The sequence below is a fragment of the Musa acuminata genome, chromosome BXJ2-1 (genome assembly GCF_036884655.1).
Source record: "Musa acuminata AAA Group cultivar baxijiao chromosome BXJ2-1, Cavendish_Baxijiao_AAA, whole genome shotgun sequence".
NCBI lineage: Eukaryota > Viridiplantae > Streptophyta > Magnoliopsida > Zingiberales > Musaceae > Musa > Musa acuminata.
This window is the reverse complement of record NC_088338.1, coordinates 26,458,814-26,735,841: the sequence shown is the minus strand read 5'-3', so window position 1 is coordinate 26,735,841 and position 277,028 is coordinate 26,458,814. Positions and strand designations below refer to the sequence as shown.

At 46.5% G+C, this 277,028-nt stretch overlaps 8 non-coding genes and 176 pseudogenes across 8 annotated transcripts; all 184 read right to left on the bottom strand.

Annotated features, from left to right (window-relative positions):
• Positions 1 to 511: 511 nt before the first annotated feature.
• LOC135602200 (5S ribosomal RNA) lies at positions 512 to 636 on the bottom strand (annotated as a pseudogene).
• A 350-nt stretch (positions 637 to 986) lies between these two features.
• LOC135599843 (5S ribosomal RNA) lies at positions 987 to 1,105 on the bottom strand. The gene has a single exon (XR_010482185.1). It is a non-coding gene; the product is annotated as a 5S ribosomal RNA (ribosomal RNA).
• Positions 1,106 to 1,889: 784 nt separating this feature from the next.
• On the bottom strand, positions 1,890 to 2,007 carry LOC135599215 (5S ribosomal RNA; annotated as a pseudogene).
• Positions 2,008 to 14,086: 12,079 nt separating this feature from the next.
• On the bottom strand, positions 14,087 to 14,211 carry LOC135603170 (5S ribosomal RNA; annotated as a pseudogene).
• A 350-nt stretch (positions 14,212 to 14,561) lies between these two features.
• LOC135604194 (5S ribosomal RNA) lies at positions 14,562 to 14,680 on the bottom strand. Its single transcript, XR_010484203.1, has one exon. It is a non-coding gene; the product is annotated as a 5S ribosomal RNA (ribosomal RNA).
• A 350-nt stretch (positions 14,681 to 15,030) lies between these two features.
• LOC135602574 (5S ribosomal RNA) lies at positions 15,031 to 15,149 on the bottom strand (annotated as a pseudogene).
• A 5,956-nt stretch (positions 15,150 to 21,105) lies between these two features.
• On the bottom strand, positions 21,106 to 21,221 carry LOC135604673 (5S ribosomal RNA; annotated as a pseudogene).
• Positions 21,222 to 22,041: 820 nt separating this feature from the next.
• Positions 22,042 to 22,160, bottom strand: LOC135600920 (5S ribosomal RNA). The gene has a single exon (XR_010483230.1). It is a non-coding gene; the product is annotated as a 5S ribosomal RNA (ribosomal RNA).
• Positions 22,161 to 22,510: 350 nt separating this feature from the next.
• LOC135600089 (5S ribosomal RNA) lies at positions 22,511 to 22,629 on the bottom strand. The gene has a single exon (XR_010482421.1). It is a non-coding gene; the product is annotated as a 5S ribosomal RNA (ribosomal RNA).
• A 9,013-nt stretch (positions 22,630 to 31,642) lies between these two features.
• On the bottom strand, positions 31,643 to 31,763 carry LOC135599226 (5S ribosomal RNA; annotated as a pseudogene).
• Positions 31,764 to 37,955: 6,192 nt separating this feature from the next.
• Positions 37,956 to 38,074, bottom strand: LOC135604220 (5S ribosomal RNA; annotated as a pseudogene).
• Positions 38,075 to 38,428: 354 nt separating this feature from the next.
• Positions 38,429 to 38,549, bottom strand: LOC135599437 (5S ribosomal RNA; annotated as a pseudogene).
• Positions 38,550 to 38,899: 350 nt separating this feature from the next.
• Positions 38,900 to 39,018, bottom strand: LOC135599304 (5S ribosomal RNA; annotated as a pseudogene).
• A 354-nt stretch (positions 39,019 to 39,372) lies between these two features.
• On the bottom strand, positions 39,373 to 39,493 carry LOC135599255 (5S ribosomal RNA; annotated as a pseudogene).
• An 821-nt stretch (positions 39,494 to 40,314) lies between these two features.
• On the bottom strand, positions 40,315 to 40,435 carry LOC135599431 (5S ribosomal RNA; annotated as a pseudogene).
• Positions 40,436 to 46,031: 5,596 nt separating this feature from the next.
• Positions 46,032 to 46,152, bottom strand: LOC135599331 (5S ribosomal RNA; annotated as a pseudogene).
• Positions 46,153 to 46,972: 820 nt separating this feature from the next.
• LOC135599512 (5S ribosomal RNA) lies at positions 46,973 to 47,093 on the bottom strand (annotated as a pseudogene).
• Positions 47,094 to 47,914: 821 nt separating this feature from the next.
• LOC135599406 (5S ribosomal RNA) lies at positions 47,915 to 48,035 on the bottom strand (annotated as a pseudogene).
• A 2,602-nt stretch (positions 48,036 to 50,637) lies between these two features.
• LOC135604281 (5S ribosomal RNA) lies at positions 50,638 to 50,758 on the bottom strand (annotated as a pseudogene).
• A 350-nt stretch (positions 50,759 to 51,108) lies between these two features.
• Positions 51,109 to 51,227, bottom strand: LOC135599309 (5S ribosomal RNA; annotated as a pseudogene).
• A 350-nt stretch (positions 51,228 to 51,577) lies between these two features.
• On the bottom strand, positions 51,578 to 51,698 carry LOC135599526 (5S ribosomal RNA; annotated as a pseudogene).
• A 350-nt stretch (positions 51,699 to 52,048) lies between these two features.
• Positions 52,049 to 52,167, bottom strand: LOC135603421 (5S ribosomal RNA; annotated as a pseudogene).
• Positions 52,168 to 52,650: 483 nt separating this feature from the next.
• Positions 52,651 to 52,771, bottom strand: LOC135604595 (5S ribosomal RNA; annotated as a pseudogene).
• Positions 52,772 to 54,914: 2,143 nt separating this feature from the next.
• On the bottom strand, positions 54,915 to 55,034 carry LOC135599369 (5S ribosomal RNA; annotated as a pseudogene).
• Positions 55,035 to 55,384: 350 nt separating this feature from the next.
• LOC135604657 (5S ribosomal RNA) lies at positions 55,385 to 55,503 on the bottom strand (annotated as a pseudogene).
• A 350-nt stretch (positions 55,504 to 55,853) lies between these two features.
• Positions 55,854 to 55,974, bottom strand: LOC135599493 (5S ribosomal RNA; annotated as a pseudogene).
• A 349-nt stretch (positions 55,975 to 56,323) lies between these two features.
• LOC135599488 (5S ribosomal RNA) lies at positions 56,324 to 56,444 on the bottom strand (annotated as a pseudogene).
• A 350-nt stretch (positions 56,445 to 56,794) lies between these two features.
• Positions 56,795 to 56,913, bottom strand: LOC135603420 (5S ribosomal RNA; annotated as a pseudogene).
• Positions 56,914 to 62,652: 5,739 nt separating this feature from the next.
• Positions 62,653 to 62,773, bottom strand: LOC135599328 (5S ribosomal RNA; annotated as a pseudogene).
• Positions 62,774 to 63,123: 350 nt separating this feature from the next.
• Positions 63,124 to 63,244, bottom strand: LOC135604511 (5S ribosomal RNA; annotated as a pseudogene).
• A 348-nt stretch (positions 63,245 to 63,592) lies between these two features.
• On the bottom strand, positions 63,593 to 63,714 carry LOC135599224 (5S ribosomal RNA; annotated as a pseudogene).
• A 350-nt stretch (positions 63,715 to 64,064) lies between these two features.
• On the bottom strand, positions 64,065 to 64,183 carry LOC135599311 (5S ribosomal RNA; annotated as a pseudogene).
• Positions 64,184 to 64,533: 350 nt separating this feature from the next.
• Positions 64,534 to 64,652, bottom strand: LOC135603326 (5S ribosomal RNA; annotated as a pseudogene).
• A 352-nt stretch (positions 64,653 to 65,004) lies between these two features.
• LOC135603324 (5S ribosomal RNA) lies at positions 65,005 to 65,123 on the bottom strand (annotated as a pseudogene).
• A 350-nt stretch (positions 65,124 to 65,473) lies between these two features.
• LOC135599476 (5S ribosomal RNA) lies at positions 65,474 to 65,594 on the bottom strand (annotated as a pseudogene).
• Positions 65,595 to 108,504: 42,910 nt separating this feature from the next.
• LOC135604389 (5S ribosomal RNA) lies at positions 108,505 to 108,625 on the bottom strand (annotated as a pseudogene).
• Positions 108,626 to 108,975: 350 nt separating this feature from the next.
• LOC135604047 (5S ribosomal RNA) lies at positions 108,976 to 109,094 on the bottom strand (annotated as a pseudogene).
• A 350-nt stretch (positions 109,095 to 109,444) lies between these two features.
• Positions 109,445 to 109,565, bottom strand: LOC135599313 (5S ribosomal RNA; annotated as a pseudogene).
• Positions 109,566 to 109,915: 350 nt separating this feature from the next.
• Positions 109,916 to 110,034, bottom strand: LOC135603558 (5S ribosomal RNA; annotated as a pseudogene).
• Positions 110,035 to 110,384: 350 nt separating this feature from the next.
• On the bottom strand, positions 110,385 to 110,505 carry LOC135599312 (5S ribosomal RNA; annotated as a pseudogene).
• Positions 110,506 to 110,855: 350 nt separating this feature from the next.
• On the bottom strand, positions 110,856 to 110,974 carry LOC135603557 (5S ribosomal RNA; annotated as a pseudogene).
• Positions 110,975 to 111,324: 350 nt separating this feature from the next.
• LOC135604643 (5S ribosomal RNA) lies at positions 111,325 to 111,445 on the bottom strand (annotated as a pseudogene).
• Positions 111,446 to 111,792: 347 nt separating this feature from the next.
• Positions 111,793 to 111,913, bottom strand: LOC135599282 (5S ribosomal RNA; annotated as a pseudogene).
• A 350-nt stretch (positions 111,914 to 112,263) lies between these two features.
• LOC135603780 (5S ribosomal RNA) lies at positions 112,264 to 112,382 on the bottom strand (annotated as a pseudogene).
• An 821-nt stretch (positions 112,383 to 113,203) lies between these two features.
• LOC135603556 (5S ribosomal RNA) lies at positions 113,204 to 113,322 on the bottom strand (annotated as a pseudogene).
• A 350-nt stretch (positions 113,323 to 113,672) lies between these two features.
• On the bottom strand, positions 113,673 to 113,793 carry LOC135599535 (5S ribosomal RNA; annotated as a pseudogene).
• A 350-nt stretch (positions 113,794 to 114,143) lies between these two features.
• On the bottom strand, positions 114,144 to 114,262 carry LOC135603892 (5S ribosomal RNA; annotated as a pseudogene).
• A 350-nt stretch (positions 114,263 to 114,612) lies between these two features.
• LOC135599474 (5S ribosomal RNA) lies at positions 114,613 to 114,733 on the bottom strand (annotated as a pseudogene).
• A 350-nt stretch (positions 114,734 to 115,083) lies between these two features.
• Positions 115,084 to 115,202, bottom strand: LOC135599444 (5S ribosomal RNA; annotated as a pseudogene).
• Positions 115,203 to 115,552: 350 nt separating this feature from the next.
• On the bottom strand, positions 115,553 to 115,671 carry LOC135603647 (5S ribosomal RNA; annotated as a pseudogene).
• A 350-nt stretch (positions 115,672 to 116,021) lies between these two features.
• Positions 116,022 to 116,140, bottom strand: LOC135603646 (5S ribosomal RNA; annotated as a pseudogene).
• A 350-nt stretch (positions 116,141 to 116,490) lies between these two features.
• Positions 116,491 to 116,611, bottom strand: LOC135599211 (5S ribosomal RNA; annotated as a pseudogene).
• A 350-nt stretch (positions 116,612 to 116,961) lies between these two features.
• On the bottom strand, positions 116,962 to 117,080 carry LOC135603278 (5S ribosomal RNA; annotated as a pseudogene).
• A 349-nt stretch (positions 117,081 to 117,429) lies between these two features.
• LOC135604536 (5S ribosomal RNA) lies at positions 117,430 to 117,550 on the bottom strand (annotated as a pseudogene).
• A 350-nt stretch (positions 117,551 to 117,900) lies between these two features.
• LOC135601261 (5S ribosomal RNA) lies at positions 117,901 to 118,019 on the bottom strand. The gene has a single exon (XR_010483560.1). It is a non-coding gene; the product is annotated as a 5S ribosomal RNA (ribosomal RNA).
• Positions 118,020 to 118,839: 820 nt separating this feature from the next.
• LOC135604539 (5S ribosomal RNA) lies at positions 118,840 to 118,958 on the bottom strand (annotated as a pseudogene).
• Positions 118,959 to 119,308: 350 nt separating this feature from the next.
• On the bottom strand, positions 119,309 to 119,429 carry LOC135604681 (5S ribosomal RNA; annotated as a pseudogene).
• A 350-nt stretch (positions 119,430 to 119,779) lies between these two features.
• Positions 119,780 to 119,898, bottom strand: LOC135604422 (5S ribosomal RNA; annotated as a pseudogene).
• A 350-nt stretch (positions 119,899 to 120,248) lies between these two features.
• On the bottom strand, positions 120,249 to 120,369 carry LOC135599482 (5S ribosomal RNA; annotated as a pseudogene).
• A 350-nt stretch (positions 120,370 to 120,719) lies between these two features.
• LOC135599356 (5S ribosomal RNA) lies at positions 120,720 to 120,840 on the bottom strand (annotated as a pseudogene).
• A 350-nt stretch (positions 120,841 to 121,190) lies between these two features.
• On the bottom strand, positions 121,191 to 121,309 carry LOC135603833 (5S ribosomal RNA; annotated as a pseudogene).
• Positions 121,310 to 121,659: 350 nt separating this feature from the next.
• LOC135599401 (5S ribosomal RNA) lies at positions 121,660 to 121,780 on the bottom strand (annotated as a pseudogene).
• Positions 121,781 to 122,130: 350 nt separating this feature from the next.
• LOC135604186 (5S ribosomal RNA) lies at positions 122,131 to 122,249 on the bottom strand (annotated as a pseudogene).
• A 350-nt stretch (positions 122,250 to 122,599) lies between these two features.
• LOC135599453 (5S ribosomal RNA) lies at positions 122,600 to 122,720 on the bottom strand (annotated as a pseudogene).
• Positions 122,721 to 123,070: 350 nt separating this feature from the next.
• On the bottom strand, positions 123,071 to 123,189 carry LOC135603923 (5S ribosomal RNA; annotated as a pseudogene).
• An 821-nt stretch (positions 123,190 to 124,010) lies between these two features.
• On the bottom strand, positions 124,011 to 124,129 carry LOC135602789 (5S ribosomal RNA; annotated as a pseudogene).
• Positions 124,130 to 124,947: 818 nt separating this feature from the next.
• Positions 124,948 to 125,066, bottom strand: LOC135603929 (5S ribosomal RNA; annotated as a pseudogene).
• A 350-nt stretch (positions 125,067 to 125,416) lies between these two features.
• LOC135599350 (5S ribosomal RNA) lies at positions 125,417 to 125,537 on the bottom strand (annotated as a pseudogene).
• A 350-nt stretch (positions 125,538 to 125,887) lies between these two features.
• LOC135604663 (5S ribosomal RNA) lies at positions 125,888 to 126,006 on the bottom strand (annotated as a pseudogene).
• A 349-nt stretch (positions 126,007 to 126,355) lies between these two features.
• On the bottom strand, positions 126,356 to 126,476 carry LOC135599276 (5S ribosomal RNA; annotated as a pseudogene).
• Positions 126,477 to 127,297: 821 nt separating this feature from the next.
• On the bottom strand, positions 127,298 to 127,418 carry LOC135599355 (5S ribosomal RNA; annotated as a pseudogene).
• A 350-nt stretch (positions 127,419 to 127,768) lies between these two features.
• On the bottom strand, positions 127,769 to 127,887 carry LOC135603832 (5S ribosomal RNA; annotated as a pseudogene).
• Positions 127,888 to 128,237: 350 nt separating this feature from the next.
• On the bottom strand, positions 128,238 to 128,358 carry LOC135599399 (5S ribosomal RNA; annotated as a pseudogene).
• A 350-nt stretch (positions 128,359 to 128,708) lies between these two features.
• LOC135602311 (5S ribosomal RNA) lies at positions 128,709 to 128,827 on the bottom strand (annotated as a pseudogene).
• An 803-nt stretch (positions 128,828 to 129,630) lies between these two features.
• On the bottom strand, positions 129,631 to 129,749 carry LOC135603922 (5S ribosomal RNA; annotated as a pseudogene).
• An 821-nt stretch (positions 129,750 to 130,570) lies between these two features.
• On the bottom strand, positions 130,571 to 130,689 carry LOC135602788 (5S ribosomal RNA; annotated as a pseudogene).
• Positions 130,690 to 131,507: 818 nt separating this feature from the next.
• LOC135603107 (5S ribosomal RNA) lies at positions 131,508 to 131,626 on the bottom strand (annotated as a pseudogene).
• Positions 131,627 to 131,976: 350 nt separating this feature from the next.
• On the bottom strand, positions 131,977 to 132,097 carry LOC135599271 (5S ribosomal RNA; annotated as a pseudogene).
• Positions 132,098 to 132,447: 350 nt separating this feature from the next.
• On the bottom strand, positions 132,448 to 132,566 carry LOC135599387 (5S ribosomal RNA; annotated as a pseudogene).
• Positions 132,567 to 132,916: 350 nt separating this feature from the next.
• On the bottom strand, positions 132,917 to 133,037 carry LOC135599541 (5S ribosomal RNA; annotated as a pseudogene).
• A 350-nt stretch (positions 133,038 to 133,387) lies between these two features.
• Positions 133,388 to 133,508, bottom strand: LOC135599491 (5S ribosomal RNA; annotated as a pseudogene).
• A 350-nt stretch (positions 133,509 to 133,858) lies between these two features.
• On the bottom strand, positions 133,859 to 133,977 carry LOC135603606 (5S ribosomal RNA; annotated as a pseudogene).
• A 453-nt stretch (positions 133,978 to 134,430) lies between these two features.
• On the bottom strand, positions 134,431 to 134,549 carry LOC135602960 (5S ribosomal RNA; annotated as a pseudogene).
• A 350-nt stretch (positions 134,550 to 134,899) lies between these two features.
• On the bottom strand, positions 134,900 to 135,018 carry LOC135603765 (5S ribosomal RNA; annotated as a pseudogene).
• An 821-nt stretch (positions 135,019 to 135,839) lies between these two features.
• LOC135603031 (5S ribosomal RNA) lies at positions 135,840 to 135,958 on the bottom strand (annotated as a pseudogene).
• A 5,953-nt stretch (positions 135,959 to 141,911) lies between these two features.
• On the bottom strand, positions 141,912 to 142,030 carry LOC135603202 (5S ribosomal RNA; annotated as a pseudogene).
• Positions 142,031 to 142,483: 453 nt separating this feature from the next.
• On the bottom strand, positions 142,484 to 142,602 carry LOC135602958 (5S ribosomal RNA; annotated as a pseudogene).
• A 350-nt stretch (positions 142,603 to 142,952) lies between these two features.
• LOC135603028 (5S ribosomal RNA) lies at positions 142,953 to 143,071 on the bottom strand (annotated as a pseudogene).
• A 350-nt stretch (positions 143,072 to 143,421) lies between these two features.
• LOC135603486 (5S ribosomal RNA) lies at positions 143,422 to 143,540 on the bottom strand (annotated as a pseudogene).
• Positions 143,541 to 143,889: 349 nt separating this feature from the next.
• LOC135599501 (5S ribosomal RNA) lies at positions 143,890 to 144,010 on the bottom strand (annotated as a pseudogene).
• A 350-nt stretch (positions 144,011 to 144,360) lies between these two features.
• LOC135603121 (5S ribosomal RNA) lies at positions 144,361 to 144,479 on the bottom strand (annotated as a pseudogene).
• Positions 144,480 to 144,829: 350 nt separating this feature from the next.
• Positions 144,830 to 144,948, bottom strand: LOC135603353 (5S ribosomal RNA; annotated as a pseudogene).
• Positions 144,949 to 151,082: 6,134 nt separating this feature from the next.
• Positions 151,083 to 151,201, bottom strand: LOC135602550 (5S ribosomal RNA; annotated as a pseudogene).
• Positions 151,202 to 151,551: 350 nt separating this feature from the next.
• Positions 151,552 to 151,670, bottom strand: LOC135602849 (5S ribosomal RNA; annotated as a pseudogene).
• Positions 151,671 to 152,020: 350 nt separating this feature from the next.
• On the bottom strand, positions 152,021 to 152,139 carry LOC135601404 (5S ribosomal RNA). The gene has a single exon (XR_010483698.1). It is a non-coding gene; the product is annotated as a 5S ribosomal RNA (ribosomal RNA).
• A 350-nt stretch (positions 152,140 to 152,489) lies between these two features.
• LOC135602860 (5S ribosomal RNA) lies at positions 152,490 to 152,608 on the bottom strand (annotated as a pseudogene).
• Positions 152,609 to 152,957: 349 nt separating this feature from the next.
• On the bottom strand, positions 152,958 to 153,078 carry LOC135599368 (5S ribosomal RNA; annotated as a pseudogene).
• A 350-nt stretch (positions 153,079 to 153,428) lies between these two features.
• LOC135601403 (5S ribosomal RNA) lies at positions 153,429 to 153,547 on the bottom strand. Its single transcript, XR_010483697.1, has one exon. It is a non-coding gene; the product is annotated as a 5S ribosomal RNA (ribosomal RNA).
• A 350-nt stretch (positions 153,548 to 153,897) lies between these two features.
• LOC135602708 (5S ribosomal RNA) lies at positions 153,898 to 154,016 on the bottom strand (annotated as a pseudogene).
• Positions 154,017 to 154,837: 821 nt separating this feature from the next.
• LOC135602100 (5S ribosomal RNA) lies at positions 154,838 to 154,956 on the bottom strand (annotated as a pseudogene).
• An 8,581-nt stretch (positions 154,957 to 163,537) lies between these two features.
• Positions 163,538 to 163,656, bottom strand: LOC135603246 (5S ribosomal RNA; annotated as a pseudogene).
• A 350-nt stretch (positions 163,657 to 164,006) lies between these two features.
• Positions 164,007 to 164,125, bottom strand: LOC135604256 (5S ribosomal RNA; annotated as a pseudogene).
• Positions 164,126 to 164,475: 350 nt separating this feature from the next.
• On the bottom strand, positions 164,476 to 164,596 carry LOC135599524 (5S ribosomal RNA; annotated as a pseudogene).
• Positions 164,597 to 164,946: 350 nt separating this feature from the next.
• On the bottom strand, positions 164,947 to 165,065 carry LOC135604181 (5S ribosomal RNA; annotated as a pseudogene).
• A 350-nt stretch (positions 165,066 to 165,415) lies between these two features.
• On the bottom strand, positions 165,416 to 165,534 carry LOC135602412 (5S ribosomal RNA; annotated as a pseudogene).
• Positions 165,535 to 165,884: 350 nt separating this feature from the next.
• On the bottom strand, positions 165,885 to 166,003 carry LOC135603906 (5S ribosomal RNA; annotated as a pseudogene).
• Positions 166,004 to 166,823: 820 nt separating this feature from the next.
• LOC135604652 (5S ribosomal RNA) lies at positions 166,824 to 166,942 on the bottom strand (annotated as a pseudogene).
• Positions 166,943 to 170,423: 3,481 nt separating this feature from the next.
• Positions 170,424 to 170,542, bottom strand: LOC135599394 (5S ribosomal RNA; annotated as a pseudogene).
• Positions 170,543 to 170,892: 350 nt separating this feature from the next.
• On the bottom strand, positions 170,893 to 171,009 carry LOC135603585 (5S ribosomal RNA; annotated as a pseudogene).
• A 350-nt stretch (positions 171,010 to 171,359) lies between these two features.
• Positions 171,360 to 171,478, bottom strand: LOC135602278 (5S ribosomal RNA; annotated as a pseudogene).
• A 350-nt stretch (positions 171,479 to 171,828) lies between these two features.
• LOC135599322 (5S ribosomal RNA) lies at positions 171,829 to 171,949 on the bottom strand (annotated as a pseudogene).
• Positions 171,950 to 172,914: 965 nt separating this feature from the next.
• Positions 172,915 to 173,035, bottom strand: LOC135599529 (5S ribosomal RNA; annotated as a pseudogene).
• Positions 173,036 to 173,385: 350 nt separating this feature from the next.
• LOC135599467 (5S ribosomal RNA) lies at positions 173,386 to 173,506 on the bottom strand (annotated as a pseudogene).
• Positions 173,507 to 173,856: 350 nt separating this feature from the next.
• Positions 173,857 to 173,975, bottom strand: LOC135599336 (5S ribosomal RNA; annotated as a pseudogene).
• Positions 173,976 to 174,325: 350 nt separating this feature from the next.
• LOC135604013 (5S ribosomal RNA) lies at positions 174,326 to 174,444 on the bottom strand (annotated as a pseudogene).
• Positions 174,445 to 174,794: 350 nt separating this feature from the next.
• On the bottom strand, positions 174,795 to 174,913 carry LOC135603676 (5S ribosomal RNA; annotated as a pseudogene).
• Positions 174,914 to 175,263: 350 nt separating this feature from the next.
• Positions 175,264 to 175,384, bottom strand: LOC135599321 (5S ribosomal RNA; annotated as a pseudogene).
• Positions 175,385 to 175,734: 350 nt separating this feature from the next.
• LOC135604624 (5S ribosomal RNA) lies at positions 175,735 to 175,851 on the bottom strand (annotated as a pseudogene).
• Positions 175,852 to 176,201: 350 nt separating this feature from the next.
• LOC135603675 (5S ribosomal RNA) lies at positions 176,202 to 176,320 on the bottom strand (annotated as a pseudogene).
• A 350-nt stretch (positions 176,321 to 176,670) lies between these two features.
• On the bottom strand, positions 176,671 to 176,789 carry LOC135603972 (5S ribosomal RNA; annotated as a pseudogene).
• A 350-nt stretch (positions 176,790 to 177,139) lies between these two features.
• LOC135603674 (5S ribosomal RNA) lies at positions 177,140 to 177,258 on the bottom strand (annotated as a pseudogene).
• A 350-nt stretch (positions 177,259 to 177,608) lies between these two features.
• Positions 177,609 to 177,729, bottom strand: LOC135599320 (5S ribosomal RNA; annotated as a pseudogene).
• Positions 177,730 to 178,079: 350 nt separating this feature from the next.
• LOC135604623 (5S ribosomal RNA) lies at positions 178,080 to 178,196 on the bottom strand (annotated as a pseudogene).
• A 350-nt stretch (positions 178,197 to 178,546) lies between these two features.
• Positions 178,547 to 178,665, bottom strand: LOC135603673 (5S ribosomal RNA; annotated as a pseudogene).
• A 350-nt stretch (positions 178,666 to 179,015) lies between these two features.
• Positions 179,016 to 179,136, bottom strand: LOC135599318 (5S ribosomal RNA; annotated as a pseudogene).
• A 350-nt stretch (positions 179,137 to 179,486) lies between these two features.
• Positions 179,487 to 179,605, bottom strand: LOC135604569 (5S ribosomal RNA; annotated as a pseudogene).
• Positions 179,606 to 179,955: 350 nt separating this feature from the next.
• LOC135599466 (5S ribosomal RNA) lies at positions 179,956 to 180,076 on the bottom strand (annotated as a pseudogene).
• A 350-nt stretch (positions 180,077 to 180,426) lies between these two features.
• On the bottom strand, positions 180,427 to 180,545 carry LOC135604666 (5S ribosomal RNA; annotated as a pseudogene).
• Positions 180,546 to 180,895: 350 nt separating this feature from the next.
• On the bottom strand, positions 180,896 to 181,014 carry LOC135603971 (5S ribosomal RNA; annotated as a pseudogene).
• Positions 181,015 to 183,248: 2,234 nt separating this feature from the next.
• LOC135602277 (5S ribosomal RNA) lies at positions 183,249 to 183,367 on the bottom strand (annotated as a pseudogene).
• Positions 183,368 to 183,717: 350 nt separating this feature from the next.
• LOC135599513 (5S ribosomal RNA) lies at positions 183,718 to 183,838 on the bottom strand (annotated as a pseudogene).
• A 350-nt stretch (positions 183,839 to 184,188) lies between these two features.
• Positions 184,189 to 184,307, bottom strand: LOC135602276 (5S ribosomal RNA; annotated as a pseudogene).
• Positions 184,308 to 184,657: 350 nt separating this feature from the next.
• Positions 184,658 to 184,778, bottom strand: LOC135599317 (5S ribosomal RNA; annotated as a pseudogene).
• Positions 184,779 to 185,126: 348 nt separating this feature from the next.
• Positions 185,127 to 185,247, bottom strand: LOC135599469 (5S ribosomal RNA; annotated as a pseudogene).
• A 348-nt stretch (positions 185,248 to 185,595) lies between these two features.
• On the bottom strand, positions 185,596 to 185,714 carry LOC135602275 (5S ribosomal RNA; annotated as a pseudogene).
• Positions 185,715 to 186,064: 350 nt separating this feature from the next.
• Positions 186,065 to 186,185, bottom strand: LOC135599316 (5S ribosomal RNA; annotated as a pseudogene).
• Positions 186,186 to 186,535: 350 nt separating this feature from the next.
• On the bottom strand, positions 186,536 to 186,654 carry LOC135604568 (5S ribosomal RNA; annotated as a pseudogene).
• Positions 186,655 to 187,004: 350 nt separating this feature from the next.
• On the bottom strand, positions 187,005 to 187,125 carry LOC135599299 (5S ribosomal RNA; annotated as a pseudogene).
• A 1,433-nt stretch (positions 187,126 to 188,558) lies between these two features.
• LOC135599528 (5S ribosomal RNA) lies at positions 188,559 to 188,679 on the bottom strand (annotated as a pseudogene).
• Positions 188,680 to 189,029: 350 nt separating this feature from the next.
• Positions 189,030 to 189,150, bottom strand: LOC135599415 (5S ribosomal RNA; annotated as a pseudogene).
• Positions 189,151 to 189,500: 350 nt separating this feature from the next.
• Positions 189,501 to 189,619, bottom strand: LOC135599472 (5S ribosomal RNA; annotated as a pseudogene).
• Positions 189,620 to 189,969: 350 nt separating this feature from the next.
• LOC135602274 (5S ribosomal RNA) lies at positions 189,970 to 190,088 on the bottom strand (annotated as a pseudogene).
• A 350-nt stretch (positions 190,089 to 190,438) lies between these two features.
• On the bottom strand, positions 190,439 to 190,559 carry LOC135599430 (5S ribosomal RNA; annotated as a pseudogene).
• Positions 190,560 to 190,909: 350 nt separating this feature from the next.
• LOC135599201 (5S ribosomal RNA) lies at positions 190,910 to 191,028 on the bottom strand (annotated as a pseudogene).
• Positions 191,029 to 191,378: 350 nt separating this feature from the next.
• On the bottom strand, positions 191,379 to 191,499 carry LOC135599481 (5S ribosomal RNA; annotated as a pseudogene).
• A 350-nt stretch (positions 191,500 to 191,849) lies between these two features.
• On the bottom strand, positions 191,850 to 191,970 carry LOC135599527 (5S ribosomal RNA; annotated as a pseudogene).
• Positions 191,971 to 192,318: 348 nt separating this feature from the next.
• LOC135604588 (5S ribosomal RNA) lies at positions 192,319 to 192,439 on the bottom strand (annotated as a pseudogene).
• Positions 192,440 to 192,789: 350 nt separating this feature from the next.
• LOC135599338 (5S ribosomal RNA) lies at positions 192,790 to 192,910 on the bottom strand (annotated as a pseudogene).
• Positions 192,911 to 193,260: 350 nt separating this feature from the next.
• LOC135603244 (5S ribosomal RNA) lies at positions 193,261 to 193,379 on the bottom strand (annotated as a pseudogene).
• Positions 193,380 to 205,655: 12,276 nt separating this feature from the next.
• Positions 205,656 to 205,776, bottom strand: LOC135599375 (5S ribosomal RNA; annotated as a pseudogene).
• Positions 205,777 to 216,866: 11,090 nt separating this feature from the next.
• LOC135603806 (5S ribosomal RNA) lies at positions 216,867 to 216,985 on the bottom strand (annotated as a pseudogene).
• Positions 216,986 to 217,335: 350 nt separating this feature from the next.
• On the bottom strand, positions 217,336 to 217,454 carry LOC135602477 (5S ribosomal RNA; annotated as a pseudogene).
• Positions 217,455 to 217,804: 350 nt separating this feature from the next.
• On the bottom strand, positions 217,805 to 217,923 carry LOC135604105 (5S ribosomal RNA; annotated as a pseudogene).
• A 350-nt stretch (positions 217,924 to 218,273) lies between these two features.
• On the bottom strand, positions 218,274 to 218,392 carry LOC135604298 (5S ribosomal RNA; annotated as a pseudogene).
• A 350-nt stretch (positions 218,393 to 218,742) lies between these two features.
• On the bottom strand, positions 218,743 to 218,863 carry LOC135599293 (5S ribosomal RNA; annotated as a pseudogene).
• A 350-nt stretch (positions 218,864 to 219,213) lies between these two features.
• Positions 219,214 to 219,332, bottom strand: LOC135604257 (5S ribosomal RNA; annotated as a pseudogene).
• Positions 219,333 to 219,682: 350 nt separating this feature from the next.
• LOC135604645 (5S ribosomal RNA) lies at positions 219,683 to 219,801 on the bottom strand (annotated as a pseudogene).
• A 350-nt stretch (positions 219,802 to 220,151) lies between these two features.
• Positions 220,152 to 220,272, bottom strand: LOC135599323 (5S ribosomal RNA; annotated as a pseudogene).
• A 350-nt stretch (positions 220,273 to 220,622) lies between these two features.
• LOC135604346 (5S ribosomal RNA) lies at positions 220,623 to 220,741 on the bottom strand (annotated as a pseudogene).
• Positions 220,742 to 221,091: 350 nt separating this feature from the next.
• On the bottom strand, positions 221,092 to 221,210 carry LOC135601856 (5S ribosomal RNA; annotated as a pseudogene).
• A 350-nt stretch (positions 221,211 to 221,560) lies between these two features.
• LOC135603395 (5S ribosomal RNA) lies at positions 221,561 to 221,679 on the bottom strand (annotated as a pseudogene).
• A 350-nt stretch (positions 221,680 to 222,029) lies between these two features.
• Positions 222,030 to 222,148, bottom strand: LOC135602846 (5S ribosomal RNA; annotated as a pseudogene).
• Positions 222,149 to 222,498: 350 nt separating this feature from the next.
• Positions 222,499 to 222,620, bottom strand: LOC135599485 (5S ribosomal RNA; annotated as a pseudogene).
• Positions 222,621 to 222,972: 352 nt separating this feature from the next.
• Positions 222,973 to 223,091, bottom strand: LOC135603980 (5S ribosomal RNA; annotated as a pseudogene).
• Positions 223,092 to 223,441: 350 nt separating this feature from the next.
• On the bottom strand, positions 223,442 to 223,563 carry LOC135599483 (5S ribosomal RNA; annotated as a pseudogene).
• A 352-nt stretch (positions 223,564 to 223,915) lies between these two features.
• LOC135603979 (5S ribosomal RNA) lies at positions 223,916 to 224,034 on the bottom strand (annotated as a pseudogene).
• An 821-nt stretch (positions 224,035 to 224,855) lies between these two features.
• Positions 224,856 to 224,974, bottom strand: LOC135603663 (5S ribosomal RNA; annotated as a pseudogene).
• A 350-nt stretch (positions 224,975 to 225,324) lies between these two features.
• On the bottom strand, positions 225,325 to 225,443 carry LOC135603338 (5S ribosomal RNA; annotated as a pseudogene).
• Positions 225,444 to 226,472: 1,029 nt separating this feature from the next.
• Positions 226,473 to 226,591, bottom strand: LOC135603026 (5S ribosomal RNA; annotated as a pseudogene).
• Positions 226,592 to 226,941: 350 nt separating this feature from the next.
• LOC135603074 (5S ribosomal RNA) lies at positions 226,942 to 227,060 on the bottom strand (annotated as a pseudogene).
• A 558-nt stretch (positions 227,061 to 227,618) lies between these two features.
• LOC135599532 (5S ribosomal RNA) lies at positions 227,619 to 227,739 on the bottom strand (annotated as a pseudogene).
• Positions 227,740 to 228,089: 350 nt separating this feature from the next.
• On the bottom strand, positions 228,090 to 228,208 carry LOC135603025 (5S ribosomal RNA; annotated as a pseudogene).
• A 350-nt stretch (positions 228,209 to 228,558) lies between these two features.
• On the bottom strand, positions 228,559 to 228,677 carry LOC135603073 (5S ribosomal RNA; annotated as a pseudogene).
• A 558-nt stretch (positions 228,678 to 229,235) lies between these two features.
• Positions 229,236 to 229,356, bottom strand: LOC135599531 (5S ribosomal RNA; annotated as a pseudogene).
• Positions 229,357 to 229,706: 350 nt separating this feature from the next.
• Positions 229,707 to 229,825, bottom strand: LOC135602762 (5S ribosomal RNA; annotated as a pseudogene).
• Positions 229,826 to 230,175: 350 nt separating this feature from the next.
• LOC135603460 (5S ribosomal RNA) lies at positions 230,176 to 230,294 on the bottom strand (annotated as a pseudogene).
• A 350-nt stretch (positions 230,295 to 230,644) lies between these two features.
• Positions 230,645 to 230,763, bottom strand: LOC135600812 (5S ribosomal RNA). The gene has a single exon (XR_010483126.1). It is a non-coding gene; the product is annotated as a 5S ribosomal RNA (ribosomal RNA).
• Positions 230,764 to 233,135: 2,372 nt separating this feature from the next.
• On the bottom strand, positions 233,136 to 233,254 carry LOC135602745 (5S ribosomal RNA; annotated as a pseudogene).
• Positions 233,255 to 240,595: 7,341 nt separating this feature from the next.
• Positions 240,596 to 240,714, bottom strand: LOC135602631 (5S ribosomal RNA; annotated as a pseudogene).
• Positions 240,715 to 261,115: 20,401 nt separating this feature from the next.
• On the bottom strand, positions 261,116 to 261,236 carry LOC135599538 (5S ribosomal RNA; annotated as a pseudogene).
• Positions 261,237 to 261,586: 350 nt separating this feature from the next.
• LOC135603818 (5S ribosomal RNA) lies at positions 261,587 to 261,705 on the bottom strand (annotated as a pseudogene).
• A 350-nt stretch (positions 261,706 to 262,055) lies between these two features.
• On the bottom strand, positions 262,056 to 262,174 carry LOC135602435 (5S ribosomal RNA; annotated as a pseudogene).
• Positions 262,175 to 262,525: 351 nt separating this feature from the next.
• On the bottom strand, positions 262,526 to 262,646 carry LOC135599360 (5S ribosomal RNA; annotated as a pseudogene).
• A 350-nt stretch (positions 262,647 to 262,996) lies between these two features.
• On the bottom strand, positions 262,997 to 263,117 carry LOC135599315 (5S ribosomal RNA; annotated as a pseudogene).
• Between the last annotated feature and the right edge of the window lie 13,911 nt (positions 263,118 to 277,028).

Sequence of the window (277,028 nt, the reverse complement as noted above, 5' to 3'; positions counted from 1 at the left end):
CAAGAAATCAGATCGCCGCTACAGTGTCGTCGCCTGTCGCCCGTGGGAGAAAGCCGACGCTGCTAGAGAGTAGTACTAGGATGGGTGATCCTAGTACTACTCTCTCCAAAGTCGTCGCTTAACTTCGAAGTTATGTTGAGATCCGGTGCTTTAGTGCTGGCATTATCACACCCGTTTCGCATGCTTCGTCCCTCGCCTATGTGCACTTCGCGGCCGGCGCATCATCGTCCGGAGCCTCTTGCCCGTCACGAAACCGTCGGCACTTTCTCGAACGTTCACGAAATCCCTATTGCAAGCTCTCTCCGAGCCATAGCCCAACGACTGCGTATCGGTCACGGCAAGTGCGCGTCGAAACCATCGACACTTTCTAGAACGATCTCGGAATCGCCATTGCGACCCCAATCCGGAAAGCTCTCTCCGAGCCCCACGATACTGACTGCGTAGCAGTCACGGCAAATTCCGAGCCCCAAAACAATCGTCTCGGAGGTCTACGGGAGATGTTTCGTATCTCGGGATGCAAAAAGGACACGAGGACTTCCCAGGGGGTCACCCATCCTAGTACTACTCTCTCTAAAGCACGCTTAACTTCGGAGTTCTGATGGGATCCGGTGCTTTAGTGCTGGCATTATCGCACCCTTTTCGCGTGATTCGTCCCTCGCCGATGTGCACGTCGCGGCCGGCGCATCAACGTCCGGAGCCTCACGCCCGTCACGAAACCGTCGGCGCTTTCTCGAACGTTCACGAAATCCCTATTGCAAGCTCTCTCCGAGCCCTAGCCCAACGACTGCGTATCGGTCACGGCAAGCGCGCGTCGAAACCATCGGCACTTTCTAGAACGATCTCGGAATCGCTATTACGTCCCCAATCCGGAAAGCTCTCTCCGAGCCCCACGATACTGACTGCGTAGCGGTCACGGCAAATTCCGAGCCCCAAAACAATCGTCTCGGAGGTCTACGGGAGATGTTTCGTATCTCGGGATGCAAAAAGGTGTGCAACACGAGGACTTCCCAGGGGGTCACCCATCCTAGTACTACTCTCTCCAAAGCACGCTTAACTTCGGAGTTCTGATGGGATCCGGTTCTTTAGTGCTGGCATTATCGCACCCGTTTCGCGTGCTTCGTCCCTCGCCTATGTGCACGTCGCGGCCGGCGCATCAACGTCCGGAGCCTCTTGCCCGTCACGAAACCGTCGGCGCTTTCTCGAACGTTCACGAAATCCCTATTGCAAGCTCTCTCCGAGCCCTAGCCCAACGACTGCGTATCGGTCACGACAAGCGCACGTCGAAACCATCGGCACTTTCTAGAACGATCTCGGAATCGCTATTGCGACCCAAATTCAGAAAGCTCTCTCCGAGCCCCACGATACTGACTGCGTAGTGGTCACGGCAAATTTCGAGCCCCAAAACAATCATCTCGGAGGTCTATGGGATATGTTTCGTATCTCGGGATGCAAAAAGGAGTGCAACATGAGGACTTCCCAGGGGCTTAACTTCAGAGTTCTGTTGGGATCCAGTGCTTTACTGTTGGCATTATCACACCCGTTTCGCGTGCTTAATCCCTCGCCTATGTGCACTTCGCGGCTGGCGCATCAACGTCCGTAGCCTCTTGCCCATCACGAAATCGTCGGCGCTTTCTCGAACGTTCACGAAATCCCTATTGCAAGCTCTCTCCGAGCCCTAGCCCAACGACTGCGTATCGGTAACGGCAAGCGCGCGTCGAAACCATCGACACTTTCTAGAACTATCTCGGAATCGCTATTGCGACCCTAATCCGGAAAGCTCTCTCCAAGCCCCACGATACTGACTGCGTAGCGGTCACGGCAAAATCCGAGCCCCAAAACAATCGTCTCGGAGGTCTACGGGAGATGTTTCGTATCTCGGGACGCAAAAAGGAGTGAAACACGAGGACTTCCCAGAGGGTCACCCATCCTAGTACTACTCTCTCCAAAGTCGCTTAACTTCGGAATTCTGTTGGGATCCTGTGCTTTAGTGCTGGCATTATCACACCCGTTTCGCGTGCTTCGTCCCTCGCCTATGTGCACGTCGCGGCCAGCGCATCAACGTCTAGAGCCTCTTGCCCGTCACGAAACCGTCGGCGCTTTCACGAACGTTCACGAAATCCCTATTGCAAGCTCTCTCCGAGCCCTAGCCCAACGACTGCGTATCGGTCACGGCAAGCGCGCGTCGAAACCATCGGCACTTTCTAGAACGATCTCGGAATCACCATTGCGACCCCAATCCGGAAAGCTCTCTCCGAGCCCCACGATACTGACAGCGTAGCGGTCACGGCAAATTCCGAGCCCCAAAACAATCGTCTCGGAGGTCTATGGGAGATGTTTCGTATCTCGGGACGCAAAAAGGAGTGAAACACGAGGACTTCCCAGGGGGTCACCCATCCTAGTACTACTCTTTTTTTTTTTTTTGGTAAGTAAAATTAAATTGATTATGTGTAAAGATTCTACAAATAGCTTTATCTATAAAAGTCATAGACAAAGCCAATTAACTCATAGAGTGCGAATGCGATAGTTATGACTACACATGCTGTAGACTATAACTACCTGTGGGTATATTATTTGACATCATTCCCAAGATCTTTAGCTAATAGCAAAATTAAATTTGATTAAAATATCTTTTTCTCTTCGGGTGAAGTGCTCGATTTTGAGATCATGCTCCATACAGGATCTTGAGTCTCTAATAATCTCTTTCAAGAGCTGAGCATTGTTTGTGTGTTGACATTCGAAGATTCTATTACATCTCTCCTTCCACATCCACCAAATAGCGCATCTGAAAGTAATCTTTGCCAGTTGTGTAAGTAGCCCTTTTCTTGAGAAACATTGCATAAGATCGCCTAGTTCTTGGTGCAAGTTTTGTTGCGGCAGTCTATTGAGTTCAAATCGCTGGAGAATCTCCTTCCATATCCATTTTGTATAATTACAAGCAAAATAAAGGTGGTCAATAGTTTCTTCTTGTTGCAAACAAAGGGAGCAACGGTTAACATGATAGATACCTCTTCTTTTCATATTGTCTATAGTAGGTAGTTTATTGAGAAGGGCCTGCCATGTACATAAGGAGTGTCTTTGTGATCCCGGTCGATCCCATGTCCAACTGCTTGGGACCCACTTGTTATTTCTTTGTCTAATTTGATTCCATACGGATGTGGCACTAAATTTGCCATTGTCATGAGGCCAAATAAGTATATCTGAAGAGTTGTTCCTGATTGGAATAGCGATGATAGTCGGCCAAAGTGATAACATTTCGGGAGAAATAGGATTAGGGAGTGATAGAACCCTTGCAGATTCTAAACTTGGGGTTGATCTCTTTAGGGGATCGGCCTCCTTGGAACTCTATAGGGGTTCCTCCCTCCAAGTTGCTGCTCAAAGGCTGCAGAAAAGATTCATCTATTGCTTGAGAAAAGAGGAGGAATACATGGCTATTTATAGGGCTTCTAAACCCTAACTCCTAATAGGACTCCTACTTAAGACTCTTACTTCTAACCAACTCCTAATAGGACTCCTACTCAAGACTCCTATTCCCTTACAACTCCTAATTCTTCTCTAAGAAAAAACCTCCTACATGAATGTCCCTCTCAATTAGGACTCTCCTAACTAGAGTCCTAATAGAATGTCCCTCTCAATTAGGACTCTCCTAGCTAGAGTCCTAACAGAATGTCCCTCTCAATTAGGACTCTCCTAGCTAAAGTCCTAACAGTTTTACATGAATGTCCCTCTCAATTAGGACTCTCCAAGCTAGAGTCCTAACAGACCCGCCCTCTTCAAATCAGCCTTGTCCTCGAGGCTGATGATTCGTGAATTCTGGGAATTTGATCTTCAAGTCATCATAGTTCTCCCAAGTGGCATCTTCTATTGGTAGGTTCGCCCACTGTATTAGCACTTCATTAGTGGGTCGTCGTCGTCGAGTCATGATCCGTCGATCAACAATGGCACTTGGCAGGGTCTGGAGTTCTCTTTGGGTAGTCATATTTGGTGGGTGGCTTTGGACTGTCTTCAAGCACCTATTTAAAACTTCCGTCTGGCCATCGGTTTTTGGGTGATATGCCATACTCCTTTTCAATTTAGTACCCTTATAGTGTAATTCTTTTGAGTCCCAATTGTAATGAGCCATGGGGCTTGGTGCTTCCTCCAATTTTTTTATAATTTTACTAGTCTCTGAATCTTCCTGCCATTCCATCTTAATATCCTTAAGAAAGTCGCTGGTTGGAAGTAAAACGACCGAAAATTTAGCTTGCTTAGGTAGCTGCGAAAGCGCATCTGCAACAACATTCTCTTTCCACATTTTGTAAGTTATTTCATAATCAAATCCAAGAAGTTTTGTTACCCATTTTTGCTGCTTGGGGGAAGATATCTTCTGCTCCAAGAGATATTTTAGGCTTTTATGGTCGGTCTTGATTTGAAAGTATCGCCTGATCAAGTACAATCTCCACCTCGTTGCTGCACGCACAATGGCGAGCATCTCCTTATCATATGTTGACATATTTTGATCGGAGGGAGATAATGCCTTGCTAGTGTATGCGAGTGGTCGACCATCTTGCATGAGAATGGCTCCAATTCTGACTCCAGATGTGTCGGCCTCAATAATGAAGGGTCGGTTGAAATCTGGTAGTGTTAGCACCGGCGTCGTCATCATGGCTGCCTTAAGTTTGTCGAAGGCAGCGGAGGCTCTGTCCAACCATTGGAAGACATTTTTTTCTAGTAAGGAAGTAAGTGGTGCACTGATCTTTCCATAGTTTTTCACGAACTTGCGGTAGTAGCCTGTTAAACCCAGAAAGCCATGTAGCAATTTTATGTTTCTCGAGGTCGGCCAGTTTTGCATTGCTCCAATTTTGAAGGGGTCCACTGCCACACCTTCCTCTGATATGATATGCCCAAGATATTCCACCTTTTGTTGAAGAAAGCAAAAATTTGTGGTTGTTGTGTGTTCAAAAGGTGGTTTTCCGTATGTCTTCTTCGCATGCTCGTATTTGATGATACCCGGATCAAAGGTCCAGCTTTGTAAAGATTTGTGCTCCCTTTCATCTAGCAATTCATCTACTATTTGAATAAAGTATTTGTCCTTGATGATTATGCCATTGAGAGCTCGGTAATCAACACATATTCGCCTTGTTCCGTCCTTCTTGCATACAAGTAGCACCGGCGAAGAGTAGAGGTTGCAACTTGGCCGAATAACTCCTGTTTCGAGCATCTCTTTTATAATCCTTTCTATTTCATCCTTCTGGAGATGTGGATACTGATATGGCTGAGCATTTGCTGAAGATTTTCCTGGAAGAATCATTATACAATGATCATGCCGACAGGTAAGAGGTAGGTTGCGCGGTTCGTCAAATATATTTGAAAATTCAGCAAGCAAAGGAAGTAGATTTGGATCTTCAAATTCTGTTAGCTCTCCCTTAGTTTGCTGCTCAAGTTGTACCAAAAAGCCGCTGCATGCTTTATGCAAAACATTCTCCATTTGTTGTGTGCAAATCGTTGTTATGTCGCCCCCACGTTTCCCGTGCAATGTCACCTGTTTCTCCTTACTGTAAAATTTCGTAATTAGTTTCATAAAATTCCAGGAAATATCACCTAATGTCGTCAACCATTTAATTCTGAGCATGGCCTCATGATTGTTAAGAGGGAGAAGGAAGAAATCTGCAATTATCTCTTGGTCCTGCAGCAATAGTTTCTCCTGCAAGCGCCTATGATCACAATTCAAAATCCGTCCGTCGGCGACCTTAACATCAAACTTGCAGCGATTCTCGATAGGTAATGATATCCGAACAGCAAGCTTACTATTTAGGAAGTTAGTAGTACTGCCCGTGTCGATGAGAACAGTGATTGGTTGTTGTTTGAGAAGGCCTCCAATTTTCATTGTTTGCGGGTTTGAGTAGCTAGCTAGTGTATGTACCGTAACTTCGGTCGATTGTGGCTCTTCTTCTGCATCTTCTTCTTCATATTCAAAGCTCTCTTTTGGATGTTCAATGACCTCTTCTTCTATCGGTTCAATCATAAGAAGTCCTCCTTTACTGCAGCGATGCTCACGGCTCCACGGCTCGTCACAATGCCAACATAACCCCTTCGCATATCGCTCCCGAAGCTCTTCTCCTGTTAACCTCTTTGGTGCAGGGACTTGGTCGACAGTAGGGGGGGCTGAGGGCTTCAATATTACTGGTTGAGGAGTGACCCTAGTCCTCCGAGCTTCATGGTTCAATTGCTCCTCTTGATGTCGTGCGAAAGAGATGGCTGCCATAAGCGTATACGGTTGTCGCGCTTTAACTTCTCCTCGGATCTCCGGCTTCAAGCCCTCAATGAAGGTCCTCAATAGCTGTTTTTTAGACCAATCATGATTTTGATTAGATAACCTTTCAAACCTGGTTTGGTACTCCTGAATGGTGGAGGTTTGTCGGATCTTTGCTAGTTGTTTGTCAATATTCTCGTAATCGGTTGGTCTGAAGCGAATCAGCAGTTCTTCTTTGAATTGTCGCCATGAAAGGACTCCATAAGTATGTTCAAACCAGTCAAACCATTGAATAGCATCCCCTTCAAGATGTATAGCTGCAATTTTCACCATAGATACATCCGCGGTTTTGTGGTACCGAAAATATCGCTCCGCATGCGAAATCCAACCAATCGGGTCTCCTTCTTCCCATCTAGGGAAGTCCACTCTCATGCATGGATAGTTGGGGTTGGTCATAGAGCTTCCCCTCTCTTGGAAGTCATCTCTTCGGGCTTGGTGTGATTGGGCAAAGCTCTCTCCTTGATATGATTTCTTCGGGCTTAGTGGTCGGCCCAATCTGAGTTCGGTAAAGAGCGTCCGAATCTTATCCTCCATTCGCGCCTCCAAGGCTTCGAATTTAGCATTGATTGCCTCCTTAGATGCCATAGTATATGGCCCCAAATCAATGATGTTAAAATCTCTCTTTTGCTGTTGGGTTAAAGGCATGTATAGGTTGAGAGAAGTGATGGTCGAAAGTGTTGGTGGATTGGTGGATGTAGGCTACGGTTTAGGCTTGTTTTGTGGCTGTTTTGGGTGCAGTTTGAGGGTGTGGTTTGGTAGAGTTTTAGGGCTCTGGATGAAAGTATTGGATCTGTGGTAGATGGTAGCAAAGGTTTGACAGAAATCCGTGGAAGTTGCAGCAAGTATGTGCTGTCTTGTAAGAGTAGAATTGTCGTCGAAGAAACAACGGTTTCTCGACGTAATTTCCACCAAAAACTTAAGAGAATTGAGGAGGGAATTGATAGCAAAATCACAGTTTATATGACAGCAAGGATATCTAATTTAATCAAGAAAATTTCGGCAGTATAACAGCAAAGAAATTGGTGCAAGTTGCAATTGCAGAATTATCGTCGAAAAATTTCAACGGGTTACGATGAAAATTTGCAGCAACATAAAATTGTTTTTAGAGATGAATTTCTTAATAGATCAATCTTAGATGGAAGCCAAGATGATATATGAAGTCTATAAGAAATTTCATTCAAAAAAGATTGCAAATAGATGGGTTAAGGCAACGATATGCAGTTGAAATTTTCTGCAGCATAGATTTTCAAGTGTAGCAGATTGGACATAAAAGATCAGTAGTTTATATTGAGAATTTTTCGATGAAACCAAAGGGAAATCTACTGTTAGGAAGTGTCAAAGATGTCATAAAAATTTCGTAGAAAATTGGATAGAAAAAGCACAGTAGCAAGATCAAACAGATGGTGCTATGCGGCTTGAATTCTGCAATTCAAGTGCAGCAGATTGGACATAAAAGATCAGTAGTTTATATTGAGAATTTTTTGATGAAACCAAAGGGAAATCTACTGTTAAGAAGTGTCAAAGATGTCATAAAAATTTTGTAGAAATTTGGATAGAAAAAGCACAGTAGCAAGATCAAACAGATGGTGATATGCGGCTGGAATTCTGCAATATATCTTTCGTCGTAGAGATGAAAACTTTGTGACGAAAAGTTTATGCAGCAATATAGGAACGATTTTTTTTTTTTTTGGATTTTCAAATAAGGATAACTAAATTGCAGCAGCAGTAAGGTAGGAAACCAGAACCTGTTGCAATTCACGGGGAGATCAAAGGATGATCCGTGGTGGTGGAGATGATGGCGGAATTCGGTGACGATCTTTTAAGCAATTGTGGGAATTGCTTTGGATGGTTGTGGAGGGTTGATGGATGGCTGTGAAAGGGCAGCGAGACGCCAAGAACGCTGCTCTGATACCAGGTGATAGAACCCTTGCAGATTCTAAACTTGGGGTTGATCTCTTTAGGGGATCGGCCTCCTTGGAACTCTATAGGGGTTCCTCCCTCCAAGTTGCTGCTCAAAGGCTGCAGAAAAGATTCATCTATTGCTTGAGAAAAGAGGAGGAATACATGGCTATTTATAGGGCTTCTAAACCCTAACTCCTAATAGGACTCCTACTTAAGACTCTTACTTCTAACCAACTCCTAATAGGACTCCTACTCAAGACTCCTATTCCCTTACAACTCCTAATTCTTCTCTAAGAAAAAACCTCCTACATGAATGTCCCTCTCAATTAGGACTCTCCTAACTAGAGTCCTAATAGAATGTCCCTCTCAATTAGGACTCTCCTAGCTAGAGTCCTAACAGAATGTCCCTCTCAATTAGGACTCTCCTAGCTAAAGTCCTAACAGTTTTACATGAATGTCCCTCTCAATTAGGACTCTCCAAGCTAGAGTCCTAACAGGGAGACACCAGGTACCGTTAGCAATGAACTCGGAAACCTTCCAATCTTTGGGAGCCACAAGATCTTTTCGTATTCTGTCGCCATATAATTGAAATATAGTCTTCCCATTCACCCAAGGATCGTACCACATATTAGTACTAGTTCCAGAAGAGATTGCATAAGAAATGTGTTTGATTAGCCAATTCCTTGCCTTTAAAATTCCTTTCCAAGCTGAAGAGTAGTATGTTCTTGTTGAAATTTCCCAGATTGATTCCTTTGAAAGATACCTAGCAGAAACCCATTGTGACCATAAGGAACATTTGTTTTGCAAAAGATCCCACAATTGTTGTACCAGGCATGCTTGATTCCAATCTCTAGTATTTCTCAAGTTTAGCCCCCCTTCATCTTTCGGTTTGCAAATGCTATCCCAATTTACCATATGCATTGCCTTATCATTTGTGTCATTCCAGAAGAAGTTCATTAATAACCGTTCAATATCTTGGAGAAGTCCAGCAGGCAGAAGAAATGCATTACACCAATATATAGAGTAAGAGTGCAATACAGAACGGATGAGTTCGAGTCGTCCTGCTTTTGATAGAAGCCTATTTTTCCAAGAAGAAATTCTATTCTTTATTTTTTGTAGGATAGGCTGACAGTGGGTTTTGTGAATGCCTGTGGATATGAGCGGGAGACCCAAATAAGGAACTGGCAGGCTTCCCTCACTAACCCCCAAAGTTTATGCAAAAAAGACCTTATTCTCAACGTAAGGGCTCATATATACTTTACTTTTCGCATGATTTAACTGAAGTCCAGAAACCATACCAAAGTCATTCATAATAGTAGCCAGGTTCTTTACTGAAGTTGGATCATTTTGGAGAAAGATAAGTAAATCATCTGCAAATGTTTTTTTTTGGTAAGTAAAAGTAAATTGATTATGTGTAAAGATTCTATAGCTTTATCTATACAAGTCATAGACAAAGCCAATTAACTCATAGAGTGCGAATGCGATAGTTATGAGCCGGCATTGGGTACCTTTATGCTGCCATTTAAGACTGCATGTTCCAACATACAGCTAAGTCCTTCCATCGCAATAGTAAAGAGATACGGAGAGAGTGGATCACCTTGTCGGATGCCATTCGTGCTCCCAAAAAAACCAATAGGTGAGCCATTAAAGAGTATCGAAAACTTTGGAGTTTCCAGGCAAGATTGAATCCAATTAACCCATTGCTGTGGGAAGTTCATATCGAGGAGCATCTTATAGATAAATTTCCTATTAACTGAATCAAAGGCTTTCCGTAAATCAGCTTTAAAACATATTTTTATCCCTCTTGCTTTTGAATGCAAATCTTTGACCAAGTCATTAGCAAGCAAAATGTTATGATGTATACTTCTCCCTTTGATGAAAGCAGCTTGATTTGGGCTAATGATCTTGTGTATTACCTTTTGCATTCTATTTGCTAATACTTTGGAGATGATCTTGTAAATAAAGTTGCATAATGAATCAGCCCCTGCATTCTTCGGAATTAAAGAAATAAAGGTGCAATTCATCTCTCTAAGAATATGACCTGAAGAGAAAAAATGTTGGCAAGCCTTGATCACATCATTTCCAATAATAGACCAAGCAGTTTGGTAAAATTCAGTTGGAAATCCATCTGGACCTGGGCTTTTGTGCTTTGGTGACTTAAAGACAACACATACAATTTCGTCGTCTGTAATTGGGGCATTGAGGATTGAAATAGCTTCTGAATCAAGTTTTCTAGTCGGCTCCACATGAATGTTAATAGTTTTCCCAGCTTGATTGAGTAAGGAATAAAAAAATTGCTCTGTGTGTGCTTTAACCTCTTCTAAATTCTCAATAAGATTATCATCTTTGTCTCTGCATTTGCTGATACGGTTAACAGCCCTTCGAGTAGCAATTGAAGCATAGAAAAATTTAGTATTGGAATCTCGTAAGCCAATGCTGTCGAGACTTTTGCTTTACAAAACTTTCCTCCTGTTTTAAGGCTTGCATGAAGTTATTTCTAGCTTCTGTCTCTTTGTAGATAATATTCTCATCATTTGGCTGAAGTTGCAGCTCATGTTGCAATGACATTAGTTCCTTCCTGCAAAATTGAACTGTGGTGGTAATATTGCCAAAGGTATTTGTATTTCACTCCTTTAGTGCTGCTTTACAGGCTTTGAGCTTTTGACATAAGATGTAAGGGGGAGATCCATGCACATTAACATTCCAAGCAGATCTGATAACATCAAGAAATTGAGGATGAGTACTCCACATGTTAAAGAATCTAAACGATTTCTTGCCTCTTGGTGTCGCTTTGTCTGCGTGTATATACATTATAGAATGGTCAGAAAACAAAGGAGCACCATACTCAAGAAGTGAATCTGGGTAAACTGTTAACCATTCATGATTAATCAAACACCTATCAAGTCGAGCCATTATTTTTCTGTTAGCAGCACCTTGATTACTCCAGGAGAGCCAATTATCCATAGATTTCATATCAAACAAAGCTGCAGTGTCAATGTAATCATTAAAACTTTGAAGCTGGCTTTCTGAAAGTTGTCTACCCCCCTCTTTTTCATTTGTGTACCGAATAGTATTAAAGTCTCCAAGAACAATCCAAGGTATATTGAGACAGCCATTTGCAATATTAGTCAGGTCAGACCAAAGAGTATTTCTTTCTTGCATACTATTTGAAGCATATATACCAATGAAATTTAATTGACAGCCATTCTTTTTGTCCTCTACCTTAAGTTGAATGAATTGATCAGTAGCAGAAATAAACCAAGCATTAATAGAGTTAGGATGCCATAAGACCCATATTCTACCAAAAGTTTCATTTGAGTCATTGGTAAACAGTTCTGCGTCCGACCATATTAAATTCTTTTGAGCTTGAACGCGCGATTGTTTAATTTTCGTTTCTACTAGAATAACAATATCACATGCGGCAGACTTGATTATTCTATTGAGCTCCCGACATTTTTCCGGCTTATTAAGTCCGCGAACATTCCAACATGTTATTCATCAGTAATAAAGAAATGAAAAGGTGGTAAGGTATCCTACGACTTTGGATGGACTGTACCATCCTTTTTCTTATCCTTCGGTTTTGTATTTTCCTCCCGCACAATATCCTTACCTTTTATGACTTTATTTCTATATTTATCCACTTCATCTACAGCTTGCAGATTTTTAAACTTTAAAATACCTTGAATCATGTGGTCTTGATTGGCAGGGTTTGTTGAAGCACGATAAGATTGTTGCAGCACAATTTCCTGGATAGTACTTGTTGGAGTAGCTTGGCTAGAGAGGTTTGTTGGGGCATGAGTTTGTTGAGACAGAATATCCTTGTTGGCGATGTTTGTTGTGTCTTGAGTTTGTTGAGGAAGAATATCCTTGCTGGCGAGATTTGTTTGGGCCTGAGTTTGTTGAGTTATTGTGGACGGATCCAATGATATTGGAAGAGATGAAGTTCCTGACTTATGTTTCTCCTGTCCACTAGTACCAAGGGAAACCTCTGTTGTGGAAGGCTCCGACATTATAGGAAGAGATATAATTTTGGATTTGTCCTTCTGTCCGCGGTGCTGTCCTTGTGAGTCGGAATGCTTAATAGTCTTCGCCACCATCGGTGCTACTGCCATTAGAGAAGACTCGCTTTGTTGCGGAGGCGCTTGACGTGGTCGATAGACCTTTGTGATTTGTTTTGGAGTTTGCTGACAAGCTCCATTTGCATGACCAAAAGATAAGCAATGTTGACATCGTTGTGGCTTCCAAGAATATGAGACATGTACCTTCCGAGTGTTCCCGTCAAGATCACGATAGAAAACCTCATTTGGAAGATCTTCGTCAGAAGAAACCAGTACACATGCTCGTGCAAATGGTAATCTCGTCTGAGCAGCTGTTGCTTTGTCGATGTAGAGTGGCTGTCCCAGAGTGCTGCATAACTTTGCAATAAAACGTCGACTCCAAAGATGTAGAGGAAGACCTTAAAAGGATACCCATAATGGAATAGACTGTAGGCTATCTAACTCCAAACGGACATCAGGAGACCAGCATCGTAGAATCATTGGATGGCCGCGAATAGTCCAGAATCCTTCGAGGACTCGTTGTAAATCTTCTTCAGAGTATAGCTTGCAAACAAAGAATCCGTTCTCCAGCATATGAAGATCAAATGACGATATTCCCCATCGAGTTTTGATAAATGAGGATAGTAGGAAATAAGATGTTTTGAGACCTACCACATAGCCAACAATCGTCATAGACCATGTCTCAATAAGCTCTGCTGAATCAGCAGTCTCGTATACAGCAATCTTCTTATCAGCCTGAACTTCTGGAGTAAAGAATTCCAAGCTTAGATTTGGACTTCCAACCGGAGCCTTGAAGAGGCTAGTCCAAGGCCTAGGGTCACTGGAAATGAGGGCAGGCTGCCGCGATCTAGAGCGCGATCTACTTCGATGCTGTTTCGTCGAAGGAGTTTCTCTCTGGAGAGGATATGGAGGAGGAGCCAATTGAGGGGTAACGGTAGGGAGTCTTACCATCGTATCAACTCTCCCGCCACCATCGCCAGCCCTAGGGGCCGTCGCTGCCATGTTTGATCCCTCTTTTGGTCGCGGCTATAGAAACATCTCCATAGGGAAAAACCACCGTCGCAGTATATCAGATCGCCGCTACAGTACCGTCGCCCTAGGGAGATCTGGTCGCCGCTATAGTATCATCGCCCTTGGGGAGAAGCCGACGCTGCAGGAGATCCGATCACCACTACAGTAAGGGATATCAGATCGTTGCTATAGTATCGTCGCCCGTGGGAGAAAGCCAACGCTGCAGGAGTCAGATCGCCCTAAGGAGATCTCGTCGCCGCTACAGTGTCGTCGCCGCCGCTACAGTACGTCGCCCTTGGGAAACAGCCAACGCTACAAGAAATCAGATCGCCGCTACAGTGTCGTCGCCTGTCGCCCGTGGGAGAAAGCCGACGCTGCTAGAGAGTAGTACTAGGATGGGTGATCCTAGTACTACTCTCTCCAAAGTCGTCGCTTAACTTCGAAGTTATGTTGAGATCCGGTGCTTTATTGCTGGCATTATCACACCCGTTTCGCATGCTTCGTCCCTCGCCTATGTGCACTTCGCGGCCGGCGCATCATCGTCCGGAGCCTCTTGCCCGTCACGAAACCGTCGGCACTTTCTCGAACGTTCACGAAATCCCTATTGCAAGCTCTCTCCGAGCCATAGCCCAACGACTGCGTATCGGTCACGGCAAGTGCGCGTCGAAACCATCGGCACTTTCTAGAACGATCTCGGAATCGCCATTGCGACCCCAATCCGGAAAGCTCTCTCCGAGCCCCACGATACTGACTGCGTAGCAGTCACGGCAAATTCCGAGCCCCAAAACAATCGTCTCGGAGGTCTACGGGAGATGTTTCGTATCTCGGGATGCAAAAAGGACACGAGGACTTCCCAGGGGGTCACCCATCCTAGTACTACTCTCTCTAAAGCACGCTTAACTTCGGAATTCTGATGGGATCCGGTGCTTTAGTGCTGGCATTATCGCACCCTTTTCGCGTGATTCGTCCCTCGCCGATGTGCACGTCGCGACCGGCGCATCAACGTCCGGAGCCTCACGCCCGTCACGAAACCGTCGGCGCTTTCTCGAACGTTCACGAAATCCCTATTGCAAGCTCTCTCCGAGCCCTAGCCCAACGACTGCGTATCGGTCACGGCAAGCGCGCGTCGAAACCATCGGCACTTTCTAGAACGATCTCGGAATCGCTATTGCGTCCCCAATCCGGAAAGCTCTCTCCGAGCCCCACGATACTGACAGCGTAGCGGTCACGGCAAATTCCAAGCCCCAAAACAATCGTCTCGGAGGTCTACGGGAGATGTTTCGTATCTCGGGATGCAAAAAGGAGTGCAACACGAGGACTTCCCAGGGGGTCACCCATCCTAGTACTACTCTCTCCAAAGCACGCTTAACTTCGGAGTTCTGATGGGATCCGGTTCTTTAGTGCTGGCATTATCGCACCCGTTTCGCGTGCTTCGTCCCTCGCCTATGTGCACGTCGCGGCCGGCGCATCAACGTCCGGAGCCTCTTGCCCGTCACGAAACCGTCGGCGCTTTCTCGAACGTTCACGAAATCCCTATTGCAAGCTCTCTCCGAGCCCTAGCCCAACGACTGCGTATCGGTCACGACAAGCGCACGTCGAAACCATCGGCACTTTCTAGAACGATCTCGGAATCGCTATTGCGACCCAAATTCGGAAAGCTCTCTCCGAGCCACACGATACTGACAGCGTAGCGGTCACGGCAAATTCCGAGCCCCAAAACAATCGTCTCGGAGGTCTACGGGAGATGTTTCGTATCTCGGGACGCAAAAAAGAGTGCAACACGAGGACTTCCCAAGGGGTCACCCATCCTAGTACTACTCTCTCTAAATCACGCTTAACTTCGGAGTTCTGATGGGATCCGGTGCTTTAGTGCTGGCATTATCGTACCCTTTTCGCGTGCTTCGTCCCTCGCCGATGTGCACGTCGCGGCCGGCGCATCAACGTCCGGAGCCTCTTGCCCGTCACGAAACCGTCGACGCTTTCTCGAACGTTCACGAAATCCCTATTGCAAGCTCTCTCCGAGCCCTAGCCCAACGACTGCGTATCGGTCATGGCAAGCGCGCTTCGAAACCATCGCCACTTTCTAGAACGATCTCGGAATCGCTATTGTGACCCAAATCCGGAAAGCTCTCTCCGAGCCACACGATACTGACAGCGTAGCGGTCACGGCAAATTCCGAGCCCCAAAACAATCGTCTCGGAGGTCTACGGGAGATGTTTCGTATCTCGGGACGCAAAAAAGAGTGCAACACGAGGACTTTGTTAGGACTCTAGCTTGGAGAGTCCTAATTGAGAGGGACATTCATGTAAAAATGTTAGGACTCTAGCTAGGAGAGTCCTAATTGAGAGGGACATTCATGTAAAACTGTTAGGACTTTAGCTAGGAGAGTCCTAATTGAGAGGGACATTCTGTTAGGACTCAAGCTAGGAGAGTCCTAATTGAGAGGGACATTCTGTTAGGACTCTAGTTAGGAGAGTCCTAATTGAGAGGGACATTCATGTAGGAGGTTTTTTCTTAGAGAAAAATTCGGAGTTGTAAGGGAATAGGAGTCTTGAGTAGGAGTCCTATTAGGAGTTGGTTAGAAGTAAGAGTCTTAAGTAGGAGTCCTATTAGGAGTTAGGGTTTAGAAGCCCTATAAATAGCCATGTATTCCTCCTCTTTTCTTAAGCAATAGATGAATCTTTTCTGCAGCCTTTGAGCAGCAACTTGGAGGGAGGAACCCCTATAGAGTTCCAAGGAGGCCGATCCCCTAAAGAGATCAACCCCAAGTTTAGAATCTGCAAGGGTTCTATCACCTGGTATCAGAGCAGCATTCTTGGCGTCTCGCTGCCCTTTCACAGCCATCCATCAACCCTCCACAACCATCCAAAGCAATTCCCACAATTGCTTAAAAGATCGTCACCGAATTCCGCCATCATCTCCACCACCACGGATCATCCTTTGATCTCCCCGTGAATTGCAATAGGTTCTGGTTTCCTACCTTACTGCTGCTGCAATTTAGTTATCCTTATTCGAAAATCCAAAAAAAAAAAAAAAAAAAATCGTTCCTATATTGCTGCATAAACTTTTCGTCACAAAGTTTTCATCTCTACGACGAAAGATATATTGCAGAATTCCAGCCGCATATCACCATCTGTTTGATCTTGCTACTGTGCTTTTTCTATCCAAATTTCTACGAAATTTTTATGACATCTTTGACACTTCTTAAAAGTGGATTTCCCTTTGGTTTCATCAAAAAATTCTCAATATAAACTACTGATCTTTTATGTCCAATCTGCTGCACTTGAATTGCAGAATTCAAGCCGCATAGCACCATCTGTTTGATCTTGCTACTGTGCTTTTTCTATCCAATTTTCTACGAAATTTTTATGACATCTTTGACACTTCCTAACAGTAGATTTCCCTTTGGTTTCATTGAAAAATTCTCAATATAAACTACTGATCTTTTATGTCCAATCTGCTACACTTGAAAATCTATGCTGCAGAAAATTTCAACTGCATATCGTTGCCTTAACCCATCTATTTGTAATCTTTTTTGAATGAAATTTCTTATAGACTTCATATATCATCTTGGCTTCCATCTAAGATTGATCTATTAAGAAATTCATCTCTAAAAACGATTTTATGTTGCTGCAAATTTTCATCGTAACCCGCTGAAATTTTTCGACGATAATTCTGCAATTGCAACTTGCACCAATTTCTTTGCTGTTATACTGCCGAAATTTTCTTGATTAAATTAGATATCCTTGCTGTCATATAAACTGTGATTTTGCTATCAATTCCCTCCTCAATTCTCTTAAGTTTTTGGTGGAAATTACGTCGAGAAACCGTTGTTTCTTCGACGACAATTCTACTCTTACAAGACAGCACATACTTGCTGCAACTTCCACGGATTTCTGTCAAACCTTTGCTACCATCTACCACAGATCCAAAACTTTCATCCAGAGCCCTAAAACTCTACCAAACCACACCCTCAAACTGCACCCAAAACAGCCACAAAACAAGCCTAAACCGTAGCCTACATCCACCAATCCACCAACACTTTCGACCATCACTTCTCTCAACCTATATATGCCTTTAACCCAACAGCAAAAGAGAGATCTTAACATCATTGATTTGGGGCCATATACTATGGCATCTAAGGAGGCAATCAATGCTAAATTCGAAGCCTTGGAGGCGCGAATGGAGGATAAGATTCGGACGTTCTTTACTGAACTCAGATTGGGCCGACCACTAAGCCCGAAGAAATCATATCAAGGAGAGAGCTTTGCCCGATCACACCAAGCCCGAAGAGATGACTTCCAAGAGAGGGGAAGCTCTATGACCAACCCCAACTATCCATGCATGAGAGTGGACTTCCCTAGATGGGAAGAAGGAGACCCGATTGGTTGGATTTCGCATGCGGAGCGATATTTTCGGTACCACAAAACCGCGGATGTATCTATGGTGAAAATTGCAGCTATACATCTTGAAGGAGATGCTATTCAATGGTTTGACTAGTTTGAACATACTTATGGAGTCCTTTCATGGCGACAATTCAAAGAAGAACTGCTGATTCGCTTCAGACCAACCGATTACGAGAATATTGACAAACAACTAGCAAAGATCCGACAAACCTCCACTATTCAGGAGTACCAAACCAGGTTTGAAAGGTTATCTAATCAAAATCATGATTGGTCTCAAAAACAGCTATTGAGGACCTTCATTGAGGGCTTGAAGCCGGAGATCCGAGGAGAAGTTAAAGCGCGACAACCGTATACGCTTATGGCAGCCATCTCTTTCGCACGACATCAAGAGGAGCAATTGAACCATGAAGCTCGGAGGACTAGGGTCACTCCTCAACCAGTAATATTGAAGCCCTCAGCCCCCCCTACTGTCGACCAAGTCCCTGCACCAAAGAGGTTAATAGGAGAAGAGCTTCGGGAGCGATATGCGAAGGGGTTATGTTGGCATTGTGACGAGCCGTGGAGCCGTGAGCATCGCTGCAGTAAAGGAGGACTTCTTATGATTGAACCGATAGAAGAAGAGGTCATTAAACATCCAAAAGAGAGCTTTGAATATGAAGAAGAAGATGTAGAAGAAGAGCCACAATCGACCGAAGTTACGGTACATACACTAGCTAGCTACTCAAACCCGCAAACGATGAAAATTGGAGGCCTTCTCAAACAACAACCAATCACTGTTCTCATCGACACGGGCAGTACTACTAACTTCCTAAATAGTAAGCTTGCTGTTCAGATATCATTACCTATCGAGAATCGCTGCAAGTTTGATGTTAAGGTCGCCGACGGACGGATTTTGAATGGTGATCATAGGCGCTTGCAGGAGAAACTATTGCTGCAGGACCAAGAGATAATTGCAGATTTCTTCCTTCTCCCTCTTAACAATCATGAGGCCATGCTCAGAATTAAATGGTTGATGGCATTAGGTGATATTTCCTAGAATTTTATGAAACTAATTATGAAATTTTACAGTAAGGAGAAACAGGTGACATTGCACGGGAAACGTGGGGGCGACATAACAACGATTTGCACACAACAAATGGAGAATGTTTTGCATAAAGCATGCAGCGGCTTTTTGGTACAACTTGAGCAGCAAACTAAGGGAGAGCTAACAGAATTTGAAGATCCAAATCTACTTCCTTTGCTTGCTGAATTTTCAAATATATTTGATGAACCGCGCAACCTACCTCTTACCTGTCGGCATGATCATTGTATAATGATTCTTCCAGGAAAATCTTCAGCAAATGCTCAGCCATATCAGTATCCACATCTCCAGAAGGATGAAATAGAAAGGATTATAAAAGAGATGCTCGAAAAAGGAGTTATTCGGCCAAGTTGCAACCTCTACTCTTCGCCGGTGCTACTTGTATGCAAGAAGGACGGAACAAGGCGAATATGTGTTGATTACCGAGCTCTCAATGGCATAATCATCAAGGACAAATACTTTATTCAAATAGTAGATGAATTGCTAGATGAAAGGGAGCACAAATCTTTACAAAGCTGGACCTTTGATCCGGGTATCATCAAATACGAGCATGCGAAGAAGACATACGGAAAACCACCTTTTGAACACACAACAACCACAAATTTTTGCTTTCTTCAACAAAAGGTGGAATATCTTGGGCATATCATATCAGAGGAAGGTGTGGCAGTGGACCCCTTCAAAATTGGAGCAATGCAAAACTGGCCGACCTCGAGAAACATAAAATTGCTACATGGCTTTCTGGGTTTAACAGGCTACTACCGCAAGTTCGTGAAAAACTATGGAAAGATCAGTGCACCACTTACTTCCTTACTAGAAAAAAATGTCTTCCAATGGTTGGACAGAGCCTCCGCTGCCTTCGACAAACTTAAGGCAGCCATGACGACGACGCCGGTGCTAACACTACCAGATTTCAACCGACCCTTCATTATTGAGGCCGACACATCTGGAGTCAGAATTGGAGCCATTCTCATGCAATATGGTCGACCACTCGCATACACTAGCAAGACATTATCTCCCTCCGATCAAAATATGTCAACATATGATAAGGAGATGCTCGCCATTGTGCGTGCAGCAACGAGGTGGAGATTATACTTGATCAGGCGATACTTTCAAATCAAGACCGACCATAAAAGCCTAAAATATCTCTTGGAACAGAAGATATCTTCCCCCGAGCAGCAAAAATGGGTAACAAAACTTCTTGGATTTGATTTTGAAATAACTTACAAAAAGGGGAAAGAGAATGTTCTTGCAGATGCGCTTTCGTAGCTACCCGAGCAAGTTGAAGTTTCGACCGTTTCACTTCCGACCAGCGACTTCCTTGAGGATATTAAGATGGAATGGCAAGAAGATTCAGATACTAGTAAGATTATAAAAAAATTGGAGGAAGCACCAAGCCCCATGGCTCATTACAATTGGGACTCAAAAGAATTACACTATAAGGGACGCATTGTGCTTGTGACAAATTCTACTTGCATCTTCAATAGCAGATTTTGGACAAAGTTATTCTATATGCAGGGTACTAAATTGAAAAGGAGTACGACATATCACCCACAAACCAACAGCCAACCGGAAGTTTTAAACAGGTGCTTGGAGACAGCCCAAAGCCACCCACCAAATATGACTACTCAAAGAGAACTCCAGACCCAGCCAAGTGCCATTATTGATCGACGAATCGTGACTCGACGACGACAACCCACTAATGAAGTGCTAATACAGTGGGCGAACCTACCAAAAGAAGATGCCACTTGGGAGAACTATGACGACTTGAAGATCAAATTCCCAGAATTCATGAATCATCAGCCTCGAGGACAAGGCTGATTTGAAGAGGGCGGGTCTGTTAGGACTCTAGCTTGGAGAGTCCTAATTGAGAGGGACATTCATGTAAAAATGTTAGGACTCTAGCTAGGAGAGTCCTAATTGAGAGGGACATTCATGTAAAACTGTTAGGACTTTAGCTAGGAGAGTCCTAATTGAGAGGGACATTCTGTTAGGACTCTAGCTAGGAGAGTCCTAATTGAGAGGGACATTCTGTTAGGACTCTAGTTAGGAGAGTCCTAATTGAGAGGGACATTCATGTAGGAGGTTTTTTCTTAGAGAAAAATTCGGAGTTGTAAGGGAATAGGAGTCTTGAGTAGGAGTCCTATTAGGAGTTGGTTAGAAGTAAGAGTCTTAAGTAGGAGTCCTATTAGGAGTTAGGGTTTAGAAGCCCTATAAATAGCCATGTATTCCTCCTCTTTTCTTAAGCAATAGATGAATCTTTTCTGCAGCCTTTGAGCAGCAACTTGGAGGGAGGAACCCCTATAGAGTTCCAAGGAGGCCGATCCCCTAAAGAGATCAACCCCAAGTTTAGAATCTGCAAGGGTTCTATCAGACTTCCCAGGGGGTCACCCATCCTAGTACTACTCTCTCTAAATCACGCTTAACTTCGGAGTTCTGATGGGATCCGGTGCTTTAGTGCTGGCATTATCGTACCCTTTTCGCGTGCTTCGTCCCTCGCCGATGTGCACGTCGCGGCCGGCGCATCAACGTCCGGAGCCTCTTGCCCGTCACGAAACCGTCGACGCTTTCTCGAACGTTCACGAAATCCCTATTGCAAGCTCTCTCCGAGGCCTAGCCCAAGGACTGCGTATCGGTCACAGCAAACTCGCCTCGAAACCATCGACACTTTCTAGAACGATCTCGGAATCGCTATTGCGACCCCAATCCGGAAAGCTCTCTCCGAGCCCCACGATATTGACAGCGTAGCGGTCACGGCAAATTCCGAGCCCCAAAACAATCGTCTCGGAGGTCTACGGGAGATGTTTCGTATCTCGGGACGCAATAAGTAGTGAAACACGAGGACTTCCCAAGGGGTCACCCATCCTAGTACTACTCTCTCCAAAGTCGGCGCTTAACTTCGGAGTTCTGTTGGATCCGGTGCTTTAGTGCTGGCATTATCACACCCATTTCGCGTGCTTCGTCCCTCGCCTATGTGCACGTCGCGGCTGGCGCATCAACATACGGAGCCTCTTGCCCGTTAAGAAACCGTCGGCGCTTTCTCGAACGTTCACTAAATCCCTATTGCAAGCTCTCTCCGGGCCCTAGCCCAACGACTGCGTATCGGTCATGGCAAGCGCGCTTCGAAACCATCGCCACTTTCTAGAACGATCTCGGAATCGCTATTGTGACCCAAATCCGGAAAGCTCTCTCCAAGCCACACGATACTGACAGCGTAGCGGTCACGGCAAATTCCGAGCCCCAAAACAATCGTCTCGGAGGTCTACGGGAGATGTTTCGTATCTCGGGACGCAAAAAAGAGTGCAACACGAGGACTTCCCAGGGGGTCACCCATCCTAGTACTAATCTCTCCAAAGCACGCTTAACTTCGGAGTTCTGATGGGATCCGGTGCTTTAGTGCCGGCATTATCGCACCCGTTTCGCGTGCTTCGTCCCTCGCCTATGTGCACGTCGCGGCCGGCGCATCAACGTCCGGAGCCTCTTGCCCGTCACAAAACCGTCGGCACTTTCTCGAACGTTCACGAAATCCCTATTGCAAGCTCTCTCCGAGCCCTAGCCCAACGACTGCGTATCGGTCACGGCAAGCGCGCGGCGAAACCATCGGCACTTTCTAGAACGATCTCGGAATCGCTATTGCGACCCCAATCCGGAAAGCTCTCTCCGAGCCCCACGATACTGACTGCGTAGCGGTCACGGCAAATTCCGAGCCCCAAAACAATCGTCTCGGAGGTCTACGGGAGATGTTTCGTATCTCGGGACGCAAAAAGGAGTGCAACACGAGGACTTCCCAGGGGGTCACCCATCCTAGTACTACTCTCTCCAAAGCACGCTTAACTTCGAAGTTCTGATGGGATCCGGTTCTTTAGTGCTGGCATTATCGCACCCGTTTCGCGTGCTTCGTCCCTCGCCTATGTGCACGTTGATACCGGGGAGGGTAAAAATGCAGAATGGATTTTGAAAGAATACCAATAGAACAGTTGTACAGATAGAAAATATCACAGAAGGCAATGAACGAACTCTTGAAGAAACTTCGGTAAAACGAAACCACCAAGTTTAAAATCGCAATGGGATACAGAAAGTTCACCACCCAACGGAAATTAAACGAGGATACAGAACTAGAAAATAAAAGACGCACCACTCAAGGACGCAACTAAGAGATACAGAGTTTAAGGGGTTCTCTAAGAGCTTCTGCCCAGATATCATCAGTTTCTAAAGTCCTTTATAAGTCCTAAACACCAAAATAAATACTAGTGCATGAAACAACCCTTCATGCATAGGGAATTTCGAAATTAAGTGTTTACAGCTTCTAACCAACTATTTTAATGCACTCATTGGTAATGAAGAAATGTTCACAGCTGCCAACCAACTCCTTTAATGCATTCCTTTGTCTTGAAGAAAAGCACCTTGAAACAGCTTTAACTTTGTGCAGAGAATATGCTGATGAGCTGTCATTTTTTAGTGTGCTGAGATAAAGATTATGAGGCATCATTATTGACTGAAAAAGATACTAGATCATAATCAAGGCTCATATAATCAGATTGTAGTAAATTAGACACTCCCGTGTCAATCTCCCTCGGTTGAATGAGACTTGTCCTCAAGTTTGTTTGATTCATCAACATGATTATAAAAAGGACTCAAATCAGCCACATTAAATGTTGGGGATACTCCGTAATCTTCAGGTAGCTCTATCTCATAAGCATTTCTGCCAATTCTCTTAAGCACCTTGAATGGACCATCAGCCTTTGGTTTCAATTTTCTAAATTTGCCCTGGTGGAAACCTCTCCTTCCTTAGATGAATCCAGACCAAATCACCTGCATTAAACTCCACATGTTTTCTGTGTTTGTTGGCAGCATGCATGTACCTCTCATTTTGCTTCTCAATGGTTGCTTTCACACCCTCATGCAGCTTCTTTATCTGCTTAGCTCTTTCATCAGCATCTCCACTAAATTGCTTTGTTATAGAGTGAGGGATTAAGTCCAAAGGACCAGCAGGATTAGCACCATAAACTACCTCAAAAGGACTCTTACCAATACTATGATGCATAGAACGATTGTAAGCAAACTCAATTTGTGGAAGAATGACATCCCATTGCTTAATATTCTTGCCAACATAGCTTCTAAGTAAATTTCCCAAGCTTCGGTTTGTTACCTCAGTTTGCCCATCGGTTTGTGGATGATGCGAGCTACTGAAATTCAAAGAAGTACCCAGCTTCCTCCAAAGAGTTCTCCAAAAATGACTAACAAATTTTGAATCTCGATCAGACACCATAGTTCTTGGAATACCATGCAATTTTTTTTTTTTTTTGGTAAGTAAAAGTAAATTGATTATGTGTAACGTTTCTACAAATAGCTTTGTCTATACAAGTCATAGACAAAGTCAGGTAACTCATTGAGTACACATGTGGTAGTTATGACAACACATGTTGTAGACTTTAACTCCTAACTGTAACGAGCATGTTAAGATGTGCCAAGACTACCATTGGTTACAGCATTTAACATCGTTGCCAAGATCTTTAGCTAATAGTAAAATTGAATTTGATAAAAATATCTCTTTCTCTTCGTGTAAAGTGCTCCATTTTGAGATTATGCTCCATGCATGATCTTGAGTCTCTAATAATCTCTGTCAAGAGCTGAGCATTGTTTGTGTGTTGACATTCAAAAATTTTGCTACATCTCTCCTTCCACATCCACCAAATAGCACATCTGAAAGTAACCTTTGCCAATTGTGTAAGAGGTCCTTTTCTTGAGAAACTTTGTATGAGGTCGCCTAATTCTTGATGCAAGTTTGGTTGCGGCAGCCTATTGAGTTCAAATCGCTGGAGAATCTCCTTCCATATCCATTTAGTATATTCACAAGCAAAATAGAGGTGGTCAATAGTTTCTTCTTGTTGCAAACAAAGGGAGCATCGGTTAACATGATAGATACCTCTTCTCTTAATATTATCTATTGTAGGTAGTTTATTCAGAAGGGCCTACCATGTACATAAGGAATGTCTCTGTGATCCCGGTCGATCCCATGTTCAACTGCTTGAGAGCCACTTGTTATTTCTTTGCCTAATTTGATTCCATGCGGATGTGGCACTAAATTTACCATTGTCATGAAGCCAAATAAGTACATCAGAAGGGTTGTTCCTGATTGGAATAGCTGTGATAGTCGGCCAAAGTGATAACATTTCAGGAGAAATAGGAGTAGGGAGACACCAGGTACCATTAGCAATGAACTCGGAAACCTTCCAATCTTTGGGAGCCCCAAGATCTTTTCGTATTCTGTCACCATATAATTGAAATATACTTTTCCCATTCACCCAAGGATCGTACCACATATTAGTATTAGTTCCAATAGAGATTGCATAAGAAATGTGTTTGATTATCCAATTCCTTGCCTTTAAAATTCCTTTCCAAGCTGCAGAGTGGTATGTTCTTGTTGAAATTTTCCAGATTGATTCCTTTGAAAGATACCTAGCAGAAACCCATTATGACCATAAGGAACATTTATTTTATAAAAGATCCCACAATTGTTGTACCAAGCATGCTTGATTCCAATCTCTAGTATTTTTTAAGTTTAGCCCCCCTTCATCTTTCGGTTTGCAAATGCTATCCCAATTTACCATATGCATTGCCTTATCATTTGTGCAATTCCAGAAGAAGTTAATTAATAACCGTTCAATATCTTGGAGAAGTCCAGCAGGCAGAAGAAATGCATTACACCAATATATAGAGTAGGAGTGCAATACAGAACGGATGAGTTCGAGTCGTCCTGCTTTTGATAGAAGCCTATTTTTCCAAGAAGAAATTCTATTCTTTAGTTTTTGCAAGATAGGGTGACAGTGGGTTTTGTGAATGCCTGTGGATATGAGCGGGAGACCCAAATAAGGAACTGGCAGGCTTCCCTCACTAACCCCCAAAGTTTGTGCAATAAAGACCTTATCCTCAACGTAAGGGCTCATATATACTTTACTTTTCGCATGATTTAACTGAAGTCCAGAAAACATACCAAAGTCATTCATAATAGTAGCCAGGTTCTTTATTGAAGTTGGATCATTTTGGAGAAAGATAAGTAAATCATCTGCAAATGTTATATGTGATATATGAATAGAGCCAGCATTAGGTACCTTAATACTGCCATTTAAGACTGCATGTTCCAACATACAGCTTAGTCCTTCCATTGCAATAGTAAAGAGATACGGAGAGAGTGGATCACCTTGTCGAATGCCATTCGTGCTCCCAAAAAAACCAATAGGTGAGCCATTAAAGAGTATCGAAAACTTTGGAGTTTCCAGGCAAGATTGAATCCAATTAACCCATTGCTGTGGGAAGTTCATATCGAGGAGCATCTTATAGATAAATTTCCTATTAACTGAATCAAAGGCTTTCCGTAAATCAGCTTTAAAACATATTTTTGTCTCTCTTGCTTTTGAATGCAAATCTTTGACCAAGTCATTAGCAAGCAAAATGTTATGATGTATACTTCTCCCTTTGATGAAAGCAGCTTGATTTGGGCTAATGATTCTGTGTATTACCTTTTGCATTCTATTTGCTAATACTTTAGAGATGATCTTGTAAATAAAGTTGCATAATGATATGGGTCGATAGTTCTCTAGTGAATCAGCCCCTGCATTCTTCGGAATTAAAGAAATAAAGGTGCAATTCATCTCTCTAAGAATATGACCTGAAGAGAAAAAATGTTGGCAAGCCTTGATCACATCTTTTCCAATAATAGACCAAACAGTTTGGTAAAATTCAGCTGGAAATCCATCTGGACCTGGGCTTTTGTGCTTTGGTGACTTAAAGACAACACATACAATTTCGTCGTCAGTAATTGGGGCATTGAGGATTGAAATAGCTTCCGAATCAAGTTTTCTATCCGGCTCCACATGAATGTTATTAGTTTTCCCAGCTTGATTGAGTAAGGAATAAAAAAATTGCTCTGTGTGTGCTTTAACCTCATCTAAATTCTCAATAAAATTATCATCTTTGTCTCTGCATTTGCTGATACGGTTAACAGCCCTTCGAGTAGCAATTGAAGCATAGAAAAATTTAGTATTGGAATCTCCTAGTGTAAGCCAATGCTGTCGAGACTTCTGCTTTACAAAACTTTCCTCCTGTTTTAAGGCTTGCATGAAGTTATTTCTGGCTTCTGTCTCTTTGTAGATAATATTCTCATCATTTGGCTGAAGTTGTAGCTCATGTTGCAATGACATTAGTTCCTTCCTGCAAAATTGAACTGTGGTGGTAATATTGCCAAAGGTATTTGTATTCCACTCCTTTAGTGCTGCTTTATAGGCTTTGAGCTTTTGACATAAGATGTAAGGGGGGGATCCATGCACATTAACATTCCAAGCAGATCTGATAACGTCAAGAAATTGAGGATGAGTACTCCACATGTTAAAGAATCTAAACGGTTTCTTGCCTCTTGGTGTCGCTTTGTCTGCGTGTATATACATTAAAGAATGGTCAGAAAACAAAGGAGCACCATACTCAAGAAGTGAATCTGGGTAAACTGTTAACCATTCATGATTAATCAAACACCTATCAAGTCGAGCCATTATTTTTCTATTAGCAGCACCTTGATTACTCCAGGAGAGCCAATTACCCACAGATTTCATATCAAACAAAGCTGCAGTGTCAATGTAATCATTAAAACTTTGAAGCTGGCTTTCTGAAAGTTGTCTACCCCCCTCTTTTTCATTTGTGTACCGAACAGTATTAAAGTCTCCAAGAACAATCCAAGGTACATTGAGACAGCCATTTGCAATATTAGTCAGGTCAGACCAAAGAGTATTTCTTTCTTGCATACTATTTGAAGCATATATACCAATGAAATTGAATTGACAGCCATTCTTTTTGTCCTCTACCTTAAGTTGAATGAATTGATCAGTAGCAGAAATAAACCAAGCATTAATAGAGTTAGGATGCCATAAGACCCATATTCTACCAAAAGTTTCATTTGAGTCATTCGTAAACAGTTCTGCGTCTGGCCATATTAAATTCTTTTGAGCTTGAACGCGCGATTGTTTAATTTTCGTTTCTACTAGAATAACAATATCACATGCGGCAGACTTGATTATTCTGTTGAGCTCCCGACATTTCTCCGGCTTATTAAGTCCGCGAACATTCCAACATGTTATCTTCATCAGTAATAAAGAAATAAAAAGGTGGTAAGGTATTCATCCTACGACTTTGGATGGACTGTACCATCCTTTTTCTTATCCTTCGATTTTGTATTTTCCTCCCGCACAATATCCTTACCTTTTATGGCTTTATTTCTATATTTATCCACTTCATCTACAGCTTGCAGATTTTTAAACTTTAAAATACCTTGAATCATGTGGTCTTGATTGGCAGGGTTTGTTGAAGCACAATAAGATTGTTGCAACACAATTTCCTGGATAGTACTTGTTGGAGTAGCTTGGCTAGAGAGGTTTGTTGGGGCATGAGTTTGTTGAGACAGAATATCCTTGTTGGCGATGTTTGTTGTGGCCTGAGTTTGTTGAGGAAGAATATCCTTGCTGGCTAGATTTGTTTGGGCCTGAGTTTGTTGAGCTATTGTGGACGGATCCAATGATATTGGAAGAGATGAAGTTCCTGACTTATGTTTCTCCTGTCCACTAGTACCAAGGGAAACCTCTGTTGTGGAAGGCTCCGACATTATAGGAAGAGATATAATTTTGGATTTGTCCTTCTGTCCGCGGTGCTGTCCTTGCGAGTCGGAATGCTCAATAGTCTTTGCCACCATCGGTGCTACTGCCCTTAGAGAAGACTCACTTTGTTGCGGAGGCGCTTGACGTGGTCGATAGACCTTTGTGATTTGTTTTGGAGTTTGTTGACAAGCTCCATTTGCATGACCAAAAGATAAGCAATGCTGACATCGTTGTGGCTTCCAGGAATATGAGACATGTACCTTCCGAGTGTTCCCGTCAAGATCACGATAGAAAACCTCATTTGGAAGATCTTCGTTAGAAGAAACCAGTACACATGCTCGTGCAAATGCTAATCTCGTTTGAGCAGCAGTTGCTTTGTCGATGTAGAGTGGCTGTCCCAAAGTGCTGCATAACTTTGCAATAAAACGTTGACTCCAAAGATGTAGAGGAAGACCTTGAAAGGATACCCATAATGGAATAGACTGTAGGCTATCTAACTCCAAACGGACATCAGGAGACCAGCGTCGTAGAATCATTGGATGGCCGCGAATAGTCCAGAATCCTTCGAGGACCCGTTGTAAATCTTCTTCAGAGTATAGCTTGCAAACAAAGAATCCGTTCTCCAGCATATGAAGATCAAATGACGATATTCCCCATCGAGTTTTGATAAATGAGGATAGTGAGAAATAAGATGTTTTGAGACCTACCACATAGCCAACAATCGCCATAGACCATGTCTCAATAAGCTCTGCTGAATCAGCAGTCTCGTATACAGTAATCTTCTTATCAGCCTGAACTTCGGGAGTAAAGAATTCCAAGCTTAGATCCGGACTTCCAACCGGAGCCTTGAAGAGGCTAGTCCAAGGCCTAGGGTCACTGGAAATGAGGGCAGGCTGCCGCGATCTAGAGCGCGACCTACTTCGATGCTGTTTCGTCGAAGGAGTTTCTCTTTGGAGAGGATATGGAGGAGGAGCCAATTGAGGGGTAACGGTAGGGAGTCTTACCATCATATCAACTCTCCCGCCACCGTCGCCAGCCCTAGGGGCCGTCGCTGCCATGTTTGATCCCTCTTCTGGTTGCGGCTATAGAATCATCTCCATAGGGAAAAGCCACCGTCGCAGTATATCAGATCGCCGCTATAGCACCGTCGCCCTAGGGAGATCTGGTCGCCGCTATAGTGTCGTCGCCCTTGGGAAGAAGCCGACGCTGCAGGAGATCCGATCACCACTATAGTAAGGGAGATCAGATCGTTGCTATAGTAACGTCGCCCGTGGGAGAAAGCCAACGCTGCAGGAGTCAGATCGCCCTAGGGAGATCTCGTCGCCGCTACAGTGTCGTCGCCGCTACAGTACTGTCGCTGCTACAGTGTCGTCGCCGCCGCTATAGTACGTCGCCCTTGGGAAACAGCCGACGCTGCAGGAAATCAGATCGCCGCTACAGTGTCGTCACCTGTCGCCCGTGGGAGAAAGCCGACGCTGCAGGAGTCAGATCGCCCTAGGGAGATATGGCCGCTGCTACAGTGGTCGCCCTAGATCTGTTCGCCGCTACAGTGTCGTCGCCGCTACCAAGATTTGAAACATTTATCTAGATCTTTGAAATGATGAAGGGATATAAGTGTTTTGTCAAGAAAATAAATAAAAGAACAGAAAAATCTATCTCAGTAGAATAACATGATATCTGCAGTGTATTCCTCCACACTAAGATCTTTTTGCTTGAAATCATGTATTTTGAGAAAGATCTCTTGTCTATAATTATTAGGTAAATATTTTCTCTTTAGCTCCCTTTTCATTTTCTCCCATGTAACGATCTTACTCTTCCCCTCACGTTCTCTTTGTTTCTTCAGATTTTCCCACCAAAAAGATGCATTCCGCCTGAGTTTGAGTGCCACAAGTTTGACCTTCTTTTGTTCTGGTGGTTCATGAAAATCGAAGATTCTTTCTACTGTATTAAGCCAATCGATAAAGTCATCAACATTTATTTTCCCTTCAAATTCTGGAATATCAAATCTGGGATTATATTTATTCTGCCACTCGTCTTGGACTTCATTTCTTCTCCGACATCTTCTTGACTCCCTTGGAAGATGAGGTGTTTCATCATCAGAAGTAAACTCTCGAGCGTCATTTTCATGCTGGTTGTGTCTACTTTGAAGTTCGTCGATTATTTCATTTTTTTCTTGTAGGCTACGTAGCAATTTTTGTAGCTGCAGCCTCAACGACTCAGCGTCATTTCCATGGTCGCTACCTTCACCAACTACACCTTTTCCATTCCGCCTTACCATGATCTCTAGCCTTTAGCTCTGATACCAAACTGATATCGGGGAGGGTAAAAATGCAGAATGGATTTCGAAAGAATACCAATAGAACAGTTGTACAGATAGAAAATATCACAAACTTCGGTAAAACGAAATATAGCTCACCACCAAGTTTAAAATCGCAATGGGATACAGAAAGTTCACCACCCAACGGAAATTAAACGAGGATACAGAACTAGAAAATAAAAGACTCACCACTCAAGGATGCATCCAAGAGATACAGAGTTTAAGGGGTTCTCTAAGAGCTTCTGCCCAGATATCATCAGTTTCTAAAGTCCTTTCTAAGTCCTAAACACCAAAATAAATACTAGTGCATGAAACAACCCTTCATGCATAGGGAATTTCGAAATTAAGTGTTTACAGCTTCTAACCAACTATTTTAATGCACTCATTGGTAATGAAGAAATGTTCACAGCTGCCAACCAACTCCTTTAATGCATTCCTTTGTCTTGAAGAAAAGCACCTTGAAACAACTTTAACTTTGTGCAGAGAATATGCTGATGAGCTGTCATTTTTTAGTGTGCTGAGATAAAGATTATGAGGCATCATTATTGACTGAAAAAGATACTAGATCATAATCAAGGCTCATATAATCAGATTGTAGTAAATTAGACACTCCCGTGTCACACATCGCGGCCGGCGCATCAACGTCCGGAGCCTCTTGCCCGTCACGAAACCGTCGGCGCTTTCTCGAACGTTCACGAAATCCCTATTGCAAGCTCTCTCCGAGCCCTAGCCCAACGACTGCGTATCGGTCACGGCAAGCGCACGTCGAAACCATCGGCACTTTCTAGAACGATCTCGGAATCGCTATTCCGACCCCAATCCGGAAAGCTCTCTCCGAGCCCCACGATACTGACTGCGTAGCGGTCACGGCAAATTTCGAGCCCCAAAACAATCGTCTCGGAGGTCTACGGGATATGTTTCGTATCTCGTGATGCAAAAAGGAGTGCAACACGAGGACTTCCCAGGGGGTCACCTATCCTAGTACTACTTTCTCCAAAGTCGGCGCTTAACTTCGGAGTTCTGTTGGGATCCGGTGCTTTAGTGCTGGCATTATCACACCCGTTTCGCGTGCTTCATCCCTCGCTTATGTGCACTTCGCGGCCGGCGCATCAACGTCCGAAGCCTCTTGCCCGTCACGAAACCATCGGCGCTTTCTCGAACGTTCACGAAATCCCTATTGCAAGCTCTATCTGAGCCCTAGCCCAACGACTGCGTATCGGTCACGGCAAGCGCGCGTCGAAACCATCGACACTTTCTAGAACTATCTCGGAATCGCTATTGCGACCCTAATCCGGAAAGCTCTCTCCAAGCACCACGATACTGACTGAGTAGCGGTCACGGCAAAATCCGAGCCCCAAAACAATCATCTCGGAGGTCTACGGGAGATGTTTCGTATCTCGGGACGCAAAAAGGAGTGAAACACGAGGACTTCCCAGAGGGTCACCCATCCTAGTACTACTCTCTCCAAAGTCGGCGCTTAACTTCGGAATTCTGTTGGGATCCGGTGCTTTAGTGCTGGCATTATGTTAGGACTCTAGCTTGGAGAGTCCTAAGTGAGAGAGACATTCATGTAAAAATGTTAGGACTCTAGCTATGAGAGTCCTAATTGAGAGGGACATTCATGTATAAATGTTAGGACTCTAGCTAGGAGAGTCCTAATTGAGAGGGACATTCTGTTAGGACTCTAGCTAGGAGAGTCCTAATTGTGAGGGGCATTCATGTAGGAGGTTTTTTCTTAGAGAAGAATTAGGAGTTGTAAGGGAATAGGAGTCTTGAGTAGGAGTCCTATTAGGAGTTGGTTAGAAGTAAAAGTCTTAAGTAGGAGTCCTATTAGGAGTTAGGGTTTAAAAGCCCTATAAATAGCCATGTATTCCTTCTCTTTTGATAAGCAATAGATGAATCTGTTCTGCAGCCTTTGAGCAGCAACTTGGAGGGAGGAACCCCTATAGAGTTCCAAGGAGGCCGATCCCCTAAAGAGATCAACCCCAAGTTTAGAATCTGCAAGGGTTCTAACACCTGGTATCAGAGCAGCGTTCTTGGCGTCTCGCTGCCCTTCCACAGCCATCCATCAACCCTCTACAACCATCCAAAGCAATTCCCACAATTGCTTAAAAGATCATCACCGAATTCCGTCATCATCTCCACCACCACGGATCATCCTTTGATCTCCCCGTGAATTGCAACAGGTTCTGGTTTCCTACCTTACTGCTGCTGCAATTTAGTTATCCTTATTCAAAAATCCAAAAAAAAAAAAAAAATCGTTCCTATATTGCTGCATAAACTTTTCGTCACAAAGTTTTCATCTCTACGACGAAAGATACATTGCAGAATTCCAGCCGCATAGCACCATCTGTTTGATCTTGCTACTGTGCTTTTTCTATCCAAATTTCTACGAAATTTTTATGACATCTTTGACATTTCCTAACAGTAGATTTCCCTTTGGTTTCATCGAAAAATTCTCAATATAAACTACTGATCTTTTATGTCCAATCTGCTGCACTTGAAAATCTATGCTGCAGAAAATTTCAGCTGCATATCGTTGCCTTAACCCATCTATTTGCAATCTTTTTTGAATGAAATTTCTTATACACTTCATAGATCATCTTGGCATCCATCTAAGATTGATCTATTAAGAAATTCATCTCTAAAAACGATTTTATGTTGCTGCAAATTTTCATCGTAACCCGCTGAAATTTTTCGACGATAATTCTGCAATTGCAACTTGCACCAATTTCCTTGCTGTTATACTGCCGAAATTTTCTTGATTAAATTAGATATCCTTGCTGTCATATAAACTGTGATTTTGCTATCAATTCCCTCCTCAATTCTCTCAAGTTTTTGGTGGAAATTACGTCGAGAAACCGTTGTTTCTTCGACGATAATTCTACTCTTACAAGACAGCACATACTTGCTGCAACTTCCACAGATTTCTGTCAAACCTTTGCTACCATCTACCACAGATCCAAAACTTTCAACCACAGCCCTAAAACTCTACTAAACCATACCCTCAAACTGCACCCAAAACTGCCACAAAACAAGCCTAAATCGTAGCCTACATCCACCAATCCACCAACCCTTTTAACCATCACTTCTCTCAACCTATACATGCCTTTAACCTAACAACAAAAGAGAGATCTTAACATCATAGATTTGGAGGCATATATTATGGCATCTAAGGAGGTAATCAATGCTAAATTCGAAGCCTTGGAGGCGCGAATGGAGGATAAGATTCGGATGCTCTTTACCGAACTCAGATTGGGCCGACCACTAAGCCCGAAGAAATCACATCAAGGAGAGAGCTTTGCCCAATCACACCAACCCCAAAGATATGACTTCCAAGAGAGGGGAAGCTCTATGACCAACCCCAACTATCAATGCATGAGAGTGGACTTCCCTAGATGGGAAGAAGGAGACCCGATTGGTTGGATTTCGCACGCGGAGCGATATTTTCGGTACCACAAAACCGCGGATGTATCTATGGTGAAAATTGCAGCTATACATCTTGAAGGGGATGCTATTCAATGGTTTGACTGGTTTGAACATACTTATGGAGTCCTTTCATGGCGACAATTCAAAGAAGAACTGCTGATTCGCTTCAGACCAACCAATTACGAGAATATTGACGAACAACTAGCAAAGATCCGACAAACCTCCACCATTCAGGAGTACCAAACCAGGTTTGAAAGGTTATCTAATCAAAATCATGATTGGTCTCAAAAACAGCTATTGAGGACCTTCATTGAGGGCTTGAAGCCGGAGATCCGAGGAGAAGTTAAAGCGCGACAACCGTATACGCTTATGGCAGCCATCTCTTTCGCACGACATCAAGAGGAGCAATTGAACCATGAAGCTCGGAGGACTAGGGTCACTCCTCAACCAGTAATATTGAAGCCCTCACCCCCCCCTACTGTTGACCAAGTCCCTGCACCAAAGAGGTTAACAGAAGAAGAGCTTCGGGAGCGATATGCGAAGGGGTTATGTTGGCATTGTGACGAGCCGTGGAGCCGTGAGCATCGCTGCAGTAAAGGAGGACTTCTTATGATTGAACCGATAGAAGAAGAGGTCATTGAACATCCAAAAGAGAGCTTTGAATATGAAGAAGAAGATGCAGAAGAAGAGCCACAACCGACCGAAGTTACGGTACATACACTAGCTAGCTACTCAAACCCGCAAACGATGAAAATTGGAGGCCTTCTCAAACAACAACCAATCACTGTTCTCATCAACACGGGCAGTACTACTAACTTCCTAAATAGTAAGCTTGCTGTTCGGATATCATTACCTATCGAGAATCGCTGCAGGTTTGATGTTAAGGTCACCGACGGACGGATTTTGAATTGTGATCATAGGCGCTTACAGGAGAAACTATTGCTGCAGGACCAAGAGATAATTACAGATTTCTTCCCTCTCCCTCTTAACAATCATGAGGCCATGCTCAGAATTAAATGGTTGACGACATTAGGTGATATTTCCTGGAATTTTATGAAACTAATTATGAAATTTTACAGTAAGGAGAAACAGGTGACATTGCACGGGAAACGTGGGGGCGACATAACAACGATTTGCACACAACAAATGGAGAATGTTTTGCATAAAGCATGCAGCGGCTTTTTGGTACAACTTGAGCAGCAAACTAAGGGAGAGCTAACAGAATTTGAAGATCCAAATCTACTTCCTTTGCTTGCTGAATTTTCAAATATATTTGACGAACCGCGCAACCTACCTCTTACCTGTCGGCATGATCATTGTATAATGATTCTTCCAGGCAAATCTTCAGCAAATGCTCAGCCATATCAGTATCCACATCTCCAGAAGGATGAAATAGAAAGGATTATAAAAGAGATGCTCGAAACAGGAGTTATTCGGCCAAGTTCCAACCTCTACTCTTCGCCGGTGCTACTTGTATGCAAGAAGGACGGAACAAGGCGAATATGTGTTGATTACCGAGCTCTCAATGGCATAATCATCAAGGACAAATACTTTATTCCAATAGTAGATGAATTGCTAGATGAAAGGGAGCACAAATCTTTACAAAGCTGGACCTTTGATCCGGGTATCATCAAATACGAGCATGCAAAGAAGACATATGGAAAACCACCTTTTGAACACACAACAACCACAAATTTTTGCTTTCTTCAACAAAAGGTGGAATATCTTGGGCATATCATATCAGAGGAAGGTGTGGCAGTGGACCCCTTCAAAATTGGAGCAATACAAAACTGGCCGACCTCGAGAAACATAAAATTGCTACATGGCTTTCTGGGTTTAACAGGCTACTACCGCAAGTTCGTGAAAAACTATGGAAAGATCAGTGCACCACTTACTTCCTTACTAGAAAAAAATGTCTTCCAATGGTTGGACAGAGCCTCCGCTGCCTTCGACAAACTTAAGGCAGCCATGACGACGACGCCGGTGCTACACACTACCAGATTTCAACCGACCCTTCATTATTGAGGCCGACACATCTGGAGTCAGAATTGGAGCCATTCTCATGCAAGATGGTCGACCACTCGCATACACTAGCAAGACATTATCTCCCTCCGATCAAAATATGTCAACATATGATAAGGAGATGCTCGCCATTGTGCGCGCAGCAACGAGGTGGAGATTGTACTTGATCAGGCGATACTTTCAAATCAAGACCGACCATAAAAGCCTAAAATATCTCTTGGAACAGAAGATATCTTCCCCCGAGCAGCAAAAATGGGTAACAAAACTTCTTGGATTTGATTTTGAAATAACTTACAAAAAGGGGAAAGAGAATGTTCTTGCAGATGCGCTTTCGCAGCTACCCGAGCAAGTTGAAGTTTCGACCGTTTCACTTCCGACCAGCGACTTCCTTGAGGATATTCAGATGGAATGGCAAGAAGATTCAGATACTAGTAAGATTATAAAAAAATTGGAGGAAGCACCAAGCCCCATGGCTCATTACAATTGGGACTCAAAAGAATTACACTATAAGGGACGCATTGTGCTTGTGACAAATTCTACTTGCATCTTCAATAGAAGATTTTGGACAAAGTTATTCTATATGCAGGGTACTAAATTGAAAAGGAGTATGACATATCACCCACAAACCAACAGCCAACCGGAAGTTTTAAACAGGTGCTTGGAGACAGCCCAAAGCCACCCACCAAATATGACTACCCAAAGAGAACTCCAGACCCAGCCAAGTGCCATTATTAATCGACGGATCGTGACTCGACGACGACGACCCACTAATGAAGTGCAAATACAGTGGGCGAACCTACCAAAAGAAGATGCCACTTGGGAGAACTATGACGACTTGAAGATCAAATTCCCAGAATTCATGAATCATCAGCCTCGAGGACAAGGCTGATTTGAAGAGGGCGGGTCTGTTAGGACTCTAGCTTGGAGAGTCCTAATTGAGAGAGACATTCATGTAAAAATGTTAGGACTCTAGCTATGAGAGTCCTAATTGAGAGGGACATTCATGTATAAATGTTAGGACTCTAGCTAGGAGAGTCCTAATTGAGAGGGACATTCTGTTAGGACTCTAGCTAGGAGAGTCCTAATTGTGAGGGACATTCTGTTAGGACTCTAGCTAGGAGAGTCCTAATTGTGAGGGGCATTCATGTAGGAGGTTTTTTCTTAGAGAAGAATTAGGAGTTGTAAGGGAATAGGAGTCTTGAGTAGGAGTCCTATTAGGTTGGTTAGAAGTAAAAGTCTTAAGTAGAAGTCCTATTAGGAGTTAGGGTTTAGAAGCGCTATAAATAGCCATGTATTCCTTCTCTTTTGATAAGCAATAGATGAATCTGTTCTGCAGCCTTTGAGCAGCAACTTGGAGGGAGGAACCCCTATAGAGTTCCAAGGAGGCCGATCCCCTAAAGAGATCAACCCCAAGTTTAGAATCTGCAAGGGTTCTAACACATTATCACACCCGTTTCGTGTGCTTCGTCCCTCGCCTATGTGCACGTCGCGGCCGGCGCATCAACTTCCAGAGCCTCTTGCCCGTCACGAAACCGTCGGAGCTTTCATGAACGTTCACGAAATCCCTATTGCAAGCTCTCTCCGAGCCCTAGCCCAACGACTGCGTATCGGTCACGGCAAGCGCGCGTCGAAACCATCGGCACTTTCTAGAACATTCTCGGAATCGCCATTGCGACCCCAATCCGGAAAGCTCTCTACGAGCCCCACGATACTGACAGCGTAGCGGTCACGGCAAATTCCGAGCCCCAAAACAATCGTCTCGGAGGTCTACGGGAGATGTTTCGTATCTCGGGATGCAAAAAGGAGTGAAACACGAGGACTTCCCAGGGGGTCACCCATCCTAGTACTACTCTCTCTAAATCACGCTTAACTTCGGAGTACTGATGGGATCCGGTGCTTTAGTGCTGGCATTATCGTACCCTTTTCGCGTGCTTCGTTCCTCCCTTACCGATGTGCACGTCGCGGCCGGCGCATCAACGTCCGTAGCCTCTTGCCCGTCATGAAACCATCGGCGCTTTCTCGAACGTTCACGAAATCCCTATTGCAAGCTCTCTCCGAGCCCTAGCCCAACGACTGCGTATCGGTCACGGCAAGCGCGCGTCGAAACCATCGTCACTTTCTAGAACTATCTCGGAATCGCTATTGCGACCCCAATCCGGAAAGCTCTCTCCGAGCCCCACGATACTGACAGCGTAGCGGTCACGGCAAAATCCGAGCCCCAAAACAATCATCTCGGAGGTCTACGGGAGAGGTTTCGTATCTCGGGACGCAAAAAGGAGTGAAACACGAGGACTTCCCAGAGGGTCACCCATCCTAGTACTACTCTATCCAAAGTCGGCGCTTAACTTCGGAATTCTGTTGGGATCCGGTGCTTTAGTGCTGGCATTATCACACCCGTTTCGCGTGCTTCGTCCCTCGCGTATGTGCACGTCGCGGCCGGCGCATCAACATCCAAAGCCTCTTGCCCGTCATGAAACCGTCGGCGCTTTCATGAACGTTCACGAAATCCCTATTGCTAGCTCTCTCCGAGCCCTAGCCCAACGACTGCGTATCGGTCACGGCAAGCGCGCGTCGAAACCATCGGCACTTTCTAGAACGATCTCGGAATCGCCATTGCGACCCCAATCCGGAAAGCTCTCTCCGAGCCCCACGATACTGACAGCGTAGCGGTCACGACAAATTCCGAGCCCCAAAACAATCGTCTCGGAGGTCTACGGGAGATGTTTCGTATCTCAGGACGCAAAAAGGAGTGAAACACGATGACTTCCTAGGGGGTCACCCATCCTAGTACTACTCTCTCTTAATCACGCTTAACTTCGGAGTACTGATGGGATCCGGTGCTTTAGTGCTGGCATTATCGTACCCTTTTCGCGTGCTTCGTTCCTCCCTTACCGATGTGCACGTCGTGGCCGGCGCATCAACGTCCGTAGCCTCTTGCCCGTCACGAAACCATCGGCGCTTTCTCGAACGTTCATGAAATCCCTATTGCAAGCTCTCTCCGAGCCCTAGCCCAACGACTGCGTATCGGTCACGGCAAGCGCGCGTCGAAACCATCGACACTTTCTAGAACTATCTCGGAATCGCTATTGCGACCCCAATCCGGAAAGCTCTCTCCAAGCCCCACGATACTGACTGCGTAGCGGTCACGGCAAAATCCGAGCCCCAAAACAATCATCTCGGAGGTCTACGGGAGATGTTTCGTATCTCGGGACGCAAAAAGGAGTGAAACACGAGGACTTCCCAGAGGGTCACCCATCCTAGTACTACTCTCTCCAAAGTCGGCGCTTAACTTCGGAGTTTTGATGGGATCCGGTGATTTAGTGCTGGCATTATCACACCCGTTTCGCGTGCTTCGTCCCTCGCCTATGTGCACTTCGCGGCCGGCGCATCATCGTCCGGAGCCTCTTGCCCGTCACAAATCCGACGGCACTTTCTCGAACGTTCACGAAATCCCTATTGCAAGCTCTCTCCGAGCCCTAGCCCAACGACTGCGTATCGGTCACGGCAAGCGCGCGTCGAAACCATCGGCATTTTCTAGAACGATCTTGGAATCGCTAATGTGACCCCAATCCGGAAAGCTCTCTCCGAGCCCCACGATACTGACTGCGTAGCGGTCACGGCGAATTCCGAGCCCCAAAACAATCGTCTCGGAGGTCTACGGGAGATGTTTCGTATCTCGGGACGCAAAAAGGAGTGAAAGACGAGGACTTCCCAGGGGGTCACCCATCCTAGTACTACTCTCTCTAAAGTTGGCGCTTAACTTCGGAGTTCTGTTGCGATCCGGTGCTTTAGTGCTGGCATTATCACACCCGTTTCGCGTGCTTCGTCCCTCGCCTATGTGCACGTCGCGGCCGGCGCATCAACGTCCGTAAGCTCTTGCCCGTCACGAAACCGTCGGCGCTTTCTCGAACGTTCACGAAATCCCTATTGCAAACTCTCTCCGAGCCCTAGCCCAACAACTGCGTATCGTTCACGGCAAGCGCGCTTCGAAACCATCGACACTTTCTAGAACGATCTCGGAATCGCTATTGCGACCCCAATCCGGAAAGCTCTCTCCGAGCCCCACGATACTGACTGCGTAGCGGTCACGGCATATTCCGAGCCCCAAAACAATCGTCTCGGAGGTCTACGGGAGATGTTTCGTATCTCGGGATGCAAAAAGGAGTGCAACACGAGGACTTCCCAGGGGTTCACCCATCCTAGTACTACTCTCTCAAAAGTCGGCGCTTAACTTCGGAGTTCTGTTGGGATCCGGTGCTTTAGTGCTGGCATTATCACACCCGTTTCGCGTGCTTCGTCCCTCGTCGATGTGCACGTCGCGGCCGGCGCATCAACGTCCGTAACCTCTTGCCCGTCACGAAACCGTCGGCGCTTTCTCGAACGTTCACGAAATCCCTATTGCAAGCTCTCTCCGAGCCCTAGCCCAATGACTGCGTATCGGTCACGGCAAGCGCGCGTCAAAACCATCGGCACTTTCTAGAACGATCTCGGAATCGCTATTGCGACCCAATCCGGAAAGCTCTCTCCGAGTGTTAGGACTTTAGCTTGGAGAGTCCTAATTGAGAGGGATATTCATGTAAAACTGTTAGGACTCTAGCTAAGAGAGTCCTAATTGAGAGGGACATTCTATTAGGACCCTAGCTAGGAGAGTCCTAATTGAGAGGGCATTTGTGTAGGAGGTTTTTTCTTAGAGAAGAATTAGGAGTTGTAAGGGAATAGGAGTCTTGAGTATGAGTCCTATTAGGAGTTGGTTAGAAGTAAGAGTCTTAAGTAGGAGTACTATTAGGAGTTAGGGTTTAGAAGCCCTATAAATAGTCATGTATTCCTTCTCTTTTCATAAGCAATAGATGAATCTTTTCTGCAGCCTTTGAGCAGCAACTTGGAGGGAGGAACCCCTATAGAGTTCCAAGGAGGCCGATCCCCTAAAGAGATCAACCCCAAGTTTAGAATCTGCAAGGGTTCTAACACCTGGTATCAGAGCAGCGTTCTTGGCGTCTTGCTGCCCTTTCACAGCCATCCATCAACCCTCCACAACCATCCAAAGCAATTCCCACAATTGCTTAAAAGATCGTCACCGAATTCCGCCATCATCTCCACCACCACGGATCATCCTTTGATCTCCCCGTGAATTGCAACAGGTTCTGGTTTCCTACCTTACTGCTGCTGCAATTTAGTTATCCTTATTCGAAAATCCAAAAAAAAAAATCGTTCCTATATTACTGCATAAACTTTTCGTCACAAAGTTTTCATCTCTACGACGAAAGATACATTGCAAAATTCCAGCCGCATAGCACCATCTGTTTGATCGTGCTACTGTGCTTTTTCTATCCAAATTTCTACGAAATTTTTATGACATCTTTGACACTTCTTAACAGTGGATTTCCCTTTGGTTTCATCAAAAAATTCTCAATATAAACTACTGATCTTTTATGTCCAATCTGCTGCACTTGAATTGCAGAATTCAAGCCGCATAGCACCATCTGTTTGATCTTGCTACTGTGCTTTTTCTATCCAAATTTCTACGAAATTTTTATGACATCTTTGACACTTCCTAACAGTAGATTTCCCTTTGGTTTCATCGAAAAATTCTCAATATAAACTACTGATCTTTTATGTCCAATCTGCTGCACTTGAAAATCTATGCTGCAGAAAATTTCAGCTGCATATCGTTGCCTTAACCCATCTATTTGCAATCTTTTTTGAATGAAATTTCTTATAGACTTCATATATCATCTTGGCTTCCATCTAAGATTGATCTATTAAGAAATTCATCTCTAAAACCGATTTTATGTTGCTGCAAATTTTCATCGTAACCCGCTGAAATTTTTCGACGATAATTCTGCAATTGCAACTTGCACCAATTTCTTTGCTGTTATACTGCCGAAATTTTCTTGATTAAATTAGATATCCTTGCTGTCATATAAACTGTGATTTTGCTATCAATTCCCTCCTCAATTCTCTTAAGTTTTTGGTGGAAATTACGTCGAGAAACCGTTGTTTCTTCGACGACAATTCTACTCTTACAAGACAGCACATACTTGCTGCAACTTCCACGGATTTCTGTCAAACCTTTGCTACCATCTACCACAGATCCAAAACTTTCATCCACAGCCCTAAAACTCTACCAAACCACACCCTCAAACTGCACCCAAAACAGCCACAAAACAAGCCTAAACCGTAGCCTACATCCACCAATCCACTAACAGTTTCGACCATCACTTCTCTCAACCTATACATGCCTTTAACCCAACAGTAAAAGAGAGATCTTAACATCATTGATTTGGGGCCATATACTATGGCATCTAAGGAGGCAATCAATGCTAAATTCGAAGCCTTGGAGGCGCGAATGGAGGATAAGATTCGGACGCTCTTTACCGAACTCAGATTGGGCCGACCACTAAGCCCGAAGAAATCATATCAAGGAGAGAGCTTTGCCCAATCACACCAAGCCCGAAGAGATGACTTCCAAGAGAGGGGAAGCTCTATGACCAACCTCAACTATCCATGCATGAGAGTGGACTTCCCTAGATGGGAAGAAGGAGACCCGATTGGTTGGATTTCGCACGCGGAGCGATATTTTCGGTACCACGAAATCGCGGATGTATCTATGGTAAAAATTACAGCTATACATCTTGAAGGGGATTCTATTCAGTGGTTTGACTGGTTTGAACATACTTATGAAGTCCTTTCATGGCGACAATTCAAAGAAGAACTGCTGATTCGCTTCAGACCAACCGATTACGAGAATATTGACGAACAACTAGCAAAGATCCGACAAACCTCCACCATTCAGGAGTACCAAACCAGGTTTGAAAGGTTATCTAATCAAAATCATGATTGGTCTCAAAAACAGCTATTGAGGGCCTTCATTGAGGGCTTGAAGCCGGAGATCCGAGGAGAAGTTAAAGCGCGACAACCGTACACGCTTATGGCAGCCATCTCTTTCGCACGACATCAAGAGGAGCAATTGAACCATGAAGCTCGGAGGACTAGGGTCACTCCTCAACCAGTAATATTGAAGCCCTCAGCCCCCCCTACTGTCGACCAAGTCCCTGCACCAAAGAGGTTAACAGGAGAAGAGCTTCGGGAGCAATATGCGAAGGGGTTATGTTGGCATTGTGACGAGCCGTGGAGCCGTGAGCATCGCTGTAGTAAAGGAGGACTTCTTATAATTGAACCGATAGAAGAAGAGGTCATTGAACATCCAAAAGAGAGCTTTGAACATGAAGAAGAAGATGCAGAAGAAGAGCCACAACCGACCGAAGTTACGGTACATACACTAGCTAGCCACTCAAACCCGCAAACGATGAAAATTGGAGGCCTTCTCAAACAACAACCAATCACTGTTCTCATCGACACGGGCAGTACTACTAACTTCCTAAATAGTAAGCTTGTTGTTCGGATATCATTACCTATCGAGAATCGCTGCAGGTTTGATGTTAAGGTCACCGACAGACGGATTTTGAATTGTGATCATAGGCGCTTGCAGGAGAAACTATTGCTACAGGACCAAGAGATAATTGCAGATTTCTTCCTTCTCCCTCTTAACAATCATGAGGCCATGCTCAGAATTAAATGGTTGACGACATTAGGTGATATTTCCTAGAATTTTATGAAACTAATTATTAAAATTTTACAGTAAGGAGAAACAGGTGACATTGCACGGGAAACGTGGGGGCGACATAACAACGATTTGCACACAACAAATGGAGAATGTTTTGCATAAAGCATGCAGCGGCTTTTTGGTACAACTTGAGCAGCAAACTAAGGGAGATCCAATAGAATTTGAAGATCCAAATCTACTTCCTTTGCTTGCTGAATTTTCAAATATATTTGACGAACCGCGCAACCTACCTCTTACCTGTCGGCATGATCATTGTATAATGATTCTTCCAGGCAAATCTTCAGCAAATGCTCAGCCATATCAGTATCCACATCTCCAGAAGGATGAAATAGAAAGGATTATAAAAGAGATGCTCGAAACAGGAGTTATTCGGCCAAGTTGCAACCTCTACTATTCGCCGGTGCTACTTGTACGCAAGAAGGACGGAACAAGGCGAATATGTGTTGATTATCGAGCTCTCAATGGCATAATCATCAAGGACAAATACTTTATTCCAATAGTAGATGAATTGCTAGATGAAAGGGAGCACAAATCTTTACAAAGCTGGATCTTTGATCCGGGTATCATCAAATACGAGCATGCGAAGAAGACATACGGAAAACCACCTTTTGAACACACAACAACCATGAATTTTTGCTTTCTGCAAAAAAAGGTGGAATATCTTGGGCATATCATATCAGAGGAAGGTGTGGCAGTGGACCCCTTCAAAATTGGAGCAATGCAAAACTGGCCGACCTCGAGAAACATAAAATTGCTACATGGCTTTCTGGGTTTAACAGGCTACTACCGCAAGTTCGTAAAAAACTATGGAAAGATCAGTGCACCACTTACTTCCTTACTAGAAAAAGATGTCTTCCAATGGTTGGACAGAGCCTCCGCTGCCTTCGACAAACTTAAGGCAGCCATGACGACGACGCCGGTGCTAACACTACCAGATTTCAACCGACCCTTCATTATTGAGGCCGACACATCTGGAGTCAGAATTGGAGTCATTCTCATGCAAGATGGTCGACCACTCGCATACACTAGCAAGGCATTATCTCCCTCCTATCAAAATAAGTCAACATATGATAAGGAGATGCTCGCCATTATGCGCGCAGCAACGAGGTGGAGATTGTACTTGATCAGGCGATACTTTCAAATCAAGACCGACCATAAAAGCCTAAAATATCTCTTGGAGCAGAAGATATCTTCCCCCAAGCAGCAAAAATGGGTAACAAAACTTCTTGGATTTGATTATGAAATAACTTACAAAATGTGGAAAGAGAATGTTGTTGCAGATGCGCTTTCGCAGCTACCTGAGCAAGCTGAATTTTCGGTCGTTTTACTTCCAACCAGTGACTTCCTTGAGGATATTAAGAAGATTCGGAGACTAGTAAAAAAATTTGGAAGCACCAAGAGCAGATTTTGGACAAAGTTATTCCATATGCAGGGTACTAAATTGAAAAGGAGTACGACATATCACCCACAAACCAACAGCCAGACAGAAGTTTTAAATAGGTGCTTGGAGACAGCCCAAAGCCATCCACCAAATATGACTACCCAAAGAGAACTCCAGACCCAGCCAAGTGTCATTATTGATCGACGGATCGTGACTCGACGACGACGACCCACTAATGAAGTGCTACTACAGTGGGCGAACCTACCAATAGAAGATGCCACTTGGGAGAACTATGACGACATGAAGATCAAATTTCCAGAATTCATGAATCATCAGCCTCGAGGACAAGGCTGATTTGAAGAGGGCGGGCGGGTCTGTTAGGACTCTAGCTTGGAGAGTCCTAATTGAGAGGGATATTCATGTAAAACTGTTAGGACTCTAGCTAGGAGAGTCCTAATTGAGAGGCATTCATGTAGGAGGTTTTTTCTTAGAGAAGAATTAGGAGTTGTAAGTGAATAGGAGTCTTGAGTATGAGTCCTATTAGGAGTTGGTTAGAAGTAAGAGTCTTATATAGGAGTCCTATTAGGAGTTAGGGTTTAGAAGCCCTATAAATAGTCATGTATTCCTTCTCTTTTCATAAGCAATAGATGAATCTTTTCTGTAGCCTTTGAGCAGCAACTTGGAGGGAGGAACCCCTATAGAGTTCCAAGGAGGCCGATCCCCTAAAGAGGTCAACCCCAAGTTTAGAATCTGCAAGGGTTCTAACACCGAGCCCCACGATACACACTGCGTAGCGGTCACGGCAAATTCCGAGCCCCAAAACAATCGTCTCGGAGGTCTATGAGAGATGTTTCGTATCTCGGGACGCAAAAAGGAGTGAAACACGAGGACTTCCCAGGGGGTCACCCATCCTAGTACTACTCTCTCCGAAGTCGGCGCTTAATTTCGGAGTTCTGTTGCGATCCGGTGCTTTAGTACTGGCATTATCACACCCGTTTCGCGTGCTTCGTCCCTCGCCTATGTGCACGTCGCGGCCAGCGCATCAACGTCCGTAGCCTCTTGCCCGTCACGAACCCGTCGGCGCTTTCTCGAACGATCACGAAATCCCTATTGCAAGCTCTCTCCGAGCCCTAGCCCAACGACTGCGTATCGGTTACAGCAAGCGCGCGTCGAAACCATCGGCTCTTTCTAGAACGATCTCGGAATCGCTATTGTGACCCAAATCCAGAAAGCTCTCTCCGAGCCCCACGATACTGACTGCGTAGCGGTCACGGCAAATTCCGAGCCCCAAAACAATCGTCTCGGAGGTCTACGGGAGATGTTTCGTATCTCGGGACGCAAAAAGGAGTGAAACACGAGGACTTCCCAGGGGGTCACCCGTCCTAGTACTACTCTCTCCGAAGTCGGCGCTTAATTTCGGAGTTCTGTTGCGATCCGGTGCTTTAGTGCTGGCATTATCACACCCGTTTCGCGTGCTTCGTCCCTCGCCTATATGCACGTCGCGGCCGGCGCATCAACGTCCGTAGCCTCTTGCCCGTCACGAACCCGTCGGCGCTTTCTCGAACGTTCACGAAATCTCTATTGCAAGCTCTCTCCGAGCCCTAGCCCAACGACTGCGTATCGGTCACGGCAAGCACGCGTCGAAACCATCGGCACTTTCTAGAACGATCTCGGAATCGCTATTGCGATCTAATCCGGAAAGCTCTCTCCGAGCCCCACGATAATGACTGCGTAGCGGTCACGGCAAATTCCGAGCCCCAAAACAATCATCTTGGAGGTCTACGGGAGATGTTTCGTATCTCGGGACGCAAAAAAGAGTGAAACACGAGGACTTCCCAGGGGGTCACCCATCCTAGTACTACTCTCTCTGAAGTCGGCGCTTAACTTCGGAGTTCTGTTGCGATCCGGTGCTTTAGTGCTGGCATTATCACACCCGTTTCGCGTGCTTCGTCCCTCGTCGATGTGCATGTCGCGGCCGGCGCATCATCGTCCGGAGCCTCTTGCCCGTCACGAAATCGTCGGCACTTTCTCGAACGTTCACGAAATCCCTAGTGCAAGCTCTCTCCGAGCCCTAGCCCAACGACTGCGTATCGATCACGGCAAGCGCGCGTCGAAACCATAGACACTTTCTAGAACGATCTCGGAATCGCTATTGCGACCCCAATCCGGAAAGCTTTCTCCGAACCCCACGATACTGACTGCGTAGCGGTCACGGCAAATTCCGAGCCCCAAAACAATCGTCTCGGAGGTCTACGGGAGATGTTTCGTATCTCGGGACGCAAAAAGGAGTGAAGCACGAGGACTTCCCAGGGGGTCACCCATCCTAGTACTACTTTCTCCAAAGTCGGCGCTTAACTTCGGAATTCTATTGGGATCCGGTGCTTTAGTGCTGGCATTATCATACCCGTTTCGCGTGCTTCGTCCCTCGCCTATGTGCACGTCGCGGCCGGCGCAACAACGTACGGAGCCTCTTGCCCGTCAAGAAACCGTCGGCGCTTTCTCGAACGTTCACGAAATCCCTATTGCAAGCTCTCTCCGAGCCCTAGCCCAACGACTGCGTATCGGTTACAGCAAGCGCGCGTCGAAACCATCGGCTCTTTCTAGAACGATCTCGTAATCGCTATTGTGACCCAAATCCAGAAAGCTCTCTCCGAGCCCAACGATACTGATTGCGTAGCGGTCACGGCAAATTCCGAGCCCCAAAACAATCGTCTCGGAGGTCTACGGGAGATGTTTCGTAACTCGGGACGCAAAAAGGAGTGCAACACGAGGACTTCCCAGGGGTTCACCCATCCTAGTACTACTCTCTCCAAAGTCGGCGCTTAACTTCGGAGTTCTGTTGGGAACCGGTGCTTTAGTGCTGGCATTATCACACCCGTTTCGCGTGCTTCGTCCCTCGTCGATGTGCACGTCGCGGCCGGCGCATCAACGTCCGTAACCTCTTGCCCGTCACGAAACCGTCGGCGCTTTCTCGAACGTTCACGAAATCCCTATTGCAAGCTCTCTCCGAGCCCAAGCCCAACGACTGCGTATCGGTCACGGCAAGCGCGCTTCGAAACCATCGACACTTTCTAGAACGATCTCGGAATCGCTATTGCGACCCCAATCCGGAAAGCTCTCTCCGAGCCCCACGATACTGACGGCGTAGCGGTCACGGCAAATTCCGAGCCCCAAAACAATCGTCTCACAGGTCTACGGGAGATGTTTCGTATCTCGGGACGCAAAAAAGAGTGAAACACGAGGACTTCCCAGGGGGTCACCCATCCTAGTACTACTCTCTCTGAAGTCGGCGCTTAACTTCGGAGTTATATTGCGATCCGGTGCTTTAGTGCTGGCATTATCACACCCGTTTCGCGTGCTTCGTCCCTCGTCGATGTGCACGTCGCGGCCGGCGCATCATCGTCCGGAGCCTCTTGCCCGTCACGAAATCGTCAGCACTTTCTCGAACGTTCACGAAATCCCTAGTGCAAGCTCTCTCCGAGCCCTAGCCCAACGACTGCGTATCGGTCACGGCAAGCGCGCGTCGAAACCATCGACACTTTCTAGAACGATCTCGGAATCGCTATTGCGACCCCAATCCGGAAAGCTCTCTCCGAGCCCCACGATACTGACGGCGTAGCGGTCACGGCAAATTCCGAGCCCCAAAACAATCGTCTCACAGGTCTACGGGAGATGTTTCGTATCTCGGGACGCAAAAAGGAGTGAAACACGAGGACTTCCAAGGGGGTCACCCATCCTAGTACTACTCTCTCTAAAGTCGGCGCTTAACTTCGTAGTTCTGTTGCGATCCGGTGCTTTAGTGCTGGCATTATCGCACCCTTTTCGCGTGCTTCGTCCCTCGCCGATGTGCACGTCGCGGCCGGTGCATCAACGTCCGGAGCCTCACGCCCGTCACGAAACCGTCGGCGCTTTCTCGAACTTTCACGAAATCCCTATTGCAAGCTCTCTCCGAGCCCTAGCCCAACGACTGCGTATCGGTCACGGCAAGCGCGCGTCGAAACCATCGGCACTTTCTAGAACGATCTCGGAATCGCTTTTGTGACCCAAATCCGGAAAGCTCTCACCAAGCCCCATGATACTGACTGCGTAGCGGTCACGGCAAATTCCGAGCCCCAAAACAATCGTCTCGAAGGTCTACGGGAGATGTTTCGTATCTCGGGATGCAAAAAGGAGTGAAACACGAGGACTTCCCAGGGGGTCACCAATCCTAGTACTACTCTCGCCCATGTGCACTTCGCGGCCGGCGCATCAACGTACGGAGCCTCTTGCCCGTCCTAAAACCGTCGGCGCTTTCTCGAACGTTCACGAAATCCCTATTGCAAGCTCTCTCCGAGCCCTAGCCCAACGACTGCGTATCGGTCACGGCAAGCGCACGTCGAAACTATCAGCACTTTCTAGAACAATCTCGGAATCGCTATTTTGACCCCAATCCAGAAAGCTCTCTCCGAGCCCCACGATACTGACAGTGTAGCGGTCACGGCAAATTCCTAGCCCCGAAACAATCGTCTCAGAGGTCTACGGGAGATGTCTCGTATCTCGGGATGCAAAAAAGGAGTGAAACACGAGGACTTCCCAGGGGGTCACCCATCCTAGTACTACTCTCTCTAAAGTCGGCGCTTAACTTCGTAGTTCTGTTGCGATCCGGTGCTTTAGTGCTGGCATTATCGCACCCTTTTCGCGTGCTTCGTCCCTCGCCGATGTGCACGTCGTGGCCGGCGCATCATCGTCCGGAGCCTTTTGCCCGTCACGAAACCGTCGGCACTTTCTCGAACGTTCACGAAATCCCTAGTGCAAGCTCTCTCCGAGCCCTAGCCCAACGACTGCGTATCGGTCACAGCAAGCGCGCGTCGAAACCATCGGCTCTTTCTAGAACGATCTCAGAATCGCTATTGTGACCCAAATCCAGAAAGCACTCTCCGAGCCTGTTAGGACTCTAGCTTGGAGAGTCCTAATTGAGAGGGACATTCATGTAAAACTGTTAGGACTCTAGCTAGGAGAGTCCTAATTGAGAGGGACATTCTGTTAGGACTCTAGCTAGGAGAGTCCTAATTGAGAGGGGCTAATTGAGAGGGGCATTCATGTAGGAGGTTTTTTCTTATAGAAGAATTAGGAGTTGTAAGGGAATAGGAGTCTTGAGTAGGAGTCCTATTAGGAGTTGGTTAGAAGTAAGAGTCTTAAGTAGGAGTCCTATTAGGAGTTAGGGTTTAGAAGCCCTATAAATAGCCATGTATTCCTCCTCTTTTCTCATGCAATAGATGAATCTTTTCTGCAGCCTTTGAGCAGCAACTTGGAGGGAGGAACCACTATAGAGTTCCAAGGAGGCCGATCCCCTAAAGAGATCAACCCCAAGTTTAGAATCTGCAAGGGTTCTATCAGAGCCCCACGATACTGACTGCGTAGCGGTCACGGCAAATTCCGAGCCCCAAAACAATCGTCTCGGAGGTCGACGGGAGATGTTTCGTATCTCAGGACGCAAAAAGGAGTGCAACACGAGGACTTCCAAGGGGGTCACCCATCCTAGTACTACTCTCTCCAAAGTCGGCGCTTAACTTCGGAGTTCTGTTGGGATCCGGTGCTTTAGTGCTGGCATTATCACACCCGTTTCGCGTGTTTCGTCCCTCGCCTATGTGCACGTCGCGGCCGGCGCATCAACATACGGAGCCTCTTGCCCGTCAAGAAACCGTCGGGGCTTTCTCGAACGTTCATGAAATCCCTATTGCAAGCTCTCTCCGAGCCCTAGCCCAACGACTGCGTATCGGTCACGGCAAGCGCGCGTCGAAACCATCGGCACTTTCTAGAACGATCTCGGAATCGCTATTGTGACCCAAATCCGGAAAACTCTCACCCAGCCCCATGATACTGACTTCGTAGCGGTCACGGCAAATTCCGAGCCCCAAAACAATCGTCACGAAGGCCTATGGGAGATGTTTCGTATCTCGGGACGCAAAAAGGAGTGCAACACGAGGACTTCCCAGGGGTTCACCCATCATAGTACTACTCTCTCTAAATAACGCTTAACTTCGGAGTTCTGATTGGATCCAGTGCTTTAGTGCTGGCATTATAGCACCCTTTTCGCGTGCTTCGTCCCTCGCCGATGTGCACGTCGCGGCCGGCACATCATCGTCCGGAGCCTCTTGCCCGTCACGAAACTGTCGGCGCTTTCTCGAATGTTCACGAAATCCCTATTGCAAGCTCTCTCCGAGCCCTAGCCCAACGACTGCGTATCGGTCACGGCAAGCGTGCGTCGAAACCATCGACACTTTCTCGAATGATCTCGGAATCGCTATTACGACTCCAATCCGGAAAGCTCTCTCTGAGCTCCACGATACTGACTGCGTAGCGGTCACGGCAAATTCCGAGCCCCAAAACAATCGTCTCGGAGGTCTACGGGAGATGTTTCGTATCTCGGGACGCAAAAAGGAGTGAAGCACGAGGACTTCCCAGGGGGTCACCCATCCTAGTACTACTTTCTCCAAAGTCGGCGCTTAACTTCGGAATTCTGTTGGGATCCGGTGCTTTAGTGCTGGCATTATCACACCCGTTTCGCGTGCTTCGTCCCTCGCCTATGTGCACGTCGCGGCCGGCGCATCAACGTCCGGAGCCTCTTGCCCGTCACGAAACCGTCGGCGCTTTCACGAACGTTCACGAAATCCCTATTGCAAGCTCTCTCCGAGCCCTAGCCCAACGACTGCGTATCGGTCACGGCAAGCGCGCGTCGAAACCATCGGCACTTTCTAGAACTATCTCGGAATCGCTATTGTGACCCAAATCTAGAAAGCTCTCTCCGAGCCTCACGATACTGATTGCGTAGCGGTCACGGCAAATTCCGAGCCCCAAAACAATCGTCTCGGAGGTCTACGGGAGATGTTTCGTATCTCGGGACGCAAAAAGGAGTGCAACACGAGGACTTCCCAGGGGTTCACCCATCCTAGTACTACTCTCTCTAAATCACGCTTAACTTCGGAGTTCTGATGGGATCCGGTGCTTTAGTGCTGGCATTATCGCACCGTTTTCGCGTGCTTCGTCCCTCGCCGATGTGCACGTCACGGCCGGCGCATCATCGTCCGGAGCCTCTTTGTTAGGACTCGAGCTTGGAGAGTTCTGTTGGGATCCGGTGCTTTAGTGCTGGCATTATCACACCCGTTTCGCGTGCTTCGTCCCTCGCCTATGTGCACGTCGCGGCCGGCGCATCAACGTACGGAGCCTCTTGCCCGTCAAGAAACCGTCGGGGCTTTCTCGAACGTTCATGAAATCCCTATTGCAAGCTCTCTCCGAGCCCTAGCCCAACGACTGCGTATCGGTCACTGCAAGCGCGCGTCGAAACCATCGGCACTTTCTAAAACGATCTCAGAATCGCTATTGCGACCCCAATCCGGAAAGCTCTCTCCGAGCCCCATGATACTGACAGCGTAGCGGTCACGGCAAATTCCGAGCCCCAAAACAATCGTCTTGGAGGTCTACGGGAGATGTTTCGTATCTCGGGACGCAAAAAGAAGTGAAACACGGGGACTTCCCAGGGGGTCACCCATCCTAGTACTACTCTCTCCAAAGTCGGCGCTTAACTTCGGAGTTCTGTTGGGATCCGGTGCTTTAGTGCTGGCATTATCACACCCGTTTCGCGTGCTTCATCCCTCGCCTATGTGCACGTCGCGGCTGACGCATCAACGTACGGAGCCTCTTGCCTGTCAAGAAACCGTCGGCGCTTTCTCGAACGTTCACGAAATCCCTATTGCAAGCTCTCACCGAGCCCTAGCCCAATGACTGCGTATCGGTCACGGCAAGCGCGCGTCGAAACCATCGGCACTTTCTAGAACGATCTCGTAATCGCTATTGTGACCCAAATCCAGAAAGCTCTCTCCGAGCCCCACGATACTGACTGCGTAGCGGTCACGGCAAATTCCGAGCCCCAAAACAATCGTCTCGGAGGTCTACGGGAGATGTTTCGTATCTCGGGACGCAAAAAGGAGTGAAGCACGAGGACTTCCCAGGGGGTCACCCATCCTAGTACTACTTTATCCATAGTCGGCGCTTCACTTCGGAATTCTGTTGGGATCCGGTGCTTTAGTGCAGGCATTATCACACCCATTTCGCGTGCTTCGTCCCTCGCCTATGTGCACGTCGCGGCCGGCGCATCAACGTACGGAGCCTCTTGCCCGTCAAGAAACCGTCGGCGCTTTCTCGAACGTTAATGAAATCCCTATTGCAAGCTCTCTCCGAGCCCTACCCCAACGACTGCGTATCGGTCACGGCAAGCGCGCGTCGAAACCATCGGCACTTTCTAGAACGATCTCGGAATCGCTATTGCGACCCAATCCGGAAAGCTCTCTCCGAGCCCCACGATACTGACTGCGTAGCGGTCACGGCAAATTCCGAGCCCCGAAACAATCGTCTCGGAGGTCTACGGGAGAGGTTTCGTATCTCGGGACGCAAAAAGGAGTGAAACACGTGGATTTCCCAGGGGGTCACCCATCCTAGTACTACTCTCTCTAAAGTCGGCGCTTAACTTCGTAGTTCTGTTGCGATCCAGTGCTTTAGTGCTGGCATTATCGCACCCTTTTCGTGTGCTTCGTCCCTCGCCGATGTGCACGTCGCGGCCGGCGCATCATCGTCCGGAGCCTTTTGCCCGTCACGAAACCGTCGGCACTTTCTCGAACGTTCACGAAATCCCTAGTGCAAGCTCTCTCCGAGCCCTAGCCCAACGACTGCGTATCGGTCACGGCAAGCGTGCATCGAAACCATCGACACTTTCTAGAACGATCTCGGAATCGCTATTGCGACCCCAATACGGACAGCTCTCTCCGAGCCCCACGATACTGACTGCGTAGTGGTCACGGCAAATTCCGAGCCCCAAAACAATCGTCTCGGTGGTCTACGGGAGATGTTTCGTATCTCGGGACGCAAAAATGAGTGAAGCACGAGGACTTCCCAAGGGGTCTCCCATCCGAGTACTACTTTCTCCAAAGTCGGCGCTTAACTTCGGAATTCTGTTGGGTTCCGGTGCTTTAGTGCTGGCATTATCGAACCCTTTTCGCGTGCTTCGTCCCTCGCCGATGTGCACGTCGCGGCCGGCGCATCAACGTTCGGAGCCTCACGCCCGTCACGAAACCGTCGGCGCTTTCTCGAACGTTCACGAAATCCCTATTGCAAGCTCTCTCCGAGCCCTAGCCCAACGACAGCGTATCGGTCACGGCAAGCGCGCGTCGAAACCATCGGCACTTTCTAGAACGATCTCGGAATCGCTATTGTGACCCAAATCCGGAAAGCTCTCACCGAGCCCTATGATACTGACTGCGTAGCGGTCACGGCAAATTCCGAGCCCCAAAACAATTGTCTCGAAGGTCTACGGGAGATGTTTCGAATCTCGGGATGCAAAAAGGAGTGAAACACGGGGACTTCCCAGGGGGTCACCAATCCTAGTACTACTCTCGCCTATGTGCACTTCGCGGCCGGCGCATCAACGTACGGAGCCTCTTGCCCGTCATAAAACCGTCGGCGCTTTCTCGAACGTTCACGAAATCCCTATTGCAAGCTCTCTCCGAGCCCTAGCCCAACGACTGCGTATCGGACACGGCAAGCGCGCGTCGAAACCATCGGCACTTTCTAGAACGATCTCGGAATCGCTATTGTGACCCAAATCCGGAAAACTCTCACCCAGCCCCATGATACTGACTTCGTAGCGGTCACGGCAAATTCCGAGCCCCAAAACAATCGTCACGGAGGTCTACGGGAGATGTTTCGTATCTCGGGACGCAAAAAGGAGTGAAACACGAGGACTTCCCAGGGGGCACCCATCCTAGTACTACTCTCTCCAAAGTCGGCGCTTAACTTCGGAGTTCTGTTGGGATCCGGTGCTTTAGTGCTGGCATTATCACACCCGTTTCGCGTGCTTCGTCCCTCGCCTATGTGCATGTCGCGGCCGGCGCATCCACGTACGGAGCCTCTTGCCCGTCAAGAAACCGTCGGGTCTTTCTCGAACGTTCATGAAATCCCTATTGCAAGCTCTCTCCGAGCCCTAGCCCAACGACTGCGTATCGGTCACGGCAAGCGCGCGTCGAAACCATCGGCACTTTCTAGAACGATCTCGTAATCGCTATTGTGACCCAAATCCGGAAAGCTCTAACCGAGCCCCATGATACGGACTGCGTAGCAGTCACGGCAAATTCCGAGCCCCAAAACAATCGTCTCGAAGGCCTACGGGAGATGTTTCGTATCTCGGGACGCAAAAACGAGTGCAACACGAGGACTTCCCAGGGGTTCACCCATCATAGTACTACTCTCTCTAAATCACGCTTAACTTCGGAGTTCTGATTGGATCCAGTGCTTTAGTGCTGGCATTATAGCACCCTTTTCGCGTGCTTCGTCCCTCTCCGATGTGCACGTCGCGGCCGGCGCATCATCGTCCGGAGCCTCTTGCCCGTCACGAAACTGTCGGCGCTTTCTCGAATGTTCACGAAATCCCTATTGCAAGCTCTCTCCGAGCCCTAGCCCAACGACTGCGTATCGGTCACGGCAAGCGCGCGTCGAAACCATCGACACTTTCTCGAATGATCTCGGAATCGCTATTACGACCCCAATCCGGAAAGCTCTCTCCGAGCCCCACGATACTGACTGCGTAGCGGTCACGGCAAATTCCGAGCCCCAAAACAATCGTCTCGGAGGTCTACGAGAGATGTTTCGTATCTCGGGATGCAAAAAGGAGTGAAGCACGAGGACTTCCCAGGGGGTCACCCATCCTAGTACTACTTTCTCCAAAGTCGGCGCTTAACTTCGGAATTCTGTTGGGATCCGGTGCTTTAGTGCTGGCATTGTCACACCCGTTTCGCGTGCTTCGTCCCTCGCCTTTGTGCACGTCGCGGCCGGCGCATCAACGTCCGTAGCCTCTTGCCCGTCACGAAACCGTCGGCGCTTTCTCGAACGTTCACGAAATCCCTATTGCAAGCTCTCTCCGTGCCCTAGCCCAACGACTGTGTATCGGTCACGGCAAGCGCGCGTCGAAACCATCGGCACTTTCTAGAATTATCTCGGAATCGCTATTGCGACCCAATCCGGAAAACTCTCTCCGAGCCCCACGATACTGACTGCGTAGCGGTCACGGCAAATTCTGAGCCCCAAAACAATCGTCTCGGAGGTCTACGGGAGATGTTTCGTATCTCGGGTCGCAAAAAGGAGTGAAACACGAGGACTTCCCAGGGGGTCACCCATCCTAGTACTACTCTCTCCGAAGTCGGCGCTTAACTTCAGAGTTCTGTTGCGATCCGGTGCTTTAGTGTTGGCATTATCACACCCGTTTGGCGTGCTTCGTCCCTCGCCTATGTGCACGTCGCGGCCGGCGCATCAACGTACGGAGCCTCTTGCCTGTCAAGAAACCGTCGGCGCTTTCTCGAACGTTCACGAAATCCCTATTGCAAGCTCTCTCCGAGCCCTAGCCCAACGACTGCGTATCGGTCACGGCAAGCGCGCGTCGAAACCATCGGCACTTTCTAGAACGATCTCGGAATCGCTATTGTGACCCAAATCCAGAAAGCTCTCTCCGAGCCTCATGATACTGATTGCGTAGCGGTCACGGCAAATTCCGAGCCCCAAAACAATCGTCTCGGAGGTCTACGGGAGATGTTTCGTATCTCGGGACGCAAAAAGGAGTGCAACACGAGGACTTCCCAGGGGTTCACCCATCCTAGTACTACTCTCTCTAAATCACGCTTAACTTCGGAGTTCTGATGGGATCCGGTGCTTTAGTGCTGGCATTATCGCACCGTTTTCGCGTGCTTCGTCCCTCGCCGATGTGCACATCGCGGCCGGCGCATCATCGTCCGGAGCCTCTTTGTTAGGACTCTAGCTTGGAGAGTCCTAATTGAGAGGGACATTCATGTAAAACTGTTAGGACTCTAGCTAGGAGAGTCCTAATTGAGAGGGACATTCTGTTAGGACTCTAGCTAGGAGAGTCCTAATTGAGAGGGGCATTCATGTAGGAGGTTTTTTCTTATAGAAGAATTAGGAGTTGTAAGGGAATAGGAGTCTTGAGTAGGAGTCCTATTAGGAGTTGGTTAGAAGTAAGAGTCTTAAGTAGGAGTCCTATTAGGAGTTAGGGTTTAGAAGCCCTATAAATAGCCATGTATTCCTCCTCTTTTCTCAAGCAATAGATGAATCTTTTCTGCAGCCTTTGAGCAGCAACTTGGAGGGAGGAACCCCTATAGAGTTCCAAGGAGGCCGATCCCCTAAAGAGATCAACCCCAAGTTTAGAATCTGCAAGGGTTCTATCACCTGGTATCAGAGCAGCGTTCTTGGCATCTCGCTGCCCTTTCACAGCCATCCATCAACCCTCCACAACCATACAAAGCAATTCCCACAATTGCTTAAAAGATCGTCACCGAATTCCGTCATCATCTCCACCACCACGGATCATCCTTTGATCTCCCCGTGAATTGCAACAGGTTCTGGTTTCCTACCTTACTGCTGCTGCAATTTAGTTATCCATATTCGAAAATCCAAAAAAAAAAAAAAAAATCGTTCCTATATTGCTGCATAAACTTTTCGTCACAAAGTTTTCATCTCTACGACGAAAGATACATTGCAGAATTCCAGCCGCATAGCACCATCTGTTTGATCTTGCTACTGTGCTTTTTCTATCCAAATTTAAACGAAATTTTTATGACATCTTTGACACTTCTTAACAGTAGATTTCCCTTTGGTTTCATCAAAAAATTCTCAATATAAACTACTGATCTTTTATGTCCAATCTGCTGCACTTGAATTGCAGAATTCAAGCCGCATAGCACCATCTGTTTGATCTTGCTACTGTGCTTTTCCTATCCAAATTTCTACGAAATTTTTATGACATCTTTGACACTTCCTAACAGTAGATTTCCCTTTGGTTTCATCGAAAAATTCTCAATATAAACTACTGATCTTTTATGTCCAATCTGCTGCACTTGAAAATCTATGCTGCAGAAAATTTCAACTGCATATCGTTGCCTTAACCCATCTATTTGCAATCTTTTTTGAATGAAATTTCTTATAGACTTCATATATCATCTTGGCTTCCATCTAAGATTAATCTATTAAGAAATTCATCTCTAAAAATGATTTTATGTTGCTGCAAATTTTCATCGTAACCCGCTGAAATTTTTCGACGATAATTCTGCAATTGCAACTTGCACCAATTTCTTTGCTGTTATACTGCCAAAATTTTCTTGATTAAATTAGATATCCTTGCTGTCATATAAACTGTGATTTTGATATCAATTCCCTCCTCAATTCTCTTAAGTTTTTGGTAGAAATTACGTCGAGAAACCGTTGTTTCTTCGACGACAATTCTACTCTTACAAGACAGCACATACTTGCTGCAACTTCCACGGATTTCTGTCAAACCTTTGCTACCATCTACCACAGATCCAAAACTTTCATCCAGAGCCCTAAAACTCTACCAAACCACACCCTCAAACTGCACCCAAAACAGCCACAAAACAAGCCTAAACTGTAGGCTACATCCACCAATCCACCAACACTTTCGACCATCACTTCTCTCAACCTATACATGCCTTTAACCCAACAGCAAAAGAGAGATCTTAACATCATTGATTTGGGGCCATATACTATGGCATCTAAGGAGACAATCAATGCTAAATTCGAAGCCTTGGAGGCGCGAATGGAGGATAAGATTCGGACGCTCTTTACCGAACTCAGATTGGGCCGACCACTAAGCCCGAAGAAATCATATCAAGGAGAGAGCTTTGCCCAATCACACCAAGCCCGAAGAGATGACTTCCAAGAGAGGGGAAGCTCTATGACCAACCCCAACTATCCATGCATGAGAGTGGACTTCCCTAGATGGGAAGAAGGAGACCCGATTGGTTGGATTTCGCACGCGGAGCGATATTTTCGGTACCACAAAACCGCGGATGTATCTATGGTGAAAATTGCAGCTATACATCTTGAAGGGGATGCTATTCAGTGGTTTGACTGGTTTGAACATACTTATGGAGTCCTTTCATGGTGACAATTCAAAGAAGAACTGCTGATTCGCTTCAGACCAACCGATTACGAGAATATTGACGAACAACTAGCAAAGATCCGACAAACCTCCACAATTCAGGAGTACCAAACCAGGTTTGAAAGGTTATCTAATCAAAATCATGATTGGTCTCAAAAACAGCTATTGAGGACCTTCATTGAGGGCTTGAAGCCGGAGATCCGAGGAGAAGTTAAAGCGCGACAACCGTACACGCTTATGGCAGCCATCTCTTTCGCACGACATCAAGAGGAGCAATTGAACCATGAAGCTCGGAGACTAGGGTCACTCCTCAACCAGTAATATTGAAGCCCTCAGCCCCCCCTACTGTCGACCAAGTCCCTGCACCAAAGAGGTTAACAGGAGAAGAGCTTCGGGAGCGATATGCGAAGGGGTTATGTTGGCATTGTGACGAGCCGTGGAGCCGTGAGCATCGCTGTAGTAAAGGAGGACTTCTTATGATTGAACCGATAGAAGAAGAGGTCATTGAACATCCAAAAGAGAGCTTTGAACATGAAGAAGAAGATTCAGAAGAAGAGCCAAAACCGACCGAAGTTACGGTACATACACTAGCTAGCTACTCAAACCCACAAACGATGAAAATTGGAGGCCTTCTCAAACAACAACCAATCACTGTTCTCATCGACACGGGCAGTACTACTAACTTCCTAAATAGTAAGCTTGCTGTTCGGATATCATTACCTATCGAGAATCGCTGCAGGTTTGATGTTAAGGTCACCGACGGACGGATTTTGAATTGTGATCATAGGCGCTTGCAGGAGAAACTATTGCTGCAGGACCAAGAGATAATTGCAGATTTCTTCCTTCTCCCTCTTAACAATCATGAGGCCATGCTCAGAATTAAATGGTTGACGACATTAGGTGATATTTCCTGGAATTTTATGAAACTAATTATGAAATTTTACAGTAAGGAGAAACAGGTGACATTGCACGGGAAACGTGGGGGCGACAAAACAACGATTTGCACACAACAAATGGAGAATGTTTTGCATAAAGCATGCAGCGGCTTTTTGGTACAACTTGAGCAGCAAACTAAGGGAGAGCCAACAGAATTTGAAGATCCAAATCTACTTCCTTTGCTTGCTGAATTTTCAAATATATTTGACGAACCGCGCAACCTACCTCTTACCTGTCGGCATGATCATTGTATAATGATTCTTCCAGGAAAATCTTCAGCAAATGCTCAGCCATATCAGTATCCACATCTCCAGAAGGATGAAATAGAAAGGATTATAAAAGAGATGCTCGAAACAGGAGTTATTCGGCCAAGTTGCAACCTCTACTCTTCGCCGGTGCTACTTGTACGCAAGAAGGACGGAACAAGGCGAATATGTGTTGATTACCGAGCTCTCAATGGCATAATCATCAAGGACAAATACTTTATTCCAATAGTAGATGAATTGCTAGATGAAAGGGAGCACAAATCTTTACAAAGCTGGACCTTTGATCCGGGTATCATCAAATACGAGCATGCGAAGAAGACATACGAAAAACCACCTTTTGAACACACAACAACCACGAATTTTTTCTTTCTGCAACAAAAGGTGGAATATCTTGGGCATATCATATCAGAGGAAGGTGTGGCAGTGGACCCCTTCAAAATTGGAGCAATGCAAAACTGGCCGACCTCGAGAAACATAAAATTGCTACATGGCTTTCTGGGTTTAATAGGCTACTACCGCAAGTTCGTGAAAAACTATGGAAAGATCAGTACACCACTTACTTCCTTACTAGAAAAAGATGTCTTCCAATGGTTGGACAGAGCCTCCGCTGCCTTTGACAAACTTAAGGCAGCCATGACGACGACGCCGGTGCTAACACTACCAGATTTCAACCGACCCTTCATTATTGAGGCCGACACATCTGGAGTCAGAATTGGAGTCATTCTCATGCAAGATGGTCGACCACTCGCATACACTAGCAAGGCATTATCTCCCTCCTATCAAAATAAGTCAACATATGATAAGGAGATGCTCGCCATTGTGCGCGCAGCAACGAGGTGGAGATTGTACTTGATCAGGCGATACTTTCAAATCAAGACCGACCATAAAAGCCTAAAATATCTCTTGGAGCAGAAGATATCTTCCCCCAAGCAGCAAAAATGGGTAACAAAACTTCTTGGATTTGATTATGAAATAACTTACAAAATGTGGAAAGAGAATGTTGTTGCAGATGCGCTTTCGCAACTACCTGAGCAAGCTGAATTTTCGATCGTTTTACTTCCAACCAGCGACTTTCTTAAGGATATTAAGATGGAATGGCAGGAAGATTCAGAGACTAGTAAAATTATAAAAAAATTGGAGGAAGCACCAAGCCCCATGGCTCATTACAATTGGGACTCAAAAGAATTACACTATAAGGGACGTATTGTGCTTACGATAAATTCTACTTGCATCTTCACGAGCAGATTTTGGACAAAGTTATTCCATATGCAGGGTACTAAATTGAAAAGGAGTATGGCATATCACCCAAAAACCGATGGCCAGACGGAAGTTTTAAATAAGTGCTTGAAGACAGCCCAAAGCTACCCACCAAATATGACTACCCAAAGAGAACTCCAGACCCTGCCAAGTGCCATTGTTGATCGACGGATCATGACTCGACGACGACGACCCACTAATGAAGTGCTAATACAGTGGGCGAACCTACCAATAGAAGATGCCACTTGGGAGAACTATGATGACTTGAAGATCAAATTCCCAGAATTCACGAATCATCAGCCTCGAGAACTATGATGTCTGTTAGGACTCTAGCTTGGAGAGTCCTAATTGAGAGGGACATTCATGTAAAACTGTTAGGACTCTAGCTAGGAGAGTCCTAATTGAGAGGGACATTCTGTTAGGACTCTAGCTAGGAGAGTCCTAATTGAGAGGGGCATTCATGTAGGAGGTTTTTTCTTATAGAAGAATTAGGAGTTGTAAGGGAATAGGAGTCTTGAGTAGGAGTCCTATTAGGAGTTGGTTAGAAGTAAGAGTCTTAAGTAGGAGTCCTATTAGGAGTTAGGGTTTAGAAGCCCTATAAATAGCCATGTATTCCTCCTCTTTTCTCAAGCAATAGATGAATCTTTTCTGCAGCCTTTGAGCAGCAACTTGGAGGGAGGAACCCCTATAGAGTTCCAAGGAGGCCGATCCCCTAAAGAGATCAACCCCAAGTTTAGAATCTGCAAGGGTTCTAACACTCTTGCCCGTCAAGAAACCGTCGGCACTTTCTCGAACGTTCACGAAATACCTAGTGCAAGCTCTCTCGGAGCCCTAGCCCAACGACTCCGTATCGGTCACGGCAAGCGCGCGTCGAAACCATCGACACTTTCTCGAATGATCTCGGAATCGCTATTACGACCCCAATCCGGAAAGCTCTCTCCGAGCCCCACGATACTGACTGCGTAGCGGTCACGGCAAAATCCTAGCCCCAAAACAATCGTCTCGGAGGTCTACGGGAGATGTTTCGTATCTCGGGACGCAAAAAGGATTGAAACACGAGGACTTCCCAGGGGGTCACCCATCCTAGTACTACTCTCTCCAAAGTCGGCGCTTAACTTCGGAATTCTGTTGGGATCCGGTGCTTTAGTGCTGGCATTATCACACCCGTTTCGCGTGCTTCGTCCCTCGCCTATGTCCACGTCGCGGCCGGCGCATCAACGTCCGGAGCCTCTTGCCCGTCACGAAACCGTCGGCGCTTTCACGAACGTTCACGAAATCCCTATTGCAAGCTCTCTCCGAGCCCTAGCCCAACGACTGCGTATCGGTCACGGCAAGCGCGCGTCGAAACCATCGGCACTTTCTAGAACGATCTCAGAATCGCTATTGCGACCCCAATCCGGAAAGCTCTCTCCGAGCCCCACGATACTGACAACGTAGCGGTCACGGCAAATTCCGAGCCCCAAAACAATCGTCTCGGAGGTCTACGGGAGATGTTTCGTATCTCGGGACGCAAAAAGAAGTGAAACACGAGGACTTCCCAGGGGGTCACCCATCCTAGTACTACTCTCTCCAAAGTCGGCGCTTAACTTCGGAGTTCTGTTGGGATCCGGTGCTTTAGTGCTGGCATTATCACACCCGTTTCGCGTGCTTCGTCCCTCGCCTATGTGCACTTTGCGGCCGGCGCATCAACGTACGGAGCCTCTTGCCCGTCACAAAACCGTCAGAGCTTTCTCGAACGTTTACGAAATCCCTATTGCAAGCTCTCTCCGAGCCCTAGCCCAATGACTGCGTATCGGTCACGGCAAGCGCGCGTCGAAACTATCGGCACTTTCTAGAACAATCTCGGAATCGCTATTGTCACCCCAATCCGGAAAGCTCTCTCCGAGCCCCACGATACTGATAGCGTAGCGGTCACGGCAAATTCCGAGCCCCAAATAAATCGTCTCGGAGGTCTACGGGAGATGTTTCGTATCTCGGGACGCAAAAAGGAGTGAACACGAGGACTTCCCAGGGGGTCACCCATCCTAGTACTACTCTCTCCAAAGTCGGCGCTTAACTTCGGAGTTCTGTTGGGATCCGGTGCTTTAGTGCTGGCATTATCACACCCGTTTCGCGTTCTTCATCCCTCGCCTATGTGCACGTCGCGGCCGGCGTATCAACGTACGTAGCCTCTTGCCCGTCAAGAAACCGTTGGCACTTTCTCGAACGTTCACGAAATCCCTATTGCAAGCTCTCTCCGAGCCCTAGCCCAATGACTGCGTATCGGTCACGGCAAGCGCGCGTCGAAACCATCGGCACTTTCTAGAACGATCTCGGAATCGCTATTGTGACCCAAATCCGGAAAGCTCTCACCGAGCCCCACGATACTGACTGCGTAGCAGTCACGGCAAATTCCGAACCCCAAAGCAATCGTCTCGGAGGTCTACGGGAGATGTTTCGTATCTCGGGACACAAAAAGGAGTGCAACACGAGGACTTCTCAAGGGTTCACCCATTCTAGTACTACTCTCTCTAAATCACGCTTCACTTCGGAGTTCTGATTGGATCCGGTGCTTTAGTGCTGGCATTATCGTACCCTTTTCGCGTGCTTCGTCCCTCGCCGATGTGCACGTCGCGGCCGGCGCATCATCGTCCGGAGCCTCTTGCCCGTCACGAAACCGTCGGCGCTTTTTCGAACGTTCACGAAATCCCTATTGCAAGTTCTCTCCGAGCCCTAGCCCAACGACTGCGTATTGGTCACGGCAAGCGCGCGTCGAAACCATTGGCACTTTCTATAACGATCTCGGAATCGCTATGGCGACCCCAATCCGGAAAGCTCTCTCCGAGCCCCATGATACTGACTGCGTAGCGGTCACGGCAAATTCCGAGCCCCAAAACAATCGTCTCGGAGATCTACGGGAGATGTTTCGTATCTCGGGACACAAAAAGGAGTGCAACACGAGGACTTCCCAGGGGGTCACTCATCCTAGTTCTACTCTATCTAAAGCACGCTTAACTTCGGAGTTCGGATGGGATCCGGTGCTTTAGTGCTAGCATTATCGCACCCGTTTCGCGTACTTCGTCCCTCGCCTATGTGCACGTCACGGCCGGCGCATCAACGTCCGGAGCCTCTTGCCCGTCACGAAACCGTCGGCGCTTTCTCGAACGTTCACAAAATCCCTATCGCAAGTTCTCTCCACGAGCCCTAGCCCAACGACTGCGTATCGGTCACGGCAAGCGCGCGTCGAAACCATCGGCACTTTCTATAACGATCTCGGAATCGCTATGGCGACCCCAATCCGGAAAGCTCTCTCCGAGCCCCATGATACTGACTGCGTAGCGGTCACGGCAAATTCCGAGCCCCAAAACAATCGTCTCGGAGATCTACGGGAGATGTTTCGTATCTCGGGACACAAAAAGGAGTGCAACACGAGGACTTCCCAGGGGGTCACTCATCCTAGTTCTACTCTATCTAAAGCACGCTTAACTTCGGAGTTCGGATGGGATCCGGTGCTTTAGTGCTAGCATTATCGCACCCGTTTCGCGTGCTTCGTCCCTCGCCTATGTGCACGTCACGGCCGACGCATCAACGTACGGAGCCTCTTGCCCGTCACAAAACCGTCAGAGCTTTCTCGAACGTTTACGAAATCCCTATTGCAAGCTCTCTCGGAGCCCTAGCCCAACGACTCCATATCGGTCACGGCAAGCGCGCGTCGAAACCATCGACACTTTCTCGAATGATCTCGGAATCGCTATTACGACCCCAATCCGGAAAGCTCTCTCCGAGCCCCACGATACTGACTGCGTAGCGGTCACGGCAAAATCCTAGCCCCAAAACAATCGTCTCGGAGGTCTACGGGAGATGTTTCGTATCTCGGGACGCAAAAAGGATTGAAACACGAGGACTTCCCAGGGGGTCACCCATCCTAGTACTACTCTCTCCAAAGTCGGCGCTTAACTTCGGAATTCTGTTGGAATCCGGTGCTTTAGTGCTGGCATTATCACACCCGTTTCGCGTTCTTCATCCCTCGCCTATGTGCACGTCGCGGCCGGCGTATCAACGTACGTAGCCTCTTGCCCGTTACGAAACCGTCGGCGCTTTCTCGAACGTTCACAAAATCCCTATCGCAAGCTCTCTACGAGCCCTAGCCCAACGACTGCGTATCGGTCACAGCAAGCGCGCGTCGAAACCATCGGCACTTTCTAGAACGATCTCAGAATCGCTATTGCCACCCCAATCCGAATAGCTCTCTCCGAGCCCCACGATACTGACTGCGTAGCGGTCACGGCAAATTCCGAGCCCCAAAACAATCGTCTCGGAGGTCTACGGGAGATGTTTCGTATCTCGGGACGCAAAAAGGAGTGAAACTTACGATCAGCGGCGACCACTGTAGCGGCGGCCAGATCTAGGGCGACCACTGTAGCGGCGACGTGTTAGAACCCTTGTAGATTCTAAACTTGGGGTTGATCTCTTTAGGGGATCGGCCTCCTTGGAACTCTATAGGGGTTCCTCCCTCCAAGTTGCTGCTCAAAGGCTGCAGAAAAGATTCATCTATTGCTTATCAAAAGAGGATGAATACATAGCTATTTATAGGGTTTCTAAACCCTAACTCCTAATAGGACTCCTACTCAAGAGTCCTACTCAAGACTCCTAATAGGACTCCTACTCAAGAGTCCTACTCAATTAAGACTCCTACTCAAGACTCCTAATAGGACTCCTACTCAAGACTCCTATTCCCTTACAACTCCTAATTCTTCTCTAAGAAAAAACCTCCTACATGAATGTCCCTCTTAATTAGGACTCTCCTAGCTAGAGTCCTAACAGAATGTCCCTCTCAATTAGGACTCTCCTAGCTAAAGTTCTAACAGTTTTACATGAATGTCCCTCTCAATTAGGACTCTCCTAGCTAGAGTCCTAACAAACCCGCCCTCTTCAAATCAGCCTTGTCCTCGAGGCTGACGATTCATGAATTTTGGGAATTTGATCTTCAAGTCATCATAGTTCTCCAAAGTGGCATCTTCTGTTAGTAGGTTTGCCCACTGTATTAGCAATTCAGTAGTGGATCGTCGTCGTCGAATCATAATCCGTCGATCAATAATGGCACTTGGCTGAGTCTGAAGTCCTCCTTGGGTAGTCATATTTGGTGGGTGGCTTTGGGCTATCTCCAAGCACCTATTTACAACTTCTGTCTGGCCGTCGGTTTGTGAGTGATGCCATTCCATCTTAATATCCTCAAGGAAGTCGCTGGTCGGAAGTGAAATGGCCAAAACTTCAGCTTGCTCGGGTAGTTGCGAAAGCGCATCCAGTTTTGCTGCTCAGGGGATGATATCTTTCGTTCCAAAAAGTACTTGAGGCTTTTATGGTCGGTTTTAATTTGAAATCGTCGACCAATCAAGTAGGGTCTCCACCTCGTTGCTGCGCGCACAATAGCGAGCATCTCCTTATCATATGTTGACTTATTTTGATGGGAGGGAGATAATGCCTTGCTAGTGTATGCGAGTGGTCGACCATCTTGCATGAGAATTGCTCCAATTCCGACTCCAGATGCGTCGGCCTCAATAATGAAGGGTTGGTTGAAATCTGGTAGTGTTAGCACCGGCATCATCGTCATGGCTGCCTTAAGTTTGTCGAAGGCAACAGAGGCTCTATTCGACCATTGGAAGACATCTTTTTTCAGAAAGGAAGTAAGTGGTGCACTGATCTCTCCATAGTTTTTCACGAACTTGCAGTAGTAGCCTGTTAAACCGAGAAAGCCATGTAGCAATTTTATGTTCCTCGGGGTTAGCCAGTTTTGCATTGCTCCAATTTTGAAGGGGTCTACTACCACACCTTCCTCTGATATGATATGCCCAAGATATTCCACCTTCTTTTGAAGAAAGCAAAAATTCATAGTGGTTGTTGTGTATTCGAAAGGCGATTTTCGGTATGTCTTCTTCGCATACTCATATTTGATGATACCCGGATCAAAGGTCCAGCTTTGTAAAGATTTGTGCTCCCTGTCATCTACTATTGGAATAGGGTATTTATCCTTGATGGTAATGCCATTGAGAGCTCGGTAATCAATGCATATTCGCCATGTTCCATCCTTCTTGTGTACAAGTAGCACCAGTGAAGAGTAGGGGCTGCAACATGGCCGAATAACTCCTGTTTCGAGCATCTCTTTTATAATCCTTTTTATTTCATCCTTCTGGAGATGTGGATACTGATATGGCTGAGTATTTGCTGGAGATTTGCTTGGAAGAATCATTAAACAATGATCATGCCGATGGGTAAGAGGTAGATTGCACGGTTCCATAAATATATCTGAAAATTCAGCAAGCAAAGGAAGTAGGTTTGAATCATTAAATTCTATTAGCTCTCCCTTTGTTTGCTGCTCAAGTTGTACCAAGAATCCGCTGCATGCTTTATGCAAAACCTTCTCCATTTGTTGTGTGCAAATCATCGTTACATCGCCCTCACGTTTCCCGTGCAGTATCACTTGTTTCTCTTTACTGCAAAATTTCATAATTAGTTGTATAAAATTCCAAGAAACATCACCTAATGTCATCAACCATTCAATTTTGAGCATGGTCTTATGATCATCAAGAGGGAGAAGGAAGAATTCTGCAATTATCTCTTGGTCCTGCAGCAATAGTTTCTCCTGCGGGCGCCTACGATCACACTTCAAAATCCGTCTGTCGGTGACCTTAACATCAAACCTGCTGCAATTCTCAATAGGTAAGTTCATATGGACGGCAACCTTACTGTTTAGGAAGTTATTAGTGCTGCCCGTGTCGATGAGAACAGTGATCGATTGTTGTTTGAGAAGGCCTCCAACTTTCATCGTTTGCGGGTTTGAGTAGCCAGCTAGTGTATGTACTGTAACTTCGGTCGGTTGTGGCTCTTCTTCTGCATCTTCTTCTTCATATTCAAGGCTCTCTTTTGGATGTTTAATAACCTCTTCTTCTATCGGTTCAATCATAAGAAGTCCCCCTTTACTACAGCGATGCTCATGGCTCCACGGCTCGTCACAATGCCAACATAACCCCTTCGCATATCGCTCCCGAAGCTCTTCTCTTGTTAGCCTCTTTGGTGTAGGGACTCGGTCGACAGTAGGGGGGGCTAAGGACTTCAATATTACTGGTTGAGGAGCAACCCTAGTCCTCCGAGCTTCATGGTTCAATTGCTCCTCTTGATGTCGTGCGAAAGAGATGGCTGCCATAAGCGTGTACGGTTGTCGCGCTTTAACTTCTCCTCGGATCTCCGGCTTCAAGCCCTCAATGAAGGTCCTCAATAGCTGTTTTTGAGACCAATCAAGAGTTTGATTAGATAACCTTTCAAACCTGGTTTGGTACTCCTGAATGGTGGAGGTTTGTCGGATCTTTGCTAGTTGTCCGTCAATATTCTTGTAATCGGTTGGTCTGAAGCGGATCAGCAGTCCTTCTTTAAATTGTTGCCATGAAAAGACTCCATAAGTATGTTCAAACCAGTCAAACCACTGTATAGCATCCCCTTCAAGATGTATAGCTGCAATTTTCACCATAGATGCATCCGTAGTTTTATGGTACCGAAAATATCGCTCCGCGCGCGAGATCCAACCAATTGGGTCTCCTTCTTCCCATCTAGGGAATTCCACTCTCATGCATGAATAGTTGGGGTTGGTCATAGAGCTTCCCCTCTCTTGGAAGTCATATATTTGGGCTTGGTGTGATTGGGCAAAGCTCTCTCCTTGATGTGATTTCTTCGGGCTTAGTGGTCGGCCCAATCTGAGTTCGGTAAAGAGCATCCGAATCTTATCCTCCATTCGTGCCTCCAAGGCTTCGAATTTAGCATTGATTGCCTCCTTAGATACCATAGTATATATCTTCAAATCTGTGATGTTAAGATCTCTCTTTTGTTGTTGGGTTAAAGGCATGTATAGGTTGAGAGAAGTGATGGTCGAAAGGGTTGGTGGATTGGTGGATGTAGGCTGCGGTTTAGGCTTGTTTTGTTGCTGTTTTGGGTGCAGTTTGAGGGTGTGGTTTGGTAGAGTTTTAGGGCTATGGATGAAAGGTTTGGATCTGTGGTAGATGGTAGCAAAGGTTTGATAGAAATCAGTGGAAGTTTGCTACAGAATTGTATTGTCTTGTAAGAGCAGAATTGTCGTCGAAGAAACAACGGTTTCTCGACGAAATTTCCACCAAAAACTTGAGAGATTTGAGGAGGGAATTGATAGAAAAATCACAGTTTATATGATAGCAAGGATGTCCAATTTGATCAAGAAAATTTCGGCAGGAACAGAAAGAAAATTGATGCAAGTTGCGATAGCAGAAATCTCGTCGAAAAATTTCAGCGGTCTACGACGAAAATTTGCAGCAACCCAAAATCGTTTTTAGAGATGAATTCTTTAGTAGATCAATCTTAGATGGAAGCCAAGATGATCTATGAAGTGTATAAGAAATTTCATTCAAAAAAGATTGCAAATAGATGGGTTAAGGCAACAATATGCGGCTGAAATTTTCTGCAGCATAGATTTTCAAGTGTAGCAGATTGGACGTAAAAGATCAGTGGTTTATATTGAGAATTTTTCGATGAAACCAAATGGAAATCCACTGTTAGGAAGTTTCAAAGCAATCATAAAAATTTCGTAGAGATTTGGACAGAAAAAACATAGTATCAAGATCAAACAAATAGTGCTATGCGGCTGAAATTTTACGGTGCAGATTTTCAAGTATAGCAGATTAGACGTAAAAGATCAACGGTTTATATTGAGAATTTTTTGACAAAACCAAAGGAAAATCTGCTATTAGGAAGTGTCAAAGCTGTCATAAAAATTTCATAGAGATTTGGATAGAAAAATTATAGTAGCAAGATCAAACAATCTATGCTATGCGATTGGAATTTTGCAATGTATCTTTCGTCGTAGAGATGAAAACTTTGCGACGAAAAGTTTATGCAGCAATTTTGGAACAATTTTTTTTTTTTTGGATTTTCGAATAAGATAACTAAATTGCAGCAGCAGTAAGGTAAGAAACCAGAACCTGTTGCAATTCACGGGGAGATCAAAGGATGATCTGCGGTGGTGGAGATGACGATGGAATTTGGTGACGATCTTTTAAGCAATTGTGGGAATTGCTTTAGGCGGCTGTGGAGGGCTGATGGATGGCTATGGAAGGGCAGCGAGACGCCAAGAACGCTGCTCTGATACCAGGTGTTAGAACCCTTGTAGATTCTAAACTTGGGGTTGATCTCTTTAGGGGATCGGCCTCCTTGGAACTCTATAGGGGTTCCTCCCTCCAAGTTGCTGCTCAAAGGCTGCAGAAAAGATTCATCTATTGCTTATCAAAAGAGGATGAATACATAGCTATTTATAGGGTTTCTAAACCCTAACTCCTAATAGGACTCCTACTCAAGAGTCCTACTCAAGACTCCTAATAGGACTCCTACTCAAGAGTCCTACTCAATTAAGACTCCTACTCAAGACTCCTAATAGGACTCCTACTCAAGACTCCTATTCCCTTACAACTCCTAATTCTTCTCTAAGAAAAAACCTCCTACATGAATGTCCCTCTTAATTAGGACTCTCCTAGCTAGAGTCCTAACAGAATGTCCCTCTCAATTAGGACTCTCCTAGCTAAAGTTCTAACAGTTTTACATGAATGTCCCTCTCAATTAGGACTCTCCTAGCTAGAGTCCTAACACGACGACACTGTAGTGGCGGCCAGATCTCCCTAGGGCGACCACTGTAGCGGCGGCCAGATCTCCCTAGGGCGATCTGACTCCTGCAGCGTCGGCTTTCTCCCACGGGCGACAGGCGACGACACTGTAGCGGCGATCTGATTTCCTGTAGCGTCGGCTGTTTCCTAAGGGCGACGTACTGTAGCGGCAGCGACGACACTGTAGCGGCGACGAGATCTCCCTAGGGCGATCTGACTCCTGCAGCGTTGGCTTTCTCCCATGGGCGACGATACTATAGCAACGATCTGATCTCCCTTACTGTAGTGGTGATCGGATCTCCTGCAGCGTCGGCTTCTCCCCAAGGGCGACGATACTATAGCGGCGACCAGATCTCCCTAGGGCGACGGTACTGTAGCGGCGATCTGATATACTGCGACGATGGTTTTTCCCTATGGAGATGATTCTATAGCCGCGACCCGAAGAGGGATCAAACATGGCAGCGACGGCCCCTAGGGCTGGCGATGGTGGCGGGAGAGTTGATACGATGGTAAGACTCCCTACCGTTACCCCTCAATTGGCTCCTCCTCCATATCCTCTCCAGAGAGAAACTCCTTCGACGAAACAGCATCGAAGTAGATCGCGCTCTAGATCACGGCAGCCTGCCCTCATTTCCAGTGACCCTAGGCCTTGGACTAGCCTCTTCAAGGCTCCGGTTGGAAGTCCGGATCTAAGCTTGGAATTCTTTACTCCAGAAGTTCAGGCTGATAAGAAGATTGCTGTATACGAGACTGCTGATTCAGCAGAGCTTATTGAGACATGGTCTTTGGCGATTGTTGGCTATGTGGTAGGTCTCAAAACATCTTATTTCCCACTATCCTCATTTATCAAAACTCGATGGGGAATATCGTCATTTGATCTTCATATGCTGGAGAACGGATTCTTTGTTTGCAAGCTATACTCTGAAGAAGATTTACAACGAGTCCTCGAAGGATTCTGGACTATTCGCGGCCATCCAATGATTCTACGACGCTGGTCTCCTGATGTACGTTTGGAGTTAGATAGCCTACAGTCTATTCCATTATGGGTATCCTTTCAAGGTCTTCCTCTACATCTTTGGAGTTGACGTTTTATTGCAAAGTTATGCAGCACTCTGGGACAGCCACTCTACATCGACAAAGCAACAGCTGCTCAGACGAGATTAGCATTTGCACGAGCATGTGTACTGGTTTCTTCTGACGAAGATCTTCCAAATGAGGTTTTCTATCGTGATCTTGACGGGAACACTCGGAAGGTACATTTCTCATATTCTTGGAAGCCACAACGATGTCAGCATTGCTTATCTTTTGGTCATGCAAATGGAGCTTGTCAGCAAACTCCAAAACAAATCACAAAGGTCTACCGACCACGTCAAGCGCCTCCGCAACAAAGCGAGTCTTCTCTAATGGCAGTAGCACCGATGGTGGCGAAGACTATTGAGCATTCCGACTCATAAGGACAGCACCGCGGACAGAAGGACAAATCCAAAATTATATCTCTTCCTATAATGTCGGAGCCTTCCACAACAGAGGTTTCCCTTGGTACTAGTGGATAGGAGAAACATAAGTCAGGAACTTCATCTCTTCCAATATCATTGGATCCGTCCACAATAACTCAACAAACTCAGGCCCAAACAAATCTCGCCAGCAAGGATATTCTTCCTCAACAAACTCAAGCCACAACAAACATCGCCAACAAGGATATTCTGTTTCAACAAACTCATGCCCCAACAAACCTCTCTAGCCAAGCTACTCCAACAAGTACTATCCAGGAAATTGTGCTGCAACAATCTTATCGTGCTTCAACAAACCCTGCCAATCAAGACCACATGATTCAAGGTATTTTAAAGTTTAAAAATCTGCAAGCTGTAGATGAAGTGGATAAATATAGAAATAAAGTAATAAAAGGTAAGGATATTGTGCGGGAGGAAAATACAAAACCGAAGGATAAGAAAAATGATGGTACAGTCCATCCAAAGTCGTAGGATGAATACCTTACCACCTTTTCATTTCTTTATTACTGATGAAGATAACATGTTGGAATGTTCGCGGACTTAATAAGCCGAAAAAATGTCGGGAGCTCAATAGAATAATCAAGTCTGCCGCATGTGATATTGTTATTCTAGTAGAAACGAAAATTAAACAATCGCGCGTTCAAGCTCAAAAGAATTTAATATGGCCGGACGCAGAACAGTTTACCAATGACTCAAATGAAACTTTTGGTAGAATATGGGTCTTATGGCATCCTAACTCTATTAATGCTTGGTTTATTTCTACTACTGATCAATTCATTCAACTTAAGGTAGAGGACAAAAAAAATGGCTGTCAATTCAATTTCATTGGTATATATTTTTTTTTTGGTAATTAAAAGTAAATTGATTATGTGTAAAGATTCTACAAATAGCTTTATCTATACAAGTCATAGACAAAGCCAATTAACTCATAGAGTGCGAATGCGATAGTTATGACTACACAAGCTGTAGACTATAACTACCTGTGGGTACATTATTTGACATCATTCCCAAGATCTTTAGCTAATAGCAAAATTAAATTTGATAAAAATATCTTTTTCTCTTCGGGTGAAGTGCTCGATTTTGAGATCATGCTCCAAACAGGATCTTGAGTCTCTAATAATCTCTTTCAAGAGCTGAGCATTGTTTGTGTGTTGACATTCAAAGATTCTATTACATCTCTCCTTCCACATCCACCAAATAGCGCATCTGAAAGTAACCTTTGCCAGTTGTGTAAGTGGCCCTTTTCTTGAGAAACATTGCATAAGGTCGCCTAGTTCTTGGTGCAAGTTTGGTTGCGGCAGTCTATTGAGTTCAAATCGCTGGAGAATCTCCTTCCATATCCATTTTGTATAATTACAAGCAAAATAAAGGTGGTCAACAGTTTCTTCTTGTTGCAAACAAAGGGAGCATCGGTTAACATGATAGATACCTCTTCTTTTCATATTGTCTATTGTAGGTAGTTTATTGAGAAGGGCCTGCCATGTACATAAGGAGTGTCTTTGTGATCCCGGTCGATCCCATGTCCAACTGCTTGGGACCCACTTGTTATTTCTTTGTCTAATTTGATTCCATACGGATGTGGCACTAACTTTGCCATTGTCATGAGGCTAAATAAGTATATCTGAAGAGTTGTTCCTGATTGGAATAGCTATGATAGTCGGCCAAAGTGATAACATTTCGGGAGAAATAGGATTAGAGAGACACTAGGTACCGTTAGCAATGAACTCGGAAACCTTCCAATCTTTGGGAGCCCCAAGATCTTTTCGTATTCTGTCGCCATATAATTGAAATATACTCTGTTTCTCTTGAACAGAGGAGGGGTCTCCTTCTTCCTCTTCTAATCGGGAAAGGAGCCCGAACAGAGGAGATCTGCTCTTCCAACGAGATCTGAGAAGGAAGAAGAGAGGTTCTCTGCACCGCCCCCTTTCATCTGCTTCTCATCGGGAAAAAGGGGCTCGGAGGCTGATTCCTTCCAGCGGAGGTGAGGGACGCTCTGCTCTTTCAAGATCGAGATCGGTTCTTGAAACTGAAACGGGAACAGAGTGGGAGAATTCTGTTCTTCGCAGAAAGGAATGGAACAGAGGAAAAATTTCAGTTCTTCTTTCCTCTCTGATTGGTAGCAACGGGAAGGCTAAAATCGAACCTTTCTCTCCTGCTCTGCTCGGTGAAACAGAGTTCCTTACCTGGGTGGCAGTTGCATAAAGGAGAGTTCCTTCTTAAAAAAAAAAAAAAAAAAAAAAAAAAAAAAAAAAAAAACTGGCCTAGACATGGCAGCGATGGTCCCTGGGTCTGGTGACGGTGGCGAGAGGGTAGATTCGACGACGAGGCTCCCTTCTCAAGTTGCTCGTCCAATACCTTCTTTTCGGCGAGATGTTCCTTTGACGAAGCAGCATCAAAGTAGGTCGCGCTCTAGATCGCGACCTCATGCTCTTATTTCCAATGAACCTCGGCCATGGACTAGCCTCTTCAAGGCTCCAATCGGAAGCCCGGACCTCAGTTTGGAATTCTTTGCTCCAGAAGTTCAGGCTGAAAAGAAGATTGCTGTGTATGAGATAGATGATTCCGCAGAGTTAATTGAGACATGGTCTATGGCGATTGTTGGTTATGTGGTAGGTCTCAAAACATCATATTTCCCACTATCGTCATTTATAAAAACTAGATGGGGAACATCGGCATTTGACCTTCATATGTTGGAGAACGGTTTCTTTGTTTGCAAGCTATACTCTGAAGAAGATTTGCAACGGGTCCTTGAAGGGTTCTGGACTATTCGTGGCCATCCAATGATTCTACGACGCTGGTCCCCTGATGTCCGTTTGGAGTTAGACAGTCTACAGTCTATTCCCTTATGGGTATCATTTCAAGGTCTCCCTCTACATCTTTGGAGTCGACGTTTTATTGCAAAGTTATGCAGTACTTTGGGACAGCCACTCTATATTGATAAAGCAACAGCTGCGCAGACGAGATTAACATTTGCCCGAGCATGTGTACTGGTTTCCTCTGACGAAGATCTCCCTAATGAGGTTTTTTATCGAGATCTTGAAGGGAACACTCGTAAGGTACATGTCTCATATTCTTGGAAGCCACAACGATGCAAGAGTTGCTTATCTTTTGGTCATACAAATGGAGCCTGTCAACAAACCCCGAAACCAATTAATAAGATCTACAGGCCACGTCAGATGCCTCAGCAACAAGGCGAACCTCCTCTAATGGTAGTAGAACCGATGGTGACGCAGACGTGTGAGCATTTCGACTCGCAGGGACAGCGCCATAGACAAGACAAATCAGGAACTTTATCTCTCCCTATTATGTCGGAGCTTTCCACAACAGCCCATGGTACTCATGGACAAGAGAAGCAGAAGTTGGAAACTTCATCTCTGACTATATTACTGGATCCATCCACAACAGGAATTCCAATATCCACTCAACATGCCAACCAAGACATTGTGACTCAACAAACTCAAGCACCAACAAACATCGCCAGCAAGGATATTCTGCCACAACAAACACAGGCCCCAACAAACCTTGTTAGTAAGGATATTCTGCCTCAACTATCTCAAGCATCAATAAATCATACTAACCAGGATATTGCGCCTCAACAATCAGACTACTTGACTCAAGGTATAAAGTTTAAAAATTTGCTAGCTGTGGATGAAGTGGATAAATATAGAAATAAGGCCTTAAAAGGTAAAGATATTGTGCGGGAGGAAAATGCAAAACCTAAGGATAAGAAAAAGGATGGTACTATCCATTCAAAGTCGTAGAATGAATACCTTACTTTCTTTTTCTGATGAAGATAATCTGCTGGAATGTTCGTGGACTTAATAAGCTTGAAAAATGTCGGGAGCTCAACAGAATAATCAAGTCTGCCGCATGTGATATTGCTATTCTCGTAGAAACAAAAATTAAAAAATCGCTCATTCTTGCTCAAAAGAATTTAATATGGCCGGACGTAGAACTGTTTACCAATGACTCTAGTAAAACATTTGGTAGAATATGGGTCTTATGGCATCCTAACTCCATTAATGCTTGGTTTATTTCTGCTACCGATCAATTCATTCATCTTAAGGTGGAGGACAAAAAGAATGGCTGTCAATTCAATTTTATTGGTATATATGCTTCAAATAGTATGCAAGAAAGAAATACACTTTGGACCGATCTGACTAACATTGCAAATAACTGTCTTAATATGCCGTGGATTGTTCTTGGTGACTTTAATACTGTTCGATACACAAATGAAAAAGTGGGGGGTAGACAGCATTCTGAAAGTCAGCTTCAAAGATTTAATGATTATATAAACACTACCGCATTGATTGATATGAAATCTGTGGGCAATTAGCTTTCCTGGAGTAATCAAGGCGATGGTAACAGAAAAATAATGGCTCGACTAGACAGATGTTTGATTAACCAAGAATGGTTAACAGTTTACCCTGATTCACTTCTTGAGTATGATGCACCATTATTTTCTGATCATTCCTTAATGTATATACACGCAGAGAAAGCAACACCTAGAGGCAAGAAACCATTTAGATTCTTTAATATGTGGAGTACTCATCCTCAGTTCCTTGATATTATCAGATCGGCTTGGAATATTAATATACATGGTTCGCCACTTTACATCTTATGCCAAAAGCTCAAAGTTTGCAAAGCGGCACTGAAGGAGTGGAATACAAACACCTTTGGAAATATTACCACTCGGGTTCAAATTTACAGAAAGGAACTAATGGCGATACAATATGAGCTTCAACTTCAGCCCCAAGATGAGAATCTTATCTACAAAGAGACAGAAGCCAGAAGTAACTTCATGCAAGCCTTAAAGCAGGAGGAAAGTTTTGCAAAGCAGAAGTCTCGACAACATTGGCTAACTCTAGGAGATTCCAATACTAAGTTTTTCTATGCATCCATTGCTACTCGAAGGGCCGTTAATCGCATCAGAAAATGCAAAGACAAATATGGTAAACTTATTGAGAATTTAGATGAAGTTAAAGCATACACTGAGCGATTTTTTTATTCCTTACTCAATCAAGCGGTGCAACCTAATAACATTCATGTGGAGCCAACTAGAAAGCTTGATTCGGATGACATTTCAATTCTCAGTGCCCCAGTTACAGATGATGAAATTGTAAGAGTTGTCTTTAAGTCACCAAAGGATAAAAGCCCTGGTCCAGATGGATTTCCAGCTGAATTTTACCAAACTGCATGGTCTATTATTGGAAATGATGTGATTAAGGCATGCCAACATTTTTTCTCTTCAGGCCGTTTTCTTAGAGAGATGAACTGCACTTTTATTTCTTTAATTCCCAAGAATGCAGGGGCTGATTCACTAGAAAACTATCGACCCATATCATTATGCAACTTTATTTACAAGATCATCTCCAAAGTGTTGGCAGATAGAATGCAAAAGGTAATACACAAGATCATTAGTCCAAATCAGGCAGCTTTCATCAAAGGGAGAAGTATACATCATAATATTCTGCTTGCTAATGACTTGATAAAGGACCTGCACTCAAATGCAAGAGGGACAAAAATATGTTTTAAAGCTGATTTACGGAAAGCCTTTGATTCAGTTAATAGGAGTTTTATCTATAAGATGCTCATCGATATGAACTTCCCACAGAAATGGGTAAATTGGATTCAAAGTTGCTTGGAAACTCCAAAGTTTTCGATACTTTTTAATGGCTCACCTATTGGTTTTTTTGGGAGCACGAATGGCATCCGACAAGGTGATCCACTTTCTCCATATCTCTTTACTATTGCAATGGAAGGACTTAGCTGTATGTTGGAACAAGCAGTCTTGAATGGCGGTATTAAGGTACCAAATGCTGGTTCTATTCACATATCACACATAACATTTGCAGATGATTTACTTATATTTCTCCAGAATGATCCAACTTCAGTGAGAAACCTAGCTACTATTCTAAATGACTTTGGTATGGTTTCTGGCCTTCAGTTAAATCATGCAAAAAGTAAAGTCTATATGGGTCCTTGCATTGAGGACAAGGACTTTATTACACACACTCTGGGGGTTAATGAGGGAAGTCTGCCAGTTCCTTATCTGGGTCTCCCACTCATATCCACTGGCATTCATAAAACCCACTGTCAACCTATCCTGCAAAAAATAAAGAATAGAATTTCTTCCTGGAAAAATAGGCTTCTATCAAAAGCATGACGACTTGAACTCATCCGTTCGGTGTTGTACTCTTACTCTATATATTGGTCTAATGCTTTTCTTCTGCCTGTTGGACTTATCCAAGATATTGAACGGCTATTAATGAACTTCTTCTGGAATGGTACAAATGATAAGGCAATGCATATGGTAAATTGGGACAACATCTGTAAACCGAAAGATGAAGGGGGGCTGAACTTGAGAAATATTAGAGAGTGGAATAAAGCATGTTTGGTACAACAATTGTGGGACCTTTTGCAAAACAAATGTTCCTTATGGTCACAATGGGTTTCTGCTAGGTACCTTTCGAAGGAATCGATTTGGGAAATTTCAACAAGAACATACCACTCTGCAGCTTGGAAAGGAATTTTAAAGGCAAGGAATTGGATAATCAAACACATTTCTTATGCAATCTCTACTGGAACTAATACTAATATGTGGTACGATCCTTGGGTGAATGGGAAAAGTATATTTCAATTATATGGTGACAGAATACGAAAAGATCTTGGGGCTCCCAAAGATTGGAAGGTTTCCGAGTTCATTGCTAATGGTACCTGGTGTCTCCCTACTCCTATTTCTCCTGAAATGTTATCACTTTGGCCGACTATCACAGCTATTCCAATCAGGAACAACCCTTCAGATGTACTTATTTGGCTTCATGACAATGGTAAATTTAGTGCCACATCCGCATGGAATCAAATTAGGCAAAGAAATAACAAGTGGCTCTCAAGCAGTTGGACATGGGATCGACCGAGATCACAGAGACATTCCTTATGTACATGGCAGGCCCTTCTGAATAAACTACCTACAATAGATAATATTAAGAGAAGAGGTATCTATCATGTTAACCGATGCTCCCTTTGTTTGCAACAAGAAGAAACTATTGACCACCTCTATTTTGCTTGTGAATATACTAAATGGATATGGAAGGAGATTCTCCAGCGATTTGAACTCAATAGGCTGCCGCAACCAAACTTGCATCAAGAATTAGGCGACCTCATACAAAGTTTCTCAAGAAAAGGACCTCTTACACAATTGGCAAAGGTTACTTTCAGATGTGCTATTTGGTGGATGTGGAAGGAGAGATGTAGCAGAATCTTTGAATGTCAACACACAAACAATGCTCAGCTCTTGACAGAGATTATTAGAGACTCAAGATCATGCATGGAGCATAATCTCAAAATGGAGCACTTTACACGAAGAGAAAGAGATATTTTTATCAAATTCAATTTTACTATTAGCTAAAGATCTTGGCAACGATGTTAAATGCTGTAACCAATGGTAGTCTTGGCACATCTTAACATGCTCGTTACAATTAGGAGTTAAAGTCTACAACATGTGTAGTCATAACTACCACATGTGTACTCAATGAGTTACCTGACTTTGTCTATGATGTATAGACAAAGCTATTTGTAGAAACGTTACACATAATCAATTTACTTTTACTTACCAAAAAAAAAAGGATCGTACCACATATTAGTACTAGTTCCAGAAGAGATTGTATAAGAAATGTGTTTGATTAGCCAATTCCTTGCCTTTAAAATTCCTTTCCAAGCTGAAGAGTGGTATGTTCTTGTTGAAATTTCCCAGATTGATTCCTTTGAAAGATACCTAGTAGAAACCCATTGTGACCATAAGGAACATTTGTTTTGCAAAAGATCTCACAATTGTTGTACCAGGCATGCTTGATTCCAATCTCTAGTATTTCTCAAGTTTAGCCCCCCTTCATCTTTCGGTTTGCAAATGCTATCCCAATTTACCATATGCATTGCCTTATCATTTGTGCCATTCCAGAAGAAGTTAATTAATAACCGTTCAATATCTTGGTTCGGCCCGTCGTCCGTGCGGAATTTCACTTCCCGATGGCCACCCGTGGCTATACCACCGCGGGGGCTACACCGGCGACACGAGCCCATGGGGGCCGAAGGCCCCTACTGTGGGTCGGGAGGCGAACGACGGGCGAGAGCGCCGGTTGCTAGTTAGGATTCTGACTTAGAGGTGTTCAGTCATAATCCGACACACGGTAGCTTCGCGCCACTGGCTTTTCAACCAAGCGCGATGACCAATTGTGTGAATCAACGGTTTTTTTTTGGTAAGTAAAAGTAAATTGATTATGTGTAAAGATTCTACAAATAGCTTTATCTATACAAGTCATAGACAAAGCCAATTAACTCATAGAGTGCGAATGCGATAGTTATGACTACACATGCTGTAGACTATAACTACCTGTGGGTACATTATTTGACATCATTCCCAAGATCTTTAGCTAATAGCAAAATTAAATTTGATAAAAATATCTTTTTCTCTTCGGGTGAAGTGCTCGATTTTGAGATCATGCTCCATACAGGATCTTGAGTCTCTAATAATCTCTTTCAAGAGCTGAGCATTGTTTGTGTGTTGACATTCAAATATTCTATTACATCTCTCCTTCCACATCCACCAAATAGCGCATCTGAAAGTAACCTTTGCCAGTTGTGTAAGTGGCCCTTTTCTTGAGAAACATTGCATAAGGTCGCCTAGTTCTTGGTGCAAGTTTGGTTGCGGCAGTCTATTGAGTTCAAATCGCTGGAGAATCTCCTTCCATATCCATTTTGTATAATTACAAGCAAAATAAAGGTGGTCAACAGTTTCTTCTTGTTGCAAACAAAGGGAGCATCGGTTAACATGATAGATACCTCTTCTTTTCATATTGTCTATTGTAGGTAGTTTATTGAGAAGGGCCTGCCATGTACATAAGGAGTGTCTTTGTGATCCCGGTCGATCCCATGTCCAACTGCTTGGGACCCACTTGTTATTTCTTTGTCTAATTTGATTCCATACGGATGTGGCACTAAATTTGCCATTGTCATGAGGCCAAATAAGTATATCTGAAGAGTTTATCCTGATTGGAATAGCTATGATAGTCGGCCAAAGTGATAACATTTCGGGAGAAATAGGATTAGGGAGACACCAGGTACCGTTAGCAATGAACTCGGAAACCTTCCAATCTTTGGGAGCCCCAAGATCTTTTCGTATTCTGTCGCCATATAGTTGAAATATACTCTTCCCATTCACCCAAGGATCGTACCACATATTAGTACTAGTTCCAGAAGAGATTGCATAAGAAATGTGTTTGATTAGCCAATTCCTTGCCTTTAAAATTCCTTTCCAAGCTGAAGAGTGGTATGTTCTTGTTGAAATTTCCCAGATTGATTCCTTTGAAAGATACCTAGCAGAAACCCATTGTGACCATAAGGAACATTTGTTTTGCAAAAGATCCCACAATTGTTGTACCAGGCATGCTTGATTCCAATCTCTAGTATTTCTCAAGTTTAGCCCCCCTTCATCTTTCGGTTTGCAAATGCTATCCCAATTTACCATATGCATTGCCTTATCATTTGTGTCATTCCAGAAGAAGTTCATTAATAACCGTTCAATATCTTGGAGAAGTCCAGCAGGCAGAAGAAATGCATTACACCAATATATAGAGTAGGAGTGCAATACAGAACGGATGAGTTCGAGTCGTCCTGCTTTTGATAGAAGCCTATTTTTCCAAGAAGAAATTCTATTCTTTATTTTTTGTAGGATAGGCTGACAGTGGGTTTTATGGATGCCTGTGGATATGAGCGGGAGACCCAAATAAGGAACTGGCAGGCTTCCCTCACTAACCCCCAAAGTTTGTGCAATAAAGACCTTATTCTCAACGTAAGGGCTCATATATATTTTACTTTTCGCATGATTTAACTGAAGTCCAGAAACCATACCAAAGTCATTCATAATAGTAGCCAGGTTCTTTACTGAAGTTGGATCATTTTGGAGAAAGATAAGTAAATCATCTGCAAATGTTATATGTGATATATGAATAGAGCCAGCATTGGGTACCTTTATGCTGCCATTTAAGACTGCATGTTCCAACATACAGCTAAGTCCTTCCATCGCAATAGTAAAGAGATACGGAGAGAGTGGATCACCTTGTCGGATGCCATTCGTGCTCCCAAAAAAACCAATAGGTGAGCCATTAAAGAGTATCGAAAACTTTGGAGTTTCCAGGCAAGATTGAATCCAATTAACCCATTGCTGTGGGAAGTTCATATCGAGGAGCATCTTATAGATAAATTTCCTATTAACTGAATCAAAGGCTTTTCGTAAATCAGCTTTAAAACATATTTTTGTCCCTCTTGCTTTTGAATGCAAATCTTTGACCAAGTCATTAGCAAGCAAAATGTTATGATGTATACTTCTCCCTTTGATGAAAGCAGCTTGATTTAGGCTAATGATCTTGTGTATTACCTTTTGCATTCTATTTGGAGATGATCTTGTAAATAAAGTTGCATAATGATATGGGTCGATAGTTCTCTAGTGAATCAGCCCCTGCATTCTTCGGAATTAAAGAAATAAAGGTGCAATTCATCTCTCTAAGAATATGACCTGAAGAGAAAAAATGTTGGCAAGCCTTGATCACATCATTTCCAATAATAGACCAAGCAGTTTGGTAAAATTCAGCTGGAAATCCATCTGGACCTGGGCTTTTGTGCTTTGGTGACTTAAAGACAACACATACAATTTCGTCGTCAGTAATTGGGGCATTGAGGATTGAAATAGCTTCCGAATCAAGTTTTCTAGTCGGCTCCACATGAATGTTATTAGTTTTCCCAGCTTGATTGAGTAAGGAATAAAAAAATTGCTCTGTGTGTGCTTTAACCTCTTCTAAATTCTCAATAAGATTATCATCTTTGTCTCTGCATTTGCTGATACGGTTAACAGCCCTTCGAGTAGCAATTGAAGCATAGAAAAATTTAGTATTGGAATCTCCTAGTGTAAGCCAATGCTGTCGAGACTTCTGCTTTACAAAACATTCCTCCTATTTTAAGGCTTGCATGAAGTTATTTCTGGCTTCTGTCTCTTTGTAGATAATATTCTCATCATTTGGCTGAAGTTGCAGCTCATGTTGCAATGACATTAGTTCCTTCCTGCAAAATTGAACTGTGGTGGTAATATTGCCAAAGGTATTTGTATTCCACTCCTTTAGTGCTGCTTTACAGGCTTTGAGCTTTTGACATAAGATGTAAGGGGGAGATCCATGCACATTAACATTCCAAGCAGATCTGATAACATCAAGAAATTGAGGATGAGTACTCCACATGTTAAAGAATCTAAACGGTTTCTTGCCTCTTGGTGTCGCTTTGTCTGCGTGTATATACATTAAAGAATGGTCAGAAAACAAAGGAGCACCATACTCAAGAAGTGAATCTGGGTAAACTGTTAACCATTCATGATTAATCAAACACCTATCAAGTCGAGCCATTATTTTTCTGTTAGCAGCACCTTGATTACTCCAGGAGAGCCAATTACCCACAGATTTCATATCAAACAAAGCTGCAGTGTCAATGTAATCATTAAAACTTTGAAGCTGACTTTCTGAAAGTTGTCTACCCCCCTCTTTTTCATTTGTGTACCGAACAGTATTAAAGTCTCCAAGAACAATACAAGGTACATTGAGACAGCCATTTGCAATATTAGTCAGGTCAGACCAAAGAGTATTTCTTTCTTGCATACTATTTGAAGCATATATACCAATGAAATTGAATTGACAGCCATTCTTTTTGTCCTCTACCTTAAGTTGAATGAATTGATCAGTAGCAGAAATAAACCAAGCATTAATAGAGTTAGGATGCCATAAGACCCATATTCTACCAAAAGTTTCATTTGAGTCATTGGTAAACAGTTCTGCGTCCGGCCATATTAAATTCTTTTGAGCTTGAATGTGCGATTGTTTAATTTTCGTTTCTACTAGAATAACAATATCACATGCGGCAGACTTGATTATTCTATTGAGCTCCCGACATTTTTCCGGCTTATTAAGTCCGCGAACATTCCAACATGTTATCTTCATCAGTAATAAAGAAATGAAAAGGTGGTAAGGTATTCATCCTACGACTTTGGATGGACTGTACCATCCTTTTTCTTATCCTTCGGTTTTGTATTTTCCTCCCGCACAATATCCTTACCTTTTATGACTTTATTTCTATATTTATCCACTTCATCTACAGCTTGCAGATTTTTAAACTTTAAAATATCTTGAATCATGTGGTCTTGATTGGCAGGGTTTGTTGAAGCACGATAAGATTGTTGCAACACAATTTCCTGGATAGTACTTGTTGGAGTAGCTTGGCTAGAGAGGTTTGTTGGGGCATGAGTTTGTTGAGACAGAATATCCTTGTTAGCGATGTTTGTTGTGGCTTGAGTTTGTTGAGGAAGAATATCCTTGCTGGCGAGATTTGTTTGGGCCTGAGTTTGTTGAGTTATTGTGGACGGATCCAATGATATTGGAAGAGATGAAGTTCCTGACTTATGTTTCTCCTGTCCACTAGTACCAAGGGAAACCTCTATTGTGGAAGGCTCCGACATTATAGGAAGAGATATAATTACTATCTCTTCCTCTATTGTGAAACCTCTCGTACTAGGTTCCTCTATAGGGCTGGAAACCTCTATTGTGAAACCTCTATTGAATCAACGGTTCCTCTCGTACTAGGTTGAATTACTATCGTGAGACAGGTTAGTTTTACCCTACTGATGATCGTGCCGCGATAGTAATTCATTGGTATATATGCTTCAAATAGTATGCAAGAAAGAAATACTCTTTGGTCTGACCTGACTAATATTGCAAATGGCTGTCTCAATGTACCTTGGATTGTTCTTGGAGACTTTAATACTGTTCGGTACACAAATGAAAAAGAGGGGGGTAGACAACTTTCAGAAAGCCAGCTTCAAAGTTTTAATGATTACATTGACACTGCAGCTTTGTTTGATATGAAATCTGTGGGTAATTGGCTCTCTTGGAGTAATCAAGGTGCTGCTAACAGAAAAAATAATGGCTCGACTTGATAGGTGTTTGATTAATCATGAATGGTTAACAGTTTACCCAGATTCACTTCTTGAGTATGGTGCTCCTTTGTTTTCTGACCATTCTTTAATGTATATACACGCAGACAAAGCGACACCAAGAGGCAAGAAACCGTTTAGATTCTTTAACATGTGGAGTACTCATCCTCAATTTCTTGATGTTATCAGATCTGCTTGGAATGTTAATGTGCATGGATCTCCCCCTTACATCTTATGTCAAAAGCTCAAAGCCTGTAAAGCAGCACTAAAGGAGTGGAATACAAATACCTTTGGCAATATTACCACCACAGTTCAATTTTGCAGGAAGGAACTAATGTTATTGCAACATGAGCTGCAACTTCAGCCAAATGATGAGAATATTATCTACAAAGAGACAGAAGCCAGAAATAACTTCATGCAAGCCTTAAAACAGGAGGAAAGTTTTGTAAAGCAGAAGTCTCGACAACATTGGCTTACACTAGGAGATTCCAATACTAAATTTTTCTATGCTTCAATTGCTACTCGAAGGGCTGTTAACCGTATCAGCAAATGCAGAGACAAAGATGATAATCTTATTGAGAATTTAGAAGAGGTTAAAGGACACACAGAGCAATTTTTTTATTCCTTACTCAATCAAGCTGGGAAAACTAATAACATTCATGTGGAGCCGACTAGAAAACTTGATTCGGAAGCTATTTCAATCCTCAATGCCCTAATTACTGACGACGAAATTGTATGTGTTGTCTTTAAGTCACCAAAGCACAAAAGCCCAGGTCCAGATGGATTTCCAGCTGAATTTTACCAAACTGCTTGGTCTATTATTGGAAATGATGACTTACCAAAAAAAAAAAAAATATTATTGGAAATGATGTGATCAAGGCTTGCCAACATTTTTTCTCTTCAGGTCATATTCTTAGAGAGATGAATTGCACCTTTATTTCTTTAATTCCGAAGAATGCAGGGGCTGATTCACTAGAGAACTATCGACCCATATCATTATGCAACTTTATTTACAAGATCATCTCCAAAGTATTAGCAAATAGAATGCAAAAGGTAATAAACAAGATCATTAGCCCAAATCAAGCTGCTTTCATCGAAGGGAGAAGTATACATCATAACATTTTGCTTGCTAATGACTTGGTCAAAGATTTGCATTCAAAAGCAAGAGGGACAAAAATATGTTTTAAAGCTGATTTACGGAAAGCCTTTGATTCAGTTAATAGGAAATTTATCTATAAGATGCTCCTCGATATGAACTTCCCACAGCAATAGGTTAATTGGATTCAATCTTGCCTGGAAACTCCAAAGTTTTCGATACTCTTTAATGGCTCACCTATTGGTTTTTTTGGGAGCACGAATGGCATCCGACAAGGTGATCCACTCTCTCCGTATCTCTTTACTATTGCGATGGAAGGACTTAGCTGTATGTTGGAACATGCAGTCTTAAATGGCAGCATAAAGGTACCCAATGCTGGCTCTATTCATATATCACATATAACATTTGCAAATGATTTACTTATCTTTCTTCAAAATGATCCAACTTCAGTAAAGAACCTGGCTACTATTATGATTGACTTTGGTATGGTTTCTGGACTTCAGTTAAATCATGCGAAAAGTAAAGTATATATGAGCCCTTACGTTGAGAATAAGGTCTTTATTGCACAAACTTTGGGGGTTAGTGAGGGAAGCCTGCCAGTTCCTTATTTGGGTCTCCCGCTCATAACCACAGGCATTCACAAAACCCACTGTCAGCCTATCCTACAAAAAATAAAGAATAGAATTTTTCTTGGAAAAATAGGCTTCTATCAAAAGCAGGACGACTCGAACTCATCCGTTCTGTATTGCACTCCTACTCTATATATTGGTGTAATGCATTTCTTCTGCCTGCTGGACTTCTCCAAGATATTGAACGGTTATTAATGAACTTCTGGAATGGCACAAATGATAAGGCAATGCATATGGTAAATTGGGATAGCATTTGCAAACCGAAAGATGAAGGGGGGGTTAACTTGAGAAATACTAGAGATTGGAATCAAGCATGCTTGGTACAATAATTGTGGGATCTTTTGCAAAACAAATGTTCCTTATGGTCACAATGGGTTTCTGCTAGGTATCTTTCAAAGGAATAAATCTGGGAAATTTCAACAAGAACATACCACTCTTCAGCTTGGAAAGGAATTTTAAAGGCAAGGAATTGGCTAATCAAACACATTTCTTATGCAATCTCTTCTGGAACTAGTACTAATATGTGGTACGATCCTTGGGTGAATGGGAAGAGTATATTTCAATTATATGGCGACAGAATACGAAAAGATCTTGGGGCTCCCAAAGATTGGAAGGTTTCCGAGTTCATTGCTAACGGTACCTGGTGTCACCCTAATCCTATTTCTCCCGAAATGTTATCACTTTGGCCGACTATCATAGCTATTCCAATCAGGAACAACTCATCAGATATACTTATTTGGCCTCATGACAATGGCAAATTTAGTGCCACATCCGTATGGAATCAAATTAGACAAAGAAATAACAAGTGGGTCCCAAGCAGTTGGACATTGGATCGACCAGGATCACAAAGACACTCCTTATGTACATGGCAGGCCCTTCTCAATAAACTACCTACAATAGACAATATGAAAAGAAGAGGTATCTATCATGTTAACCGATGCTCCCTTTGTTTGCAACAAGAAGAAACTGTTGACCACCTTTATTTTGCTTGTAATTATACAAAATGGATATGGAAGGAGATTCTCCAGCGATTTGAACTCAATAGACTGCCGCAACCAAACTTGCACCAAGAACTAGGCGACCTTATGCAATGTTTCTCAAGAAAAGGGCCACTTACACAACTGGCAAAGGTTACTTTCAGATGCGCTATTTGGTGGATGTGGAAGGAGAGATGTAATAGAATCTTTGAATGTCAACACACAAACAATGCTCAGCTCTTGAAAGAGATTATTAGAGACTCAAGATCCTGTATGGAGCATGATCTCAAAATCGAGCACTTCACCCGAAGAGAAAAAGATATTTTTATCAAATTTATTTTTTTGGTAAGTAAAAGTAAATTGATTATGTGTAAAGTTTCTACAAATAGCTTTATCTATACAAGTCATAGACAAAGCCAAGTAACTCATAGAGTGCGAATGCGATAGTTATGACTACACATGCTGTAGACTATAACTACCTGTGGGTATATTATTTGGCATCATTCCCAAGATCTTTAGCTAATAGCAAAATTAAATTTGATAAAAATATCTTTTTCTCTTCGGGTGAAGTGCTCGGTTTTGAGATCGTGCTCCATACAGGATCTTGAGTCTCTAATAATCTCTTTCAAGAGCTGAGCATTGTTTGTGTGTTGACATTCAAAGATTCTATTACATCTCTCCTTCCACATCCACCAAATAGCGCATCTGAAAGTAACCTTTGCCAGTTGTGTAAGTGGCCCTTTTGTTGAGAAACATTGCATAAGGTCGCCTAGTTCTTGGTGCAAGTTTGGTTGCGGCAGTCTATTGAGTTCAAATCGCTGGAGAATCTTCTTCCATATCCATTTTGTATAAGTACAAGCAAAATAGAGGTGGTCAACAGTTTCTTCTTGTTGCAAACAAAGGGAGCATCGGTTAACATGATAGATACCTCTTCATTTCATATTGTCTATTGTAGGTAGTTTATTGAGAAGGGCCTGTCATGTACATAAGGAGTGTCTTTGTGATCCCGGTCGAGCCCATTACCAACTGCTTGGGACCCACTTGTTATTTCTTTGCCTAATGTGGCACTAAATTTGCCATTGTCATGAGGCCAAATAAGTATATCTGAAGAGTTGTACTAGTTCCAGAAGAGATTGCATAAGAAATGTGTTTGATTAGCCAATTCCTTGCCTTTAAAATTCCTTTCCAAGCTGAAGAGTGGTATGTTCTTGTTGAAATTTCCCAGATTGATTCCTTTGAAAGATACCTAGCAGAAACCCATTGTGACCATAAGGAACATTTGTTTTGCAAAAGATCCCACAATTGTTGTACCAGGCATGCTTGATTCCAATCTCTAGTATTTCTCAAGTTTAGCCCCCCTTCATCTTTCGGTTTGCAAATGCTATCCCAATTTACCATATGCATTGCCTTATCATTTGTGTCATTCCAGAAGAAGTTCATTAATAACCGTTCAATATCTTGGAGAAGTCCAGCAGGCAGAAGAAATGCATTACACCAATATATAGAGTAGGAGTGCAATACAGAACGGATGAGTTCGAGTCGTCCTGCTTTTGATAGAAGCCTATTTTTCCAAGAAGAAATTCTATTCTTTATTTTTTGTAGGATAGGCTGACAGTGGGTTTTATGGATGCCTGTGGATATGAGCGGGAGACCCAAATAAGGAACTGGCAGGCTTCCCTCACTAACCCCCAAAGTTTGTGCAATAAAGACCTTATTCTCAACGTAAGGGCTCATATATATTTTACTTTTCGCATGATTTAACTGAAGTCCAGAAACCATACCAAAGTCATTCATAATAGTAGCCAGGTTCTTTACTGAAGTTGGATCATTTTGGAGAAAGATAAGTAAATCATCTGCAAATGTTATATGTGATATATGAATAGAGCCAGCATTGGGTACCTTTATGCTGCCATTTAAGACTGCATGTTCCAACATACAGCTAAGTCCTTCCATCGCAATAGTAAAGAGATACGGAGAGAGTGGATCACCTTGTCGGATGCCATTCGTGCTCCCAAAAAAACCAATAGGTGAGCCATTAAAGAGTATCGAAAACTTTGGAGTTTCCAGGCAAGATTGAATCCAATTAACCCATTGCTGTGGGAAGTTCATATCGAGGAGCATCTTATAGATAAATTTCCTATTAACTGAATCAAAGGCTTTTCGTAAATCAGCTTTAAAACATATTTTTGTCCCTCTTGCTTTTGAATGCAAATCTTTGACCAAGTCATTAGCAAGCAAAATGTTATGATGTATACTTCTCCCTTTGATGAAAGCAGCTTGATTTAGGCTAATGATCTTGTGTATTACCTTTTGCATTCTATTTGGAGATGATCTTGTAAATAAAGTTGCATAATGATATGGGTCGATAGTTCTCTAGTGAATCAGCCCCTGCATTCTTCGGAATTAAAGAAATAAAGGTGCAATTCATCTCTCTAAGAATATGACCTGAAGAGAAAAAATGTTGGCAAGCCTTGATCACATCATTTCCAATAATAGACCAAGCAGTTTGGTAAAATTCAGCTGGAAATCCATCTGGACCTGGGCTTTTGTGCTTTGGTGACTTAAAGACAACACATACAATTTCGTCGTCAGTAATTGGGGCATTGAGGATTGAAATAGCTTCCGAATCAAGTTTTCTAGTCGGCTCCACATGAATGTTATTAGTTTTCCCAGCTTGATTGAGTAAGGAATAAAAAAATTGCTCTGTGTGTGCTTTAACCTCTTCTAAATTCTCAATAAGATTATCATCTTTGTCTCTGCATTTGCTGATACGGTTAACAGCCCTTCGAGTAGCAATTGAAGCATAGAAAAATTTAGTATTGGAATCTCCTAGTGTAAGCCAATGCTGTCGAGACTTCTGCTTTACAAAACATTCCTCCTATTTTAAGGCTTGCATGAAGTTATTTCTGGCTTCTGTCTCTTTGTAGATAATATTCTCATCATTTGGCTGAAGTTGCAGCTCATGTTGCAATGACATTAGTTCCTTCCTGCAAAATTGAACTGTGGTGGTAATATTGCCAAAGGTATTTGTATTCCACTCCTTTAGTGCTGCTTTACAGGCTTTGAGCTTTTGACATAAGATGTAAGGGGGAGATCCATGCACATTAACATTCCAAGCAGATCTGATAACATCAAGAAATTGAGGATGAGTACTCCACATGTTAAAGAATCTAAACGGTTTCTTGCCTCTTGGTGTCGCTTTGTCTGCGTGTATATACATTAAAGAATGGTCAGAAAACAAAGGAGCACCATACTCAAGAAGTGAATCTGGGTAAACTGTTAACCATTCATGATTAATCAAACACCTATCAAGTCGAGCCATTATTTTTCTGTTAGCAGCACCTTGATTACTCCAGGAGAGCCAATTACCCACAGATTTCATATCAAACAAAGCTGCAGTGTCAATGTAATCATTAAAACTTTGAAGCTGACTTTCTGAAAGTTGTCTACCCCCCTCTTTTTCATTTGTGTACCGAACAGTATTAAAGTCTCCAAGAACAATACAAGGTACATTGAGACAGCCATTTGCAATATTAGTCAGGTCAGACCAAAGAGTATTTCTTTCTTGCATACTATTTGAAGCATATATACCAATGAAATTGAATTGACAGCCATTCTTTTTGTCCTCTACCTTAAGTTGAATGAATTGATCAGTAGCAGAAATAAACCAAGCATTAATAGAGTTAGGATGCCATAAGACCCATATTCTACCAAAAGTTTCATTTGAGTCATTGGTAAACAGTTCTGCGTCCGGCCATATTAAATTCTTTTGAGCTTGAATGTGCGATTGTTTAATTTTCGTTTCTACTAGAATAACAATATCACATGCGGCAGACTTGATTATTCTATTGAGCTCCCGACATTTTTCCGGCTTATTAAGTCCGCGAACATTCCAACATGTTATCTTCATCAGTAATAAAGAAATGAAAAGGTGGTAAGGTATTCATCCTACGACTTTGGATGGACTGTACCATCCTTTTTCTTATCCTTCGGTTTTGTATTTTCCTCCCGCACAATATCCTTACCTTTTATGACTTTATTTCTATATTTATCCACTTCATCTACAGCTTGCAGATTTTTAAACTTTAAAATATCTTGAATCATGTGGTCTTGATTGGCAGGGTTTGTTGAAGCACGATAAGATTGTTGCAACACAATTTCCTGGATAGTACTTGTTGGAGTAGCTTGGCTAGAGAGGTTTGTTGGGGCATGAGTTTGTTGAGACAGAATATCCTTGTTAGCGATGTTTGTTGTGGCTTGAGTTTGTTGAGGAAGAATATCCTTGCTGGCGAGATTTGTTTGGGCCTGAGTTTGTTGAGTTATTGTGGACGGATCCAATGATATTGGAAGAGATGAAGTTCCTGACTTATGTTTCTCCTGTCCACTAGTACCAAGGGAAACCTCTATTGTGGAAGGCTCCGACATTATAGGAAGAGATATAATTACTATCTCTTCCTCTATTGTGAAACCTCTCGTACTAGGTTCCTCTATAGGGCTGGAAACCTCTATTGTGAAACCTCTATTGAATCAACGGTTCCTCTCGTACTAGGTTGAATTACTATCGTGAGACAGGTTAGTTTTACCCTACTGATGATCGTGCCGCGATAGTAATTCATTGGTATATATGCTTCAAATAGTATGCAAGAAAGAAATACTCTTTGGTCTGACCTGACTAATATTGCAAATGGCTGTCTCAATGTACCTTGGATTGTTCTTGGAGACTTTAATACTGTTCGGTACACAAATGAAAAAGAGGGGGGTAGACAACTTTCAGAAAGCCAGCTTCAAAGTTTTAATGATTACATTGACACTGCAGCTTTGTTTGATATGAAATCTGTGGGTAATTGGCTCTCTTGGAGTAATCAAGGTGCTGCTAACAGAAAAAATAATGGCTCGACTTGATAGGTGTTTGATTAATCATGAATGGTTAACAGTTTACCCAGATTCACTTCTTGAGTATGGTGCTCCTTTGTTTTCTGACCATTCTTTAATGTATATACACGCAGACAAAGCGACACCAAGAGGCAAGAAACCGTTTAGATTCTTTAACATGTGGAGTACTCATCCTCAATTTCTTGATGTTATCAGATCTGCTTGGAATGTTAATGTGCATGGATCTCCCCCTTACATCTTATGTCAAAAGCTCAAAGCCTGTAAAGCAGCACTAAAGGAGTGGAATACAAATACCTTTGGCAATATTACCACCACAGTTCAATTTTGCAGGAAGGAACTAATGTTATTGCAACATGAGCTGCAACTTCAGCCAAATGATGAGAATATTATCTACAAAGAGACAGAAGCCAGAAATAACTTCATGCAAGCCTTAAAACAGGAGGAAAGTTTTGTAAAGCAGAAGTCTCGACAACATTGGCTTACACTAGGAGATTCCAATACTAAATTTTTCTATGCTTCAATTGCTACTCGAAGGGCTGTTAACCGTATCAGCAAATGCAGAGACAAAGATGATAATCTTATTGAGAATTTAGAAGAGGTTAAAGGACACACAGAGCAATTTTTTTATTCCTTACTCAATCAAGCTGGGAAAACTAATAACATTCATGTGGAGCCGACTAGAAAACTTGATTCGGAAGCTATTTCAATCCTCAATGCCCTAATTACTGACGACGAAATTGTATGTGTTGTCTTTAAGTCACCAAAGCACAAAAGCCCAGGTCCAGATGGATTTCCAGCTGAATTTTACCAAACTGCTTGGTCTATTATTGGAAATGATGACTTACCAAAAAAAAAAAAAATATTATTGGAAATGATGTGATCAAGGCTTGCCAACATTTTTTCTCTTCAGGTCATATTCTTAGAGAGATGAATTGCACCTTTATTTCTTTAATTCCGAAGAATGCAGGGGCTGATTCACTAGAGAACTATCGACCCATATCATTATGCAACTTTATTTACAAGATCATCTCCAAAGTATTAGCAAATAGAATGCAAAAGGTAATAAACAAGATCATTAGCCCAAATCAAGCTGCTTTCATCGAAGGGAGAAGTATACATCATAACATTTTGCTTGCTAATGACTTGGTCAAAGATTTGCATTCAAAAGCAAGAGGGACAAAAATATGTTTTAAAGCTGATTTACGGAAAGCCTTTGATTCAGTTAATAGGAAATTTATCTATAAGATGCTCCTCGATATGAACTTCCCACAGCAATAGGTTAATTGGATTCAATCTTGCCTGGAAACTCCAAAGTTTTCGATACTCTTTAATGGCTCACCTATTGGTTTTTTTGGGAGCACGAATGGCATCCGACAAGGTGATCCACTCTCTCCGTATCTCTTTACTATTGCGATGGAAGGACTTAGCTGTATGTTGGAACATGCAGTCTTAAATGGCAGCATAAAGGTACCCAATGCTGGCTCTATTCATATATCACATATAACATTTGCAAATGATTTACTTATCTTTCTTCAAAATGATCCAACTTCAGTAAAGAACCTGGCTACTATTATGATTGACTTTGGTATGGTTTCTGGACTTCAGTTAAATCATGCGAAAAGTAAAGTATATATGAGCCCTTACGTTGAGAATAAGGTCTTTATTGCACAAACTTTGGGGGTTAGTGAGGGAAGCCTGCCAGTTCCTTATTTGGGTCTCCCGCTCATAACCACAGGCATTCACAAAACCCACTGTCAGCCTATCCTACAAAAAATAAAGAATAGAATTTTTCTTGGAAAAATAGGCTTCTATCAAAAGCAGGACGACTCGAACTCATCCGTTCTGTATTGCACTCCTACTCTATATATTGGTGTAATGCATTTCTTCTGCCTGCTGGACTTCTCCAAGATATTGAACGGTTATTAATGAACTTCTGGAATGGCACAAATGATAAGGCAATGCATATGGTAAATTGGGATAGCATTTGCAAACCGAAAGATGAAGGGGGGGTTAACTTGAGAAATACTAGAGATTGGAATCAAGCATGCTTGGTACAATAATTGTGGGATCTTTTGCAAAACAAATGTTCCTTATGGTCACAATGGGTTTCTGCTAGGTATCTTTCAAAGGAATAAATCTGGGAAATTTCAACAAGAACATACCACTCTTCAGCTTGGAAAGGAATTTTAAAGGCAAGGAATTGGCTAATCAAACACATTTCTTATGCAATCTCTTCTGGAACTAGTACTAATATGTGGTACGATCCTTGGGTGAATGGGAAGAGTATATTTCAATTATATGGCGACAGAATACGAAAAGATCTTGGGGCTCCCAAAGATTGGAAGGTTTCCGAGTTCATTGCTAACGGTACCTGGTGTCACCCTAATCCTATTTCTCCCGAAATGTTATCACTTTGGCCGACTATCATAGCTATTCCAATCAGGAACAACTCATCAGATATACTTATTTGGCCTCATGACAATGGCAAATTTAGTGCCACATCCGTATGGAATCAAATTAGACAAAGAAATAACAAGTGGGTCCCAAGCAGTTGGACATTGGATCGACCAGGATCACAAAGACACTCCTTATGTACATGGCAGGCCCTTCTCAATAAACTACCTACAATAGACAATATGAAAAGAAGAGGTATCTATCATGTTAACCGATGCTCCCTTTGTTTGCAACAAGAAGAAACTGTTGACCACCTTTATTTTGCTTGTAATTATACAAAATGGATATGGAAGGAGATTCTCCAGCGATTTGAACTCAATAGACTGCCGCAACCAAACTTGCACCAAGAACTAGGCGACCTTATGCAATGTTTCTCAAGAAAAGGGCCACTTACACAACTGGCAAAGGTTACTTTCAGATGCGCTATTTGGTGGATGTGGAAGGAGAGATGTAATAGAATCTTTGAATGTCAACACACAAACAATGCTCAGCTCTTGAAAGAGATTATTAGAGACTCAAGATCCTGTATGGAGCATGATCTCAAAATCGAGCACTTCACCCGAAGAGAAAAAGATATTTTTATCAAATTTATTTTTTTGGTAAGTAAAAGTAAATTGATTATGTGTAAAGTTTCTACAAATAGCTTTATCTATACAAGTCATAGACAAAGCCAAGTAACTCATAGAGTGCGAATGCGATAGTTATGACTACACATGCTGTAGACTATAACTACCTGTGGGTATATTATTTGGCATCATTCCCAAGATCTTTAGCTAATAGCAAAATTAAATTTGATAAAAATATCTTTTTCTCTTCGGGTGAAGTGCTCGGTTTTGAGATCGTGCTCCATACAGGATCTTGAGTCTCTAATAATCTCTTTCAAGAGCTGAGCATTGTTTGTGTGTTGACATTCAAAGATTCTATTACATCTCTCCTTCCACATCCACCAAATAGCGCATCTGAAAGTAACCTTTGCCAGTTGTGTAAGTGGCCCTTTTGTTGAGAAACATTGCATAAGGTCGCCTAGTTCTTGGTGCAAGTTTGGTTGCGGCAGTCTATTGAGTTCAAATCGCTGGAGAATCTTCTTCCATATCCATTTTGTATAAGTACAAGCAAAATAGAGGTGGTCAACAGTTTCTTCTTGTTGCAAACAAAGGGAGCATCGGTTAACATGATAGATACCTCTTCATTTCATATTGTCTATTGTAGGTAGTTTATTGAGAAGGGCCTGTCATGTACATAAGGAGTGTCTTTGTGATCCCGGTCGAGCCCATTACCAACTGCTTGGGACCCACTTGTTATTTCTTTGCCTAATGTGGCACTAAATTTGCCATTGTCATGAGGCCAAATAAGTATATCTGAAGAGTTGTACTAGTTCCAGAAGAGATTGCATAAGAAATGTGTTTGATTAGCCAATTCCTTGCCTTTAAAATTCCTTTCCAAGCTGCAGAGTGGTATGTTCTTGTTGAAATTTCCCAGATTGATTCCTTTGAAAGATACCTAGCAGAAACCCATTGTGACCATAAGGAACATTTGTTTTGCAAAAGATCCCACAATTGTTGTACCAGGCATGCTTGATTCCAATCTCTAGTATTTCTCAAGTTTAGCCCCCCTTCATCTTTCGGTTTGCAAATGCTATCCCAATTTACCATATGCATTGCCTTATCATTTGTGCCATTCCTGAAGAAGTTCATTAATAACCGTTCAATATCTTGGAGAAGTCCAACAGGCAGAAGAAATGCATTACACCAATATATAGAGTAGGAGTGCAATACAGAACGGATGAGTTCGAGTCGTCCTGCTTTTGATAGAAGCCTATTTTTTCAAGAAGAAATTCTATTCTTTATTTTTTACAGGATAGGCTGACAGTGGGTTTTGTGAATGCCTGTGGATATGAGCGGGAGACCCAAATAAGGAACTGGCAGGCTTCCCTCACTAACCCCCAAAGTTTGTGCAATAAAGACCTTATCCTCAACGTAAGGGCTCATATATACTTTACTTTTCGCATGATTTAACTAAAGTCTAGAAACCATACCAAAGTCATTCATAATAGTAGCCAGGTTATTTACTGAAGTTGGATCATTTTGGAGAAAGATAAGTAAATCATCTGCAAATGTTATATGTGATATATGAATAGAGCCAGCATTGGGTACCTTAATGCTGCCATTTAAGACTGCATGTTCCAACATACAGCTAAGTCCTTCCATCGCAATAGTAAAGAGATACGGAGAGAGTGGATCACCTTGTCGGATGCCATTCGTGCTCCCAAAAAAACCAATAGGTGAGCCATTAAAGAGTATCGAAAACTTTGGAGTTTCCAGGCAAGATTGAATCCAATTAACCCATTGCTGTGGGAAGTTCATATCGAGGAGCATCTTATAGATAAATTTCCTATTAACTGAATCAAAGGCTTTCCGTAAATCAGCTTTAAAACATATTTTTGTCCCTCTTGCTTTTGAATGCAAATCTTTGACCAAGTCATTAGCAAGCAAAATGTTGTGATGTATACTTCTCCCTTTGATGAAAGCAGCTTGATTTGGGCTAATGATCTTGTGTATTACCTTTTGCATTCTATTTGCTAATACTTTGGAGATGATCTTGTAAATAAAGTTGCATAATGATATGGGTCGATAGTTCTCTAGTGAATCAGCCCCTGCATTCTTCGGAATTAAAGAAATAAAGGTGCAATTCATCTCTCTAAGAATATGACCTGAAGAGAAAAAATGTTGGCAAGCCTTGAACACATCATTTCCAATAATAGACCAAGCAGTTTGGTAAAATTCAGCTGGAAATCCATCTGGACCTGGGCTTTTGTGCTTTGGTGACTTAAAGACAACACATACAATTTCGTCGTCAGTAATTGGGGCATTGAGGATTGAAATAGCTTCCGAATCAAGTTTTCTAGTCGGCTCCACATGAATGTTATTAGTTTTCCCAGCTTGATTGAGTAAGGAATAAAAAAATTGCTCTGTGTGTGCTTTAACCTCATCTAAATTCTCAATAAGATTATCATCTTTGTCTCTGCATTTGCTGATACGGTTAACAGCCCTTCGAGTAGCAATTGAAGCATAGAAAAATTTAGTATTGGAATCTCCTAGTGTAAGCCAATGTTGTCGAGACTTCTGCTTTACAAAACTTTCCTCCTGTTTTAAGGCTTGCATGAAGTTATTTCTGGCTTCTGTCTCTTTGTAGATAATATTCTCATCATTTGGCTGAAGTTGCAGCTCATGTTGCAATGACATTAGTTCCTTCCTGCAAAATTGAACTGTGGTGGTAATATTGCCAAAGGTATTTGTATTCCACTCCTTTAGTGCTGCTTTACAGGCTTTGAGCTTTTGACATAATATGTAAGGGGGGGATCCATTCACATTAACATTCCAAGCACTTTAACATTCCAAGCAGATCTGATAACATCAAGAAATTGAGGATGAGTACTCCACATGTTAAAGAATCTAAACGGTTTCTTGCCTCTTGGTGTCGCTTTGTCTGCGTGTATATACATTAAAGAATGGTCAGAAAACAAAGGAGCACCATACTCAAGAAGTGAATCTGGGTAAACTGTTAACCATTCATGATTAATCAAACACCTATCAAGTCGAGCCATTATTTTTCTGTTAGCAGCACCTTGATTACTCCAAGAGAGCCAATTACCCACAGATTTCATATCAAACAAAGCTGCAGTGTCAATGTAATCATTAAAACTTTGAAGCTGGCTTTCTGAAAGTTGTCTACCCCCCTCTTTTTCATTTGTGTACCGAATAGTATTATTTTTGGTAAGTAAAAGTAAATTGATTATGTGTAAAGATTCTACAAATAGCTTTATCTATACAAGTCATAGACAAAGCCAATTAACTCATAGAGTGCGAATGCGATAGTTATGACTACACATGCTGTAGACTATAACTAACTGTGGGTACATTATTTGACATCATTCCCAAGATCTTTAGCTAATAGCAAAATTAAATTTGATAAAAATATCTTTTTCTCTTCGGGTGAAGTGCTCGATTTTGAGATCATGCTCCATACAGGATCTTGAGTCTCTAATAATCTCTTTCAAGAGCTGAGCATTGTTTGTGTGTTGACATTCAAAGATTCTATTACATCTCTCCTTCCACATCCACCAAATAGCGCATCTGAAAGTAACCTTTGCCAGTTGTGTAAGTGGCCCTTTTCTTGAGAAACATTGCATAAGGTCGCCTAGTTCTTGGTGCAAGTTTGGTTGCGGCAGTCTATTGAGTTCAAATCGTTGGAGAATCTCCTTCCATATCCATTTTGTATAATTACAAGCAAAATAAAGGTGGTCAACAGTTTCTTCTTGTTGCAAACAAAGGGAGCATCGGTTAACATGATAGATACCTCTTCTTTTCATATTGTCTATTGTATGTAGTTTATTGAGAAGGGCCTACCATGTACATAAGGAGTGTCTTTGTGATCCCGGTCGATCCCATGTCCAACTGCTTGGGACCCACTTGTTATTTCTTTGTCTAATTTGATTCCATACGGATGTGACACTAAATTTGCCATTGTCATGAGGCCAAATAAGTATATCTGAAGAGTTGTTCCTGATTGGAATAGCTATGATAGTCGGCCAAAGTGATAACATTTCGGGAGAAATAGGATTAGGGAGACACCAGGTACCGTTAGCAATGAACTCGGAAACCTTCCAATCTTTGGGAGCCCCAAGATCTTTTCGTATTCTGTCGTCATATAATTGAAATATACTCTCCCCATTCACCCAAGGATCGTACCACATATTAGTACTAGTTCCAGAAGAGATTGCATAAGAAATGTGTTTGATTAGCCAATTCCTTGCCTTTAAAATTCCTTTCCAAGCTGAAGAGTGGTATGTTCTTGTTGAAATTTCCCAGATTGATTCCTTTGAAAGATACCTAGCAGAAACCCATTGTGACCATAAGGAACATTTGTTTTGCAAAAGATCCCACAATTGTTGTACCAGGCATGCTTGATTCCAATCTCTAGTATTTCTCAAGTTTAGCCCCCCTTCATCTTTCGGTTTGCAAATGCTATCCCAATTTACCATATGCATTGCCTTATCATTTGTGCCATTCCAGAAGAAGTTCATTAATAACCGTTCAATATCTTGGAGAAGTCCAGCAGGCAGAAGAAATGCATTACACCAATATATAGAGTAGGAGTGCAATACAGAACGGATGAGTTCGAGTCGTCCTGCTTTTGATAGAAGCCTATTTTTCCAAGAAGAAATTCTATTCTTTATTTTTTGTAGGATAGGCTGACAGTGGGTTTTGTGAATGCCTGTGGATATGAGCGGGAGACCCAAATAAGGAACTGGCAGGCTTCCCTCACTAACCCCCAAAGTTTGTGCAATAAAGACCTTATTCTCAACGTAAGGGCTCATATATACTTTACTTTTCGCATGATTTAACTGAAGTCCAGAAACCATACCAAAGTCATTCATAATAGTAGCCAGGTTCTTTACTGAAGTTGGATCATTTTGGAGAAAGATAAGTAAATCATCTGCAAATGTTATATGTGATATATGAATAGAGCCAGCATTGGGTACCTTTATGCTGCCATTTAAGACTGCATGTTCCAACATACAGCTAAGTCCTTCCATCGCAATAGTAAAGAGATACAGAGAGAGTGGATCACTTTGTCGGATGCCATTCGTGCTCCCAAAAAAACCAATAGGTGAGCCATTAAAGAGTATCGAAAACTTTGGAGTTTCCAAGCAAGATTGAATCCAATTAACCCATTGCTGTGGGAAGTTCATATCGAGGAGCATCTTATAGATAAATTTCCTATTAACTGAATCAAAGGCTTTCCGTAAATCAGCTTTAAAACATATTTTTGTCCCTCTTGCTTTTGAATGCAAATCTTTGACCAAGTCATTAGCAAGCAAAATGTTATGATGTATACTTCTCCCTTTGATGAAAGCAGCTTGATTTGGGCTAATGATCTTGTGTATTACCTTTTGCATTCTATTTGCTAATACTTTGGAGATGATCTTGTAAATAAAGTTGCATAATGATATGGGTCGATAGTTCTCTAGTGAATCAGCCCCTGCATTCTTCGGAATTAAAGAAATAAAGGTGCAATTCATCTCTCTAAGAATATGACCTGAAGAGAAAAAATGTTGGCAAGCCTTGATCACATCATTTCCAATAATAGACCAAGCAGTTTGGTAAAATTCAGCTGGAAATCCATCTGGACCTGGGCTTTTGTGCTTTGGTGACTTAAAAACAACACATACAATTTCGTCGTCAGTAATTGGGGCATTGAGGATTGAAATAGCTTCCGAATCAAGTTTTCTAGTCAGCTCCACATGAATGTTATTAGTTTTCCCAGCTTGATTGAGTAAGGAATAAAAAAATTGCTCTGTGTGTGCTTTAACCTCTTCTAAATTCTCAATAAGATTATCATCTTTGTCTCTGCATTTGCTGATACAGTTAAAAGCCCTTCGAGTAGCAATTGAAGCATAGAAAAATTTAGTATTGGAATCTCCTAGTGTAAGCCAATGCTGTCGAGACTTCTGCTTTACAAAACTTTCCTCCTGTTTTAAGGCTTGCATGAAGTTATTTCTGGCTTCTGTCTCTTTGTAGATAATATTCTCATCATTTGGCTGAAGTTGCAGCTCATGTTGCAATGACATTAGTTCCTTCCTGCAAAATTGAACTGTGGTGGTAATATTGCCAAAGGTATTTGTATTCCACTCCTTTAGTGCTGCTTTACAGGCTTTGAGCTTTTGACATAAGATGTAAGGGGGAGATCCATGCACATTAACATTCCAAGCAGATCTGATAACATCAAGAAATTGAGGATGAGTACTCCACATGTTAAAGAATCTAAACGGTTTCTTGCCTCTTGGTGTCGCTTTATCTGCGTGTATATACATTAAAGAATGGTTGGAAAACAAAGGAGCACCATACTCAAGAAGTGAATCTGGGTAAACTGTTAACCATTCATGATTAATCAAACACCTATCAAGTCGAGCCATTATTTTTCTGTTAGCAGCACCTTGATTACTCCAGGAGAGCCAATTACCCACAGATTTCATATCAAACAAAGCTGCAGTGTCAATGTAATCATTAAAACTTTGAAGCTGACTTTCTGAAAGTTGTCTACCCCCCTCTTTTTCATTTGTGTACCGAACAGTATTAAAGTCTCCAAGAACAATCCAAGGTACATTGAGACAGCCATTTGCAATATTAGTCAGGTCAGACCAAAGAGTATTTCTTTCTTGCATACTATTTGAAGCATATATACCAATGAAATTGAATTGACAGCCATTCTTTTTGTCCTCTACCTTAAGTTGAATGAATTGATCAGTAGCAGAAAGAAACCAAGCATTAATAGAGTTAGGATGCCATAAGACCCATATTCTACCAAAAGTTTCATTTGAGTCATTGGTAAACAGTTCTGCGTCCGGCCATATTAAATTCTTTTGAGCTTGAACGCGCGATTGTTTAATTTTCGTTTCTACTAGAATAACAATATCACATGCGGCAGACTTGATTATTCTATTGAGCTCCCGACATTTTTCCGGCTTATTAAGTCCGCGAACATTCCAACATGTTATCTTCATCAGTAATAAAGAAATGAAAAGGTGGTAAGGTATTCATCCTTCGACTTTGGATGGACTGTACCATCCTTTTTCTTATCCTTCGGTTTTGTATTTTCCTCCCGCACAATATCCTTACCTTTTATGACTTTATTTCTATATTTATCCACTTCATCTACAGCTTGCAGATTTTTAAACTTTAAAATACCTTGAATCATGTGGTCTTGATTGGCAGGGTTTGTTGAAGTACGATAAGATTGTTGCAGCACAATTTCCTGGATAGTACTTGTTGGAGTAACTTGGCTAGAGAGGTTTGTTGGGGCATGAGTTTGTTGAGACAGAATATCCTTGTTGGCGATGTTTGTTGTGGCTTGAGTTTGTTGAGGAAGAATATCCTTGCTGGCGAGATTTGTTTGGGCCTGAGTTTGTTGAGTTATTGTGGACGGATCCAATGATATTGGAAGAGATGAAGTTCCTGACTTATGTTTCTCCTGTCCACTAGTACCAAGGGAAACCTCTATTGTGGAAGGCTCCGACATTATAGGAAGAGATATAATTTTGGATTTGTCCTTCTGTCCGCGGTGCTGTCCTTGTGAGTCGGAATGCTCAATAGTCTTCGCCACCATCGGTGCTACTGCCATTAGAGTAGACTCGCTTTGTTGCGGAGGCGCTTGACGTGGTCGATAGACCTTTGTGATTTGTTTTGGAGTTTGCTGACAAGCTCCATTTGCATGACCAAAAGATAAGCAATGCTGACATCGTTGTGGCTTCCAAGAATATGAGACATGTACCTTCCGAGTATTCCCGTCAAGATCACGATAGAAAACCTCATTTGGAAGATCTTCGTCAGAAGAAACCAGTACACATGCTCGTGCAAATGCTAATCTCGTCTGAGCAGCTGTTGCTTTGTCGATATAGAGTGGCTGTCCCAGAGTGCTGCATAACTTTGCAATAAAACGTTGACTCCAAAGATGTAGAGGAAGACCTTGAAAGGATACCCATAATGGAATAGACTGTAGGCTATCTAACTCCAAACGGACATCAGGAGACCAGCGTCGTAGAATCATTGGATGGCCGCGAATAGTCCAGAATCCTTCGAGGACTCGTTGTAAATCTTCTTCAGAGTATAGCTTGCAAACAAAGAATCCGTTCTCCAGCATATGAAGATCAAATGACGATATTCCCCATCGAGTTTTGATAAATGAGGATAGTGGGAAATAAGATGTTTTGAGACCTACCACATAGCCAACAATCGCCATAGACCATGTCTCAATAAGCTCTGCTGAATCAGCAGTCTCGTATACAGCAATCTTCTTATCAGCCTGAACTTCTGGAGTAAAGAATTCCAAGCTTAGATCCGGACTTCCAACCGGAGCCTTGAAGAGGCTAGTCCAAGGCCTAGGGTCACTGGAAATGAGGGCAGGCTGCCGCGATCTAGAGCGCGATCTACTTCGATGTTGTTTCGTCGAAGGAGTTTCTCTCTGGAGAGGATATGGAGGAGGAGCCAATTGAGGGGTAACGGTAGGGAGTCTTACCATCGTATCAACTCTCCCGCCACCATCGCCAGCCCTAGGGGCCGTCGCTGCCATGTTTGATCCCTCTTCTGGTCGCGGCTATAGAATCATCTCCATAGGGAAAAACCACCGTCGCAGTCGCAGTATATCAGATCGCCGCTACAGTACCGTCGCCCTAGGGAGATCTGGTCGCCGCTATAGTATCGTCGCCCTTGGGGAGAAGCCGACGCTGTAGGAGATCCGATCACCACTACAGTAAGGGAGATCAGATCGTTGCTATAGTATCGTCGCCCGTGGGAGAAAGCCAACGCTGCAGGAGTCAGATCGCCCTAGGGAGATCTCGTCGCCGCTACAGAGTCGTCGCCGCTACAGTACTGTCGTTGCTACAGTGTCGTCGCCGCCGCTACAGTACGTCGCCCTTGGGAAACAGCCGACGCTGCAGGAAATCAGATCGCCGCTACAGTGTCGTCGCCTGTCGCCCGTGGGAGAAAGCCGACGCTGCAGGAGTCAGATCGCCCTAGGGAGATCTGGCCGCCGCTATAATGGTCGCCCTAGATATGTTCGCCGCTACAGTGTCGTCGCCGCTACAGAAGTCGCCCTAGATCTGGTTGCCGCTACAGTGTCGTCGCCGCTGCAGGAGTCAGATCGCCCTAGGGAGATCTGGCCGCCGCTACAGTGTCGTCGCCGCTACAGTGGTCGCCCTAGATCTGGCCGCCGCTACAGTGGTCGCCGCTACAGTGTCGTCGCCGCCCTAGATCTGGTCGCCGCTACAGTGTCGTCGCCGCCGCTACGGGGCATCAGTTTGCAGTTATAAACAGAATCAAGACGTAAACGTAAACTGCAAAGTCTCCAAGAACAATCCAAGGTACATTGAGACAGCCATTTGCAATATTAGTCAGGTCAGACCAAAGAGTATTTCTTTCTTGCATACTATTTGAAGCATATATACCAATGAAATTGAATTGACAGCCATTCTTTTTGTCCTCTAACTTAAGTTGAATGAATTGATCAGTAGCAGAAATAAACCAAGCATTAATAGAGTTAGGATACCATAAGACCCATATTCTACCAAAAGTTTCATTTGAGTCATTGGTAAACAGTTCTGCGTCTGGCCATATTAAATTCTTTTGAGCTTGAACGCGCGATTGTTTAATTTTTGTTTCTACTAGAATAACAATATCACATGCGGCAGACTTGATTATTCTGTTGAGCTCCCGACATTTCTCCGGCTTATTAAGTCCGCGAACATTCCAACATGTTATCTTCATCAGTAATAAAGAAATGAAAAGGTGGTAAAGTATTCATCCTATGACTTTGGATGGATTGTACCATCCTTTTTCTTATCCTTCGGTTTTGTATTTTCCTCCCGCACAATATCCTTACCTTTTATGGCTTTATTTCTATATTTATCCACTTCATCTACAGCTTGCAGATTTTTAAACTTTAAAATACCTTGAATCATGAGGTCTCGATTGGCAAGGTTTGTTGAAGCATGATAAGATTGTTGCAGCACAATTTCCTGGATAGTACTTGTTGGAGTAGCTTGGCTAGAGAGGTTTGTTGGGGCATGAGTTTGTTGAGACAGAATATCCTTGTTGGCGATGTTTGTTGTGGCCTGAGTTTGTTGAGGAAGAATATCCTTGCTGGCAAGATTTGTTTGGGCTTGAGTTTGTTGAGTTATTGTGGACGGATCTAATGATATTGGAAGAGATAAAGTTCCTGACTTATGTTTCTCCTGTCCACTAGTACCAAGGGAAACCTCTGTTGTGGAAGGCTCCGACATTATAGGAAGAGATATAATTTTGGATTTGTCCTTCTGTCCGCGATGCTGTCCTTGCGAGTCGGAATGTTCAATAGTCTTCGCCACCATCGGTGCTACTGCCATTAGAGAAGACTCGCTTTGTTGCGGAGGCGCTTGACGTGGTCGATAGACCTTTGTGATTTGTTTTGGAGTTTGCTGACAAGCTCCATTTGCATGACCAAAAGATAAGCAATGCTGACATCGTTGTGGCTTCCAGGAATATGAGACATGTACCTTCCGAGTGTTCCCGTCAAGATCACGATAGAAAACCTCATTTGGAAGATCTTCGTCAGAAGAAACCAGTACACATGCTCGTGCAAATGCTAATCTCGTCTGAGCAGCTGTTGCTTTGTCGATGTAGAGTGGCTGTCCCAGAGTGCTGCATAACTTTGCAATAAAACGTCGACTCCAAAGATGTAGAGGAAGACCTTGAAAGGATACCCATAATGGAATAGACTGTAGGCTATCTAACTCTAAACGGACATCAGGAGACCAGCGTCGTAGGATCATTGGATGGCCGTGAATAGTCCAGAATCCTTCGAGGACTCGTTGTAAATCTTCTTCAGAGTATAGCTTGCAAACAAAGAATCCGTTCTCCAGCATATGAAGATCAAATGACGATATTCCCCATCGAGTTTTGATAAATGAGGATAGTGGGAAATAAGATGTTTTGAGACCTACCACATAGCCAACAATCGCCATAGACCATGTCTCAATAAGCTCTGCTGAATCAGCAGTCTCGTATACAGCAATCTTCTTATCAGCCTGAACTTCTGGAGTAAAGAATTCCAAGCTTAGATCCGGACTTCCAACCGGAGCCTTGAAGAGGCTAGTCCAAGGCCTAGGGTCACTGGAAATGAGGGCAGGCTGCCGCGATCTAGAGCGTGACCTACTTCGATGCTGTTTCGTCGAAGGAGTTTCTCTCTGGAGAGGATATGGAGGAGGAGCCAATTGAGGGGTAACGGTAGGGAGTCTTACCATCGTATCAACCCTCTCGCCACCGTCGCCAGCCCTAGGGGCCGTCGCTGCCATGTTTGATCCCTCTTCTGGTCGCGGTTATAGAATCATCTCCATAGGGAAAAGTCACCGTCGCAGTATATCAGATCGCCGCTACAGTACCATTGCCCTAGGGAGATCTGGTCGCCACTATAGTATCGTCGCCCTTGGGGAGAAGCCGACGCTGCAGGAGATCCAATCACCACTACAGTAAGGGAGATCAGATCGTTGCTATAGTATCGTCGCCCGTGGGAGAAAGCCAACGCTGCAGGAGTCAGATCGCCCTAGGGAGATCTCGTCGCCGCTACAGTGTCGTCGCCGCTACAGTACCGTCGCTGCTACAGTTTCGTCGCCGCCGCTACAGTACGTCGCCCTTGGGAAACAGTCGACGCTGCAGGAAATCTGATCGCCGCTATAGCGTCATCGCCTGTCGCCCGTGGGAGAAAGCCGACGCTGCAGGAGTCAGATCGCCCTAGGGAGATCTGGCCGCTGCTACAGTGGTCGCCCTAGATCTGTTCGCCGCTACAGTGTCGTCGCCGCTACAGTGGTCGCCCTAGATCTGGCCGCCGCTACAGTGTCGTCATTTTTTTTTTTTTTATCAAATTTAATTTTGCTATTAGCTAAAGATCTTGGGAATGATGTCAAATAATGTACCCACAGGTAGTTATAGTCTACAGCATGTGTAGTCATAACTATCGCATTCGCACTCAATGAGTTAATTGGCTTTGTCTATGACTTGTATAGATAAAGCTATTTGTAGAATCTTTACACATAATCAATTTACTTTTACTTACCAAAAAAAAAAAAAAGGAGTGAAACACGAGAACTTCCCAGGGGGTCACCCATCCTAGTACTACTCTCACCAAAGTCGACGCTTAACTTCGGAATTCTGTTGGGATCCGGTGCTTTAGTGTTGGCATTATCACACCCGTTTCGCGTGCTTCGTCCCTCGCCTATGTGCACGTCGCGGCCGGCGCATCAACGTCCGGAGCCTCTTGCCCGTCACGAAACCGTCGGCGCTTTCTCGAACGTTCACGAAATCCCTATTGCAAGCTCCCTCCGAGCCCTAGTCCAACGACTGCGTATCGGTCACGGCAAGCGCGCGTCGAAACCATCGGCACTTTCTAGAACGATCTCGAAATCGCTATTGTTACCCAAATCCGGAAAGCTCTCTCCGAGCCCCACGATACAGACTGCGTAGCGGTCACGGCAAATTCCGAGCCCCAAAACAATCGTCTCGGAGGTCTACAGGAGATGTTTCGTATCTCGGGACGCAAAAAGGAGTGCAACACGAGGACTTCCCAAGGGTTCACCCATCCTAGTACTACTCTCTCTAAATCACGCTTAACTTCGGAGTTCTGATGGGATCCGATACTTTAATGCTAGCATTATCGCACCCTTTTCGCGTGCTTCGTCCCTCGCCGATGTGCACGTCGCGGCCGGCGAATCATCGTCCGAAGCCTCTTGCCCGTCATGAAACCGTCGGCGCTTTCTCGAACGTTCACGAAATCCCTATTGCAAGCTCTCTCCGAGCCCTAGCCCAATGACTGCGTATCGGTCACGGCAAGCGCGCGTCGAAACCATCGACACTTTCTGGAACGATCTTGGAATCGCTATTGCGACCCCAATCCGGAAAGCTCTCTCCGAGCCCCACGATACTGACTGCGTAGCGGTCACGGCAAATTCCGAGCCCCAAAACAATCGTCTCGGAGGTCTACGGGAGATGTTTCTTATCTCGGGACGCAAAAAGGATTGAAACATGAGGACTTCCCAGGGGGTCACCCATCCTAGTACTACTCTCTCCAAAGTCGGCGCTTAACTTCGGAATTCTGTTGGGATCCGGTGCTTTAGTGCTGGCATTATCACACCCGTTTCGCGTGCTTCGTCCCTCGCCTATGTGCACATCGCGGCCGGCGCATCAACGTCCGGAGCCTCTTGCCCGTCACGAAACCGTCGGCGCTTTCTCGAACGTTCAAGAAATCCCTATTGCAAGCTCCCTCCGAGCCCTAGTCCAACGACTGCGTATCGGTCACGGCAAGCGTGCGTCGAAACAATCGGCACTTTCTAGAATTATCTCAAAATCGCTATTGTGACCCAAATCCGGAAAGCTCTCTCCGAGCCCCACGATACTGACTGCATAGCGGTCACGGCAAATTCCGAGCCCCAAAATAATCGTCTCGGAGGTCTACGGGAGATGTTTCATATCTCGGGACGCAAAAAGGAGTGCAACACGAGGACTTCCCAGGGGTTCACCCATCCTAGTACTACTCTCTCTAAATCACGCTTAGCTTCGGAGTTCTGATGGGATCCGGTACTTTTGTGCTGGCATTATCGCACCCTTTTGGCGTGCTTCGTCCTTCGCCGATGCGCACGTCGCGGCCGGCGCATCAACGTCCGGAGCCACTTGCCCATCACGAAACCGTCGGCGCTTTCTCTAACTTTCACGAAATCCCTATTACAAGCTCTCTCCGAGACCTAGCCCAACTACTGCCTATCGGTCACGGCAAGCGCGCGTCGAAACCATCGACACTTTCTAGAACGATCTCGGAATCGCTATTGCGACCCCAATCCGGAAAGCTCTCTCCGAGCCCCACGATACTGACTGCGTAGCGGTCACGGCAAATTCCGAGCCCCAAAACAATCGTCTCGGAGGTCTACGGGAGATGTTTCTTATCTCGGGACGCAAAAAGGATTGAAACATGAGGACTTCCCAGGGGGTCACCCATCCTAGTACTACTCTCTCCAAAGTCGGCGCTTAACTTCGGAATTCTGTTGGGATCCGGTGCTTTAGTGCTGGCATTATCACACCCGTTTCGCGTGCTTCGTCCCTCGCCTATGTGCACATCGCGGCCGGCGCATCAACGTCCGGAGCCTCTTGCCCGTCACGAAACCGTCGGCGCTTTCTCGAACGTTCAAGAAATCCCTATTGCAAGCTACCTCCGAGCCCTAGTCCAACGACTGCGTATCGGTCACGGCAAGCGTGCGTCGAAACAATCGGCACTTTCTAGAATTATCTCAAAATCGCTATTGTGACCCAAATCCGGAAAGCTCTCTCCGAGCCCCACGATACTGACTGCATAGCGGTCACGGCAAATTCCGAGCCCCAAAATAATCGTCTCGGAGGTCTACGGGAGATGTTTCATATCTCGGGACGCAAAAAGGAGTGCAACACGAGGACTTCCCAGGGGTTCACCCATCCTAGTACTACTCTCTCTAAATCACGCTTAGCTTCGGAGTTCTGATGGGATCCGGTACTTTTGTGCTGGCATTATCGCACCCTTTTGGCGTGCTTCGTCCTTCGCCGATGCGCACGTCGCGGCCGGCGCATCAACGTCCGGAGCCACTTGCCCATCACGAAACCGTCGGCGCTTTCTCTAACTTTCACGAAATCCCTATTACAAGCTCTCTCCGAGACCTAGCCCAACTACTGCCTATCGGTCACGGCAAGCGCGCGTCGAAACCATCGACACTTTCTAGAACGATCTCGGAATCGCTATTGCGACCCCAATCCGGAAAGCTCTCTCCGAGCCCCACGATACTGACTGCGTAGCGGTCACGGCAAATTCCGAGCCCCAAAACAATCGTCTCGGAGGTCTACGGGAGATGTTTCGTATCTCGGGATGCAAAAAGGATTGAAACACGAGGACTTCCCAGGGGGTCACCCATCCTAGTACTACTCTCTCCAAAGTCGGCGCTTAACTTCGGAATTCTGTTGGGATCCGGTGCTTTAGTACTGGCATTATCACACCCGTTTCGCGTGCTTCGTCCCTCGCCTATGTGCACGTCGCGGCTGGCGCATCAACGTCCGGAGCCTCTTGCCCATCACGAAACCGTCGGCGCTTTCTCGAACGTTCACGAAATCCCTATTGCAAGCTCTCTCCGAGCCCTAGCCCAATGACTGCGTATCGGTCACGCAAGCGCGCTTCGAAACCATCGACACTTTCTAGAACGATCTCGGAATCGCTATTGCAACCCCAATCCGGAAAGCTCTCTCCGAGCCCCACGATACTGACTGCATAGGGTCACGGCAAATTCCGAGCCCCAAAACAATCGTCTCGGAGGTCTATCGGAGATTTTCGTATCTTGGGACGCAAAAAGGAGTGAAACACAATGACTTCCCATGGGGTCACCCATCCTAGTACTACTCTCTCCAAAGTCGGCGCTTAACTTCGGAATTCTGTTGGGATCCGGTGCTTTAGTACTGGCATTATCACACCCGTTTCGCGTGCTTCGTCCCTCGCCTATGTGCACGTCGCGGCCGGCGCATCAACGTCCGGAGCCTCTTGCCCGTCACGAAACCGTCGGCGCTTTCTCGAACGTTCACGAAATCCCTATTGCAAGCTCTCTCCGAGCCATAGCCCAAGGACTGCGTATCGGTCACGGCAAGCACGCGTCGAAACCATCGACACTTTCTAGAACGATCTCGAAATCGCTATTGTGACCCAAATCCGGAAAGCTCTCTCCGAGCCCCACGATACTGACTGCGTAGCGGTCACGGCAAATTCTGAGCCCCAAAACAATTGTCTCGAAGGTCTACCGGAGAAGTTTCGCATCTCGGGACGCAAAAAGGAGTGCAACACGAGGACTTCCTAGGGGTTCACCCATCCTACTACTACTCTCTCTAAAACACGCTTAACTTCGGAGTTCTGACGGGATCCGGTGCTTTAGTGATGGCATTATCGCACCCTTTTCGCGTGCTTCGTCCCTCGCCGATGTGCAAGTCGCGGCCGGCGCATCATCGTCTGGAGCCTCTTGGCCGTCACGAAACCGTCGGGGCTTTCTCGAACGTTCACGAAATCCCTATTGCAAGCTCTCTCCGAGCCCTAGCCCAACGACTGCGTATCGTTCACGGCAAGCGCGCGACGAAACCATCGACACATTCTAGAACGATCTGGGAATCGCTATTGCGACCCCAATCCGGAAAGCTCTCTCCGAGCCCCACGATACTGACTGCTTAGCGGTCACGGCGAATTCCGAGCCCCAAAACAATCGTCTCGGAGGTCTACGGGAGATGTTTCGTATCTCGGGACGCTAAAAGGAGTGAAACACGAGGACTTCCCAGGGGGTCACCCATTCTAGTACTACTCTCTCCAAAGTCGGCGCTAAACTTCGGAATTCTGTTAGGATCCGGTGCTTTAGTGCAGGCATTATCACACCCGTTTCGCGTGCTTCGTCCCTCGCCTATGTGCACGTCGCGGCCTACGCATCAACGTCCGGGGCCTCTTGCCCGTCACGAAACCGTCGGCGCTTTCTCGAACGTTCAAGAAATCCCTATTGCAAGCTCCCTCCGAGCCCTAGTCCAACGACTGCGTATCGGTCACGGCAAGCGTGCGTCGAAACAATCGGCACTTTCTAGAATTATCTCAAAATCGCTATTGTGACCCAAATCCGGAAAGCTCTCTCCGAGCCCCACGATACTGACTGCATAGCGGTCACGGCAAATTCCGAGCCCCAAAACAATCGTCTCGGAGGTCTACGGGAGATGTTTCATATCTCGGGACGCAAAAAGGAGTGCAACACGAGGACTTCCCAGGGGTTCACCCATCCTAGTACTACTCTCTCTAAATCACGCTTAGCTTCGGAGTTCTGATGGGATCCGGTACTTTTGTGCTGGCATTATCGCACCCTTTTGGCGTGCTTCGTCCTTCGCCGATGCGCACGTCGCGGCCGGCGCATCAACGTCCGGAGCCACTTGCCCATCACGAAACCGTCGGCGCTTTCTCTAACTTTCACGAAATCCCTATTACAAGCTCTCTCCGAGACCTAGCCCAACTACTGCCTATCGGTCACGGCAAGCGCGCGTCGAAACCATCGACACTTTCTAGAACGATCTCGGAATCGCTATTGCGACCCCAATCCAGAAAGCTCTCTCCGAGCCCCACGATACTGACTGCGTAGCGGTCACGGCGAATTCCGAGCCCCAAAACAATCGTCTCGGAGGTCTACGGGAGATGTTTCGTATCTCGGGACGCAAAAAGGAGTGAAACACGAGGACTTCCCAGGGGGTCACCAATCCTAGTACTACTCTCTCCAAAGTCGGCGCTTAACTTCGGAATTCTATTGGGATCCGGTGCTTTAGTGCTGGCATTATCACACCCGTTTCGTGAGCTTCGTCCCTCGCCTAAGTGCACGTCGCGGCCGGCGCATCAACGTCCGGAGCCTCTTGCCCGTCACGAAACCGTCGGCGCTTTCTCGAACGTTCACGAAATCCCTATTGCAAGCTCCCTCCGAGCCCTAGTCCAACGACTGCGTATCGGTCACGGCAAGCGCGCATCGAAACCATCGGCACTTTCTAGAACGATCTCGAAATCGCTATTGTTACCCAAATCCGGAAAGCTCTCTCCGAGCCCCACGATACAGACTGCGTAGCGGTCACGGCAAATTCCGAGCCCCAAAACAATCGTCACGGAGGTCTACGGGAGATGTTTCGTATCTCGGGACGCAAAAAGGAGTGCAACACGAGGACTTCCCAAGGGTTCACCCATCCTAGTACTACTCTCTCTAAATCACGCTTAACTTCGGAGTTCTGATGGGATCCGATACTTTAGTGCTGGCATTATCGCACCCTTTTCGCGTGCTTCGTCCCTCGCCGATGTGCACGTCGCGGCCGGCGAATCATCGTCCGAAGCCTCTTGCCCGTCACGAAACCGTCGGCGCTTTCTCGAACGTTCTCGAAATCCCTATTGCAAGCTCTCTCCGAGCCCTAGCCCAACGACTGCGTATCGGTCACGGCAAGCGCGCGTCGAAACCAACGGCACTTTCTAGAACGATCTCGAAATCGCTATTGCGACCCCAATCCGGAAAGCTCTCTCCGAGCCCCACGATACTGACAGCGTAGCGGTCACGGCAAATTCCGAGCCCCAAAACAATCGTCTCGGAGGTCTACGGGAGATGTTTCGTATCTCGGGACGCAAAAAGGATTGAAACACGAGGACTTCCCAGGGGGTCACCCATCCTAGTACTACTCTCTCCAAAGTCGGCGCTTAACTTCGGAATTCTGTTGGGATCCGGTGCTTTAGTGCTGGCATTATCACACCTGTTTCGCGTGCTTCGTCGCTCGCCTATGTGCACATCGCGGCCGACGCATCAACGTCCGGAGCCTCTTGCCCGTCACGAAACCGTCGGCGTTTTCTCGAACGTTCACGAAATCTCTATTGCAAGCTCTCTCCGAGCCCTAGCCCAACGACTGCGTATCGGTCACAGTAAGCGCACGTCGAAACCATCGGCACTTTCTAGAAAGATCTCAAAATCGCTATTGTGACCCTAATCCGAAAATCTCTCTTCGAGCCCCACGATACTGACTGCGTAGCGGTCACGGCAAATTCCGAGCCCCAAAACAATCGTCTCGGAGGTCTACGGGAGATGTTTCGTATCTCGGGACACAAAAAGGAGTGCAACACGATGACTTCCTAGGGGTTCACCCATCCGAGTACTACTCTCTCTAAATCACGCTTAACTTCGGAGTTCTGATGGGATCCGGTACTTTAGTGCTGGCAATATAGCACCCTTTTCGCGTGCTTCGTCCCTCGCCGATGTGCACGTCGCGGCCGGCGCATCATCGTCCGGAGCCTCTTGCCCGTCACGAAACCGTCGGCGCTTTCTGGAACGTTCACGAAATCCCTATTGCAAGCTCCCTCCGAGCCCTAGTCCAACGATTGTGTATCGGTCACGGCAAGCGCGCGTCGAAACCATCGGCACTTTCTAGAATGATCTCAAAATTGCTATTGTGACCCAAATCCGGAAAGCTCTCTCCGAGCCCCACGATACTGACAGCGTAACGGTCCCGGCAAATTCCGAGCTCCAAAACAATCGTCTCGGAGGTCTACGGGAGATGTTTCGTATCTCGGGACGCAAAAAGGAGTGCAACACGAGGACTTCCCAGGGGTTCACCCATCCTAGTACTACTCTCTCTAAATCACGCTTAACTTCGGAGTTCTGATGGGATCCGGTACTTTAGTGCTGGCAATATCGCACCCTTTTCGCGTGCTTCGTCCCTCGCCGATGTGCACGTCGCGGCCGGCGCATCATCATCCGGAGCCTCTTGCCCGTCACGAAACCGTCGGCGCTTTCTGGAACGTTCACGAAATCCCTATTGCAAGCTCTCTCCGAGCCCTAGCCCAACGACTGCGTATCGGTCACGGCAAGCGCGCGTCGAAACCATCGGCACTTTCTAGAACGAACTCGAAATCGCTATTGTGACCCAAATCCGGAAAGCTCTCTCCAAGCCCCACGATACTGACTGCGTAGCGGTCACGGCAAATTTCGAGCCCCAAAACAATCGTCTCGGAGGTCTACGGGAGATGTTTCGTATCTCGGGACGCAAAAAGGAGTGCAACACGAGGACTTCCCAGGGGTTCACCCATCCTAGTACTACTCTCTCTAAATCACGCTTAACTTCGGAGTTCTGATGGGATCCGGTACTTTAGTGCTGGCAATATCGCACCCTTTTCGCGTGCTTCGTCCCTCGCCGATGTGCACGTCGCGGCCGGCGCATCATCGTCCGGAGCCTCTTGCCCGTCACGAAACCGTCGGCGCTTTCTCTAATTTTCACGAAATCCCTATTGTAAGCTCTCTCCGAGCCCTAGCCCAACGACTGCCTATCGGTCACGGCAAGCGCGCGTCGAAACCATCGACACTTTCTAGAACGATCTCGGAATCGCTATTGCGACCCCAATCCGGAAAGCTCTCTCCGAGCCCCACGATATTGACAGCGTAGCGGTCACGGCAAATTCCGAGCCCCAAAACAATCGTCTCGGAGGTCTACGTGAGATGTTTCGTATCTCGGGACGCAAAAAGGAGTGAAACTCGAGGACTTCCCATGGGGTCACCCATCCTAGTACTACTCTCTCCAAAGTCGGCGCTTAACTTCGGAATTCTGTTGGGATCCGGTGCTTTAGTACTGGCATTATCACACCCGTTTTGCGTGCTTCGTCCCTCGCCTTTGTGCACGTCGCGGCCGGCGCATCAACGTCCGGAGCCTCTTTCCCGTCACGAAACCGTCGGCGCTTTCTCGAACGTTCACGAAATCCCTATTGCAAGCTCTCTCCAAGCCCTAGCCCAACGACTGCGTATCGGTCACGACAAGCGCACGTCGAAACCATCGGCACTTTATAGAACGATCTCAAAATCGCTATTGTGACCCTAATCCGAAAATCTCTCTCCGAGCCCCACGATACTGACTGCGTTGCGGTCATGGCAAATTCCGAGCCCCAAAACAATCGTCTCAGCGGGCTACGGGAGATGTTTCGTATCTCGGGACGCAAAAAGGAGTGCAACACGAGGACTTCACAGGGGTTCACCCATCCTAGTACTACTCTCTCTAAATCACGCTTAACTTCGGAGTTCTGATGGGATCCGGTACTTTAGTGCTGGCATTGTCGCACCCTTTTCGCGTGCTTCGTCCCTCGCCGATGTGCACGTCACGGCCGGCGCATCATCGTCCGGAGCCTCTTGCCCGTCACGAAACCGTCGGCGCTTTCTCGAACATTCACGAAATCCCTATTGCATGCTCTCTCCGAGCCCGAGCCAAATGACTGCGTATCGGTCACGGCAAGCGCGCGTCCAAACCTTCGACACTTTCTAGAACGATCTCGGAATCGCTATTGCAACCCCAATCCGGAAAGCTCTCTCCGAGCCCCACGATACTGACTGCGTAGTGGTCACGGCAAATTCCGAGCCCCAAAACAATCGTCTCGGAGGTCTACCGGAGATTTTCGTATCTTGGGGCGCAAAAAGGAGTGAAACAAAAGGACTTCCCATGGGGTCACCCATCCTAGTACTACTCTCTCCAAAGTCGGCGCTTAACTTCGGAATTCTGTTGGGATCCGGTGCTTTAGTGCTGGCATTATCACACCCGTTTCGCGTGCTTCGTCCCTCGCCTATGTGCATGTCGCGGCCGGCGCATCAACGTCCGGAGCCTCTTGCCCGTCACGAAACCGTCGGCGCTTTCTCGAACGTTCACGAAATCCCTATTGCAAGCTCTCTCCGAGCCCTAGCCCAACGACTGCGTATCGGTCACGGCAAGCACGCGTCGAAACCATCGACACTTTCTAGAACGATCTCGAAATCGCTATTGTGACCCAAATCCGGAAAGCTCTCTCCGAGCCCCACGATACTGACTGCATAGCGGTCACGGCAAATTCTAAGCCCCAAAACAATTGTCTCGAAGGTCTACAGGAGAAGATTCGTATCTCGGGACGCAAAAAGGAGTGCAACACGAGGACTTCCTAGGGGTTCACCCATCCTAGTACTACTCTCTCAAAATCACGCTTAACTTCGGAGTTCTGATGGGATCCGGTGCTTTAGTGATTGCATTATCGCACCCTTTTCGCGTACTTCGTCCCTCGCCGATGTGCACGTCGCGGCTGGCGCATCATCGTCTGGTGCCTCTTGGCCGTCACGAAACCGTCGGCGCTTTCTCGAACGTTCATGAAATCCCTATTGCAAGCTCTCTCCGAGCCCTAGCCCAACGACTGCGTATCGTTCACGGCAAGCGCGCGTCGAAACCATCGACACATTCTAGAACGATCTGGGAATCGCTATCGCGACCCCAATCCGGAAAGCTCTCTCCGAGCCCCACGATACTGACTGCTTAGAGTCACGGCGAATTCCGAGCCCCAAAATAATCATCTCGGAGTTCTACGGGAGATGTTTCGTATCTCGGGACGCAAAAAGGAGTGAAACACGAGGACTTCCCAGGGGGTCACCGATCCTAGTACTACTCTCTCCAAAGTCGGCGCTTAACTTCGGAATTCTGTTGGGATCCGGTGCTTTTGTGCTGGCATTATCACACCCGTTTCGCGTGCTTCGTCCCTCGCCTATGTGCACGTCACGGCCGGCGCATCAACGTCCGGGGCCTCTTGCCCGTCACGAAACCATCGGCGCTTTCTTGAACGTTCACGAAATCCCTATTGCAAGCTCCCTCCGAGCCCTAGTCCAACGACTGCGTATCGGTCACGGCAAGCGTGCGTCGAAGCCATCGGCACTTTCTAGAATGATCTCAAAATCGCTATTTTGAACCAAATCCGGAAAGCTCTCTCCGAGCCCCACGATACTGACTGCATAGTGGTCACGGCAAATTCCGAGCCCCAAAACAATCGTCTCGGAGGTCTACGGGAGATGTTTCATATCTCGGGACGCAAAAAGGAGTGCAACACGAGGACTTCCCAGGGGTTCACCCATCCTAGTACTACTCTTTCTAAATCACGCTTAGCTTCGAAGTTCTGATGGGATCCGGTACTTTTGTGCTGGCATTATCGCACCCTTTTCGCGTGCTTCGTCCCTTGCCGATGCGCACGTCGTGGACGGCGCATCAACGTCCGGAGCCACTTGCCCGTCACGAAACCGTTGGCGCTTTCTCTAACTTTCACGAAATCCCTATTGCAAGCTCTCTCCGAGCCCTAGCCCAACGATTGCCTATCGGTCACGGCAAGCGCGCGTCGAAACCATCGACACTTTCTAGAATGATATTGGAATCGCTATTGCGACCCCAATCCGGAAAGCTCTCTCCGAGCCCCACGATACTGACTGTGTAGCGGTCACGGCAAATTCCGAGCCCCAAAACAATCGTCTCGGAGGTCTACGAGAGATGTTTCGTATCTCGAGACGCAAAAAGGAGTGAAACACGAGGACTTCCCAAGGGGTCACCCATCCTAGTACTACTCTCTCCAAAGTCGGCGCTTAACTTCGGAATTCTGTTGGGATCCGGTGCTTTAGTGCTGGCATTATCACACCCGTTTCGCATGCTTCGTCCCTCGCCTATGTGCACGTCGCGGCCGGCGCATTAACGTCCGGAGCCTCTTGCCCGTCACGAAACCGTCGGCGCTTTCTCGAACGTTCACGAAATCTCTATTGCAAGCTCTCTCCGAGCCCTAGCCCAACGACTGCGTATCGGTCACGGCAAGTGCGCATCGAAACCATCGGCACTTTCTAGAACGATCTTAAAATCGCTATTGTGATCCTAATCCGAAAATCTCTCTCCGAGCCCCACGATACTGACTGCGTAGCGGTCATGGCAAATTCCGAGCCCCAAAACAATCGTCTCGGAGGTCTACGGGAGATGTTTCGTATCTCGGGACGCAAAAAGGAGTGCAACACGAGGACTTCCCAGGGGTTCACCCATCCTAGTACTACTCTCTCTAAATCACGCTTAACTTCGGAGTTGTGATGGGATCCGGTACTTTAGTGCTGGCATTATCGCACCCTTTTCGCGTGCTTCGTCCCTCCCCGATGTGCACGTCGCGGCCGGTGCATCATCGTCCGGAGCCTCTTGCCCGTCATGAAACCGTCGGCGCTTTCTCGAACGTTCACAAAATCCCTATTGCAAGCTCTCTCCGAGCCCTAGCCCAACGACTGCGTATCGGTCACGGCAAGCGCGCGTCGAAACCATCGACACTTTCTAGAACGATCTCGGAATCGCTGTTGCGAACCCAGTCCGGAAAGGTCTATCCGAGCCCCACGATACTGACTACGTAGCGGTCACGGCGAATTCTGAGCCCCAAAACAATCGTCTCGGAGGTCTATAGGAGATGTTTCGTATCTCGGGACGTAAAAAGGAGTGAAACACGAGGACTTCCCAGGGGGTCACCCATCCTAGTACTACTCTCTCCAAAGTCGGTGCTTAGCTTCGAAGTTCTGATGGGATCTGGTACTTTTGTGCTGGCATTATCGCACCCTTTTCGCGTGCTTCGTCCCTCGCCGATGCGCACGTCGCGGCCAGCGCATCAACGTCCGGAGCCACTTGCCCGTCACGAAACCGTCGGCGCTTTCTCTAACTTTCACGAAATCCCTATTGCAAGCTCTCTCCGAGCCTTAGCCCAACGACTGCCTATCGGTCACGGCAAGCGCGCGTCGAAACCATCGACACTTTCTAGAACGATATTGGAATCGCTATTGCGACCCCAATCCGGAAAGCTCTCTCCGAGCCCCACGATACTGACTGCGTAGCGGTCACGGCAAATTCCGAGCCCCAAAACAATCGTCTCAGAGGTCTACGGGAGATGTTTCGTATCTCGAGACGCAAAAAGGAGTGAAACACGAGGACTTCCCAAGGGGTCACCCATCCTAGTACTACTCTCTCCAAAGTCGGCGCTTAACTTCGGAATTCTGTTGGGATCCGGTGCTTTAGTGCTGGCATTATCACTCCCGTTTCGCGTGCTTCGTCCCTCGCCTATGTGCACGTCGCGGCCGGCGCATCATCGTCCGGTGCCTCTTGCCTGTCACGAAACCGTCGGTGCTTTCTCGAACGTTCACGAAATCTCTATTGCAAGCTCCCTCCGAGCCCTAGTCCAACGACTGCGTATCGGTCACGGCAAGCGTGCGTCGAAACCATCGGCACTTTTTAGAACGATCTCAAAATCGCTATTGTGACCCAAATCCGAAAACCTCTCTCCGAGCCCCACGATACTGACTGCGTAGCGGTCATGGCAAATTCCGAGCACCAAAACAATCATCTCGGAGGTCTACGGGAGATGTTTCGTATCTCGGGACGCAAAAAGGAGTGCAACACGAGGACTTCCCAGGGGTTCACCCATCCTAGTACTACTCTCTCTAAATCATGCTTAACTTCGGAGTTCTGATGGGATCCGGTACTTTAGTGCTGGCATTATCGCACCCTTTTCGCGTGCTTCGTCCCTCGCCGATGTGCACGTCGCGGCCGGCGCATCATCGTCCGGAGCCTCTTGCCCGTCACGAAACCGTCGGCGCTTTCTCGAACGTTCACAAAATCTCTATTGCAAGCTCTCTCTGAGCCATAGCCCAACGACTGCGTATCGGTCACGGCAAGCGCGCGTCGAAACCATTGACACTTTCTAGAACGATCTCGGAATCGCTATTGCGACCCCAATCAGGAATACTCTCTCCGAGCCCCACGATACTGACTACGTAACGGTCACGGCGAATTCCGAGCCCCAAAACAATTGTCTCGGAGGTCTACGGGAGATGTTTCGTATCTCGGGATGCAAAAAGGAGTGAAACACGAGGACTTTCCAGGGGGTCACCCATCCTAGTACTACTCTCTCCAAAGTCGGCGCTTAACTTCGGAATTCTGTTGGGATCCGGTGCTTTAGTGCTGGCATTATCACACCCGTTTCTTGTGCTTCGTCCCTCGCCAATGTGCACGTCACGGCCGGCGCATCAACGTCCGGAGCCTCTTGCCCGTCACGAAACCGTTGGCGCTTTCTCGAACGTTCACGAAATCCCTATTGCAAACTCTCTTCGAGCCCTAGCCCAATGACTGCGTATCGGTCACGGCAAGCGCGCGTCGAAACCATCGGCGCTTTCTAGAACGATCTCGAAATTGCTATTGTGACCCAAATCCGGAAAGCTCTCTCCGAGACCCACGATACTGACTGCGTAGCGGTCATGGCAAATTCTGAGCCCCAAAACAATCGTCTCGGAGGTCTACAGGAGATGTTTCGTATCTCGGGACGCAAAAAGGAGTGAAACACGAGGACTTCCCAGGGGTTCACCCATCCTAGTACTACTCTCTCTAAATCACGCTTAACTTCGGAGTTCTGATGGGATCCGGTACTTTAGTGCTGTCATTATCGCACCCTTTTCGCGTGCTTCGTCCCTCGTCGATGTGCACGTCGCGGCCGGCGCATCATCGTCCGGAGCCTCGTGCCCGTCACGAAACCGTCGGCGCTTTCTCGAACGTTCACGAAATCCCTATTACAAGCTCTCTCCGAGCCCTAGCCGAATGACTGCGTATCGGTCACGGCAAGCGCGCGTCGAAACCATCGGCACTTTCTAGAACGATCTCGGAATTTCTATTGCGACACCAATCCGGAAAGCTCTCTCCGAGCCCCACGATACTGACCGCCTAGCGGTCACGGCAAATTCTAAGCCCCAAAACAATCGTCTCGGAGTTCTACCAGAGATGTTTCGTATCTCGGGACGCAAAAAGGAGTGAAACACAAGGACTTCCCACGGGGTCATCCATCCTAGTACTACTCTCTCCAAAGTCGGCGCTTAACTTCGGAATTCTGTTGGGATCCGGTGCTTTAGTGCTGGCATTATCACACCCGTTTCACGTGCTTCGTCCCTCGCCTATGTGCACGTCGCGGCCAGCGCATCAACGTCCGGAGCTTCTTGCCCGTCACGAAACCGTCGGCGCTTTCTCGAACGTTCACGAAAACCCTATTGCAAGCTATCTCCGAGCCCTAGCCCAACGACTGCGTATCGGTCACGGCAAGCGCGCGTCGAAACCATCGGCACTTTCTAGAACGATCTCGAAATCGCTATTGTGACCCAAATCCGAAAATCTCTCTCCAAGCCCCACGATACTGACTGCGTAGCCGTCACGGCAAATTCCGAGCCCCAAAACAATCGTCTCGGAGATCTACGGGAGATGTTTTGTATCTCGGGACGCAAAAAAGAGTGCAACACGAGGACTTCCCAGGGGTTCACCCATCCTAGTACTACTCTCTATAAATCACGCTTAACTTCGGAGTTCTGATGGGATCCGGTACTTTAGTGCTGGCATTATCGCACCCTTTTCGCGTGCTTCGTCCCTCGCCGATGTGCACGTCGCGGCCGACGCATCATCGTCCGGAGCCTCTTGTCCGTCAAGAAACCGTCGGCGCTTTCTCGAACGTTCACGAAATCCCTATTGCAAGCTCTCTCCGAGCCCTAGCCCAATGACTGCGTATCGGTCACGGCAAGCGCGCGTCGAAACCATCGACACTTTCTAAAACAATCTCGGAATCGCTATTGCGACCCCAATCCGGAAAGCTCTCTCCGAGCCCCACGATACTGACCGCGTAGCGGTCACGGCAAATTCTGAGCCCCAAAACAATCGTCGCGGAGGTCTACCGGAGATGTTTCGTATCTCAGGACGCAAAAAGGAGTGAAACACAAGGACTTCCCAAGGGGTCACCCATCCTAGTACTACTATCTCCAAAGTCGGCGCTTAACTTCGGAATTCTGTTGGGATTCGGTGCTTTAGTGCTGGCATTATCACACCCGTTTCGCGTGCTTCGTCCCTCGCCTATGTGCACGTCGCGGCCGGCGCATCAACGTCCGAAGCCTCTTGCCCGTCACGAAACCGTCGGCGCTTTCTCGAAAGTTCACGAAATCCCTATTGCAAGCTCTCTCCGAGCCCTAGCCCAACGACTGCGTATCGGTCACGGCAAGCGCGCATCGAAACCGTCGGCACTTTCTAGAACGATCTCGAAATCGCTATTGTGACCCAAATCCGTAAAGCTCTCTCCGAGCCCCACGATACTGACTGCGTAGCGGTCACGGCAAATTCCGAGCCCCAAAACAATCGTCTCGAAGGTCTACGTGAGATGTTTCGTATCTCGGGACGCAAAAAGGAGTGCAACACGAGGACTTCCCAGGGGTTCACCCATCCTAGTACTACTCTCTCTAAATCACGCTTAACTTCGGAGTTCTGATGGGATCCGGTGCTTTAGTGCTGGCATTATCACACCCGTTTCGCGTGCTTCGTCCCTCGCCGATGTGCACGTCGCGGCCGGCGCATCATCGTCCGGAGCCTCTTGCCCGTCACGAAACCGTCGGCGCTTTCTCGTACGTTCACAAAATCCCTATTTCAAGCTCTCTCCGAGCCCTAACCCAACGACTGCGTATCGGTCACGGTAAGCGCGCGTTGAAACCATCGGCACTTTCTAGAACGATCTCGAAATCGCTATTATGACCCAAATCCGGAAAGCTCTCTCCGAGCCCCATGATACAGACTGCGTAGCGGTCACGGCAAATTCCGAGCCCCAAAACAATCGTCTCGGAGGTTTACGGGAGATGTTTCGTATCTCGGGACGCAAAAAGGAGTGCACACGAGGACGTCCCAGGGGTTCACCCATCCTAGTACTGCTCTCTCTAAATCACGCTTAACTTCGGAGTTTTGATGGGATCCGGTGCTTTAGTGCTGTCATTATCGCACCCTGTTCGCGTGCTTCGTCCCTCGCCGATGTGCACGTCGCGGCCGGCGCATCAACGTCCGGAGCCATTTGCCCGTCACAAAACCGTCGGCGCTTTCTCTAATGTTCACGAAATCCCTATTGCAAGCTCTCTCCGAGCCCAAGCCCAACGACTGCCTATCGGTCACGGCAAGCGCGCGTCGAAACAATCGACACTTTCTAAAACGATATCGGAATCGCTATTGCGACCCAAATCCGGAAAGCTCTCTCCGAGCCCCACGATACTGACCGCGTAGCGGTCACGGCAAATTCCGAGCCCCAAAACAATCGTCTCGGAGGTCTACCGGAGATGTTTCGTATCTCGGGACGCAAAAAGGAGTGAAACACAAGGACTTCCCAGGGGTTCACCCATCCTAGTACTACTCTCTCTAAATCACGCTTAACTTCGGAGTTCTGATGGGATCCGGTGCTTTAGTGCCGGCATTATCACACCCGTTTCGCGTGCTTCGTCACTCGCCTATGTGCACGTCGCGGCCGGCGCATCAACGTCCGGAGCCTCTTGCCCGTCACGAAACCGTCGGCGCTTTCTCGAACGTTCACGAAATCCCTATTGCAAGCTCTCTCCGAGCCCTAGCCCAACGACTGCGTATCGGTCACGGCAAGCGCGCGTCGAAACCATCGACACTTTCTAGAACGATCTCGGAATCGCTATTGCGACCACAATCCGGAAAGCTCTCTCCGAGCCCCACGATACTGACTGTGTAGCGGTCACGGCAAATTCCGAGCCCCAAAACAATCGTCTCGGAGGTCTACCGGAGATATTTCGTATCTCGGGACGCAAAAAGGAGTGAAACACGAGGACTTCCCAGGGGGTCACCCATCCTAGTACTACTCTCTCCAATGTCGGTGCTTAACTTCGGAATTCTGTTGGGATCCGGTGCTATAGCGCTGGCATTATCACACCCGTTTCGCGTGCTTCGTCCCTCGCCTATGTGCACGTCGCGGCCGGCGCATCAACGTCCGGAGCCTCTTGCCCGTCACGAAACCGTCGGCGCTTTCTCGAACGTTCACGAAATCCCTATTGCAAGCTATCTCCGAGCCCTAGCCCAACGACTGCGTATCGGTCACGGCAAGCGCGCGTCGAAACTATCGGCACTTTCTAGAACGATCTCGAAATCGCTATTGTGACCGAAATCCGAAAATCTCTCTCCAAGCCCCACGATACTGACTGCGTAGCGGTCACGGCAAATTCCGAGCCCCAAAACAATCATCTCGGAGATCTACGGGAGATGTTTTGTATCTCGGGACACAAAAAAGAGTGCAACACGAGGACTTCCCAGGGGTTCACCCAACCTAGTACTACTCTCTATAAATCACGCTTAACTTCGGAGTTCTGATGGGATCCGGTACTTTAGTGCTGGCATTATCGTACCCTTTTCGCGTGCTTCGTCCCTCGCCGATGTGCACGTCGCGGCCGGCGCATCATCGTCCGGAGCTACTTGCCCGTCACGAAACCGTCGGCGCTTTCTCGAGCGTTCACGAAATCCCTATTGCATGCTCTCTCCGAGCCCAAGCCAAATGACTGCGTATCGGTCACGGCAAGCGCGCGTCCAAACCTTCGACACTTTCTAGAACGATCTCGGAATCGCTATTGCAACCCCAATCCGGAAAGCTCTCTCCGAGCCCCACGATACTGACTGCGTAGTGGTCACGGCAAATTCCGTGCCCCAAAACAATCGTCTCGGAGGTCTACCGGAGATTTTCGTATCTTGGGGCGCAAAAAGGAGTGAAACAAAAGGACTTCCCATGGGGTCACCCATCCTAGTACTACTCTCTCCAAAGTCGGCGCTTAACTTCGGAATTCTGTTGTGATCCGGTGCTTTAGTGCTGGCATTATCACACCCGTTTCGCGTGCTTCGTCCCTCGCCTATGTGCACGTCGCGGCTGGCGCATCAACGTCCGGAGCCTCTTGCCCGTCACGAAACCGTCGGCGCTTTCTCGAACGTTCACGAAATCCCTATTGCAAGCTCTCTCCGAGCCCTAGCCCAACGACTGCGTATCGGTCACGGCAAGCACGCGTCGAAACCATCGACACTTTCTAGAACGATCTCGGAATCGCTGTTGCGAACCCAGTCCGTAAAGGTCTATCCGAGCCCCACGATACTGACTACGTAGCGGTCACGGCGAATTCTGAGCCCCAAAACAATCGTCTCGGAGGTCTATAGGAGATGTTTCGTATCTCGGGACGTAAAAAGGAGTGAAACACGAGGACTTCCCAGGGGGTCACCCATCCTAGTACTACTCTCTCCAAAGTCGGTGCTTAGCTTCGAAGTTTTGATGGGATCTGGTACTTTTGTGCTGGCATTATCGCACCCTTTTCGCGTGCTTCGTCCCTCGCCGATGCGCACGTCGCGGCCGGCGCATCAACGTCCGGAGCCACTTGCCCGTCACGAAACCGTCGGCGCTTTCTCTAACTTTCACGAAATCCCTATTGCAAGCTCTCTCCGAGCCCTAGCCCAACGACTGCCTATCGGTCACGGCAAGCGCGCGTCGAAACCATCGACACTTTCTAGAACGATATTGGAATCGCTATTGCGACCCCAATCCGGAAAGCTCTCAACGAGCCCCACGATACTGACAGCGTAGCGGTCACGGCAAATTCCGAGCCCCAAAACAATCGTCTCAGAGGTCTACGGGAGATGTTTCGTATCTCGAGACGCAAAAAGGAGTGAAACACGAGGACTTCCCAAGGGGTCACCCATCCTAGTACTACTCTCTCCAAAGTCGGCGCTTAACTTCGGAATTCTGTTGGGATCCGGTGCTTTAGTGCTGGCATTATCACTCCCGTTTCACGTGCTTCGTCCCTCGCCTCTGTGCACGTCGCGGCCGGCGCATCATCGTCCGGTGCCTCTTGCCTGTCCCGAAACCGTCGGTGCTTTCTCGAACGTTCACGAAATCTCTATTGCAAGCTCCCTCCGAGCCCTAGTCCAACGACTGCGTATCGGTCACGGCAAGCGTGCGTCGAAACCATCGGCACTTTCTAGAACGATCTCAAAATCGCTATTGTGACCCAAATCCGAAAATCTCTCTCCGAGCCCCACGATACTGACTGCGTAGCGGTCATGGCAAATTCCGAGCCCCAAAACAATCGTCTCGGAGGTCTACGGGAGATGTTTCGTATCTCGGGACGCAAAAAGGAGTGCAACACGAGGACTTCCCAGGGGTTCACCCATCCTAGTACTACTCTCTCTAAATCATGCTTAACTTCGGAGTTCTGATGGGATCCGGTACTTTAGTGCTGGCATTATCGCACCCTTTTCGCGTGCTTCGTCCCTCGCCGATGTGCACGTCGCGGCCGGCGCATCATCGTCCGGAGCCTCTTGCCCGTCACGAAACCGTCGGCGCTTTCTCGAACGTTCACAAAATCTCTATTGCAAGCTCTCTCTGAGCCATAGCCCAACGACTGCGTATCGGTCACGGCAAGCGCGAGTCGAAACCATTGACACTTTCTAGAACGATCTCGGAATCGCTATTGCGACCCCAATCCGGAAAGCTCTCTTCGAGCCCCACGATACTGACTACGTAACGGTCACGGCGAATTCCGAGCCCCAAAACAATTGTCTCGGAGGTTTACGGGAGATGTTTCGTATCTCGGGACGCAAAAAGGAGTGAAACACGAGGACTTTCCAGGGGGTCACCCATCCTAGTACTACTCTCTCCAAAGTCGGCGCTTAACTTCGGAATTCTGTTGGGATCCGGTGCTTTAGTGCTGGCATTATCACACCCGTTTCTTGTGCTTCGTCCCTCGCCAATGTGCACGTCACGGCCGGCGCATCAACGTCCGGAGCCTCTTGCCCGTCACGAAACCGTTGGCGCTTTCTCGAACGTTCACGAAATCCCTATTGCAAACTCTCTCCGAGCCCTAGCCCAATGACTGCGTATCGGTCACGGCAAGCGCGCGTCGAAACCATCGGCACTTTCTAGAACGATCTCGAAATTGCTATTGTGACCCAAATCCGGAAAGCTCTCTCCGAGACCCACGATACTGACTGCGTAGCGGTCATGGCAAATTCCGAGCCCCAAAACAATCGTCTCGGTGGTCTACGGGAGATGTTTCGTATCTCGGGACGCAAAAAGGAGTGCAACACGAGGACTTCCCAGGGGTTCACCCATCCTAGTACTACTCTCTCTAAATCACGCTTAACTTCGGAGTTCTGATGGGATCCGGTACTTTAGTGCTGGTATTATCGCACCCTTTTCGCGTGCTTCGTCCCTCGTCGATGTGCACGTCGCGGCCGGCGCATCATCGTCCGGAGCCTCGTGCCCGTCACGAAACCGTCGGCGCTTTCTAGAACGTTCACGAAATCCCTATTACAAGCTCTCTCCGAGCCCTAGCCGAATGACTGCGCGTGTCGAAACCATCGGCACTTTCTAGAACGATCTCGGAATTGCTATTGCGACACCAATCCGGAAAGCTCTCTCCGAGCCCCACGATACTGACCGCGTAGCGGTCACGGCAAATTCTAAGCCCCAAAACAATCGTCTCGGAGGTCTACCAGAGATGTTTCGTATCTCGGGACGCAAAAAGTAGTGAAACACAAGGACTTCCCACGGGGTCATCCATCCTAGTACTACTCTCTCCAAAGTCGGCGCTTAACTTCGGAATTCTGTTGGGATCCGGTGCTTTAGTGCTGGCATTATCACACCCGTTTCGCGTGCTTCGTCCCTCGCCTATGTGCACGTCGCGGCCAGCGCATCAACGTCCGGAGCTTCTTGCCCGTCACGAAACCGTCGGCGCTTTCTCGAACGTTCACGAAAACCCTATTGCAAGCTATCTCCGAGCCCTAGCCCAACGACTGCGTATCGGTCACGGCAAGCGCGCGTCGAAACCATCAGCACTTTCTAGAACGATCTCGAAATCGCTATTGTGACCCAAATCCGAAAATCTCTCTCCAAGCCCCACGATACTGACTGCGTAGCCGTCACGGCAAATTCCGAGCCCCAAAACAATCGTCTCGGAGATCTACGGGAGATGTTTTGTATCTCGGGACGCAAAAAAGAGTGCAACACGAGGACTTCCCAGGGGTTCACCCATCCTAGTACTACTCTCTATAAATCACGCTTAACTTCGGAGTTCTGATGGGATCCGGTACTTTAGTGCTGGCATTATCGCACCCTTTTCGCGTGCTTCGACCCTCGCCGATGTGCACGTCGTGGCCGACGCATCATCGTCCGGAGCCTCTTGTCCGTCAAGAAACCGTCGGCGCTTTCTCGAACGTTCACGAAATCCCTATTGCAAGCTCTCTCCGAGCCCTAGCCCAATGACTGCGTATCGGTCACGGCAAGCGCGCGTCGAAACCATCGACACTTTCTAAAACGATCTCGGAATCGCTATTGCGACCCCAATCCGGAAAGCTCTCTCCGAGCCCCACGATACTGACCGCGTAGCGGTCACGGCAAATTCTGAGCCCCAAAACAATCGTCGCGGAGGTCTACCGGAGATGTTTCGTATCTCAGGACGCAAAAAGGAGTGAAACACAAGGACTTCCCAAGGGGTCACCCATCCTAGTACTACTATCTCCAAAGTCGGCGCTTAACTTCGGAATTCTGTTGGGATTCGGTGCTTTAGTGCTGGCATTATCACACCCGTTTCGCGTGCTTCGTCCCTCGCCTATGTGCACGTCGCGGCCGGCGCATCAACGTCCGAAGCCTCTTGCCCGTCACGAAACCGTCGGCGCTTTCTCGAAAGTTCACGAAATCCATATTGCAAGCTCTCTCCGAGCCCTAGCCCAACGACTGCGTATCGGTCACGGCAAGCGCGCGTCGAAACCGTCGGCACTTTCTAGAACGATCTCGAAATCGCTATTGTGACCCAAATCCGTAAAGTTCTCTCCGAGCCCCACGATACTGACTGCGTAGCGGTCACGGCAAATTCCGAGCCCCAAAACAATCGTCTCAAAGGTCTACGTGAGATGTTTCGTATCTCGGGACGCAAAAAGGAGTGCAACACGAGGACTTCCCAGGGGTTCACCCATCCTAGTACTACTCTCTCTAAATCACGCTTAACTTCGGAGTTCTGATGGGATCCGGTGCTTTAGTGCTGGCATTATCACACCCGTTTCGCGTGCTTCGTCCCTCGCCTATGTGCACGTCGCGGCCGGCGCATCATCGTCCGGAGCCTCTTGCCCGTCACGAAACCGTCGGCGCTTTCTCGTACGTTCACAAAATCCCTATTTCAAGCTCTCTCCGAGCCCTAGCCCAACGACTGCGTATCGGTCACGGCAAACGCGCGTTGAAACCATTGGCACTTTCTAGAACGATCTCGAAATCGCTATTATGACCCAAATCCGGAAAGCTCTCTCCGAGCCCCACGATACAGACTGCGTAGCGGTCACGGCAAATTCCGAGCCCCAAAACAATCGTCTCGGAGGTTTACGGGAGATGTTTCGTATCTCGGGACGCAAAAAGGAGTGCACACGAGGACGTTTCAGGGGTTCACCCATCCTAGTACTGCTCTCTCTAAATCACGCTTAACTTCGGAGTTTTGATGGGATCCGGTGCTTTAGTGCTGTCATTATCGCACCCTGTGCGCGTGCTTCGTCCCTCGCCGATGTGCACGTCGCGGCCGGCGCATCAACGTCCGGAGCCATTTGCCCGTCACGAAACCGTCGGCGCTTTCTCTAATGTTCACGAAATCCCTATTGCAAGCTCTCTCCGAGCCCAAGCCCAACGACTGCCTATCGGTCACGGCAAGCGCGCGTCGAAACAATCGACACTTTCTAAAATGATCTCGGAATCGCTATTGCGACCCAAATCCGGAAAGCTCTCTCCGAGCCCCACGATACTGACCGCGTAGCGGTCACGGCAAATTCCGAGCCCCAAAACAATCGTCTCGGAGGTCTACCTGAGATGTTTCGTATCTCGGGACGCAAAAAGGAGTGAAACACAAGGACTTCCCAGGGGTTCACCCATCCTAGTACTACTCTCTCTAAATCACGCTTAACTTCGGAGTTCTGATGGGATCCGGTGCTTTAGTGCTGACATTATCACACCCGTTTTGCGTGCTTCGTCACTCGCCTATGTGCACGTCGCGGCCGGCGCATCAACGTCCGGAGCCTCTTGCCCGTCACGAAACCGTCGGCGCTTTCTCGAACGTTCACGAAATCCCTATTGCAAGCTCTCTCCGAGCCCTAGCCCAACGACTGCGTATCGGTCACGGCAAGCGCGCGTCGAAACCATCGACACTTTCTAGAACGATCTCGGAATCGCTATTGCGAACACAATCCGGAAAGCTCTCTCCGAGCCCCACGATACTGACTGTGTAGCGGTCACGGCAAATTCCGAGCCTCAAAACAATCGTCTCGGAGGTCTACCGGAGATATTTCGTATCTCGGGACGCAAAAAGGAGTGAAACACGAGGACTTCCCAGGGGGTCACCCATCCTAGTACTACTCTCTCCAAAGTCGGTGCTTAACTTCGGAATTCTGTTGGGATCCGGTGCTATAGCGCTGGCATTATCACACCCGTTTCGCGTGCTTCGTCCCTCGCCTATGTGCACGTCGCGGCCGGCGCATCAACGTCCGGAGCCTCTTGCCCGTCACGAAACCGTCGGCGCTTTCTCGAACGTTCATGAAATCCCTATTGCAAGCTATCTCCGAGCCCTAGCCCAACGACTGCGTATCGGTCACGGCAAGCGCGCGTCGAAACTATCGGCACTTTATAGAACGATCTCGAAATCGCTATTGTGACCCAAATCCGAAAATCTCTCTCCAAGCCCCACGATACTGACTGCGTAGCGGTCACGGCAAATTCCGAGCCCCAAAACAATCATCTCGGAGATCTACGGGAGATGTTTTGTATCTCGGGACGCAAAAAAGACTGCAACACGAGGACTTCCCAGGGGTTCACCCATCCTAGTACTACTCTCTATAAATCACGCTTAACTTCGGAGTTCTGATGGGATCCGGTACTTTAGTGCTGGCATTATCATACCCTTTTCGCGTGCTTCGTCCCTCGCCGATGTGCACGTCGCGGCCGGCGCATCATCATCCGGAGCCTCTTGCCCGTCACGAAACCGTCGGCGCTTTCTCGAACGTTCACGAAATCCCTATTGCAAGCTCTCTCCGAGCCCTAGCCCAATGACTGCGTATCGGTCACGGCAAGCGTGCGTCGAAACCATCGGCACATTCTAGAACGATCTCGAAATCGCTATTGTGACCAAAATCCGGAAAGCTCTCTCCGAGCCCCACGATACTGACTGCGTAGCAGTCACGGCAAATTCCGAGCCCCAAAACAATCGTCTCAGAGGTCTACGGGAGATGTTTCGTATCTCGCAACGCAAAAATGAGTGCAACACGAGGACTTCCCAGGGGGTCACCCATCCTAGTATTACTCTCTCCAAAGTCGGCGCTTAACTTCGGAATTCTGTTGGGATTCGGTGCTTTAGTGCTGGCATTATCACACCCGTTTCGCGTGCTACGTCCCTCGCCGATGTGCACGTCGCGGCCGGCGCATCATCGTCCGGAGCCTCTTGCCCGTCACGAAACCGTCGGCGCTTTCTCGAACGTTCACGAAATCCCTATTGCAAGCTCTCTCCAAGCCCTAGCCCAATGACTGCGTATGGGTCACTGCAAGCGCGCGTCGAAACCTTCGACACTTTCTAGAACGATCTCGGAATCACTATTGCGACCACAATCCGGAAAGCTCTCTCCGAGCCCCACGATACTGACTGTGTAGCGGTCACGGCAAATTCCGAGCCCCAAAACAATCGTCTCGGAGGTCTACCGCAGATGTTTCGTATCTCGGGACGCAAAAAGGAGTGAAACACGAGGACTTCCCAAGGGGTCACCCATCCTAGTACTACTCTCTCCAAAGTCGGCGCTTAACTTCGGAATTTTGTTGGGATCCGGTGCTTTAGTGCTGGCATTATCACACCCGTTTCGCGTGCTTCGTCACTCGCCTATGTGCACGTCGCGGCCGGCGCATCAACGTCCGGAGCCTCTTGCCCGTCACGAAACCGTCGGCGCTTTCTCGAGCGTTCACGAAATCCCTATTGCAAGCTCTCTACGAGCCCTAGCCCAACGACTGCGTATCGGTCACGGCAAGCGCGCGTCGAAACCATCGGCACTTTCTAGAACGATCTCGAAATCGCTATTGTGACCCAAATCCGGAAAGCTCTCTCCGAGACCCACGATACTGACTGCGTAGCGGTCATGGCAAATTCCGAGCCCCAAAACAATCGTCTCGGAGGTCTACGGGAGATGTTTCGTATCTCGGGATGCAAAAAGGAGTGCAACACGAGGACTTCCCAGGGGTTCACCCATCCTAGTACTACTCTCTCTAAATCACGCTTAACTTCGGAGTTCTGATGGGATCCGGTACTTTAGTGCTGGCATTATCGCACCTTTTTCGCGTGCTTCGTCCCTCGCCGATGTGCACGTCGCGGCCGGCGCATCATCGTCCGGAGCCTCTTGCCCGTCACGAAATCATCGGCGCTTTCTCGAACGTTCACGAAATCCCTATTGCAAGCTCTCTCCGAGCCCTAGCCCGACGACTGCGTATCGGTCACGGCAAGCGCGTGCCGAAACCATCGGCACTTTCTAGTACGATCTAGGAATCGCTATTGCGACCCCAATCCGGAAAGCTCTCTTTGAGCCCCTCAATACTAACTGCGTAGCGGTCAAAGCAAATTTCCAGCCCCAAAACAAACGTCTCGGAGCTCTACGGGAGATGTTTCGTATCCCGGGATGCAAAAAGGAGTGCAACACGAGGACTTCCCAAGGGGTCACCCATCGTAGTACTACTCTGGACCAAGCACACTTAACTTCGGGAGATGTTTCGTATCTCGCGACGCAAAAATGAGTGCAACACGAGGACTTCCCAGGGGTTCACCCATCATAGTACTACTCTCTCTAAATCACGCTTAACTTCGGAGTTCTGATGGGATCCGGTGCTTTAGTGCTGGCATTATCGCACCCTTTTCGCGTGCGTCGTCCCTCACTGATGTGCACGTCGCGGCCGGCGCATCATCGTCCGGAGCCTCTTGCCCGTCACGAAACCGTCGGCGCTTTCTCGAACGTTTACGAAATCACAATTGCAAGCTCTCTACGAGCCCTAGCCCAACGACTGCGTATCGGTCACGGCAAGCGCGCGTCGAAACCATCGGCACTTTCTAGAACGATCTCGAAATCGCTATTGTGACCCAAATCCGGAAAGCTCTCTCCGAGCCCCACGATACTGACTGCGTAGCGGTCACGGCAAATTCCGAGCCCCAAAACAATCGTCTCGGAGGTCTACGGGAGATGTTTCGTATCTCGCGACGCAAAAATGAGTGCAACACGAGGACTTCCCAGGGGTTCACCCATCCTAGTACTACTCTCTCTAAATAACGCTTAACTTCGGAGTTCTGATGGGATCCGGTGCTTTAGTGCTGGCATTATCGCACCCTTTTCGCGTGCTACGTCCCTCGCCTATGTGCACGTCGCGGCCGGCGCATCATCGTCCGGAGCCTCTTGCCCGTCACGAAACCGTCGGCGCTTTCTCGTACGTTCACGAAATCGCTATTGCAAGCTCTCCCCGAGCCCTAGCCCAACGACTGCGTATCGGTCACGGCAAGCGTGCGTCGAAACCATCGGCACTTTCTAGAACGATCTCGGAATAGCTATTACGACCCCAATCCGGAAAGCTCTCTCCGAGCCCCACGATACTGAATGCATAGCGGTCACGGCAAATTCCGAGCCCCAAAACAGTCATTTCGGAGGTCTACGGGAGATGTTTCGTATCTCGGGACGCAAAAAGGAGTTAAACACGAGGACTTCCCAGGGGGTCACCTATCCTAGTACTACTCTCTCCAAAGTCGGCGCTTAACTTCGGAATTCTATTGGGATCCGGTGCTTTAGTGCTGGCATTATCACACCCGTTTCGCGTGCTTCATCCCTCGCCTATGTGCACGTCGCGGCTGGCGCATCAACGTCCGGAGCCTCTTGCCCGTCACGAAACCGTCGGCGCTTTCTCGAACGTTCACGAAATCCCTATTGCAAGCTCTCTCCGAGCCCTAGCCCAACGACTGCGTATCGGTCACGGCAAGCGTGCGTCGAAACCATCGGCACTTTCTAGAACGATCTCGAAATCGCTATTGTGACCCAACTCCGGAAAGCTCTCTCCGAGCCCCACGATACTGACTGCGTAGCGGTCACGGCAAATTCCGAGCCCCAAAACAATCATCTCGGAGGTCTACGGGAGATGTTTCGTATCTCGGGACGCAAAAAGGAGTGCAACACGAGGACTTCCCAGGGGATCACCCATCCTAGTTCTACTCTCTCTAAAGCACGCTTAACTTCGGAGTTCGGATGGGATCCGGTGCTTTAGTGCTGGCATTATCACAACCTTTTCGCGTGCTTCGTCCCTCGCCGATGTGCACGTCGCGGCCGGCGCATCATCGTCTGGAGCCTCTAGCCCGTCACGAAACCATTGGCGCTTTCTCGAACGTTCACGAAATCCCTATTGCAAGCTCTCTTCGAGCCCTAGCCCAATGACTGCGTATCGGTCACGGCAAGCGCGCGTCGAAACCATCGGCACTTTCTAGAACGATCTCGAAATCGCTATTGTGACCCAAATCCGGAAAGCTCTCTCCGAGCCCCACGATACTGACTGCGTAGCGGTCACGGCAAATTCCGAGCCCCAAAACAATCGTCTCGGAGGTCTACGAGAGATGTGATAGAACCCTTGCAGATTCTAAACTTGGGGTTGATCTCTTTAGGGGATCGGCCTCCTTGGAACTCTATAGGGGTTCCTCCCTCCAAGTTGCTGCTCAAAGGCTGCAGAAAAGATTCATCTATTACCTGAGAAAAGAGGAGGAATACATGGCTATTTATAGGGCTTCTAAACCCGAACTCCTAATAGGACTCCTACTTAAGACTCTTACTTCTAACCAACTCCTAATAGGACTCCTACTCAAGACTCCTATTCCCTTACAACTCCTAATTCTTCTCTAAGAAAAAACCTCCTACATGAATGTCCCTCTCAATTAGGACTCTCCTAACTAGAGTCCTAACAGAATGTCCCTCTCAATTAGGACTCTCCTAGCTAGAGTCCTAACAGAATGTCCCTCTCAATTAGGACTCTCCTAGCTAAAGTCCTAACAGTTTTACATGAATGTCCCTCTCAATTAGGACTCTCCTAGCTAGAGTCCTAACATTTTTACATGAATGTCCCTCTCAATTAGGACTCTCCAAGCTAGAGTCCTAACAGACCCGCCCTCTTCAAATCAGCCTTGTCCTCGAGGCTGATGATTCATGAATTATGGGAATTTGATCTTCAAGTCGTCATAGTTCTCCCAAGTGGCATCTTCTTTTGGTAGGTTCGCCCACTGTATTAGCACTTCATTAGTGGGTCATCGTCGTCGAGTCACGATCCGTCGATCAATAATGGCACTTGGCTGGGTCTGGAGTTCTCTTTGGGTAGTCATATTTGGTGGGTGGCTTTGGGCTGTCTCCAAGCACCTGTTTAAAACTTCCGGTTGGCTGTTGGTTTGTAGGTGATATGTCGTACTCCTTTTCAATTTAGTACCCTGCATGTAGAATAACTTTGTCCAAAATCTGCTATTGAAGATGCAAGTAGAATTTGTCACAAGCACAATGCGTCCCTTATAGTGTAATTCTTTTGAGTCCCAATTGTAATGAGCCATGGGGCTTGGTGCTTCCTCCAATTTTTTTATAATCTTACTAGTATCTGAATCTTCTTGCCATTCCATCTTAATATCCTCAAGTAAGTCGCTGGTCGGAAGTGAAACGGTCGAAACTTCAACTTGCTCGGGTAGCTGCGAAAGCGCATCTGCAAGAACATTCTCTTTCCCCTTTTTGTAAGTTATTTCAAAATCAAATCCAAGAAGTTTTGTTACCCATTTTTGCTGCTCGGGGGAAGATATCTTCTGTTCCAAGAGATATTTTAGGCTTTTATGGTCGGTCTTGATTTGAAAGTATCGCCTGATCAAGTACAATCTCCACCTCGTTGCTGCACGCACAATGGCGAGCATCTCCTTATCATATGTTGACATATTTTGATCGGAGGGAGATAATGCCTTGCTAGTGTATGCGAGTGGTCGACCATCTTGCATGAGAATGGCTCCAATTCTGACTCCAGATGTGTCGGCCTCAATAATGAAGGGTCGGTTGAAATCTGGTAGTGTTAGCACCGGCGTCGTCGTCATGGCTGCCTTAAGTTTGTCGAAGGCAGTGGAGGCTCTGTCCAACCATTGGAAGACATTTTTTTCTAGTAAGGAAGTAAGTGGTGCACTGATCTTTCCATAGTTTTTCACGAACTTGCGGTAGTAGCCTGTTAAACCCAGAAAGCCATGTAGCAATTTTATGTTTCTCGAGGTCGGCCAGTTTTGCATTGCTCCAATTTTGAAGGGGTCCACTGCCACACCTTCCTCTGATATGATATGCCCAAGATATTCCACCTTTTGTTGCAGAAAGCAAAAATTCGTGGTTGTTGTGTGTTCAAAAGGTGGTTTTCCGTATGTCTTCTTCGCATGCTCGTATTTGATGATACCCGGATCAAAGGTCCAGCTTTGTAAAGATTTGTGCTCCCTTTCATCTAGCAATTCATCTACTATTGGAATAAAGTATTTGTCCTTGATGATTATGCCATTGAGAGCTCGGTAATCAACACATATTCGCCTTGTTCCGTCCTTCTTGCGTACAAGTAGCACCGGCGAAGAGTAGAGGTTGCAACTTGGCCGAATAACTCCTGTTTCGAGCATCTCTTTTATAATCCTTTCTATTTCATCCTTCTGGAGATGTGGATACTGATATGGCTGAGCATTTGCTGAAGATTTGCCTGGAAGAATCATTATACAATGATCATGCCGACAGGTAAGAGGTAGGTTGCGCGGTTCGTCAAATATATTTGAAAATTCAGTAAGCAAAGGAAGTAGATTTGGATCTTCAAATTCTGTTGGCTCTCCCTTAGTTTGCTGCTCAAGTTTTACCAAAAAGCCGCTGCATGCTTTATGCAAAACATTCTCCATTTGTTGTGTGCAAATCGTTGTTATGTCGCCCCCACGTTTCCCGTGCAATGTCACCTGTTTCTCCTTACTGTAAAATTTCATAATTAGTTTCATAAAATTCCAAGAAATATCACCTAATGTCGTCAACCATTTAATTCTGAGCATGGCCTCATGATTGTTAAGAGGGAGAAGGAAGAAATCTGCAATTATCTCTTGGTCCTGCAGCAATAGTTTCTCCTGCAAGCGCCTATGATCACAATTCAAAATCCGTCCGTCGGTGACCTTAACATCAAACCTGCAGCGATTCTCGATAGGTAATGATATCCGAACAGCAAGCTTACTATTTAGGAAGTTAGTAGTACTGCCCGTGTCGATGAGAACAGTGATTGGTTGTTGTTTGAGAAGGCCTCCAATTTTCATCGTTTGCGGGTTTGAGTAGCTAGCTAGTGTATGTACCGTAACTTCGGTCGGTTGTGGCTCTTTTTCTGCATCTTCTTCTTCATGTTCAAAGCTCTCTTTTGGATGTTCAATGACCTCTTCTTCTATCGGTTCAATCATAAGAAGTCCTCCTTTACTACAGCGATGCTCACGGCTCCACGGCTCGTCACAATGCCAACATAACCCCTTCGCATATCGCTCCCAAAGCTCTTCTCCTGTTAACCTCTTTGGTGCAGGGACTTGGTCGATAGTAGGGGGGGCTGAGGGCTTCAATATTACTGGTTGACGAGTGACCCTAGTCCTTCGAGCTTCATGGTTCAATTGCTCCTCTTGATGTCGTGCGAAAGAAATGGCTGCCATAAGCGTGTACGGTTGTCGCGCTTTAACTTCTCCTCGGATCTCCGGCTTCAAGCCCTCAATGAAGGTCCTCAATAGTTGTTTTTGAGACCAATCATGATTTTGATTAGATAACCTTTCAAACCTGGTTTGGTACTCTTGAATGGTGGAGGTTTGTCGGATCTTTGCTAGTTGTTCGTCAATATTCTCGTAATCGGTTGGTCTGAAGCGAATCAGCAGTTCTTCTTTGAATTGTCGCCATGAAAGGACTCCATAAGTATGTTCAAACTAGTCAAACCACTGAATAGCATCCCCTTCAAGATGTATAGCTGCAATTTTCACCATAGATACATCCGCGATTTTGTGGTACCGAAAATATCGCTCCGCGTGCGAAATCCAACCAATCGGGTCTCCTTCTTCCCATCTAGGGAAGTCCACTCTCATGCATGGATAGTTGGGGTTGGTCATAGAGCTTCCCCTCTCTTGGAAGTCATCTCTTCGGGCTTGGTGTGATTGGGCAAAGCTCTCTCCTTGATATGATTTCTTCGGGCTTAGTGGTCGGCCCAATCTGAGTTCGGTAAAGAGCGTCCGAATCTTATCCTCCATTCGCGCCTCCAAGGCTTCGAATTTAGCATTGATTGCCTCCTTAGATGCCATAGTATATGGCCCCAAATCAATGATGTTAAGATCTCTCTTTTGCTGTTGGGTTAAAGGCATGTATAGGTTGAGAGAAGTGATGGTCGAAAGTGTTGGTGGATTGGTGGATGTAGGCTACGGTTTAGGCTTGTTTTGTGGCTATTTTGGGTGCAGTTTGAGGGTGTGGTTTGGTAGAGTTTTAGGGCTGTGGATGAAAGTTTTGGATCTGTGGTAGATGGTAGCAAAAGTTTGACAGAAATCCGTGGAAGTTGCAGCAAGTATGTGCTGTCTTGTAAGAGTAGAATTGTCGTCGAAGAAACAACGGTTTCTCGACGTAATTTCCACCAAAAACTTAAGAGAATTGAGGAGGGAATTGATAGCACAATCACAGTTTATATGACAGCAAGTATATCTAATTTAATCAAGAAAATTTCGGCAGTATAACAGCAAAGAAATTGGTGCAAGTTGCAATTGCAGAATTATCGTCGAAACATTTCAGCGGGCTACGATGAAAATTTGCAGCAACATAAAATCGTTTTTAGAGATGAATTTCTTAATAGATCAATCTTAGATGGAAGCCAAGACGATATATGAAGTCTATAAAAAATTTCATTCAAAAAAGATTGCAAATAGATGGGTTAAGGCAACGATATGCAGCTGAAATTTTCTGCAGCATAGATTTTCAAGTGCAGCAGATTGGACATAAAAGATCAGTAGTTTATATTGAGAATTTTTCGATGAAACCAAAGGGAAATATACTGTTAGAAGTGTCAAAGATGTCATAAAAATTTCGTAGAAATTTGGATAGAAAAAGCACAGTAGCAAGATCAAACAGATGGTGCTATGCGGCTTGAATTCTGCAATTCAAGTGCAGCAGATTGGACATAAAAGATCAGTAGTTTATATTGAGAATTTTTTGATGAAACCAAAGGGAAATCCACTGTTAAGAAGTGTCAAAGATGTCATAAAAATTTTGTAGAAATTTGGATAGAAAAAGCACAGTAGCAAGATCAAACAGATGGTGCTATGCGGCTGGAATTCTGCAATGTATTTTTCGTCGTAGAGATGAAAACTTTGTGACGAAAAGTTTATGCAGCAATATAGGAACGATTTTTTTTTTTTTTTTTTTTTAGATTTTCGAATAAGGATAACTAAATTGCAGCAGCAGTAAGGTAGGAAACCAGAACCTGTTGCAATTCACGGGGAGATCAAAGGATGATCCGTGGTGGTGGAGATGATGGCGGAATTCGGTGACGATCTTTTAAGCAATTGTGGGAATTGCTTTGGATGGTTGTGGAGGGTTGATGGATGGATGTGAAAGGGCAGCGAGACGCCAAGAACGCTGCTCTGATACCAAGTGATAGAACCCTTGCAGATTCTAAACTTGGGGTTGATCTCTTTAGGGGATCGGCCTCCTTGGAACTCTATAGGGGTTCCTCCCTCCAAGTTGCTGCTCAAAGGCTGCAGAAAAGATTCATCTATTACCTGAGAAAAGAGGAGGAATACATGGCTATTTATAGGGCTTCTAAACCCGAACTCCTAATAGGACTCCTACTTAAGACTCTTACTTCTAACCAACTCCTAATAGGACTCCTACTCAAGACTCCTATTCCCTTACAACTCCTAATTCTTCTCTAAGAAAAAACCTCCTACATGAATGTCCCTCTCAATTAGGACTCTCCTAACTAGAGTCCTAACAGAATGTCCCTCTCAATTAGGACTCTCCTAGCTAGAGTCCTAACAGAATGTCCCTCTCAATTAGGACTCTCCTAGCTAAAGTCCTAACAGTTTTACATGAATGTCCCTCTCAATTAGGACTCTCCTAGCTAGAGTCCTAACATTTTTACATGAATGTCCCTCTCAATTAGGACTCTCCAAGCTAGAGTCCTAACAAGATGTTTCGTATCTCGCGACGCAAAAATGAGTGCAACACGAGGACTTCCCAGGGGTTCACCCATTCTAGTACTACTCTCTCTAAATCACGCTTAACTTCGGAGTTCTGATGGGATCCGGTGCTTTAGTGCTGGCATTATCGCACCCTTTTTGCGTGCTTCGTCCCTCGCCGATGTGCACGTCGCGGCCGGCGCATTAACGTCCGGAGCCTCTTGCCCGTCACGAAACCGTCGGCGCTTTTTCAAACGTTCACGAAATCCCTATTGCAAGCTCTCTCCGAGCCCTAACCCGACGACTGCGTATCGGTCACGGCAAGCGCGTGCCGAAACCATCGGCACTTTCTAGTACGATCTAGGAATCGCTATTGCGACCCCAATCCGGAAAGCTCTCTTTGAGCCCCTCAATACTAACTGCGTAGCGGTCAAAGCAAATTTCCAGCCCCAAAACAAACGTCTCGGAGCTCTACGGGAGATGTTTCGTATCCCGGGATGCAAAAAGGAGTGCAACACGAGGACTTCCCAAGGGGTCACCCATCGTAGTACTACTCTGGACCAAGCAAACTTAACTTCGGGAGATGTTTCGTATCTCGCGACGCAAAAATGAGTGCAACACGAGGACTTCCCAGGGGTTCACCCATCATAGTACTACTCTCTCTAAATCACGCTTAACTTCGGAGTTCTGATGGGATCCGGTGCTTTAGTGCTGGCATTATCGCACCCTTTTCGCGTGCGTCGTCCCTCACTGATGTGCACGTCGCGGCCGGCGCATCATCGTCCGGAGCCTCTTGCCCGTCACGAAACCGTCGGCGCTTTCTCAAACGTTTACGAAATCACAATTGCAAGCTCTCTACGAGCCCTAGCCCAACGACTGCGTATCGGTCACGGCAAGCGCGCGTCGAAACCATCGGCACTTTCTAGAACGATCTCGAAATCGCTATTGTGACCCAAATCCGGAAAGCTCTCTCCGAGCCCCACGATACTGGCTGCGTAGCGGTCACGGCAAATTCCGAGCCCCAAAACAATCGGCTCGGAGGTCTACGGGAGATGTTTCGTATCTCGGGACGCAAAAAGGAGTGCAACACGAGGACTTCCCAGGGGGTAACCCATCCTAGTTCTACTCTCTCTGAAGCACGCTTAACTTCGGAGTTCGGATGGGATCCGGTGCTTTAGTGCTGGCATTATCACATCCTTTTCGCGTGCTTCGTCCCTCGCCGATGTGCACGTCGCGGCCGGCGCATCATCGTCCGGAGCATCTTGCCCGTCACGAAACCGTCGGCGCTTTCTCGAACGTTCGCGAAATCCCTATTGCAAGCTCTCTCCGAGCCCTACCCCAATGACTGCGTATCGGTCACGGCAAGCGCGCGTCGAAACCATCGGCACTTTCTAGAACGATCTCGAAATCGCTATTGTGACCCAAATCCGGAAAGCTCTCTCCGAGCCCCACGATACTGACTGCGTCGCAGTCACGGCAAATTCTGAGCCCCAAAATAATCGTCTCGGAGGTCTACGGGCGATGTTTCGTATCTCGCGACGCAAAAATGAGTGCAACACGAGGACTTCCCAGGGGTTCACCCATCGTAGTACTACTCTCTCTAAATCACGCTTGACTTCGGAGTTCGGATGGGATCCGGTGCTTTAGTGCTGGCATTATCGCACCCTTTTCGCGTGCTTCGTCCCTCGCCGATGTGCACGTCGCGGCCGGCGCATCATCGTCCGGAGCCTCTTGCCCGTCACGAAACCGTCGGCGCTTTCTCGTACGTTCACGAAATCCCTATTGCAAGCTCTCTCCGAGCCCTAGCCCAATGACTGCATATCGGTCACGGCAAGCGCGCGTCGAAACCATCGGCACTTTCTAGAACGATCTCAGAATCGCTATTACGACCCCAATCCGGAAAGCTCTCTCCGAGCCCCACGATACTGACTGCGTAGCGGTCACGGCAAATCCGAGCCCCAAAACAGTCGTTTCGGAGGTCTACGGGAGATGTTTCGTATCTCGGGACGCAAAAATGAGTGAAACACGAGGACTTCCCAGGGGGTCACCTATCCTAGTACTACTCTCTCCAAAGTCGGCGCTTAACTTCGGAATTCTGTTGGGATCCGGTGCTTTAGATGTGGCATTATCACACCCGTTTCGCGTGCTTCGTCCCTCGCCTATGTGCACGTCGCGGTCGGCGCATCAACGTCCGGAGCCTCTTGCCCGTCAAGAAACCGTCGGCGCTTTCTCAAACGTTCACGAAATCCCTATTGCAAGCTCTCTCCGAGCCCTAGCCAAACGATTGCGTATCGGTCACAGCAAGCGCGCGTCGAAACCATCGGCACTTTCTAGAACGATCTTGAAATCGCTATTGTGTCCCCAATCCGGAAAGCTCTCTCCGAGCCCCACGATACTGACTGCGTAGCGGTCACGGCAAATTCCGAGCCCCAAAACAATCGGCTCGGAGGTCTACGGGAGATGTTTCGTATCTCGGGACGCAAAAAGGAGTGCAACACGAGGACTTCCCAGGGGGTAACCTATCCTAGTTCTACTCTCTCTAAAGCACGCTTAACTTCGGAGTTCGGATGGGATCCGGTGCTTTAGTGCTGGCATTATCACACCCTTTTCGCGTGCTTCGTCCCTCGCCGATGTGCACGTCGCGGCCGGCGCATCATCGTCCGGAGCCTCTTGCCCGTCACGAAACCGTCGGCGCTTTCTCGAACGTTCACGAAATCCCTATTGCAAGCTCTCTCCGAGCCCTAGCCCAATGACTGCGTATCGGTCACGGCAAGCGCGCGTCGAAACCATCGGCACTTTCTAGAACGATCTCGAAATCGCTATTGTGACCCAAATCCGGAAAGCTCTCTCCGAGCCCCACGATACTGACTGCGTAGCAGTCACGGCAAATTCCGAGCCCCAAAACAATCGTCTCGGAGGTCTACGGGAGACGTTCCGTATCTCGCGACACAAAAATGAGTGCAACACGAGGACTTCCCAGGGGTTCACCCATCGTAGTACTACTCTCTCTATATCACGCTTAACTTCGGAGTTCTGATGGGATCCGGTGCTTAAGTGCTGGCATTATCGCACCCTTTTCGCGTGCTTCGTCCCTCGCCGATGTGCACGTCGCGGCCGGCGCATCATCGTCCGGAGCCTCTTGCCCGTCACGAAACCGTCGGCGCTTTCTCGTACGTTCACGAAATCCCTATTGCAAGCTCTCTCCGAAACCTATCCCAACGACTGCGTTTCGGTCACGGCAAGCGCGCGTCGAAACCATCGGCACTTTCTAGAACGATCTCGGAATCGCTATTACGACCCCAATCCGGAAAGCTCTCTCCGAGCCCCACGATACTGACTGCGTAGCGGTCACGGCAAATCCGAGCCCCAAAACAGTCGTTTCGGAGGTCTACGGGAGATGTTTCGTATCTCGGGACGCAAAAATGAGTGAAACACGAGGACTTCCCAGGGGGTCACTGTTAGGACTCTAGCTAGGAGAGTCCTAATTGAGAGGGACATTCATGTAAAACTATTAGAACTCTAGCTAGGAGAGTCCTAATTGAGAGGGACATTCATGTAGGAGGTTTTTTCTTAGAGAAGAATCAGGAGTTGTAAGGGAATAAGAGTCTTGAGTAGGAGTCCTATTAGGAGTCTTGAGTAGGAGTCTTAATTGAGTAGGACTCTTGAGTAGGAGTCCTATTAGGAGTCTTAATTGAGTAGGACTCTTGAGTAGGAGTCCTATTAGGAGTCTTAATTGAGTAGGACTCTTGAGTAGGAGTCCTATTAGGAGTTAGGGTTTAGAAACCCTATAAATAGCTATGTATTCCTCCTCTTTTCTCAAGCAATAGATGAATCTTTTCTGCAGCCTTTGAGCAGCAACTTGGAGGGAGGAACCCCTATAGAGTTCCAAGGAGGCCGATCCCCTAAAGAGATCAACCCCAAGTTTAGAATCTGCAAGGGTTCTAACACCTGGTATCAGAGCAGCGTTCTTGGCGTCTCGCTGCCCTTTCACAGCCATCCATCAACCCTCCACAACCATCCAAAGCAATTCCCACAATTGCTTAAAAGATCGTCACCGAATTCCGCCATCATCTCCACCACCACGGATCATCCTTTGATCTCCCCGTGAATTGCAACAGGTTCTGGTTTCCTACCTTACTGCTGCTGCAATTTAGTTATCCATATTCGAAAATCCAAAAAAAAAAAAAAAAAAAATCGTTCCTATATTGCTGCATAAACTTTTCGTCACAAAGTTTTCATCTCTACGACGAAAGATACATTGCAGAATTCCAACCGCATAGCACCATCTGTTTGATCTTGCTACTGTGCTTTTTCTATCCAAATTTCTACGAAATTTTTATGACATCTTTGACACTTCTTAACAGTAGATTTCCCTTTGGTTTCATCAAAAAATTCTCAATATAAACTACTGATCTTTTATGTCCAATCTGCTGCACTTGAATTGCAGAATTCAAGCCGCATAGCACCATCTGTTTGATCTTGCTACTGTGCTTTTCCTATCCAAATTTCTACGAAATTTTTATGACATCTTTGACACTTCCTAACAGTAGATTTCCCTTTGGTTTCATCGAAAAATTCTCAATATAAACTACTGATCTTTTATGTCCAATCTGCTACACTTGAAAATCTATGCTGCAGAAAATTTCAACTGCATATCGTTGCCTTAACCCATCTATTTGCAATCTTTTTTGAATGAAATTTCTTATAGACTTCATATATCATCTTGGCTTCCATCTAAGATTGATCTATTAAGAAATTCATCTCTAAAAACGATTTTATGTTGCTGCAAATTTTCATCGTATCCCGCTGAAATTTTTCGACGATAATTCTGCAATTGCAACTTGCACCAATTTCTTTGCTGTTATACTGCCGAAATTTTCTTGATTAAATTAGATATCCTTGCTGTCATATAAACTATGATTTTGATATCAATTCCCTCCTCAATTCTCTTAAGTTTTTGGTAGAAATTACGTCGAGAAACCGTTGTTTCTTCGACGATAATTCTACTCTTACAAGACAGCACATACTTGCTGCAACTTCCACGGATTTCTGTCAAACCTTTGCTACCATCTACCACAGATCCAAAACTTTCATCCATAGCCCTAAAACTCTACCAAACCACACCCTCAAACTGCACCCAAAACAACAACAAAACAAGCCTAAACCGCAGCCTACATCCACCAATCCACCAACCCTTTCGACCATCACTTCTCTCAACCTATACATGCCTTTAACCCAACAACAAAAGAGAGATCTTAACATCACAGATTTGGAGGCATATACTATGACATCTAAGGAGGCAATCAATGCTAAATTCGAAGCCTTGGAAGCACGAATGGAGGATAAGATTCGGACGCTCTTTACCGAACTCAGATTGGGCCGACCACTAAGCCTGAAGAAATCATATCAAGGAGAGAGCTTTGCCCAATCGCACCAAGCCCGAAGATATGACTTCCAAGAGAGGGGAAGCTCTATGACCAACCCCAACTATCCATGCATGAGAGTGGACTTCCCTAGATGGGAAGAAGGAGACCCGATTGGTTGGATCTCGCGTGCGGAGCGATATTTTCGGTACCACAAAACCGCGGATGCATCTATGGTGAAAATTGCTGCTATACATCTTGAAGGGGATGCCATACAATGGTTTGACTGGTTTGAACATACATATGAAGTCCTTTCGTGGCAACAATTCAAAGAAGGACTGCTGATCCGCTTCAGACCAACCGATTACGAGAATATTGATGGACAACTAGCAAAGATCCGACAAACCTCCACCATTTGGGAGTACCAAACCAGGTTTGAAAGGTTATCTAATCAAACTCGTGATTGGTCTCAAAAACAGCTATTGAGGACCTTCATTGAGGGCTTGAAGCCAGAGATCCGAGGAGAAGTTAAAGCGCGACAACCGTACACGCTTATGGCAGCCATCTCTTTCGCACGACATCAAGAGGAGCAATTGAACCATGAAGCTCGAAGGATTAGGGTCGCTCCTCAACCAGCAATACTAAAGCCCTTAGCCCCCCCTATTATTGATCGAGTCCCTGCACCAAAAAGGTTGACAAGAGAAGAGCTTCAGGAGCGATCTGCGAAGGGGTTATGTTGGCATTGCGACGAGCCGTGGAGCCATGAGCATCGCTGTAGTAAAGGGGGACTTCTTATGATTGAACCAATAAAAGAAGAGGTCATTGAACATCTAGAAGAGAGCCTTGAACATGAAGAAGAAGATGCAGAAGAAGAGCCACAACCAACCGAAGTTACGGTACATACACTAGCCGGCTACTCAAACCCGCAAACGATGAAAGTTGGAGGCCTTCTCAAACAACAACCGATCACTGTTCTCATCGACACGGGCAGTACTAGTAACTTCATAAACAGTAAGGTTGCTGTCCATATGAACTTATCTATTGAGAATTGCAGCAGGTTTGTCGTTAAGGTCGCCAACGGACGGATTTTGAAGTGTGATCGTAGGCGCCCGCAGGAGAAACTATTGCTGCAGGACCAAGAGATAATTGAAGATTTCTTCCTTCTCTCTCTTGATGATCATGAGACCATGCTCAGAATTAAATGGTTGACAACATTAGGTGATGTTTCTTGGAATTTTATGCAACTAATTATGAAATTTTGCAGTAAAGAGAAACATGTGATATTGCACGGGAAACGTGGGGGCGACGTAATGATGATTTGCACACAACAAATGGAGAAGGTTTTGCATAAAGCATGCAGCGGATTCTTGGTACAACTTGAGCAGCAAACAAAGGGAGAGCTAATAGAATTTAACGATTCAAACCTACTTCCTTTGCTTGCTGAATTTTCAGATATATTTATGGAACCGTGCAATCTACCTCTTACCCATCGGCATGATCATTGTTTAATGATTCTTCCAAGCAAATCTCCAGCAAATACTCAGCCATATCAGTATCCACATCTCCAGAAGGATGAAATAGAAAGGATTATAAAACAGATGCTCGAAACAGGAGTTATTCGGCCAAGTTGCAGCCCCTACTCTTCACTAGTGCTACTTGTACACAAGAAGGACGGAACATGGCGAATATGCATTGATTACCGAGCTCTCAATGGCATTACCATCAAGGATAAATACCCTATTCCAATAGTAGATGAATTGCTAGATGAAAGGGAGCACAAATCTTCACAAAGCTGGACCTTCGATCCGGGTATCATCAAATACGAGTATGCGAAGAAGACATACCGAAAACCACCTTTTGAACACACAACAACCACTATGAATTTTTGCTTTCTTCAAAAGGAAGAATATCTTGGGCATATCATATCAGAGGAAGGTGTGGCACTAGACCCCTTCAAAATTGGAGCAATGCAAAACTGGCTGACCCCGAGGAACATAAAATTGCTACATGGCTTTCTGGGTTTAACAGGCTACTACTGCAAGTTCGTAAAAAACTATGGAGAGATCAGTGCACCACTTACTTCCTTTCTGAAAAAAGAAGTCTTCCAATGGTTGGACAGAGCCTCTGCTGCCTTCGACAAACTTAAGGCAGCCATGACGACGACGCCGGTGCTAACACTACCAGATTTCAACCGACCCTTCATTATTGAGGCCGACGCATCTGGAGTCGGAATTGGAGCAATTCTCATGCAAGATGGTCGACCACTCGCATACACTAGCAAGGCATTATCTCCCTCCCATCAAAATAAGTCAACATATGATAAGGAGATGCTCGCTATTGTGCGCGCAGCAACGAGGTGGAGACCCTACTTGATTGGTCGACGATTTCAAATTAAAACCGACCATAAAAGCCTCAAGTACTTTTTAGAACGAAAGATATCATCCCCTGAGCAGCAAAACTGGGTAACAAAACTTCTTGGATTTGATTATGAAATAACTTACAAAAAGGGGAAAGAGAATGTTCTTGCAGATGCGCTTTCGCAGCTACCCGAGCAAGCTGAAGTTTTGGCCATTTCACTTCCGACCAGCGACTTCCTTGACGATATTAAGATGGAATGGCATCACTCACAAACCGACGGCCAGACAGAAGTTGTAAATAGGTGCTTGGAGATAGCCCAAAGCCACCCACCAAATATGACTACCCAAGGAGGACTTCAGACTCAGCCAAGTGCCATTATTGATCGACGGATTATGACTCGACGACGACGATCCACTACTGAATTGCTAATACAGTGGGCAAACCTACTAACAGAAGATGCCACTTTGGAGAACTATGATGACTTGAAGATCAAATTCCTAAAATTCATGAATCGTCAGCCTCGAGGACAAGGCTGATTTGAAGAGGGCGGGTTTGTTAGGACTCTAGCTAGGAGAGTCCTAATTGAGAGGGACATTCATGTAAAACTATTAGAACTCTAGCTAGGAGAGTCCTAATTGAGAGGGACATTCATGTAGGAGGTTTTTTCTTAGAGAAGAATCAGGAGTTGTAAGGGAATAAGAGTCTTGAGTAGGAGTCCTATTAGGAGTCTTGAGTAGGAGTCTTAATTGAGTAGGACTCTTGAGTAGGAGTCCTATTAGGAGTCTTAATTGAGTAGGACTCTTGAGTAGGAGTCCTATTAGGAGTCTTAATTGAGTAGGACTCTTGAGTAGGAGTCCTATTAGGAGTTAGGGTTTAGAAACCCTATAAATAGCTATGTATTCCTCCTCTTTTCTCAAGCAATAGATGAATCTTTTCTGCAGCCTTTGAGCAGCAACTTGGAGGGAGGAACCCCTATAGAGTTCCAAGGAGGCCGATCCCCTAAAGAGATCAACCCCAAGTTTAGAATCTGCAAGGGTTCTAACAGTCACCTATCCTAGTACTACTCTCTCCAAAGTCGGTGCTTAACTTCGGAATTCTGTTGGGATCCGGTGCTTTAGATGTGGCATTATCACACCCGTTTCGCGTGCTTCATCCCTCGCCTATGTGCACGTCGCGGTCGGCGCATCAACGTCCGGAGCCTCTTGCCCGTCACGAAACCGTCGGCGCTTTCTCGAACGTTCACGAAATCCCTATTCCAAGCTCTCTCCGAGCCCTAGCCCAACGACTGCGTATCGGTCACGGCAAGCGTGCGTCGAAACCATCGGCACTTTCTAGAACGATCTCGAAATCGCTATTGTGACCCAAATCCGGAAAGCTCTCTCCGAGCCCCACGATACTGACTTCGTAGCGGTCACGGCATATTCCGAGCCCCAAAACAATCGTTTGGGAGGTCTACGGGAGGTGTTTCGTATCTCGGGACGCAAAAAGGAGTGCAACACGAGGACTTCCCAGGGGGTCACCCATCCTAGTTCTACTCTCTCTAAAGCACGCTTAACTTCGGAGTTCGGATAGGATCCGGTGCTTTAGTGCTGGCATTATCACACCCTTTTCGCGTGCTTCGTCCCTCGCCGATGTGCACGTCGCGGCCGGCGCATCATCGTCCGGAGCCTCTTGCCCGTCACGAAACCGTCGGCGCTTTCTCGAACGTTCACGAAATCCCTATTGCAAGCTCTCTCCGAGCCCTAGCCTAATGACTGCGTATCGGTCACGGCAAGCGCGCGTAGAAACCATCGGCACTTTATAGAACGATCTCGAAATCGCTATTGTGACCCAAATCCGGAAAGCTCTCTCCGAGCCCCACGATACTGACTGCGTAGTAGTCACGGCAAATTCCGAGCCCCAAAACAATCGTCTCGGAGGTCTACGGTTGATGTTTCGTATCTCGCGACGCAAAAATGAGTGCAACACGTGGACTTCCCAGGGGTTCACCCATCGTAGTACTACTCTCTCTAAATCACGCTTAACTTCGGAGTTCGGATGGGATCCGGTGCTTTAGTGCTGGCATTATCGCACCCTTTTCGCGTGCTTCGTCCCTCGCCGATGTGCACGTCGCGACCGGCGCATCAACGTCCGGAGCCTCTTGCCCGTCACGAAACCGTCGGCGCTTTCTCGAACGTTCACGAAATCCCTATTCCAAGCTCTCTCCGAGCCCTAGCCCAACGACTGCGTATCGGTCACGGCAAGCGTGCGTCGAAACCATCGGCACTTTCTAGAACGATCTCGAAATCGCTATTGTGACCCAAATCCGGAAAGCTCTCTCCGAGCCCCACGATACTGACTTCGTAGCGGTCACGGCAAATTCCGAGCCCCAAAACAATCGTCTGGGAGGTCTACGGGAGATGTTTCGTATCTCGGGAGGCAAAAAGGAGTGCAACACGAGGACTTCCCAGGGGGTCACCCATCCTAGTTCTACTCTCTCTAAAGCACGCTTAACTTCGGAGTTCGGATGGGATCCGGTGCTTTAGTGCTGGCATTATCACACCCTTTTCGCGTGCTTCGTCCCTCGCCGATGTGCACGTCGCGGCCGGCGCATCATCGTCCGGAGCCTCTTGCCCGTCACGAAACCGTCGGCGCTTTCTCGAACGTTCACGAAATCTCTATTGCAAGCTCTCTCCGAGCCCTAGCCCAATGACTGCGTATCGGTCACGGCAAGCGCGCGTCGAAACCATCGGCACTTTATAGAACGATCTCGAAATCGCTATTGTGACCCAAATCCGGAAAGCTCTCTCCGAGCCCCACGATACTGACTGCGTAGTAGTCACGGCAAATTCCGAGACCCAAAACAATCGTCTCGGAGGTCTACGGTTGATGTTTCGTATCTCGCGACGCAAAAATGAGTGCAACACGAGGACTTCCCAGGGGTTCACCCATCGTAGTACTACTCTCTCTAAATCACGCTTAACTTCGGAGTTCGGATGGGATCCGGTGCTTTAGTGCTGGCATTATCGCACCCTTTTCGCGTGCTTCGTCCCTCGCCGATGTGCACGTCGCGACCGGCGCATCATCGTCCGGAGCCTCTTGCCCGTCACGAAACCGTCGGCGCTTTCTCGTACGTTCACGAAATCCCTATTGCAAGCTCTCTCCGAGCCCTAGCCCAATGACTGCGTATCGGTCACGGCAAGCGCGCGTCGAAACCATCGGCACTTTCTAGAACGATCTCGGAATCGCTATTACGACCCCAATCCGGAAAGCTCTCTCCGAGCCCCACGATACTGACTGCGTAGCGGTCACGGCAAATCCGAGCCCCAAAACAGTCGTTTCGGAGGTCTACGGGAGATATTTCGTATCTCGGGACGCAAAAATGAGTGAAACACGAGGACTTCCCAGGGGGTCACCTATCCTAGTACTACTCTCTCCAAAGTCAGCGCTTAACTTCGGAATTCTGTTGGGATCCGGTGCTTTAGATGTGGCATTATCACACCCGTTTCGCGTACTTCGTCCCTCGCCTATGTGCACGTCGCGGTCGGCGCATCAACGTCCGGAGCCTCTTGCCCGTCACGAAACCGTCGGCGCTTTCTCGAACGTTCACGAAATCCCTATTCCAAGCTCTCTCCGAGCCCTAGCCCAACGACTGCGTATCGGTCACGGCAAGCGAGCGTCGAAACAATCGGCACTTTCTAGAACGATCTCGAAATCGCTATTGTGACCCAAATCCGGAAAGCTCTCTCCTAGCCCCACGATACTGACTTCGTAGCGGTCACGGCAAATTCCGAGCCCCAAAACAATCGTCTGGGAGGTCTACGGGAGATGTTTCGTATCTCGGGACGCAAAAAGGAGTGCAACACGAGGACTTCCCAGGGGGTCACCCATCCTAGTTCTACTCTCTCTAAAGCACGCTTAACTTCGGAGTTCGGATGGGATCCGGTGCTTTAGTGCTGGCATTATCACACCCTTTTCGCGTGCTTCGTCCCTCGCCGATGTGCACGTCGCGGCCGGCGCATCATCGTCCGGAGCCTCTTGCCCGTCACGAAACCGTCGGCGCTTTCTCGAACGTTCATGAAATCCCTATTGCAAGCTCTCTTCGAGCCCTAGCCCAATGACTGCGTATCGGTCACGGCAAGCGCGCGTCGAAACCATCGGCACTTTCTAGAATGATCTCGAAATCGCTATTGTGACCCAAATCCGGAAAGCTCTCTCCGAGCCCCACGATACTGACTGCGTAGCGGCCACGGCAAATTCCGAGCCCCAAAACAATCGTCTCGGAGGTCTACGGGAGATGTTTCGTATCTTGCGACGTAAAAATGAGTGCAACACGAGGACTTCCCAGGGGTTCACCCATCCTAGTACTACTCTCTCTAAATCACGCTTAACTTCGGAGTTCTGATGGGATCCGGTGCTTTAGTGCTGGCATTATCGCACCCTTTTTGCGTGCTTCGTCCCTCGCCGATATGCACGTCGCTGCCGGCGCATCATCGTCCGGAGCCTCTTGCCCGTCACGAAACCGTCGGCGCTTTCTCGAACGTTCACGAAATCCCTATTGCAAGCTCTCTCCGAGCCCTAGCCCAACGACTGCGTATCGGTCACGGCAAGCGCGCGTCGAAACCATCGGCACTTTCTAGAACGATCTCGGAATTGCTATTGCGACCCCAATCCGGAAAGCTCTCTCCGAGCCCCACGATACTGACTGCGTAGCGGTCACGGCAAATTCCGAGCCCCAAAACAATCGTTTCGGAGGTCTACGGGAGATGTTTCGTATCTCGGGACGCAAAAAGGAGTGAAACACGAGGACTTCCCTGGGTGTCACCCATCCTAGTACTACTCTCTCCAAAGTCGGCGCTTAACTTCGGAATTCTATTGGGATCCGGTGCTTTAGTGCTAGCATTATCACACCCGTTTCGCGTGCTTCGTCCCTCGCCTATGTGCACGTCGCGGCCGGCGCATCAACGTCCGGAGCCTCTTGCCCGTCACGAAACCGTCGGCGCTTTCTCGAACGTTCACGAAATCCCTATTGCAAGCTCTCTCCGAGCCCTAGCCCAACGACTGCGTATCGGTCACGGCAAGCGCGCGTCGAAACCATCGGCACTTTCTAGAACGATCTCAAAATCGCTATTGTGACCCAAATCCGGAAAGCTCTCTCCGAGCCCCACGATACTGGCTGCGTAGCGGTCACGGCAAATTCTGAGCCCCAAAACAATCGTCTCGGAGGTCTACGGGAGATGTTTCGTATCTCGGGACGCAAAAAGGAGTGCAACACGAGGACTTCCCAGTGGGTCACCCATCCTAGTTCTACTCTCTCTAAAGCACGCTTAACTTCGGAGTTCGGATGGGATCCGGTGCTTTAGTGCTGGCATTATCACACCCGTTTCGCGTGCTTCGTCCCTCGCCTATGTGCACGTCGCGGCTGGCGCATCAACGTCCGGAGCCTCTTGCCCGTCACGAAACCGTCGTGTTTGGACTCTAGCTTGGAGAGTCCTAATTGAGAGGGACATTCATGTAAAACTGTTAGGACTCTAGCTAGGAGAGTCCTAATTGAGAGGGACATTTTGTTATGACTCTAGCTAGGAGAGTCCTAATTGAGAGGGGCATTCATGTAGGAGGTGTTTTCTTAGAGAAGAATTAGGAATTGTAAGGGAATAGGAGTCTTGACTAGGAGTCCTATTAGGAGTTGGTTAGAAGTAAGAGTCTTAAGTAGGAGTCCTATTAGGAGTTAGGGTTTAGAAGCCCTATAAATAGCCATTTATTCCTTCTCTTTTGATAAGCAATAGATGAATCTTTTCTGCAGCCTTTGAGCAGCAACTTGGAGGGAGGAACCCCTATAGAGTTCCAAGGAGGCCGATCCCCTAAAGAGATCAACCCCAAGTTTAGAATCTGCAAGGGTTCTATCACCTGGTATCAGAGGAGCGTTCTTGGCGTCTCGCTGCCCTTTCACAGCCATCCATCAACCCTCCACAACCATCCAAAGCAATTCCCACAATTGCTTAAAAGATCGTCACCGAATTCCGCCATCATCTCCACCACCACGGATCATCCTTTGATCTCCCCGTGAATTGCAACAGGTTCTGGTTTCCTACCTTACTGCTGCTGCAATTTAGTTATCCTTATTCAAAAATCCAAAAAAAAAAAAAAAAAAAAAATCGTTCCTATATTGCTGCATAAACTTTTCGTCACAAAGTTTTCATCTCTACGACGAAAGATATATTGCAGAATTCTAGCCACATAGCACCATCTGTTTGATCTTGCTACTGTGCATTTTCTATCCAAATTTCTACGAAATTTTTATGACATCTTTGACACTTCTTAACAGTGGATTTTCCTTTGGTTTCATCAAAAAATTCTCAATATAAACTACTGATCTTTTATGTCCAATCTGCTGCACTTGAATTGCAGAATTCAAGCCGCATAGCACCATCTGTAACAGTAGATTTTTAGCTAATAGCAAAATTAAATTTGATAAAAATATCTTTTTCTCTTCGGGTGAAGTGCTCGATTTTGAGATCATGCTCCATACAGGATCTTGAGTCTCTAATAATCTCTTTCAAGAGCTGAGCATTGTTTATGTGTTGACATTCAAAGATTCTATTACATCTCTCCTTCCACATCCACCAAATAGCGCATCTGAAAGTAACCTTTGCCAGTTGTGTAAGTGGCCCTTTTCTTGAGAAACATTGCATAAGGTCGCCTAGTTCTTGGTGCAAGTTTGGTTGCGGCAGTCTATTGAGTTCAAATCGCTGGAGAATCTCCTTCCATATCCATTTTGTATAATTACAAGCAAAATAAAGGTGGTCAACAGTTTCTTCTTGTTGCAAACAAAGGGAGCATCGGTTAACATGATAGATACCTCTTCTTTTCATATTGTCTATTGTAGGTAGTTTATTGAGAAGGGCCTGCCATGTACATAAGGAGTGTCTTTGTGATCCCGGTCGATCCCATGTCCAACTGCTTGGGACCCACTTGTTATTTCTTTGTCTAATTTGATTCCATACGGATGTGGCACTAAATTTACCATTGTCATGAGGCCAAATAAGTATATCTGAAGAGTTGTTCCTGATTGGAATAGCTATGATAGTCGGCCAAAGTGATAACATTTCGGGAGAAATAGGATTAGGGAGACACCAGGTACCGTTAGCAATGAACTCGTAAACCTTCCAATCTTTGGGAGCCCCAAGATCTTTTCGTATTCTGTCGCCATATAATTGAAATATACTCTTCTCATTCACCCAAGGATCGTACCACATATTAGTACTAGTTCCAGAAGAGATTGCATAAGAAATGTGTTTGATTAGCCAATTCCTTGCCTTTAAAATTCCTTTCCAAGCTGAAGAGTGGTATGTTCTTGTTGAAATTTCCCATATTGATTCCTTTGAAAGATACCTAGCAGAAACCCATTGTGACCATAAGGAACATTTGTTTTGCAAAAGATCCCACAATTGTTGTACCAGGCATGCTTGATTCCAATCTCTAGTATTTCTCAAGTTTAGCCCCCCTTCATCTTTCGGTTTGCAAATGCTATCCCAATTTACCATATGCATTGCCTTATCATTTGTGCCATTCCAGAAGAATTTCATTAATAACCGTTCAATATCTTGGAGAAGTCCAGCAGGCAGAAGAAATGCATTACACCAATATATAGAGTAGGAGTGCAATACAGAACGGATGAGTTCGAGTCGTCCTGCTTTTGATAGAAGCCTATTTTTCCAAGAAGAAATTATATTCTTTATTTTTTGTAGGATAGGCTGATAGTGGGTTTTGTGGATGCCTGTGGATATGAGCGGGAGACCCAAATAAGGAACTGGCAGGCTTCCCTCACTAACCCCCAAAGTTTGTGCAATAAAGACCTTATTCTCAACGTAAGGGCTCATATATACTTTACTTTTCGCATGATTTAACTGAAGTCCAGAAACCATACCAAAGTCATTCATAATAGTAGCCAGGTTCTTTACTGAAGTTGGATCATTTTGGAGAAAGATAAGTAAATCATCTGCAAATGTTATATGTGATATATGAATAGAGCCAGCATTGGGTACCTTTATGCTACCATTTAAGACTGCATGTTCCAACATACAGCTAAGTCCTTCCATCGCAATAGTAAAGAGATACGGAGAGAGTGGATCACCTTGTCGGATGCCATTCGTGCTCCCAAAAAAACCAATAGGTGAGCCATTAAAGAGTATCGAAAACTTTGGAGTTTCCAGGCAAGATTGAATCCAATTAACCCATTGCTGTGGGAAGTTCATATCGAGGAGCATCTTATAGATAAATTTCCTATTAACTGAATCAAAGGCTTTCCGTAAATCAGCTTTAAAACATATTTTTGTCCCTCTTGCTTTTGAATGCAAATCTTTGACCAAGTCATTAGCAAGCAAAATGTTATGATGTATACTTCTCCCTTTGATGAAAGCAGCTTGATTTGGGCTAATGATCTTGTGTATTACCTTTTGCATTCTATTTGCTAATACTTTGGAGATGATCTTGTAAATAAAGTTGCATAATGATATGGGTCGATAGTTCTCTAGTGAATCAGCCCCTGCATTCTTCGGAATTAAAGAAATAAAGGTGCAATTCATCTCTCTAAGAATATGACCTGAAGAGAAAAAATGTTGGCAAGCCTTGATCACATCATTTCCAATAATAGACCAAGCAGTTTGGTAAAATTCAGCTGGAAATCCATCTGGACCTGGGCTTTTGTGCTTTGGTGACTTAAAGACAACACATACAATTTCGTCGTCAGTAATTGGGGCATTGAGGATTGAAATAGCTTCCGAATCAAGTTTTCTAGTCGGCTCCACATGAATGTTATTAGTTTTCCCAGCTTGATTGAGTAAGGAATAAAAAAATTGCTCTGTGTGTGCTTTAACCTCTTCTAAATTCTCAATAAGATTATCATCTTTGTCTCTGCATTTGCTGATACGGTTAACAGCCCTTCGGGTAGCAATTGAAGCATAGAAAATTTTAGTATTGGAATCTCCTAGTGTAAGCCAATGCTGTCGAGACTTCTACTTTACAAAACTTTCCTCCTGTTTTAAGGCTTGCATGAAGTTATTTCTGGCTTCTGTCTCTTTGTAGATAATATTCTCATCATTTCGCTGAAGTTGCAGCTCATGTTGCAATAACATTAGTTCCTTCCTGCAAAATTGAACTGTGGTGGTAATATTGCCAAAGGTATTTGTATTCCACTCCTTTAGTGCTGCTTTACAGGCTTTGAGCTTTTGACATAATATGTAAGGGGGAGATCCATGCACATTAACATTCCAAGCAGATCTGATAACATCAAGAAATTGAGGATGAGTACTCCACATGTTAAAGAATCTAAACGGTTTCTTGCCTCTTGGTGTCGTTTTGTCTGCGTGTATATACATTAAAAAATGGTCAGAAAACAAAGGAGCACCATACTCAAGAAGTGAATCTGGGTAAACTGTTAACCATTCATGATTAATCAAACACCTATCAAGTCGAGCCATTATTTTTCTGTTAGCAGCACCTTGATTACTCCAGGAGAGCCAATTACCCACAGATTTCATATCAAACAAAGCTGCAGTGTCAATGTAATCATTAAAACTTTGAAGCTGGCTTTCTGAAAGTTGTCTACCCCCCTCTTTTTCATTTGTGTACCGAACAGTATTAAAGTCTCCAAGAACAATCCAAGGTACATTGAGACAGCAATTCCCTCCTCAATCCAAAGTCTTGATTAAATTAGATATCCTTGCTGTCATATAAACTGTGATTTTGCTATCAATTCCCTCCTCAATTCTCTTAAGTTTTTGGTGGAAATTACGTCGAGAAACCGTTGTTTCTTCGACGACAATTTTACTCTTACGAGACAGCACATACTTGCTGCAACTTCCACGGATTTCTGTCAAACCTTTGCTACCATCTACCACAGATCCAAAACTTTCATCCAGAGCCCTAAAACTCTACCAAACCACACCCTCAAACTGCACCCAAAACAGCCATAAAACAAGCCTAAACCGTAGCCTACATCCACGAATCCACCAACACTTTTGACCATCACTTCTCTCAACCTATACATGCCTTTAACCCAACAGCAAAAGAGAGATCTTAACATCATTGATTTGGGGCCATGTACTATGGCATCTAAGGAGGCAATCAATGCTAAATTCGAAGCCTTGGAGGCGCGAATGGAGGATAAGATTCGGACGCTCTTTACCGAACTCAGATTGGGCCGACCACTAAGCCCAAAGAAATCATATCAAGGAGAGAGCTTTGCCCAATCACACCAAGCCCGAAGAGATGACTTCCAAGAGAGGGGAAGCTCTATGACCAACCCCAACTATCCATGCATGAGAGTGGACTTCCCTAGATGGGAAGAAGGAGACCCGATTGGTTGGATTTCGCATGCGGAGCGATATTTTCGGTACCACAAAACCGCGGATGTATCTATGGTGAAAATTGCAGCTATACATCTTGAAGGGGATGCTATTCAATGGTTTGACTGGTTTGAACATACTTATGGAGTCCTTTCATGGCGACAATTCAAAGAAGAACTGCTGATTCGCTTCAGACCAATCGATTACGAGAATATTGACAAACAACTAGCAAAGATCCGACAAACCTCCACCATTCAGGAGTACCAAACCAGGTTTGCAAGGTTATCTAATCAAAATCATGATTGGTCTCAAAAACAGCTATTGAGGACCTTCATTGAGGGCTTGAAGCCGGAGATCCGAGGAGAAGTTAAAGCGCGACAACCGTATACGCTTATGGCAGCCATCTCTTTCGCACGACATCAAGAGGAGCAATTGAACCATGAAGCTCGGAGGACTAGGGTCACTCCTCAACCAGTAATATTGAAGCCCTCAGCCCCCCCTACTGTCGACCAAGTCCCTGCAACAAAGAGGTTAACAGGAGAAGAGCTTCGGGAGCGATATGCGAAGGGGTTATGTTGGCATTGTGACGAGCCGTGGAGCCGTGAGCATCGCTGCAGTAAAGGAGGACTTCTTATGATTGAACCGATAGAAGAAGAGGTCATTGAACATCCAAAAGAGAGCTTTGAATATGAAGAAGAAGATGCAGAAGAAGAGCCACAACCGACCGAAGTTACGGTACATACACTAGCTAGCTACTCAAACCCGCAAACGATGAAAATTGGAGGCCTTCTCAAACAACAACCAATCACTGTTCTCATCGACACGGGCAGTACTACTAACTTCCTAAATAGTAAGCTTGCTGTTCGGATATCATTACCTATCGAGAATCGCTGCAGGTTTGATGTTAAGGTCACCGACGGACGGATTTTGAATTGTGATCATAGGTGCTTGCAGGAGAAACTATTGCTGCAGGACCAAGAGATAATTGCAGATTTCTTCCTTCTCCCTCTTAACAATCATGAGGCCATGCTCAGAATTAAATGGTTGACGACATTAGGTGATATTTCCTGGAATTTTATGAAACTAATTATGAAATTTTACAGTAAGGAGAAACATGTGACATTGCACGGGAAACGTGGGGGCGACATAACAACGATTTGCACACAACAAATGGAGAATGTTTTGCATAAAGCATGCAGCGGCTTTTTGGTACAACTTGAGCAGCAAACTAAGGGAGAGCCAACAGAATTTGAAGATCCAAATCTACTTCCTTTGCTTGCTGAATTTTCAAATATATTTGACGAACCGCGCAACCTACCTCTTACCTGTTGGCATGATCATTGTATAATGATTCTTCCAGGCAAATCTTCAGCAAATGCTTAGCCATATCAGTATCCACATCTCCAGAAGGATGAAATAGAAAGGATTATAAAAGAGATGCTCGAAACAGGAGTTATTCGGCCAAGTTGCAACCTCTACTCTTCGCCGGTGCTACTTGTACGCAAGAAGGACGGAACAAGGCGAATATGTGTTGATTACCGAGCTCTCAATGGCATAATCATCAAGGACAAATACTTTATTCCAATAGTAGATGAATTGCTAGATGAAAGGGAGCACAAATCTTTACAAAGCTGGACCTTTGATCCGGGTATCATCAAATACGAGCATGCGAAGAAGACATACGGAAAACCACCTTTTGAACACACAACAACCACGAATTTTTGCTTTCTGCAACAAAAGGTGGAATATCTTGGGCATATCATATCAGAGGAAGGTGTGGCAGTGGACCCCTTCAAAATTGGAGCAATGCAAAACTGACCGACCTCGAGAAACATAAAATTGCTACATGGCTTTCTGGGTTTAACAGGCTACTATCGCAAGTTCGTGAAAAACTATGGAAAGATCAGTGCACCACTTACTTCCTTACTAGAAAAAAATGTCTTCCAATGGTTGGACAGAGCCTCCGCTGCCTTCGACAAACTTAAGGCAGCCATGACGACGACGCCGGTGCTAACACTACCAGATTTCAACCGACCCTTCATTATTGAGGCCGACACATCTGGAGTCAGAATTGGAGCCATTCTCATGCAAGATGGTCGACCACTCGCATACACTAGCAAGGCATTATCTCCCTCTGATCAAAATATGTCAACATATGATAAGGAGATGCTCGCTATTGTGCGCGCAGCAACGAGGTGGAGATTGTACTTGATCAGGCGATACTTTCAAATCATGACCGACCATAAAAGCCTAAAATATCTCTTGGAACAGAAGATATCTTCCCCCGAGCAGCAAAAATGGGTAACAAAACTTCTTGGATTTGATTTTGAAATAACTTACAAAAAGGGGAAGGTTGAAGTTTCGACCGTTTCACTTCCGACCAGCGACTTCCTTGAGGATATTAAGATGAAATGGCAGGAAGATTCAGAGACTAGTAAGATTATAAAAAAATTGGAGGAAGCACCAAGCTCCGTAGCTCATTACAATCGGGACTCAAAAGAATTATGCTATAAGGGACACATTGTGCTTGTGACAAATTCTACTTGCATCTTCAAGAGCAGATTTTGGACAAAGTTATTCCATATGCAGGGTACTAAATTGAAAAGGAGTACGACATATCATTCACAAACCAACAGCCAGACGGAAGTTTTAAATAGGTGCTTGGAGATAGCCCAAAGCCACCCACCAAATATGACTACCCAAAGAGAACTCCAGACCCAGCCAAGTGCCACTATTGATCGACGGATCGTGACTCGACGATGACGACCCACTAATGAAGTGCTAATACAGTGGGCGAACCTACCAATAGAAGATGCCACTTGGGAGAACTATGACGACTTGAAGATCAAATTCCCAGAATTCACGAATCATCAGCCTCGAGGACAAGGCTGATTTGAAGAGGGCGGGGTCTGTTAGGACTCTAGCTTGGAGAGTCCTAATTGAGAGGGACATTCATGTAAAACTGTTAGGACTCTAGCTAGGAGAGTCCTAATTGAGAGGGACATTTTGTTAGGACTCTAGCTAGGAGAGTCCTAATTGAGAGGGGCATTCATGTAGGAGGTGTTTTCTTAGAGAAGAATTAGGAGTTGTAAGGGAATAGGAGTCTTGACTAGGAGTCCTATTAGGAGTTGGTTAGAAGTAAGAGTCTTAAGTAGGAGTCCTATTAGGAGTTAGGGTTTAGAAGCCCTATAAATAGCCATGTATTCCTTCTCTTTTGATAAGCAATAGATGAATATTTTCTGCAGCCTTTGAGCAGCAACTTGGAGGGAGGAACCTCTATAGAGATCCAAGGAGGCCGATCCCCTAAAGAGATCAACCCCAAGTTTAGAATCTGCAAGGGTTCTATCACGTCAGCGCTTTCTCAAACGTTCACGAAATCCCTATTGCAAGCTCTCTCCGAGCCCTAGCCCAACGACTGCGTATCGGTCACAGCAAGCGCGCGTCGAAACCATCGGCACTTTCTAGAACGATCTCGAAATCGCTATTGTGACCCAAATCCGGAAAGCTCTCTCCGAGCCCCACGATACTAACTGCATAGCGGTCACGGCAAATTCTGAGCCCCAAAACAATCGTCTCGGAGGTCTACGGGAGATGTTTCGTATCTCGCGACGCCAAAAGGAGTGCAACACGAGGACTTCCGAGGGGTTCACCCATCCTAGTACTACTCTCTCTAAATCACGCTTAACTTCGGAGTTCTGATGGGATCCGGTGCTTTAGTGCTGGCATTATCGCACCCTTTTCGCGTGCTTCGTCCCTCGCCGATGTGCACGTCGCGGCCGGCGCATCATCGTCCGGAGCCTCTTGCCCGTCACGAAACCGTCGGCGCTTTCTCGAACGTTCACGAAATCCCTATTGCAAGCTCTCTCCGAGCCCTAGCCCAATGACTGCGTATCGGTCACGGCAAGCGCGCGTCGAAACCATCGGCACTTTCTAGAACGATCTCGAAATCGCTATTGTGACCCAAATCCGGAAAGCTCTCTCCGAGCCCCACGATACTGACTGCGTAGCAGTCACGGCAAATTCCGAGCCCCAAAACAATCGTCTCGGAGGTCTACGGGAGATGTTTCGTATCTCGCGACGCAAAAATGAGTGCAACACGAGGACTTCCCAGGGGTTCACCCATCGTAGTACTACTCTCTCTATATCACGCTTAACTTCGGAGTTCTGATAGGATCCAGTGCTTTAGTGCTGGCATTATCGCACCCTGGTCGCGTGCTTCGTCCCTCGCCGATGTGCACGTCGCGGCCGGTGCATCAACGTCCGGAGCCTCTTGCCCGTCACGAAATCGTCGGCGCTTTCTCGAACGTTCACGAAATCCCTATTGCAAGCTCTCTCCGAGACCTAGCCCAACGACTGCGTATCGGTCACGGCAAGCGCGCGTCGAAACCATCGTCACTTTCTAGAACGATCTAGGAATCGCTATTGCGACCCCAATCCGGAAAGCTCTCTCCGAGCCCCACGATACTGACTGTGTAGCGGTCACGGCAAATTCCGAGCCCCAAAACAATCGTTTCGGAGGTCTACGGGAGATGTTTCGTATCTCGGGACGCAAAAAGGAGTGAAACACGAGGACTTCCCAGGGGGTCACCCATCCTAGTACTACTCTCTCTAAAGTCGGCGCTTAACTTCGGAATTCTGTTGGGATCCAGTGCTTTAGTGCTGGCATTATCACACCCGTTTCGCGTGCTTCGTCCCTCGCCTATGTGCACGTCGCGGCCGGCGCATCAACGTCCGGAGCCTCGTGCCCGTAACGAAACCGTCGGCGCTTTCTCGAACGTTCACGAAATCCCTATTGCAAGCTCTCTCCGAGCCCTAGCCCAACGACTGCGTATCGGTCACGGCAAGCACGCGTCGAAACTATCGGCACTTTCTAGAATTATCTCGAAATCGCTATTGTGACCCAAATCCGGAAAGCTCTCTCCGAGCCCCACGATACTGACTGCGTAGTGGTCACGGCAAATTCCGAGCCCGAAAACAATCGTCTCGGAGGTCTACGGGAGATGTTTCGTATCTCGGGACGCAAAAAGGAGTGCAACACGAGGACTTCCCAAGGGGTCACCCATCCTAGTTCTACTCTCTCTAAAGCACGCTTAACTTTGGAGTTCGGATGGAATCCGGTGCTTTAGTGCTGGCATTATGACACCCGTTTCGCGTGCTTCGTCCCTCGCCTATGTGCACGTCGCGGCCGGCGCATCAACGTCCGGAGCCTCTTGCCCGTCACGAAACCGTCGGCGCTTTCTCAAACGTTCACGAAATCCCTATTGCAAGCTCTCTCCGAGCCCTAGCCAAACGACTGCGTATCGGTAACAGCAAGCGCGCGTCGATACCATCGGCACTTTCTAGAACGATCTCGAAATCGCTATTGTGTCTCCAATCCGGAAAGCTCTCTCCGAGCCCCACGATACTGACTGCGTAGCGGTCACGGCAAATTTCGAGCCCCAAAACAATCGTCTCGGAGGTCTACGGGAGATGTTTCGTATCTCGCGACGAAAAAAGGAGTGCAACACGAGGACTTCCCAGGGGTTCACCCATCCTAGTACTACTCTCTCTAAATCACGCTTAACTTCGGAGTTCTGATGGGATCCGGTGCTTTAGTGCTGGCATTATCGCACCCTTTTCGCGTGATTCGTCCCTTGCCAATGTGCACGTCGCGGCCAGCGCATCATCGTCCGGAGCCTCTTGCCCGTCACGAAACCGTCGGCGCTTTCTCGTACGTTCACGAAATCCCTATTGCAAGTTCTCTCCGAGCCCTAGCCCAACGACTGCGTATCGGTCACGGCAAGCGCGCGTCGAAACCATCGACACTTTCTAAAACGATCTCGGAATCGCTATTGCGACCCCAATCCGGAAAGCTCTCTCCTAGCCCCACGATACTGACTGCGTAGCGGTCACGGCAAATTCCGAGCCCCAAAACAATCGTCTCGAAGGTCTACGGGAGATGTTTCGTATCTCGTGACGCAAAAAGGAGTGCAACACGAGGACTTCCCAGGGTTTCACCCATCCTAGTACTACTCTCTCTAAATCACGCTTAACTTCGGAGTTCTGATGGGATCCGGTGCTTTAGTGTTGGCATTATCGCACCCTTTTCGCGTGCTTCGTCCCTCGCCGATGTGCACGTCGCGGCCGGCGCATCATCGTCCGGAGCCTCTTGCCCGTCACGAAACCGTCGGCGCTTTCTCGAACGTTCACGAAATCCCTATTGCAATCTCTCTCCGTGCCCTAGCCCAACGACTGCGTATCGGTCATGGCAAGCGCGCGTCGAAACCATCGGCACTTTCTAGAACGATCTCGGAATCGCTATTGCGACCCCAATCCGGAAAGCTCTCTCCGAGCCCACGATACTGACTGCGTAGCGGTCACGACAAATTCCGAGCACCAAAACAATCGTTTCGGAGGTCTACGGGAGATGTTTCGTATCTCGGGACGCAAAAAGGAGTGAAACACGAGGACTTCCCAGGGGGTCACCTATCCTAGTACTACTCTCTCCAAAGTCGGCGCTTAACTTCAGAATTCTGTTGGGATCCGCTGCTATAGTGCTGGCATTATCACACCCGTTTCGCGTGCTTCGTCCCTCGCCTATGTGCACGTCGCGGCCGGCGCATCAACGTCCGGAGCCTCTTGCCCGTCACGAAACCGTCGGCGCTTTCTCGAACGTTCACGAAATCCCAATTGCAAGCTCTCTCCGAGCCCTAGCCCAACGACTGCGTATCGGTCACGGCAAGGGCGCGTCGAAACCATCGGCACTTTCTAGAACGATCTCGAAATCGCTTTTGAGACCCAAATCCGGAAAGCTCTCTCCGAGCCCCACGATACTGACTGCGTAGCGGTCACGGCAAATTCCGAGCCCCAAAACAATCGTCTCGGAGGTCTTTGGGAGATGTTTCGTATCTCGGGACGCAAAAAGGAGTGCAACACAAGGACTTCCATGGGGTTCACCCATCCTAGTACTACTCTCTCTATATCACGCTTAACTTCGGAGTTCTGATAGGATCCAGTGCTTTAGTGCTGGCATTATCGCACCCTGGTCGCGTGCTTCGTCCCTCGCCGATGTGCACGTCGCGGCCGGCGCATCAACGTCCGGAGCCTCTTGCCCGTCACGAAACCGTCGGAGCTTCTCGAACGTTCACGAAATCCCTATTGAAACTTTGAAGCTGACTTTCTGAAAGTAATCATTAAAACTTTGAAGCTGACTTTCTGAAAGTTGTCTACCCCCCTCTTTTTCATTTGTGTACCGAACAGTATTAAAGTCTCCAAGAACAATCCAAGGTACATTGAGACAGCCATTTGCAATATTAGTCAGGTCAGACCAAAGAGTATTTCTTTCTTGCATACTATTTGAAGCATATATACCAATGAAATTGAATTGGCAGCCATTCTTTTTGTCCTCTACCTTAAGTTGAATGAATTGATCAGTAGCAGAAATAAACCAAGCATTAATAGAGTTAGGATGCCATAAGACCCATATTCTACCAAAAGTTTCATTTGAGTCATTGGTAAACAGTTCTGCGTCCGGCCATATTAAATTCTTTTGAGCTTGAACGCGCGATTGTTTAATTTTCGTTTCTACTAGAATAACAATATCACATGCGGCAGACTTGATTATTCTATTGAGCTCCCGACATTTTTCCGGCTTATTAAGTCCGCGAACATTCCAACATGTTATCTTCATCAGTAATAAAGAAATGAAAAGGTGGTAAGGTATTCATCCTACGACTTTGGATGGACTGTACCATCCTTTTTCTTATCCTTCGGTTTTGTATTTTCCTCCCGCACAATATCCTTACCTTTTATGACTTTATTTCTATATTTATCCACTTCATCTACAGCTTGCAGATTTTTAAACTTTAAAATACCTTGAATCATGTGGTCTTGATTGGCAGGGTTTGTTGAAGCACGATAAGATTGTTGCAGCACAATTTCCTGGATAGTACTTGTTGGAGTAGCTTGGCTAGAGAGGTTTGTTGGGGCATGAGTTTGTTGAGACAGAATATCCTTGTTGGCGATGTTTGTTGTGGCTTGAGTTTGTTGAGGAAGAATATCCTTGCTGGCGAGATTTGTTTGGGCCTGAGTTTGTTGAGTTATTGTGGACGGATCCAATGATATTGGAAGAGATGAAGTTCCTGACTTATGTTTCTCCTGTCCACTAGTACCAAGGGAAACCTCTATTGTGGAAGGCTCCGACATTATAGGAAGAGATATAATTTTGGATTTGTCCTTCTGTCCGCGGTGCTGTCCTTATGAGTCGGAATGCTCAATAGTCTTCGCCACCATCGGTGCTACTGCCATTAGAGTAGACTCGCTTTGTTGCGGAGGCGCTTGACGTGGTCGATAGACCTTTGTGATTTGTTTTGGAGTTTGCTGACAAGCTCCATTTGCATGACCAAAAGATAAGCAATGCTGACATCGTTGTGGCTTCCAAGAATATGAGACATGTACCTTCCGAGTGTTCCCGTCAAGATCACGATAGAAAACCTCATTTGGAAGATCTTCGTCAGAAGAAACCAGTACACATGCTCGTGCAAATGCTAATCTCGTCTGAGCAGCTGTTGCTTTGTCGATGTAGAGTGGCTGTCCCAGAGTGCTGCATAACTTTGCAATAAAACGTCGACTCCAAAGATGTAGAGGAAGATCTTGAAAGGATACCCATAATGGAATAGACTGTAGGCTATCTAACTCCAAACGGACATCAGGAGACCAGCGTCGTAGAATCATTGGATGGCCGCGAATAGTCCAGAATCCTTCGAGGACTCATTGTAAATCTTCTTCAGAGTATAGCTTGCAAACAAAGAATCCGTTCTCCAGCATATGAAGATCAAATGACGATATTCCCCATCGAGTTTTGATAAATGAGGATAGTGGGAAATAAGATATTTTGAGACCTACCACATAGCCAACAATCGCCATAGACCATGTCTCAATAAGCTCTGCTGAATCAGCAGTCTCGTATACAGCAATCTTCTTATCAGCCTGAACTTCTGGAGTAAAGAATTCCAAGCTTAGATCCGGACTTCCAACCGGAGCCTTGAAGAGGCTAGTCCAAGGCCTAGGGTCACTGGAAATGAGGGCAGGCTGCCGCGATCTAGAGCGCGATCTACTTCGATGTTGTTTCGTCGAAGGAGTTTCTCTCTGGAGAGGATATGGAGGAGGAGCCAATTGAGGGGTAACGGTAGGGAGTCTTACCATCGTATCAACGCTCCCGCCACCATCGCCAGCCCTAGGGGCCGTCGCTGCCATGTTTGATCCGTCTTCTGGTCACGGCTATAGAATCATCTCCATAGGGAAAAACCACCGTCGCAGTCGCAGTATATCAGATCGCCGCTACAGTACCGTCGCCCTAGGGAGATCTGGTCGCCGCTATAGTATCGTCGCCCTTGGGGAGAAGCCAACGCTGCAGGAGATCCGATCACCACTACAGTAAGGGAGATCAGATCGTTGCTATAGTATCGTCGCCCGTGGGAGAAAGCCAACGCTGCAGGAGTCAGATCGCCCTAGGGAGATCTCGTCGCCGCTACAGTACTGTCGCTGCTACAGTGTCGTCGTCGCCGCTACAGTACGTCGCCCTTGGGAAACAGCCGACGCTGCAGGAAATCAGATCGCTGCTACAGTGTCGTCGCCTGTCGCCCGTGGGAGAAAGCCGACGCTGCAGGAGTCAGATCGCCCTAGGGAGATCTGGCCGCCGCTACAGTGGTCGCCCTAGATATGTTCGCCGCTACAGTGTGGTCGCCGCTACAGTGTCGGCGCCGCTACAGTGGTCGCCCTAGATCTGGTCGCCGCTACAGTGTCGTCGCCGCTGCAGGAGTCAGATCGCCCTAGGGAGATCTGGCCGCCGCTACAGTGGTCGCCGCTACAGTGTCGTTGCCGCAACCAAACTTGCACCAAGAACTAGGCGACCTTATGCAATGTTTCTCAAGAAAAGGGCCACTTACACAACTGGCAAAGGTTACTTTCAGATGCGCTATTTGGTGGATGTGGAAGGAGAGATGTAATAGAATATTTGAATGTCAACACACAAACAATGCTCAGCTCTTGAAAGAGATTATTAGAGACTCAAGATCCTGTATGGAGCATGATCTCAAAATCGAGCACTTCACCCGAAGAGAAAAAGATATTTTTATCAAATTTAATTTTGCTATTAGCTAAAGATCTTGGGAATGATGTCAAATAATGTACCCACAGGTAGTTATAGTCTACAGCATGTGTAGTCATAACTATCGCATTCGCACTCTATGAGTTAATTGGCTTTGTCTATGACTTGTATAGATAAAGCTATTTGTAGAATCTTTACACATAATCAATTTACTTTTACTTACCAAAAAAAAAAGTACGCGTCGAAACCATCGGCACTTTCGAGAACGATCTCGAAATCGCTATTGTGACCCAAATCCGGAAAGCTCTCTCCGAGCCCCACGATACTGACTGCGTAGCGGTCACGGCAAATTCCGAGCCCCAAAACAATCGTCTCGGAGGTCTACGGGAGATGTTTCGTATCTCGGGACGCAAAAAGGATTGCAACACGAGGACTTCCCAGGGGTTCACCCATCCTAGTACTACTCTCTATAAATCACGCTTAACTTCGGAGTTTTGATTGGATCCGGTGCTTTAGTGCTGGCATTATCGCACCCTATTCGCGTGCTTCGTCCCTCGCCGATGTGCACGTCGCGGTCGGTACATCATCGTCCGGAGCCTCTTGCCCGTCACGAAACCGTCGTCGCTTTCTCGAACGTTCACGAAATCCCTATTGCAAGCTCTCTACGAGCCCTAGCCCAACGACTGCGTATCGGTCACGGCAAGCGCGCGTCGAAACCATCGGCACTTTCTAGAACGATCTCGGAATCGCTATTGCGACCCCAATCCGGAAAGCTCTCTCCGAGTCCCACGATACTGACTGCGTAGCGGTCACGGCAAATTCCGAGCCCCAAAACAAACGTCTCGGAGGTCTACGGGAGATGTTTCATATCTCGGGACGCAAAAAGGAGTGAAACACGAGGACTTCCCAGGGGGTCACCCATCCTAGTACTACTCTCTAAATCACGCTTAACTTCGGAGTTCTGATGGGTTCCGGTGCTTTAGTGATGGCATTATCGCACCCTGTTCACGTGCTTCGTCCCTCGCCGATGTGCACGTCGCGGCCGGCGCATCAACGTCCGGAGCCTCTTGCCCATCACAAAACCGTCGGCGCTTTCTCTAACGTTCACGAAATCCCTATTGCAAGCTCTCTCCGAGCCCAAGCCCAACGACTGCGTATCGGTCACGGCAAGCGCGCGTCGAAACTATCGGCACTTTCTAGAACGATCTCGGAATCACTATTGCGACCCCAATCCGGAAAGCTCTCTCCGAGCCCCACGATACTGACTGCGTAGCGGTCACGGCAAATTCCGAGCCCCAAAACAATCGTCTCGGAGGTCTACGGGAGATGTTTCATAACTCGGGACGCAAAAAGGAGTGAAACACGAGGACTTCCCAGGGGGTCACCCATCCTAGTACTACTCTCTCTAAATCACGCTTAACTTCGGAGTTCTGATGGGATCCGGTGCTTTAGTGCTGGCATTATCGCACCCTGGTCGCGTGCTTCGTCCCTCGCCGATGTGCACGTCGCGGTCGGCGCATCAACGTCCGGAGCCTTTTGCCCATCACGAAACCGTCGGCGCTTTCTCGAACGTTTACGAAATCCCTATTGCAAGCTCTCTCCGAGCCCTAGCCCAACGACTGCCTATCGGTCACGGCAAGCGCGCATCGAAACCATCGACACTTTCTAGAACGATCTCGGAATCGCTATTGCAACCCCAATCCGGAAAGCTCTCTCCGAGCCCCACGATACTGACAGCGTAGCGGTCACGGCAAATTCCGAGCCCCAAAACAATCGTCTCGGAGCTCTACGGGAGATGTTTCGTATCTCGGGATGCAAAAAGGAGTGAAACACGAGGACTTCCCAGGGGGTCACCCATCCTAGTACTACTCTCTCCAAAGTCGGCGCTTAACTTCGGAATTCTGTTGGGATCCGGTGCTTTAGTGCTGGCATTATCACACCTGTTTCGCGTGCTTCGTCCCTCGCCTATGTGCACGTCGCGGCCGGCGCATCAACGTCCGGAGCCTCTTGCCCATCACGAAACCGTCGGCGCTTTCTCGAGCGTTCACGAAATCCCTATTGCAAGCTCTGTCCGAGCCCTAGCCCAACGACTGCGTATCGGTCACGGCAAGCACGCGTCGAAACCATCGGCACTTTCGAGAACGATCTCGAAATCGCTATTGTGACCCAAATCCGGAAAGCTCTCTCCGAGCCCCACGATACTGACTGCGTAGCGGTCACGGCAAATTCCGAGCCCCAAAACAATCGTCTCGGAGGTCTTCGGGAGATGTTTCGTATCTCGGGACGCAAAAAGGATTACAACACGAGGACTTCCCAGGGGTTCACCCATCCTAGTACTTTTTTTTTGGTAAGTAAAAGTAAATTGATTATGTGTAAAGATTCTACAAATAGCTTTATCTATGCAAGTCATAGACAAAGCCAACTAACTCATAGAGTGATTTATAGAGAGTAGTACTAGGATGGGTGATCACCCATCCTAGTACTACTCTCTATAAATCACGCTTAACTTCGGAGTTTTGATGGGATCCGGTGCTTTATTGTTGGCATTATCGCACCCTTTTCGCGTGCTTCGTCCCTCGCCGATGTGCACGTCGCGGCCGGTACATCATCGTCCGGAGCCTCTTGCCCGTCACGAAACCGTCGTCGCTTTCTCGAACGTTCACGAAATCCCTATTGCAAGCTCTCTACGAGCCCTAGCCCAACGACTGCGTATCGGTCACGGCAAGCGCGTGTCGAAACCATCGGCACTTTCTAGAACGATCTCGGAATCGCTATTGCGACCCCAATCCGGAAAGCTCTCTCCGAGTCCCACGATACTGACTGCGTAGCGGTCACGGCAAATTCCGAGCCCCAAGACAAACGTATCGGAGGTCTACGGGAGATGTTTCGTATCTCGGGATGCAAAAAGGAGTGAAACACGAGGACTTCCCAGGGGGTCACCCATCCTAGTTCTACTCTCTCCAAAGTCGGCGCTTAACTTCGGAATTCTGTTGGGATCCGGTGCTTTAGTGCTGGCATTATCACACCCGTTTCGCGTTCTTCGTCCCTCGCCTATGTGCACGTCGCGGCCGGCGCATCAACGTCCGGAGCCTCTTGCCCATCACGAAACCGTCGGCGCTTTCTCAAACGTTCACGAAATCCCTATTGCAAGCTCTCTACGAGCCCTAGCCCAACGACTGCGTATCGGTCACGGCAAGCACGCGTCGAAACCATCGACACTTTCTAGAACGATCTCGGAATCGCTATTGCGACCCCAATCCGGAAAGCTCTCTCCGAGTCCCACGATACTGACAGCGTAGCGGTCACGGCAAATTCCGAGCCCCAAAACAAACGCCTCGGAGCTCTACGGGAGATGTTTCGTATCTCGGGATGCAAAAAGGAGTGAAACACGAGGACTTCCCAGGGGGTCACCCATCCTAGTACTACTCTCTCCAAAGTCGGCGCTTAACTTCGGAATTCTGTTGGGATCCGGTGCTTTAGTGCTGGCTTTATCACACCTGTTTCGCGTGCTTCGTCCCTCGCCTATGTGCACGTCGCGGCCGGCGTATCAACGTCCGGAGCCTCTTGCCCATCACGAAACCGTCGGCGCTTTCTCGAGCGTTCACGAAATCCCTATTGCAAGCTCTGTCCGAGCCCTAGCCCAACGACTGCGTATCGTTCACGGCAAGCACGCGTCGAAACCATCGGCACTTTCGAGAACGATCTCGAAATCGCTATTGTGACCCAAATCTGGAAAGCTCTCTCCGAGCCCCACGATACTGACTGCGTAGCGGTCACGGCAAATTCCGAGCCCCAAAACAATCGTCTCGGAGGTCTACGGGAGATGTTTCGTATCTCGTGACGCAAAAAGGATTGCAACACGAGGACTTCCCAGGGGTTCACCCATCCTAGTACTACTCTATATAAATCACGCTTAACTTCGGAGTTTTGATGGGATCCGGTGCTTTAGTGCTGGCATTATCGCACCCTTTTCGCGTGCTTCGTCCCTCGCCGATGTGCACGTCACGGCCGGTACATCATCGTCCGGAGCCTCTTGCCCGTCACGAAACCGTCGTCGCTTTCTCAAACGTTCACGAAATCCCTATTGCAAGCTCTCTATGAGCCCTAGCCCAACGACTGCGTATCGGTCACGGCAAGCGCGCGTCGAAACCATCGGTACTTTCTAGAACGATCTCGGAATCGCTATTGCGACCCCAATCCGGAAAGCTCTCTCCGAGTCCCACGATACTGACTGCGTAGCGGTCACGGAAAATTCCGAGCCCCAAAACAAACGTCTCGGAGGTCTACGGGAGATGTTTCGTATCTCGGGACGCAAAAAGGAGTGAAACACGAGGAATTCCCAGGGGGTCACCCATCCTAGTACTACTCTCTCTAAATCACGCTTAACTTCGGAGTTCTGATGGGTTCCGGTGCTTTATTGCTGGCATTATCGCACCCTGTTCACGTGCTTCGTCCCTCGCCGATGTGCACGTCGCGGCCGGCGCATCAACGTCCGGAGCCTCTTGCCCATCACAAAACCGTCGGCGCTTTCTCTAACGTTCACGAAATCCCTATTGCAAGCTCTCTCCGAGCCCAAGCCCAACGACTGCGTATCGGTCACGGCAAGCGCGCGTCGAAACTATCGGCACTTTCTAGAACGATCTCGGAATCACTATAGCGACCCCAATCCGGAAAGCTCTCTCCGAGCCCCACGATACTGACTGCGTAGCGGTCACGATAAATTCCGAGCCCCAAAACAATCGTCTCGGAGGTCTACGGGAGATGTTTCATAACTCGGGACGCAAAAAGGAGTGAAACACGAGGACTTCCCAGGGGGTCACCCATCCTAGTACTACTCTCTCTAAATCACGCTTAACTTCAGAGTTCTGATGGGATCCGGTGCTTTAGTGCTGGCATTATCGCATCCTGGTCGCGTGCTTCGTCCCTCGCCGATGTGCACGTCGCGGCCGGCGCATCAACGTCCGGAGCCTCTTGCCCGTCACGAAACCGTCGGCGCTTTCTCGAACGTTTACGAAATCCCTATTGCAAGCTCTCTCCGAGCCCTAGCCCAACGACTGCCTATCGGTCACGGCAAGCGCGCATCGAAACCATCGACACTTTCTAGAACGATCTCGGAATCGCTATTGCAACCCCAATCCGGAAACCTCTCTCCGAGCCCCACGATACTGACAGCGTAGCGGTCACGGCAAATTCCGAGCCCCAAAACAATCGTCTCGGAGCTCTACTGGAGATGTTTCGTATCTCGGGATGCAAAAAGGAGTGAAACACGAGGACTTCCCAGGGGGTCACCCATCCTAGTACTACTCTCTCCAAAGTCGGCGCTTAACTTCGGAATTCTGTTGGGATCCGGTGCTTTAGTGCTGGCATTATCACACCTGTTTCGCGTGCTTCGTCCCTCGCCTATGTGCACGTCGCGGCCGGCGCATCAACGTCCGGAGCCTCTTGCCCATCACGAAACCGTCGGCGCTTTCTCGAGCGTTCACGAAATCCCTATTGCAAGCTCTGTCCGAGCCCTAGCCTAACGACTGCGTATCGGTCACGGCAAGCACGCGTCGAAACCATCGGCACTTTCGAGAACGATCTCGGAATCGCTATTGCGACCCAAATCCGGAAAGCTCTCTCCGAGTCCCACGATACTGACTTCGTAGCGGTCACGGCAAATTCCGAGCCCCAAAACAAACGTCTCGGAGGTCTACGGGAGATGTTTCATATCTCGGGACGCAAAAAGGAGTGAAATACGAGGACTTCCCAGGGGGTCACCCATCCTAGTACTACTCTCTAAATCACGCTTAACTTCGGAGTTCTGATGGGTTCCGGTGCTTTATTGCTGGCATTATCGCACCCTGTTCACGTGCTTCGTCCCTCGCCGATGTGCACGTCGCGGCCGGCGCATTAACGTCCGGAGCCTCTTGCCCATCACAAAACCGTCGGCGCTTTCTCTAACGTTCACGAAATCCCTATTGCAAGCTCTCTCCGAGCCCAAGCCCAACGACTGCGTATCGGTCACGGCAAACGCGCGTCGAAACTATCGGCACTTTCTAGAACGATCTCGGAATCACTATTGCGACCCCAATCCGGAAAACTCTCTCCGAGCCCCACGATACTGACTGCGTAGCGGTCACGGCAAATTCCGAGCCCCAAAACAATCGTCTCGGAGGTCTACGGGAGATGTTTCATAACTCGGGACGCAAAAAGGAGTGAAACACGAGGACTTCCCAGGGGGTCACCCATCCTAGTACTACTCTCTCTAAATCACGCTTAACTTCAGAGTTCTGATGGGATCCGGTGCTTTAGTGCTGGCATTATCGCATCCTGGTCGCGTGCTTCGTCCCTCGCCGATGTGCACGTCGCGGCCGGCGCATCAACGTCCGGAGCCTCTTGCCCGTCACGAAACCGTCGGCGCTTTCTCGAACGTTTACGAAATCCCTATTGCAAGCTCTCTCCGAGCCCTAGCCCAACGACTGCCTATCGGTCACGGCAAGCGCGCATCGAAACCATCGACACTTTCTAGAACGATCTCGGAATCGCTATTGCAACCCCAATCCGGAAAGCTCTCTCCGAGCCCCACGATACTGACAACGTAGCGGTCACGGCAAATTCCGAGCCCCAAAACAATCGTCTCGGAGCTCTACTGGAGATGTTTCGTATCTCGGGATGCAAAAAGGAGTGAAACACGAGGACTTCCCAGGGGGTCACCCATCCTAGTACTACTCTCTCTAAATCACGCTTAACTTCGGAGTTCTGATGGGTTCCGGTGCTTTATTGCTGGCATTATCGCACCCTGTTCACGTGCTTCGTCCCTCGCCGATGTGCACGTCGCGGCCGGCGCATCAACGTCCGGAGCCTCTTGCCCATCACAAAACCGTCGGCGCTTTCTCTAACGTTCACGAAATCCCTATTGCAAGCTCTCTCCGAGCCCAAGCCCAACGACTGCGTATCGGTCACGGCAAGCGCGCGTCGAAACTATCGGCACTTTCTAGAACGATCTCGGAATCACTATTGCGACCCCAATCCGGAAAGCTCTCTCCGAGCCCCACGATACTGACTGCGTAGCGGTCACGATAAATTCCGAGCCCCAAAACAATCGTCTCGGAGGTCTACGGGAGATGTTTCATAACTCGGGACGCAAAAAGGAGTGAAACACGAGGACTTCCCAGGGGGTCACCCATCCTAGTACTACTCTCTCTAAATCACGCTTAACTTCAGAGTTCTGATGGGATCCGGTGCTTTAGTGCTGGCATTATCGCATCCTGGTCGCGTGCTTCGTCCCTCGCCGATGTGCACGTCGCGGCCGGCGCATCAACGTCCGGAGCCTCTTGCCCGTCACGAAACCGTCGGCGCTTTCTCGAACGTTTACGAAATCCCTATTGCAAGCTCTCTCCGAGCCCTAGCCCAACGACTGCCTATCGGTCACGGCAAGCGCGCATCGAAACCATCGACACTTTCTAGAACGATCTCGGAATCGCTATTGCAACCCCAATCCGGAAACCTCTCTCCGAGCCCCACGATACTGACAGCGTAGCGGTCACGGCAAATTCCGAGCCCCAAAATAATCGTCTCGGAGCTCTACTGGAGATGTTTCGTATCTCGGGATGCAAAAAGGAGTGAAACACGAGGACTTCCCAGGGGGTCACCCATCCTAGTACTACTCTCTCCAAAGTCGGCGCTTAACTTCGGAATTCTGTTGGGATCCGGTGCTTTAGTGCTGGCATTATCACACCTGTTTCGCGTGCTTCGTCCCTCACCTATGTGCACGTCGCGGCCGGCGCATCAACGTCCGGAGCCTCTTGCCCATCACGAAACCGTCGGCGCTTTCTCGAGCGTTCACGAAATCCCTATTGCAAGCTCTGTCCGAGCCCTAGCCTAACGACTGCGTATCGGTCACGGCAAGCACGCGTCGAAACCATCGGCACTTTCGAGAACGATCTCGGAATCGCTATTGCGACCCAAATCCGGAAAGCTCTCTCCGAGTCCCACGATACTGACTTCGTAGCGGTCACGGCAAATTCCGAGCCCCAAAACAAACGTCTCGGAGGTCTACGGGAGATGTTTCATATCTCGGGACGCAAAAAGGAGTGAAATACGAGGACTTCCCAGGGGGTCACCCATCCTAGTACTACTCTCTAAATCACGCTTAACTTCGGAGTTCTGATGGGTTCCGGTGCTTTATTGCTGGCATTATCGCACCCTGTTCACGTGCTTCGTCCCTCGCCGATGTGCACGTCGCGGCCGGCGCATCAACGTCCGGAGCCTCTTGCCCATCACAAAACCGTCGGCGCTTTCTCTAACGTTCACGAAATCCCTATTGCAAGCTCTCTCCGAGCCCAAGCCCAACGACTGCGTATCGGTCACGGCAAACGCGCGTCGAAACTATCGGCACTTTCTAGAACGATCTCGGAATCACTATTGCGACCCCAATCCGGAAAACTCTCTCCGAGCCCCACGATACTGACTGCGTAGCGGTCACAGCAAATTCCGAGCCCCAAAACAACCGTCTCGGAGGTCTACGGGAGATGTTTCATAACTCGGGACGCAAAAAGGAGTGAAACACGAGGACTTCCCAGGGGGTCACCCATCCTAGTACTACTCTCTCTAAATCACGCTTAACTTCAGAGTTCTGATGGGATCCGGTGCTTTAGTGCTGGCATTATCGCATCCTGGTCGCGTGCTTCGTCCCTCGCCGATGTGCACGTCGCGGCCGGCGCATCAACGTCCGGAGCCTCTTGCCCGTCACGAAACCGTCGGCGCTTTCTCGAACGTTTACGAAATCCCTATTGCAAGCTCTCTCCGAGCCCTAGCCCAACGACTGCCTATCGGTCACGGCAAGCGCGCATCGAAACCATCGACACTTTCTAGAACGATCTCGGAATCGCTATTGCAACCCCAATCCGGAAAGCTCTCTCCGAGCCCCACGATACTGACAACGTAGCGGTCACGGCAAATTCCGAGCCCCAAAACAATCGTCTCGGAGCTCTACTGGAGATGTTTCGTATCTCGGGATGCAAAAAGGAGTGAAACACGAGGACTTCCCAGGGGGTCACCCATCCTAGTACTACTCTCTCCAAAGTCGGCGCTTAACTTCGGAATTCTGTTGGGATCCGGTGCTTTAGTGCTGGCATTATCACACCTGTTTCGCGTGCTTCGTCCCTCGCCTATGTGCACGTCGCGGCCGGCGCATCAACGTCCGGAGCCTCTTGCCCATCACGAAACCGTCGGCGCTTTCTCGAGCGTTCACGAAATCCCTATTGCAAGCTCTGTCCGAGCCCTAGCCCAACGACTGCGTATCGTTCACGGCAAGCACGCGTCGAAACCATCGGCACTTTCGAGAACGATCTCGAAATCGCTATTGTGACCCAAATCCGGAAAGCTCTCTCCGAGCCCCACGATACTGACTGCGTAGCGGTCACGGCAAATTCCGAGCCCCAAAACAATCGTCTCGGAGGTCTACGGGAGATGTCTCGTATCTCGGGACGCAAAAAGGATTGCAACACGAGGACTTCCCAGGGGTTCACCCATCCTAGTACTACTCTCTATAAATCACGCTTAACTTCGGAGTTTTGATGGGATCCGGTGCTTTAGTGCTGGCATTATCGCACCCTTTTCGCGTGCTTCGTCCCTCGCCGATGTGTACGTCGCGGCCGGTACATCATCGTCCGGAGCCTCTTGCCCGTCACGAAACCGTCGTCGCTTTCTCGAACGTTCACGAAATCCCTATTGCAAGCTCTCTACGAGCCCGAGCCCAACGACTGCGTACCGGTCACGGCAAGCGCGCGTCGAAACCATCGGCACTTTCTAGAACGATCTCGGAATCGCTATTGCGACCCCAATCCGGAAAGCTCTCTCCGAGTCCCACGATACTGACAGCGTAGCGGTCACGGCAAATTCCGAGCCCCAAAACAAACGCCTCGGAGCTCTACGGGAGATGTTTCGTATCTCGGGATGCAAAAAGGAGTGAAACACGAGGACTTCCCAGGGGGTCACCCATCCTAGTACTACTCTCTCCAAAGTCGGCGCTTAACTTCGGAATTCTGTTGGGATCCGGTGCTTTAGTGCTGGCTTTATCACACCTGTTTCGCGTGCTTCGTCCCTCGCCTATGTGCACGTCGCGGCCGGCGTATCAACGTCCGGAGCCTCTTGCCCATCACGAAACCGTCGGCGCTTTCTCGAGCGTTCACGAAATCCCTATTGCAAGCTCTGTCCGAGCCCTAGCCCAACGACTGCGTATCGTTCACGGCAAGCACGCGTCGAAACCATCGGCACTTTCGAGAACGATCTCGAAATCGCTATTGTGACCCAAATCCGGAAAGCTCTCTCCGAGCCCCACGATACTGACTGCGTAGCGGTCACGGCAAATTCCGAGCCCCAAAACAATCGTCTCGGAGGTCTACGGGAGATGTTTCGTATCTCGGGACGCAAAAAGGATTGCAACACGAGGACTTCCCAGGGGTTCACCCATCCTAGTACTACTCTCTATAAATCACGCTTAACTTCGGAGTTTTGATGGGATCCGGTGCTTTAGTGCTGGCATTATCACACCCTTTTCGCGTGCTTCGTCCCTCGCCGATGTGCACGTCACGGCCGGTACATCATCGTCCGGAGCCTCTTGCCCGTCACGAAACCGTCGTCGCTTTCTCAAACGTTCACGAAATCCCTATTGCAAGCTCTCTATGAGCCTTAGCCCAACGACTGCGTATCGGTCACGGCAAGCGCGCGTCGAAACCATCGGCACTTTCTAGAACGATCTCGGAATCGCTATTGCGACCCCAATCCGGAAAGCTCTCTCCGAGTCCCACGATACTGACTGCGTAGCGGTCACGGAAAATTCCGAGCCCCAAAACAAACGTCTCGGAGGTCTACGGGAGATGTTTCGTATCTCGGGACGCAAAAAGGAGTGAAACACGAGGACTTCCCAGGGGGTCACCCATCCTAGTACTACTCTCTCTAAATCACGCTTAACTTCGGAGTTCTGATGGGTTCCGGTGCTTTATTGCTGGCATTATCGCACCCTGTTCACGTGCTTCGTCCCTCGCCGATGTGCACGTCGCGGCCGGCGCATCAACGTCCGGAGCCTCTTGCCCATCACAAAACCGTCGGCGCTTTCTCTAACGTTCACGAAATCCCTATTGCAAGCTCTCTCCGAGCCCAAGCCCAACGACTGCGTATCGGTCACGGCAAGCGCGCGTCGAAACTATCGGCACTTTCTAGAACGATCTCGGAATCACTATTGCGACCCCAATCCGGAAAGCTCTCTCCGAGCCCCACGATACTGACTGCGTAGCGGTCACGGCAAATTCCGAGCCCCAAAACAATCGTCTCGGAGGTCTACGGGAGATGTCTCGTATCTCGGGACGCAAAAAGGATTGCAACACGAGGACTTCCCATGGGTGATCACCCATCCTAGTACTACTCTCTATAAATCACGCTTAACTTTGGAGTTTTGATGGGATCCGGTGCTTTCTTGCTGGCATTATCGCACCCTTTTCGCGTGCTTCGTCCCTCGCCGATGTGCACGTCGCGGCCGGTACATCATCGTCCGGAGCCTCTTGCCCGTCACGAAACCGTCGTCGCTTTCTCGAACGTTCACGAAATCCCTATTGCAAGCTCTCTACGAGCCCTAGCCCAACGACTGCGTATCGGTCACGGCAAGCGCGCGTCGAAACTATCGGCACTTTGTAGAACGATCTCGGAATCGCTATTGCGACCCCAATCCGGAAAGCTCTCTCCGAGTCCCACGATACTGACAGCGTAGCGGTCACGGAAAATTCCGAGCCCCAAAACAAACGTCTCGGAGGTCTACGGGAGATGTTTCGTATCTCGGGATGCAAAAAGGAGTGAAACACGAGGACTTCCCAGGGGGTCACCCATCCTAGTTCTACTCTCTCCAAAGTCGGCGCTTAACTTCGGAATTCTGTTGGGATCCGGTGCTTTAGTGCTGGCATTATCATACCCGTTTCGCGTTCTTCGTCCCTCGCCTATGTGCACGTCGCGGCCGGCGCATCAACGTCCGGAGCCTCTTGCCCATCACGAAACCGTCGGCGCTTTCTCAAACGTTCACGAAATCCCTATTGCAAGCTCTCTCCGAGCCCTAGCCCAACGACTGCGTATCGGTCACGGCAAGCTCGCGTTGAAACCATCGACACTTTCTAGAACGATCTCGGAATCGCTATTGCAACCCCAATCCGGAAAGCTCTCTCCGAGCCCCACGATACTGACAGCGTAGCGGTCACGGCAAATTCCGAGCCCCAAAACAATCGTCTCGGAGCTCTACGGGAGATGTATCGTATCTCGGGATGCAAAAAGGAGTGAAACACGAGGACTTCCCAGGGGGTCACCCATCCTAGTACTACTCTCTCCAAAGTCGGCGCTTAAATTCGGAATTCTGTTGGGATCCGGTGCTTTAGTGCTGGCATTATCACACCTGTTTCGCGTGCTTCGTCCCTCGCCTATGTGCACGTCGCGGCTGGCGCATCAACGTCCGGAGCCTCTTGCCTATCACGAAACCGTCGGCGCTTTCTCGAGCGTTCACGAAATCCCTATTGCAAGCTCTGTCCGAGCCCTAGCCCAACAACTGCGTATCGGTCACGGCAAGCACGCGTCGAAACCATCGGCACTTTCGAGAACGATCTCGAAATCGCTATTGTGACCCAAATCCGGAAAGCTCTCTCCGAGAGCCATGATACTGACTGCGTAGCGGTCACGGCAAATTCCGAGCCCCAAAACAATCGTCTCGGAGGTCTACGGGAGATGTTTCGTATCTCAGGACGCAAAAAGGATTGCAACACGAGGACTTCCCAGGGGTTCACCCATCCTAGTACTACTCTCTCCAAAGTCGGCGCTTAACTTCGGAATTCTGTTGGGATCCGGTGCTTTAGTGCTGGCATTATCACACCTGTTTCGCGTGCTTCGTCCCTCGCCTATGTGCACGTCGCGGCCGGCGCATCAACGTCCGGAGCCTCTTGCCCATCACGAAACCGTCGGCGCTTTCTCTAACGTTCACGAAATCCCTATTGCAAGCTCTCTCCGAGCCCATGCCCAACGACTGCGTATCGGTCACGGCAAGCGCGCGTCGAAACTATCGGCACTTTCTAGAACGATCTCGGAATCACTATTGCGACCCCAATCCGGAAAGCTCTCTCCGAGCCCCACGATACTGACTGCGTAGCGGTCACGGCAAATTCCGAGCCCCAAAACAATCGTCTCGGAGGTCTACGGGAGATGTTTCATAACTCGGGACGCAAAAAGGAGTGAAACACGAGGACTTCCCAGGGGGTCACCCATCCTAGTACTACTCTCTCTAAATCACGCTTAACTTCGGAGTTCTGATGGGATCCGGTGCTTTAGTGCTGGCATTATCGCACCCTGGTCGCGTGCTTCGTCCCTCGCCGATGTGCACGTCGCGGTCGACGCATCAACGTCCGGAGCCTCTTGCCCGTCACGAAACCGTCGGCGCTTTCTCGAACGTTTACGAAATCCCTATTGCAAGCTCTCTCCGAGCCCTAGCCCAACGACTGCCTATCGGTCACGGCAAGCGCGCATCGAAACCATCGACACTTTCTAGAACGATCTCGGAATCGCTATTGCAACCCCAATCCGGAAAGCTCTCTCCGAGCCCCACGATACTGACAGCGTAGCGGTCACGGCAAATTCCGAGCCCCAAAACAATCGTCTCGGAGCTCTACGGGAGATGTTTCGTATCTCGGGATGCAAAAAGGAGTGAAACACTAGGACTTCCCAGGGGGTCACCCATCCTAGTACTACTCTCTCCAAAGTCGGCGCTTAACTTCGGAATTCTGTTGGGATCCGGTGCTTTAGTGCTGGCATTATCACACCTGTTTCGCGTGCTTCGTCCCTCGCCTATGTGCACGTCGCGGCCGGCGCATCAACGTCCGGAGCCTCTTGCCCATCACGAAACCGTCGGCGCTTTCTCGAGCGTTCACGAAATCCCTATTGCAAGTTCTGTCCGAGCCCTAGCCCAACGACTGCGTATCGGTCACGGCAAGCACGCGTCGAAACCATCGGCACTTTCGAGAACGATCTCGAAATCGCTATTGTGACCCAAATCCGGAAAGCTCTCTCCGAGCCCCACGATACTGACTGCGTAGCGGTCACGGCAAATTCCGAGCCCCAAAACAATCGTCTCGGAGGTCTACGGGAGATGTTTCATAACTCGGGACGCAAAAAGGAGTGAAACACGAGGACTTCCCAGGGGGTCACCCATCCTAGTACTACTCTCTCTAAATCACGCTTAACTTCGGAGTTCTGATGGGATCCGGTGCTTTAGTGCTGGCATTATCGCACCCTGGTCGCGTGCTTCGTCCCTCGCCGATGTGCACGTCGCGGCCGGCGCATCAACGTCCGGAGCCTCTTGCCCGTCACGAAACCGTCGGCGCTTTCTCGAACGTTTACGAAATCCCTATTGCAAGCTCTCTCCGAGCCCTAGCCCAACGACTGCCTATCGGTCACAGCAAGCACGCATCGAAACCATCGACACTTTCTAGAACGATCTCGGAATCGCTATTGCAACCCCAATCCGGAAAGCTCTCTCCGAGCCCCACGATACTGACAGCGTAGCGGTCACGGCAAATTTCGAGCCCCAAAACAATCGTCTCGGAGCTCTACGGGAGATGTTTCATATCTCGGGATGCAAAAAGGAGTGAAACACGAGGACTTCCCAGGGGGTCACCCATCCTAGTACTACTCTCTCCAAAGTCGGCGCTTAACTTCGGAATTCTGTTGGGATCCGGTGCTTTAGTGCTGGCATTATCACACCTGTTTCGCGTGCTTCGTCCCTCGCCTATGTGCACGTCGCGGCCGGCGCATCAACGTCCGGAGCCTCTTGCCCATCACGAAACCGTCGGTGCTTTCTCTAACGTTCACGAAATCCCTATTGCAATCTCTCCGAGCCCAAGCCCAACGACTGCGTATCGGTCACGGCAAGCGCGCGTCGAAACTATCGGCACTTTCTAGAACGATCTCGGAATCACTATTGCGACCCCAATCCGGAAAGCTCTCTCCGAGCCCCACGATACTGACTGCGTAGCGGTCACGGCAAATTCCGAGCCCCAAAACAATCGTCTTGGAGGTCTACGGGAGATGTTTCATAACTCGGGACGCAAAAAGGAGTGAAACACGAGGACTTCCCAGGGGGTCACCCATCCTAGTACTACTCTCTCCAAAGTCGGCGCTTAACTTCAGAATTCTGTTGGGATCCGGTGCTTTAGTGCTGGCATTATCACACCTGTTTCGCGTGCTTCGTCCCTCGCCTATGTGCACGTCGCGGCCGGCGCATCAACGTCCGGAGCCTCTTGCCCATCACGAAACCGTCGGCGCTTTCTCTAACGTTCACGAAATCCCTATTGCAATCTCTCCGAGCCAAAGCCCAACGACTGCGTATCGGTCACGTCAAGCGCGCGTCGAAACTATCGGCACTTTCTAGAACGATCTCGGAATCACTATTGCGACCCCAATCCGGAAAGCTCTCTCCGAGCCCCACGATACTGACTGCGTAGCGGTCACGGCAAATTCCGAGCCCCAAAACAATCGTCTTGGAGGTCTACGGGAGATGTTTCATAACTCGGGACGCAAAAAGGAGTGAAACACGAGGACTTCCCAGGGGGTCACCCATCCTAGTACTACTCTCTCTAAATCACGCTTAACTTCGGAGTTCTGATGGGATCCGGTGCTTTAGTGCTGGCATTATCGCACCCTGGTCGCGTGCTTCGTCCCTCGCCGATGTGCACGTCGCGGCCGGCGCATCAACGTCCGGAGCCACTTGCCCGTCACGAAACCGTCGGCGCTTTCTCGAACGTTTACGAAATCCCTATTGCAAGCTCTCTCCGAGCCCTAGCCCAACGACTGCCTATCGGTCACGGCAAGCGCGCATCGAAACCATCGACACTTTCTTGAACGATCTCGGAATCGCTATTGCAACCCCAATCCGGAAAGCTCTCTCCGAGCCCCACGATACTGACAGCGTAGCGGTCACGGCAAATTCCGAGCCCCAAAACAATCGTCTCGGAGCTCTACGGGAGATGTTTCGTATCTCGGGATGCAAAAAGGAGTGAAACACGAGGACTTCCCAGGGGGTCACCCATCCTAGTACTACTCTCTCCAAAGTCGGCGCTTAACTTCGGAATTCTGTTGGGATCCGGTGCTTTAGTGCTGGCATTATCACACCTGTTTCGCGTGCTTCGTCCCTCGCCTATGTGCACGTCGCGGCCGGCGCATCAACGTCCGGAGCCTCTTGCCCGTTACGAAACCGTCGGCGCTTTCTCGAGCGTTCACGAAATCCCTATTGCAAGCTCTGTCCGAGCCCTAGCCCAACGACTGCGTATCGGTCACGGCAAGCACGCGTCGAAACCATCGGCACTTTCGAGAACGATCTCGAAATCACTATTGTGACCCAAATCCGGAAAGCTCTCTCCGAGCCCCACGATACTGACTGCGTAGCGGTCACGGCAAATTCCGAGCCCCAAACCAATCGTCTCGGAGGTCTACGGGAGATGTTTCGTATCTCGGGACGCAAAAAGGATTGCAACACGAGGACTTCCCAGGGGTTCACCCATCCTAGTACTACTCTCTATAAATCACGCTTAACTTCGGAGTTTTGATGGGATCCGGTGCTTTAGTGCTGGCATTATCGCACCCTTTTCGCGTGCTTCGTCCCTCGCCGATGTGCACGTCGCGGCCGGTATATCATCGTCCGGAGCCTCTTGCCCGTCATGAAACCGTCGTCGCTTTCTCGAACGTTCACGAAATCCCTATTGCAAGCTCTCTACGAGCCCTAGCCCAACGACTGCGTACCGGTCACGGCAAGCGCGCGTCGAAACCATCGGCACTTTCTAGAACGATCTCGGAATCGCTATTGCGACCCCAATCCGGAAAGCTCTCTCCGAGTCCCACGATCATGACTGCGTAGCGGTCACGGCAAATTCCGAGCCCCAAAACAAACGCCTCGGAGCTCTACGGGAGATGTTTCGTATCTCGGGATACAAAAAGGAGTGAAACACGAGGACTTCCCAGGGGGTCACCCATCCTAGTACTACTCTCTCCAAAGTCGGCGCTTAACTTCGGAATTCGGTTGGGATCCGGTGCTTTAGTGCTGGCATTATCACACCTGTTTCGCGTGCTTCGTCCCTCGCCTATGTGCACGTCGCGGCCGGCGCATCAACGTCCGGAGCCTCTTGCCCATCACGAAACCGTCGGCGCTTTCTCGAGCGTTCACGAAATCCCTATTGCAAGCTCTGTCCGAGCCCTAGCCCAACGACTGCGTATCGGTCACGGCAAGCACGCGTCGAAACCATCGGCACTTTCGAGAACGATCTCGAAATCGCTATTGTGACCCAAATCCGGAAAGCTCTCTCCGAGCCCCACGATACTGACTGCGTAGCGGTCACGGCAAATTCCGAGCCCCAAAACAATCGTCTCGGAGCTCTACGGGAGATGTTTCGTATCTCGGGATGCAAAAAGGAGTGAAACACGAGGACTTCCCAGGGGGTCACCCATCCTACTACTCTCTCCAAAGTCGGCGCTTAACTTCGGAATTCTGTTGGGATCCGGTGCTTTAGTGCTGGCATTATCACACCTGTTTCGCGTGCTTCGTCCCTCGCCTATGTGCACGTCGCGGCCGGCGCATCAACGTCCGGAGCCTCTTGCCCATCACGAAACCGTCGGCGCTTTCTCGAGCGTTCACGAAATCCCTATTGCAAGCTCTGTCCGAGCCCTAGCCCAACGACTGCGTATCGGTCACGGCAAGCACGCGTCGAAACCATCGGCACTTTCGAGAACGATCTCGAAATCGCTATTGTGACCCAAATCCGGAAAGCTCTCTCCGAGCCCCACGATACTGACTGCGTAGCGGTCACGGCAAATTCCGAGCCCCAAAACAATCGTCTCGGAGGTCTACGGGAGATGTTTCGTATCTCGGGACGCAAAAAGGATTGCAACACGAGGACTTCCCAGGGGTTCACCCATCCTAGTACTTTTTTTTTGGTAAGTAAAAGTAAATTGATTATGTGTAAAGATTCTACAAATAGCTTTATCTATACAAGTCATAGACAAAGCCAACTAACTCATAGAGTGATTTATAGAGAGTAGTACTAGGATGGGTGATCACCCATCCTAGTACTACTCTCTATAAATCACGCTTAACTTCGGAGTTTTGATGGGATCCGGTGCTTTATTGCTGGCATTATCGCACCCTTTTCGCGTGCTTCGTCCCTCGCCGATGTGCACGTCGCGGCCGGTACATCATCGTCCGGAGTCTCTTGCCCGTCACGAAACCGTCGTCGCTTTCTCGAACGTTCACGAAATCCCTATTGCAAGCTCTCTACGAGCCCTAGCCCAACGACTGCGTATCGGTCACGGCAAGCGCGCGACGAAACCATCGGCACTTTCTAGAACGATCTCGGAATCGCTATTGCGACCCCAATCCGGAAAGCTCTCTCCGAGTCCCACGATACTGACTGCGTAGCGGTCACGGCAAATTCCGAGCCCCAAGACAAACGTATCGGAGGTCTACGGGAGATGTTTCGTATCTCGGGATGCAAAAAGGAGTGAAACACGAGGACTTCCCAGGGGGTCACCCATCCTAGTTCTACTCTCTCCAAAGTCGGCGCTTAACTTCGGAATTCTGTTGGGATCCGGTGCTTTAGTGCTGGCATTATCACACCCGTTTCGCGTTCTTCGTCCCTCGCCTATGTGCACGTCGCGGCCGGCGCATCAACGTCCGGAGCCTCTTGCCCATCACGAAACCGTCGGCGCTTTCTCAAACGTTCACGAAATCCCTATTGCAAGCTCTCTCCGAGCCCTAGCCCAACGACTGCGTATCGGTCACGGCAAGCGCGCGTTGAAACCATCGACACTTTCTAGAACAATCTCGGAATCGCTATTGCAACCCCAATCCGGAAAGCTCTCTCCGAGCCCCACGATACTGACAGCGTAGCGGTCACGGCAAATTCCGAGCCCCAAAACAATCGTCTCGGAGCTCTACGGGAGATGTTTCGTATCTCGGGATGCAAAAAGGAGTGAAACACAAGGACTTCCCAGGGGGTCACCCATCCTAGTACTACTCTCTCCAAAGTCGGCGCTTAACTTCGGAATTCTGTTGGGATCCGGTGCTTTAGTGCTGGCATTATCACACCTGTTTCGCGTGCTTCGTCCCTCGCCTATGTGCACGTCGCGGCCGGCGCATCAACGTCCGGAGCCTCTTGCCCATCACGAAACCGTCGGCGCTTTCTCGAGCGTTCACGAAATCCCTATTGCAAGCTCTGTCCGAGCCCTAGCCCAACGACTGCGTATCGGTCACGGCAAGCACGCGTCGAAACCATCGGCACTTTCGAGAACGATCTCGAAATCGCTATTGTGACCCAAATCCGGAAAGCTCTCTCCGAGCCCCACGATACTGACTGCGTAGCGGTCACGGCAAATTCCGAGCCCCAAAACAATCGTCTCGGAGGTCTACGGGAGATGTTTCGTATCTCGGGACGCAAAAAGTATTGCAACACGAGGACTTCCCAGGGGTTCACCCATCCTAGTACTACTCTCTATAAATCACGCTTAACTTCGGAGTTTTGATGGGATCTGGTGCTTTAGTGCTGGCATTATCGCACCCTTTTCGCGTGCTTCGTCCCTCGCCGATGTGCACGTCGCGGCCGGTACATCATCGTCCGGAGCCTCTTGCCCGTCACGAAACCGTCGTCGCTTTCTCGAACGTTCACGAAATCCCTATTGCAAGCTCTCTATGAGCCCTAGCCCAACGACTGCGTATCGGTCACGGCAAGCGCGCGTCGAAACCATCGGCACTTTCTAGAACGATCTCGGAATCGCTATTGCGACCCCAATCCGGAAAGCTCTCTCCGAGTCCCACGATACTGACTGCGTAGCGGTCACGGCAAATTCCGAGCCCCAAAACAAACGTCTCGGAGGTCTACGGGAGATGTTTCATATCTCGGGACGTAAAACGGAGTGAAACACGAGGACTTCCCAGGGGGTCACCCATCCTAGTACTACTCTCTCTAAATCACGCTTAACTTCGGAGTTCTGATGGGATCCGGTGCTTTAGTGCTGGCATTATCGCACCCTGGTCGCGTGCTTCGTCCTTCGCCGATGTGCACGTCGCGGCCGGCGCATTAACGTCCGGAGCCTCTTGCCCGTCACGAAACCGTCGGCGCTTTCTCGAACGTTCACGAAATCCCTATTGCAAGCTCTCTCCGAGCCCTAGCCCAACGACTGCCTATCGGTCACGGCAAGCGCGCATCGAAACCATCGACACTTTCTAGAATGATCTCGGAATCGCTATTGCGACCCCAATCCGGAAAGCTCTCTCCGAGCCCCACGATACTGACAGCGTAGCGGTCATGGCAAATTCCGAGCCCCAAAACAATCGTCTCGGAGGTCTACGGGAGATGTTTCGTATCTCGGGATGCAAAAAGGAGTGAAACACGAGGACTTCCCAGGGGGTTACCCATCCTAGTACTACTCTCTCCAAAGTCGGCGCTTAACTTCGGAATTCTGTTGGGATCCGGTGCTTTAGTGCTGGCATTATCACACCTGTTTCGCGTGCTTCGTCCCTCGCCTATGTACACGTCGCGGTCGGCGCATCAACGTCCGGAGCCTCTTGCCCATCACGAGACCGTCGGCGCTTTCTCGAGCGTTCACGAAATCCCTATTGTAAGCTCTCTCCGAGCCCTAGCCCGACGACGGCGTATCGGTCACGACAAGCGCGCGTCGAAACCATCGGCACTTTCTAGAACGATCTCGAAATCGCTATTGTGACCCAAATCCGGAAAGCTCTCTCCGAGCCCCACGATACTGACTGCGTAGCGGTCACGGCAAATTCCGAGCCCCAAAACAATCATCTCGGAGGTCTACGGGAGATGTTTCGTATCTCGGGAGGCAAAAAGGATTGCAACACGAGGACTTCCCATGGGTTCACCCATCCTAGTACTACTCTCTCTAAATCACGCTTAACTTCGGTGTTCTGATAGGATCCGGTGCTTTAGTGCTGGCATTATTGCACCCTTTTCGCGTGCTTCGTACCTCACCGATGTGCACGTCGCGGCCGGCGCATCATCGTCCGGAGCCTCTTGCCCGTCACGAAACCGTCGGCGCTTTCTCGAAGTTTCACGAAATCCTTATTGCAAGCTCTCTCCGAACCCTAGCCCAACGACTGCGTATCGGTCACGGCAAGCGCGCGTCGAAACCATCGGCACTTTCTAGAACGATCTCGGAATCGCTATTGCGACCCAAATCCGGAAAGCTCTCTCCGAGCCCCACGATACTGACTGCGTAGTGGTCACGGCAAATTCCGAGCCCCAAAACAATCGTCTCCGACGTCTACGGGAGATGTTTCGTATCTCGGGACGCAAAAAGGAGTGAAACACGAGGACTTCCCAGGGGGTCACCCATCCTAGTACTACTCTCTCCAAAGTCGGCGCTGAACTTCGGAATTCTGTTGGGATCCGGTGCTTTAGTGCTGGCATTATCGCACCCTTTTTGCGTGCTTCGTCCCTCGCCGATGTGCACGTCGCGGCCGGCGAATCAACGTCCGGAGCCTCTTGCCCGTCACGAAACCGTCGGTGCTTTCTCGAACGTTCACGAAATCCCTATTGCAAGCTCTCTCCGAGCCCTAGCCCAACGACTGTGTATCGGTCACGGCAAGCGCGCGTCGAAACCATCGGCACTTTCTAGAACGATCTTGGAATCGCTATTGCGACCCCAGTACGGAAAGCTCTCTCCGAGCCCCACGATACTGACTGCGTAGCGGTCACGACAAATTCCGAGCCCCAAAACAATCGTCTCGGAGGTCTACGGAAGATGTTTTGTATCTCGGGACGCAAAAAGGAGTGAAACACGAGGACTTCCCAGGGGGTCACCCATCCTAGTTCTACTCTCTCCAAAGTCGGCGCTTAACTTCGGAATTCTGTTGGGATCCGGTGCTTTAGTGCTGGCATTATCACACCCGTTTCGCGTTCTTCGTCCCTCGCCTATGTGCACGTCGCGGCCGGCGCATCAACGTCCGGAGCCTCTTGCCCATCACGAAACCGTCGGCGCTTTCTCAAACGTTCACGAAATCCCTATTGCAAGCTCTCTCCGAGCCCTAGCCCAACGACTGCGTATCGGTCAGCAAGCGCGCGTTGAAACCATCGGCACTTTCTAGAACGATCTCGAAATCGCTATTGTTACCCAAATCCGGAAAACTCTCTCCGAGCCCCACGATACTGACTGCGTAGCGGTCAAGGCAAATTCCGAGCCCCAAAACAATCGTCTCGGAGGTCTACGGGAGATGTTTCGTATCTCGGGACGCAAAAAGGAGTGCAACACGAGGACTTCCCAGGGGGTCACCCATCCTAGTACTACTCTCTCCAAAGTCGGCGCTTAACTTCGGAATTCGGTTGGGATCCGGTGCTTTAGTGCTGGCATTATCACACCTGTTTCGCGTGCTTCGTCCCTCGCCTATGTGCACGTCGCGGCCGGCGCATCAACGTCCGGAGCCTCTTGCCCATCACGAAACCGTCGGCGCTTTCTCGAGCGTTCACGAAATCCCTATTGCAAGCTCTGTCCGAGCCCTAGCCCAACGACTGCGTATCGGTCACGGCAAGCACGCGTCGAAACCATCGGCACTTTCGAGAACGATCTCGAAATCGCTATTGTGACCCAAATCCGGAAAGCTCTCTCCGAGCCCCACGATACTGACTGCGTAGCGGTCACGGCAAATTCCGAGCCCCAAAACAATCGTCTCGGAGCTCTACGGGAGATGTTTCGTATCTCGGGACGCAAAAAGGAGTGAAACACGAGGACTTCCCAGGGGGTCACCCATCCTAGTACTACTCTCTCCAAAGTCGGCGCTTAACTTCGGAATTCTGTTGGGATCCGGTGCTTTAGTGCTGGCATTATTACACCTGTTTCGCGTGCTTCGTTCCTCGCCTATGTGCACGTCGCAGCCGGCGCATCAACGTCCGGATCCTCTTGCCCGTTACGAAACCGTCGGCGCTTTCTCGAGCGTTCACGAAATCCCTATTGCAAGCTCTGTCCGAGCCCTAGCCCAACGACTGCGTATCGGTCATGGCAAGCACGCGTCGAAACCATCGGCACTTTCGAGAACGATCTCGAAATCACTATTGTGACCCAAATCCGGAAAGCTCTCTCCGAGCCCCATGATAATGACTGCGTAGCGGTCACGGCAAATTCCGAGCCCTAAAACTATCGTCTCGGAGGTCTACGGGAGATGTTTCGTATCTCGGGACGCAAAAAGGAGTGCAACACGAGGACTTCCCAAGGGTTCACCCATCCTAGTACAACTCTCTCTAAATCACGCTTAACTTCGGAGTTCTGATGGGATCCGGTGCTTTAGTGCTGGCATTATCGCACCCTTTTCGCGTGCTTCGTCTCTTGCCGATGTGCACGTCGCGGCCGGCGCATTATCGTCCGGAGCCTTTTGCCCGTCACGAAACCGTCGGCGCTTTCTCGAACATTCACGAAATCCCTATTGCAAGCTCTCTCCGAGCCCAAATTGAGAGGGACATTCTGTTAGGTCTCTAGCTAGGAGAGTCCTAATTGAGAGGGACATTCTGTTAGGACTCTAGTTAGGAGAGTCCTAATTGAGAGGGACATTCATGTAGGAGGTTTTTTCTTAGAGAAGAATTAGGAGTTGTTAGGGAATAGGAGTCTTGAGTAGGAGTCCTATTAGGAGTTGGTTAGAAGTAAGAGTCTTAAGTAGGAGTCATATTAGGAGTTAGGGTTTAGAAGCCCTATAAATAGCCATGTATTTCTCCTCTTTTATCAAGCAATAGATGAATCTTTTCTGCAGCCTTTGAGCAGCAACTTGGAGGGAGGAACCCCTATAGAGTTCCAAGGAGGCCGATCCCCTAAATAGATCAACCCCAAGTTTAGAATCTGCAAGGGTTCTAACACCTGGTATCAGAGCAGCGTTCTTGGCGTCTCGCTGCCCTTCCACAGCCATCCATCAACCCTCTACAACCATCCAAAGCAATTCCCACAATTGCTTAAAAGATCGTCACCGAATTCCGCCATCATCTCCACCATCGCGGATCATCCTTTGATCTCCCCGTGAATTGCAACAGGTTTTGGTTTCCTACCTTATTCGAAAATCCAAAAAAAAAAAAAAATTGTTCCTATATTGCTGCATAAACTTTTCGTCACAAAGTTTTCATCTCTACGACGAAAGATACATTGCAGAATTCCAACTGCATAGCACCATCTGTTTGATCTTGCTACTGTGCTTTTTCTATCCAAATTTCTACGAAATTTTCATGACATCTTTGACACTTCCTAACAGTGGATTTCCCTTTGATTTAATCAAAAAATTCTCAATATAAACTACTGATCTTTTATGTCCAATCTGCTGCACTTGAAAATCTATGATGCAGAAAATTTCAGCTGCATATCGTTGCCTTAACCCATCTATTTGTAATCTTTTTTGAATGAAATTTCTTATACACTTCATAGATCATCTTGGCTTCCATCTAAGATTGATCTATTAAGGAATTCATCTCTAAAACCGATTTTTGTATTGCTATAAATTTTCATCGTAAACTGCTGAAATTTTTCGACGAGAATTCTGCTATCGCAACTTGCACCAATTTCCTTGCTTATTATACAGCCGAAATTTTCTTGATTAAATTAGTCATCCTTGCTGTCATATAAACTGTGATTTTTCTATCAATTCCCTCCTCAATTCTCTCAAGTTTTTGGTGGAAATTACGTCGAGAAACCGCTGTTTCTTCGACGACAATTCTGCTCTTACAAGACAGCACATACTTGCTGCAACTTCTACTGATTTCTCTCAAACCTTTGCTGCCATCTACCACAGATCCAAAACTTTCATCCACAGTCCTATAACTCCACCAAACCACACCCTCAAACTGCACCCAAAACAAGCCTAAATCGTAGCCTACATCCACCGATCTACCAACCCTTTCGACCATCACTTCTCTCAACCTATACATGCCTTTAACCTTTTTTTTTTGGTAAGTAAAAGTAAATTGATTATGTGTAAAGATTCTACAAATAGCTTTATCTATACAAGTCATAGACAAAGCCAATTAACTCATAGAGTGCGAATGCGATAGTTATGACTACACATGCTGTAGACTATAACTACCTGTGGGTACATTATTTGACATCATTCCCAAGATTTTTAGCTAATAGCAAAATTAAATTTGATAAAAATATCTTTTTCTCTTCGGGTGAAGTGCTCGATTTTGAGATCATGCTCCATACAGGATCTTGAGTCTCTAATAATCTCTTTCAAGAGCTGAGCATTGTTTATGTGTTGACATTCAAAGATTCTATTACATCTCTCCTTCCACATCCACCAAATAGCGCATCTGAAAGTAACCTTTGCCAGTTGTGTAAGTGGCCCTTTTCTTGAGAAACATTGCATAAGGTCGCCTAGTTCTTGGTGCAAGTTTGGTTGCGGCAGTCTATTGAGTTCAAATCGCTGGAGAATCTCCTTCCATATCCATTTTGTATAATTACAAGCAAAATAAAGGTGGTCAACAGTTTCTTCTTGTTGCAAACAAAGGGAGCATCGGTTAACATGATAGATACCTCTTCTTTTCATATTGTCTATTGTAGGTAGTTTATTGAGAAGGGCCTGCCATGTACATAAGGAGTGTCTTTGTGATCCCGGTCGATCCCATGTCCAACTGCTTGGGACCCACTTGTTATTTCTTTGTCTAATTTGATTCCATACGGATGTGGCACTAAATTTGCCATTGTCATGAGGCCAAATAAGTATATCTGAAGAGTTGTTCCTGATTGGAATAGCTATGATAGTCGGCCAAAGTGATAACATTTCGGGAGAAATAGGATTAGGGAGACACCAGGTACCGTTAGCAATGAACTCGGAAACCTTCCAATCTTTGGGAGCCCCAAGATCTTTTCGTATTCTGTCGCCATATAATTGAAATATACTCTTCCCATTCACCCAAGGATCGTACCACATATTAGTACTAGTTCCAGAAGAGATTGCATAAGAAATGTGTTTGATTAGCCAATTCCTTGCCTTTAAAATTCCTTTCCAAGCTGAAGAGTGGTATGTTCTTGTTGAAATTTCCCAGATTGATTCCTTTGAAAGATACCTAGCAGAAACCCATTGTGACCATAAGGAACATTTGTTTTGCAAAAGATCCCACAATTGTTGTACCAGGCATGCTTGATTCCAATCTCTAGTATTTCTCAAATTTAGCCCCCCTTCATCTTTTGGTTTGCAAATGCTATCCCAATTTATCATATGCATTGCCTTATCATTTGTACCATTCCAGAAGAAGTTCATTAATAACCGTTCAATATCTTGGAGAAGTCCAGCAGGTAGAAGAAATGCATCCGTTCTGTATTGCACTCCTACTCTATATATTGGTGTAATACATGCCTTTAACCTGACAACAAAAGAGAGATCTTAACATCATATATTTGGAGGCATATACTATGGCATCGAAGGAGGCAATCGATGCTAAATTCGAAGCCTTGGAGGCGCGAATGGAGGATAAGATTCGGACGCTCTTTACCGAACTCAGATTGGGCCGACTACTAAGCCCGAAAAAATCATATCACGGAGAGAGCTTTGCCCAATCGCACCAGGCCCGAAGAGATGAGTTCCAAGGGAGGGGAGGCTCTATGATCGATCCCAACTATCCACGCATAAGGGTAGACTTCCCTAGATGGGAAGAAGAAGACCCGATTGGTTGGATCTTGCACGCGGAGCGATATTTTCGGTACCACAAAACCGCGGATGCATCTATGGTGAAAATTGCAGCTATACATCTTGAAGGGGATGCTATACAGTGGTTTGACTGGTTTGAACATACTTATGGAGTCCTTTCATGGCAACAATTCAAAGAAGGACTGCTGATCCGCTTCAGACCAATCGATTACGAGAATATTGACGGACAACTAGCAAAGATCCGACAAACCTCCACCATTCAGGAGTACCAAACCAGGTTTGAAAGGTTATCTAATTAAACTCTTGATTGGTCTCAAAAACAGCTATTGAGGACCTTTATTGAGGGCTTGAAGCCAGAGATCCGAGGAGAAGTTAAAGCGCGACAACCGTACACGCTTATGGCAGCCATCTCTTTCGCATGACATCAAGAGGAGCAATTGAACCATGAAGCTCGAAGGACTAGGGTCACACCTCAACCAGTAATATTGAAGCCCTTAGCCCCCCCTACTATTGATCGAGTCCCTACACCAAAAAGGTTGACAAGAGAAGAGCTTCAGGAGCAATCTGCGAAGGGGTTATGTTGGCATTGCGACGAGCCGTGGAGCCATGAGCATCGCTGTAGTAAAGGGAGACTTTTTATCATTAAACCAGTAGAAGAAGAGGTCATTGAACATCCAGAAGAGAGCATTGAACATAAAGAAGAAGATGCAGAAGAAGAGCCACAACCGACCGAAGTTACGGTACATGCACTAGCCGGCTACTCAAACCCGCAAATGATGAAAGTTGGAGGCCTTCTCAAACAACAACTGATCACTGTTTTCATCGACACGGGCAGCAATAATAATATCCTAAACAGTAAGGTTGCTATCCGAATGGCATTACCTATCGAGAATCGTTGCAGGTTTGATGTTAAGGTCACCGACAGACGGATTTTGAAGTGTGATCGTAGGCGCCCGCAGGAGAAACTATTGCTGCAGGACCAAGAGATAATTGCAGATTTCTTCCTTCTCCCTCTTGATGATCATGAGGCCATGCTCAGAATTAAATGGTTGACAACATTAGGTGATTTTTCTTGAAATTTTATGAAACTAATTATGAAATTTTACAGTAAGGAGAAACAGGTGATACTGCACGGGAAACGTGGGGGCGACGTAACGATGATTTGCACACAACAAATGAAGAAGGTTTTGCATAAAGCATGCAGTGGCTTTTTGGTACAACTTGAGCAGCAAACTAAGGGAGATCCAACAAAATTGGAAGATCCAAATATACTTCCTTTGCTTGCTGAATTTTCAGATATATTTGACGAACTACGCAACCTACCTCTTACCCATCGGCATGATCATTGTATAACGATTCTTCCAGGTCAATCTCCAACAAATGCTCAGCCATATCAGTATCCACATCTCCAGAAGGATGAAATAGAAAGGATTGTAAAAGAGATGCTCAAAACAGGAGTTATTCGGCCGTGTTGTAGCCCCTACTCTTCACCGGTGCTCCTCATACAAAAGAAGGATGCAATATGGCGATTATGTGTTGATTACCGAACTCTCAATGGCATAACCATCAAGGATAAATACCCTATTCCAGTAGTAGATGAGTTGCAAGATGAAAGGGAGCATAAATCTTTACAAAGCTGGACCTTCGATTCGGGTATCATCAAATACGAGTATGCGAAGAAGACATACCGAAAACCACCTTTTGAACACACAATAACCACTATGAATTTTTGCTTTCTTCAAAAGAATGTGGAATATCTTGGGCATATCATATCAGAGGAAGGTGTGGCAGTAGACCCCTTCAAAATTGGAGCAATGCAAAATTGGCTGACCCCGAGGAACATAAAATTACTACATGGCTTTCTGGGTTTAACATGCTACTACTACAAGTTCGTGAAAAACTATGGAGAGATCAGTGCACCACTTACTTCCTTTTTGAAAAAAGATATCTTCCAATGGTCAGACAGAGCCTCCGTTGCCTTCGACAAACTTAAGGCAGCCATGACGACGACGCCGGTGCAAACACTACCAGATTTCAACCGACCCTTCATTATTGAGGCCGACGCATCTGGAGTCGGAATTGGAGCAATTCTCATGCAGGATGGTCGACCACTCGCATACACTAGCAAGGCATTATCTCACTCCCATCAAAATAAGTCAACATATGATAAGGAGATGCTCGCCATTATGCGCGCAGCAACGAGGTGGAGACCCTACTTGATTGGTCGACGATTTCAAATTAAAACCGACCATAAAAGCCTCAAGTACTTTTTGGAGCGAAAGATATCATCCCCTGAGCAGCAAAACTGGGTAACAAAACTTCTTGGATTTGATTATGAAATAACTTACAAAAAGGGGAAAGAGAATATTCTTGCAGATGCGCTTTTGCAGCTACCCGAGCAAGCTGAAGTTTTGGCCATTTCACTTCCGACCAGCGACTTCCTTGAGGATATTAAGATGGAATGGCAGGAAGATTCAGAGACTAGTAAGATTATAAAAAAATTGGAGGAAGCACCAAGCTCCGTAGCTCATTACAATTGGGACTCAAAAGAATTACACTATAAGAGTACTAAATTGAAAAGGAGTATGGCATATCACTCACAAACAGACGGCCAAACAGAAGTTGTAAATAGGTGCTTGGAGATAGCCCAAAGCCACCCACCAAATATGACTACCCAAGGAGGACTTCAGACTCAGCCAAGTGCCATTATTGATCGACGGATTATGACTCGACGACGACGATCCACTACTGAATTGCTAATACAGTGGGCAAACCTACTAATAGAAGATGCCACTTTGGAGAACTATGATGACTTGAAAATCAAATTTCCAAAATTCATGAATCGTCAGCCTCGAGGACAAGGCTGATTTGAAGAGGGCGGGTTTGTTAGGACTCTAGCTAGGAGAGTCTGTTAGGACTCTAGCTAGGAGAGTCCTAATTGAGAGGGACATTCATGTAAAACTGTTAGGACTCTAGCTAGGAGGGTCCTAATTGAGAGGGACATTCTGTTAGGACTCTAGCTAGGAGAGTCCTAATTGAGAGGGGCATTCATGTAGGAGGTTTTTTCTTATAGAAGAATTAGGAGTTGTAAGGGAATAGGAGTCTTGAGTAGGAGTCCTATTAGGAGTTGGTTAGAAGTAAGAGTCTTAAGTAGGAGTCCTATTAGGAGTTAGGGTTTAGAAGCCCTATAAATAGCCATGTATTCCTCCTCTTTTCTCAAGCAATAGATGAATCTTTTCTGCAGCCTTTGAGCAGCAACTTAGAGGGAGGAACCCCTATAGAGTTCCAAGGAGGCCGATCCCCTAAAGAGATCAACCCCAAGTTTAGAATCTGCAAGGGTTCTATCACCTGGTATCAGAGCAGCGTTCTTGGCATCTCGCTGCCCTTTCACAGCCATCCATCAACCCTCCACAACCATCCAAAGCAATTCCCACAATTGCTTAAAAGATCGTCACCGAATTCCGCCATCATCTCCACCACCACGGATCATCCTTTGATCTCCCCGTGAATTGCAATAGGTTCTGGTTTCCTACCTTACTGCTGCTGCAATTTAGTTATCCTTATTCGAAAATCCAAAAAAAAAAAAAAAATCGTTCCTATATTGCTGCATAAACTTTTCGTCACAAAGTTTTCATCTCTACGACGAAAGATACATTGCAGAATTCCAGCCGCATAGCACCATCTGTTTGATCTTGCTACTGTTCTTTTTCTATCCAAATTTCTACGAATTTTTTATGACATCTTTGACACTTCTTAACAGTGGATTTTCCTTTGGTTTCATCAAAAAATTCTCAATATAAACTACTGATCTTTTATGTCCAATCTGCTGCACTTGAATTGCAGAATTCAAGCCGCATAGCACCATCTGTTTGATCTTGCTACTGTGCTTTTTCTATCCAAATTTCTACGAAATTTTTATGACATCTTTGACACTTCCTAACAGTAGATTTCCCTTTGGTTTCATTGAAAAATTCTCAATATAAACTACTGATCTTTTATGTCCAATCTGCTGCACTTGAAAATCTATGCTGCAGAAAATTTCAGCTGCATATCGTTGCCTTAACCCATCTATTTGCAATCTTTTTTGAATGAAATTTCTTATAGACTTCATATATCATCTTGGCTTCCATCTAAGATTGATCTATTAAGAAATTCATCTCTAAAAACGATTTTATGTTGCTGCAAATTTTCATCGTAACCCGCTGAAATTTTTCGACGATAATTCTGCAATTGCAACTTGCACCAATTTCTTTGCTGTTATACTGCCGAAATTTTCTTGATTAAATTAGATATCCTTGCTGTCATATAAACTGTGATTTTGCTATCAATTCCCTCCTCAATTCTCTTAAGTTTTTGGTGGAAATTACGTCGAGAAACCGTTGTTTCTTCGACGATAATTCTACTCTTACAAGACAGCACATACTTGCTGCAACTTCCACGGATTTCTGTCAAACTTTTGCTACCATCTACCAAAACTTTCATCCACAGCCCTAAAACTCTACCAAACCACACCCTCAAACTGCACCCAAAACAGCCACAAAACAAGCCTAAACCGTAGCCTACATCCACCAATCCACCAACACTTTCGACCATCACTTCTCTCAACCTATACATGCCTTTAACCCAACAGCAAAAGAGAGATCTTAACATCATTGATTTGGGGCCATATACTATGGCATCTAAGGAGGCAATCAATGCTAAATTCGAAGCCTTGGAGGCGCGAATGGAGGATAAGATTCGGACGCTCTTTACCGAACTCAGATTGGGCCGACGACTAAGCTCGAAGAAATCATATCAAGGAGAGAGCTTTGCCCAATCACACCAAGCCTGAAGAGATGACTTCCAAGAGAGGGGAAGCTCTATGACCAACCCCAACTATCCATGCATGAGAGTGGACTTCCCTAGATGGGAAGAAGGAGACCCGATTGGTTGGATTTCGCACGCGGAGCGATATTTTCGGTACCACAAAACCGCGGATGTATCTATGGTGAAAATTGTAGCTATACATCTTGAAGGGGATGCTATTCAGTGGTTTGACTGGTTTGAACATACTTATGGAGTCCTTTCATGGCGACAATTCAAAGAAGAACTGCTGATTCGCTTCAGACCAACCGATTACGAGAATATTGACGAACAACTAGCAAAGATCCGACAAACCTCCACCATTCAGGAGTACGAAACCAGGTTTGAAAGGTTATCTAATCAAAATCATGATTGGTCTCAAAAACAACTATTGAGGACCTTCATTGAGGGCTTGAAGCCGGAGATCCGAGGAGAAGTTAAAGCGCGACAACCGTACACGCTTATGGCAGCCATCTCTTTCGCACGACATCAAGAGGAGCAATTGAACCATGAAGTTCGGAGGACTAGGGTCACTCCTCAACCAGTAATATTGAAGCCCTCAGCCCCCCCTACTGTCGACCAAGTCCCTGCACCAAAGAGGTTAACAGGAGAAGAGCTTCGGGAGCGATATGCGAAGGGGTTATGTTGGCATTGTGACGAGCCGTGGAGCCGTGCGCATCGCTGTAGTAAAGGAGGACTTCTTATGATTGAACCGATAGAAGAAGAGGTCATTGAACATCCAAAAGAGAGCTTTGAACATGAAGAAGAAGATGTAGAAGAAGAGCCAAAACCGACCGAAGTTACGGTACATACACTAGCTAGCTACTCAAACCCGCAAACGATGAAAATTGGAGGCCTTCTCAAACAACAACCAATCACTGTTCTCATCGACACGGGCAGTACTACTAACTTCCTAAATAGTAAGCTTGCTGTTCGGATATCATTACCTATCGAGAATCGCTGCAGGTTTGATGTTAAGGTCACCGACGGACGGATTTTGAATTGTGATCATAGGCGTTTGCAGGAGAAATTATTGCTGCAGGACCAAGAGATAATTACAGATTTCTTCCTTCTCCCTCTTAACAATCATGAGGCCATGCTCAGAATTAAATGGTTGATGACATTAGGTGATATTTCTTAGAATTTTATGAAACTAATTATGAAATTTTACAGTAAGGAGAAATAGGTGACATTGCACGGGAAACGTGGGGGCGACATAACAACGATTTGCACACAACAAATGGAGAATGTTTTGCATAAAGCATGCAGCAGATTTTTGGTACAACTTGAGCAGCAAACTAAGGGAGAGCCAACAGAATTTGAAGATCCAAATCTACTTCCTTTGCTTGCTGAATTTTCAAATATATTTGACGAACCGCGCAACCTACCTCTTACCTGTCGGCATGATCATTGTATAATGATTCTTCCAGGCAAATCTTCAGCAAATGCTCAGCCATATCAGTATCCACATCTCCAGAAGGATGAAATAGAAAGGATTATAAAAAAGATGCTCGAAACAGGAGTTATTCGGCCAAGTTGCAACCTCTACTCTTCGCCGGTGCTACTTGTACGCAAGAAGGACGGAACAAGGCGAATATGTGTTGATTACCGAGCTCTCAATGGCATAATCATCAAGGACAAATATTTTATTCCAATAGTAGATGAATTGCTAGATGAAAGGGAGCACAAATCTTTACAAAGCTGGACCTTTGATCCGGGTATCATCAAATACGAGCATGCGGAGAAGATATACAGAAAACCACCTTTTGAACACACAACAACCACGAATTTTTGCTTTCTGCAACAAAAGGTGGAATATCTTGGGCATATCATATCAGAGGAAGGTGTGGCAGTGGACCCCTTCAAAATTGGAGCAATGCAAAACTGGCCGACCTCGAGAAACATAAAATTGCTACATGGCTTTCTGGGTTTAACAGGCTACTACCGCAAGTTCGTGAAAAACTATGGAAAGATCAGTGCACCACTTACTTCCTTACTAGAAAAAGATGTCTTCCAATGGTTGGACAGAGCCTCCGCTGCCTTTGACAAACTTAAGGCAGTCATGACGACGATGCCGGTGCTAACACTACCAGATTTCAACCGACCCTTCATTATTGAGGCCGACACATCCGGAGTCAGAATTGGAGTCATTCTCATGCAAGATGGTCGACCACTCGCATACACTAGCAAGGCATTATCTCCCTCCTATCAAAATAAGTCAACATATGATAAGGAGATGCTCGCCATTGTGCGCGCAGCAACGAGGTGGAGATTGTACTTGATCAGGCGATACGTTCAAATCAAGACCGACCATAAAAGCCTAAAATATCTCTTGGAGCAGAAGATATCTTCCCCCAAGCAACAAAATTGGGTAACAAAACTTCTTGGATTTGATTATGAAATAACTTACAAAATGTGGAAAGAGAATGTTGTTGCAGATGCGCTTTCGCAGCTACCTGAGCAAGCTGAATTTTCGGTCGTTTTACTTCCAACCAGCGACTTTCTTAAGGATATTAAGATGGAATGGCAGGAAGATTCAGAGACTAGTAAGATTATAAAAAAATTGGAGGAAGCACCAAGCCCCATGGCTCATTACAATTGGGACTCAAAAGAATTACACTATAAGGGTACTAAATTGAAAAGGAGTATGGCATATCACCCAAAAACCGATGGCCAGACGAAAGTTTTAAATAGGTGCTTGAAGACAGCCCAAAGCCACCCACCAAATATGACTACCCAAAGAGAACTCCAGACCTTGCCAAGTGCCATTGTTGATCGACGGATCATGACTCGACGACGACGACCCACTAATGAAGTGCTAATACAGTGGGCGAACCTACCAATAGAAGATGTCACTTGGGAGAACTATGATGACTTGAAGATCAAATTCTCAAAATTCATGAATCATCAGCTTGGAGAGTCCTAATTGAGAGGGACATTCATGTAAAACTGTTAGGACTCTAGCTAGGAGAGTCCTAATTAAGAGGGACATTCTATTAGGACTCTAGCTAGGAGAGTCCTAATTGAGAGGGGCATTCATGTAGGAGGTTTTTTCTTATAGAAGAATTAGGAGTTGTAAGGGAATAGGAGTCTTGAGTAGGAGTCCTATTAGGAGTTGGTTAGAAGTAAGAGTCGTAAGTAGGAGTCCTATTAGGAGTTAGGGTTTAGAAGCCCTATAAATAGCCATGTATTCCTCCTCTTTTCTCAAGCAATAGATGAATCTTTTCTGCAGCCTTTGAGCAGCAACTTGGAGGGAGGAACCCCTATAGAGTTCCAAGGAGGCCGATCCCCTAAAGAGATCAACCCCAAGTTTAGAATCTGCAAGGGTTCTATCAGAGTCCTAATTGAAAGGGACATTCATGTAAAACTGTTAGGACTTTAGCTAGGAGAGTCCTAATTGAGAGGGACATTCTGTTAGGACTCTAGCTAGGAGAGTCCTAATTGAGAGGGACATTCTGTTAGGACTCTAGTTAAGAGAGTCCTAATTGAGAGGGAAATTCATGTAAGAGGTTTTTTCTTAGAGAAGAATTAGGAGTTGAAAGGGAATAGGAGTCTTGAGTAGGAGTCCTATTAGGAGTTGGTTAGAAGTAAGAGTCTTAAGTAGGAGTCCTATTAGGAGTTAAGGTTTAGAAGCCCTATAAATAGCAATGTATTCCTCCTCTTTTCACAAGCAATAGATGAATCTTTTCTGCAGCCTTTGAGCAGCAACTTGGAGGGAGGAACCCTATAGAGTTCCAAGGAGGCCGATCCCCTAAAGAGATCAACCCCAAGTTTAGAATCTGCAAGGGTTCTAACATGTGCACGTCGCAGCCGGCGCATCATCGTCCGGAGCCTCTTGCCCGTCACGAAACCGTCGGCGCTTTCTCGAACATTCACGAAATCCCTATTGCAAGCTCTCTCCGAGCCCTAGCCCAACGACTGCGTATCGGTCACGGCAAGCGCGCGTCGAAACCATCGACACTTTCTAGAACGATCTCGGAATCGCTATTGCGACCCCAATCCGGAAAGCTCTCTCCGAGCCCCACGATACTGACAGCATAGCGGTCACGGCAAATTCCGAGCCACAAAACAATCGTCTCGGAGGTCTACGGGAGATGTTTCGTATCTCGGGACGCAAAAAGGAGTGAAACACGAGGACTTCCCAAGGGGTCACCCATCCTAGTACTACTCTCTCCAAAGTCGGCGCTTAACTTCGGAATTCTGTTGGGATCCGGTGCTTTAGTGCTGGCATTATCACACCTGTTTCGCGTGCTTCGTCCCTCGCCTTTGTGCACGTCGCGGCCGGCGCATTAACGTCCGGAGCCTCTTGCCCGTCACGAAACCGTCGGTGCTTTCTCGAGCGTTCACGAAATCCCTATTGCAAGCTCTCTTCGAGCCCTAGCCCAACGACTTCGTATCGGTCACGGCAAGCGCGCGTCGAAACCATCGGCACTTTCTAGAACGATCTCGAAATCGCTATTGTGACCCAAATTCGGAAAGCTGTCTCCGAGACCCACGATACTGACTGCGTGTTAGGACTCTAGCTTGGAGAGTCCTAATTGAGAGGGACATTCATGTAAAACTGTTAGGACTTTAGCTAGGAGAGTCCTAATTGAGAGGGACATTCTGTTAGGACTCTAGCTAGGAGAGTCCTAATTGAGAGGGACATTCATGTAGGAGGTTTCTTCTTAGAGAAGAATTAGGAGTTGTAAGGGAATAGGAGTCTTGAGTAGGAGTCCTATTAGGAGTTGGTTAGAAGTAAGAGTCTTAAGTAGGAGTCCTATTAGGAGTTAGGGTTTAGAAGCCCTATAAATAGCCATGTATTTCTTCTCTTTTCTCAAGAAATAGATGAATCTTTTCTGCAGCCTTTGAGCAGCAACTTGGAGGGAGGAACCCCTATAGAGTTCCAAGGAGGCCGATCCCCTAAAGAGATCAACCCCAAGTTTAGAATCTGCAAGGGTTCTATCACCTGGTATCAGAGCAGCGTTCTTGGCATCTCGCTGCCCTTTCACAGCCATCCATCAACCCTCCACAACCATCCAAAGCAATTCCCACAATTGCTTAAAAGATCGTCACCGAATTCCGCCATCATCTCCACCACCACGGATCATCCTTTGATCTCCCCGTGAATTGCAACAGGTTCTGGTTTCCTACCTTACTGCTGCTGCAATTTAGTTATCCTTATTCGAAAATCCAAAAAAAAAAAAAAAAAAAATCGTTCCTATATTGCTGCATAAACTTTTCGTCACAAAGTTTTCATCTCTACGACGAAAGATATATTGCAGAATTCCAGCCGCATATCACCATCTGTTTGATCTTGCTACTATGCTTTTTCTATCCAAATTTCTACGAAATTTTTATGACATCTTTGACACTTCTTAACAGTGGATTTCCCTTTGGTTTCATCAAAAAATTCTCAATATAAACTACTGATCTTTTATGTCCAATCTGCTGCACTTGAATTGCAGAATTCAAGCCGCATAGCACCATCTGTTTGATCTTGCTACTGTGCTTTTTCTATCCAATTTTCTACGAAATTTTTATGACATCTTTGACACTTCCTAACAGTAGATTTCCCTTTGGTTTCATCGAAAAATTCTCAATATAAACTACTGATCTTTTATGTCCAATCTGCTACACTTGAAAATATGCTGCAGAAAATTTCAACTGCATATCGTTGCCTTAACCCATCTATTTGCAATCTTTTTTGAATGAAATTTCTTATAGACTTCATATATCATCTTGGCTTCCATCTAAGATTGATCTATTAAGAAATTCATCTCTAAAAACGATTTTATGTTGCTGCAAATTTTCATCGTAACCCGCTGAAATTTTTCGACGATAATTCTGCAATTGCAACTTGCACCAATTTCTTTGCTGTTATACTGCCGAAATTTTCTTGATTAAATTAGATATCCTTGCTGTCATATAAACTGTGATTTTTCTATCAATTCCCTCCTCAATTCTCTTAAGTTTTTGGTGGAAATTACGTCGAGAAACCGTTGTTTCTTCGACGACAATTCTACTCTTACAAGACAGCACATACTTGCTGCAACTTCCACGGATTTCTGTCAAACCTTTGCTACCATCTACCACAGATCCAAAACTTTCATCCGGAGCCCTAAAACTCTACCAAACCACACCCTCAAACTGCACCCAAAACAGCCACAAAACAAGCCTAAACCGTAGCCTACATCCACCAATCCACCAACACTTTCGACCATCACTTCTCTCAACCTATACATGCCTTTAACCCAACAGCAAAAGAGAGATCTTAACATCATTGATTTGGGGCCATATACTATGGCATCTAAGGAGGCAATCAATGCTAAATTCGAAGCCTTGGAGGCGCGAATGGAGGATAAGATTCGGACGCTCTTTACCGAACTCAGATTGGGCCGACCACTAAGCCCGAAGAAATCATATCAAGGAGAGAGCTTTGCCCAATCACACCAAGCCCGAAGAGATGACTTCCAAGAGAGGGAAAGCTCTATGACCAACCCCAACTATCCATGCATGAGAGTGGACTTCCCTAGATGGGAAGAAGGAGACCCGATTGGTTGGATTTCGCATGCGGAGCGATATTTTCGGTACCACAAAACCGCGGATGTATCTATGGTGAAAATTGCAGCTATACATCTTGAAGGGGATGCTATTCAATGGTTTGACTGGTTTGAACATACTTATGGAGTCCTTTCATGGCGACAATTCAAAGAAGAACTGCTGATTCGCTTCAGACCAACCGATTACGAGAATATTGACAAACAACTAGCAAAGATCCGACAAACCTCCACCATTCAGGAGTACCAAACCAGGTTTGAAAGGTTATCTAATCAAAATCATGATTGGTCTCAAAAACAGCTATTGAGGACCTTCATTGAGGGCTTGAAGCCGGAGATCCGAGGAGAAGTTAAAGCGCGACAACCGTATACGCTTATGGCAGTCATCTCTTTCGCACGACATCAAGAGGAGCAATTGAACCATGAAGCTCGGAGGACTAGGGTCACTCCTCAACCAGTAATATTGAAGCCCTCAGCCCCCCCTACTGTCGACCAAGTCCCTGCACCAAAGAGGTTAACAGGAGAAGAGCTTCGGGAGCGATATGCGAAGGGGTTATGTTGGCATTGTGACGAGCCGTGGAGCCGTGAGCATCGCTGCAGTAAAGGTGGACTTCTTATGATTGAACCGATAGAAGAAGAGGTCATTGAACATCCAAAAGAGAGCTTTGAATATAAAGAAGAAGATGTAGAAGAAGAGCCACAACCGACCGAAGTTACGGTACATACACTAGCTAGCTACTCAAACCCGCAAACGATGAAAATTGGAGGCCTTCTCAAACAACAACCAATCACTGTTCTCATCGACACGGGCAGTACTACTAACTTCCTAAATAGTAAGCTTACTGTTCGGATATCATTACCTATCGAGAATCGCTACAAGTTTGATGTTAAGGTCGCCGACGGACGGATTTTGAATTGTGATCATAGGCGCTTGCAGGAGAAACTATTGCTGCAGGACCAAGAGATAATTGCAGATTTCTTCCTTCTCCCTCTTAACAATCATGAGGCCATGCTCAGAATTAAATGGTTGACGACATTAGGTGATATTTCCTAGAATTTTATAAAACTAATTATGAAATTTTACAGTAAGGAGAAACAGGTGACATTGCACGGGAAACGTGGGGGCGACATAACAACGATTTGCACACAACAAATGGAGAATGTTTTGCATAAAGCATGCAGCGGCTTTTTGGTACAACTTGAGCAGCAAACTAAGGGAGAGCTAACAGAATTTGAAGATCCAAATCTACTTCCTTTGCTTGCTAAATTTTCAAATATATTTGACGAACCGCGCAACCTACCTCTTACCTGTCGGCATGATCATTGTATAATGATTCTTCCAGGAAAATCTTCAGCAAATGCTCAGCCATATCAGTATCCACATCTCCAGAAGGATGAAATAGAAAGGATTATAAAAGAGATGCTCGAAACAGGAGTTATTCGGCCAAGTTGCAACCTCTACTCTTCGCCGGTGCTACTTGTATGCAAGAAGGACGGAACAAGGCGAATATGTGTTGATTACCGAGCTCTCAATGGCATAATCATCAAGGACAAATACTTTATTCAAATAGTAGATGAATTGCTAGATGAAAGGGAGCACAAATCTTTACAAAGCTGGACCTTTGATCCGGGTATCATCAAATACGAGCATGCGAAGAAGACATACGGAAAACCACCTTTTGAAAACACAACAACCACAAATTTTTGCTTTCTTCAACAAAAGGTGGAATATCTTGGGCATATCATATCAGAGGAAGGTGTGGCAGTGGACCCCTTCAAAATTGGAGCAATGCAAAACTGGCTGACCTCGAGAAACATAAAATTGCTACATGGCTTTCTGGGTTTAACAGGCTACTACCGCAAGTTCGTGAAAAACTATGGAAAGATCAGTGCACCACTTACTTCCTTACTAGAAAAAAATGTCTTCCAATGGTTGGACAGAGCCTCCGCTGCCTTCAACAAACTTAAGGCAGCCATGACGACGACGCCGGTGCTAACACTACCAGATTTCAACCGACCTTTCATTATTGAGGCCGACACATCTGGAGTCAGAATTGGAGCAATTCTCATGCAAAATGGTCGACCACTCGCATACACTAGCAAGGCATTATCTCCCTCCGATCAAAATATGTCAACATATGATAAGGAGATGCTCGCCATTGTGCGTGCAGCAATGAGGTGGAGATTGTACTTGATCAGGCGATACTTTCAAATCAAGACCGACCATAAAAGCCTAAAATATCTCTTGGAACAGAAGATATCTTCCCCCGAGCAGCAAAAATGGCTACCCGAGCAAGTTGAAGTTTCGACCGTTTCACTTCCGACCAGCGACTTCCTTCAGGATATGAAGATGGAATGGCAAGAAGATTCAGATACTAGTAAGATTATAAAAAAATTGGAGGAAGCACCAAGCCCCATGGCTCATTACAATTGGGACTCAAAAGAATTACACTATAAGGGACGCATTGTGCTTGTGACAAATTCTACTTGCATCTTCAATAGCAGATTTTGGACAAAGTTATTCTATATGCAGGGTACTAAATTGAAAAGGAGTACGACATATCACCCACAAACCAACAGCCAACCGGAAGTTTTAAACAGGTGCTTGGAGACAGCCCAAAGCCACCCACCAAATATGACTACCCAAAGAGAACTCCAGACCCAGCCAAGTGCCATTATTGATCGACGGATCGTGACTCAACGACGACGACCCACTAATGAAGTGCTAATACAATGGGCGAACCTACCAAAAGAAGATGCCACTTGGGAGAACTATGACGACTTGAAGATCAAATTCCCAGAATTCATGAATCATCAGCCTCGAGGACAAGGCTGATTTGAAGACGGCGGGTCTGTTAGGACTCTAGCTTGGAGAGTCCTAATTGAGAGGGACATTCATGTAAAACTGTTAGGACTTTAGCTAGGAGAGTCCTAATTGAGAGGGACATTCTGTTAGGACTCTAGCTAGGAGAGTCCTAATTGAGAGGGACATTCATGTAGGAGGTTTCTTCTTAGAGAAGAATTAGGAGTTGTAAGGGAATAGGAGTCTTGAGTAGGAGTCCTATTAGGAGTTGGTTAGAAGTAAGAGTCTTAAGTAGGAGTCTGTTAGGACTCTAGCTTGGAGAGTCCTAATTGAGAGGGACATTCATGTAAAACTGTTAGGACTCTAGCTAAGAGAGTCCTAATTGAGAGGGACATTCTATTAGGACTCTAGCTAGGAGAGTCCTAATTGAGAGGGGCATTCATGTAGGAGGTTTTTTCTTAGAGAAGAATTAGGAGTTGTAAGGGAATAGGAGTCTTGAGTAGGAGTCCTATTAGAAGTTGGTTAGAAGTAAGAGTCTTAAGTAGGAGTCCTATTAGGAGTTAGGGTTTAGAAGCCCTATAAATAGTCATGTATTCCTTCTCTTTTCATAAGCAATAGATGAATCTTTTCTGCAGCCTTTGAGCAGCAACTTGGAGGGAGGAACCCCTATAGAGTTCCAAGGAGGCCGATCCCCTAAAGAGATCAACCCCAAGTTTAGAATCTGCAAGGGTTCTAACACCTGGTATCAGAGCAGCGTTCTTGGCGTCTCGCTGCACTTTCACAGCCATCCATCAACCCTCCACAACCATCCAAAGCAATTCCCACAATTGCTTAAAAGATCGTCACCGAATTCCGCCATCATCTCCACCACCACGGATCATCCTTTGATCTCCCCGTGAATTGCAACAGGTTCTGGTTTCCTACCTTACTGCTGCTGCAATTTAGTTATCCTTATTCGAAAATCCAAAAAAAAAAAAAAAAAAAAAATCGTTCCTATATTGCTGCATAAACTTTTCGTCACAAAGTTTTCATCTCTACGACGAAAGATACATTGCAGAATTCCAGCCGCATAGCACCATCTGTTTGATCTTGCTACTGTGCTTTTTCAATCCAAATTTCTACGAAATTTTTATGACATCTTTGACACTTCTTAACAGTGGATTTCCCTTTAGTTTCATCAAAAAATTCTCAATATAAACTACTGATCTTTTATGTCCAATCTGCTACACTTGAATTGCAGAATTCAAGCCGCATAGCACCATCTGTTTGATCTTGCTACTGTGCTTTTTCTATCCAAATTTCTATGAAATTTTTATGACATCTTTGACACTTCCTAACAGTATATTTCCCTTTGGTTTCATCGAAAAATTCTCAATATAAACTACTGATCTTTTATGTCCAATCTGCTGCACTTGAAAATCTATGCTGCAGAAAATTTCAGCTGCATATCGTTGCCTTAACCCATCTATTTGCAATCTTTTTTGAATGAAATTTCTTATAGACTTCATATATCATCTTGGCTTCCATCTAAGATTGATCTATTAAGAAATTCATCTCTAAAAACGATTTTATGTTGCTGCAAATTTTCATCGTAACCCGCTGAAATTTTTCGACGATAATTCTGCAATTGCAACTTGCACCAATTTCTTCGCTGTTATACTGCCGAAATTTTCTTGATTAAATTAGATATCCTTGCTGTCATATAAACTGTGATTGTGCTATCAATTCCCTCCTCAATTCTCTTAAGTTTTTGGTGGAAATTACGTCGAGAAACCGTTGTTTCTTCGACGACAATTCTACTCTTACAAGACAGCACATACTTGCTGCAACTTCCACGGATTTATGTCAAACCTTTGCTACCATCTACCACAGATCCAAAACTTTCATCCACAGCCCTAAAACTCTACCAAACCACACCCTCAAACTGCACCCAAAACAGCCACAAAACAAGCCTAAACCGTAGCCTACATCCACCAATCCACCAACACTTTCGACAATCACTTCTCTCAATCTATACATGCCTTTAACCCAACAGCAAAAGAGAGATCTTAACATCATTGATTTGGGGCCATATACTATGGCATCTAAGGAGGCAATCAGTGCTAAATTCGAAGCCTTGGAGGCGCGAATGGAGGATAAGATTCGGACACTCTTTACCGAACTCAGATTGGGCCGACCACTAAGCCCGAAGAAATCATATCAAGGAGAGAGCTTTGCCCAATCACACCAAGCCCGAAGAGATGACTTCCAAGAGAGGGGAAGCTCTATGACCAACCCCAACTATCCATGCATGAGAGTGGACTTCCCTAGATGGGAAGAAGGAGACCCGATTGGTTGGATTTCGCACGCGGAGCGATATTTTCGGTACCACAAAACCGCGAATGTATCTATGGTGAAAATTGCAGCTATACATCTTGAAGGGGATGCTATTCAGTGGTTTGACTGGTTTGAACATACTTATGGAGTCCTTTCATGGCGACAATTCAAAGAAGAACTGCTGATTCGCTTCAGACCAACCGATTACGAGAATATTGATGAACAACTAGCAAAGATCCGACAAACCTCCACCATTCAGGAGTACCAAACCAGGTTTGAAAGGTTATCTAATCAAAATCATGATTGGTCTCAAAAACAGCTATTGAGGACCTTCATTGAGGGCTTGAAGCCGGAGATCCGAGGAGAAGTTAAAGCGCGACAACCGTACACGCTTATGGCAGCCATCTCTTTCGCACGACATCAAGAGGAGCAATTGAACCATGAAGCTCGGATGACTAGGGTCACTCCTCAACTAGTAATATTGAAGCCCTCAGCCCCCCCTACTATCGACCAAGTCCCTGCACCAAAGAGGTTAACAGGAGAAGAGCTTCGGGAGCGATATGCGAAGGGGTTATGTTGGCATTGTGACGAGCCGTGGAGCCGTGAGCATCGCTGTAGTAAAGGAGGACTTCTTATGATTGAACCAATAGAAGAAGAGGTCATTGAACATCCAAAAGAGAGCTTTGAACATGAAGAAGAAGATGCAGAAGAAGAGCCACAACCGACCGAAGTTACGGTACATACACTAGCTAGCTACTCAAACCCGCAAACGATGAAAATTGGAGGCCTTCTCAAACAACAACCAATCACTGTTCTCATCGACACGGGCAGTACTACTAACTTCCTAAATAGTAAGCTTGCTGTTCGGATATCATTACCTATCGAGAATCGCTGCAGGTTTGATGTTAAGGTCACCGACGGACGAATTTTGAATTGTGATCATAGGCGCTTGCAGGAGAAACTATTGCTGCAGGACCAAGAGATAATTGCAGATTTCTTCCTTCTCCCTCTTAACAATCATGAGGCCATGCTCAGAATTAAATGGTTGACGACATTAGGTGATATTTCCTGGAATTTTATGAAACTAATTATGAAATTTTACAGTAAGGAGAAACAGGTGACATTGCACGGGAAACGTGGGGGCGACATAACAACGATTTGCACACAACAAATGGAGAATGTTTTGCATAAAGCATGCAGCGGCTTTTTGGTACAACTTGAGCAGCAAACTAAGGGAGAGCCAATAGAATTTGAAGATCCAAATCTACTTCCTTTGCTTGCTGAATTTTCAAATATATTTGACGAACCACGCAACCTACCTCTTACCTGTCGGCATGATCATTGTATAATGATTCTTCCAGGCAAATCTTCAGCAAATGCTCAGCCATATCAGTATCCACATCTCCAGAAGGATGAAATAGAAAGGATTATAAAAGAGATGCTCGAAACAGGAGTTATTCGGCCAAGTTGCAACCTCTACTCTTCGCCGGTGCTACTTGTACGCAAGAAGGACGGAACAAGGCGAATATGTGTTGATTACCGAGCTCTCAATGGCATAATCATCAAGGACAAATACTTTATTCCAATAGTAGATGAATTGCTAGATGAAAGGGAGCACAAATCTTTACAAAGCTGGACCTTTGATCCGGGTATCATCAAATACGAGCATGCGAAGAAGACATACGGAAAACCACCTTTTGAACACACAACAATCATGAATTTTTGCTTTCTGCAACAAAAGGTGGAATATCTTGGGCATATCATATCAGAGGAAGGTGTGGCAGTGGACCCCTTCAAAATTGGAGCAATGCAAAACTGGCCGACCTCGAGAAACATAAAATTGCTACATGGCTTTCTGGGTTTAACAGGCTACTACCGCAAGTTCGTGAAAAACTATGGAAAGATCAGTGCACCACTTACTTCCTTACTAGAAAAAGATGTCTTCCAATGGTTGGACAGAGCCTCCGCTGCCTTCGACAAACTTAAGGCAGCCATGACGACAACGCCGGTGCTAACACTACCAGATTTCAACCGACCCTTCATTATTGAGGCCGACACATCTGGAGTCAGAATTGGAGTCATTCTCATGCAAGATGGTCGACCACTCGCATACACTAGCAAGGCATTATCTCCCTCCTATCAAAATAAGTCAACATATGATAAGGAGATGCTCGCCATTGTGCGCACAGCAACGAGGTGGAGATTGTACTTGATCAGGCGATACTTTCAAATCAAGACCGACCATAAAAGCCTAAAATATCTCTTGGAGCAGAAGATATCTTCCCCCAAGCAGCAAAAATGGGTAACAAAACTTCTTGGATTTGATTATGAAATAACTTACAAAATGTGGAAAGAGAATGTTGTTGCAGATGCGCTTTCGCAGCTACCTGAGCAAGCTGAATTTTCGATCGTTTTACTTCCAACCAGTGACTTCCTTGAGGATATTAAGATGGAATGGCAGGAAGATTCGGAGACTAGTAAAAAAAAAAAAAAAATTTTGGAGGAAGCACCAAGCTCTGTGGCTCATTACAATCGGGACTTAAAAGAATTATGCTATAAGGGACGCATTATGCTTGTGACAAATTCTACTTGCATCTTCAAGAGCAGATTTTGGACAAAGTTATTCCATATGCAGGGTACTAAATTGAAAAGGAGTACGACATATCACCCACAAACCAACAGCCGGACAGAAGTTTTAAATAGGTGCTTGGAGACAGCCCAAAGCCATCCACCAAATATGACTACCCAAAGAGAACTCCAGACCCAGCCAAGTGCCATTATTGATCGACGGATCGTGACTCGACGACGACGACCCACTAATGAAGTGCTAATACAGTGGGCGAACCTACCAATAGAAGATGCCACTTGGGAGAACTATGACAACATGAAGATCAAATTTCCAGAATTCATGAATCATCAGCCTCGAGGACAAGGCTGGTTTGAAGAGGGCGGGTCTGTTAGGACTCTAGCTTGGAGAGTCCTAATTGAGAGGGACATTCATGTAAAACTGTTAGGACTCTAGCTAAGAGAGTCCTAATTGAGAGGGACATTCTATTAGGACTCTAGCTAGGAGAGTCCTAATTGAGAGGGGCATTCATGTAGGAGGTTTTTTCTTAGAGAAGAATTAGGAGTTGTAAGGGAATAGGAGTCTTGAGTAGGAGTCCTATTAGAAGTTGGTTAGAAGTAAGAGTCTTAAGTAGGAGTCCTATTAGGAGTTAGGGTTTAGAAGCCCTATAAATAGTCATGTATTCCTTCTCTTTTCATAAGCAATAGATGAATCTTTTCTGCAGCCTTTGAGCAGCAACTTGGAGGGAGGAACCCCTATAGAGTTCCAAGGAGGCCGATCCCCTAAAGAGATCAACCCCAAGTTTAGAATCTGCAAGGGTTCTAACAGAGTCCTATTAGGAGTTAGGGTTTAGAAGCCCTATAAATAGCCATGTATTTCTTCTCTTTTCTCAAGCAATAGATGAATCTTTTCTGCAGCCTTTGAGCAGCAACTTGGAGGGAGGAATCCCTATAGAGTTCCAAGGAGGCCGATCCCCTAAAGAGATCAACCCCAAGTTTAGAATCTGCAAGGGTTCTATCACTGCGTAGCGGTCACGGCAAATTCCGAGCCCCAAAACAATCGTCTCGGAGGTCTACGGGAGATGTTTCGTATCTCGGGACGCAAAAAGGAGTGCAACACGAGGGCTTCCCAGGGGTTCACCCATCCTAGTACTACTCTCTCTAAATCACGCTTAACTTCGGAGTTCTGATGGGATCCGAAGCTTTAGTGCTGGCATTATCGCACCCTTTTCGCGTGTTTCGTCCCTCGCCGATGTGCACGTCGCGGCCGGCGCATCAACGTCCTGAGCCACTTGCCCGTCACGAAACCGTCGGCGCTTTCTCGAACGTTCACGAAATCCCTATTGCAAGCTCTCTCCGAGCCCTAGCCCAACGACTGCGTATCGGTCACGGCAAGCGCGCGTCGAAAGCATCGGCACTTTCTAGAACGATCTCGAAATCGCTATTGTGACCCAAATCCGGAAAGCTCTCTCCGAGCCCCATGATACTGACTGCGTAGCGGTCACGGCAAATTCCGAGCCCCAAAACAATCCTCTCGGAGGTCTACGGGAGATGTTTCGTATCTCGGGACGCAAAAAGGAGTGAAACACAAGGACTTCCCAGGGGGTCACCCATCCTAGTACTACTCTCTCTAAATCACGCTTAACTTCGGAGTTCTGATGGGATCCGGTGCTTTAGTGCTGGCATTATCACACCCTGTTCGCGTGCTTCGTCCCTCGCCGATGTGCATGTCGCGGCCGGCGCATCAACGTCCGGAGCCTCTTGCCAGTCACAAAACCGTCGGCGCTTTATCTAACGTTCACGAAATCCCTATTGCAAGCTCTCTCCGAGCCCTAGCCCAACGACTGCCTATCGGTCACGGCAAGCGCGCGTCGAAACCATCGGCACTTTCTAGAACGATCTCGAAATCGCTATTGTGACCCAAATCCAGAAAGCTCTCTCCGAGCACCACGATACTGACTGCGTAGCGTTCACGGCAAATTCCGAGCCCCAAAACAATCGTCTCGGAGGTCTACGGGAGATGTTTCGTATCTCGGGACGCAAAAAGGAGTGCAACACGAGGACTTCCCAGAGGTTCAACCATCCTAGTACTACTCTCTCTAAATCACGCTTAACTTCGAAGTTCTGATGGGATCCGGTGCTTTAGTGCTGGCATTATCGCACCCTTTTCCCGTGCTTCGTCCCTCGCCGATGTGCACGTCGCGGCCGGCGCATCAACGTCCGGAGTCATTAGCCCGTCACGAAATCGTCAGCGCTTTCTCTAATGTTCACGAAATCCCTATTGCAAGCTCTCTCCGAGCCCTAGCCCAACGACTGCCTATCGGTCACGCCAAGCGCCCGTCGAAACCATCGACACTTTCTAAAACGATCTCGGAATCGCTATTGCGACCCCAATTCGGAAAGCTCTCTCCGAGCCCCACGATACTGACTGCGTCGTTGTCACGGCAAATTTCGAGCCCCAAAACAATCGACTCGAAGGTCTACGGGAGATGTTTCGTATCTCGGGACGCAAAAAGGAGTGCAACACGAGGACTTCCCAGGGGTTCACCCATCCTAGTACTACTCTCTCTAAATCATGCTTAACTTCGGAGTTCTGATGGGATCCAATGCTTTAGTGCTGGCATTATCGCACCCTTTTCGCGTGCTTCGTCCCTCGCCAATGTGCACGTCGCGGCCGGCGCATCATCGTCCAGAGCCTCTTGCCCGTCACGAAACCGTCGGCGCTTTCTCGAACGTTCACGAAATCCCTATTGCAAGCTCTCTCCGAGCCCTAGCCCAACGACTGCGTATTGGTCACGGCAAGCGCGCGTCGAAACCATCGACACTTTCTAGAACGATCTCGAAATCGCTATTGTGACCCAAATCCGGAAAGCTCTCTCCGAGCCCCACGATACTGACTGCGTAGCGGTCATGGCAAATTCAGAGCCCCAAAACAATCGTCTCGGAGGTCTAAGGGAGATGTTTCGTATCTCGGGACGCAAAAAGGAGTGAAACACAAGGACTTCCCATGGGGTCACCCATCCTAGTACTACTCTCTCCAAAGTCGGCGCTTAACTTCGGAATTCTGTTGGGATCCGGTGCTTTAGTGCTGGCATTATCACACCCGTTTCGAGTGCTTCGTCCCTCGCCTATGTGCACGTCGCGGCCGGCGCATCAACGTCCGGAGCCTCTTGCCCGTCACGAAACCGTCGTCGCTTTCTCGAACGTTCACGAAATCCCTATTGCAAGCTCTCTACGAGCCCTAGCCCAACGACTGCGTATCGGTCACGGCAAGCGCGCGTCGAAACCATCGGCACTTTCTAGAACGATCTCGGAATCGCTATTGCGACCCCAATTCGGAAAGCTCTCTCCGAGTCCCACGATACTGACTGCGTAACGGTCACGGCAAATTCCGAGCCCCAAAACAAACGTCTCGGAGGTCTACGGGAGGTGTTTCATATCTCGGGACGCAAAAAGGAGTGAAACACGAGGACTTCCCAGGGGGTCACCCATCCTAGTACTACTCTCTCTAAATCACGCTTAACTTCGGAATTCTGTTGGGATCCGGTGCTTTAGTGCTGGCATTATCACACCTGTTTCGCGTGCTTCGTCCCTCGCCTATGTGCACGTCGCGGCCGGCGCATCAACGTCCGAAGCCTCTTGCCCGTTACGAAACCGTCGGCGCTTTCTCGAACGTTCACGAAATCCCTATTGCAAGCTCTCTCCAAGCTCTAGCCCAACAACTGTGTATTGGTCACGGCAAGCGCGCGTCGAAACCATCAGCACTTTCTAGAACGATCTCGAAATCGCTATTGTGACCCAAATCTGGAAAGCTCTCTCCGAGCCCCACGATACTAACAGCGTAGCGGTCACGGCAAATTCCGAGCCCCAAAACAATCGTCTCGGAGGTCTACGCGAGATGTTTCGTATGTCGGGACGCAAAAAAGAGTGCAACACGAGGACTTCCCAGGGGTTCACCCATCCTAGTACTACTCTCTATAAATCACGCTTAACTTCGGAATTCTGTTGGGATCCGGTGCTTTAGTGCTGGCATTATCACACCCGTTTCGCGTGCTTCGTCCCTCGCCTATGTGCACGTCGCGGCCGGCGCATCAACGTCCGGAGCCTCTTGCCCGTCACGAAACCGTCGTCGCTTTCTCGAACGTTCACGAAATCCCTATTGCAAGCTCTCTACGAGCCCTAGCTCAACGACTGCGTATCGGTCACGGCAAGCGCGCGTCGAAACCATCGGCACTTTCTAGAACGATCTCGGAATCGCTATTGCGACCCAAATCCGGAAAGCTCTCTCCGAGCCCCACGATACTGACTGCGTAGCGGTCATGGCAAATTCAGAGCCCCAAAACAATCGTCTCGGAGGTCTAAGGGAGATGTTTCGTATCTCGGGACGCAAAAAGGAGTGAAACACAAGGACTTCCCATGGGGTCACCCATCCTAGTACTACTCTCTCCAAAGTCGGCGCTTAACTTCGGAGTTCTGTTGGGATCCGATGCTTTAGTGCTGGCATTATCGCACCCTTTTCGCGTGTTTCGTCCCTCGCCGATGTGCACGTCGCGGCCGGCGCATCAACGTCCTGAGCCACTTGCCCGTCACGAAACCGTCGGCGCTTTCTCGAACGTTCACGAAATCTATATTGCAAGCTCTCTCCAAGCTCTAGCCCAACGACTGTGTATTGGTCACGGCAAGCGCGCGTCGAAACCATCAGCACTTTCTAGAACGATCTCGAAATCGCTATTGTGACCCAAATCTGGAAAGCTCTCTCCGAGCCCCACGATACTAACAGCGTAGCGGTCACGACAAATTCCGAGCCCCAAAACAATCGTCTCGGAGGTCCACGCGAGATGTTTCGTATCTCGGGACGCAAAATGGAGTGGAACACGAGGACTTCCCAGGGGTTCACACATCCTAGTACTACTCTCTATAAATCACGCTTAACTTCGGAGTTCTGATGGGATCCGATGCTTTAGTGCTGGCATTATCGCACCCTATTCGCGCGCTTCGTCCCTCACCGATGTGCACGTCGCGGCCAGCGCATCATCGTCCGGAACCTCTTGCCCGTCACGAAACCGTCGGCGCTTTCTCGAACGTTCACGAAATCCCTATTGAAAGCTCTCTCCGAGCCCTAGCCCAACGACTGCGTATCGGTCACGGCAAGCGCGCGTCGAAACTATCGGCACTTTCTAAAACGAACTCGAAATCGCTATTGTGACCCAAATTCGGAAAGCTCTCTCCGAGCCCCACGATACTGACTGCGTAGCGGTCACGGCAAATTCCGAGCCCCAAAACAATCGTCTCGGAGGTCTACGGGAGATGTTTCGTATCTCGGGACGCAAAATGGAGTGCAACACGAGGACTTCCCAGGGGGTCACCCATCCTAGTACTACTCTATCTAAATCACGCTTAACTTCGGAGTTCTGATGGGATCCGGTGCTTTAGTGTTGGCATTATCGCACCCTGTTCGCGTGCTTCGTCCCTCACCGATGTGCACGTCGCGGCCGGCGCATCAACGTCCGGAGCCTCTTGCCCGTCACGAAACCGTCGTCGCTTTCTCGAACGTTCGCGAAATCCCTATTGCAAGCTCTCTACGAGCCCTAGCCCAACGACTGCGTATCGGTCACGACAAGCGAGCGTCGAAACCATCGGCACTTTCTAGAACGATCTCGGAATCGCTATTGCGACCCCAAACCGGAAAGCTCTCTCCGAGTCCCACGATACTGATTGCGTAGCGGTCACGGCAAATTCCGAGCCCCAAAACAAATGTCTCGGAGGTCTACGGTAGATGTTTCATATCTCGTGAAGCAAAAAGGAGTGAAACACGAGGACTTCCCAAGGGGTCACCCATCCTAGTACTACTCTATCTAAATCACGCTTAACTTCGGAGTTCTGATGGGATCCGGTGCTTTAGTGCTGGCATTATCACACCCTGTTCGCGCGCTTCGTCCCTCGCCGATGTGCACGTCGCAGCCGGCGCATCAACGTCCGGAGCCTCTTGCCCGTCACGAAACCGTCGGCGCTTTCTCGAACGTTCACGAAATCCCTATTGCAAGCTCTCTCCGAGCCCTAGCCCAACGACTGCTTATCGGTCACGGCAAGCGCGCGTCGAAACCATCGGAACTTTCTAGAAGAATCTCGAAATCGCTATTGTGACCCAAATCTGGAAAGCTCTCTCCGAGCCCCACGATACTGACTGCGTAGCGGTCACGGCAAATTCCGAGCCCCAAAACAATCGTCTCGGAGGTCTACGGGAGATGTTTCGTATCTCGGGACGCAAAAAGGAGTGCAATACGAGGACTTCCCAGGGGGTCACCCATCCTAGTTCTACTCTCTCTAAAGCACGCTTAACTTCGGAGTTTGGATGGGATCCGGTGCTTTAGTGCTAGCATTATCGCTCCCGTTTCGCGTGCTTCGTCCCTCGCCTTTGTGCACGTCGCGGCTGGCGCATCAACGTCCGGAGCCTCTTGCCCGTCACGAAACCGTCGTCGATTTCTCGAACGTTCACAAAATCCCTATTGCAAGCTCTCTCCGAGCCCTAGCCCAACGACTGTGTATCGGTCACGGCAAGCGCGGGTCGAAACCATCGGCACTTTCTAGAACGATCTCGGAATCGCTATTGTAACCCCAATCCGGAAAGCTCTCTCCGAGCCCCACGATACTGACTACGTAGCGGTCACGGCAAATTCTGAGCCCCAAAACAATTGTCTCGGAGGTCTACGGGAGATGTTTCGTATCTCGGGATGCAAAAAGGAGTGAAACACGAGGACTTCTCAGGGGGTCACCCATCCTAGTACTACTCTCTCCAAAGTCGGCGCTTAACTTCGGAATTCTGTTGGGATCCGGTGCTTTAGTGCTGGCATTATTATCACACCCGTTTCGCGTGCTTCGTCCCTCGCCTATGAGCACGTCGCGGCCGGCGCATCAACGTACGGAGCCTCTTGCCCGTCATGAAACCGTCGTCGCTTTCTCGAACGTTCACGAAATCCCTATTGCAAGATCTCTACGAGCCCTAGCCCAACGACTGCGTATCGGTCACGGCAAGCGCGCGTCGAAACAATCGGCACTTTCTAGAACGATCTCGGAATCGCTATTGCGACCCCAATCCGGAAAGCTCTCTCCGAGTCCCACGATACTGACTGCGTAGCGGTCACGGCAAATTCTGAGCCCCAAAATAAACGTCTCGGAGGTCTACGGGAGATGTTTCATATCTCGGGACGCAAAAAGGAGTGAAACACGAGGACTTCCCAGGGGGTCACCCATCCTAGTACTACTATCTCTAAATCACGCTTAACTTCGGAGTTCTGATGGGATCCGGTGCTTTAGTGCTGGCATTATCACACCATGTTCGCGTGCTTCGTCCCTCGCCGATGTGCATGTCCCGGCCGGCGCATCAACGTCCGGAGCCTCTTGCCAGTCACAAAACCGTCGGCGCTTTATCTAACGTTCACGAAATCCCTATTGCAAGCTCTCTCCGAGCCCTATCCCAACGATTGCGTATCGGTCACAGCAAGCGCGCGTCGAAACCATCGGCACTTTCTAGAATGATGTCGGAATCGCTATTGCGACCCCAATCCGGAAAGCTCTCTCCGAGCCCCACGATACTGACTACGTAGCGGTCACGGCAAATTCTGAGCCCCAAAACAATTGTCTCGGAGGTCTACGGGAGATGTTTCGTATCTCGGGATGCAAAAAGGAGTGAAACACGAGGACTTCTCAGGGGGTCACCCATCCTAGTACTACTCTCTCCAAAGTCGGCGCTTAACTTCGGAATTCTGTTGGGATCCGGTGCTTTAGTGCTGGCATTATTATCACACCCGTTTCGCGTGCTTCGTCCCTCGCCTATGAGCACGTCGCGGCCGGCGCATCAACGTACGGAGCCTCTTGCCCGTCATGAAACCGTCGTCGCTTTCTCGAACGTTCACGAAATCCCTATTGCAAGATCTCTACGAGCCCTAGCCCAACGACTGCGTATCGGTCACGGCAAGCGCGCGTCGAAACAATCGGCACTTTCTAGAACGATCTCGGAATCGCTATTGCGACCCCAATCCGGAAAGCTCTCTCCGAGTCCCACGATACTGACTGCGTAGCGGTCACGGCAAATTCTGAGCCCCAAAATAAACGTCTCGGAGGTCTACGGGAGATGTTTCATATCTCGGGACGCAAAAAGGAGTGAAACACGAGGACTTCCCAGGGGGTCACCCATCCTAGTACTACTATCTCTAAATCACGCTTAACTTCGGAGTTCTGATGGGATCCGGTGCTTTAGTGCTGGCATTATCACACCATGTTCGCGTGCTTCGTCCCTCGCCGATGTGCATGTCGCGGCCGGCGCATCAACGTCCGGAGCCTCTTGCCAGTCACAAAACCGTCGGCGCTTTATCTAACGTTCACGAAATCCCTATTGCAAGCTCTCTCCGAGCCCTATCCCAACGATTGCGTATCGGTCACAGCAAGCGCGCGTCGAAACCATCGGCACTTTCTAGAATGATGTCGGAATCGCTATTGCGACCCCAATCCGGAAAGCTCTCTCCGAGCCCCACGATACTGACAGCGTAGCGGTCACGGCAAATTCCGAGCCCCAAAACAATCGTCTCGGAGGTCTTACGGGAGATGGTTCGTATCTCGGGATGCAAAAAGGAGTGAAACACGAGGACATCCCAGGCGGTCACCCATCCTAGTACTACTCTCTCCAAAGTCGGCGCTTAATTTGGAATTCTGTTGGGATCCGGTGCTTTAGTGCTGGCATTATCACACCTGTTTCGCGTGCTTCGTCCCTCGCCTATGTGCACGTCGTGGCCGGCGCATCAACGTCCGGATCCTCTTGCCCGTCACGAAACCGTCGGCGCTTTCTCAATCGTTCACGAAATCCCTATTGCAAGCTCTCTCCGAACCCTAGCCCAACGACTGCGTATCGGTCACGACAAGCGCGCGTCGAAACCATCGGCACTTTCTAGAACGATCTCGAAATCGCTATTGTGACCCAAATCCGGAAAGCTCTCTCCGAGCCCCACGATACTGACTGCGTAGCGTTCACGGCAAATTCCGAGCCCCAAAACAATCGTCTCGGAGGTCTACGGGAGATGTTTCGTATCTCGGGACGTAAAAAGGAGTGCAACACGAGGACTTCCCTGGGGGTCACCCATCCTAGTTCTACTCTCTCTAAAGCACGCTTAACTTCAGAGTTTGGATGGGATCCGGTGCTTTAGTGCTGGCATTATCGCACCCTTTTCGCGTGCTTCGTCCCTCGCCGATGTGCACGTCGCGGCCGGCGCATCATCGTCCGGAGCCTCTTGCCCGTCACGAAACCGTCGTCGCTTTCTCGAACGTTCACGAAATCCCTATTGCAAGCTCTCTACGAGCCCTAGCCCAACGACTGCGTATCGGTCACGGCAAGCGCGCGTCGAAACCATCGGCACGTTCTAGAACGATCTCGGAATCGCTATTGCGACCCCAATCCGTAAAGCTCTCTCCGAGTCCCACGATACTGACGGCGTAGCGGTCACGGCAAATTCCGAGCCCCAAAACAAACGTCTCGGAGGTCTACGAGATTTGTTTCATATCTCGGGACGCAAAAAGGAGTGAGACACGAGGACTTCCCAGGGGGTCACCCATCCTTGTACTACTCTCTCTAGATCACGCTTAACTTCGGAGTTCTGATGGGATCCGGTGCTTTAGTGTTGGCATTATCGCACCCTGTTCGCGTGCTTCATCCCTCGCCGATGTGCACGTCGCGGCCGGCGCATCAACGTCCGGAGCCTCTTGCCCGTCACAAAACCGTCGGCGCTTTCTCTAACGTTCACGAAATCCCTATTGCAAGCTCTTTCCGAGCCCTAGCCCAACGACTGCCTATCGGTCACGGCAAGCGCGCATCGAAACCATCGACACTTTCTAGAACGATCTCCGAATCGCTATTGCGACCCCAATCCGGAAAGCTCTCTCCGAGCACCACGATACTGACGGCGTCGCGGTCATGGCAAATTCCGAGCCCCAAAACAATCGTCTCGGAGGTCTACGGGAGATGTTTCGTATCTCGGGTTGCAAAAAGGACGACTGCCTATCGGTCACGGCAAGCGCGCATCAAAACCATCGACACTTTCTAGAACGATCTCGGAATCGCTATTGCGACCCCAATCCGGAAAGCTCTCTCCGAGCGCCACGATACTGACGGCGTAGCGGTCATGGCAAATTCCGAGCCCCAAAACAATCGTCTCGGAGGTCTACGGGAGATGTTTCGTATCTCGGGTTGCAAAAAGGAGTGAAACACGAGGACTTCCCAGGGGGTCACCCATCCTAGTACTACTCTCTCCAAAGTCGGCGCTTAACATCGGAATTCTGTTGGGATCTGGTGCTTTAGTGCTGGCATTATCACATCCGTTTCGCGTGCTTCGTCCCTCGCCTATGTGCACGTCGCGGCCGGCGCATCAACGTCTGGAGCATCTTGCCCATCACGAAACCGTCGGCGCTTTCTCGAGCGTTCACGAATTCCCTATTGCAAGCTCTCTACGAGCCCTAGCCCAACGATTGCGTATCGGTCACGGCAAGCGCGCGTCGAAACCATCAGCACTTTCTAGAATGATCTCGGAATCGCTATTGCGACCCCAATCCGGAAAGCTCTCTCCGAGCCCCACGATACTGACTGCGTAGCGTTCACGGCAAATTCCGAGCCCCAAAACAATCGTTTCGGAGGTCTACGGGAGATGTTTCGTATCTCGGGACGCAAAAAGGAGTGCAACACGAGGACTTCCCTGGGGGTCACCCATCCTAGTTCTACTCTCTCTAAAGCACGCTTAACTTCGGAGTTTGGATGGGATCCGGTGCTTTAGTGCTGGCATTATCGCACCCTTTTCGCGTGCTTCGTCCCTCGCCGATGTGCACGTCGCGGCCGGCGCATCATCGTCCGGAGCCTCTTGCCCGTCACGAAACCGTCGTCGCTTTCTCGAACGTTCACGAAATCCCTATTGCAAGCTCTCTACGAGCCCTAGCCCAACGACTGCGTATCGGTCACGGCAAGCGCGCGTCGAAACCATCGGCACGTTCTAGAACGATCTCGGAATCGCTATTGCGACCCCAATCCGTAAAGCTCTCTCCGAGTCCCACGATACTGACGGCGTAGCGGTCATGGCAAATTCCGAGCCCCAAAACAAACGTCTCGGAGGTCTACGGGATTTGTTTCATATCTCGGGACGCAAAAAGGAGTGAGACACGAGGACTTCCCAGGGGGTCACCCATCCTTGTACTACTCTCTCTAAATCACGCTTAACTTCGGAGTTCTGATGGGATCCGGTGCTTTAGTGTTGGCATTATCGCACCCTGTTCGCGTGCTTCATCCCTCGCCGATGTGCACGTCGCGGCCGGCGCATCAACGTCCGGAGCCTCTTGCCCGTCACAAAACCGTCGGCGCTTTCTCCAACGTTCACGAAATCCCTATTGCAAGCTCTTTTCGAGCCCTAGCCCAACGACTGCCTATCGGTCACGGCAAGCGCGCATCGAAACCATCGACACTTTCTAGTACGATCTCCGAATCGCTATTGCGACCCCAATCCGGAAAGCTCTCTCCGAACGCCACGATACTGACGGCGTAGCGGTCATGGCAAATTCCAAGCCCCAAAACAATCGTCTCGGAGGTCTACGGGAGATGTTTCGTATCTCGGGTTGCAAAAAGGACGACTGCCTATCGGTGACGGCAAGCGCGCATCGAAACCATCGATACTTTCTAGAACGATCTCGGAATCGCTATTGCGACCCCAATCCGGAAAGCTCTCTCCGAGCGCCACGATACTGACGGCGTAGCGGTCATGGCAAATTCCGAGCCCCAAAACAATCGTCTCGGAGGTCTACGGGAGATGTTTCGTATCTCGGCTTGCAAAAAGGAGTGAAACACGAGGACTTCCCAAGGGGTCACCCATCCTAGTACTACTCTCTCCAAAGTCGGCGCTTAACATCGGAATTCTGTTGGGATCCGGTGCTTTAGTGCTGGCATTATCACATCCGTTTCGCGTGCTTCGTCCCTCGCCTATGTGCACGTCGCGGCCGGCGCATCAACGTCCGGAGCCTCTTGTCCATCACGAAACCGTCGGCGCTTTCTCGAGCGTTCACGAAATCCCTATTGCAAGCTCTCTACGAGCCCTAGCCCAACGACTGCGTATCGGTCACGGCAAGCGCGCGTCGAAACCATCAGCACTTTCTAGAACGATCTCGGAATCGCTATTGCGACCCCAATCCGGAAAGCTCTCTCCGAGCCCCACGATACTGACTGCGTAGCGGTCACGGCAAATTCCAAGCCCCAAAACAATCGTTTCGGAGGTCTACGGGAGATGTTTCGTATCTCGGGACGCAAAAAGGAGTGCAACACGAGGACTTCCCTGGGGGTCACCCATCCTAGTTCTACTCTCTCTAAAGCACGCTTAACTTCGGAGTTTGGATGGGATCCGGTGCTTTAGTGCTGGCATTATCGCACCCTTTTCGCGTGCTTCGTCCCTCGCCGATGTGCACGTCGCGGCCGGCGCATCATCGTCCGGAGCCTCTTGCCCGTCACGAAACCGTCGTCGCTTTCTCGAACGTTCACGAAATCCCTATTGCAAGCTCTCTACGAGCCCTAGCCCAACGACTGCGTATCGGTCACGGCAAGCGCGCGTCGAAACCATCGGCACGTTCTAGAACGATCTCGGAATCGCTATTGCGACCCCAATCCGTAAAGCTCTCTCCGAGTCCCACGATACTGACGGCGTAGCGGTCATGGCAAATTCCGAGCCCCAAAACAAACGTCTCGGAGGTCTACGGGATTTGTTTCATATCTCGGGACGCAAAAAGGAGTGAGACACGAGGACTTCCCAGGGGGTCACCCATCCTTGTACTACTCTCTCTAAATCACGCTTAACTTCGGAGTTCTGATGGGATCCGGTGCTTTAGTGTTGGCATTATCGCACCCTGTTCGCGTGCTTCATCCCTCGCCGATGTGCACGTCGCGGCCGGCGCATCAACGTCCGGAGCCTCTTGCCCGTCACAAAACCGTCGGCGCTTTCTCCAACGTTCACGAAATCCCTATTGCAAGCTCTTTTCGAGCCCTAGCCCAACGACTGCCTATCGGTCACGGCAAGCGCGCATCGAAACCATCGACACTTTCTAGAACGATCTCCGAATCGCTATTGCGACCCCAATCCGGAAAGCTCTCTCCGAACGCCACGATACTGACGGCGTAGCGGTCATGGCAAATTCCAAGCCCCAAAACAATCGTCTCGGAGGTCTACGGGAGATGTTTCGTATCTCGGGTTGCAAAAAGGACGACTGCCTATCGGTGACGGCAAGCGCGCATCGAAACCATCGATACTTTCTAGAACGATCTCGGAATCGCTATTGCGACCCCAATCCGGAAAGCTCTCTCCGAGCGCCACGATACTGACGGCGTAGCGGTCATGGCAAATTCCGAGCCCCAAAACAATCGTCTCGGAGGTCTACGGGAGATGTTTCGTATCTCGGCTTGCAAAAAGGAGTGAAACACGAGGACTTCCCAAGGGGTCACCCATCCTAGTACTACTCTCTCCAAAGTCGGCGCTTAACATCGGAATTCTGTTGGGATCCGGTGCTTTAGTGCTGGCATTATCACATCCGTTTCGCGTGCTTCGTCCCTCGCCTATGTGCACGTCGCGGCCGGCGCATCAACGTCCGGAGCCTCTTGTCCATCACGAAACCGTCGGCGCTTTCTCGAGCGTTCACGAAATCCCTATTGCAAGCTCTCTACGAGCCCTAGCCCAACGACTGCGTATCGGTCACGGCAAGCGCGCGTCGAAACCATCAGCACTTTCTAGAACGATCTCGGAATCGCTATTGCGACCCCAATCCGGAAAGCTCTCTCCGAGCCCCACGATACTGACTGCGTAGCGGTCACGGCAAATTCCAAGCCCCAAAACAATCGTCTCGGAGGTCTACGGGAGATGTTTCGTATCTCGGGACGCAAAAAGGAGCGAAACACGAGGACTTCCCAGGGGGTCACCCATCCTAGTACTACTCTCTCTAAATCACGCTTAACTTCGGAGTTCTGATGGGATCCGGTGCTTTAGTGCTGGCATTATCGCACCCTTTTCGCATGTTTCGTCCCTCGCCGATGTGCACGTCGCGGCTGGCACATCATCGTCCGGAGCCTCTTGCCCGTCACGAAACCGTCGGCGCTTTCTCGAAAGTTCACGAAATCGCTATTGCAAGCTCTCTCCGAGCCCTAGCCCAACGACTGCGGATCGGTCACGGCAAGCACGTGCCGAAACCTTCGGCACTTTCTAGAACGATCTCGGAATCGCTATTGCGACCCCAATCCGGAAAGCTCTCTCCGAGCCCCTCGATACTGACAGCGTAGCGGTCACAGCAAATTTCAAGCCCCAAAACAATCGTCTCAGAGGTCTACGTGAGATGTTTCGTATCTCGGGACGCAAAAAGGAGTGAAACACGAGGATTTCCCAGGGGGTCACCCATCCTTGTACTACTCTCTCTAAATCACGCTTAACTTCGGAGTTCTGATGGGATCCGGTGCTTTAGTGCTGGCATTATCGCACCCTTTTTGCGTGTTTCGTCCCTCGCCGATGTGCACGTCGCGGCCGGCGCATCATCGTCCGGAGCCTCTTGCCCGTCACGAAACCGTCGGCGCTTTCTCGAACGTTCACGAAATCCCTATTGCAAGCTCTCTCCAAGCCCTAGCCCAACGACTACGTATCGGTCACGGCAAGCGCGCGTCGAAACCATCGGCACTTTCTAGAACGATCTCAAAATCGCTATTGTGACCCAAATCCGGAAAGCTCTCTCCGAGCCCCACGATACTGACTGCGTAGCGGTCACGGCAAATTCCGAGCCCCAAAACAATCGTCTCGGAGGTCTACGGGAGATGTTTCGTATCTCGGGACGCAAAAAGGAGTGCAACACGAGGACTTCCCAGGGGGTCACCCATCCTAGTTCTACTCTCTCTAAAGCACGCTTAACTTCGGAGTTCGGATGGGATCCGGTGCTTTAGTGCTAGCATTATCGCACCCGTTTCGCGTGCTTCGTCCCTCGCCTATGTGCACGTCGCGGCCGGCACATCAACGTCCGGAGCCTCTTGCCCGTCACGAAACCGTCGTCGCTTTCTCGAACGTTCACGAAATCCCTATTGCAAGCTCTCTACAAGCCCTAGCCCAACGACTGTGTATCGGTCATGGCAAGCGCGCGTCGAAACCATCGGCACTTTCTAGAACGATCTCGGAATCGCTATTGCGACCCCAATCCGGAAAGCTCTCTCCGAGTCCCACGATACTGACTGCGTAGCGGTCACGGAAAATTACGAGCCCCAAAACAAACGTCTCGGAGGTCTACAGGAGATGTTTCATATCTCGGGACGCAAAAAGGAGTGAAACGTATAAGATGCTCCTCGATATGAACTTCCCACAGCAATGGGTTAATTGGATTCAATCTTGCCTGGAAACTCCAAAGTTTTCGATACTCTTTAATGGCTCACCTATTGGTTTTTTTTGGAGCACGAATGGCATCCGACAAGGTGATCCACTCTCTCCGTATCTCTTTACTATTGCGATGGAAGGACTTAGCTGTATGTTGGAACATGCAGTCTTAAATGGCAGCATAAAGGTACCCAATGCTGGCTCTATTCATATATCACATATAACATTTGCAGATGATTTACTTATCTTTCTCCAAAATGATCCAACTTCAGTAAAGAACCTGGCTACTATTATGAATGACTTTGGTATGGTTTCTGGACTTCAGTTAAATCATGCGAAAAGTAAAGTATATATGAGCCCTTACGTTGAGAATAAGGTCTTTATTGCACAAACTTTGGGGGTTAGTGAGGGAAGCCTGCCAGTTCCTTATTTGGGTCTCCCGCTCATATCCACAGGCATTCACAAAACCCACTGTCAGCCTATCCTACAAAAGATAAAGAATAGAATTTCTTCTTGGAAAAATAGGCTTCTATCAAAAGCAGGACGACTCGAACTCATCCGTTCTGTATTGCACTCCTACTCTATATATTGGTGTAATGCATTTCTTCTGCCTGTTGGACTTCTCCAAGATATTGAACGGTTATTAATGAACTTCTTCTGGAATGGCACAAATGATAAGGCAATGCATATGATAAATTGGGATAGCATTTACAAACCGAAAGATGAAGGAGGGCTAAACTTGAGAAATACTAGAGATTGGAATCAAGCATGCCTGGTACAACAATTGTGGGATCTTTTGCAAAACAAATGTTCCTTATGGTCACAATGGGTTTCTGCTAGGTATCTTTCAAAGGAATCAATCTGGGAAATTTCAACAAGAACATACCACTCTTCAGCTTGGAAAGGAATTTTAAAGGCAAGGAATTGGCTAATCAAACACATTTCTTATGCAATCTCTTTTGGAACTAGTACTAATATGTGGTACGATCCTTGGGTGAATGGGAAGAGTATATTTCAATTATATGGCGACAGAATACGAAAAGATCTTGGGGCTCCCAAAGATTGGAAGGTTTCCGAGTTCATTGCTAACGGTACCTGGTGTCTCCCTAATCCTATTTCTCCCGAAATGTTATCACTTTGGCCGACTATCATAGCTATTCCAATCAGGAACAACTCTTCAGATATACTTATTTGGCCTCATGACAATGGCAAATTTAGTGCCACATCCGTATGGAATCAAATTAGACAAAGAAATAACAAGTGGGTCCCAAGCAGTTGGACATGGGATCGACCGGGATCACAAAGACACTCCTTATGTACATGGCAGGCCCTTCTCAATAAACTACCTACAATAGACAATATGAAAAGAAGAGGTATCTATCATGTTAACCGATACTCCCTTTGTTTGCAACAAGAAGAAACTGTTGACCACCTTTATTTTACTTGTAATTATACAAAATGGATATGGAAGGAGATTCTCCAGCGATTTGAACTCAATAGACTGCCGCAACCAAACTTGCACTAAGAACTAGGCGACCTTATGCAATGTTTCTCAAGAAAAGGGCCACTTACACAACTGGCAAAGGTTACTTTCAGATGCGCTATTTGGTGGATGTGGAATGAGAGATGTAATAGAATCTTTGAATGTCAACACACAAACAATGCTCAGATCTTGAAAGAGATTATTAGAGACTCAAGATCCTGTATGGAGCATGATCTCAAAATCGAGCACTTCACCCGAAGAGAAAAAGATATTTTTATCAAATTTAATTTTGCTATTAGCTAAAGATCTTGGGAATGATGTCAAATAATGTACCCACAGGTAGTTATAGTCTACAGCATGTGTAGTCATAACTATCGCATTCGCACTCTATGAGTTAATTGGCTTTGTCTATGACTTGTATCGATAAAGCTATTTGTAGAATCTTTACACATAATCAATTTACTTTTACTTACCAAAAAAAAAAAAAGGAGTGAAACACGAGGACTTCCCAGGGGGTCACCCATCCTAGTACTACTCTCTCTAAATCACGCTTAACTTCGGAGTTCTGATGAGATCCGGTGCTTTAGTGCTGGCATTATCGCACCCTGTTCGCGTGCTTCGTCCCTCGCCGATGTGCACGTCGCGGCCGGCGCATCAACGTCCGGAGCCTCTTGCCCATCACAAAACCGTCGGCGCTTTCTCTAACGTTCACGAAATCCCTATTGCAAGATCTCTCCGAGCCCTAGCCCAACGATTGCCTATCGGTCACGGCAAGCGCGCATCGAAACCATCGACACTTTCTAGAACGATCTCGGAATCGCTATTGCGACCCCAATCCGGAAAGCTCTCTCCGAGCCCCACGATATTGACAGCGTAGCGGTCACGGCAAATTCCGAGCCCCAAAACAATCGTCTCGGAGGTCTACGGGAGATGTTTCATATCTCGGGATGCAAAAAGGAGTGAAACACGAGGACTTCTGTTAGAACCCTTGTAGATTCTAAACTTGGGGTTGATCTCTTTAGGGGATCGGCCTCCTTGGAACTCTATAGGGGTTCCTCCCTCCAAGTTGCTGCTCAAAGGCTGCAGAAAAGATTCATCTATTGCTTAAGAAAAGAGGAGGAATACATGGCTATTTATAGGGTTTCTAAACCCTAACTCCTAATAGGACTCCTACTTAAGACTCTTACTTCCAACCAACTCCTAATTGGACTCCTACTCAAGACTCCTATTCCCTTACAACTCCTAATTCTTCTCTAAGAAAAAACCTCCTACATGAATGTCCCTCTCAATTAGGACTCTCCTAACTAGAGTCCTAACAGAATGTCTCTCTCAATTAGGACTCTCCTAGCTAGAGTCCTAACAGAATGTCCCTCTCGATTAGGACTCTCCTAGCTAAAGTCCTAACAGTTTTACATGAATGTCCCTCTCAATTAGGACTCTCCTAGCTAGAGTCCTAACAAACACGCCCTCTTCAAATCAGCCTTGTCCTCGAGGCTGACGATTCATGAATTTTGGGAATTTGATCTTCAAGTCATCATAGTTCTCCAAAGTGGCATCTTATGTTAGTAGGTTTGCCCACTGTATTAGCAATTCAGTAGTAGATCGTCGTCGTCGAGTCATAATCCGTCGATCAATAATGGCACTTGGCTGAGTCTGAAGTCCTCCTTGGGTAGTCATATTTGGTGGGTGGCTTTGGGCTATCTCCAAGCACCTATTTACAACTTCTGTCTGGCCGTCGGATTGTGAGTGATATGCCATACTCCTTTTCAATTTAGTACTCTTATAGTGTAATTCTTTTGAGTCCCAATTGTAATGAGCTACGGAGCTTGGTGCTTCCTCCAATTTTTTTATAATCTTACTAGTCTCTGAATCTTCCTGCCATTCTATCTTAATATCCTCAAGGAAGTCGCTAGTCGGAAGTGAAATGGCCAAAACTTCAGCTTGCTCGGGTAGCTGCGAAAGCGCATCTGCAAGAACATTCTCTTTCCCCTTTTTGTAAGTTATTTCATAATCAAATCCAAGAAGTTTTGTTACCCAGTTTTGCTGCTCAAGGGATGATATCTTTCGCTCCAAAAAGTACTTGAGGCTTTTATGGTCGGTTTTAATTTGAAATCGTCGACCAATCAAGTAGGGTCTCCACCTCGTTGCTACGCGCACAATGGCGAGCATCTCCTTATCATATGTTGACTTATTTTGATGGGAGGGAGATAATGCCTTGCTAGTGTATGTGAGTGGTTGACCATCTTGCATAAGAATGGCTCCAATTCTGACTCCAGATGCGTCGGTCTCAATAATGAAGGGTCGGTTGAAATCTAGTAGTGTTAGCACCGGCGTCGTCGTCATGGCTGCCTTAAGTTTGTCGAAGGTAGCGGAGGCTCTGTCCGACCATTGGAAGACATCTTTTTTCAGTAAGGAAGTAAGTGGTGCACTGACCTCTCCATAGTTTTTCACGAACTTGCAGTAGTAGCCTGTTAAACCCAGAAAGCCATGTAGCAATTTTATATTCCACGGGGTCAGCCAGTTTTGCATTGCTCCAATTTTGAAGGGGTCTACTGCCACACCTTCCTCTGATATGATATGCCCAAGATATTCCACCTTATTATGAAGAAAGCAAAAATTCATAGTGGTTGTTGTGTATTCAAAAGGTGGTTTTCAGTATGTCTTCTTCGCATACTCGTATTTGATGATACCCGGATCGAAGGTCCAGCTTTGTGAAGATTTGTGCTCCCTTAGCAACTCATATACTACTGGAATAGGGTATTTATCCTTGATGGTTATGCTATTGAGAGCTCGGTAATCAACACATAATCGTCATATTCTATCCTTCTTTCGTATGAGGAGTACCGGTGAAGAGTAGGGGCTGCAACTTGGCCGAATAACTCCTGTTTTGAGCATTTCTTTTACAATCCTTTCTATTTCATTCTTTTGGAGATATGAATATTGATATGGCTGAGCATTTGCTGGAGATTTGCTTGGAAGAATCATTTTTTTTTTGGTAAGTAAAAGTAAATTGATTATGTGTAAAGATTCTACAAATAGCTTTATCTATACAAGTCATAGACAAAGCCAATTAACTCATAGAGTGCGAATGCGATAGTTATGACTACACATGCTGTAGACTATAACTACCTGTGGGTACATTATTTGACATCATTCCCAAGATCTTTAGCTAATAGCAAAATTAAATTTGATAAAAATATCTTTTTCTCTTCGGGTGAAGTGCTCGATTTTGAGATCATACTCCATACAGGATCTTGAGTCTCTAATAATCTCTTTCAAGAGCTGAGCATTGTTTGTGTGTTGACATTCAAAGATTCTATTACATCTCTCCTTCCACATCCACCAAATAGCGCATCTGAAAGTAGCCTTTGTCAGTTGTGTAAGTGGCCCTTTTCTTGAGAAACATTGCATAAGGTCGCCTAGTTCTTGGTGCAAGTTTGGTTGCGGCAGTCTATTGAGTTCAAATCGCTGGAGAATCTCCTTCCATATCCATTTTGTATAATTACAAGCAAAATAAAGATGGTCAACAATTTCTTCTTGTTGCAAACAAAGGGAGCATCGGTTAACATGATAGATACCTCTTCTTTTCATATTGTCTATTGTAGGTAGTTTATTGAGAAGGGGCTGCCATGTACATAAGGAGTGTCTTTGTGATCCCGGTCGATCCCATGTCCAACTGCTTGGGACCCACTTGTTATTTCTTTGTCTAATTTGATTCCATACGGATGTGGCACTAAATTTGCCATTGTCATGAGGCCAAATAAGTATATCTGAAGAGTTGTTCCTGATTGGAATAGCTATGATAGTCGGCCAAAGTGATAACATTTCGGGAGAAATAGGATTAGGGAGACACCAGGTACTGTTAGCAATGAACTCGGAAACCTTCCAATCTTTGGGAGCCCCAAGATCTTTTCGTATTCTGTCGCCATATAATTGAAATATACTCTTCCCATTCACCCAAGGATCGTACCACATATTAGTACTAGTTCCAGAAGAGATTGCATAAGAAATGTGTTTGATTAGCCAATTCCTTGCCTTTAAAATTCCAGGAATTTTAAAGGCAAGGAATTGGCCTGGAAGAATCATTATACAATAATCATGCCGACGGGTAAGAGATAGGTTGCGCGGTTCGTCAAATATATCTGAAAATTCAGCAAGCAAAGGAAGTAGATTTGGATCTTCAAATTTTGTTAGCTCTCCCTTAGTTTGTTGCTCAAGTTGTACCAAAAAGCTGCTGCATGCTTTATGCAAAACCTTCTCCATTTGTTGTGTGCAAATCGTCGTTACGTCGCCCTCACGTTTCCCGTGCAGTATCACCTGTTTCTCCTTACTGTAAAATTTTATAATTAGTTGCATAAAATTCCAAGAAATATCACCTAATGTCATCAACCATTTAATTCTGAGTATGACCTCATGATCATCAAGAGGGAGGAGGAAGAAATCTGCAATTATCTCTTGGTCCTGCAACAACAGTTTCACCTGCGGGCACCTATGATCACACTTCAAAATCCGTCCGTTGGCGACATTAACGACAAACCTGCTGCAATTCTCAATAGGTAAGTTCATATAGACAGCAACCTTACTGTTTAGGAAGTTATTAGTGCTGCCCGTGTCGATGAGAACAGTGATCGGTTGTTGTTTGAGAAGGCCTTCAACTTTCATCGTTTGTGGGATTGAGTAGCCAACTAGTGTGTATGTACCGTAACTTTGGTCGGTTGTGGCTCTTCTTCTGCATCTTCTTCTTCATGTTCAAGGCTCTCTTTTGGATGTTCAATGACCTCTTCTTCTATTGGTTCAATCATAAGAAGTCCCTCTTTACTACAGCGATGCTCACGGCTCCACGACTCGTCACAATGCCAACATAACCCCCTTCGCATATCGCTCCCGAAGCTCTTCTCTTGTTAACCTCTTTGGTGTAGGGAATTGGTCGATAGTAGGGGCGGCTAAGGGCTTCAATATTACTGGTTGAGTAGTGACCCTAGTCCTCCGAGCTTCATGGTTCAATTGCTCCTCTTGATGTCGTGCGAAAGAGATGGCTGCCATAAGCGTATACGGTTGTCGCGCTTCAACTTCTCCTCGGATCTCCGGCTTCAAGCCCTCAATGAAGGTCCTCAATAGCTATTTTTGAGACCAATCATGAGTTTGATTAGATAACCTTTCAAACCTGGTTTGGTACTCCTGAATGGTGGAGGTTTGTCAGATCTTTGCTAGTTGTCCGTCAATATTCTCGTAATCGGTTGGTCCGAAGCGGATCAGCAGTCCTTCTTTGAATTGTTGCCATGAAAGGACTCCATAAGTATGTTCAAACCAGTCAAACCACTGTATAGCATCCCCTTCAAGATGTATAGCTGCAATTTTCACCATAGATGCATCCGCGGTTTTGTGGTACCGAAAATATCGCTCTGCGCGCAAGATCCAATCAATCGGGTCTCCTTCTTCCCATCTAGGGAAGTCCACTCTCATACATGGATAGTTGGGGTTGGTCATAGAGCTTCCCCTCTCTTGGAAGTCATATTTTCGAGCTTGGTGTGATTGGGCAAAGCTCTCTCCTTGATGTGATTTCTTCGGGCTTAGTGGTCGGCCCAATCTGAGTTCGGTAAAGAGCATCCGAATCTTATCCTCCATTCGTGCCTCCAAGGCTTCGAATTTAGCATTGATTGCCTCCTTAGATACCATAGTATATGTCTTCAAATCTATGATGTTAAGATCCCTCTTTTGTTGTTAGGTTAAAGGCATGTATTGGTTGAGAGAGGTGATGGTCGAAAGGGTTGGTGGATTGGTGGATGTAGGCTATGGTTTAGGCTTGTTTTGTTGCTGTTTTGGGTGCAGTTTGAGGGTGTGGTTTGGTGGGGTTTTAGGGCTGTGGATAAAGTTTTGGGTCTGTGGTAGATGGCAGCAAAGGTTTGATAGAAATCAGTGGAAGTTGCAGCAAGTATGTGCTGTCTTGTAAGAGCAGAATTATCGTCGAAGAAACAGCGGTTTCTCAACGTAATTTCCACCAAAAACTTGAGAGAATTGAGGAGGGAATTGATAGCAAAATCACAGTTTATATGACAGCAAGGATGACTAATTTAATCAAGAAAATTTCAGCAGTATAACAGCAAGGAAATTGGTGCAAGTTGTGATAGCAGAATTCTCGTCAAAAAATTTCAGCAGTTTACGATGAAAATTTATAGCAACACAAAAATCAGTTTTAGAGATGAATTCCTCAATTGATCAATCTTAGATGGAAGCCAAGATGATCTATAAAGTGTATAAGAAATTTCATTCAAAAAAGATTGCAAATAGATGGGTTAAGGCAACAATATGCGGCTGAAATTTTCTGCAGCATAGATTTTTAAGTATAGCAGATTGGACGTAAAAGATCAGAAGTTTATATTGAGAATTTTTTGATGAAACCAAAGGGAAAACCACTATTAGGAAGTGTCAAAGCTATTATAAAAATTTTGTAGAGATTTGGATAGAAACAACGTAGTATCAAGATCAAATAATCAGTGTTATGCGGCTGAAATTTTACGGTGCAGATTTTCAAGTATAGCAGATTAGATGTAAAATATCAATGGTTTATATTGAGAATTTTTTGACAAAACCAAAGGGAAATCTGCTGTTAGGAAGTGTCAAAGATGTCATAAAATTTCGTGAAGATTTGGATAGAAAAAACATAGTAGCAAGATCAAACAGACAGTGCTATACGGTTGGAATTCTGCAATGTATCTTTCGTCGTAGAGATGAAAACTTTATGACGAAAAGTTTATGCAGCAATATAGGAATAATTTTTTTTTGGGATTTTCAAATAAAGATAACTAAATTGCAGCAGCAGTAAGTTAGAAAACCAGAACCTGTTGCAATTCACGGGGAGATCAAAGGATGATCCGTGGTGGTGGAGATGATGGCGAAATTCGGCGATGATCTTTTAAGCAATTGTGGAAATTGCTTTGGACGGTTGTGGAGGGTTGATGGATGGCTGTGGAAGGGCAGCGAGATGCCAAGAACGCTCCTCTGATACCAGGTGTTAGAACCCTTGCAGATTCTAAACTTGGGGTTGATCTCTTTAGGGGATCGGCCTCCTTGGAACTCTATAGGGGTTCCTCCCTCCAAGTTGCTGCTCAAAGGCTGCAGAAAAGATTCATCTATTGCTTAAGAAAAGAGGAGGAATACATGGCTATTTATAGGGTTTCTAAACCCTAACTCCTAATAGGACTCCTACTTAAGACTCTTACTTCCAACCAACTCCTAATTGGACTCCTACTCAAGACTCCTATTCCCTTACAACTCCTAATTCTTCTCTAAGAAAAAACCTCCTACATGAATGTCCCTCTCAATTAGGACTCTCCTAACTAGAGTCCTAACAGAATGTCTCTCTCAATTAGGACTCTCCTAGCTAGAGTCCTAACAGAATGTCCCTCTCGATTAGGACTCTCCTAGCTAAAGTCCTAACAGTTTTACATGAATGTCCCTCTCAATTAGGACTCTCCTAGCTAGAGTCCTAACAACTTCCCAGGGGGTCACCCATCGTAGTACTACTCTATCCAAAGTCGGCGCTTAACTTCGGAATTCTGTTGGGATCCGGTGCTTTAGTGCTGGCATTATCACACCTGTTTCGCGTGCTTCGTCCCTCGCCTATGTGCACGTCGCGGCCGGCGCATCAACGTCCGGAGCCTCTTGCCCATCACGAAACCGTCGGCGCTTTCTCGAGCGTTCACAAAATCCCTATTGCAAACTCTCTCCGAGCCCTAGCCCAACGACTGCGTATCGGTCACGGCAAGCGCGCGTCGAAACCATCGGCACTTTCTAGAACGATCTCGAAATCGCTATTGTGACCCAAATCCGGAAAGCTCTCTCCGAGCCCCACGATACTGACTGCGTAGCGGTCACGGCAAATTCCGAGCCCCAAAACAATCGTCTCGGAGGTCTACGGGAGATGTTTCGTATCTCGGGACGCAAAAAGGAGTGCAACACGAGGACTTCCCAGGGGTTCACCCATCCTAGTACTACTCTCTCTAAATCACGTTTAACTTCGGAGTTCTGATGGGATCCGGTGCTTTAGTGCTAGCATTATCGCACCCTTTTCGCGTGCTTCGTCCCTCGCCGATGTGCACGTCGCGGCCGGCGCATCATCGTCCGGAGCCTCTTGCCCATCACGAAACCGTCGGCGCTTTCTCGAATGTTCACGAAATCCCTATTGCAAGCTCTCTCCGAGCCCTAGCCCAACGACTGCGTATCGGTCACGGCAAGCGCGCGTCGAAACCATCGACACTTTCTAGAACGATCTCGGAATCGCTATTGCGACCCCAATCCGAAAAGCTCTCTCCGAGCCCCACGATACTGACTGCGTAGCGGTCACGGCAAATTCCGAGCCCCAAAACAATCGTCTTGGAGGTCTACGGGAGATGTTTCGTATCTCGGGACGCAAAAAGGAGTGAAACACGAGGACTTCCCAGGGGGTCACCCATCCTAGTACTATGTTAGAACCCTTGCAGATTCTAAACTTGGGGTTGATCTCTTTAGGTGATCGGCCTCCTTGGAACTCTATAGGGGTTCCTCCCTCCAAGTTGCCGCTCAAAGGCTGCAGAAAAGATTCATCTATTGCTTATCAAAAGAGAAGGAATACATGACTATTTATAGGGCTTCTAAACCCTAACTCCTAATAGGACTCCTACTTAAGACTCTTACTTCTAACCAACTCCTAATAGGACTCCTACTCAAGACTCCTATTCCCTTACAACTCCTAATTCTTCTCTAAGAAAAAACCTCCTACATGAATGCCCCTCTCAATTAGGACTCTCCTAGCTAGAGTCCTAATAGAATGTCCCTCTCAATTAGGACTCTCTTAGCTAGAGTCCTAACAGTTTTACATGAATATCCCTCTCAATTAGGACTCTTCAAGCTAGAGTCCTAACAGACCCGCCCTCTTCAAATCAGCCTTGTCCTCGAGGCTGATGATTCATTAATTCTGGAAATTTGATCTTCATGTCATCATAGTTCTTCCAAGTGGCATCTTCTATTGGTAGGTTCGCCCACTGTATTAGCACTTCATTAGTGGGTCGTCGTTGTCGAGTCACGATCCGTCGATCAATAATGGCAATTGGCTGGGTCTGGAGTTCTCTTTGGGTAGTCATATTTGGTGGATGGCTTTGGGCTGTCTCCAAGCACCTATTTAAAACTTCTGTCTGGCTGTTGGTTTGTGGGTTATATGTCGTACTCCTTTTCAATTTAGTACCCTGCATATGGAATAACTTTGTCCAAAATCTGCTCTTGAAGATGGAAGTAGAATTTGTCACAAGCATAATGCGTCCCTTATAGCATAATTCTTTTGAGTCCCGATTGTAATGAGCCACGGAGCTTGGTGCTTCCTCCAAAATTTTTTTTTTTTTTTTACTAGTCTCCGAATCTTCCTGCCATTCCATCTTAATATCCTCAAGGAAGTCACTGGTTGGAAGTAAAACGATCGAAAATTCAGCTTGCTCAGGTAGCTGTGAAAGCGCATCCATTTTTGCTACTTGGGGGAAGATATCTTCTGCTCCAAGAGATATTTTAGGCTTTTATGGTCGGTCTTGATTTGAAAGTATCGCCTGATCAAGTACAATCTCCACCTCGTTGCTGTGCGCACAATGGCGAGCATCTCCTTATCATATGTTGACTTATTTTGATAGGAGGGAGATAATGCCTTGCTAGTGTATGCGAGTGGTCGACCATCTTGCATGAGAATGACTCCAATTCTGACTCCAGATGTGTCGGCCTCAATAATGAAGGGTCGGTTGAAATCTGGTAGTGTTAGCACCGGCGTCGTTGTCATGGCTGCCTTAAGTTTGTCGAAGGCAGCGGAGGCTCTGTCCAACCATTGGAAGACATCTTTTTCTAGTAAGGAAGTAAGTGGTGCACTGATCTTTCCATAATTTTTCACGAACTTGCGGTAGTGTTAGGACTCTAGCTTGGAGAGTCCTAATTGAGAGGGACAATCATGTAAAAATGTTAGGACTCTAGCTAGGAGAGTCCTAATTGAGAGGGGCATTCTGTTAGGACTCTAGCTAGGAGAGTCCTAATTGTGAGGGGCATTCATGTATGAGGTTTTTTCTTGGAGAAGAATTAGGAGTTGTAAGGGAATAGGAGTCTTGAGTAGGAGTCCTATTAGGAGTTGGTTAGAAGTAAGAGTCTTAAGTAGGAGTCCTATTAGGAGTTAGGGTTTAGAAGCCCTATAAATAGCCATGTATTCCTTCTCTTTTAATAAGCAATAGATGAAACTTTTCTGCAGCCTTTGAGCAGCACTTGGAGGGAGGAACCCCTATAGAGTTCCAAGAAGGCCGATCCCCTAAAGAGATCAACCCCAAGTTTAGAATCTGCAAGGGTTCTAACACCTGGTATCAGAGCAGCGTTCTTGGCGTCTCGCTGCCCTTTCACAGCCATCCATCAACCCTCCACAACCATCCAAAGCAATTCCCACAATTGCTTAAAAGATCGTCACCGAATTCCGCCATCATCTCCACCACCACGGATCATCCTTTGATCTCCCCGTGAATTGCAACAGGTTCTGGTTTCCTACCTTACTGCTACTGCAATTTAGTTATCCTTATTCGAAAATCCAAAAAAAAAAAAAAAAATCGTTCCTATATTGCTGCATAAACTTTTCGTCACAAAGTTTTCATCTCTACGACGAAAGATATATTGCAGAATTCCAGCCGCATAGCACCATCTGTTTGATCTTGCTACTGTGCTTTTTCTATCCAAATTTCTACGAAATTTTTTTGATATCTTTGACACTTCTTAACAGTGGATTTCCCTTTGGTTTCATCAAAAAATTCTCAATATAAACTACTGATCTTTTATGTCCAATCTACTGCACTTGAATTGCAGAATTCAAGCCGCATAGCACCATCTGTTTGATCTTGCTACTCTGCTTTTTCTATCCAAATTTCTACGAACTTTTTATGACATCTTTGACACTTCCTAACAGTAGATTTCCCTTTGGTTTCATCGAAAAATTCTCAATATAAACTACTGATCTTTTATGTCCAATCTGCTACACTTGAAAATCTATGCTGCAGAAAATTTCAACTGCATATCGTTGCCTTAACCCATCTATTTGCAATCTTTTTTGAATGAAATTTCTTATAGACTTCATATATCATCTTGGCTTCCTGATAGAACCCTTGCAGATTCTAAACTTGGGGTTGATCTCTTTAGGGGATCGGCCTCCTTGGAACTCTATAGGGGTTCCTCCCTCCAAGTTGCTGCTCAAAGGCTGCAGAAAAGATTCATCTATTGCTTGAGAAAAGAGGAGGAATACATGGCTATTTATAGGGCTTCTAAACCCTAACTCCTAATAGGACTCCTACTTAAGACTCTTACTTCTAACCAACTCCTAATAGGACTCCTACTCAAGACTCCTATTCCCTTACAACTCCTAATTCTTCTATAAGAAAAAACCTCCTACATGAATGCCCCTCTCAATTAGGACTCTCCTAGCTAGAGTCCTAACAGAATGTCCCTCTCAATTAGGACTCTCCTAGCTAGAGTCCTAACAGTTTTACATGAATGTCCCTCTCAATTAGGACTCTCCAAGCTAGAGTCCTAACAGACCCGCCCTCTTCAAATCAGCCTTGTCCTCGAGGCTGATGATTCGTGAATTCTGGGAATTTGATCTTCAAGTCATCATAGTTCTCCCAAGTGGCATCTTCTATTGGTAGGTTCGCCCACTGTATTAGCACTTCATTAGTGGGTCGTCGTCGTCGAGTCATGATCCGTCGATCAACAATAGCACTTGGCAGGGTCTGGAGTTCTCTTTGGGTAGTCATATTTGGTGGGTGGCTTTGGGCTGTTTTCAAGCACCTATTTAAAACTTCCGTCTGGCCATCGATTTTTGGGTGATATGCCATACTCCTTTTCAATTTAGTACCCTGCATATGGAATAACTTTGTCCAAAATCTGCTCGTGAAGATGCAAGTAGAATTTATCGTAAGCACAATACGTCCCTTATAGTGTAATTCTTTTGAGTCCCAATTGTAATGAGCCATGAGGCTTGGTGCTTCCTCCAATTTTTTTATAATCTTACTAGTCTCTGAATCTTCCTGGCATTCCATCTTAATATCCTTAAGAAAGTCGCTGGTTGGAAGTAAAACGACCGAAAATTCAACTTGCTCAGGTAGCTGCGAAAGCGCATCTGCAACAACATTCTCTTTCCACATTTTGTAAGTTATTTCATAATCAAATCCAAGAAGTTTTGTTACCCATTTTTGCTGCTTGAGGGAAGATATCTTCTGCTCCAAGAGATATTTTCGGCTTTTATGGTCGGTCTTGATTTGAAAGTATCGCCTGATCAAGTACAATCTCCACCTCGTTGCTGCGCGCACAATGGCGAGCATCTCCTTATCATATGTTAACTTATTTTGATAGGAGGGAGATAATGCCTTGCTAGTGTATGCGAGTGGTCGACCATCTTGCATGAGAATGACTCCAATTCTGACTCCAGATGTGTCGGCCTCAATAATGAAGGGTCGGTTGAAATCTGGTAGTGTTAGCACCGGCGTCATCGTCATGGCTGCCTTAAGTTTGTCAAAGGCAGCGGAGGCTCTGTCCAACCATTGGAAGACATCTTTTTCTAGTAAGGAAGTAAGTGGTGCACTGATCTTTCCATAGTTTTTCACGAACTTGCGGTAGTAGCCTGTTAAACCCAGAAAGCCATGTAGCAATTTTATGTTTCTCGAGGTCGGCCAGTTTTGCATTACTCCAATTTTGAAGGGGTCCACTGCAACACCTTCCTCTGATATGATATGCCCAAGATATTCCACCTTTTGTTGCAGAAAGCAAAAATTCGTGGTTGTTGTGTGTTCAAAAGGTGGTTTTCCGTATGTCTTCTTCGCATGCTCGTATTTGATGATACCCGGATCAAAGGTCCAGCTTTGTAAAGATTTGTGCTCCCTTTCATCTAGCAATTCATCTACTATTGGAATAAAGTATTTGTCCTTGATGATTATGCCATTGAGAGCTCGATAATCAACACATATTCGCCTTGTTCCGTCCTTCTTACGTACAAGTAGCACCGGCGAAGAGTAGAGGTTGCAACTTGGCCGAATAACTCCTGTTTCGAGCATCTCTTTTATAATCCTTTCTATTTCATCCTTTTGGAGATGTGGATACTGATATGGCTGAGCATTTGCTGAAGATTTGCCTGGAAGAATCATTATACAATGATCATGCCGACAGGTAAGAGGTAGGTTGCGCGGTTCGTCAAATATATTTAAAAATTCAGCAAGCAAAGGAAGTAGATTTGGATCTTCAAATTCTGTTGGCTCTCCCTTAATTTGCTGCTCAAGTTGTACCAAAAAGCCGCTGCATGCTTTATGCAAAACATTCTCCATTTGTTGTGTGCAAATCGTTGTTATGTCGCCCCCACGTTTCCCGTGCAATGTCACCTGTTTCTCCTTACTGTAAAATTTCATAATTAGTTTCATAAAATTCCAGGAAATATCACCTAATGTCGTCAACCATTTAATTCTGAGCATGGCCTCATGATTGTTAAGAGGGAGAAGGATGAAATCTGCAATTATCTCTTGGTCCTGCAGCAATAGTTTCTCCTGCAAGCGCCTATGATCACAATTCAAAATCCGTCCGTCGGTGACCTTAACATCAAACCTGCAGCGATTCTCGATAGGTAATGATATCCGAACAGCAAGCTTACTATTTAGGAAGTTAGTAGTACTGCCCGTGTCGATGAGAACAGTGATTGGTTGTTGTTTGAGAAGGCCTCCAATTTTCATCGTTTGCGGGTTTGAGTAGCTAGCTAGTGTATGTACCGTAACTTCGGTCGGTTTTGGGTCTTCTTCTGCATCTTCTTCTTCATGTTCAAAGCTCTCTTTTGGATGTTCAATGACCTCTTCTTCTATCGGTTCAATCATAAGAAGTCCTCCTTTACTACAGCGATGCTCACGGCTCCACGGCTCGTCACAATGCCAACATAACCCCTTCGCATATCGCTCCCGAAGCTCTTCTCCTGTTAACCTCTTTGGTGCAGGGACTTGGTCGACAGTAGGGGGGGCTGAGGGCTTCAATATTACTGGTTGAGGAGTGACCCTAGTCCTCCGAGCTTCATGGTTCAATTGCTCCTCTTGATGTCGTGCGAAAGAGATGGCTGCCATAAGCGTGTACGGTTGTCGCGCTTTAACTTCTCCTCGGATCTCCGGCTTCAAGCCCTCAATGAAGGTCCTCAATAGCTGTTTTTGAGACCAATCATGATTTTGATTAGATAACCTTTCAAACCTGGTTTGGTACTCCTGAATGGTGGAGGTTTGTCGGATCTTTGCTAGTTGTTCGTCAATATTCTCGTAATCGGTTGGTCTGAAGCGAATCAGCAGTTCTTCTTTGAATTGTCGCCATGAAAAGACTCCATAAGTATGTTCAAACCAGTCAAACCACTGAATAGCATCCCCTTCAAGATGTATAGCTGCAATTTTCACCATAGATACATCCGCGGTTTTGTGGTACCGAAAATATCGCTCCGCGTGCGAAATCCAACCAATCGGGTCTCCTTCTTCCCATCTAGGGAAGTCCACTCTCATGCATGGATAGTTGGGGTTGGTCATAGAGCTTCCCCTCTCTTGGAAGTCATCTCTTCGGGCTTGGTGTGATTGGGCAAAGCTCTCTCCTTGATATGATTTCTTCGGGCTTAGTGGTCGGCCCAATCTGAGTTCGGTAAAGAGCGTCCGAATCTTATCCTCCATTCGCGCCTCCAAGGCTTCGAATTTAGCATTGATTGCCTCCTTAGATGCCATAGTATATGGCCCCAAATCAATGATGTTAAGATCTCTCTTTTGCTGTTGGGTTAAAGGCATGTATAGGTTGAGAGAAGTGATGGTCGAAAGTGTTGGTGGATTGGTGGATGTAGGCTACAGTTTAGGCTTGTTTTGTGGCTGTTTTGGGTGCAGTTTGAGGGTGTGGTTTGGTAGAGTTTTAGGGCTCTGGATGAAAGTTTTGGATCTGTGGTAGATGGTAGCAAAGGTTTGACAGAAATCCGTGGAAGTTGCAGCAAGTATGTGCTGTCTTGTAAGAGTAGAATTGTCGTCGAAGAAACAACGGTTTCTCGACGTAATTTCCACCAAAAACTTAAGAGAATTGAGGAGGGAATTGATAGCAAAATCACAGTTTATATGACAGCAAGGATATATAATTTAATCAAGAAAATTTCGGCAGTATAACAGCAAAGAAATTGGTGCAAGTTGCAATTGCAGAATTATCGTCGAAAAATTTCAGCGGGTTACGATGAAAATTTGCAGCAACATAAAATCGTTTTTAGAGATGAATTTCTTAATAGATCAATCTTAGATGGAAGCCAAGATGATATATGAAGTCTATAAGAAATTTCATTCAAAAAAGATTGCAAATAGATGGGTTAAGGCAACGATATGCAGCTGAAATTTTCTGCAGCATAGATTTTCAAGTGCAGCAGATTGGACATAAAAGATCAGTAGTTTATATTGAGAATTTTTCGATGAAACCAAAGGGAAATATACTGTTAGGAAGTGTCAAAGATGTCATAAAAATTTCGTAGAAATTTGGATAGAAAAAGCACAGTAGAAAGATCAAACAGATGGTGCTATGCGGCTTGAATTCTGCAATTCAAGTGCAGCAGATTGGACATAAAAGATCAGTAGTTTATATTGAGAATTTTTTGATGAAACTAAAGGGAAATCCACTGTTAAGAAGTGTCAAAGATGTCATAAAAATTTCGTAGAAATTTGGATAGAAAAAGCACAGCAGCAAGATCAAACAGATGGTGCTATGCGGTTGGAATTCTGCAATGTATCTTTCGTCGTAGAGATGAAAACTTTGTGATGAAAAGTTTATGCAGCAATATAGGAACGATTTTTTTTTTTTTTTTTGGATTTTCGAATAAGGATAACTAAATTGCAGCAGCAGTAAGGTAGGAAACCAGAACCTGTTGCAATTCACGGGGAGATCAAAGGATGATCCGTGGTGGTGGAGATGATGGCGGAATTCGGTGACGATCTTTTAAGCAATTGTGGGAATTGCTTTGGATGGTTGTGGAGGGTTGATGGATGGCTGTGAAAGGGCAGCGAGACGCCAAGAATGCTGCTCTGATACCAGGTGATAGAACCCTTGCAGATTCTAAACTTGGGGTTGATCTCTTTAGGGGATCGGCCTCCTTGGAACTCTATAGGGGTTCCTCCCTCCAAGTTGCTGCTCAAAGGCTGCAGAAAAGATTCATCTATTGCTTGAGAAAAGAGGAGGAATACATGGCTATTTATAGGGCTTCTAAACCCTAACTCCTAATAGGACTCCTACTTAAGACTCTTACTTCTAACCAACTCCTAATAGGACTCCTACTCAAGACTCCTATTCCCTTACAACTCCTAATTCTTCTATAAGAAAAAACCTCCTACATGAATGCCCCTCTCAATTAGGACTCTCCTAGCTAGAGTCCTAACAGAATGTCCCTCTCAATTAGGACTCTCCTAGCTAGAGTCCTAACAGTTTTACATGAATGTCCCTCTCAATTAGGACTCTCCAAGCTAGAGTCCTAACACTTCCATCTAAGATTGATCTATTAAGAAATTCATCTCTAAAAACAATTTTATGTTGCTGCAAATTTTCATCGTAACCCGCTGAAATTTTTCGACGATAATTCTGCAATTGCAACTTGCACCAATTTCTTTGCTGTTATACTGCCAAAATTTTCTTGATTAAATTAGATATCCTTGCTGTCATATAAACAGTGATTTTGCTATCAATTCCCTCCTCAATTCTCTTAAGTTTTTGGTGGAAATTACGTCGAGAAACTGTTGTTTCTTCGACGACAATTCTACTCTTACAAGACAGCACATACTTGCTGCAACTTCCACGGATTTCTGTCAAACCTTTGCTACCATCTACCACAGATCCAAAACTTTCATCCAGAGCCCTAAAACTCTACCAAACCACACCCTCAAACTGCACCCAAAACAGCCACAAAACAAGCCTAAACCGTAGCCTACATCCACCAATCCACCAACACTTTTGACCATCACTTCTCTCAACCTATACATGCCTTTAACCCAACAGAAAAAGAGAGATCTTAACATCATTGATTTGGGGCCATATACTATGGCATCTAAGGAGGCAATTAATGCTAAATTCGAAGCCTTGGAGGCGCGAATGGAGGATAAGATTCGGACGCTCTTTACCGAACTCAGATTGGGCCGACCACTAAGCCCGAAGAAATCATATCAAGGAGAGAGCTTTGCCCAATCACACCAAGCCCGAAGAGATGACTTCCATGAGAGGGGAAGCTCTATGACCAACCCCAACTATCCATGCATGAGAGTGGACTTCCCTAGATGGGAAGAAGGAGACCCGATTGGTTGGATTTCGCATGTGGAGCGATATTTTCGGTACCACAAAACCGCGGATGTATCTATGGTGAAAATTGCAGCTATACATCTTGAAGGGGATGCTATTCAATGGTTTGACTGGTTTGAACATACTTATGGAGTCCTTTCATGGCGACAATTCAAAGAAGAACTGCTGATTCGCTTCAGACCAACCGATTACGAGAATATTGACAAACAACTAGCAAAGATCCGACAAACCTCCACCATTCAGGAGTACCAAACCAGGTTTGAAAGGTTATCTAATCAAAATCATGATTGGTCTCAAAAACAGCTATTGAGGACCTTCATTGAGGGCTTGAAGCCGGAGATCCGAGGAGAAGTTAAAGCGCGACAACCGTATACGCTTATGGCAGCCATCTCTTTCGCACGACATCAAGAGGAGCAATTGAACCATGAAGCTCGGAGGACTAGGGTCACTCCTCAACCAGTAATATTGAAGCCCTCAGCCCCCCCTACTGTCGACCAAGTCCCTGCACCAAAGAGGTTAACAGGAGAAGAGCTTCGGGAGCGATATGCGAAGGGGTTATGTTGGCATTGTGACGAGCCGTGGAGCCGTGAGCATCGCTGCAGTAAAGGAGGACTTCTTATGATTGAACCGATAGAAGAAGAGGTCATTGAACATCCAAAAGAGAGCTTTGAATATGAAGAAGAAGATGCAGAAGAAGAGCCACAACCGACCGAAGTTACGGTACATACACTAGCTAGCTACTCAAACCCGCAAACGATGAAAATTGGAGGCCTTCTCAAACAACAACCAATCACTGTTCTCATCGACACGGGCAGTACTACAAACTTCCTAAATAGTAAGCTTTCTGTTCGGATATCATTACCTATCGAGAATCGCTGCAGGTTTGATGTTAAGGTCGCCGACGGACGGATTTTGAATTGTGATCATAGGCGCTTGCAGGAGAAACTATTGCTGCAGGACCAAGAGATAATTGCAGATTTCTTCCTTCTCCCTCTTAACAATCATGAGGCCATGCTCAGAATTAAATGGTTGACGACATTAGGTGATATTTCCTGGAATTTTATGAAACTAATTATGAAATTTTACAGTAAGGAGAAACAGGTGACATTGCACGGGAAACGTGGGGGCGACATAACAACGATTTGCACACAACAAATGGAGAATGTTTTGCATAAAGCATGCAGCGGCTTTTTGGTACAACTTGAGCAGCAAACTAAGGGAGAGCTAATAGAATTTGAAGATCCAAATCTACTTCCTTTGCTTGCTGAATTTTCAAATATATTTGATGAACCGCGCAACCTACCTCTTACCTGTCGGCATGATCATTGTATAATGATTCTTCCAGGAAAATCTTCAGCAAATGCTCAGCCATATCAGTATCCACATCTCCAGAAGGATGAAATAGAAAGGATTATAAAAGAGATGCTCGAAACAGGAGTTATTCGGCCAAGTTGCAACCTCTACTCTTCGCCGGTGCTACTTGTACGCAAGAAGGACGGAACAAGGCGAATATGTGTTGATTACCGAGCTCTCAATGGCATAATCATCAAGGACAAATACTTTATTCCAATAGTAGATGAATTGCTAGATGAAAGGGAGCACAAATCTTTACAAAGCTGGACCTTTGATCCGGGTATCATCAAATACGAGCATGCGAAGAAGACATACGGAAAACCACCTTTTGAACACACAACAATCACAAATTTTTGCTTTCTTCAACAAAAGGTGGAATATCTTGGGCATATCATATCAGAGGAAGGTGTGGCAGTGGACCCCTTCAAAATTGGAGCAATGCAAAACTGGCCGACCTCGAGAAACATAAAATTGCTACATGGCTTTCTGGGTTTAACAGGCTACTACCGCAAGTTCGTGAAAAACTATGGAAAGATCAGTGCACCACTTACTTCCTTACTAGAAAAAAATGTCTTCCAATGGTTGGACAGAGCCTCCGCTGCCTTCGACAAACTTAAGGCAGCCATGACGACGACGCCGGTGCTAACACTACCAGATTTCAACCGACCCTTCATTATTGAGGCCGACACATCTGGAGTCAGAATTGGAGCCATTCTCATGCAAGATGGTCGACCGCTCGCATACACTAGCAAGGCATTATCTCCCTTCGATCAAAATATGTCAACATATGATAAGGAGATGCTCGCCATTGTGCGCGCAGCAACGAGGTGGAGATTGTACTTGATCAGGCGATACTTTCAAATCAAGACCGACCATAAAAGCCTAAAATATCTCTTGGAGCAGAAGATATCTTCCCCCGAGCAGCAAAAATGGGTAACAAAACTTCTTGAATTTGATTTTGAAATAACTTACAAAAAGGGGAAAGAGAATGTTCTTGCAGATGCGCTTTCGCAGCTACCCGAGCAAGTTGAAGTTTCGACCGTTTCACTTCCGACCAACGACTTCCTTGAGGATATTAAGATGGAATGGCAGGAAGATTCAGATACTAGTAAGATTATAAAAAAATTGGAGGAAGCACCAAGCCCCATGGCTCATTACAATTGGGACTCAAAAGAATTACACTATAAGGGATGCATTGTGCTTGTGACAAATTCTACTTGCATCTTCAATAGCAGATTTTGGACAAAGTTATTCTATATGCAGGGTACTAAATTGAAAAGGAGTATGACATATCACCCACAAACCAACAGCCAACCGGAAGTTTTAAACAGGTACTTGGAGACAGCCCAAAGCCACCCACCAAATATGACTACCCAAAGAGAACTCCAGACCCAGCCAAGTGCCATTATTGATCGACGGATCGTGACTCGACGACGACGACCCACTAATGAAGTGCTAATACGGTGGGCGAACCTACCAAAAGAAGATACCACTTGGAAGAACTTTGACGACTTGAAGATCAAATTCCCAGAATTCATGAATCATCAGCCTCGAGGACAAGGCTGATTTGAAGAGGGCGGGTCTGTTAGGACTCTAGCTTGGAGAGTCCTAATTGAGAGGGACAATCATGTAAAAATGTTAGGACTCTAGCTAGGAGAGTCCTAATTGAGAGGGGCATTCTGTTAGGACTCTAGCTAGGAGAGTCCTAATTGTGAGGGGCATTCATGTATGAGGTTTTTTCTTGGAGAAGAATTAGGAGTTGTAAGGGAATAGGAGTCTTGAGTAGGAGTCATATTAGGAGTTGGTTAGAAGTAAGAGTCTTAAGTAGGAGTCCTATTAGGAGTTAGGGTTTAGAAGCCCTATAAATAGCCATGTATTCCTTCTCTTTTAATAAGCAATAGATGAAACTTTTCTGCAGCCTTTGAGCAGCACTTGGAGGGAGGAACCCCTATAGAGTTCCAAGAAGGCCGATCCCCTAAAGAGATCAACCCCAAGTTTAGAATCGGCAAGGGTTCTAACAGGTAGTAGCCTGTTAAACCCAGAAAGCCATGTAGCAATTTTATGTTTCTCGAGGTCGGCCAGTTTTGCATTGCTCCAATTTTGAAGGTGTGGCATATCATATCAGAGGAAGGTGTGGCAGTGGACCCCTTCAAAATTGGAGCAATGCAAAACTGGCCGACCTCGAGAAACATAAAATTGCTACATGGCTTTCTGGGTTTAACAGGCTACTACCGCAAGTTCGTGAAAAACTATGGAAAGATCAGTGTTAGAACCCTTGCAGATTCTAAACTTGGGGTTGATCTCTTTAGGGGATCGGCCTCCTTGGAACTCTATAGGGGTTCCTCCCTCCAAGTGCTGCTCAAAGGCTGCAGAAAAGTTTCATCTATTGCCTAAGAAAAGAGAAGGAATACATGGCTATTTATAGGGCTTCTAAACCCTATCTCCTAATAGGACTCCTACTTAAGACTCTTACTTCTAACCAACTCCTAATATGACTCATACTCAAGACTCCTATTCCCTTACAACTCCTAATTCTTCTATAAGAAAAACCTCCTAACAGAATGTCTCTCTCTCAATTAGGACTCTCCTAGTTAGAGTCCTAACAGAGTGTCTCTCTCAATTAGGACTCTCCTAGTTAGAGTCCAAACAGAGTGTCCCTCTCAATTAGGACTCTCCTAGCTAGAGTCCTAACAGAATGTCCCTCTCAATTAGGACTCTCCTAGCTAGAGTCCTAACAGACCCGCCCTCTTCAAATCAGCCTTGTCCTCAAGGCTGAGATTCCATGAACTCAGGGAACCGGGTCTTCAGCTCCTCATATGGTTCCCATGTGATGTCTTCAAGTGGTAGATTATTCCAGTGCACTAGTACTTCAGTAGAGGGATGTCGGCGACGCATCACGATCCTGCGATCGAGGATGGCCTGTGGTTGGGCTTGAATAACTCCATCCTCAGTTGTATTGGGCAGTTGGATCTGGGGTGACTCGTGTTCTCCCAATTTGGGCTTTAGGCATGATACGTGGAAGACAGGGTGAATTTTGGCATCCTCAGGTAAATTAAGTCTGTATGCCACGGCTCCAATACGCTCTGTGATCTGATAGGGCCCATAAAAACGTGGGGATAGCTTCATGGAGGCTCGAGTGTTGATAGAGAGTTGCTTTTATGGTTGTAGGCGAAGATAAACCCAATCTACCACTGAAAATTCTCTTTCACTTCGTCGTGTGTCGGCTTGCTGCTTCATTCTGGCTTGAGCGGTAGAGAGATTATCTTTTAACAATTGTAAGAGTTTGTCCCTATCAATTAATTCTTGGTCAACCTGATCTACCTTGGCCGAGCCAATTACATACTTTGGAATCACAGGTGCTGGTCGACCATACAATGCTTCATAAGGGGCACATTTTGTAGATGAATGATATGTAGTATTATACCACCATTCGGCCTAGGGAAGCCATTTCGCCCACTCTTTTGGTCGGTCGCTAGCGAAACACCGGAGGTACGTCTCTAAGCACCTATTTACCACCTCTGTTTGGCCGTCAGTTTGTGGATGATATGCTGTGCTCATCTTGAGTTTGGTGCCTTGTAACTGAAATAACTCGGTCCAAAATTTACTAGTGAAGATCCTATCACGATCACTTACGATGGACCTTGGCATCCCATGCAGTTTAACAATATTTTCTATGAAAATCTGGGCAATACTAGCAGCAGTGTAGGGATTTCTCACAGCACAAAAATGAGCATATTTCGTAAGTCGATCAACCACCACGAGAATCGTGCTTTTACCTTTGGAAGATGGCAGCCCTTCAATGAAATCCATGGAGATGTCAGTCCACACTGAGTCTGGTATGGGTAGTGGTTGTAGCTTCCCTGGATTTGCCACAGTTTCACCCTTGTTCTGTTGACATACATCACATTGTGCCACATATTCAGCAATAATTTTTTTCATCCCTCTCCAATAAAAATTTTGCTTCACTCTTTTGTAGGTTCTTAGGAATCCAGAGTGCCCTGCTGAAGGTATAGAGTGCATTTCATGCAAGATGATTGCGATGCAAGGGGAGTCAGGTATAAGCACAATGCGACCTTTGTAGCGTAAATCCCTCGAATCCCAGGTGTAGTGGGCTATTGCAGTTGGATCCTCCTCCAATTTTTTTATGATCTTGTTGATCTCTGGATCCTTCTTCCATTCTTCTCTAATGTCCTCGAGGAGACTGGTGGTAGGAAGGGAGATGGCTGAAACCTTAGCTTGTTCAGGTAACCGTGAGAGTGCATCTGCAACAACGTTTTCTTTCCCCTTTTTGTAAATAATTTCATAATCAAATCCAAGAAGTTTGGTTACCCATTTTTGCTGCTCAGGGGATGATATCTTTTGCTCCAAAAAGTACTTGAGGCTTTTATGGTCAGTTTTAATTTGAAATCGTCGGCCGATCAAGTAGGGTCTCCACCTCGTTACTGCGTGTACAATGGCAAGCATCTCCTTATCATATACTGACATGTTTTGATGGGAGGGAGATAATGCCTTGCTAGTGTATGCGAGTGGTCGACCATTTTGCATGAGAACGGCTCCAATTCCGACTCCAGATGCGTCGGCCTCAATGATGAAGGGTTTATTGAAATCTGGTAGCGCAAGCACCGGCGTCGTTGTCATGGCTGCTTTAAGTTTGTCGAAAGCAGCAGAGGCTTTGTCCGACCATTGGAAAGCATCTTTTTTCAATAAAGAAGTGAGTGGTGCACTGATCTTCCCATAGTCCTTAACAAATTTTCGGTAGTAGCCCGTTAGTCCAAGGAACCCCCGTAGTAATTTCACGTTTGTAGGTTTCGGCCAGCCTTGCATTGCCTCAATTTTTGTTGGGTCTACCGCCACTCCTTCTTCTGATATTATATGCCCAAGGTACTCTACTTTTTGCTTGAGAAAGCTGCACTTTGGTTGCTTAACAAAAAGAGTATTCTCCCGAAGGATCGTCAAAACAATCCATAAATGCTGAAAGTGAGTCTCAAGAGAAGGGCTGTAAACGAGAATATCATCGAAAAATACCAGCACAAATTTACGAAGAAAGCTCCGAAATATATCATTCATGAGACTTTGAAAGGTTGAAGGAGCATTAGTGAGTCCAAAAGGCATTACCAAGAATTCATAATGGCCATCATGTGTGCGAAATGCGGTTTTTGGAATGTCATCATCATATACCCGAATTTGGTGGTAACCGGATCGGAGGTCCAACTTCGTGAAGACTCGAGCTCCTTTCAATTCATCAAGAAGTTCATCCACCACTGGTATTGGGTATTTGTCCTTGACGGTGATGCCATTTAAAGCTCGGTAGTCGATGCACATCCGCCAAGTTCCGTCCTTCTTGCGTACAAGTAGCACCGGTGAGGAATAGGGGCTGCAACTTGGCCGAATCACCCCTGTTTCAAGCATCTCCTTTACGATCTTTTCAATTTCATCTTTCTGGAGGTGAGGATATCGATACGGTCGAGTGTTCGCTGGTGGCTTGCCCGGAAGGATTGGAATTCGATGGTCATGTTGCCGAGAAGGAGGAAGACCACGCGGTTCAGCAAATATGTCGGCAAATTTAGTAAGCAATTGGGCAAGATTTTCATCTTCAATTTCTATTTTCTTCCCCTCTAGTTGCTGCTGGAGGTGCATCAAAAAGGCACCATTTACCTTGTGTAAAACTTTCTCCATTCGTTGGGTCGAAACAGTGGTAACGTTGCTTCCGCGCTTCCCGCGTAGGATGATCTGTTTGCCCTTACAGTAGAATTTCATAATTAATTTAGAAAAGTTCCAAGAGACATCACCTAGTGTAGTCAGCCATTCGATACCAAGCACTGCCTTATAGTCATCGATTGGTAGGAGGAAGAAATCGGTGATAATTTCTTGGTCTTGCAGTAATAGTTTCACCTGCGGGCATCTTTGGTCGCACTTTAGGATTCTGCCGTCGGCAACCTTTACATCGAACTTGCTGCAACCTTCAATATGCAGTGCCATCCGAGCAGCAACCTTACTATTCAGGAAGTTATTAGTGCTACCCGTGTCGATGAGAACAGTGATCGGCTGTTGTTTGAGAAGGCCTCCAACTTTCATCGTTTGCGGATTTGAGTAGCCGGCTAGTGCGTGTACCGTAATGTCGGTCGGCTGTGGCTCTTCTTCCATATCTTCTTCTTCATGTTCAAGGCTCTCTTCTAGATATTCAATGACCTCTTCTTCTACTGGTTCAATCATAAGAAGTCTACCTTTTTTACAGCGATGCTCACGGCTCCACGGCTCGTCGCAGTGCCAACATAACCCCTTCGCAGATCGCTCCCGAAGTTCTTCTCTTGTTAACCTTTTCGGTGCAGGGACTCGGTTGATAGTAGGGGGGGCTGAGGGCTTTAGTATTGTAGGTCGTGGAGTGATCCTTGTCCTCCGGGCTTCATGGTTCAATCGCTCCTCTTGAAGTCGTGCGAAAGAGATGGCTGCCATAAGCGTGTATGGTTGTCGCGCCTTAACTTCTCCCCGGATCTCCGGCTTTAAGCCCTCAATAAAAGTCCCCAATAACTGTTTTTCAGACCAATCACGAGTTTGATTAGATAACCTTTCAAACCTGGTTTGGTACTCCTGAATGGTGGAGGTTTGTCGGATCTTTGCTAGTTGTCCGTCAATGTTCTCGTAATAAGTTGGTCCGAAACGGATCAGTAGTCCTTCTTTGAATTGTCGCCATGAAAGGGCTCCATAAGTGTGTTCAAACCAGTCAAACCATTGTATGGCATCCCCTTCAAGATGTATAGCTGCAATTTCTACCATGGATGCATCCGCAGTTTTATGGTACCGAAAATATCGCTCCGCGCGCGAGATCCAACCAATTGGGTCTCCTTCTTCCCATCTAGGGAAGTCCACTCTCATGCGCGAATAGTTGGGGTCGGTCATAGAACCTCCCCTCTCTTGGAAGTCATCTCTTTGGGCATGATTTGATTGATTAGAGCTCTCTCCTTGATGTGATTTCTTCGGGCTTGGTGGTCGGCCCAAACTGAATTCGGTAAGGAGAGTCCGAATCTTATCCTCCATTCGTGCCTCAAAGGCTTCAAACTTAGCATTGATTACGTCCTCAGATGCCATAGTATATGACTCCAAATCTGTGATGTTAAGATCTCTCTTTTGTTGACGGGTTAAAGGCATGTATAGGTTTGATAGAAATCAGTGAAAGTTTGCTGCAGAATTTTGTTGTCTTGTAAGAGCAGAATTAACGTCGAAGAAACAGCGGTTTCTCGACGAAATCTCCACAAAAATTTGAGAGATTTGAGGAGGGAATTGACAGCAATATCTCAGTTTATATGACAGCAAGGATGTCCAATTTAATCAAGAAAAATTCAGTAGTAACAGCAAGAAAATTGGTGTAAGTTGCGATAGCAGAATTCTCGTCGAAAAATTTCAGCAACTTACGATGAAATTTGCAGCAATATAGGAACGAAATTTTTTTTTTTTTTTTTTTTGGATTTTCGAATATGGATAACTAAATTGCAGCAGCAGTAAGGCAGGAAACCAGAACCTGTTGCAATTCAGAGGGAGATCAAAGGATGATCTGCGGTGGTGGAGATGACGGTGGAATTTGGCGAAGATCTTTTAAGCAATTGTGGGAATTGCTTTGGGCGGTTGTGGAGGGTTGATGGATGGCTGTGGAAGGGCAGCGAGATGCCAAGAACGCTGCTCTGATACCAAGTGTTAGAACCCTTGCAGATTCTAAACTTGGGGTTGATCTCTTTAGGGGATCGGCCTCCTTGGAACTCTATAGGGGTTCCTCCCTCCAAGTGCTGCTCAAAGGCTGCAGAAAAGTTTCATCTATTGCCTAAGAAAAGAGAAGGAATACATGGCTATTTATAGGGCTTCTAAACCCTATCTCCTAATAGGACTCCTACTTAAGACTCTTACTTCTAACCAACTCCTAATATGACTCATACTCAAGACTCCTATTCCCTTACAACTCCTAATTCTTCTATAAGAAAAACCTCCTAACAGAATGTCTCTCTCTCAATTAGGACTCTCCTAGTTAGAGTCCTAACAGAGTGTCTCTCTCAATTAGGACTCTCCTAGTTAGAGTCCAAACAGAGTGTCCCTCTCAATTAGGACTCTCCTAGCTAGAGTCCTAACAGAATGTCCCTCTCAATTAGGACTCTCCTAGCTAGAGTCCTAACAGTGGACCCCTTCAAAATTGGAGCAATGCAAATCTGGCCGACCTCGAGAAACATAAAATTGCTACATGGCTTTCTGGGTTTAACAGGCTACTACCGAAAGTTCGTGAAAAACTATGGAAAGATCAGTGCACCACTTACTTCCTTACTAGAAAAAAATGTCTTCCAATGGTTGGACAGAGCCTCCGCTGCCTTCGACAAACTTAAGGCAGCCATGACGACGACGTCGGTGCTAACACTACCAGATTTCAACCGACCCTTCATTATTGAGGCCGACACATCTGGAGTCAGAATTGGAGCCATTCTCATGCAAGATGGTCGACCACTCGAATACACTAGCAAGACATTATCTCCCTCCGATCAAAATATGTCAACATATGATAAGGAGATGCTCGCCATTGTGCGCGCAGCAACGAGATGGAGATTGTACTTGATCAGGCGATACTTTCAAATCAAGACCGACCATAAAAGCCTAAAATATCTCTTGGAACAGAAGATATCTTCCCCCGAGCAGCAAAAATGGGTAACAAAACTTCTTGGATTTGATTTTGAAATAACTTACAAAAAGGGGAAAGAGAATGTTCTTGCAGATGCGCTTTCGCAGCTACCCGAGCAAGTTGAAGTTTCGACCGTTTCACTTCCGACCAGCGACTTCCTTGAGGATATTAAGATGGAATGGCAAGAAGATTCAGATACTAGTAAGATTATAAAAAAATTGGAGGAAGCACCAAGCCCCATGGCTCATTACATTTGAGACTCAAAAGAATTACACTATAAGGGACGCATTGTGCTTGTGACAAATTCTACTTGCATCTTCAATAGCAGATTTTGGACAAAGTTATTCTATATGCAGGTTACTAAATTGAAAAGGAGTACGATATATCACCCACAAACCAACAGCCAACCGGAAGTTTTAAACAGGTGCTTGGAGACAGCCCAAAGCCACCCACCAAATATGACTACCCAAAGAGAACTCCAGACCCAGCCAAGTGCCATTATTAATCGACGGATCGTGACTCGACGACGACGACCCACTAATGAAGTGCTAATACAGTGGGCGAACCTACCAAAAGAAGATGCCACTTGGGAGAACTATGATGACTTGAAGATCAAATTCCCAGAATTCATGAATCATCAGCCTCGAGGACAAGGCTGATTTGAAGAGGGCGGGTCTGTTAGGACTCTAGCTTGGAGAGTCCTAATTGAGAGGGACATTCATGTAAAAATGTTAGGAGTCTAGCTAGGAGAGTCCTAATTGAGAGGGACATTCTGTTAGGACTCTAGCTAGGAGAGTCCTAATTGTGAGGGGCTCTCATGTAGGAGGTTTTTTCTTAGAGAAGAATTAGGAGTTGTAAGGGAATAGGAGTCTTGAGTAGGAGTCCTATTAGGAGTTGGTTAGAAGTAAGACTCTTAAGTAGGAGTCATATTAGGAGTTAGGGTTTAGAAGACCTATAAATAGCCATGTATTCCTTCTCTTTTCTTAAGCAATAGATGAAACTTTTCTGCAGCCTTTGAGCAGCACTTGGAGGGAGGAACCCCTATAGAGTTCCATGGAGGCCGATCCCCTAAAGAGATCAACCCCAAGTTTAGAATCTGCAAGGGTTCTAACAGAGTGAAACACGAGGACTTTCCAGGGGGTCACCCATCCTAGTACTACTCTCTCCAAAGTCGGCGCTTAACTTCAGAATTCTGTTGGGATCCGGTGCTTTAGTGCTGGCATTATCACACCCGTTTCGCGTGCTTCGTCCCTCGCCTATGTGCACGTCGCGGCCGGCGCATCAACGTCCGGAGCCTCTTGCCCGTCACGAAACCGTCGGCGCTTTCTCGAACGTTCACGAAATCCCTATTGCAAGCTCTCTCCGAGCCCTAGCCCAACGACTGTGTATCGGTCACGGCAAGCGCGCGTCGAAACCATCGGCACTTTCTAGAACGATTTCGAAATCGCTATTGTGACCCAAATCCGGAAAGCTCTCTCCAAGCCCCACGATACTGACTGCGTAGCGGTCACGGCAAATTCCGAGCCCCAAAACAATCGTCTCGGAGGTCTACGGGAGATGTTTCGTATCTCGGGACGCAAAAAGGTGTTCAACACGAGGACTTCCCAGGGGGTCACCCATCCTAGTTCTACTCTCTCTAAAGCACGCTTATCTTCGGAGTTCGGATGGGATCCGGTGCTTTAGTGCTAGCATTATCGCACCCGTTTCGCGTGCTTCGTCCCTCGCCTATGTGCACGTCACGGCCGGCGCATTAACGTCCGGAGCCTCTTGCCCGTCACGAAACTGTCGTCGTTTTCTCGAACGTTCACGAAATCCCTATTGCAAGCTCTCTACGAGCCCTAGCCCAACGACTGCGTATCGGTCACGGCAAACGTGCGTCGAAACCATCGGCACTTTCTAGAACGATCTCGGAATCGCTATTGCGACCCCAATCCGGAAAGCTCTCTCCGAGTCCCACGATACTGACTGCGTAGCGATCACGGCAAATTTCGAGCCCCAAAACAAACGTCTCAGAGGTCTACGGGAGATGTTTCATATCTCGAGACGCGAAAAAGAGTGAAACACGAGGACTTCCCAGGGGGTCACCCATCCTAGTACTACTCTCTCTAAATCACGCTTAACTTCGGAGTTCTGATGGGATCCGGTGCTTTAGTGCTGGCATTATCGCACCCTGTTCGCGTGCTTCGTCCCACGCCGATGTGCACGTCGCGGCCGGCGCATCAACGTCCGGAGCCTCTTGCCAGTCACAAAACCGTCGGCGCTTTCTCTAACGTTCACGAAATCCCTATTGCAAGCTCTCTCCGAGCCCTAGCCCAACGACTGCCTATCGGTCACGGCAAGCGCGCATCGAAACCATCGACACTTTCTAGAACGATCTCGGAATCGCTATTGCGACCCCAATCCGGAAAGGTCTCTCCGAGCCCCCACGATACTGACTGCGTAGCGGTCACGGCAAATTCCGAGCCCCAAAACAATCGTCTCGGAGGTCTACGGGAGATGTTTCGTATCTCGGGACTCAAAAAGGAGTTTAACACGAGGACTTCCCAGGGGGTCACCCATCCTAGTACTACTCTCTCCAAAGTCGGCGCTTAACTTCGGAATTCTGTTGGGATCCGGTGCTTTAGTGCTGGCATTATCACACCCGTTTCGCGTGCTTCGTCCCTCGCCTATGTGCACGTCGCAGCCGGCGCATCAACGTCCGGAGCCTCTTGCCAGTCACAAAACCGTCGGCGCTTTCTCTAACGTTCACGAAATCACTATTGCAAGCTCTCTCCGAGCCCTAGCCCAACGACTGCCTATCGGTCACGGCAAGCGCGCATCGAAACCATCGACACTTTCTAGAACGATCTCGGAATCGCTATTGCGACCCCAATCCGGAAAGCTCTCTCCGAGCCCCACGATACTGACAGCGTAGCGGTCACGGCAAATTCCGAGCCCCAAAACAATCGTCTCGGAGGTCTACGGGAGATGTTTTGTATCTCGGGATGCAAAAAGGAGTGAAACACGAGGACTTCCCAGGGGGTCACCCATCCTAGTACTACTCTCTCCAAAGTCGGCGCTTAACTTCGGAATTCTGTTGGGATCCGGTGCTTTAGTGCTGGCATTATCACACCTGTTTCGCGTGCTTCGTCCCTCGCCTATGTGCACGTCGCGGCCGACGCATCAACGTCCGGATCCTCTAGCCCGTCACGAAACCGTCGGCGCTTTCTCGAGCGTTCACGAAATCCCTATTGCAAGCTCTCTCCGAGCCCTAGCCCAACGACTGCGTATCGGTCACGGCAAGCGCGCGTCGAAACCATCGGCACTTTCTATAACGATCTCGAAATCGCTATTGTGACCCAAATCCGGAAAGCTCTCTCCGAGCCCCACGATACTGACTGCGTAGCGTTCACGGCTAATTCCGAGCCCCAAAACAATCTGTTAGGACTCTAGCTTGGAGAGTCCTAATTGAGAGGGACATTCATGTAAAACTGTTAGGACTCTAGCTAAGAGAGTCCTAATTGAGAGGGACATTCTATTAGGACTCTAGCTAGGAGAGTCCTAATTAAGAGGGGCTGTTAGGACTCTAGCTTGGAGAGTCCTAATTGAGAGGGACAATCATGTAAAAATGTTAGGACTCTAGCTAGGAGAGTCCTAATTGAGAGGGGCATTCTGTTAGGACTCTAGCTAGGAGAGTCCTAATTGTGAGGGGCATTCATGTATGAGGTTTTTTCTTGGAGAAGAATTAGGAGTTGTAAGGGAATAGGAGTCTTGAGTAGGAGTCCTATTAGGAGTTGGTTAGAAGTAAGAGTCTTAAGTAGGAGTCCTATTAGGAGTTAGGGTTTAGAAGCCCTATAAATAGCCATGTATTCCTTCTCTTTTAATAAGCAATAGATGAATCTTTTCTGCAGCCTTTGAGCAGCAACTTGGAGGGAGGAACCCCTATAGAGTTCCAAGGAGGCCGATCCCCTAAAGAGATCAACCCCAAGTTTAGAATCTGCAAGGGTTCTAACACCTGGTATCAGAGCAGCGTTCTTGGTGTCTCGCTGCCCTTTCACAGCCATCCATCAACCCTCCACAACCATCCAAAGCAATTCCCACAATTGCTTAAAAGATCGTCACCGAATTCCGCCATCATCTCCACCACCACGGATCATCCTTTGATCTCCCCGTGAATTGCAACAGGTTCTGGTTTCCTACCTTACTGCTGCTGCAATTTAGTTATCCTTATTCGAAAATCCAAAAAAAAAAAAATCGTTCCTATATTGCTGCATAAACTTTTCGTCACAAAGTTTTCATCTCTACGACGAAAGATATATTGCAGAATTCCAGCCGCATAGCACTATCTGTTTGATCTTGCTACTGTGCTTTTTCTATCCAAATTTCTACGAAATTTTTATGACATCTTTGACACTTCTTAACAGTGGATTTCCCTTTGGTTTCATGAAAAAATTCTCAATATAAACTACTGATCTTTTATGTCCAATCTGCTGCACTTGAATTGCAGAATTCAAGCCGCATAGCACCATCTGTTTGATCTTGCTACTGTGCTTTTTCTATCCAATTTTCTACGAAATTTTTATGACATCTTTGACACTTCCTGACAGTAGATTTTCCTTTGGTTTCATCGAAAAATTCTCAATATAAACTACTGATCTTTTATGTCCAATCTGCTACACTTGAAAATCTATGCTGCAGAAAATTTCAACTGCATATCGTTGCCTTAACCCATCTATTTGCAATCTTTTTTGAATGAAATTTCTTATAGACTTCATATATCATCTTGGCTTCCATCTAAGATTGATCTATTAAGAAATTCATCTCTAAAAACGATTTTATGTTGCTGCAAATTTTCATCGTAACCCGCTGAAATTTTTCGACGATAATTCTGCAATTGCAACTTGCACCAATTTCTTTGCTGTTATACTGCCGAAATTTTCTTGATTAAATTAGATATCCTTGCTGTCATATAAACTGTGATTTTGCTATCAATTCCCTCCTCAATTCTCTTAAGTTTTTGGTGGAAATTACGTCGAGAAACCGTTGTTTCTTCGACGACAATTCTACTCTTACAAGACAGCACATACTTGCTGCAACTTCCACGGATTTCTGTCAAACCTTTGCTACCATCTACCACAGATCCAAAACTTTCATCCAGAGCCCTAAAACTCTACCAAACCACACCCTCAAACTGCACCCAAAACAGCCACAAAACAAGCCTAAACCGTAGCCTACATCCACCAATCCACCAACACTTTCGACCATCACTTCTCTCAACCTATACATGCCTTTAACCCAACAGGAAAAGAGAGATCTTAACATCATTGATTTAGGGCCATATACTATGGCATCTAAGGAGGCAATCAATGCTAAATTCGAAGCCTTGGAGGCGCGAATGGAGGATAAGATTCGGGCGCTCTTTACCGAACTCAGATTGGGCCGACCACTAAGCCCGAAGAAATCATATCAAGGAGAGAGCTTTGCCCAATCACACCAAGCCCGAAGAGATGACTTCCAAGAGAGGGGAAGCTCTATGACCAACCCCAACTATCCATGCATGAGAATGGACTTCCCTAGATGGGAAGAAGGAGACCCGATTGGTTGGATTTCGCATGCGGAGCGATATTTTCGGTACCACAAAACCGCGGATGTATCTATGGTAAAAATTGCAGCTATACATCTTAAAGGGGATGCTATTCAATGGTTTGACTGGTTTGAACATACTTATGGAGTCCTTTCATGGCGACAATTCAAAGAAGAACTGCTGATTCGCTTCAGACCAACCGATTACGAGAATATTGACAAACAACTAGCAAAGATCCGACAAACCTCCACCATTCAGGAGTACCAAACCAGGTTTGAAAGGTTATCTAATCAAAATCATGATTGGTCTCAAAAACAGCTATTGAGGACCTTCATTGAGGGCTTGAAGCCGGAGATCCGAGGAGAAGTTAAAGCGCGACAACCGTATACGCTTATGGCAGCCATCTCTTTCGCACGACATCAAGAGGAGCAATTGAACCATGAAGCTCGGAGGACTAGGGTCACTCCTCAACCAGTAATATTGAAGCCCTCAGCCCCCCCTACTGTCGACCAAGTCCCTGCACCAAAGAGGTTAACAGGAGAAGAGCTTCGGGAGCGATATGCGAAGGGGTTATGTTGGCATTGTGACGAGCCGTGGAGCCGTGAGCATCGCTGCAGTAAAGGAGGACTTCTTATGATTGAACCGATAGAAGAAGAGGTCATTGAACATCCAAAAGAGAGCTTTGAATATGAAGAAGAAGATGCAGAAGAAGAGCCACAACCGACCGAAGTTACGGTACATACACTAGCTAGCTACTCAAACCCGCAAACGATGAAAATTGGAGGCCTTCTCAAACAACAACCAATCACTGTTCTCATCGACACGGGCAGTACTACTAACTTCCTAAATAGTAAGCTTTCTGTTCGGATATCATTACCTATCGAGAATCGCTGCAGGTTTGATGTTAAGGTCATCGACGGACGGATTTTGAATTGTGATCATAGGCGCTTGTAGGAGAAACTATTGTTGCAGGACCAAGAGATAATTGCAGATTTCTTCCTTCTCCCTCTTAACAATCATGAGGCCATGCTCAGAATTAAATTGTTGACGACATTAGGTGATATTTCTTGGAATTTTATGAAACTAATTATGAAATTTTACAGTAAAGAGAAACATGTGACATTGCACGGGAAACGTGGGGGCGACATAACAACGATTTGCACACAACAAATGGAGAATGTTTTGCATAAAGCATGCAGCGGCTTTTTAGTACAACTTGAGCAGCAAACTAAGGGAGAGCCAACAGAATTTGAAGATCCAAATCTACTTCCTTTGCTTGCTGAATTTTCAAATATATTTGACGAATCGCGCAACCTACCTCTTACATATCGGCATGATCATTGTATAATGATTCTTCCAAGCAAATCTTCAGCAAATGCTCAGCCATATCAGTATCCATATCTCCAGAAGGATGAAATAGAAAAGATTATAAAAGAAATGCTCGAAACAGGAGTTATTCGGCCAAGTTGCAACCTCTACTCTTCGCCGGTGCTACTTGTACGCAAGAAGGACGGAACAAGGCGAATATGTGTTGATTACCGAGCTCTCAATGGCATAATCATCAAGGACAAATACTTTATTCCAATAGTAGATGAATTACTAGATGAAAAGGAGCACAAATCTTTACAAAGCTGGACCTTTGATCCGGGTATCATCAAATACGAGCATGCGAAGAAGACATACGGAAAACCACCTTTTGAACACACAACAACCACGAATTTTTGCTTTCTTCAACAAAAGGTGGAATATCTTGGGCATATCATATCAGAGGAAGGTGTGGCAGTGGACCCCTTCAAAATTGGAGCAATGCAAATCTGGCCGACCTCGAGAAACATAAAATTGCTACATGGCTTTCTGGGTTTAACAAGCTACTACCGCAAGTTCGTGAAAAATTATGGAAAGATTAGTGCACCACTTACTTCCTCACTAGAAAAAGATGTCTTCCAATGGTTGGACAGAGCCTCCGCTGCCTTCGACAAACTTAAGGCAGCCATGACGACGACGCCGGTGCTAACACTACCAGATTTCAACCGACCCTTCATTATTGATGCCGACACATCTGGAGTTAGAATTGGAGCCATTCTCATGCAAGATGGTCGACCGCTCGCATACACTAGCAAGGCATTATCTCCCTTCGATCAAAATATGTCAACATATGATAAGGAGATGCTCGCCATTGTGCGCGCAGCAACGAGGTGGAGATTGTACTTGATCAGGCGATACTTTCAAATCAAGACCGACCATAAAAGCCTAAAATATCTCTTGGAGCAGAAGATATCTTCCCCCGAGCAGCAAAAATGGGTAACAAAACTTCTTGAATTTGATTTTGAAATAACTTACAAAAAGGGGAAAGAGAATGTTCTTACAGATGCGCTTTCGCAGCTACCCGAGCAAGTTGAAGTTTCGACCGTTTCACTTCCGACCAGCGACTTCCTTGAGGATATTAAGATGGAATGGCAGGAAGATTCAGATACTAGTAAGATTATAAAAAAATTGGAGTAAGCACCAAGCCCCATGGCTCATTACAATTGGGACTCAAAAGAATTACACTATAAGGGACGCATTGTGCTTGTGACAAATTCTACTTGCATCTTCAATAGCAGATTTTGGATAAAGTTATTCTATATGCAGGGTACTAAATTGAAAAGGAGTATGACATATCACCCACAAACCAACAGCCAACCGGAAGTTTTAAACAGGTACTTGGAGACAGCCCAAAGCCACCCACCAAATATGACTACCCAAAGAGAACTCCAGACCCAGCCAAGTGCCATTATTGATCGACGGATCGTGACTCGACGACGACAACCCACTAATGAAGTGCTAATACGGTGGGCGAACCTACCAAAAGAAGATACCACTTGGAAGAACTTTGACGACTTGAAGATCAAATTCCCAGAATTCATGAATCATCAGCCTCGAGGACAAGGCTGATTTGAAGAGGGCGGGTCTATTAGGACTCTAGCTTGGAGAGTCCTAATTGAGAGGGACAATCATGTAAAAATGTTAGGACTCTAGCTAGGAGAGTCCTAATTGAGAGGGGCATTCTGTTAGGACTCTAGCTAGGAGAGTCCTAATTGTGAGGGGCATTCATGTATGAGGTTTTTTCTTGGAGAAGAATTAGGAGTTGTAAGGGAATAGGAGTCTTGAGTAGGAGTCCTATTAGGAGTTGGTTAGAAGTAAGAGTCTTAAGTAGGAGTCCTATTAGGAGTTAGGGTTTAGAAGCCCTATAAATAGCCATGTATTCCTTCTCTTTTAATAAGCAATAGATGAATCTTTTCTGCAGCCTTTGAGCAGCAACTTGGAGGGAGGAACCCCTATAGAGTTCCAAGGAGGCCGATCCCCTAAAGAGATCAACCCCAAGTTTAGAATCTGCAAGGGTTCTAACAGGGGCATTCATGTAGGAGGTTTTTTCTTAGAGAAGAATTAGGAGTTATAAGGGAATAGGAGTCTTGAGTAGGAGTCCTATTAGGAGTTCGTTAGAAGTAAGAGTCTTAAGTAGGAGTCCTATTAGGAGTTAGGGTTTAGAAGCCCTATAAATAGTCATGTATTCCTTCTCTTTTCATAAGCAATAGATGAATCTTTTCTGCAGCCTTTGAGCAGCAACTTGGAGGGAGGAACCCCTATAGAGTTCCAAGGAGGCCGATCCCCTAAAGAGATCAACCCCAAGTTTAGAATCTGCAAGGGTTCTAACACCTGGTATCAGAGCAGCATTCTTGGCATCTCGCTGCCCTTCCACAGCCATCCATCAACCCTCTACAACCATCCAAAGCAATTCCCACAATTGCTTAAAAGATCGTCACCGAATTCCGCCATCATCTCCACCACCACGGATCATCCTTTGATCTCCCCGTGAATTGCAACAGGTTCTGGTTTCCTACCTTACTGCTGCTGCAATTTAGTTATCCTTATTCGAAAATCCAAAAAAAAAAAAAATCGTTCTTATATTGCAGCATAAACTTTTCGTCACAAAGTTTTCATCTCTACGACGAAAGATATATTGCAGAATTCCAGCCGCATAGCACCATCTGTTTGATCTTGCTACTGTGCTTTTTCTATCCAAATTTCTACAAATTTTTATGACATCTTTGACACTTCTTAACAGTGGATTTACCTTTGGTTTCATCAAAAAATTCTCAATATAAACTACTGATCTTTTATGTTCAATCTGCTGCACTTGAATTGTAGAATTCAAGCCGCATAGCACCATCTGTTTGATCTTGCTACTGTGCTTTTTCTATCCAAATTTTTACGAAATTTTTATGACATCTTTGACACTTCCTAACAGTAGATTTCCCTTTGGTTTCATCGAAAAATTCTCAATATAAACTACTGATCTTTTATGTCCAAACTGCTGCACTTGAAAATCTATGCTGCAGAAAATTTCAACTGCATATCGTTGCCTTAACCCATCTATTTGCAATCTTTTTTGAATGAAATTTCTTACAGACTTCATATATCATCTTGGCTTCCATCTAAGATTGATCTATTAAGAAATTCATCTCTAAAAACGATTTTATGTTGCTGCAAATTTTCATCGTAACCCGTTGAAATTTTTCGACGATAATTCTGCAATTGCAACTTGCACCAATTTCTTTGCTATTATACTGCCGAAATTTTCTTGATTAAATTAGATATCCTTGCGGTCATATAAACTGCAATTTTTCTATCAATTCCCTCCTCAATTCTCTTAAGTTTTTGGTGGAAATTACGTCGAGAAACCATTGTTTCTTAGACGACAATTCTACTCTTACAAGACAGCACATACTTGCTGCAACTTCCACGGATTTCTGTCAAACCTTTGCTACCATCTACCACAGATCCAAAACTTTCATCCAGAGCCCTAAAACTCTACCAAACCACACCCTCAAACAGCACCCAAAACAGCCACAAAACAAGCCTAAACCGTAGCCTACATCCACCAATCCACCAACACTTTCGACCATCACTTCTCTCAACCTATACATGCCTTTAACCCAACAGCAAAAGAGAGATCTTAACATCATTGATTTGGGGGCATATACTATGGCATCTAAGGAGGCAATCAATGCTAAATTCGAAGCCTTGGAGGCGCGAATGGAGGATAAGATTCGGACGCTCTTTACCGAACTCAGATTGGGCCGACCACTAAGCCCGAAGAAATCATATCAAGGAGAGAGCTTTGCCCAATCACACCAAGCCCGAAGAGATGACTTCCAAGAGAGGGGAAGCTCTATGACCAACCCCAACTATCCATGCATGAGAGTGGACTTCCCTAGATGGGAAGAAGGAGACCCGATTGGTTGGATTTCGCACGCGGAGCGATATTTTGGGTACCACAAAACCGCGGATGTATCTATGGTGAAAATTGCAGCTATACATCTTGAAGGGGATGCTATTCAATGGTTTGACTGGTTTGAACATACTTATGGAGTCCTTTCATGGCGACAATTCAAAGAAGAACTGCTGATTCGCTTCAGACCAACCGATTACGAGAATATTGACGAACAACTAGCAAAGATCCGACAAACCTCCACCATTCAGGAGTACCAAACCAGGTTTGAAAGGTTATCTAATCAAAATTATGATTGGTCTCAAAAATAGCTATTGAGGACCTTCATTGAGGGCTTGAAGCCGGAGATCCGAGGAGAAGTTAAAGCGCGACAACCGTATACGCTTATGGCAGCCATCTCTTTCGCACGACATCAAGAGGAGCAATTGAACCATGAAGCTCGGAGGACTAGGGTCACTCCTCAACCAGTAATATTGAAGCCCTCAGCCTCCCCTACTGTCGACCAAGTCCCTGCACCAAAGAGGTTAACAAGAGAAGAGCTTCGGGAGCGATATGCGAATGGGTTATGTTGGCATTGTGACGAGCCGTGGAGCCGTGGAGCCGTGAGCATCGCTGTAGTAAAGGAGGACTTCTTATTATTGAACCGATAGAAGAAGATATCATTGAACATCCAAAAGAGAGCTTTGAATATAAAGAAGAAGATGCAGAAGAAGAGCCACAACCGACCGAAGTTACGGTACATACACTAGCTAGCTACTCAAACCCGCAAACGATGAAAATTGAAGGCCTTCTCAAACAACAACCAATCACTGTTCTCATCGACACGGGCAGTACTACTAACTTCCTAAATAGTAAGCTTGCTGTTCGGATATCATTACCTATCGAGAATCGCTGCAGGTTTGATGTTAAGGTCGCCGACGGACGGATTTTGAATTGTGATCATAGGCGCTTGCAGGAGAAACTATTGCTGCAGGACCAAGAGATAATTACAGATTTCTTCCTTCTCCCTCTTAACAATCATGAGGCCATGCTCAGAATTAAATGGTTGATGACATTAGGTGATATTTCCTGGAATTTTATGAAACTAATTATGAAATTTTACAGTAAGGAGAAACAGGTGACATTGCACGGGAAACGTGGGGGCGACATAACAACGATTTGCACACAACAAATGGAGAATGTTTTGTATAAAGCATGCAGCGGCTTTTTGGTACAACTTGAGCAGCAAACTAAGGGAGAGCCAACAGAATTTGAAGATCCAAATCTACTTCCTTTGCTTGCTGAACTTTTAAATATATTTGACGAACCGCGCAACCTACCTCTTACCTGTCGGCATGATCATTGTATATTGATTCTTCCAGGCAAATCTTCAGCAAATGCTCAGCCATATCAGTATCCACATCTCCAAAAGGATGAAATAGAAAGGATTATAAAAGAGATGCTCGAAACAGGAGTTATTCGGCCAAGTTGCAACCTCTACAACATGAGTAGTCATAGCGGCGACACTGTAGCGGCGGCGACGACACTGTAGCGGCGACCAGATCTAGGGCGAACACTGTAGCGGCGGCGATGACACTGTAGCGGCGACCAGATCTAGGGCGGCGACGACACTGTAGCGGCGGCCAGATCTAGGGCGACCACTATAGCGGCGACGACACTGTAGCGGCGAACATATCTAGGGCGACCACTGTAGCGGCGGCCAGATCTCCCTAGGGCGATCTGACTCCTGCAGCGCCGGCTTTCTCCCACGGGCGACAGGCGATGACACTGTAGCGGCGATTTGATTTCCTGCAGCGTCGGCTGTTTCCCAAGGGCGACGTACTGTAGCGGCGGCGACGACACTGTAGCAGCGACAGTACTGTAGCGGCGACGACACTGTAGCGGCGACGAGATCTCCCTAGGGCGATCTGACTCCTGCAGCGTTTCTCCCACGGGCGACGATACTATAGCAACGATCTGATCTCCCTTACTATAGTGGTGATCGGATCTCCTGCAGCGTCGGCTTCTCCCCAAGGGCGACGATACTATAGCGGCGACCAGATCTCCCTAGGGCGACGGTACTGTAGCGGCGATCTGATATACTGCGACTGCGACGGTGGTTTTTCCCTATGGAGATGATTCTATAGCCGCGACCAGAAGAGGGATCAAACATGGCAGCGACGGCCCCTAGGGCTGGCGATGGTGGCGGGAGAGTTGATACGATGGTAAGACCCGTTACCCCTCAATTGGCTCCTCCTCCATATCCTCTCCAGAGAGAAACTCCTTCGACGAAACAACATCGAAGTAGATCGCGCTCTAGATCGTGGCAGCCTGCCCTCATTTCCAGTGACCCTAGGCCTTGGACTAGCCTCTTCAAGGCTCCGGTTGGAAGTCCGGATCTAAGCTTGGAATTCTTTACTCCAGAAGTTCAGGCTGATAAGAAGATTGCTGTATACGAGACTGCTGATTCAGCAGAGCTTATTGAGACATGGTCTATGGCGATTGTTGGCTATGTGGTAGGTCTCAAAACATCTTATTTCCCACTATCCTCATTTATCAAAACTCGATGGGGAATATCGTCATTTGATCTTCATATGCTGGAGAACGGATTCTTTGTTTGCAAGCTATACTCTGAAGAAGATTTACAACGAGTCCTCGAAGGATTCTGGACTATTCGCGGCCATCCAATGATTCTACGACGCTGGTCTCCTGATGTCCGTTTGGAGTTAGATAGCCTACAGTCTATTCCATTATGGGTATCCTTTCAAGGTCTTCCTCTACATCTTTGGAGTCGACGTTTTATTGCAAAGTTATGCAGCACTCTAGGACAGCCACTCTACATCGACAAAGCAACAGCTGCTCAGACGAGATTAGCATTTGCACGAGCATGTGTACTGGTTTCTTCTGACGAAGATCTTCCAAATGAGGTTTTCTATCGTGATCTTGACGGGAACACTCGGAAGGTACATGTCTCATATTCTTGGAAGCCACAACGATGTCAGCATTGCTTATCTTTTGGTCATGCAAATGGAGCTTGTCAGCAAACTCCAAAACAAATCACAAAGGTCTATCGACCACGTCAAGCGCCTCCGCAACAAAGCGAGTCTACTCTAATGGCAGTAGCACCGATGGTGGCGAAGACTATTGAGCATTCCGACTCACAAGGACAGCACCGCGGACAGAAGGACAAATCCAAAATTATATCTCTTCCTATAATGTCGGAGCCTTCCACAATAGAGGTTTCCCTTGGTACTAGTGGACAGGAGAAACATAAGTCAGGAACTTCATCTCTTCCAATATCATTGGATCCGTCCACAATAACTCAACAAACTCAGGCCCAAACAAATCTCGCCAGCAAGGATATTCCTCCTCAACAAACTCAAGCCACAACAAACATCGCCAACAAGGATATTCTGTCTCAACAAACTCATGCCCCAACAAACCTCTCTAGCCAAGCTACTCCAACAAGTACTATCCAGGAAATTGTGCTGCAACAATCTTATCGTGCTTCAACAAACCCTGCCAATCAAGACCACATGATTCAAGGTATTTTAAAGTTTAAAAATCTGCAAGCTGTAGATGAAGTGGATAAATATAGAAATAAAGTCATAAAAGGTAAGGATATTGTGCGGGAGGAAAATACAAAACCGAAGGATAAGAAAAAGGATGGTACAGTCCATCCAAAGTCGTAGGATGAATACCTTACCACCTTTTCATTTCTTTATTACTAATGAAGATAACATGTTGGAATGTTCGCGGACTTAATAAGCCGGAAAAATGTCGGGAGCTCAATAGAATAATCAAGTCTGTCGCATGTGATATTGTTATTCTAGTAGAAACGAAAATTAAACAATCGCGCGTTCAAGCTCAAAAGAATTTAATATGGCCGGACGCAGAACTATTTACCAATGACTCAAATGAAACTTTTGGTAGAATATGGGTCTTATGGCATCCTAACTCTATTAATGCTTGGTTTATTTCTGCTACTGATCAATTCATTCAACTTAAGGTAGAGGACAAAAAGAATGGCTGTCAATTCAATTTCATTGGTATATATGCTTCAAATAGTATGCAAGAAAGAAATACTCTTTGGTCTGACCTGACTAATATTGCAAATGGCTGTCTCAATGTACCTTGGATTGTTCTTGGAGACTTTAATACTGTTCGGTACACAAATGAAAAAGAGGGGGGTAGACAACTTTCAGAAAGTCAGCTTCAAAGTTTTAATGATTACATTGACACTGCAGCTTTGTTTGATATGAAATCTGTGGGTAATTGGCTCTCCTGGAGTAATCAAGGTGTTGCTAACAGAAAAATAATGGCTCGACTTGATAGGTGTTTGATTAATCATGAATGGTTAACAGTTTACCCAGATTCACTTCTTGAGTATGGTGCTCCTTTGTTTTCTGACCATTCTTTAATGTATATACACGCAGACAAAGCGATACCAAGAGGCAAGAAACCGTTTAGATTCTTTAACATGTGGAGTACTCATCCTCAATTTCTTGATGTTATCAGATCTGCTTGGAATGTTAATGTGCATGGATCTCCCCCTTACATCTTATGTCAAAAGCTCAAAGCCTGTAAAGCAGCACTAAAGGAGTGGAATACAAATACCTTTGGCAATATTACCACCACAGTTCAATTTTGCAGGAAGGAACTAATGTCATTGCAACATGAGCTGCAACTTCAGCCAAATGATGAGAATATTATCTACAAAGAGACAGAAGCCAGAAATAACTTCATGCAAGCCTTAAAACAGGAGGAAAGTTTTGTAAAGCAGAAGTCTCGACAGCATTGGCTTACACTAGGAGATTCCAATACTAAATTTTTCTATGCTTCAATTGCTACTCGAAGGGCTGTTAACTATATCAGCAAATGCAGAGACAAAGATGATAATCTTATTGAGAATTTAGAAGAGGTTAAAGCACACACAGAGCAATTTTTTTATTCCTTACTCAATCAAGCTGGGAAAACTAATAACATTCATGTGGAGCCGACTAGAAAACTTGATTCGGAAGCTATTTCAATCCTCAATGCCCCAATTACTGATGACGAAATTGTATGTGTTGTCTTTAAGTCACCAAAGCACAAAAGCCCAGGTCCAGATGGATTTCTAGCTGAATTTTACCAAACTGCTTGGTCTATTATTGGAAATGATGTGATCAAGGCTTGCCAACATTTTTTCTCTTCAGGTCATATTCTTAGAGAGATGAATTGCACCTTTATTTCTTTAATTCCGAAGAATGCAGGGGCTGATTCACTAGAGAACTATCGACCCATATCATTATGCAACTTTATTTACAAGATCATCTCCAAAGTATTAGCAAATAGAATGCAAAAGGTAATACACAAGATCATTAGCCCAAATCAAGCTGCTTTCATCAAAGGGAGAAGTATACATCATAATATTTTGCTTGCTAATGACTTGGTCAAAGATTTGCATTCAAAAGCAAGAGGGACAAAAATATGTTTTAAAGCTGATTTACGGAAAGCCTTTGATTCAGTTAATAGGAAATTTATCTATAAGATGCTCCTCGATATGAACTTCCCACAACAATGGGTTAATTGGATTCAATCTTGCCTGGAAACTCCAAAGTTTTCGATACTCTTTAATGGCTCACCTATTGGTTTTTTTGGGAGCACGAATGGCATCCGACAAGGTGATCCACTCTCTCCGTATCTCTTTACTATTGCGATGGAAGGACTTAGCTGTATGTTGGAACATGCAGTCTTAAATGGCAGCATAAAGGTACCCAATGCTGGCTCTATTCATATATCACATATAACATTTGCAGATGATTTACTTATCTTTCTCCAAAATGATCCAACTTCAGTAAAGAACCTGACTACTATTATGAATGACTTTGGTATGGTTTCTGGACTTCAGTTAAATCATGCGAAAAGTAAAGTATATATGAGCCCTTACGTTGAGAATAAGGTCTTTATTGCACAAACTTTGGGGGTTAGTGAGGGAAGCCTGCCAGTTTCTTATTTGGGTCTCCCGCTCATATCCACAGGCATTCACAAAACCCACTGTCAGCCTATCCTACAAAAAATAAAGAATAGAATTTCTTCTTGGAAAAATAGGCTTCTATCAAAAGCAGGACGACTCGAACTCATCCGTCCTGTATTGCACTCCTACTCTATATATTGGTGTAATGCATTTCTTCTGCCTGCTGGACTTCTCCAAGATATTGAACGGTTATTA